The sequence below is a fragment of the Pristiophorus japonicus genome, chromosome 7, assembly GCF_044704955.1.
Source record: "Pristiophorus japonicus isolate sPriJap1 chromosome 7, sPriJap1.hap1, whole genome shotgun sequence".
In the NCBI taxonomy this organism is placed as follows: Eukaryota; Metazoa; Chordata; class Chondrichthyes; family Pristiophoridae; genus Pristiophorus; species Pristiophorus japonicus.
In genome coordinates, this window is record NC_091983.1 from 111892609 (window position 1) to 112099215 (window position 206607).

Genomic DNA, 206607 nt, shown 5'->3' on the forward strand with positions numbered 1-206607 from the left:
CCCACAAAATTGGTGCTGTTTACATCAGTTTTATACCCGAAAAATAGGTGTGACAGGGTCCAATTTCACCCCCACAAACTCTGAATCTAACACCCAGAAACACACCCAGAAACAATGATCTTATGGGGTGGCAAAGCTACACAAGATGCTGTATGTAATGCACAAAGTCAAAGCATGGGGGGCACTGGATCACATCTTTTTCTCTCTTCTCGCAGTGATTTACACAACTCGACCATCTTACGGAAGCATTGAGAGAAAGGGAAGAAGACTGAATCTGATGGCTGGTGACAATGGCATCTTTGAACAGCAGGTTATTGAGCAACACTGGCAAAACTCGAGGAGCAGCCTGTGATGGCATGACCCAGACAGATTAGGGAGGAAATAATACCTTACAAAAAAGCAGAATGTTATTTTTTTTCAGAATTTACTCCATGCTGAGATTCTAAATCAACAGAGAGCAAGAAATCAGATTCATCATTATAAATTCTATCAGACTACTCAAAATCAGTTTTAAAGATTTGCAAAAGAGGAAACATGCATATTTAAGTTCTAAATAAACAAAATCTTCGTTAAAATTATTAATTAAACTTTAGGTATAAATTGAGGTAAAAATGTTTTTAGCTGTAAAATCTCTGTGATTGGCTGCTTTCTCTCCTGATAAAAATCAAGTCCAGTGATCAGCTCCACATCCCGCACTCGTGCTGTGTGATCCCAGATTCGACCTTCAACCCACTGGGATTCCTCTTTGCCATCCTGCAAAAAATACAGGATTCATTATCTATGAGTAATATGTTTTGTTTCTTTCCTGTTTAAGATTATACACATTCTTATCATAAAATGTTCTGCATTGTTAAATAAAATTAAGAAACTTCCTACTTACTGCTTACAGTTCTAATGTCCTTTAGGAAAGGAAACCTGCCATCCATATTCCTTACCTGGTCTGGCCTGTATGTGACTCCAGACCCACAGCAATGTGTTTGACTCTGACATGTCCTCTGAAATGGCCTAACATACCAGTATAAGGTGGCTCACCATCACCTTCGCAAGGCAATTAGGGATGGGCAATAAATAATGGCTTTGCCAGCGATGCCCACCTCCCATAAATGAATTTAAAAAGTTCAAAAATGTACTGGATCACATTGTTTTAATATATATGTGTAATTAAAAGTTTGTATGTAGTGTGCATTCACAGTTTCCTTCACACACACATACCCTTTTCGGGGTCTCAGGTACCTGGGCTTTCCCTGAATGAAGAGGCTTAACCAGGTAACAGAGCACAACTCCTCAAATGAACCAGTGCACACATCCTGTGGACTTCGTACCAGACTGCAGCATAGAACAGCCACATTTCATTGAATCTAATGGACACAAAGGTGATCTTACAAACAAGTAGTTATGAAACACTCTGTGAATGACCAGTCTTGGCATCAATCATTAAAAAATAATCCTATCACTTCAAATTTTTTTAGGGTACCAGTCAATCTCCCATGCATTGCATATGGTGAGCTGAGACTCAATGTAGTCTTCAGGTGAAGCAGGATTAGAAGACAGGAGATAATTGGGTCAAGATGCACAATATAATTTAGTTGCACGTCATACATTCAGTCCTTAATGTTTTATATAATACTTTGATTTTATATTATTTATAGTTAAATAGAAAAAACTTACAGCAACTTGGGAGGCAGAGAAGTAGAGTTGGTTGGAACATAGAATTTTCTATGCAGTATAGCCTGAGGAGCTGGGAGATGCCAAACTAAGACATCACTGGTGGGAAGGTATAATTGCAGTATGACAATTTAACAGGCATTTGATATTTTGGGGAGAAAATTGCGGTCGGAGACTTCCTTCATACGGACGCCTCTGACCCGAAAAAAATCTACAAATCTACCTTTGGTCTCGGAGAAATGTAAGATCCCGGTCGGAGGCCTAGATTCGCTGCGCAGCGCATGGGGACCTGTCTTCGAAGTACGTACGGAGAAGCTGGAGTCACGTGGGCCTGGGCGCCCAATCACTATGCAGTATTTTCATTGCTAAAAATAGGAGCTCTCTTTGTACAGGCTCCCATTACTATCAATGAGAAAAAACCCTAAAACACCAAAACACAGCATCACATATTTAAAAATTAAATGTTTTAGAGAAAAAATATATATTTGGGGGAATTTTTTGTGTTTTAGCAGTGTTAAAAATAAACTTACCTTAATAGACAGGGTTTTTAATATAAACATGAGTGTTTAAATTTAATTTTTATATGTTTTAAAACTCTTACGCTGGTAAAAGTAAGCCATGTGCCTGCTTTTACCAGGCATAAAAGTTTGAAAGACATTGGCTGGGCATGAGTTGGGCAAATAGCCCAATCTCTCCCACATGGATGTCCTTCTCCCGGGGATGCGGAGGATCTGTCAAGAGAAATCTTAACAGATCGGAAAGCTTGTTTTTGTCACATGCACATCGCACCCTGAAAACCGGCTTTTGCAAGGTCTCCCTGAGTCCATCCGCAATTCGTACAGACCCAACAAGGCCGGAATTTTTAGCCCTATAAATGCGGGGAGAGGAATTTATAATGGAAAAGTGGACAAGAATGCATGGTAAGATTTTTAATATCGTCTAAATACAGCACATTTTGGAAGGGAAATAAAGCAGTAAATTTTTACAATTCCATTCATCATGCCAGTAAGGATGAAAAAAATGTATCTTTCAGAATCATGTAAATAACTAAGAAAAGGAAAGAGGGTTTTGGGCACGGATCAACAAAAAATAAACAAATACTTGCATTCCTAGGAAATACTGCAAATCCACTGTGAAAAGTGGAGCAAAACAATTATAATGTGAATAACAGAATAAGGTTTTCAGAGGGAACGAATAAAAAAGATTGCTTGCATTTTAAAACAGGAGTGGTTACAAACTTTCTCCATGGGTTCTGCCAATTTCCTGCCAGACAACCTCTGTGGAAATTCCAGGTGGATGTGTTCATGGTCTTTTTATACACGCAAGAATTTCCAACATAAAATTAATGGTCAAACACTGCCTAGAAGGCTGGTGGACGCAGATTCAATTATAACTTTCAATATGGAATTGGATAATGCTTGAAGGGGGAAAATTTGCAGGGCTGTGAAGAAAGGAGAGTGGGACGAATTGAATAGCTGTTTCAAAGAACCGGCACAGGCACGATGGGCCAAATGGTCTCCATCTTTGTGGTATCATTCTATGATATTTCTGCAATCTTCTGCATGAATACTGGGCTACGGTTTGTATTTGCAAGTTTCTTGACAACAAGCATATTCATTTTTTTTTAAATCATAAAATCCTTCTGGATTAATACATTAAACGGACACTCTTTTCATGAAAAAGTGTTTTAGAAGCCAGTTTTGTTTGTTTACAAAGACAATAGGATAATATAAATGATACCGAAGTGCAATATTTTAGGCTAGACATTCTAGTGGAGTTCTGTCCAGCGGATTGGAATTTGGGGTGAAATGTGGCTCAGTTGGATTTCCACCTCATTTAAATTAATTAGGAATTACTGATCGGGAGAGGGACAGTTCTCTGGCCTGCTTCTGGCCTGCTTCCACCCAACTTCCCCCGGCCCCACCCCTCCCCTCACCCCAATCACATTCTTGCAGCAGTTTGGAAGAGGGTGAGGGCATGTTGGGGGGTGTTCTTAGGCTATCTCATCTGCTTTTATCAGTCATAAGAATATCACGGGCATTCGCTGGGCAGAAGTTGGGCAAATAGCCCATCTCTCCGCCCGTGGAAACCCTTTACTTCCGGGTGCATGCGATCTGTCAACAGATCACAAGTTTCGGGTTTAGGCGCATGTGCAGTGCATGCCTAAACCCAGAACTTGCAGGACCCCTACGGGTGCGTGCACACCTCTTAAGCTCCCGTAAGCACTGTGAATTCAGGACCATTGTATTTTAGACCATTATAATAATATAAGCTTGCACAGTGGCAATACTTCCAACAATGAAAGCATTGTATAGATAAATTGAATTTAAATGATAGATTTCATACATTAGAAACAAAATCAAAATTTGTGCTCTTGCCAGAATTGTTCTACTTTACTTACTGGGCAGCTCTCACTGTTATCTGGCCTGTGTGGTAGAATGAAGGACGTTACATTCAGTGAGCCTTCACAATGCTGAGGGGTCTGTGTATTGTTCTTGCAGTTGGTAAGGACTAGATAGTAGTGAGTTGGGATGGGGATCACTGTGTCCTTTACATACCTAGAGAAATAACATGCAAAGTTACTCTCAAGATTTCAACATTCATCATTAGAAGTACTTAAAGAAAAATACATTTTAGGTTGCTTAAGTATAAAATTATAGTATTCCTGTCACTGTGATATCATCCAAGAATTTATTTTTTGCTCCTGCCAGTGACTTGAAGTCTTGAAATGAAATAATATGCTGCTCTTGGAAATATTTACTTTTCTACAATCACTGGTTTAAAACTGGCACCTTCTGTTACAGCTCCCTTATGGAGGAATCCTTAATTTATTAGATTGGTGGTCAATAATATTCCATAACTGGGTGAAAACAGAAATCATCTGTGTGAAGGCTGTATCTGGAAGGGGGTTCCTTAAATTAGTGCCATCAGATATTTCAGCAATTCAAGCTGCTCCAGAAACAATTTTACAAGCTCGAGGCCTTTAAAATAATGAAGGGATGAGACGGTGTCCATGTGGATAAACTGTTTAACTTAGTTAGGGTAGGGAGAATGAAGGACATGTGAATAAGGAGGTTTTTCTGTTCAGAGAGCTCAATGAACTTAGAAACAAGTTACCAGCTCATGAAAGGAATGTGGATTTGCTGCAAGCATTCAAAATGGAACTGGACAAGTACCTTCAGGCTGCATTTTCAGTTAAAGGCTTCTTAGGGCACTAATGACTAGGGTAAATTTAGCACCCTATCAAAGTTTGCACCTCCAGCCGGAAAATTCACCCAAAACTCAGTGACAATGATTGGGGGCGTTACACATGTGCTTGCCTGCCCCAACCGAAAACCGCTGATCAAAAAAAGCTCCATTCCTTGCGCATGCGCAGAGGCGTGCTATAGGTCCCGAAGCCAGTCGAAAGTTTAAGGCGTGGCATTATAAGTTTGAGCATGCGTAGATCTACCTGTGCACTTCAAATAGAGCAGGAGAAATGGTGCAGCAGGAAGGATGCCAGACAGCACACCACCTCTCTGCCATGGCCGCTGAGGCATTAATACAGGCCATTGAGAGGAGTTGGCCTGCCTTGCATCTCGTTGGAGGAAGGAAGCCCCTGCCAAGAGTGTTTAGGGGGATTTGGAGGGAAATTGCATAGGAGGTGTCAGCGACAGACATGGTGCCTAGAACTGCTACCCAATGTTGCAAGAAGTTTAATGACCTCACGAGGACGGCAAAGTGATTACCCTTTACATTTATGCACCACTGCTATGGTTGCAACATCACTGTCTCACACAATGTAAAGTCTTTGATGGACCTGCCCCTTCTCTGTGTTCCATGCCCTACGCATTCAGGCGGCACGGACCCTCTTTTTCCCTATTCATTTTCACCCCTCCTCCTTTGCCTCGATATGCACTGGGCAAATGTCATCCTAGGTGGCTCTCACCTCCTCCCAGCCTTCCTACATGCTCTGTGCGCAGCCACACAGATTATAATGCACATCTTTACACTGCCAGACAGTAGCAGCTAATCTACTATGGAACGCACATGTGCCACACGATGAGCTGCACACTCACTCATACCTTCATCTTGTTCTTATTGTAGATGAAATTGCCGCTTAATCGCCGGGAGCAGCAGCAGACTGGAGGCGGGGAGCCTGATCTGCAGGACCTCACTGAGGTGGAGCAGCGAGTGTCGACCCTCATGGACATCCCAGTTCACGCAGTGATGTCCGGCGAGGCAGAATCCCCTATGGGTATTGATGGTATTGACGGCTCCTGGCCCCAGCACCTACAGCAACGCCCAGTGGGAGGGAAAATTCGGAGGCTAGCTCTCCGGAGAGTGAGTCGGCCCAGGAATCCCACTGAGAGACAGGCAGACATGGACCTGGACTTGGTGGCTCTGTCCAGAGAGACCACACAAATGCACGGCGGCCTCATGGGTGCATTGGATAGAGTCGCTCAGAGCATCGATGCACTTGCTGTGAGTGTGGCAGAGACTGCCTCAAGCATTGCCCATGCCTCTCAGGAGAGACAATGAATTCAGACATCTGTTGAGGGGCGTATTGAAGACTGCCTCCAGAGTGGTTCAGGCATCGGAAACGTTGCTTGAGCACCACTATTGTCTGTTTGATGATGCTGCGGATGACCGCATCGCTCTCATTGTAGCGATGCTCCGCTTCAGTGGTGGAGTTGCTATGGGGGGTCATGAGCTAGGTGGCTAGGCCGTATCCTTTGTCCCCGAACAACCAGCTGCGCCCTTCCGGTCGTGGCCGAAACAATTGTGACACAGTGCTCTCATGCAGGATGAAAGCATCGTGTGCGCTCCCTGGATTGCGGACATTCAGTGAGGATGCGCTGCGTGTGGTCGCACACCGGCTGCATGTTTAGGGAATGGTATCCCTTTCGGTTTCTGAATACCTCTGCGTTGTGGAATGGTGTTCACAAGTCCACGTGCGTGCAGTAATGGCTCCTTGAACCCTCGGGAAGCCCGCAAACCTGCCAAAGGCACATGCCCGCACATTCGGGTGAATTTATAATGGGGAACAAAGAAATGGCAGACCAATTGAACAAGTACTTTAGTTCCGTCTTCACAAAGGAAGACACAAATAACCTTCCAGATGTACTAGGGGACCGAATGTCTAGTGAGAAGGAGGAACTGAAGGATATTCTTATTAGGCGGGAAATTGTGTTAGGGAAATTGACGGGATTGAAGGCCGATAAATCCCCGGGGCCTGATAGTCTACATCCCAGAGTACTTAAGGAAGTGGCCCTAGAAATCGTGGATGCATTGGTGATAATTTTCCAACAGTCTATCGACCCTGGATCAGTTCCTATGGACTGGAGGGTTGTTAATGTAACACCACTTTTTTTAAAAAGTGGGAGGGAGAAAACGGGTTATTATAGACCGGTTAGCCTGACATCAGTGGTAGGGAAAATGTTGGAATCAATCATTAAGGATGAAATAGCAGCGCATTTGGAAAACAGTGATAGGATTGGTCCAAGTCAGCATGGATTTATGAAGGGGAAATCATGCTTGACAAATCTTCTGGAATTTTTTGAGGATGTAACTAGTAGAGTGGACAAGGGAGAACCAGTGGATGTGGTGTATTTGGATTTTCAAAAGGCTTTTGACAAAGATCCCACACAAGAGATTGGTGTGCAAAATCAAAGCATATGGTACTTGAGGTAATGTACTGACGTGGATAGAGAACTGGTTGGCAGACAGGAAGCAGAGAGTCGGGATTAACGGGTCCTTTTCAGAATGGCAGGCAGTAACTAGTGGAGTGCCGCAGGGCTCAGTGCTGGGACCCCAGCTCTTTACAATATATATTAATGATTTAGATGATGGAATTGAGTGTAATATCTCCAAGTTTGCAGATGACACTAAACTGGGTGGCGGTGTGAGCTGTGAGGAGGACGCTAAGAGGCTGCAGGGTGATTTGGACAGGTTAGGCGAGTGGGCAAATACATGGCAGATGCAATATAATGTGGATAAATGTGAGGTTATCTACTTTGGGGGCAAAAACACGAAGGCAGAATATTATTTGAATGGCGGCAAATTAGGAAAAGGGGAGCTGCAGCGAGACCTGGGTGTCATGGTTCATCAGTCATTGAAGGTTGGCATGCAGGTACAGCAGGCGGTGAAGAAGGCAAATGGTATGTTGGCCTTCATAGCAAGGGGATTTGAGTATAGGAGCAGGGAAATCTTACTGCAATTGTACAGAACCTTGATGAGGCCCCACCTGGAATATTGTGTTCAGTTTTGGTCTAAGGACGTTCTTGCTATTGAGGGAGTGCAACGAAGGTTCACCAGACTGATTCCAGGGATGGCTGGGCTGACATATGAGGAGAGACTGGATCAACTGGGCCTTTATACACTGGAGTTTAGAAGGATGAGAGGGGATCTCATAGAAACATATAAGATTCTGACTGGACTGGACAGGTTAGATGCGGGAAGAATGTTTCCGATGTTGGGGAAGTCCAGAACCAGGGGACACAGTCTTAGGATAAGGGGCAGGCCATTTAGGACTGAGATGAAGAGAAACTTCTTCACTCAGAGAGTTGTTAACCTGTGGAATTCCCTGCCGCAGAGAGTTGTAGATGCCAGTTCATTGGATATATTCAAGAGCAAGTTAGATATGGCCCTTGTGGCTAAAGGGATCAAGGGGTATGGAGAGAAAGCAGGAAAGGGGTACTGAAGGAATGATCAGCCATGATCTTATTGAATGGTGGTGCAGGCTCGAAGGGCCGGATGGCCTACTCCTGCACCTATTTTCTATGTTTCTATGTTTCTGGCTCTCCCTGCTCACTGGGAAGGTTCTGAAGTCCATTCTGCGGGTGTAGAGGACCTTTGTGATGTGGCGAATGCAGTGATGTGCAGCATATTGAGAGATGAAACCAGATCAGCAGCGAGAAAACAAAGCCTCAGGATCTACATCGGATCATTGCATTCAAGGTGCGACGAGAGATCGTGGCGGAGGTGCGGCAAATGAGGGTACAAGGCCTAGAAGAGCCGAGGGCCCGGGGCAGCATGGGCCAGCTCACACTGCGATATGTGTGCGCACTAGGTCCATGCAGCAGAACTGGTCTCCAGTCGTCCTGGTTAACCCTTGCCACTGGATAAAGGCCTAGCTCTGTCGAGCCCGTGTGGTGGCTGATGTGCAACGGTCACCACACGTTAAAAAAATCCACGCACAGGCATCTTCCACCCCCTCAATTGGAGTTCAGGACTGGAACATCGGGTCCTTCATTGAAACATCTGTGAACTCGTGGAAGCAAGTCACCCTCGTTCGAGGGACCGCCTATGATGATGATTGAGAAATGCTGCATATGCCCCTTGCGGCAGCCTGGAAGGAGCCGGAGGCATAAAAGGCCAGTGCCATAGTGTCCTTCACTGCGACAGGCAGCGCACTCCTGGTGCCAATGTGAAGCAGCAGGTCTGCTTGTAGGAGATGGCATATCTCTGTCGGCACTTCCTTTCGGAAGCATAGCCTTCTCATATACTACTCCGCAGAGAGCTGGAGGTATGAGGATTGCTGTAAGGCCTCCTGTCCAGACGTCTTCAGTCTCTCCTGATCTGTGGCCCGACATGCCCTTCGGGTGCAGGATATTCTGAAATGGGAGGGAGAACAGCCAGTTGTCGTGGTGCACATTGGTACCAACGACCTAGGTTAAAAAAAGGGATGAGGTCCTACGAAACGAATTTAAGGAGCTAGGAGCTAAATTAAAAAGTAGGACCTCAAAAGTAGTAATCTCGGGATTGCTACCAGTGCCACGTGATAGTCAGAGTAGGAATCGCAGGATAGCGCAGATGAATACGTGGCTTGAGCAGTGGTGCAGCAGGGAGGGATTCAAATTCCTGGGGCATTGGGACCGGTTCTGGGGGAGGTGGGACCAGTACAAACCGGACGGTCTGCACCTGGGCAGGACCGGAACCAATGTCCTAGGGGGAGTGTTTGCTAGTGCTGTTGGGGAGGATTTAAACTAATATGGCAGGGGGATGGGAACCAATGCAGGGAGACAGAGGGAAACAAAAAGGAGGCAAAAGCAAAAGACAGAAAGGAGATGAGGAAAAGTGGAGGGCGGAGAAACCCAAGGCAAATAACAAAAAGGGCCACTGTACAGCAAAATTCTAAAAGGACAAAGGGTGTTAAAAAAACAAGCCTGAAGGCTTTGTGTCTTAATGCAAGGAGTATCCGCAATAAGGTGGATGAATTAACTGTGCAAATAGATGTTAATAAATATGATGTGATTGGGATTACGGAGACGTGGCTCCAGGATGATCAGTGCTGGGAACTCAACATTCAGGGGTATTCGACATTCAGGAAGGATAGAGTAAAGGGAAAAGGAGGTGGGGTAGCATTGTTGGTTAAAGAGGAGATTAATGCAATAGTTAGGAAAGACATTAGCTTGGATGATGTGGAATCTATATGGGTAGAGCTGCAGAACACCAAAGGGCAAAAAACGTTAGTAGGAGTTGTGTACAGACCTCCAAACAGTAATAGGGATGTTGGGGAGGGCATCAAACAGGAAATTAGGGGTGCATGCAATAAAGGTGTAGCAGTTATAATGGGTGACTTTAATATGCACATAGATTGGGCTAGCCAAACTGGAAGCAATACGGTGGAGGAGGATTTCCTGGAGTGCATAAGGGATGGTTTTCTAGACCAGTATGTTGAGGAACCAACTAGGGGGGAGGCCATCTTAGACTGGGTGTTGTGTAATGAGAGAGGATTAATTAGCAATCTCATTGTGCGAGGCCCCTTGGGGAAGAGTGACCATAATATGGTGGAATTCTGCATGAGGATGGAGAATGAAAAAGTTAATTCAGAGACCATGGTCCAGAACTTAAAGAAGGGTAACTTTGAAGGTATGAGGCGTGAATTGGCTAGGATAGATTGGCGAATGATACTTAGGGGGTTGACTGTGGATGGGCAATGGCAGACATTTAGAGACCGCATGGATGAATTACAACAATTGTACATTCCTGTCTGGCGTAAAAATAAAAAAGGGAAGGTGGCTCAACCGTGGCTATCAAGGGAAATCAGGGATAGTATTAAAGCCAAGGAAGTGGCATACAAATTGGCCAGAAATAGCAGCGAACCTGGGGACTGGGAGAAATTTAGAACTCAGCAGAGGAGGACAAAGGGTTTGATTAGGGCAGGGAAAATAGAGTACGAGAAGAAGCTTGCAGGGAACATTAAGGTGGATTGCAAAAGTTTCTATAGGTATGTAAAGAGAAAAAGGTTAGTAAAGACAAACGTAGGTCCCCTGCAGTCAGAATCAGGGGAAGTCATAACGGGGAACAAAGAAATGGCAGACCAATTGAACAAGTACTTTGGTTCTGTATTCACTAAGGAGGATACAAACAACCTTCCGGATATAAAAGGGGTCAGAGGGCAGAGGGTCTAGTAAGGAGGGGGAACTGAGGGAAATCTTTATTAGTCGGGAAATTGTGTTGGGGAAATTGATGGGATTGAAGGCCGATAAATCCCCAGGGCCTGATGGATTGCATCCCAGAGTACTTAAGGAGGTGGCCTTGGAAATAGCGGATGCATTGACAGTCATTTTCCAACATTCCATTGACTCTGGATCAGTTTCTATGGAGTGGAGGGTAGCCAATGTAACCCCACTTTTTAAAAAAGGAGGGAGAGAGAAAACAGGGAATTATAGACCGGTCAGCCTGACCTCAGTAGTGGGTAAAATGATGGAATCAATTATTAAGGATGTCATAGCAGTGCATCTGGAAAATGGTGACATGATAGGTCCAAGTCAGCATGGATTTGTGAAAGGGAAATCATGCTTGACAAATCTTCTGGAATTTTTTGAGGATGTTTCCAGTAAAGTGGACAAAGGAGAACCAGTTGATGTGGTATATTTGGACTTTCAGAAGGCTTTCGACAAGGTCCCACACAAGAGATTAATGTGCAAAGTTAAAGCACATGGGATTGGGGGTAGTGTGCTGACGTGGATTGAGAACTGGTTGTCAGACAGGAAGCAAAGAGTAGGAGTAAACGGGTACTTTTCAGAATGGCAGGCAGTGACTAGTGGGGTGCCGCAAGGTTCTGTGCTGGGGCCCCAGCTGTTTACATTGTACATTAATGATTTAGACGAGGGGATTAAATGCAGTATCTCCAAATTTGCGGATGACACTAAGTTGGGTGGCAGTATGAGCTGCGAGGAGGATGCTATTAGGCTGCAGAGTGACTTGGATAGGTTAGGTGAGTGGGCAAATGCATGGCAGATGAAGTATAATGTGGATAAATGTGAGGTTATCCACTTTGGTGGTAAAAACAGAGAGACAGACTATTATCTGAATGGTGACAGATTAGGAAAAGGGAAGGTGCAACGAGACCTGGGTGTCATGGTACATCAGTCATTGAAGGTTGGCATGCAGGTACAGCAGGTGGTTAAGAAAGCAAATGGCATGTTGGCCTTCATAGCGAGGGGATTTGAATACAGGGGCAGGGAGGTGTTGCTACAGTTGTACAGGGCCTTGGTGAGGCCACACCTGGAGTATTGTGTACAGTTTTGGTCTCCTAACTTGAGGAAGGACATTCTTGCTATTGAGGGAGTGCAGCGAAGATTCACCAGACTGATTCCCGGGATGGCGGGACTGACCTATCAAGAAAGACTGGATCAACTGGGCTTGTATTCACTGGAGTTCAGAAGAATGAGAGGGGACCTCATAGAAACGTTTAAAATTCTGACGGGTTTAGACAGGTTAGATGCAGGAAGAACGTTCCCAATGTTGGGGAAGTCCAGAACCAGGGATCACAGTCTGAGGATAAGGGGTAAGCCATTTAGGACCGAGATGAGGAGAAACTTCTTCACCCAGAGAGTGGTGAACCTGTGGAATTCTCTACCACAGAAAGTAGTTGAGGCCAATTCACTAAATATATTCAAAAGGGAGTTAGATGATGTCCTTACTACTCGGGGGATCAAGGGGTATGGCGAGAAAGCAGGAAGGGGGTACTGAAGTTTCATGTTCAGCCATGAACTCATTGAATGGCGGTGCAGGCTAGAAGGGCTGAATGGCCTGCTCCTGCACCTATTTTCTATGTTTCTATGTTTCTATGTTTCTATCTAGATGCCGCTTAACAAGAGCATGGAGTCGGAGATGCTGGTGAACTAGTAATGGCCCCATTAAATTATTTCACGGGAATGTTGCATGACAACTGACATCATGTTCTGAATGAAACTACAGAGCGAGGTGGTAGCAGTTTGCGCCGCCGCAAAAGCGGCACTGAATTTCCCAGCGGGGCACTAGAAGCTGGCCGCCCGGGCGGTAAACATTTACCGCTCCTCCGGGGTGCAAACATAGGTACAATCCAGCTGAAAATCCATCCCTTTGGCTCTTATTTTTAATTTTTCTCTTTTCCCCCCATCTTTGCTATTTCTCTTGTTTCTGTTTGGTGGGTTGATTAGAAAGGGTTCATGGAACATCTGAACCATATTTTCTGATGTTGCTGACTCACACATTGGGCCTGATATCAGCTTGTGTTCCTTTTGTTAACTACTTATTGTAGTTTATGGTTCATTAAAAGAATTAAAATGTATTGAAAGTAAAATTAGATCATTAATAATTACATAGACAACTAAATAATGTACAGTAAATCCTTGGTATACACATAGGGCCCGAACTTGGTGGCCTCACTGCCCACTGCCGCCGGCTGCCGCTGAGTTTTTTGGGTGGTCTCCCCTCGGCACCATTTTTGTGGAGGCTTCCCACCGGCAGGAGGGGAATACCGGTGGGAACCACGCGCAAGTGTCCTCCCGCCTGCTGGGCTGCCAGAATGTTGCAGGCGGGAGTCAGCAGCAGCAGGGGGAAGGACCACTGTGTGAAGACAGATCTAACCACAACGGTAAGTAAGAAGACCTGCAAAAAAAGGTTAGTGAACTTCTTTTATTAATTTTTTTTTTAAGCGATTAATGTTATGGGGTCCCCTGAATGTCTTCCAGTGGTGTTTAATTTTTGGTGTAAATTTTTATTTCTATATGCTCCCCCCTCCCTGGGCACGACTCAATCCTCGGTGGCACTTTGGCGAGGATCACATTTGCCGCCGAGATTGGGAGCTCCCGCCCAGATTCACGGTGTAAGTAATTTTTTTGCCGCCAGGCAGTCTTTCAAGGATTTTTTCACGGAACTCCCAACCAAAGTACCGTCAGGTATCTTGACAGTCCTTTGGGCGGCACTTGTGTAGAACCTGGCTTCCACCAAGTTTGGGCCCATAGAACTTTGCAGTAACATCTTTTCAACAAAAAGAAAGTTGCATTTATATAGTGCCTTTCATGACCTCAGGACGTCCCAAAGTGCTTTACAGCCAAAGAAGTATTGTTGTAATGTAGGAAACGTGGCAGCCAATTTGCAAGGTACCATAAACTGCAATGTGATAATGACCAGACAATCTGTTTTAGTGATGTATTTGAGGGATAAATATTGGTCAGGACACCGGGGATAACTCCTCTGCTCTTCTTCAAAATAGTGCCATGGGATCTTTTACATCTACCTGAGAGAACAGATGGGGCCTCGGTTTAATGTCTCATCCGAAAGACGGAATCTCTGACAGTGCAGCGCTCCTTCGGTACTGCACTGGAGTGTCAGCCTAGATTTTTGTGCTCAAATCTCTAGAGTGGGACTTGAATCCACAACCTTCTGACTCAGAGTCAAGAGTGCTACCAACTGAATCATGGCTGTCATATCTTCCATTTTCCACTGTGTAAACATTCTCGTCACTGAAGTGAGTAATAGTTATTTTATACTGAATTCCATTTACACATCCAAACTAAAAGATTTGGAAGTTTGTTGTTATAATATATTTTTTAATGACACTTGCACTACGTTAAACAAATTGAATATAATGGCAATGCTGAGCAAGAAGATATGGTATCAGAAATTTCATGCAGTGTGGTAAACTTTCCTATAAATCGGCTTTCTCCTTCACGATTTCTTAATTATGCTCTTAGCCAATGACAGATCAAAGCTGATTCTTTTCCAGCAAGCTAAATAAAATACAAAATAAATGTTTTTTCCTTACTTTTTGATTTGCTCAAGTGTATCAAAGTGTCCATCATAATTATAGTCGAACACTGGTCCACTCATTACATTGATGCCATTTTTCTGTGTGGCATCTCTCGGCAGCACAATGTTGTGGAAGTAATGCCATATCTCTGTGAAGCAATCAGCCAGATGGAATTTGGTAATTTTGCAATTTAATGAAGGACAAGAGCTGTTAAATATTCAATTTCTATAAATGTTCATAACACTTCTCTTACATCCCATGACAAAAAGGCTTGTATCTTGCTGATTGCTTTCTCAGTTTTTTAAATAAATGTTCTATTTATTTCAGTTGCCTGTTTATTGCAATCCCTGAACTCGTCAAATGAGATCCCTCCATTAGCCTTTAGAATCATGCATTTTGATCTTTTGCGAACCCAAATTTTGTGTTTTTAAACGTATGCAATTCTTTGCCAGCAGTAAAGTAAACTTTAAAAAATGTATTGTTTGTATCTTCCAGCATTAGAATTTTATGCTGTGATGCATTTTGAGGTTTTATATAAAGTCAGTGCAATACCTTTAAACCTACAATTATAAAAAAAATTAAAAGTAGCATCCTCCCACTCAGTCAGTTTCAGCCTAAAGGTCTTCATAAGTTATCTCCATCATGCTCAGTCTTGGCAACATTTTAGTCATCACATTTAATGTTGCTGTGTCATCACATATCATCCTGGGATGCATTTGTGTAGATGAGCTTTGTAAGAGCAAGATTGATTATCAAAGATGTTATCTGGCTATTGTGGAGGCCCTGAGCTGGTTAAACAAAAGTTATGCTTAAAACCACACGTATGCATAAAACACAATAGAGCCATGAGATAGCCACTCGTTGACCTCGGGCTCAAGAGAGCAGTAAAGAAAATCCAAAGAGGAACTAATATAACCATATAACAATATGAGGCGAGTGACACCTGGAAGAAGGGAACAAATGGGTATTTGATCATGCATTAGTACAACCAAGGGGGTTCAAGACGCCAAGATCCACGGCGCGGCCCTGGATAACGTGGACCAATCACGTCACTGTTAAGGTCTGTCCACGAGGACACTCGTGCCAAAACCTGTATAATTAAGGTGTAATTTGAACAGCACATTGGAGATCCTCTCTCAGGTGGCTGAGAAGTGAGATGCTCCCCCTGTACGTGTTGGAATAAAGATCGTTGAAACTTATTCAAGGTATCCGTCTGTTGAATCCGGGCTTGTTAAGACCCAAACCTGTGAGAGACCATCAGCAGCAGGTTGGGGCCATAAAAGGAGGGGCGAGCGGCGGCTCCTGGACAGCATTGCGGCATGCCACTACAAGATACAGCGCGAGGTGGTGCAGGAGAGCGATGGCAGCGAAGAGGGAAGTCATCAAGGTCCAGGTCAGTGATTGGAGCATGGGCAGATACAGCAGGAGCGGCGAGAGAGTGTAGAGGGATGTGATTGGGGCCCAAGAGGCATGAGTTCGGGGCCAGAAGAGGCGAGGGCTCAGCGGCAGCACAGGCCAGCCCACACTGCGATATGTGTGCACACTAGGCTCGTGCAGCAGAGCTGGTCTCCCGTCATCTTGGGTAATCTTTGCCACTGGACCAAGACCTAGCTCTGTCAAACCTGTGTGGTGGCTGGTGTGCAACGGCCACCACACATTAAAAAAATCCACGCACATGCATCTTCCATCCTTCAAGATGTAGTTCAGGACCTGGAATATTAGGTCCTTCATTGAAACACCTGTGAACTCATCCCTTTTTGGCTTGGAAGCAAGTCATCCTCGTTTCAAGGGACTGCCTATGATGATAATGATGATGATGATAAGAGAGGAGAAGCGATTCTCCCCATCAATTGGTGTAGTTTGCAGGATACAGACTCGCTGACCCGAAACAATTTGGCAGCTGTTGGGGTGAGTTATTATTTAAATACCACCTACAAGTTAGAGCTGTAACACTGTTTACGGGAAAGGAAGAAATCTGTAGAAAGAACAAATAAATGAGCCACAGAGAGGACGGAGACTAAGGAATAAGGATGATTTGGAGTATAAGTAGGCTCTAATGCGGTCAACCGGGGCGCGGTACGAATGAACAAGTATCGGTCAGGAGACGCGACGGAGGTACAAGAGTAGCCCACTAAGGGAAAGGTAGCCCCTTAGCAATCTTAGAACTAGCCGGTGAATATGACTGGGGCCCCGAGGGATCTATAGGGAAAATGCTAGCAGATAATAACATGAAACTAATTGAGGGAATGAAGAAAAAGGGATGGCAACCAGACGACCCACCGGAGAGGCAGGCAAAGTGGTGGAAGTGCCAGCCAAGAAATAAAGGGGACCGGGCTCATATGGTAGTCTTAGCCTGCTATCGGGAACAACATAAAGGATCAGATAATACAGGAACTAAAAGCTAAAATTAAAAAGATGGAAAAGGTGGAAGTAAGCAGTAGGAATGGTACAAAATGTGCAGCAGTAACTGGGCGAGCTACAGCGCCATCTACCCCACTGCCTGTACCGGTACCAATATATCGCCCACTGGACCTTTTAAGTGAAGAAATAGAGAATAGTGGGGGACCAGAGTGGGATGAGTTGGCCGATGAGGCTTGCAAATATAATCCAAGCTTTGACGATTGGGGAAGAGAAGGTGGGCCTCCCCATACCAGAAGGTATGGGCAGCCCCGATCAAGATAGAATCTGTACCCGGCACCCTAGCTGTCCCACCCCAGCTGTACCGGCTGCTGGAGGCAACCTGGGCGCGCCCACAATACCCGCCGTGACGCCTCGGATAAAAACCACCTATGTGTCACTGACACCCGGGGACACATTGAAGTTATTACAAATGTTACCCAAGTTGGAGAGGAGACAAAGTACTGAAGAGTTTTGGCAGAAAATACGGGAAATAAGAATATACCACAGCCTTCACAGCCGAGATGTGGAAACGTTAGTAAGAGCAAAAATGACTGAAGAAATGTGGCAACAGTTGGGACAACGATACAGAGATGGCATTTGGTGTGCGATGATAGCCCCGACCGTTGCACAATTGGAGACAGAATATCAGGCATGTAAAGAACCCGGAACATAAAATATTCACCGTATTGGATATAGCAAATGGATTTTGGGCCATACCCTTAGACGAGGAGTCACAAGGGAAGTTCGCCTTCATTGTAAGAGGAAAGCAGTATACATGGACTAGAGTGCCCCAAGGATTCCATAACGGCCCGAGTGTATTCCACCGGACGTTGGCTGGGGTCCTGGAGCCAATTGATGTAGGGGAAGGAAGTACCCTCTTGCAATATGTGGACGACTTTCTTATAGCTTCGCCACAGAGAAACAGCACGTGCTTAGGGCCTTACAACAGGCAGGGCTGAAAGCTAACTCAAAAAAATCCCAGATAGGGAAGGGCCAAGTCATGTACCTAGGGTATGCAGTAATACAAGGGAAAAGGCAGATGCCCGAGGATAGGAAGGAGGCCATTAAGATGATGCCAAAGCCAGGGACCATAAAGAGAGTCAGACAGGTATTAGGACTGTTTAATTACTGTTGGAATGTTATCCCGGGATATGCAGAAATGGCTCAGCCCATACAAGATTTGGTAAAAGGGGGAAAACCCTCCCAAGAGCCGGTAGACTGGGGCTCCGAACAAGGAGCAGCATTTCAACAGCTGAAACAGGCCCTTATTAGCGCCTCCACCCTGGGACAACCAGACCGGAATAAGCCCTTCCACATTTATAATTACCACAGCAAAAACCACTATAATGAGGTGGTGACCCAGCATCATGGGGACAGGCAACAACCGGTGGCATATTGTTCCACTAAGCAATAACCTGTAGCTGCAGGATTATCTAGATTGTAACTGCTCTTGAGTGTGCAGCCTGGGCAGTCAGAATTAATGAACCCATAGTAATGTCAGGACAAATTATCCAACATACGCAACATATGCTGGTAGAGCTACTAAGCACGGGGAGACTGAGAACAGTGTCAGACGCAAGAAGGGCGATTTGCGAGGCGGTATTAATACCCCTGAGCGGCACAGTAATGATAGTAAAAGATAGCGATAACAACCCTGCAGGATGGATCATTGCGGAAGGCCAGGATCATGAATGTAGCCCGATAGAGGGGACAGAGCAAAGTAGCTCAATAAAGGAAGAGCCACTCGAGGGAGCAGACATGGACCTTAATGTAGATGGGTCCCGTCGGTACATCAACGGAACGTCCTGAATGGGGTGGGCGGTAGTAGATGGTGAAGGGCAAACACGGGGAGTAGGGCAATTAGAAGGGAGCCTCTCGGCCCAAGTGGCCGAATTAGTCGCCCTAACGGAAGCCCTCAAATGGGTAAAAGGTGAAAGAGTAAATATATATACAGACAGCCGATATGCATCTGGGGTGGTCCATGCTTATATGGTAGCCTGGAGTTGGCGAAGTTATCGGGGGAGGACCAATTCGACACGAGAACATAGTTAAGGAACTGGTAAAGGCTTCCCTCCAGCCCCAGGAATGTGCAATAATAAAGATCAAAGCCCATAAGAAAATCACTGACAGACATCAGCAAGGGAATTCATGGGCGGATGAGGCAGCTAGGTGAGCGGCAAAAGCAGGGGGCCGACGAGCTAAAATAAGTGCCTGTGCGCTTGGGCCAGAAGAAGTAAATATGTTTAAAGTACAGGAGGCAGGAAAAAGATGAATGGAAAAGACAGGGAGCTAAACAAGGCGTGGACGGAATCTGGAGGAAAGATTGTAATGTGGTAGCCCCAGAGTGCATACGACAAAACCTATTGAGTATATACCACGGGTATGCTCATACAGGTAAGACCAGCATGATGAGTTCTGTCATGTATCAAAACATGTTTCTGCTTGTACTAGTACATCTGATGTGCCACCAGAGGGCACTACTATGGGAAACTTGTACACCAGCAGTATGGTCACGAAGATGTGCTACCAGAGGGCACTGCAGTGGGAGACTTGTAGGTTACCTGTACAGGTGTGCCAGGCCTAGTATAAAAGGCAGGCCACCATGTGTGATCCTCACTCTGGAGTTACACTAAATGGACTAAGGTCACTACAGTTCAAGTACAATACATTGCCTCGTGGAGTCATTATCAGAGCATCTAAAGACATAACAATTGGCGACGAGATTACGGACTTTCACACGAAAATGGCTAACCTTGGTACGTTGCAGCAGTTCGCCGATGGTGATGATTGGGATGCCTTTCTGGAGAGGTTCGACCATTTCGTCACAGCAAACGACCTGGCAGGCAATAATCCGGCCACACTGGTTGATAAACGCACAGCTATTCTGCTAACCAGTTGTGGGCCCACCGTCTATGGCCTCGTCAGGGACTTGCTGGCACCAGCGAAGACATCGACCAAGACGTACGAGGAGCTTGTAATGCTGATCCAAGAACAACTCAAGCCCAAAGAGAGCATCCTCACAGCCAGACACCAGTTTTATACCCACCGACGGCCCGAAGGCCAGGAAATCGCGAAATACGCTGCAGACCTCAGGAGGCTGGCGGCACCATGTGATTTCGGCGACCACCTCACCGAAGTGCTGCGGGATATCTTTGTCATCGGAATCAGCCACGAGGGCCTTCTTCACAGACTACTATCTGCGGATACCACAGTCACACTGCAGAAGGCCATCACCATGAGCCAGGCATTCATAACCTCGACCTGCGGCTCTAGGCGGATGACTCATCCTCAGGACACGGCAAGTACTGTACACAGACTGGCACCTTTTAGAGGCTGGACTGTAGAACGTGAATTTCATCAGGGGAGGGAGAACAGGCCCTCGAGTCCTTTAACTCAGAGTCCACCGAGAGGGGCAAATCCGGCATAAGAGAGCAGACCAGCACAGCACCTGAGGCACAGACTGCTCAGCACGACTGCGTGGAGATGATCCAGCTGAGACAACCCATGCTGGCGTTGCGGAGGGAATCACAGGGCTCATCAGTGCCATTTTAAGGACTATGTGTGTAAAGGCTGCAGCACAAAGGGCCACCTCCAGCGAATGTGTAAAAGAAATATGACTCACTGTGTTGATGAAGTGTCTGCAGAAGGCCATTAATCCAGCATGAATTATGAAGCGATAGAGAGGCAGCTCAGCCCCACAATGCGGTGTATGGCATGTTTACCTGCACCACAGAATGTTCCCCGTTGAGGATGGAAGTCGAGATAAATGGCGCTCCAGTCTTCATGGAAGTGGACATGGGGGCGAGCCAGTCAGTAATGAATCAAGAAGCCTTTGAGAGGCTATGGGACAATCAAGCTGAACGACCCAAGTTGGTCCCAGTTCAGGCAAAACTGCGCACCTATACCAATGAACTTATCCCAGTCGTTGGTAGTGCAGATGTAAAGGTACTCCATGATGGCGCGGTGCACAAGTTACCACTGTGGATTGTTGCAGGTGATGGACCAACGCTACTCAGAAGAAGGTGGATGGAGAAGATCCATTGGAGCTGGAAAGATTTCATCCCTCCAGCGATCGACGTCCCCCGTACGCAGAGGCAAAGCAAGCCCTGACCTGAGGGAGGATCCGGCACCAGAGAGCAGACCAGCACAGCACCCGAGGAACAGACCGCTCAGCACGGCCGCGTGGAGGTGATCCAGCTGAGGCGACCCGAACGCACCTTCCAGGCCCCAGTGGCAGGACACCGGAGGAAGAAAATCAAATCCAAAGGCAACTTCCCAGCCTTGGTGGCAGAACCCAGGGAGAAGAGGATCACAGCAGTCGACATTGTGGATGTAAGAAAGATGGCGTCCAAACCACGAGGTGAAGTGCTGAAGAAAAAGATGCCGATGGCCAGACCACAAGGTGCAGCGCTGATGGAGCAACACATGGCACCAAGTGAAGAAGAGGATTGAGGTAAAGATAGCAAGGAGCTACAGTTTATCTACAATGAGTAATGAAACGTTGTGCAATGTAGGATTTCAACTGCATTATGTTAATGCAGCGGGCAAACACCCATCGGGAGCACACAGGTCCAGCGAGCTACCCAATGCTGTAGCCTGCGTCCCTGCGACCAGAGTGATGCACCACAGAGTGTGGCCACAAGCAACTAATATATACAAGCTGCAGAGCAAGCGATCTCAGGAGGGCAACAGCACCGGTATCAATACCCTACCCCTGATCGGCTCTATCTCTCAGGCACCTGATGGCACCAATCAACACGAGCCTGAAAGAGTAAACCGTGCTAAGGCGCAGCCCCCAGACCCTCTAGCCACCAAGGCCACACCCGGGAATGAAGGGTCACCCGCAACGGTTCTCCCAACTGGGACCAGGACCAGCCAGGATCCCAAACCAAATAATGCCCAGGCAAGCAAGTCAGCAGTTCCCTGCACAATGCCAGACAACTGTTCCTCAGGGAGCAGCAGCGCCCCGGGGCACAAGGAAAGGACAGCGAGGTCACAGGCATCTGTGAACCTGTCCGACACTAGGAGCAAAGGCAAAGACCCCGAGAGCAGGTAACTTGAGCCAACCAGGTTCCCATTGCCAGCACTGGGCACCACGCAGCCACCAGACTACCAGACTACCTGGACACCATCCAGCAGTTCTGGTATTAGTTTGTCCTCACACACCAGTACTGATTCCAAGTATGTATCAAATATTGGGAGCGCGATAGTGATAGGGGATTTGATAGTGAGGGGAATAGATAGGCGTTTCTGCGGCCGCAACCGAGACTCCAGGATGGTATGTTGCCTCCCTGGTGCAAGGGTCAAGGATGTCTCGGAGCGGGTGCAGGACATTCTGAAATGGGAGGGAGAACAGCCAGTTGTCGTGGTGCACATTGGTACCAACGACATAGGTAAAAAAAGGGATGAGGTCCTACGAAAAGAATTTAAGGAGCTAGGAGCTAAATTAAAAAGTAGGACCTCAAAAGTAGTAATCTCAGGATTGCTACCAGTGCCACGTACTAGTCAGAGTAGGAATCGCAGGATAGCGCAGATGAATACGTGGCTTGAGCAGTGGTGCAGCAGGGAGGGATTCAAATTCCTGGGGCATTGGAACCGGTTCTGGGGGAGGTGGGACCAGTACAAACCGGACGGTCTGCACTTGGGCAGGACCAGAACCAATGTCCTAGGGGGAGTGTTTGCTAGTGCTGTTGGGGAGGAGTTAAACTAATATTGCAGGGGGATGGGAACCTATGCAGGGAGACAGAGGGAGACAAAAATGAGGCAAAAGCAAAAGACAGAAAGGAGATGAGGAAAAGTGGAGGGCAGAGAAACCCAAGGCAAAGAACAAAAAGGGCCACTGTGCAGCAAAATTCTAAAAGGACAAAGGGTGTTAAAAAAGCAAGCCTGAAGGCTTTGTGTCTTAATACAAGGAGTATCCGCAATAAGGTGGATGAATTAACTGTGCAAATAGATGTTAACAAATATGATGTGATTGGGATTACGGAGACGTGGCTCCAGGATGATCAGGGCTGGGAACTCAACATCCAGGGGTATTCAACATTCAGGAAGGATAGAATAAAAGGAAAAGGAGGTGGGGTAGCATTGCTGGTTAAAGAGGAGATTAATGCAATAGTTAGGAAAGACATTAGCTTGAATGATGTGGAATCTATATGGGTAGAGCTGCAGAACACCAAAGGGCAAAAAACGTTAGTGGGAGTTGTGTACAGACCTCCAAACAGTAGTAGTGATGTTGGGGAGGGCATCAAACAGGAAATTAGGAGTGCATGCAATAAAGGTGCAGCAGTTATAATGGGTGACTTTAATATGCACATAGATTGGGCTAGCCAAACTGGAAGCAATACGGTGGAGGAGGATTTCCTGGAGTGCATAAGGGATGGTTTTCTGGACCAATATGTCGAGGAACCAACTAGGGGGGAGGCCATCTTAGACTGGGTGTTGTGTAATGAGAGAGGATTAATTAACAATCTCATTGTGCGAGGCACCTTGGGGAAGAGTGACCATAATATGGTGGAATTCTACATTAGGATGGAGAATCAAACAGTTAATTCAGAGACCATGGTCCAGAACTTAAAGAAGGGTAACTTTGAAGGTATGAGGCGTGAATTGGCTAAGATAGATTGGCGAATGATACTTAAGGGGTTGACTGTGGATGGGCAATGGCAGACATTTAGAGACCGCATGGATGAATTACAACAATTGTACATTCCTGTCTGGCGTAAAAATAAAAAAGGGAAGGTGGCTCAACCGTGGCTATCGAGGGAAATCAGGGATAGTATTAAAGCCAAAGAAGTGGCATACAAATTGGCCAGAAATAGCAGCGAACCTGGGGACTGGGAGAAATTTAGAACTCAGCAGAGGAGGACAAAGGGTTTGATTAGGGCAGGGAAAATGGAGTACGAGAAGAAGCTTGCAGGGAACATTAAGGCAGATTGCAAAAGTTTCTATAGGTATGTAAAGAGAAAAAGGTTAGTAAAGACAAACGTAGGTCCCCTGCAGTCAGAATCAGGGGAAGTCATAACGGGGAACAAAGAAATGGCAGACCAATTGAACAAGTACTTTGGTTCAGTATTCGCTAAGGAGGACACAAACAACCTTCCGGATATAAAAGGGGTCAGATGGTCTAGTAAGGAGGAACTGAGGGAAATCTTTATTAGTCGGGAAATTGTGTTGGGGAAATTGATGGGATTGAAGGCCGATAAATCCCCAGGACCTGATGGACTGCATCCCAGAGTACTTAAGGAGGTGGCCTTGGAAATAGCGGATGCATTGACAGTCATTTTCCAACATTCCATTGACTCTGGATCAGTTCCTATCGAGTGGAGGATAGCCAATGTAACCCCACTTTTTAAAAAAGGAGGGAGAGAGAAAGCAGGGAATTATAGACCGGTCAGCCTGACCTCAGTAGTGGGTAAAATGATGGAATCAATTATTAAGGATGTCATAGCAGCGCATTTGGAAAATGGTGACATGATAGGTCCAAGTCAGCATGGATTTGAGAAAGGGAAATCATGCTTGACAAATCTTCTGGAATTTTTTGAGGATGTTTCCAGTAAAGTGGACAAAGGAGAACCAGTTGATGTGGTATATTTGGACTTTCAGAAGGCTTTCGACAAGGTCCCACACAGGAGATTAATGTGCAAAGTTAAAGCACATGGGATTGGGGGTAGTGTGCTGACGTGGATTGAGAACTGGTTGTCAGACAGGAAGCAAAGAGTAGGAGTAAATGGGTACTTTTCAGAATGGCAGGCAGTGACTAGTGGGGTACTGCAAGGTTCTGTGCTGGGGCCCCAGCTGTTTACATTGTACATTAATGATTTAGACGAGGGGATTAAATGTAGTATCTCCAAATTTGCGGATGACACTAAGTTGGGTGGCAGTGTGAGCTGCGAGGAGGATGCTATGAGGCTGCAGAGTGACTTGGATAGGTTAGGTGAGTGGGCAAATGTGTGGCAGATGAAGTATAATGTGGATAAATGTGAGGTTATCCACTTTGGTGGTAAAAACAGAGAGACAGACTATTATCTGAATGGTGACAGATTAGGAAAAGGGGAGGTGCAACGAGACCTGGGTGTCATGGTACATCAGTCATTGAAGGTTGGCATACAGGTACAGCAGGCGGTTAAGAAAGCAAATGGCATGTTGGCCTTCATAGCGAGGGGATTTGAGTACACGGCCAGGGAGGTGTTACTACAGTTGTACAGGGCCTTGGTGAGGCCACACCTGGAGTATTGTGTACAGTTTTGGTCTCCTAACTTGAGGAAGGACATTCTTGCTATTGAGGGAGTGCAGCGAAGATTCACCGGACTGATTCCCGGGATGGTGGGACTGACCTATCAAGAAAGACTGGATCAACTGGGCTTGTATTCACTGGAGTTCAGAAGAGTGAGAGGGGACCTCATAGAAACGTTTAAAATTTTGACGGGTTTGGACAGGTTGGATGCAGGAAGAATGTTCCCAATGTTGGGGAAGTCCAGAACCAGGGGTCACAGCCTAATGATAAGGGGTAAGCCATTTAGGACCGAGATGAGGAGAAACTTCTTCACCCAGAGAGTGGTGAACCTGTGGAATTCTCTACCACAGAAAGTAGTTGAGGCCAATTCACTAAATATATTCAAAAGGGAGTTAGATGAAGTCCTTACTACTAGGGGGATCAAGGGGTATGGCGAGAAAGCAGGAAGGGGGTACTGAAGTTGCATGTTCAGCCATGAGCTCATTGAATGGCGGTGCAGGCTAGAAGGGCTGAATGGCCTGCTCCTGCACCTATTTTCTATGTTTCTATGTTTCTATGTACCTCACCAGTCAAATGTACTTGCCTCCAACTGTACCACAAATGTAATGATGTAAATGCAAATTTTTTTTTCTGGACTTGAATGTATATGAATGTAATGAGCCATTGGCATAATCTATATGAGGGGGGGAGAGAATGGAGTGGTCATGGATGCACAAACAGAAACCACCAGCGCTTCTACTGCCAACGAAACACCACCGACTCACCCAAGATGGAAATGACTCTCCAAGGGTCAACCAGATCGAGCTAAGCCCAGAGCATAGTCAAGGCATGAAGGCGATTTGCATTAAGGACTTGGGGGAGAGTGATGTCATGTATCCAAACATGTTACTACTTGTACTATTACATGTGATGTGCCACAAGAGGGCACTACTATGGGAAACTTGTACACCAGCTGTATGGTCACTAAGGTGTGCCACCAGAGGGCACTGCAGTGGGAGACTTGTAGGTTACCTGTACAGGTGTGCCAAGAATAGTATAAAAGGCAGGCCACCATGTGTGATCCTCATTCTGGAGTTACATTAAATGGACTAAGGTCACTAAAGTTCAAGTACAATACATTGCCTCGTGGAGTCATTATCAGAGCATCTAAAGACATAACAAGTTCAATGTCCCAATGCTGGTGGTGGAAGGGAATTGGAAGAGATATAGAAAATTATTGTAGGAAGTGCTTAACATGTGCAAAGCATAACCCAGGTGGAAAAATAAAGGTCAGAATGGGACACCAACCGAGACCAAAGGGACCATGGGAAAACCTGCAGTTAGACTTCATGGGCTCGCTGCCCAAACACCAGGGGAAAACATATTGTTCGATTATAATAGATCAATTCACAAAATGGGTAGAAGCATTCGCAACTAGAAATTGCTCAGCTGAGACAGTGGCTAGAATATTAGCAGAAGAAATTATACCAAGGTGGGGAATTCCCCTACAGATAGATTCAGATCAGGGTACACACTTCACGGAAAAAGTAATGAAACAAGCATGCGCCCCTCCAGGGAATCAGGCAGAAATTCCATGTCCCTTATCATCCGGAATTGTCCGGATTAGTAGAACAAACGAATAGGACCCTGAAGAACGCATTGGCAAAGGTGATCGACAAGACAGGAAAGGGATGAGTAGATATGTTGCCCTGGATTTTAATGAAGTTAAGGGCGACCCCAAACTGGACCCACGCCTTTCGAACTAATGACAGGAAGGGCAATGAGATTACCTGAGGTTCTAGTGACGGGGAGTGATGACGTCGGACCCTATCAGGACCGAGTAAAGAGATTTGTGATGGAATTGTGTCAACAATTACACGATCTGAAGGCACACGCCAGGGATCAGCAAGTGATCAAGGACTTGGAAACTGGCACCAAGGAACAAAAGGCTCAGATATCACAGGTTGGGAGCAAGGTAATGGTAAAAATAGACCCCGAAAAGCCAGGATTCTCACCAGGTAATAATGGTAAGCGACACGTGCGCGTGCGTGGCAATAGGTGGAAACATTGGACACAGTTAAAACGTTATGGTTAACATGAGACCTTAACTGACCGGTGACGACCAGGAAAACATATTGTGTTTCTAGTTGGAGAAATACTGGGTAACGCCATCTTATACCACGACCCAGCGGTTAGTTGCCCATACGGCTATCAAGGAAATATTTCCACTTCAAACTCAATCTTTTGCGGAAAATGCCAAAGGAGGTGACTTGAAGTAGAATGGACAAGCCCAGATAAGGCAGAGCCAATCACGGACATGCATGAATAGCTCGGACCAAGGAAATCCCCACGAGTGTGTGTGAGTAAGACATAACCTCACCAAAGAGGCGGAAGGGACTACCCCCATACTCATCAGGGAATCACAATGTGGTAATGGGTCCTTATGGGGAATGTTCACATGTAAGATAGAGATTCCAACCACCACAATGACCCCAGAACCCCCCAGGATGTTCAAACATGACACAGGGGGCAAGTGGAGGATTAGTAATGAAAAGAACTAAAGACAAAATCCACTTCCAGGTACGCCAAAGGGTAATTATGGTATTGTTAAACCGAATGGATATAACTATCCCACTGTTTTACGGTAAGAAAACTATGAGCTTATATAAAAACTTAACCGTAAGAGTCCTTGAGGGGCCCGAATCCAAGACTATGAAGTTCAGCGTAAAAAAAAAACAAAAACGGGAATGGCGGGAGGGGAAAGAGGGGAATATTGGAAATGGTGGGCGCGGGATACATGGCAGGCTTTGCGATGGTTGATACAATAGATCCTCATACAATAGAAGAGCATCACCCTCACACAGACCTTAAAAGGACTGATGGAAAGGGGAGATGATAACGAGAAAATGCAGGCCCAGCTAGGGGACGGGGCAGGAGGGAACTGCTACAGGTTGCCCATACATTGCAGGACCATGCAAAAACGATAAATTTGGTAAACCAGGCTGGACAAACTATGAATAAAAGAATGGCAGCCGAGATGGTTTATGCGGGGTATGGGGTATGCTCGATGCGTTGAACATAACCTAGAACAACTCCAGAATGGAGAGGTGCCGGATTGGATAACCAATGATGTATTTGCTGAATGGACACTGGACAAGAATGACACCCAAGCCTGTGAGGTCCGGAGGAACAGCCATGCCTGAGTCTCAAAGAACAGGTGTGTAACTGGACATCAGAATGTAATAGGGTTTGTGTTATCAATACCACAATACAACGTGACAAAGGGAAACACATTGTACCAAGTAAGCAATATAGGAGAAATAAGGAATCAGACCTGTGTGCGGTATCACAAATTGTACCAGTACATAATTAAAAAGGAAAACAATATCAAAGGTGTCTATATTAAAGATTGTTATCAGAATAATCAAGTTGTTTTTTGCCGAGAGCACCCAGACCTCGATAACAATGACTGTGGATATGGCCGAACAGAAGGATGTGTGTTGAGTGTCACACCGCTGACACTGGACTCCGAAACAACCGCAACCTCACAAGGAAAGGGAGGATGGTGTGTAACGGCGGTCAACATGATGGTGGGGGGAGTTACCCACTGCCCTATCACAACCACCGACTTCTGTTTTGCGCCAAAAGAAAAAGTCGATATTCAGGGATAAATCATATATCCGGAATTGAAAGGAGAGTCCATCAATGGGATGGCGGTAGACATTATCAAAGCAGAGTATCAAGGTTTCGAGGAACCACAAGGCGACATATACTCAAACTTAGTGAAGAACAAACTAAGATGGAACAGGACATCCATGAACCACGGCAGAAGTACATCAACCTGATGAAGAAGATCAACAAATTCCAGAAGGACACTAAAGAAATGTAGGCAAACCAATCCTGGTATACAAGACTTTGGAACTTTGGACTAAATGTGCAAGTGCACCCGTGGATAAGAATAATATCCCATGTATTGGTGATTGTGCAATGTGTGGTTTTAATGGGATTGTGATTGAATTATGTAAACGACGGGCGAGGAAAGCCATAGCTCAGGCACCCATAAAAGCCTTGGACGAAACTAAACCTTTAGTATCTGAGGAAAAATCTGTAAAATGGGTAAATGTTGTGTAAAGGGAAACAGATACGAGAAGCCATCCGAAAGTAAGGGCTTGGCCACCCAGACGGACGAATTAAGCTGATAATATCACTTCCCCTTTGGATAAAATAATGAGGGGACGGCACATTGGCCTATCTTGGGGTATATAGCCAAGGACCAAGAGGGGAGTTTGTAAGAGCAAGATTGAATATCAAAGAAGTTATCTGGCTATTGTGGTGACGCTGAGCTGGCTAAACAAAAGGTATGCTTAAAACCACACATACGCATTAAACACAATAGAACCACTCGTTGACCTCGGGCTCAAGGGAGCAATAAAGAAAATCCAAAGAGGAACTAATATAACCATATAACAATATAAGGTGAGTGACACTTAGAAGAAGGGAACAAATGGGTATTTGATCATGTGTTGGTACAACCAAAAGGGTCCAAGACACCAAGTCATCAAGATTCACGGCGCGGCCCTGGACAACGTGGACTATTTCCCATACCTCGGAGGCCTCTTATCAACAAGAGCAGACATTGATGACGAGATTCAACACCACCTCCAGTGCGCCAGTGCAACCTTTGGCTGCCTGAGGAAATGAGTGTTCGAAGATCAGGCCCTCAAATCTGCCACCAAGCTCATGGTCTACAGGGTTGTAGTAATACCCACCGTCCTGTATGGCTCAGAGACATGGACCATGTACAGTAGACACCTCAAGTCGCTGGAGAAATACCAATACAATGTTTCCGCAAGATCCTACAAATCCCTTGGGAGGACAGACGCACCAACATTAGCGTCCTCGACCAGGCCAACATCCCCAGCATTGAAGCACTGACCACACTTGATCAGCTCCACTGGGCAGGTCACATTGTCTGCATGCCAGACAAGAGGCTCCCAAAGCAAGCGCTCTACTCGGAATTCCTTCACAGCAAACGAGCCAAAGATGGACAGAGGAAATGTTACAAGGAAACCCTCAAAGCCTCCCTGATAAAGTGCAATATTCCCACTGACACCTGGGAGTACCTGGCCAAAGACCACCCTGAGTGGAGGAAGTGCATCCAGGAGGGCACTGAGCACCTCGAGTCTCATTGCTGAGAGTGTGCAGAAATCAAATGCAGACAGCGTAAAGAGCATGCGGCAAACCTGTCCCAACCTCCCTTACCCTCAACGACTATCTGTCCCACCTGTGACAGGAACTGTGGCTCTCGTATTGGACTGTTCAGCCACCTAAGGACTCATTTTAAGAGTGGAAGCAAGTCTTCCTCGATTCCGAGGAACTGTCTATGATGATGATGAGAGTACAACCAATCACGTCACTGTTAAGGTCTGCCCATGAGGACACTCATGTGCCAAAACCTGTATAATTAAGGTGTAATTTGCACAGCTCGTTGGAGATCCTCTCTCAGGGGGCTGAGAAGTGAGATGCTTCCCCTGCACGTGTTGGAATAAAGATCATTGAAACTTATCCAAGGTATCTGTCTGTTGAATCCGGGCTTGTTAAGAGAGGAGAAAGGCGATTCTCCCCATCAAGCTTGAACCTTCTTTAACATTGCTTCCCATGGGTGGATTGGTATGGGTAAAGTAGTTTAGTGTTAATGGTACGAGATGAGCAATCTAGTGATCCTGAGTTCAAATCCTACCATGGAAAGTTGTGAAATTGAATTCAGTAAATTTGGTAATTTATAGGGTAGAACCTAGAAAAAAGTGACCATGATTGTTGTAAAGGTCCAATTAGCTCATTAATATTCTTCAGGGAAGGGAATGTGCAACCCCTACTCTTGACTCTTAATGTCCTCAGGGCAGCTAGAATGGACAATACACACTACCTTGCTAGTGTTGCTCACCTTCCAAGAGCAAATCAGAAAATGTTAGAGCTTTTCCTTTGGTTTCTCGTAATGAAAAAAAGATCTGAAGTTATTGTACTGGCTGTCATCTGCTGGTAAACTGAGCTGCTCTGGTGTTCCTTGCGCTCACATGGAAATGTGACTTTAGTACTAATAACCTTTGTGTTGCCTCCAACAGTCTTGTAAAAGATTGGCAGCCTGGTCACATCTGTTTGCTGTATAGAAGTTTGACTCCAACATTGAGTAAATCACCCTCATCAACTTCACTGGTCTATGGCTGGCTTGTACCAGCTCCAGGGACAAGAAGGGAGTTTTATTCACAGCCTTTCAAGCAGATTTGCAATATTCCTTCACTGGACTGCAAAGTTCTGTGCAAGATTCCAGTTATTGGAGGCTTACAAATTAATGCATTGCTTGGTGTGATATTGAATCATACAAAGTCCCAGATTCAGTCACCCTTTTCTGCTGAATTAGTTCATGCCAGTCAAGATATCAGTTGGAGCACAATAAATTGGCCTTATTGTCATTGGGAGAGGGAGGGGAAAAAAACAACCACGGTTTCCACTTGTGATCACTATCTAGAAATTGCATGTATGGATAACAGATGTGGACAGGCTCAACTTTGAGGCTCCACATGGTTCAATAAGCTTCCAACACTTACAGTCGAGCATTACATAGCAAGAAAAGCCACTTAGATGAAATAATGGAAGCTGTCGTATCAGGCTCAGCCTCAGCATATGACTCAAACCCAAGTTCCACAGATTTGGCAAGAAGCCAGTTATCCTTCACTTCTGAAACACCATTCAGCTCCACCCTTACCTCTCTCTCTGCTACAGAAATCCTAATCCATACTTTTATCATTTAAAGGTTCCCAATAACATAATCCCATTGGTAGAAACATAGAAAATAGGTGCAGGAGTAGGCCATTCGGCCCTTCGAGCCTGCACCACCATTCAATAAGATCATGGCTGATCATTCACCTCAGTACCCCTTTCCCGCTTTCTCTCTATATCCCTTGATCCCTTTAGCTGTAAAGGATATATTCAGTTCTTCAATATATCCAATGAACTGACATCAACAACTCTCTGCGGTATGAATTCCACAGGTTAACAACTCTGAGTGAAGAAGTTTCTCCTCATCTCAGTCCTAAATGCCTTACCCTTATCCTTAGACTGGATCCCCTGGTTCTGGACTTCCCCAACATCGGGAATATTTTTCCTGCATCTAACCTGTTCAGTCCCATCAGAATTTTATATGTTTCTATGAGATCCCCTCTCATCCTTCTAAATCCAGTGAATACAGGCCCAGTCGATCCAGTCTCTCCTCATATTTCAGTCCTGCCATCCCGGGAATCAGTTTGGTGAACCTTCGCTGCACTCCCTCAATCGCAAGAACGTCCTTCCTCAGATTAGGAGAACAAAACTGAACACAATCTTCCAGGTGAGGTCTCACCAAGGCCCTGTACAACTGCAGTAAGACCTCCCTGCTCCTATACTCAAATCCTCTCGTTATGAAGGCCAACATACCATTTGCCTTCGTCACCGCCTGCTGTACCTGCATGCCAACTTTCAATGACTAATGTACCTTTCAAAGACCTTGCTACTTGATACTCTGTTTACTACAGATGTACTTATAGAAGCCTTTCATATTGTTTGTTTGTGTTCTCCACAATTCTCATCTCATTCTCCAAGCTATTTTCTAACAGTATTCATCCTAACCTGTCACTCCCATCTACCACGGAACATGAAGATCTAGATCAATATAGTCCTTTTTTTCTTTATTCCTCTCTTGTGCTGCTCACATAGGTTTCATCTTATTTTTATTATGTTTCTCAGTCAGTGATATAAATTAACTTTGTAATTCCTGCATTGTGCATTTAAAAGCATACCATTTCTCCTCCCAGCTTTATCTCTCTAACAATCTATTACAGCCCAGCTCCATGAACTATTTCCTCATTCTCCCTGAAAAACGAACTAAAATTAAGGGTCTTTGCTGCACTTTACTTATCCAGCGAGTCTGACACCAATTTCAATGATGGTACAGTCGTGGTTTCTAAGATGTTTCCTAACCTTACTTTGTTCACTCATCGCTAGTTATTTATACCAAACCAGCTCAAGAGTTGCCTCCCCTCCTGGGTTAAAAAACTATCCATGACCACATCCACAAAGTAAAACTCTTGCTCCTGCTCCCACTATAGTGTCCTTCCAGTTAATTTCCTGTAGATTGAAAAACGCAATGACAATCGTTTTTGCATTCTAACATACTTCCCTAATCTGTCTGTACAGTTCAGTATCCATATCCTTACTGGGGTTGGAGCTTCTTCCCATTATCCCTATCACAATCCATACCTCCTCTCCATATATGGACTGAATGCAGGTTTCATTATTTCCTTTAGCTTTGTCTATTTTCTTTTACAAGAAAAGAAACACCCTCCTAGCCTATCTTAATTTATCAATCTATATCCCTCGCGATGTACCACCCCAACTTTGTAATGTCTATATCATCAAAATCCTTGTCACTAGCACCCACCCTCATCATGATCCTTCCTCCTACCTTAGTCTTTTCTTATTCTTAACCTGTTCTAACTTTCCTACTTTCAATGTGCTCACTACATGGGTTTTTATCTGGTTTTTGCCTCTCCCAGGAGATCACATGGCTCCGGTTGGGGTGGAGTGTAGAATGTTTCAGTATAAGGGGTGTCGCAGTTGTGTGAGGTGGACTGGTTGGGCTGGGTGCTCTTTGTCTTTCCGTCAGTTCATAGGTTTATATGGAACCCTTAGGGCTGCTGACCAAGGGCCGTGCGGCTTTTTGTCGGCTGGCATGGACATGATGGGCCGAAATGGTCTCCTTCTATTCTATTTTTCTATGTTTCTCAATGGTTTAATTCTATGCTGTCTATTTCCTGAACTTTACATGTTGCTCCCCACTATACTAGTTTAAATCCTGCTCCATTGATCTATTTACCCTCTCTACCGCCAATATATTGTTTTCTGTATGGTTCAGGTGAAGACCCTCTCATTTATATAACACCCTGCTGTCCCAGAACTCATTCTAATGCCCCAAAAATCCCAAACCTGCCATCTTACACAACATCTCTCTGCCAGCACTGCACAACTGAAAAACATACCAAATATTTAATTACAGTTAAACCTAGTCTCCACCACAAACATTGAGATATAGAAAGAAGCAGCATACATCTGTGTTTAATTATGAGGTTCACAAAACAGTACAGCAAAACATTATTTCACCAACATTTCAGAGCCCTGTGTTACAAAGCTTTTAATCACATAGATCCAAGTTCATTCATTTGAACATATGCAGAGGAAAACACGGCAGCCAATTTGTGCACAGCAGCGTCCCACATACAGCAATGAGATAAATGACCAGATGACCAGATAATCTGTTTCAGTGACATTGGTTGAGAGATAAATGTTGCCCAAGACACCAAGGGAACTCCCCTCTCTTCTTCAAAAAGTGCCATGAGATCTTTTATGTCCACATGAGAGGACAGACATGACCCCATTTTAACATCTTATCTGCAAAACGCCACCTTAAACCATGCAGCACTCCCTCAGTACTGCACTGGAGTGTCAACCTCAATGATGTGCTCAAGTCTTTGGCATGGGGCTTAAGCCATTGACCTCCTGGCTAAAAAGGGTGAGTGCTACCATTGAGCCAAAGCTGACACCTAAATATAGTCCAGGAAATGAGTTAACACCTGTATTAAAACAGCAAACGGAGGAATTCCATAAAGGAATATGTTAGGTTTCCATATTATAATGCTTAAAGAGTGATTTCCAACCTGTAATCCTTTGAACTGCAAATGTGCCTTTGCAGGTATTCTGCACAGACATGTAAACTGTAATCTTCATTTCAGTTAAGAGCTCAATGTTGAGTTTGTCACAATGTATTTTCTGTATTGATTACGGCGTCATTTAGAAATGCCACATTTTGAGAACTAGAGTAACCTTGCTGTTGGTACAAACCCTGTTTGTATCACATTAGGCTTTTCAAAATTATAGTACTCTAGATTAATGAGTTAATTAGCACATTCAATAAGATGTTAACTCATTCACTGCCCAATCCCATTAGGATATTACTTGCTACAATTCAAATCCTTGTAATAAAAATACTGGTCAAGATTTTCTGATAAAGTAGAGTGCATCAGAAAATCCTTAGCGGCCACTTTCCTGGCTCTCCATTCTGCCCTCCCTCACTTCCCAAGCATTTGATTAAACTCCCCATCCTGTGTTTGGCTGCCCCAGAGGCCACCAGCTATACTGCTCCCAGGCAGGCAGGCAGGCCCCAGACAGTTAAACTTAACTAAAAAATACCTCTTTATATATATTCTATTACATTTGGTACATGGGGCTTGCATTTCATTGAAAACCTTTATGGTCACCTTGCCCCAAGGTTAAACCTATTATACTGCCTGGAAATGACACTGTGATGAGTTTTCTCAATGTAAAAGAGTGTCACACAGAAGAAGTGACTGAATTTTAGTGGAGTGCTCTAGACCTTCAGACATCGGCCACTGGAGTGCACTTAAAAGCTTTCTCATCCATTAGAAAAACAGGGAACCTTGTATATTTCTTTATTTCAGATTTCCAGCATCTGCAGTAATTTGCTTTTTTTTTCATTTACATCCCGACTTAGGTAAGCGTAGCTGAGCCATTTGACCTCCAGTACTCCTAAAAAATCATCCTAATAGCAAAACTGCATCTTTGTAACATTTTCCAGCCTGTAAATTAAAGTTCTTTGTAGCTGTACAATAATCACTGTGATATGGTTTCATATCACAGTGATAGTTATAAAAATTCACTCCGTGGTTGCAGTGTGTACCATCTACACGATGCACAGCATCAAATTGCCAAGGCTTCTTCGGCAGCACCGCCCAAACCCGCGACCTCTACCACCTAGAAGGACAAGGACAGCAAACGCATTGGAATACCATCATCTGCAAGTTCCCCTCCAAGTCACACACCATTCTGGCTTGGAAGAATATCACCGTTCCTTTATGGTCGCTGGGTGAAAATCCTGGAATTCCCTACCTGATAGTACTGTGGGAATACCTTCACCACATGGACTGCAGTGGTTCAAGGCGGCGGCTCACCACTACCTTCTCAAAGGCAATTAGGGATGGGCAATAAATGCTGGCCTTACCAGCGATGCCCGCAACCAATGAATGAATAATAAAATATATATTCTCTCTTTCCCCTGTCCTCTTCCCTCTGTCCAATGTTCCCTTCCCTCTGCCCAGTGTTCCCTTTCCCCACCCCCACTCCTGCACTCTTTTACCAGGTCATACCTTCCACTACTTTCCCTCCCCAAATTAAAGAAGAAATTTACACAGAGAGAAGCAGAAGAGAAGAGAAAAAAAGACACAGAACTAGCAAAGGAGAGACAGAGAAACAGTAACATAATGATATGAGAGACAGGTATTCTTTGACTTAGTGTTTTATGCCATGGGAGATTAACATATATTCATATATATGTATGTGTGTGTGTGTATAATGGCCTGAAGTTTCCGCTAGTTTGCCTCTACCAGCACAATTCACATGAAATCGGCCAAATTATGTCGAGCGTAAAACGAGTTTTCACGATCTTTAACGCTGGTTTAAAAAATAGTGCGCTGGAAGCCGGCCTTGCTCATGGAAGTGGCCACGCCCCCGATCAAATTAATGAGCAAGGCTAGTTTCCACCAATTGCGACCGTTCAAGGAGGCTCTTCAAATTGGCACCTTTTTAAAAAGTTTTAAATATTAAAACATTTAATTTACTAAAAAACTGAGTAGTGTACATCAATGAAACTAGTAACTGGGCCAGTATAGTTTTTTTTAAGTAATTCTCAGTGATTTAAGTCAGGTTACTCACAGTTGGTGTACTTATTAAAAATGTTTATTTTTTGTGATAAACCCATTTTGATCTCTAATATAAATGCACCAGGTTACCATTTTAAATACATCAATGAATATTTTTTAATACAGAGAAAAAATAAATAATTACGTTCTATTACGCTGCCCGATTGCGCTAGTTCATGGAAGATTTTGTTTGTGATTATGCAAATGAGTTTGAACGGCAACTTGAATGTAACTTCACCGAAAAAAACGCACAATTTGCAACCAGATTGCCGATTGTGCCCAAACTGGAAACTCGACCCATTAAATGATATATATGCACATATACACTTAATTTTTAATACATCAATTCTTAAATCAGTTGCTCAATTCAAATTATCTGATCATTTATTTTTAGCACTAAATTTCCACTTTGCTGTATTACTTACATTGCTTAATTTAAATTATTGAATAATTCAAATTTAAGTGCAAAAAACCAACTATCAGGAGCAGACTTTATGTTGTGTACTTCAAATATTTATTAATTTAGTAAAGTGACCAATTACCCAGGAAATAATTGCATATGAATCTCACTTACTTTTGAAAGCCGGATACATAGGTACGATGTTGCTGGTAATTAATGCGTCATATTGGTCAGTTGCTGTTTGATTCAGATCTGGAAAAATAACATTATGTATTATTAAAGAGAAAAAATATTCTGACATGAACTACTGTGAATGTGAATCCTTTCCACTCTCCTTTACAAAACAAACAAAGCATGTGGCAAATAAACGTTTTTGTTTTGCAAGGCTTGGACAACACATCTGAAGGGTCCATCTCTGGCCAGCTGTTATTTAGCAAATTGAAGTTTAGCATCAGTTTGAATGTTCTTCGCAAAACTCAATTACAGTTCCAAAGCTCAGCACTGACCATGGCTTAAATAGGAGATCGGACTTCAAATCCCAATTCCAGCTGACATTCCTACTTAGGCTTCTCTGAGTGCAGGGGTTTTCCAGGTTATGAATTACAACTTGAAAAGGTGATTGACATGTAGATCAGTTTTGAATGTAGTGTGGTGGTACCAATATCTATGACCAATGTGGTTTAACTGAGATTCCTTTACATTCACATGCTCAATCTCCTTTGCTAAAACCAAACTGCGCTAAATGCACTTACTGGGAGGAAAAAGAAAATCGTAGCTGATGTTTACTTCTGCTTTAGAGTTTGAACACTTCTGGCTGCTGTTTGCAGAGATTCGAGGATCAGCCCGCAGGCAGTCTGAAATGACTGGTGGTAGAGGAGTCAAATCTGCCAGCTGGTGAAATACAAGAAAAGGTTAAAAAAAAATTTTTACATTTTGATGAAAAGAGGCATTTTGCTGGACTTAGCACAGCTCCTGGAACAGCCAGGAATTAGCAGGCATACAGCACATATCAGCACCAGGTGGACTCAAGAGTATTCCAGGGCAGTCTAATGGCCTAGAACACTCTGAAAAGAGGACGGGGTGGAGGGGACGGAATTCGTCTGAGGCTACTTTTGGGTCAAAAATCACACGCCCTACCTGGCCTTAAATTGGGCCTCATTTAAGTTTTTTGCATGAACTGCCAGCGCCTATTGGCCTCCTCAGATAGCTCACTTAGAAGAATATTGGGCCGATTACCTCGCTGGAAATGGCCTGAGGAATGTCCTGGAAGAGGGGTTTGAGCAGGCAATGGGGGAGGGAGCACAACTGTAGAATCCGGGAAGCACTTATGCTCATTCTGGATCCGCGGGCAGGTTTATTAAAAAAAATGTTTTTTTAAACGGACTTTTACCTGGTGGCTGCTGCTTAAACCGCAGCAGCCGCTGAAGAATTTGGAGCAGGGTAGGTCCGACGCATTAGGCCCCTCATATTTAACGGACCTAACCCTTGTTTTAGGTAGCCACCAAGGATGCCTAAAAATTCCCGGGGTGTAGGATGTTGGTCCATGATATTGGGCTTTATAGCCCCTGTTTCACACCCATAAAACAGGTGTAAATAGCTCCAATTTTTACCCAAAGAATTTTTGGCTGAATTTGCTGAAAAAGGGCCACTTCTCTTAATTTAATTCATCAGCCAGATCTGATGGCTTTGTTCACAATTGACTGCTTAGTGTTTTAGTTCGCTGACCCTCCCATCAAGGGGCTCCCCACCCAAGCTGCCAATACTGGTGTGACTCTCCACCAGCATTATGCACGTTGCCTGACTAGACCAGGCACAAAGTTAACCAGAAAGTCAGAAGTGGTGCTTTGCCATAGCTTCAGCAGCAGCATGAGATTGAGGGTTTTGGATTCATTTTGTTTGGAATCTGTGCAATTATGACATGGAAAGATGATGAGTCAAGAACGGCCACTTCCACAGGAGGGTAAAATCAGAAACAGTCACCCCAAGCCACCCCCATGTACCTCCTGGTAGCTCAGGACACCCTCTTGAACTTATTAGTGGCCCACGTCACCCTTGTGCATCTTCTAGTGGCCAACAGATTTCTTAGCAGCAAGAATCAGATTTCCAGCCTACCTTCTTGGCTGTAGAAGCTCCATGGTGCTCAACACTTCTTGTAGGCAAAAGTTGAGATGATGAAAATATCCATTACCTCATGAAAAACTACACAAAATTGTCCTTAATTTTGGATTCTCATTGAGGATGTGGGAAAATGATTTTTTTCCCAGTGGTTTTTGTTTCATTCAGGATTATTTTAATTGCACTGCATTAGCATAAATAGACCTTTATTGGTCTCCAAACCACAACCACTTCCCATATCAAGCCCATATACCAACATTCCAAGTGAGTTTTACTCAGGCTTATTTATTTATGGTTGTTGATGCCTCATTTTTTGTCTTCACTTTTTCTCAGCTTCTGTCTCCTTTCCCTCACAATCAGAACTTGAACTCTGAATATGCCTTTTTATCTCTTTTCTCCTGTCTTGGTCTCTGTCACTTAGTTTTCTCTTTTCTTGGTCTCTGTTTCTCTGTTTTGCCTGTTCCTCATTTGTCTTTAATTGCCCACTCTCATTTTTACTTTCTCTCTTTGTGCTTTTCTCTCTCTCATATTCTTTCTGTCAATTTTGAATGTAATTTATCTTTTAAGCCACTTGAATTTAAATGACAATGTTTCAGTACAATAAAGCACTGATTTGGAGTTAAATTGGCTGCTAAGTTTGCATACATAACAACAGTAACTGCACCTCAAAAGTAACTCATTAGATGTGTTGTGCTTTCTGAGTGCTAAGGTGCTATATAATTTTGAGTTTTTCCTACTGGCTAACATGTTGAAAGTCTTCCCGGATTAGGGGCACAGGTTTCCAGTGGGCACATCCTGGTATTTATGCTGGGATACCACCCCGACAGATTGCCAATGCCTGTATGTTTTTCCCATTCCTTCTCACCACCTTACTTAACTACTGTCATAGCTTCTTGGTTTGTTAATGCATTTTCTTTGTCATTAACCTGGCTTTCCACATGCACCAGCTGTTCAAAAAGCTTGTTTAACTCATCACCTCCCCTCTGTGACAGCAATTAGCTTTGACAGCATTTTTTTATATTTATTTTATTCATGGTTAATCTGGACTGGATTTAAACCTATGTGCTAGAGCTCACTGCTGTATCCTGCTGCACTCTTCAGTCTCTGAGCAGCAGTATTCTAGATTTCTAACTAATGAGTGGAAGAGTTATTGAAAGCAACAAACTTACCAATTTGGTAACAGTGTATGCACTCCATAGAGGCATTAAAATGCCAGCACTATATCCAGTCACGTACAATCTATGGGACAAGAGGCAATATGTGCTGTCCTTCTGTAAAACTCTGGGTCGTCCATAAGGCATGTTAAAAGCTTCTATCTGGTTAACTAAAAAGACACAAGGTTATCATTATATCTCGATTACAAATGTAATTGAGGTCAGCTTAGTACACAACAATGAATTTGTAAATCCCATTGTTTTGCAACTGCAACCTGCTGTACCAAAGTGTGGTATGATGCAAGTGTGTGCCTGTCATTCTCCGCAAGGTGAGGTTGCATTCACAGTTGTGCTATTATGAGGAGGCGCTGAAGTGAAGACTGTGCATTTCCTACAAGAATTGAACGTTATCCTGAGCTGCTCTTGTTCATTTCCTCACAGCTAACTACAGACTGGCATTGGCAGAGATTGGAAACTGGTTGTCTGTCAGTGCATATGAGGGGATATCAAGAGGAAAGAAAAACAGCCGGAAAGTGATCTGGATGTTAAAATGTGGGAGCTCAGCAAAAGCTTTAGTCTTAACATGACAGCATCATTTTTACATTAATGTTTATTCCTTTTAACTTCCACTGAACAGAAAAACAAATTCAAGTTCTTTATTACCAAACTGCTGGTACATTCATTAGGATTCATTGGTATCCAGACTGCAACACATGAGGAATGTCACCATTATTTCGAACTCACTGGCTTTTAGGAGGTTACTGGACCTCTGTGTCACTTTGACAATCTAGCAGAAATGAGGACTGAAGAATAAATTGAGGCCTGTGCGTTTACAACTATATAACCTGCCTGCACACACTGTCATTAATATATATAGGGTACTATCATGACATGCTTCAAGTTTTGGTGCATTATCTTGGCTGTTACATTAAAATTGATACAAACACTTCACCATTGAGCACTTTTGGAATGAATCTTAGTTGAGGTGGTACAGCTACTTGAGTATGTTACAATGAGACAACTACGTGCCTAGCAAGTGAGGAAAAGTTATTTATTATTCCAGTCCAACTAAATATTGTATGTTGTAATTGTGCTCTGAAAATTACAGCAAGTATTTCTGCACATATGCCAAGTCACAAGATGCTGTGTTTCAACTGTGCTTTACAGCTTATAAAATAAATAATACATCATTTTCAAATAGCTGGCACACAGATAATAAGGTCTGTTACTTCTATTGAAAACAAACACATTTCACACCATGGCTGGAATTTTAACTTGGAGGTGGGTAGGGAACAGGGTGGTTCGAATGTGGTCTCCCTCAGGCCCTGCCGAATTTATTGGCAGTGCCTGATTAACATTTTACTTCTGTTTCCTGCCCGCAGTCAGCCAGATGGAGAGGCTGGCTGGCTGGCGGGTGGGTAGACCTGGGGCAATAGGTCGCAGAGAGGAGGGAGGGAGGGATCGGAGTCGGGGGGATAGGGGGCCGGAAGCAGGTAAGTGGAAAGGAAGACGAGCACTGCATCCAGCAGTGCTCGTCTTCCTTTAGCTGGTGGGTTTCTCAAGGCCTCCGGCCAGCCAGAATTAAATTTAAAATGGAGCTTCATTTTAATAGTTAAAGTGTCAAGCCGCTCATTGCCCCATCCCACATCCATTAAAACCAAATGTGAGCGGGTTGGGGTCGGGATACAGTTTTTAACACTTTAACCTCCCACCTAACCGACACTTTTTTAGTGGTTTAAATCCCCCCCTGCCCAATGTTACAGAAAACTCATCTGTAGCAATTCAACAGCTGGGGCTGAAATTTTACCTGTGAGTGGGTTCGAGTGAGTGGGGGGTGAGGGGAGGGGGGCGTGTAGTGGTTCGCCATCACGAACTTTCTAGCAGCGCGCTCTCCATTGTGTGTTTAACTTAACTCATTGATTCACTGAGTCATGCGGGTTTCTCAGCCAATTAAATGGAGCGGGTCTGATGATGTCACAGTTGACACACCTTCAGCTCACCTATTTAAAGGAGCCTTGCACACATCAGAGCTGAAGGTTGTTGTCGGAGAGTTTGAGGTGGTTTTGAGAGGTGCCTGCCGCTGTTACATCCAATACTTTGTGAGTGTGCATGATTTATAGACAACACTGTATTCTCAGCGGCAGGACATCCTGCTCCAGGGATTGAGAGCACGGAATGGGGTCCTATTCCTTGGTGACGGCAGGGAGAGGCCAGCCAGTGAGACAAAGAGGGCGTAGCTGGAGATCGGCCATAAAGTGAGCAGCAGGATTGTTGTGAGCTGCTCCTGAATAGGAACAGGAGTAGGGCATTCAGCCACTCGAGCCTGCTCCACCATTCAATATCATGGCTGATCTGCGACCCAACCCCATTTATCTACATTTGGCCCATATCCCTTAATACCTTTGATTAACAAAAATCTATCAATCTCAGAATTAAAGTTAACAATTGATCGAGCACCAATTGCTGTTTGCGAGAGAGTTCCAAACTTCTACCACTCTTCGTATGTAGAAGTGTTTCCTGATAAAGTTTTTAATAGGCAACACTCAGGCTATGAAAAATAAATGAAGCTGTCCTTCTCAAAGGTCAAAAAAAGTGTCTTTTCCCTCATTTTTACTTGCAATGTAAAAAAAAGTTAGAGAGCAATACAGTTCTGATAATGTTTTAGGGGTATTGATGAAACTTACAGAAAAATTCTTTTGAAGACAATCCTAAATCAAATGAAAAGGAAAAAGACATAGGGCTAGATTTTCCCCTTTTTTTGCATGCTTAATGCCCACTTAACGCCCATTTTACCGCTGAAAAGATGTATAACGCCCATATATCGCCCATTTAGCCACAAAATGGAAACTGACAGGCATTTGTTGGAAACTTATCACCGAGCATTATTTTCCCCATGTGCTTAATGCCGGTAAAAAATAATATCGCCGGCCCACTTTTTTGAGGCGGAATCACCTGAATTGGCGAAATCAACAGCCATAATATCGCCCAGCGTTACTTTCTGCACAGAATTAACGCCGAGATTCAGTAATACTGCCCGCCCACTTTTTTTTGTTGTAAAGACCACATTTGGTAAAACTAATGCCCAGGAGATCACCCACCGTCACTTTCACCACTTCGCACACATATCACCCACAATATCGCTCGCGCAAAAAAACGCCCATAAAAAGTGGAACTATTCTCAACTAACGCCAGCAGTGTAGCTGCCATTTTTAAAATTGCAGGCCGCTTCATTCAAAAGGCTGCTTCAACTTCGGGGGAGTTTGCATTGACTCTGGAGTTCTTCTCAGGTGAAGTGACCATCTCAACAGACATATTTTCAGACACTGGACTATTGGGGATTTACTCTAGGTGTATTTTAGCATGGAAATCATTGCTTCTGATCAATCGGAGCGTCGGAGAGACGGAGCGGGACGTCGGAAGGCCTACTAAAGGCCCAGTGGGGAGTCTGGGGAGCAGCTTTGGAGAGGCGTAGCGGGATATCGGAGAGGCCTACAAAAGGCCCAGCAGGGAGTCCGGGAAGCAGCGTCGGAGAGGCGGAGCGGGACGTCGGAGAGGCCAGCTGGTGCAGCTGCAGGTAGAGAAAGCAAAAAAGAAGTAGAAAGAAATTGAAGGGTGACGTCACAGCCAAGGGGGTAAATGATTGGGTGGAGATTGGTGAGTAGTTCTTCTTTTTCTTTTTCTTTATCAGTAGGTAACCTTCAACATTGTTGTTGCCAAATTAAGTTAATCTAAGGGTTAAGTCATGGCAGGAGAGCGCAGACACATGTCATGCTCCTCCTGTGCTATGTGGGAACTCAGGGACGCTTCCAGTGTCCCTGACGACTACACGTGCGGGAAGTGTATCCGGCTGCAGCACCTGACAGACCGTATTGCGGCACTGGAGCTGCAGGTGGATTCACTCTGGAGCATCTGAGATGCTGAGGATGTCGTGAATAGCACGTTTAGTGAGTTGGCCACACCGCAGGTAAAGGGTACACAGCCAGATAGGGGATGGGTGACCAACAGGAAGAGCAGTGGAAGAAAGGTAGTGCAGGAGTCCCCTGCGGTCATCCCCCTACAAAACAGATACACCACTTTGGGTACTGTTGAGGGGGATGACTCATCAGGGGAGAGCAGCACCAGCCAAGTTCATGGCACCGTGGGTGGATCTGCTGCACAGGAGGGCAGGAAAAAGAGTGGGAGAGCTATAGTGGTAGGGGATTCTATTGTAAGGGGAATAGATAGACGTTTCTGCGGCCGCAATCGAGACTCCAGGAGCCTCCCTGGTGCAAGGGTCAAGGATGTCTCAGAGTGGCTGCAGGACATTTTGAAGGGGGAGGGTGAATAGCCAGTTTGTCGTGGTGCATATAGGTACCAACGACATAGGTAAAAAACGGGATGAGGTCCTACAAGCTGAATTTAGGGAGCTAGGAGTTAAATTAAAAAGTAGGACTTCAAAGGTAGTAATCTCAGGATTGCTGCCAGTGCCACGTACTAATCAGAGTAGAAATAGCAGGATAGCTAAGATGAATACGTGGCTTGAGGAATCATGCAGAAAGGAGGGAGTCAAATTCCTGGGATATTGGAACTGGTTCTGGGGGAGGAGGGACCAGTACAAACCGGACGACCTGCACCTGAGCAGGACAGGAACCAATGTCCTAGGGGGAGTGTTTGCTCGTGCTGTTCGGGAGGCATTAAGCTAACATGGCAAGTCGATGGGAACCTATGCAGGGAGACAGAGGGAAGTAAAATGGGGGCAGAAGCAAAAGATAGAAAGAAGAAAAGTAAAAGTGGAGGGCAGAGAAACCCAAGGCAAAAATCAAAAAGGGTCAGATTACAGCAAAATTCTAAAGGGACAAAGTGTGTTAAAAAGACAAACCTGAAGGCTCTGTGCCTCAATGAGAGGAGCATTCGTAATAAGGTGGATGAATTAACTGCGCAGGCAGCTATTAACGAATATGATATAATTGGGATTATGGAGACATGGCTCCCGGGTGACCAAGGCTGGGAACTCAACATCCAGGGGTATTCAACATTCAGGAAAGATAGACAGAAATGAAAAGGAGGTGGGGTAGCGTTGCTGGTTAAAGAGGAAATTAACGCAATAGTAAGGAAGGACATTAGCTTGGATGATATGGAATCGGTATGGGTAGAGCTGCGGAATACGAAAGGGCAGAAAATGCTAGTGTGAGTTGTATACAGACCACCAAACAGTAGTAGTGAGGTTGGGGACAGCTTCAAACAAGAAATTAGGGATGCGTGCAATAAAGGTACAGCAGTTATCATGGGCGACTTTAATCTACATATAGATTGGGCTAACCAAACTGGCAGCAATACGGTGGAGGAGGATTTCCTGGAGTGTATTAGGGATGGTTTTCCCGACCAATATGTCAAGAAACCAACTAGAGGGCTGGCCATCCCAAACTGGGTGATGTGTAATGAGAAAGGACTGATTAGCAATCTTGTTGTGTGAGGCCCCTTGGGGAAGAGTGACCATAATATGGTAGAATTCTTTATTAAGATGGAGAGTGACACAGTTAATTCAGAGACCGGTGTCCTGAACTTAAGGAAAGGTAACTTCGATGGTATGAGATGCGAATTGGCTAGATTAGATTGGCAAATGATACTTAAAGGGTTGATGGTGGATAGGCAATGGCAAACCTTTAAGGATCATATGGACGAACTTCAAGAATTGTACATCCCTGTCTGGAGTAAAAATAAAACGGGGAAGGTGGCTCAACCGTGGCTAACAAGGGAAATTAGGGATAGTGTTAAATCCAAGGAAGAGGCATTTAAATTGGCCAGAAAAAACAGCAAACCTGAGGACTGGGAGAAATTTAGAATTCAGCAGAGGCAGACAAAGGGTTTAATTAGGAGGGGGAAATAGAGTATGTGAGGAAGCTTGCTGGGAACATAAAAACTGACTGCAAAAGGTTCCATAGAAATGTAAAGAGAAAAAGATTAGTGAAGACAAACGTAGGTCTTTTGCAGCCAGAATCAGGTGAATTTATAATGGGGAACAAAGAAATGGCAGATCAATTGAACAAATACTTTGGTTCTGTCTTCACGAAGGAAGACACAAATAACCTTCCGGAAATACTAGGGGACCGAGGGTCTAGCGAGAAGAAGGAACTGAAGGAAATCCTTATTAGGCAGGAAATTGTGTTCGGGAAATTGATGGGATTGAAGGCCGATAAATCCCCAGGGCCTGATAGTCTGCATCCCAGAGTACTTAAGGAAGTGGCCCTTGAAATAGTGAATGCATTGGTGATCATTTTCCAACAGTTTATCGAATCTGGATCAGTTCCTATGGACTGGAGGGTAGCTAATGTAATGGTACTTTTTAACAAAGGAGGAGAGAAAACGAGGAACTATAGACCGGTTAACCTGACATCGGTAGTGGGGAAAATGTTGGAATCAATTATTACAGATGAAATAGCAGCACATTTGTAAAGCACTGACAGGATTGGTCCAAGTCAGCATGGATTTATGAAAGAGAAATCATGCTTGATAAATCTTCTAGAATTTTTTGAGGATGTAACTAATAGAGTGGACAAAGAAGAACCAGTGGATGTGGTGTATTTGGACTTTCAAAAGGCTTTTGACAAGGTCCCACACAAGAGATTAGTGTGCCAAATTAAAGCACATGGGGGTAATGTGTTGACATGGATAGAGAACTGGTTAGCAGACATGAGGCAGAGAGTCGGGATAAACGGGTCCTTTTCAGAATGGCAGGCAGTGACTAGTGGGGTGCCCCAGGGTTCAGTGCTGGGACTGCAGCTATTTACAATATACATTAATGATTTAGATGAAGGAATTGAGTGTAATATCTCCAAGTTTGCAGATGACACTAAGCTCAGTGGCGGTGTGAGCTGTGAGGAGGATGCTAAGAGGCTGCAGGGTGACTTGGATAGGTTAGGTGAGTGGGAAATGCATGGCAGATGCAGTACAATGTGGATAAATGTGAGGTTATCCACTTTGGTGGCAAAAACAGAAAGGCAGAATATTATCTGAATGACATCACTCATTGAAAGTTGGCATGCCGGTACAGCAGGTGGTGAAGAAGGCAAATGGCATGTTAGCCTTCATATAGCTAGGGGATTTGAGTATAGGAGCATGGAGGTCTTACTACAGTTGTACAGGGCCTTGGTGAGGCCTCACCTGGAATATTGCGTTCAGTTTTGGTCTCCTAATCTGAGGAAGGACGTTCTTGCTATTGGAGGAGTGCAACGAAGGTTCACCAGACTGAGGTCACCACGGCATTGTCTTTCTTCGCATCCAGTTCCTTTCGGGCCTCTACAGTTAAGATTTGCCCTCTATCTCACCATGCAACCCATCGTTGCATTACACAGATCACGGAAGCCCTGTACATGAGAAGGATGGACTTTATCAGCTTCCCCATGACCATGGAGGCTCAGACTGACAGGGCTGGAGCATTCTACCACATTGCTAAGTTCCCCAGGGTGCAGGGAGCTATACAGTGCACTCACATCGCCATGCGGCCACCTTCTCAGGACCCAGAGCGTTTTCGTAACTATTTTGTATGTAACAGATATCTTCTTAACTTGAAGCTCACCGGCAAGCAATGTGCATAAAATGATGTCGCTAGCAGGACGAACAGCATATGGTAGAGCCTATACGTCTGCGGCTGCAAGACCTGTGATGACTCAGAGTCCGCCATCGGGAGTGAATGTGAATCCATTAGCAACGTGTTGGCGCTGCGGGGGTAATCATCGGGCCCATCAACGTCGATTCAAGCACTGCGTGTACAAAGGCTGCAGAACAATGGGACACCTCCAGCGAATGTGCAAACATGCTGCGACACACCACGTGGCAGAGGATGATCGATCCGGCACGGATCACGCAGCACAGGCAACTCAACCCAAGGTAGACGTGTATGGAGTACATACCTTCACCACCAAGAGCCCTCCTATAATGCTGAAAGTCAAATTAAATGGAGTTCCAATATCCATGGAGTTGGACGCGAGTCAGTCAATAATGAGCCAGAAGGCTTTCGAAAAGAATGACGTGCATCAACACACACAAAGGGCTGTTTATATAACCACAGGTGCCCTTTTGGGATTCGCTCGGCTACAGCCATTTTCCAGAGAAACATGGAGAGTTTGCTGAAATCTGTTCCGCGCAATAAAGCACAAAGGCCCAAACTGAGTCCGATTAATGCAAAGCTGCGAACCTACACCAAAGAGTTCATACCACTCATTGGAAGTGCGGCAGTGAAGGTATCGTATGATGGAGCTGTGCATTGTTCCAGGCAATGGCCAATGCTGTTCAGCAGAAGCTGGCTAGAAATGATTAGATGGAATTGGAACGACATCAAAGCACTATCTTCAGTGGATGGCGCCTCATGTGCTCAAGCGCTGAGCAAGTTTCCATCGCTATTCGAACCAGGCATCGGCAACTTCACAGGCACCAAGGTACAGCTCCATCTAGGTCCCGATGCAAGGCCCATCCATCACAAGGCTCGGGTGGTTCCGTACATGATGAGAGAGAAAGTCGAGATCGAACTGGACAGACTCCAACGCGAAGGAATCATATCGCTAGTTGAGTTCAACGAGTGGGCCAGTACAATTGTTCCAGTGTTGAAAAGCGACAGCACGGTCAGAATCTGAGGCGACTACAAGGTAATGATTAACCAAGTCTCACTACAGGACCAGTACCCACTGCCCAAGGTGGATGACCTGTTCGCTACGTTAGCGGGGGGGGAAGTCGTTTACCAAGTTGGACCTAACCTCCACCTACATGATACAGGAGCTGGCTGAATCTTCGAAAAGAATGACGTGCATCAACACACACAAAGGGCTGTTTATATAACCACAGGTGCCCTTTTTAGATTCGCTCGGCTACAGCCATTTTCCAGAGAAACATGGAGAGTTTGCTGAAATCTGTTCCGCGCACCGTTGTGTTTCAAAACGACATCCTGATCACCGGTCATGACACCATCGAACACCTACACAACCTAGAAGAGGTTCTAAGTCGCCTCGACAGAGTGGGATTCAGGCTGAAATGCACCAAGTGTGTTTCCCTGGCGCCAGAAGTCGAATTTTTGGTGAGAAAGATTGCAGCAGATGGCATCAGGCCCACGGACTCAAAGACAGAGGCCATCGAGAATGCACACAGACCACAGAATGTGACAGAGCTTTGTTCGTTTCTGGGATTCCTCAACTATTTCAGCAACTTTCTACCCAGATTGAGCACGTTGTTAGAGCCTTTGCACATGTTACTACGCAAGGTGATGACTGGGTTTGAGGCAAATCTCAAGACACAGCCTTTGAGAAGGCCAGGAACCTGCTATGTTCAAATAAGTTACTTGTAAACTATGACCTATGTAAACGTTTAGTGCTAGCTTGTGACGCCTCATCGTACGGTGTCGGCTGTGTGTTACAGCAAGCCAATGTATCGGGCAACCTCCAACCGGTTGCATAGTCTGTCTAAGGCGGAGAGAGCCTATGGTATGGTCGAGAAAGAGGCGTTAGCATGTGTATATAGGGTTAACAAAATGCACCAATACCTATTCGGACTTCAGTTTGAGCTTGAAACTGACCACAAGCTGTTCATTTCGCTGTTTTCAGAGAGCAAAGGTATAAATACCAATGCTTCGTCCCGCATCCAAAGATGGGCACTAACATTATCCGTTTATGACTATGTTATTTGCCACAGACCAGGTACTGAAAACTGCCGATGCTCTCAGCCGGCTACCATTACCCACGTCTGGGATTTAAATGGCGCAGCCCGCAGACTTGCTACTGGTCATGGATGCTTTTGAGAGCGAGGGGTCACCCGTCACAGCTTGCCAGATCAGGACCTGGACCAGCCAGGATCCTGGGCTATCATAGTAAAGAGTTGCCTCCTGAATGGAAACTGGTCAGCCATTCCCGGGGAAATGCAAGATGAAGTTAAGCCGTTTCACCGACGCTAAGATGAAATGTCCATCCAGTCGGATTGTCTCTTATGGAGTAATCGCATAGTTGTGCCAAAAAAAGGCAGGGAAACGTTTATACGCGACCTGCACAGTACCCAGCCAGTCAATGTCATGATGAAGGCAATTGCCAGGTCGCATGTTTGGTGACCCGGCATTGACTCGGACTTGGAGTCATGCGTGCATCAAGGCAACACTTGCTCGCACCTGGGAGACTCCACTGAGTCTGTGGTCATAGTCCTCCAAACCGTGGTCCAGGATCCATGTAGATTTTGCCGGTCCCTTTCTAGAAAAGATGTTTTTAGTAGTTGTAGCTTACTCCAAATGGATTAAATGCGTAATCATGTCATCCAGCACGTCCACAGCCACCATTGAAAGGCTCCGGGCCATGTTCGCCACCCATGGCTTGCCCGACGTCCTTGTCAGCAACAATCACTGTGTTTCACCAGCTCGGAATTCAACGAGTTTATGACCCGCAATGGCATCAAGCATGTCAGGTCTGCTCCATTTAAGCCCGCGTCTAACGGTCAAGCGGAGTGTGCAAACCAAACAATCAAGCAGAGCATGAAATGCATGACGGACGGCTCCCTGCAGACCCGCTTGTCTTGCATTCTACTCAGTTACTGGACACGACCCCACTTGCTCACCGGCATTCCCCCAGCAGAATTGTTAATGAAGAGAGCCCTCAAAACCAGGCGCTCCCTAATCCACCCGGATCTTAATGATCACGTGGAAACCCGGTGACATCAGTACCACGATCGCGCGGCTGTTTCACGTGACATTGATGTTAACGACCCTGTGTTTGTCCTGAATTATGGTCATGGTCCCAAATGGGTTGCTGGCACTGTTTTGGCCAAGGAAGGGAACAGGGTGTTTATAATCAAACTGTTAAATAGCCAAACGTGCAGAAAGCATTTAGATCAGACCAAATTGCGATTTACTGTCAACGACTTGAAGAGGGCATCACCATCGATGATCCACCAACACACACCCAACCAGCAATCGACCTCACTGCCAATCAGGAGGATGAACCCACCGTTCCTGACAGTCCGGTCAGACCAGCCGCAGTGCAGTGCAGCAATGGTCCGATCAACTCACACATGCCAGGGTTTGAACTTAAATGATCAACCAGAGAGCGAATGTTTCTGGATTGCCTCCAATTGTAAAAAACTTGTACTGAAGACTTTGTGGGGGAGTGATGTTATGTATGTAACTATGTAATACTTGCTACCAGAGGGCGCAACTGTTGGAGTCCTAATGGTCACCTGCACACATATGCAGGGCCAGTATAAAAGGTTGGCTACCAAGTTGTTTAGGCACTCTAGAGTTATAATAAAGAAGACGAAGGTCACACTAAGTTTAGCTCACAGTACTCAGCCTTGTGGAGTTCTTCTATACACAACAGTAATACAAAACGATTTCACTCCCTGAAGGTCCAACTAGTTGTCGACCACAACCAGATCATATTGGCAGTGAATGCCAAATGTCTGGGCACCTTTGATGAGGCTCACATCCTGCGTGAGAGTGCTGTCTCTGACATCTTTACGAGTCAGCCACAAGGACAATGCTGGATGCTTGGTGATAACCGATATGGCCTAGCCACCTGGCTGATGACCCACCTGTGTGACACCCACACCGAGGCTGAAAAGCGATACATCCGGAGCCACAGAGACACACGCAGTGTGGTCCAGAAAACAATAACTGTGCTTAAGCAGTGCTTCAGATGTCTGGACCACTCAGGAGGGGAGCTACAATACAACCCTGAGCAAGTAGGTAAATTCGTGGTCGTGTGCTCCATGCTGCACAACCTGGCTATCAGGAGGGGCCAAGAATTGGCAGAAGGGACTGATGCTCCACCACAGGAGAGAGAGGATGAGGACGACGAGGGGCTGGACGCTGACCTAGGGCCAGATAATCAGGCTGGCTATGCAACCATGCCCATGACCCCCTCCAGACTGCAGGAAAGGGCCTGTGGTGGCTACATAGCTGCAAGACTCTTACGTGAGAAGTTGATATCTGAACGATTTGCCTGGAAGATGTTGATGTGAGTGACAACGCTGACACACTGCTGTGTGTGTGCAGCTCAGACATCAATGGTGCCCATCAACTTGGTGCCAGTTAAAGTTTACGTTGATTGAAGTGAAGTTGTATTTAACCATTTATGTAAAGGAATCACCAGTGTGTAATGGTCCAGCCATCTGAGACAATGCGCAACAAGGATATGTTCAATAAAAAAAAATTTATACCAACATTGGTCTGAAATCATCAGTATCACAGGCAAAAACACCCAACCCCTGCCCACACCCCACTTTTTCCACCATTGACATCAATCAAATGTTCAACATGTCCAGCAGCACAGAATACAAAGGCAAAGCAGGAGGGTGGTCCCCAGCCCCCATACATTACAACAAACTGCATTCACCCAGATGGAGATATAACACAGTCATCACCTGCGGACATGCACCTCACTTTCCTTCCCCCCTCCCCTTCTTCTTCCCACCTCTATCCCTTCCCCTCCTCGCTCCACGGTGCTTAGCCGCGGAGCACCTCAGGCGATGCCTCATTGGGGGGATGAAGGCAGATGTGGTGGTTGCACGGATACTGGAACGGTGGGTGCCGAGGGGGCAACATTCTCTGATGCAGAAGCAGGATCTTGGTCCTTGCTCTCATCTGTCATTTGCAGTGGTGGTGCCGCTAGGGGTGGTATGCCGCACTCTGGGATCACTGGGAGACCAGTGTACCATCTCTCCGCAGTCATGTATCGCTTGTGGACCAGACCTGCCGCATCCACGAGACCTCCGCGCGGTCAGCACCGTCCTGGGGACAAATGTAGTGCCTCTGGTGAGGTGCTTGGGGCCGGTACCTCCAGAGTGGAGGTGGGAATGACTGGAGGACCACTAGATCGCCTTGGGGTGGAATGGCTTCTGGAGCGTGGCGATGCAGGTTCCTCGAAGTCTGCGCCCCCATCCGTAGAGAACAGACCCAACGGATTGATGGGTGACAATCTGAGCTCTTCAGCATCAGATGTAGGATTGTCCGGAGAGTCGGGCCTTGTGCCCCCACCTTCTGGCCTCTGTGGTCTTGCCTGATGCCGCGCTGCTGGCTGAGCTGCAAAACACAAATGAGGTTGTTAGAGGAGAAGGGGGTGCTAGGGTCACAAGGTGAGTCCAGCGCTACACACAGCATATGCACAACAAAAGCACCACTGCTATCAAAATCATCACCGACATCACATTTCATGACCATCAACATATTTGCATTGCAATGATTTTCATTAGGCCAGCATTATTTCTTTGACAATTTTAGAAATCATCTATCATATATGATTGTGGATATGAGTGGGTGTGGCATCTATTGACTTTATATTACACAATGGTGTAAGTATTACTCACGTGGCATCACTTTAGGGTCTGCAGATACGTCCATGGCTGTCCGGGTGTGCTTCCCCACGAGTACGAGCACCCGCTCCTCCATCTCAGTGATGTCGCTGGTGACTGGTGGCCCCCCACCCGTTCGCCTCTGCACGGACCTCATCGTCGATAGCTTCTTCTGTAAAAGTGACAGGACGACATGGCATGAGATCATTGCATGATATCATTGCTCGGTACTGTCACAGAGACTAATATAACCGACAGATGTAATCATGATTTTCATGAAAATGATCATTCTTTACCTAAAGACGTGCACTGTGACCGCAGGCTTTGAGTAAAACATTCCCGGTAAAAGTGAAAGACCTCACATCTGCCGATAGTCACTCATGACTGTTACAAATCAAATTATATAAATACATAAGTACATGTAAATCAATGTAATACTTACTCTTGCGATTCCCACAAGGTCGTTCCATCGTTTGCGGCATTGATTGCCCTCACGAACCTCGTTGATCACCGAAGAGACCACCTCTGCTATCTCGGTCCATATCTTCTGGTCGGCCTTTGGGGTGGGCTTCCTACGCCCTCTCTGTGTCAAATCACCTCAGCGTAACTCGACCTCCTGCAGGAGGGAGGCATTTGCCTCGTCCGAGAACCTCCTGGCTCTTTTGCGCCCTCCAATGCACTCCTCTCCTACCTCACTGCTCTCTCCAGCGTCAGTCTCCACAGCGTGCTGTGATGCCTTCTCCTCTCCCTCCATTATAGGGCAAATTCAGGCAAATATGTGGTTGGTAACAGCTAAGTTTTGTTTGCCTACTTGCTGTGAAGCTCTAAAGTCTCCCTCCTTCCTCCCAAAGCAGCCACTCTACACCCAGCCACGCCTTCAGTCCCTCTGAGCTCCCTTTCGCTCTGTCTCCTCTTCTGCACATGTCATGATGACCCTTGACCTCCTGAATCGTGGGAATCGAATGTTGCCATGCCGGTGCTAAGGACGGTGACACTTTATGGCAGAAGGTCAGCGAGATTTAATGCTACCGCCCATTCATATCGCTCGCGGTAACGCCCATTATCAAAAATGAAGACTAGGTGCTTTGAGAATGGGCAAGAAACCGACGATCTGAAAATCCTTTTTTACCGCCCACGCCGGAAATAATGTCCATTTTGGCGCGACAAGCACAAAAGTTGAAAATCTAGACCATAGAGGGCTAAAAATTGGATAGCCCCCAAAAATGGGCACGGGAATCAGGATGCATGATTAAACGGGTGCGTTCAAAGTAATGCAGGCAGCATGCAAACATCATGCTGCCTGCTAATTATCATGATAGTGGCATGCAGCCTAGCACTAAGCACGCTGCTGATGGGCTTCCTGCTGAGCGTGCAGCCAAGGTTCGTGTGAAGCTAGCACCAATTAAAGCTAGCCTGCAGTACTTAAAGCCAGCCTGCACCTCTTAAAGGGGAGGTGCATTCTGGCTGCAGCAGGTCCTGGAATTTATTGTCAAGGAGTGCGTGACCTACACGAAGAGTGAAGATGGCTCAACATAGCAGAGAGAGAGAGCTACCAGATTTTCAGATGCAGCACTCGAGGCCTTGGTGCAGGAAGTGGACAGGAGGAGAGATATCCTGTATCTACAGGGGGTCAGGAGGCCCTCCAGACAGACTCCGAGAAGGAAATGGGAGCAGATATCCATTGCTCTCAATGCAAGCAGTGTAGCTCCGAGGACCTGAATGCAGTGCAAGAAGAATGAGAGGTCACGGTCAGTGAATTCATCTTCAAATGCTATATCCCACTACTAACCTCACACACTGCTCAATTCATCACCTACCAACAATCTCGATCAATCAGGACTCTTACGCCACATTCATATGCTCCATCTCACCCTCACACACTTGCCACTGCTGCAAGCCTCACACCCACATCTCACAGCTTGCACATACTGCCAGCTATTCATCTATGACAGTCATATCAATCAACACAGAGAACCACACTCACTGACACACACCTCTCTCTTGCAGGACAAAGTGACACACAATTATAGGCAGCTACAGCTATCTGGAGGGCAACAGGCGTGCCTCCATAAGCAGATTGTGCTCGCTGGTTAGAATGGCTGTGACTGAGGCCGTGGTCAGTGGCGCGCTGAAACCATGAAGATGACGGTACACTCATACCTAATCCTCCTTCTCACATCCCACTTCCCTCTCATTCCACAATCTCTTCTGACATACAAGCTGCAGATGATGTAAGCATACACCTCCTGCTTCCCATTCCCCCACCTCCGCAACTCCCCCTCTCCAAAATCCTACTCTTGTGCCTTTCTCATTTCAGAGACCCAAGCAATCCAACCTGGCCAGGCTGTGCTGCAAGAGGGAGAGGAGAGTGATGATGAAGAAGAAACACTGTCACTTGATCTGGCACTCCCAGCCACTAGCTCAGATACTGGCAGTGAGCGTACTTTAGAGCGTAGCTTCGAGGTGGGAATGGCCGCGGTGAGTTACAGGGCACGGGTGGGCTGCAGACAAGACAGAGGAAAAGAATAGCGCAGGGTGGAAGGTCGCCGGAGCGCGAGGTCGCACACGAGTTCAGCTGCATTGGACTCCGATGAGGATTTCAATGAGGCAGCCTACAGAACAAGGCTGATGGGTTTGCACACAAAATGCTTGGTGTATTGGCAGGCCTGCCAGAAAGCCTGAATTCAATGTCAAGGAGCATGGAGGAGTCCAGCTTCAACTTTGCACAGGGCTTTGCTCAGAGCTTGGAGCCCATTCTTTCCAGCATGGAAAGGGTGGACAGATCCATTAACGCACTTGAGGACCCAACCATCATGCAACGTCTAATGGCCGATATCTCAGCTTCAATTGCAACACAAGCAACATCCACCCAACATCGCAATGCTGCAATGGAAGCTCAGACTGAAGTCATGCAAGCACAGACTGCTGCCATCATGGCTGGGTTTACCAGTGTTGAAAGGGACTTGCAGGGCATCACTGCAGTCCAGCAATCTGTCTACCAGCAGGTCACTAGGATTGCTGAGGCACCACCCTGGGGGAGTGACAGCGGCTCCTTGGAGGACGATACTGCTGTCCTCCCACCACTGCCACTCCGCCAGTGCCCTTGCTGTTGCCAGTCAGCCAGCCAGCCCAGATTGCTGCTGCCCATGCCAAGGTGGTGCAGTCCGAAGCCGGGCTTACTAGGCCCAGAGCTGCTAGAGGTGGTCCTGCAAGGCCATCTGCAATCTCTCCCATTGAAAGTCAGGAGCCTTCCACCAGCCATGCAGCAGCCACTGGGGTAGCACTGCGTAGGAGCACCAGGATGGGTAAAAGCACACTGAAGAGAGGCATTAAGATATTGCGCAAGGGGTTTTGACTGAAATATTGCAATGATTTAATTCATAAAATTGGTTTTGAATGTTTGTTTTGTGGTGGCTTTTATTGTAGCATTGTGACCAAGAGAATGCTGTAATGGTTAGCAACAGAGGGAAGGTGTGGGACTAGTGGTGAATGGGGAATTGGGGTGGCATTCACTGATACCACAATCGGATGAGGAGAAAGCGGCTGTCTGGATTGCCTCCTCCCTTTCTCTTCCTCCTCCTCCTCAGCTGGACACCGTATGCCTGGTGTCAAGGATTGTACCCTTACAACGGCGAGGTTGTGGGGTATGCAGCAGACCACGATGGATCTTGAGGTACACTCTGGTGAGTAATGCAGGGCAACTCCAGAGCAGTCCAGATAGCAGAAGGGATTTTTAAGGACACCAACGGTCTGCTCCATCAGATACCATGTGAGAGCATGGCTTTCATTATATGTGCCCACATGTGCCTGGATTGTGCAACGGAGTCATGAGCCTTGTGGTCAGCGGATAACCCTCGTCACTCAGTAGCCATCCTCCGGTCTGTCGTGGTGACTCAAATGCTGATGATACAGTGGTCTGTTGCAGAATGAAGGCATCATGGCTGCTGTGCTGCCAAGATACCGAGCACTGACCTGCATGATGCAGTGAGTATGGTCGCACACCAGCTGGCCATTGATGGATTGGAATCTCTTCTGGTTGCAGTACATCTCTGAATTGAGATGCGGTGCCCGCAAAGCGACAGTTGAGCAGTCAATGGCCCTCTGCACTATGGGAAAGCCCACTATCCTGGTGAAGCTGCGTTCTCGCTCCACCTACTTCTCTCTCTGGCAATAGAGAAGGAAATGTATGCAGCTCTCCTGGCATACAGAGCCTCACTCACCTCCCTTACACAGGAGTGGACGGTGAACACCTTCACAGCCACTGGCAATGCCGTCCTCACCCTGCTCTGAGGCTGCAGGTCTGCCAGCAGCAGGTGGCAGATTTCAGGGAACACTTCCTTAGTGAAGCGGAGATGTTGCATGCACTGTTCCTCACTGAGACTGAGATAGGAGAATTGCTCCCTGAAGACCCTGGGTGGATATGGCCCCATGCTGAGAGCCCTTCTACCCCTCATCCTTCTTTGAACAGCTTGTCCTCCTCTGTGCTTCCAATATATCTTCCTTTTTCCTCAACAGAGGAATCCCCTCCACTGTGGTTGACATGGCTCTCGACAGTGTCGTTCTATTTCCCACACATCTGCTCTCACCCCATTCCCTTCCTTCCAGAACAATGTTTTGGTTCCCCTTGTCCAACCAGCCTCCATATTCAGTGGATCATCCTCTGCCATTTCCGTCACCTCCAGCGTGATCCCAACACCAAACACATTTTCCCCCCTCCTCCACTTTCACTTCTGATAAGACTGCTCCCTCTTTGACACCCTGCTCCCCTCCTCAATCACCCCCAGCACGCCTCACCCTTCCCATGACACCTTCCCCTGAAAGCACAGGTGATACAACACCTGCCCTTTTACCTCCTCCCTTCCCAGAGTCCGGGGCCCCAAACACTCCTTCCAGGTGAAACAGCGATTTACTTGTACTTCTTTCAATTTAGTATACTGTATTCGTTGCTCAAGATATGGTCTCCTCTACACTGGGGAGACCAAATACAGATTTGGTACCCACTTTGCAGAACACCTCTGTTCAGTCCATAAGCGTGACCCCAAGCTTCAGATCCCCTGTCAATTTAATTCTTTGCTCCATTCCCATTCTGATATTTCCGTTCTCGGGCCTTTTATGCTGTTCCACTGAATAGAACCATAGAAATTTACAGCACGGAAGGAGGCCATTTTGGCCCATCGTGACCGCGCCAGCAGACCAGGAGCTATCCAGCCTAGTCCCACTTTTCAGCTCTTGGTCTGTAACCCTCTAAGTTAAGGCACCTAAAGTGCACATCCAAATATTTTTTAAATGTGGTGAGGGTTTCTGCCTCTACTATCCTTTCAGGCAGTGAGTTCCAGATCCCTACCACCCTCTGGGTGAAGAAATTTCCCCTCATATCTCCTCTAAACTTCCCCCCAATTACTTTAAATCTATGCCCCTTGGTTGTTGGCCCCTCTGCCAAGGGAAGTAGGTCCTTCCTATCCACTATATCCAGGTCCCTCATAATTTTATACACCTCAATAAGGTCTCCCCTCAGCCTCCTCTGTTCCAAAGAAAACAGACCCAGCATCTCTAATCTTTCCTCATAGCCAAAATTCTCCAGTCCAGGCAACATTCTTGTAAATCTCTGCACCCTTTCCAGTGCAATCACATCTTTCCTGTAATGTGGCGACCAGAACTGCACACAGTACTCCAGCTGCGGCCTAACCAGTGTTTTAGACAGTTCAAGCATAACCTCTATGGCCTTGTATTCCATGCCTCGACTTATAAAGGCAGGTATTCCATATACCTTCTTAATCACCTTATCTACCTTGCCTGCTACCTTCAGGGATCTGTGGACCTGCACTCCAGGGTCCCTTTGTTCCTCTACACTTTTCAATGTCGTACCATTTAATGTGTATTCCCTTGCCTTGTTAGACCTCCCCAAATGCATTGCATCATTGTTATCCGGATTGAATCCATTTGCCACTGTTCCGGCCACCTGACCAGTACATTGATATCTTCCTGCAATCCACAGCTTTCTTCTTTATTATCAACCACACAGCCTATTTTAGTGTCATCCGCAAACTTCTTAATCATGCCCCCAACATTCAAGTCCAAGTCATTGATATATACCACAAAAAGCAAGGGACCCAGCACTGAACCCTGTGGAACCCCACTGGATACAGCCTTCCAGTCACAAAAACATCCATCAACCATTACCCTTTGCTTCCTACCTCTAAGCCAATTTTGGATCCAACTTGCTACTTTGCCTGGATCCCATGGGCTTTTACTTTCGTGACCAGTCTGCCATGTGGGACTTTATCAAAAGCTTTGCTAAAATCCATATACACTACATCATACGCACTGCCCTCATCGACCCTCCTGGTTATCTCCTTGAAAAATTCAATCAAGTTAGTCAGACAAGACCTTCCCTGAACAAATCCATGCTGATTGTCCTTGATTAATCCATGTCTTTCCAAATGAAGATTTATCCTGTCCCTCACGATTTTTTCCAACAATTTTCCCACCACTGAGGTTAGGCTGACTGGCCTGTAATTATTCAGTCTATCCCTTTCTCCCTTCTTAAACAAAGGTATCACATTAGTCCTCCAGTCCTCTGGCGCCACACCTGTAGCCAGAGAGGACTGGAAAATGATGGTCCGAGCCTCTGCTATTTCCTCTTTTGCTTCTCTTAACATCCTAGGATACATTTCATCCAGGCCTGGGAATTTATCCACTTTCAAAGCTGCTAAGCCCCTTAATACTTCCTCTCTCACCATGTTTATCTCATTTAATATTTCACACTCATCCTCCCTCATTGCAACGTCTGCATTGCACCGCTCTTTTGTGAAAACAGATGCAAAATATTCATTAAGAATCCTATCCACGTCTTCTGCCTGCACACACAGATTTCCTTTATGGTCTCTAATAGGCCCCACTCTTTCTCTATTTATCCTCTTGCTCTTAATGTATTTATAAAACATCTTTGGGTTTCCCCTGATTTTACTTGCCAACATTCTTTCATGCTCTTTCTTTGCTTTCCTGATATATTTTTTAATTGCACCCCTGCACTTCTTATACTCCTCTAGAGTTTCTGCAGTATTGAGTTCTCAGTAACTGTCATAAGCTTCCCTTTTTTTCTTTATCTTACCCTGTATGTCCCTTGACAGCAGGGGGCTCTAGATTTGTTAGCTTTTTTTTTAAGGGAACATACTTGCTCTGTACCCTCAGGATCTCCTCCTTGAATGCCTCCCACTGCTCTGACACTGATTTACCATCAAGTAGCCGTTTCTAGTCCACTTTGTCCCCATCTCAGCTCAACAAAATTGGCTTTACCCGAATTGAGAACTTTTATTCCTGGTCCACCTTGGCCATTTCCATAACTACCCTAAATCTTACTGAATTATGATCACGCACACCAAAATGCTCTCCTACTGATACTCCTTCCACCTGGCCCATTTTCATTCCCCAAAACCAAGTCCAGAACCGCCCCCTCTCTTGTTGGGCTTGTTACACACTGGCTAAAGAATTCCGCACCCTCTGTACCATTTACATTGCTTTTCTTCCAGTTAATGTTAGGGTAGTTAAAATCCCCCACTATTACAGCTCTATAGTTTTTGCACTTCACAGCAATTTGCCCACATATTTGTTCTTCTATCTAACACAGATGAGACTGCACACAGGGAGGTTAAAGTACCAGTGACTTCAGTCTTTATTAAGACACTCCAAAGTGAGGAGGCAGCCCTTAGGGGCCGGCTTATATACAATGCTCCCAAGGGATGCTGGGATCCTTTGGGACTTCAGGGGATGCACTCGCTGGTGGCGGAACATGGGAGTGCATGCTTTACAGATACACAACACTATTTCCCTCTGACTGTTTGGAGGGGCTATAGTACACTCCCAGTAATGTGATCGCCCCTTTTTTGTTCTTTAATTCAACCCATTTGGCCTTGTTTGATGACCCCTCCAACATATCATCCTTTCTCACAGCTGTAATTGTTTCTTTAATTAATCCTGGGCCCCCCTCTTTTTTTAACCCCCCTCTATCCCATCTCAAAATCCTGTAACCAGGAATGTTGAGCTGCCATACCTGCACTTCTTTCAGCCATATCTCAGTAGTAGCTATAATATCGTACTCCCAAGTGTATATCTGTGCTCTCATCTGCCTTATTCCCTAGACTCCTTGCATTGAAGTATATACCATTTAGAGATGCCAAGCTCCCTTGTTGTTTATTTTCCAGCCCTTGTTTCCTCTGTCTTCCAAATTCACTTTCTACTTTTCTGCTGCCCAATTCCAGCTTTGCTTCTCTCCCCACTGAATCTATTCTCCAGTTCCCATCCCCCTGCCAAGCTAGTTTAAACCCTCCCCAACAGCAAAACCTCCCGCAAGGATACTCTGTTGAGGTGCAACCCATACATTGAAGCTCAACGCAAACTCGAGGAACAGCACCTCATCTCTCATTTAGGCACTTTACAGCTTTCTGGACTCAACATCGAGTTCCACAATTGCAAATCATAACCTCTGCCTCGATTGTTTTTCTTTCTGTTGTTTCACTTTCCCATGGCAGCTGTTGATGATTCTGCCATTTACACCCTATTTAGACTAATTTTGTTTCTTAACTTGTCCCATTACCATCTCCTTTTGCCTCGCACCATCATCCCTTTTGTCGCTTAATCTCTGCTGCTTTCCATCCTATCAGACCTTCCCTTTTGTTCTTTCCTCCCCTCCCCCCTTTCCCTGCCCCTACACTTGATTAAAAACCTGTTACATCTCTAACTTTTTCCAGTTCTGCCGAAGGGTCATCAACCTGAAGTGTTAACTCTATTTCTCTCTCCACAAATACTGCCTGACCGGCTGAGTATTTCCAGCATTTTCTGTTTTTATTTCATCCTCTGTGTCGCCTCAGCTCATTCTCCCCGCCATGCTGCAGGCTAAGGGGGAATGAAACTACTGCACCCATGTCTGGGAGCATCTGGTCCGAGCAGACCCCTTGAAATCAGGAGCAAGGCCTTTTCCATTTGCAGTCAGTACCAAATCCTTCACCACATGCCACACCACTCCTTGTGGACTTTAGGCAACTTTAAATAAGTCTAGGAAGCACCAAACACTTGTACAAGCTCATCAACAGCTAGTACAAATCAATCAGCAACTAACCTGCAAGTAGGTGATGATCCCCTTAAACAGCACTGGTGTGGGGTCCTTCCTGCTGCTGAACGCATGTTCAGCTGTGTCAGGATTGCGGTCGGAAAGTGCTGGCGTCAAATCAGAGTTACACACTGATTGATATTATCTCTGCCGACTCTGCATATTGTCGGCGCATGCTCCCAGAGCCAATGCTAATGCCTTCAATAAAATGGTGTCCGGGACAGCCCGCGCCAGAAGTGTGTCCGTGCTGCTCGGACATCATTTTTGAGCCAATTTGACATCCATAGCGCAAAAACAACGGGCACTCGCAACTGAATTTTTAGCCCAGAAAATCTTTGTCTACTATTGGTAAATCTGATGGCTATCACAGTCACATCAAGTATAAAGTAGGATTAATGCCAATCAAAGATTTGTTTATCTTTTGGAAGATCAATCATAGTTTTTAAAATACATAGACCTTGCCCTGACATTTGGAAAGCATGCAACACAGTTTTGTTACGATTTGGTTCTGGATATAGATAGCTGAATATGTCTAAACAAATTAAATCTAACTTTATACAACTGATGATGTGGTGATTGTACGGAAATTCAAGGATAATTAATAAAAAAAAGATCTGTCGTCACAATAATAGAATAACAAACTTGTAACAAAGAAAACAAGAATTGCATAAATATCACCGTGAAAAAGCTCCATCTCGCAGTCTGATAATAAAGCAGACAACATTTCCAAATGCGAATAAAATGATATATATTACAAATTGTTACAATTTAGGATGTTTCTATGGGCCCAAGTTTCGGTTTTCCCGCAGAACGGCGCACCTCCGAGAGGCACGCCTATTTTCTGGAACATAAAGTGCGCCTATTACTAACCTCCGTATTCTCTGATATTTTTCGGGCCCTTTCCAGGTCAGCATGGTGCAACAGGAGCTGCTGGGGGTGGGGGCCAAGGCGTTTTGCCGAAGAACTGCCGGCGGGGGCGGGGCTAGGGCCCAGCATAATTTTTAGGGCCGGCAGCCTTGCGCATGTGCGCTGGAGCGTGCGCACATGCACAGTGGCACAGAAACACTGGCAGTCGGTCATTTTTAAAATTACATGAAGAAGAGTGATTTTTGTTTTTGTGGAGCTGTGCAAAGGCTTCTGAGTGATGTTTTGTGCCTGAAGGAATGCTGTTAGCAGTACTGTGGAAGAAATCACCTGCTGGAATCAGTGAGTGCTGTTTGTTGCTGCTAAACTTCCAGAACAGGTGCTGCATAGGTGCATGCAAAATAAGGACTGTGTGTTTTAAAAAATCAGAGTGTCAATTCAATACAGCAATGGAACAACGTCCACCAAGAATGAAGAATTTCTTGCATGAGGAAGTGGAGATACTAGTTAATGTAATTGAGCAGAGATAGTAGGAGCTAGATACCAGCAACAGAGGTCGCACAAAAGTGCCACCCAAAGAAATAAAGAAACGCTGGAACCAAGTTGCAGAAGGTTACTGCACAATGGTGCATACCAGGAGATCTGGAAGCTAGTGTAAAAAGAAATGGCACGACCTTGGTCAAGTAGTTAGTGTAAGTAATATTTTCATTTTTCAATGGAATTTAAATTGTAAATGTGACCATCTGTATATGTCCCACCCTGCAGAAAGACGCACTCTGTAAAAAGTTATATTTTAATCTTTGCAGAAGAAATTGGCCCACAACAAAAGGGAAAGAACTCGAACAGGAGGAGGCGTGCCAAATCTGCATCCACTGACACTCTTGGAGCAGAGGCTCGCTGCTTTGATGAGTCGTACATGGAGAAAAGCAATCAGTACTGCACAAGCTGGGCCCACACGCGAGGGAGAGGGTAAGTCCTGAAAATGCATCGTGGCCCTTCAAATCAACCTGCTGCATGGCCTGCTATGTGTGAGACTACTCATGCCACCCATCCTACTCCCTCCTGTGCTGCTAAACATTTGACTGTTCAGATATATTTTGCAGAAGATGATGCCAATCCCGAAGATCCTGAACATACAGAAGAAGAACCAGAAGTACCAGATGCAGAAGATCCAGACGATCCAGACCAAGGGTGGCTGCAGGCGTTGACTGAAATGTCTTCAGGGGAGACCTTAGAAGTTAGTATTTATGAGCCCACATCAACGGACATCAGTGTTTCAAACCCTTGCATAGGTTCTGGTTCCACATTTTATGGTTTCACAGATTCCGACGTTGCGGGTCCCAGTGGTGCTGCTGGTGTAATGCAGCAGTTTATACCCACTGCCCCACCGTCCCAGCCCGCTGCTCCCACTGGAGTGTTGCCGCTTGGAACACCCAGGGTCCCACCGTCCCAGCCCGTGCCTCCCAGTGCAGTGGTGCCGCGAGGCAGACCCAGGCAGAGGAGAAGGAGATTGGAGACACGCTCCTCTGAGATGCAGCGTGCAACAGATGTGGCTCAGGTTGTGGCATTGGATGTGGAGAGCAATGACCTTACCCAATCACTCGTGGGCAGCGTCAGTGCAGTGGGTGAAGAGGTAACGGTACTGACGGGAGAAATAGCAGTAATGACACGGGAAATGAGGAAGGGAATGTCAGAGAGAGTGCAAGCGACGGCACAGGCCGTCAGGGAGGGCATGCAAGTGACGGCACAGGCCCTCGTGGAGGTAGCTGCTGCAATAAGGGCACACAGCCCGGCCAATCAAATTACTTCCCCTTGAAGAAGTGAACATTCACCAAGATGTGGATGAGGGATGGGTGCAGCCTTTCTTTGCTGCTTTTGTTCTTGTTCTTGATGTAACTGTAGTAACTTTTTTCACATTGAAATTGCTTTGTAACTTTTGTAACTTTACAACTTATAAATGACCTTAGGGTTTTTAAGTGATCTTAGAGTGTAAATGCTCTCACATTTTGTAACTTATTTAATTTTGCACCTAAAAAGTGATCTTAAAGTTTTTCAGTGATCTTAAAGAGTCATATTAAAGTAAAGTTTGATACAACAAATATTTTATTACACTAACGTGAACTTTTCAATAAAATATTTTTTCATTAAAACTGAATAATGTTCCATTAACACAACACAACGTAGGAACAACTCCAAAGAATAAACATGTCCATGCGCAACAGTGGTCGCAGAGCCCTCAGGCATCAGTAATTGAAGCGTTCACGGATGAGCTGCTGGCGCAGGGCTCGAGCAATCGTTAAAGGAGCACGATGGACGGCCCTCCTCGGACCTCGTGCTCCGGCATCAGGCACCTGCATGCTTTCCTGATCGTCGTCATCATCCTCATCCTGCTCTTCCGTAATACTATCATCATGCACTGGCCCCTCATATGGGTCTTCTGGTTCCACTACCAGGTCCTGCTACCTCATGATGGTTAAGTTATGCAGCATGCAGCACACAACAATGAAATGGCTGACAATCTGAGGAGAGTATTGCAAGTGGCCTCCGGAATGGTCCAGGCATCGGAAATGCTGTTTCAATATGCCAATGGTCCTCTCGATGATGCTGCGCGTCGCAATGTGTGCCATGTTGTATTGACGGTCAGCTTCTGTCCGTGTTATGTGTAGGGGCGTCATGAGCCAGGTGGCGAGGCCGTACCCTTTGTCTCCCAGTAGCCAGCTCTGCCCTTCTGGCTGTTGCTGAAACATGTCATATGTAACGCTGTCACGTAGGATGAACGCATCATGGGTGCTGCCTTGGTATCTTGCATCGACTGACATAATGCGATGCTTATCGCCACACACGAGCTGCACATTGATGAAGTGTAAACCTTTTCTGTTCCTGTACTGCTCGGAATCCTCCACAGGTGCTCGCAAGGCGATGTGGGTACAATCAATACAGCCCTGTACGTTTGGGAAGCCAGCAATCCTGGAGAAGCCCACAGCCCCCATGCATTGCTTGGCCGGTCATTGGGAACTTGATGAAGTCATTCCTCCACGCATATAGTGCAGCCGTGATCTGGTAAATGCAAGTATGTATTTCATGCTGAGAGATGGTGCACACATCTCCAGTTGTAGCTTGAAACAATCCCGAGCCATAGAAGGAAAGTGCAGCTGTAACCTTCACTTCAATAGACAAGGCAGTCAACGTTCTGCTTCACGGCTGTAAATCTGCTCTCAGCATATCACAGATCTCAATGACAACTTCTCTGAGGAAAAGCAGCCTTTTGACACAATCAGCCTCGCTCATGTCCAAGTACGAACGCATGGCTCGATATTGCCGACGTGGGTAAGGCCTCCTGTCCAGCAGCCTACGGGCTATGACGTTCCTGGTGCGGTGAGCTCTAATCAATTCTCTCCTATGCAGCAAATTGATGGAGAACCATTGCATAATCCGTGGTGTTGATAATGCAGCACCCATACTTGAAGTACAAATTAAACTTCCAAACTTTCAAACTTGCTGGCTGGCTGGCTGGCTGGCTCTCCCTCCCTCCCGGTGCTTTGCACGCCTCCCTTATCCCCTGGCCGAATGGCAGAAATCTCGCAGCTCGGTGCCTGCTGCTGGGCTCTGCTGACATTGCTCTCCCTCGCCTCACGCTGACCCTATCCCCTGGCCGAACATCCAAACTCTCGCAGCTCAGTGGCTGCTGCCAGGCTCTGTGGAAGTCGCTCTCCCTCGCCTCACGCCGATCCTATCCCCTGGCCGAACATCCAAACTCTCGCAGCTCAGTGCCTGCTGCCAGGCTCTGCTGACGTCGCTGTCCCTCGCCGGTGATTCTCACTGCACCTCTATCCCCCGGCCGAACGGCCGAACTCTCGGTGCCTGCTGTCGGGCTCTGTGGAAGTCGCTCTCCCTCGCCTCACGCCGACCCTATCCCCTGGCCGAACAGCTGACACCTCACAGCTCAGTGCCTGCTGCCGCTGCTTCAGAGAGGTAGGAAAACGTAATTTATTTTTTATTTGATTTATTTATCATTTATTATTGATGATGGCTCTTTATTTGTAAAAGTGAAGTGTTTAATGCTTGTAAAATCCCCTAACTTCCCTCTAACTTCCCTTCGCGCCCCCCCACCACACCCATCTTTTGCTCCCTACGCCTAATTTATAAAGTGTAGGCAAGGTTTTTCTGAGCGTACAAAAATCTACACTTACTCCATTCTAAGTTAGTTTGGAGTAAGTTTTCGCTACCTAAACTTGCAAAACAGGTGTAAGTGGCTGGTAACGCCCCCTTTTGAAAAAAAAGCTGTTCTAAAATAAAACTATTCTAACTCACTAGAATTGAAGCAAACTAAATGCCGAGAATTGCAATTTCTAAGATACTCCATTCTAAACTAGTTGGTACAAAAAAATAGGAGCAACTCGAGCCGAAACTTGAGCCCTATATGTTAGCAAATTTCAAAACTGTTGAGATATCAACAAGATTTGAGATGGTGAGCATTGGTTTGCAAGAGATGCAGGCCAAAATTGGCTCTTTCTATAAGGCCCAAGGCCACTTGAAAGTGGCGGCCATGGGGCGCTGTGGACTGGCCGCCGAGTCTCCGTAGAGCGGCCGCCATTTTAGAAATTGCCCTTCCTCCATTTTGGAGCGGTGTAGGGGACCGCTCCACCCGTTTTTCTGCCGCAGCATGCACGCGCCAACCCCTTACCGTCCTGTGGCAACCCCTTCCCGAAATTGCCCCTTGAGAAATTGCCTCTTTCCGGAATTACCCCGCGGGAGCGGCACCACTGCCGGTTGGTACCAGTGCCAGCTTTTTGTGTCAATGCCATTTCTGTGGCTTGGCGGCACGGCTGCCCTTAAAGGGTGTTTTTTTTTGTTGGCCGACTGCCAGGTCGGGCCAACAATTATGGCTGTGGATTCGGCTGGGCTGCTAACAGACAGCCTGGCACCCCCTCTTGGGTGCCAGGCTGTTGGCCCAGCCGAAACCCTCGCTGGTGGCCCAGTGTTTGCCACTAAAGTGGCTGCAGAGTTCGCAGTGGCCCTCACCTTTCACTGGTGGAGTGGGACATTGTGACGCGCCAGCGCGTTGACATCATCAGTGCGGCGTTGATGACATGCAGCGTCAGCCACTCCTCCCTGCTCCAATGATAAGGCCAGCTCTGCCCTGCTTAAACAAAAGCACCAACACCTGAATTTCTCTGGATTTTCCGCCCATGCATTGGGGCAGACAGAACTGTTCGAAAACAGTAGGTGTGACTTGTTTAGGGCGGTGGCCAATTTCGGCTCGCAGAACTCTTATTCCTGAGCTCGGGGCTGAATTTTAACAGACAGAAATGGGTTGGTTGGGATCGGGACAGATGTTAAAATCTTTTACGTTTGAAGCCTGCCTCCAACCTGCCGACTTCCAGGTTTACCGGAGGCAGGACAAGGGACGAGCGGCCAAGCCGCTCCCAGGATACAGGTTGGCAATTGAAATATTTTAATGAGGCTGGGAGCCTCAGATTTGACCTGCTTTGCAGTGGGCGTCCAAGTTTCCCAGGCCTTAGGAAACCCGCTTCAGGGAAAAGGTAAGTGCCTTTACAGCACTGTTTGTGGACCAGGAGGAGCAGAAGTACTTCCCCCACCACCCCTCTGGCTCTCCAAGCTTCCCCCATCAGAACCACCCCATACAAAGACCTCTGGGATTGGACCCTCCTCCCCAGAGTCAAGGTCGGGGATCGAACCCCACCTCACCCATTCTGGGTTATGGATCGGACCTACCTACTCCTGCGGCCTGCTCTGGTGTCATCCCTGTCTGACTGGAAGACAAGCCTGTCAATCAAGTTGACTTCCAATTGGGGAACCTGTCAATGACAAAAGACGCATGCTGACACCATGCGGGAATCACAGTCGAAGGTCCATCCCCTGCCTGATTAACTCGGCCCTGTTAATATCCAGGCCTTTGACTCTGCAAATATTAAATTAACTGATGGTTCAACCAATATATCTTCTTTCTCTTCCATGCCTAGTGGTACACGAGGCAACTAATTTCTTCCACTCTTCTTACATCAGCAGATCGTGCATTTTCATAACAAAGACCCCTTTTTACGTTGACAGGTCATTAGCCTGACTTAGAACTCCCTCCCTACAAGGAGGACTGTCTATCTGCAAAGGGCTTGCCAATCCACTCCCATCAGATACAAGTATCCCACTGCATGTCAACTTAATAATCAAATGCCAGAGCTTTGCTCTCCTGCTCACCAGGCCTGCAATGCAGTTCAGGCACTCCATTCAAATCGGACGCGTACCCCACTCGATGCCAACGCAGTATTCAGGGACTGGCACTCCAGCTGCTTGCCAATATATAATCTACCTGAATTATCCGTATGGATATATTACTTTAGACTACAAATGTGAAGAATCTTTGATATGCAAATTGTAAAGAAGGGAGAATAAGAGAGACGAAAGAAAACAGTATCTGTGATACACTGAAATATGCCTTCTCACAACATGTGAAGAGCAGTTACTATTTAAATCTTTTCGTCTGATTATAATTGCAAATCTCACACCTCGGATTAAGCTAATGTTGATAGCTCTGGTATTCATACTTTATATTAAACTGAATTATTATTGTGTGTTTGTGCACATGTACGTATGTGGGGACAGGGCTACTGTCAATACTCCACATTCCTGAAAGTACTAGATAGTCCATTAATCGAACACCATACTGAAAACAGAATAGTGAAAACATTTACATCTATTGCAGGAATATTCCATTCATGAGAACATTTTGGGGGGCAAATTAACTGTTCTTACCATACCGGTTTCACTCATGTTGAATTGTCTGCCCTTCCTATATATGTTACATATTCAAAAACAAAGCTTCAATGTGCAGAAAACATTATTCATATTAATAACAAGTACTCCCAAGATAAATCTTGTGCAGCTGTTATTTTTAGTGAGGAATTTATTCGGTAATATTTTGGTAGATTTTTTTCTAATCACGAACTTTAAACTGTTAGAATTTAATTATAGTATACTTAAGATACATCCCTCACATTTGCAGAATAACTAAACATTTGACATGGCAAAACAACCATAAAAGTTATATATTATTTTACCTTCTGTGGCAGTAAGGTTGATTATTTTATTCATTTCCTGAACAGACAGGGTCTAAAGGACATAAATGGATTCTATTAATGTTACTGAAAATGATTTTGTAAAATTAAGAATACCCTGTATAATGTGAAATTAACAAACAGGTCATTGAGCAGCCAGTCCTCTACTTACTGAGGCATTACATGAGCATCCCAGATCGTCACTTGGAATCAGTGTGGAGAGTGGACAGGAGGATAAAGCAGATTCCTCAACAGGAAAAGTAGGGTTATACGAAGGATTCTTTAGCAGATGGTTTAGACTGCCATGAGATCCATTATTAGGTGCAGGCGTGATATGCAACAAATCTAACAAGGGAAGAAAAAACACAGAGCAATCCTGTTACAACCACACATTTGTTCCTTTTATTTTTTGTTATCTCCTTTCCTTCAGTATTTATTCAAATGACATGCTTGAAGAAAGCAATAGTAAGGAAGAATATGAGCTTGGATGATGTGGAATCTGTATGGGTAGAGCTGTGGAATACCAAAGGGCAGAAAACGCTAGTGGGAGTTGTGTACAGATCACCAAACAGTAGTAGTGAGGTTGGGGACAGCATCAAACAAGAAATTACGGATGCATGCAATAAAGGTACAGCAGTTATCATGGGTGACTTTAATCTACATATTGATTGGGCTGACCAAACTGGAAGCAATACGGTGGAGGAGGATTTCCTGGAGTGTATTAGGGATGGTTTTCTAGACCAATATGTCGAGGAACCAACTAGGCTGGCTATCCTAGACTGGTTGATGTGTAATGAGAAAGGACTAATTAGCAATCTTGTTGTGCGAGGCTCCTTGGGGAAGAGTGACCATAATATGGTAGAATTCTTTATTAAGATGGAGAGTGACACAGTTAATTCAGACTCTAGGTACCTGAACTTAAGGAAAGATAACTTCGATGGTATGAGACGTGAATTGACTAGAATAGACTGACGAATGATACTTAAAGGGTTGACGGTGGATAGGCAATGGCAAACATTTAAAGATCACATGGATGAACTTCAACAATTGTACATCCCTGTCTGGAGTAAAAACAAAACAGGGAAGGTGGCTCAACCGTGGCTAACAATGGAAATTAGGGATAGTGTTAAATCCAAAGAAGAGGCATATAAATGGGCCAGAAAAAGCAGCATACCTGAGGACTGGGAGAAATTTAGAATTCAGCAGAAAAGGACAAAGGGTTTAATTAGGAGGAGGAAAATAGAGTATGAGAGGAAGCTTGCTGGGAACATAAAAACTGACTGCAAAAGCTTCTATAGATGTGTGAAGAGAAAAAGATTAGTGAAGACAAATGTAGGTCCCTTGCAGTCAGACTCAGGTGAATTTATAATGGGAAACAAAGAAATGGCAGACCAATTGAACAAATACTTGGTTCTGTCTTCACGAAGGAAGACACAAATAACCTTCCTGAAATACTAAGGGACCGAGGGTCTAGCGAGAAGGAGGAACTGAAGGAAATCCTAATTAGTCAAGAAATTGTGTTAGGCAAATTGATGGCATTGAAGGCCAACAAATCCCCGAGGCCTGATAGTCTGCATCCCAGAGTACTTAAGGCCATAGAAATAGTGGATGCATTAGTGATCCTTTTCCAACAGTCTATCGACCCTGGATCAGTTCCTATGGACTCGAGGGTAGCTAATGTAACACCGCTTTTTTAAAAAGGAGGGAGAGAGAAAATGGGGAATTATAGCCTGACATCAGTAGTGGGGAAAAAGTTGGAATCAATTATTAAAGATGAAATAGCAGCATATTTGGAAAGCAATGACAGGATCGGTCCAAGACAGCATGGATTTATGAAAGAAAAATCATGTTTGACAAATCTTCCAGAATTTTTTGAGGATGTAACTAGTAGAGTGGACAAGGAAGAACCAGTGGATGTGGTGTATTTGGACTTTCAAAAGGCTTTTGACAAGGTCCCACACAAGAGATTAGTGTGCAAAATTAATGCACATGGTATTGGGGATAATGTAGTGACGTGGATAGAGAACTGGTTGGCAGACAGGAAGCAGAGTCTAGGGATAAACGGGACCTTCTTAAAATGGCAGGCAGTGACCAGTGGGGTGCCGCAGGGCTCAGTGCTGGGACCCCAGCTATTTACAATATACATCAATGATTTAGATGAAGGAATTGCGTGTAATATCTCCAAGTTTGCAGAAGACACTAAGCTGGGTGGCGGTGTGAACTGTGAGAAGGATGCTAAGAGGCTGCTGGGTGACTTGGACAGGTTAGGTGAGTGGGCAAATGCATGGCAGATGCAGTATAATGTGGATAAATGTGAGGTTATCCATTTTGGTGGCAAAAATATGAAGGTAGAATATTATTTGAATGGCGGCAGATTAGGAAAAGGGGAGGTGCAACGAGACCTGGGTGTCATGGTACATCAGTCATTGAAAGTTGGCATGCAAGTACAGCAGACGGTGAAGAAGGAAAATGACATGTTGGCCTTCATAGCTAGGGGATTTGAGTATAGGAGCAGGGAGGTCTTAATGCAGTTGTACAGGGCCTTGGTGAGGCCTCACCTGGAATATTGTGTTCGGTTTTGGTCTCCTAATCTGAGGAAGGACATTCTTGCTATTGAGGGAGTGCAGCGAAAATTCACCAGACTGATTCCTCGGATGGTGGGACTGACATATGAGGAGAGACTGGATCGACTGGGCCTGTATTCACTGGAGTTTAGAAGAATGAGAGGGGATCTCATAGAAACATATAAAATTTTGACTGGACTGGACAGGTTAGATGCAGGAAGAATGTTCCCGATGTTGGAGAAGTCCAGAACCAGGTATCACAGTCTAAGGATAAGGGGTAAGCCATTTAGGACCGAGATGAGGAGAAACTTTTTCACTCAGAGAGTTGTTAACCTCTGGAATTCTCTACCGCAGAGAGTTGTTGATGCCAGTTCATTAGATATATTCAAAAGGGATTTAGATATGGCCTTGACAGCTAAAGGGATCAAGGGGTATGGAGAGAAAGCAAGAAAGGGGTACGGAGAGAAAGCAGGATAGGGGTACTGAGGTGAATGATCAGCCATGATCTTATTGAATGGTGGTGCAGGCTCGAAGGGCTGAATGGCCTACTCCTGCACCTATTTTCTATGTTTCTATGTTTACTCTGGAGTACTGGCAACCTCCAAGATCGTGCCAGTGGAAAACTGGACATTGGATACAGAGCAAATAATAAGCATCCATTAAATTTACTAACCTACAAAGGAAGCTTTATCTGGACTATCCTCAAGGCTGGTATGTGATTCTAGTTTTATTTTTCCAGATTTTCACCATGTGCTACATTAGCATCAACTGTAAATTTACAATAGATTAATTGCATCATCTGAGAGCAATCCTGACTCATCCCTCTTCCACCCACACCAACATACCCCATTCCCACTGTATAGTACCAGCACTAGATCTTTTGCATCGTTGCGAGCACAAAAGGAAAATGCATTGCCAGCAATGCTGGGACAGACTCTATTTCAGTGCCAAGCCTAAGAATACATCTTCCCCAGCTCACAGCAGAATCCCACCAAATATAGGTCGTGGCGATGCAGCTCATTGAGTCACTTGGAAGTACTTAGTCACTCAAAGAAGTGAGATCATAGTCACCCATTCCCACAAGAAGACAGACGTCTCCATTCTTTCATTGACTTGAATAAACTGCTCAGTAAGTCAGTTTTGTGCCAAGAAAGTGTATAATCCTCTTACAGACATAACTTTCACTGGATCTGCAAATTGTTTGCATTAGGTTTAGCCCATTGGTTATTTTGTACAGAATTCCACTCTGTGGTATATAATTGAGAAGTACAAAATACGTTTTTGTGCTACTTAACTAGTGGGTTCAGAACATATTACAGAAAGAGGATTTCAGATTTCCTATTTGCAGTCAGACATTTCAAGTAATAGATGATGGGTTTGGGTTTCAACCATAACAAATTTAAACAAGCAAAATTTGATGGCCCAGAACTTGCTGGAGCGGGGCATCTCGCAACGTGAATTCAATTTATTTCCTCATCTTTCAGGTCCATTTTCAGATATTTTTGTGCTTCAAATTGCTGAAAATACGAATTGATAATGACGCAGTGACATCAACAAGGCATCTAGGATCTCTTGATCGTCAGGGCCAATAGTCTAACTCCTTAACCATTGAAATTTAAGGATCAAGAACGAAAGAGTGAATGACAGACAAGGAAATGGGGTGAATTAGAGTTAACTTAGATGCAAAAATAAAAGTAAAGAGAGGGAAAGAAAGATTGGATTAAGAAAGAGAAAAAGAAGAGACAGAGATGAAAAGTAAGAAAAAAAAATAAGTTTCCCTGACGACTACGTGTGTAAGAAGTGTATCCGCCTCCATCTCCTGATGGACCGCGTTGCGGAATTGGAGCTGAGGGTGGATTCACTCTGGAGCATCCACGATGCTGAGAATGACATAAGTGGCACGTGTAGTGAGTTGGTCTTACCGCATGAGAAGGATCCACAGCCAGCTAGGGAATGGAAGACCAGCAGGAAGAGTAGTACAAAGAAGGTAATGCAGGGGTCCCATCTGGTCATCCCCCTGCAAAACAGATACACTGTTTTGAGTGCTGTTGAGGGAGATGACTCATTAGGGGAGAGGAACAGCAGCCAAGTTCATGGCACTGTGGCTGGCTCTGTTGTACAGGAGGGCATAAAAAAGAGTGGGAGAGCGATAGTGATAGGGGATTCAATCATAAGGGGAATAGATAGGCGTTTCTGTGGCCGCAATCGAGAGTCCAGGATGGTATGTTGCCTCCCTGGTGCAAGGGTCAAGGATGTCTCCGAGCGAGTGCAGGACATTCTGAAAAGGGAGGGAGAACAGCCAGTTGTCGTGGTGCACATTGATACCAACGACATAGGTAAAAAAAGGGATAAGGTCCTACGAGACGAATTTAAGGAGCTAGGAGTTAAATTAAAAAGTAGGACCTCAAAAGTAGTAATATCGGGATTGCTGCCAGTGCCACGTGCTAGTCAGAGTAGGAATCACAGGATAGCACAGATGAATACGTGGCTTGAGCAGTGGTGCAGCAGGGAGGGATTGAAATTCGTGGGGCATTGGAACAGGTTCTGGGGGAGGTGGGACCAGTACAAACCGGATGGTCTGCACTTGGGCAGGAACGGAACCAATGTCCTAGGGGGAGTGTTTGCTAGTGCTGTTGGTGAGGTGTTAAACTAATATGGCAGGGGGATGGGAACCAATACAGGGAGACAGAGGGAAACAAAAAGGAGACAAAAACAAAAGACAGAAAAGAGATGAGTAAAAGTGGAGGGCAGAGAAACCAAAGGCAAGAAACAAAAAGGGCCACTGAATATAAAAGGGCTGCAGGAGGGGTAAAAACTAAAAATCATGGTTTAAAAGCTAGGATGAAAACACTCCACCTAAATGCACGCAGCATTAGAAATAAAGTAAATGAGTTGACGGCACAAATCATTACAAATGGGTATGATTTGGTGGCCATTACAGAGACATGGTTGCAAGGTGGCCAGGACTGGGAATTAAACGTACAGGAGTATCTGACGATTCGGAAAGATAGGCAGGAAGGGAATGGAGGTGGGGTAGCTCTGTTAATAAGGGATGATATCAGGGCAGTTGTGAGGGATGATATTGGCTCCAATGAACAAAATGTTGAATCATTGTGGGTGGAGATTAGAGATAGTAAGGGGAAAAAGTCACTGGTCGGCGTAGTTTATAGGCCCCCAAATAATAACTTCATGGTGGGGCGGGCAATAATCAAGGGAAAAATGGAGGCATGTGAAAAAGGAACGGCATTAGTTATGGGGGATTTTAACCTACATATCGATTGGTCAAATCAAATCGCAGGGGGTAGCCTGGAGGAGGAATTCATAGAATGCATATGGGATTGTTTCTTAGAACAGTATGTAACAGAGCCTACAAGGGAGCAAGCCATTTTGGATCTGGTCCTGTGTAACGAGACAGGAAAAATAAACGATCTCCTCGTAAAAGATCCTCTCGGAATGAGTGATCACAATATGGTTGAATTTGTAATACAGATTGAGGATGAGGAAGTTGTGTCAGAAACGAGAGTACTCTGCTTAAACAAAGGGGACTACAGTGGGATGAGGGTAGAGTTGGCTAAAGTAGACTGGAAACAAGGACTAAACGGTGGCACAATTGAGGAACAGTGGAGCACTTTTAAGGAGCTCTTTCAAAATGCGCAACAAAAATATATTCCAGTGAAAAAGAAGGGCGGCAAGAGAAGAGATAACCAGCCGTGGATAACCAAGGAAATAAAGGAAAGTATCAAATCAAAGACCAATGCGTATAAGGTGGCCAAGGTTAGTGGGAAACTAGAGGATTGGGAAGATTTTAAGCAACAGCAAAGAATGACTAAAAAAGCAATAAAGAAAGGGAAGATAGATTACGAAGGTAAACTTGCGCAAAACATAAAAACAGATAGTAAAAGCTTTTACAGATATATAAAACGGAAAAGAGTGACTAAAGTAAATGTTGGTCCCTTAGAAGATGAAAAGGGGGATTTCATAATGGGAAATGTGGAAATGGCTGAGACCTTAAACAATTATTTTGCTTCCGTCTTCACAATGGAAGACACAAAAACCATGCCAAAAATTGCTGGTCATTGGAATGTGGGAAGGGAGGACCTTGAGATGATCACTATCACTAGGGAGGTAGTGCTGGACAGACTAATGGGATTGAAGGTAGACAAGTCCCCTGGTCCTGATGAAATGCATCCCAGGGTATTAAAAGAGATGGCGGAAGTTATAGCAGATGCATTTGTTATAATCTACCAAAATTCTCTGGACTCTGGGGAGGTACCAGTGGATTGGAGAGCAGCTAATGTAACGCCTCTGTTTAAAAAAGGGGGCAGGCAAAAGGCAGATAACTATAGGCCGGTTAGTTTAACATCTGTAGTGGGGAAAATGCTTGAAACTATCATTAAGGAAGAAATAGCGGGACATCTGGATAGGAATAGTGCAATCAAGCAGACGCAGCATGGATTCATGAAAGGGAAATCATGTTTAACTAACTTACTGGAATTCTTTGAGGATATAACGAGCATGGTGGATAGAGGTGTACCGATGGATGTGGTGTATTTAGATTTCCAAAAGGCATTCGATAAGGTGCCACACAAAAGGTTACTGCAGAAGATAAAGGTACGCGGAGTCAGAGGAAATGTATTAGCATGGATAGAGAATTGGCTGGCGAACAGAAAGCAGAGAGTCGGGATAAATGGGTTCTTTTCCGGTTGGAAGTCAGTGGTTAGTGGTGTGCCACAGGGATCAGTGCTGGGACCACAACTGTTTACAATATACATAGATGACCTAGAGGAGGGGACAGAGTGTCGTGCAACAAAATTTGCAGATGACACTAAGATTAGTGGGAAAGCGGGTTGTGTAGAGGACTCAGAGGCTACAAGGAGATTTGGATAGGTTAAGCGAATGGGCTAAGGTTTGGCAGATGGAATACAATGTCGGAAAGTGTGAGGTCATCCACCTTGGGGAAAAAAACAGTAAAAGGGAATATTATTTGAATGGGGAGAAATTACAACATGCTGTGGTGCAGAGGGACCTGGGGGTCATTGTGCATGAATCCCAAAAGGTTAGTTTGCAAGTGCAGCAGGTAATCAGGAAGGCAAATGGAATGTTGGCCTTCATTGCGAAAGGGATGGAGTACAAAAGCAGGGAGATGTTGCTGCAATTGTATAAGGTATTGGTAAGGCCGCACCTGGAGTACTGCGTGCAGTTTTGGTCACCTTACTTAAGGAAGGATATACTAGCTTTGGAAGGGGTACAGAGACGATTCACTAGGCTGATTCGAGAAATGAGGGGGTTAACTTATGATGATAGATTGAGTAGACTGGGTCTTTACTCCTCGGAGTTCAGAAGGATGAGGGGTGATCTTATAGAAACATTTAAAATCATGAAAGGGATAGACAAGATAGAGGCAGAGAGGTTGTTTCCATTGGTGGGGAAGACTAGAACTAGGGGGCACAGCCTCAAAATACGGAGGAGCCAATTTAAAACCGAGTTGAGAAAAAATTTCTTCTCCCAGAGGGTTGTGAATCTGTGGAATTCTCTGCCCAAGGAAGCAGTTGAGGCTGGCTATTGAATGTTTTCAAGTCAAAGATAGATAGATTTTTAAGCAATAAGGGAATTAAGGGTTACGGGGAGAGGGCGGGTAAGTGGAGCTGAGTCCACGACTAGATCAGCCATGATCTTATTGAATGGCGGAGCAGGCTCGAGGGGCTAGATGGCCTGTTCCTAACTCTTATGTTCTTATGTTCTTATGATAGAATTCTGATTGTGGATGCCGCCCATTACCGCCGGCGGCAGACGGCAAACAGTCAGAAAAGGCCTACCATTGTCATTAAGCAGCGTCCACATCCTGGCTGAAATTAAGTAGGCTCTTTGGCAGAGGCGCCAAGACACAACACTGCGCCAGCTAATGGCACCCGCGTGGTGACGTCATCCAGCGTACAACGCCTCTTTGACGCCTCTGTCACGATATTTTCTTTGTATGGTTGCTATACCGACAGGTGGATGTACAGCCTGAAAAAAGTGGTGGTTAAAGAGCGGTTCTCGGGTGGAATCGCCCAGAAAGGAAGGTAAGTTTTTTCTTTATTTATTTCTATAGGTTTGCATTAGTTTTAAGAATGGGGAAGTGTGTGCATGGAATGGAGAAGTTTTAGGTTTTTTTTCCATTTTCTTACCATTTTTTTTCCTAGCATGGCGGCAGCCTCCCGATGCGAAATTAGTCAGCTTCCTGAGCTTCCGCCCAAGGATGAGTGTGCAATGCCACATTTTAGCATTGCTTTCTCATCTTTGGGCATAAAACTGAATTTTGCAGTTTGAGCCTGCACCTAACGCCTGGCTGTAAAATCAGCACTCAGGCGATGACACCACCTCAAAAATGGTGGTACCGAATTTCGACCCCTTAATGTTTAAAATTTTTAAAATCTCTAAGAACAAATTACTACCTGCAGGAGTGAAACTCCACATTCAATTGTTCCCTTTCTGAGCCTCCAAGGTTGAGTTTCATGACAGGACCATAAATCCTGTCATTAACTGGACAAGATACCTACCCTAAATGTCTGCGGTGAGATTCATTTGTACTAATGATGCAAATCCAGCAATTTCTTGACCCTCGGGAGGAGATTGGTGGCGAGCTCCTGTTTTTGTGTGGGTAATAGCAGAGCGGTGCAAATCATCCAGCAATTTGTAATGATTCGCAACTCACTGCGTATCTTTTCCTCGTCACAAAGTGCTAGGTTTTTGTTTTACACACAAATATGCTGTGCGCTGTGAATCCATCATTATTTTTCCAGTAATTTCTGGGCCATACAGCCACTGAAATGCTACGAATGTGTTCCTGGATACTTGTCAGTGATATTTTGTTTCCATATAGGCCCTGAAATTGCAGTCAGTAGCATAGCTAAGGAATCCCAAAGTGCTTTACAGCCAATGTAGTTTTGAAGTTTAGTCATTGTTGCAATGTAGGTCAAAAAGACTTAAGTTGTGTTTTGGGAGCTGATTTTCGGATTTGACGGATATTGGGCAGTCAGTGCGTGGAGTGCGTCCACTCAATCTCACTGGCGGGAGACTCGACCAGTTTTCATGGTTGGGCCTCATTACCATTCCGTCGGCAAGATGCTCGCACATTTTGAGCAGCTTGTTGATCGGAGAGGCCCAGTAATCTGATGGCTCCACCATGGAGCCCAGTCAGTCTAGGTTAATAAAGAGGGGTGAGGGGTGATCCTGGGAGACAGCCATAGGCTCTAGTAAGAGTATTAATGCTTTTTCTGACCCCACAAAAATAATTTAAAAAACTTTTAACTTATCTTTTTCTGAGAATTCTGCAGCAGTTCCTACAAGGCGCGAGCTTCTGGTTGTCCGATTGTTTGCAACGGTTGTTTTTGGCAGGTGCCGAAAACTGCACCAAAATGGGGCAGGCCAGATATCAGCAGGAATAGGGTGGTCACTGCTGCACCGAATTATTATTGTGCAACTGCCCATACCCACCTGGTTGTAAAGCCAAAAATCGGGGTCATGGTCTCTTATATTCTTATGGTACTGTAAATCTTTCGCTTAAAATAACACAAAAATAATTATAGACCTACTCTTTGTCAAATTTTGTTTGATAACACTGCTGTGAAGCACCTTGGGACGTTTTCCTACTTTAAAGGCGCTACATAAATGCAAGTTGTTGTTGTTGTGGTAGATGTTATAAAATGAAAGCAACTTTTATATTTTACGACATTGAGAATCTCGATCTCCTCTGAACAACTTGCTGGACACAGGATCTGATTTAATGTTCATTCGCACTGGATTTAACAGATATTTATGGCAATAAATGCTTCAGTGCTGCAGGCCACATGGAAGATCGTTTAATATTTCAATTTCACATCTGCACAAAGTTCGTAGCACAACTTCCTTACTGAAGTTAGGTTTTGTCTTGTTGCTAAATGTCCACTCGCACAAAAAAGAGCCAACCTTCATATGAACCCTTGGGGGGGGGGGGGGGGACGGTGCTGCCCCCTTCAGTAGCAAATTGTACAAATTAAAATGGAAAAAAAAAGGTCACAACTTGCTGGCAATATAACAAAACATTCTGTCTGGCACTGAATTTGAAATGGCAGCTCTGCTGTCAGCCGAGAGCTGAAGCACCATTCTAAAATAATTTGCAAATGGCGGTGTTAGAATAGAAACTTATGTTTAATTCTACTTCTGAGTTACAATACTTGTCAGAACAGCTTAAAATGCTGTTTTTTCCAGTGCATGTATATTATTGCACATGGGGCTGCTAATAATGGTCCTTGTTTGTCCAATGAAAGTAGAGCGAGTTGGTTGAGGAAAGGGAAAACATTGTTTTCCAATAACATAATTAAAACAGATGTCTTCCTTGCACTGGAACAGTTGAAGTCCAGGGCGAAATGTTTGCACGTGTGCTGTACATAAATGTCTAATATTCTTGCATTAGCTCCAATTGTGGCTGCCAACTCTAAAACTCTGCTTGTGCACTGTGATGCAATTTGAATAAAAACTATTAAAACTTTTGAAAATGTTACAGAGGGGGCGAATACTCTTTTTTACATTGTGCTGTTCTGTATGTGTTAAATTTGTTGAATTCTATAAATAAATCAAGTTAGTTAATTCAGAGTCTGAATGTGATGTTTTGATTATACTGTTCCGAATTGGCTTGGAGGGAAGGTAAGGGCAGCGGGTACTGACAATCTCGGATTATGTGAATCCTGTAGAGTATGAGATCTCCATAGTGGCAAAAAAAAAAAGCTAGTACTCTGGTTTGCAAAGGGCATAAGGTCAACTTACAGGACGTGGAGTGAAACGATTGCAAGATGGAACAGTTCATTAGAAAACCCTAAAATTCAGACACAACAAGTTGTAATAGCTAACTGTCCCATTACATTCACCTAGGAGCAAAGAGAGTTTTTCACATCTGCACTGTGGAGAATGATTGGGCTGGATTTTCGGGTGGTTTGTGCTCTGGGTTTCACCGGGTTTTGACCCTCCGCGGCGAAAATGGAGCGCTCAGCTGTTTTTCGCCATGTCGCAATCCTCCGGTCGGGTTTTACGGCGACGCTTAGAAGCACCACCGGCAAGAGCTACGCCGGGTGTGCGCAACGGCGCTCCTTGCGACACCGCTGCGTGTTTTGACTCGCACCCGACCTGTATGCCCCGAAACACGCCCCGCGATGACCGCCAACCCTACTGGTGGCGGTGAGTTAGATAAACTGTAAAAAAGGTAAGTTCCAATTTTTAATTTTGTAGCGTTTTGTATTGTAAGGGTGGTGGCAATGTTATTTGATAGTTTTTGTGAATTTTTTTTCCCCCTTCCAAGACATCTCTCGGAGCGCTCCCAGCCTTGCACTTTAGTTGGCGAGGTTCCCGTTTTTGCGCTGTGCCAGGACCGAAATGATGAAAATAAATCCATTAATCGCTAACATTAATCGGGCAAAAGATTTCTCCCCCCGCCTACATTTTCACCCCGAAAACGGCAAGTAGAAAATCCCACCCTTGGTGTCACTACAAAAGAAAATGCAATCCAATGTGATTTCACTATCTTTTTTAGTCCTCACTGTTAAGGTATGATTGCTTCAGGATATTTTGAGTCACTACCTTCTGGAGTCGAGACATTCTGAAGTAGTTATACTGCAAAAACATTAAAGACAAGTACATTATGGAGAATCCTTAGCATACAAAGGCAGTTACAAAGATACATGTTATTTACAGCAACATTAGTGGTGGATCAGCTGTAATAAAACCATTCACTTACAGAAGACGTGTTTATAATATGAAAGCACTTACCACACATCAGGTTGTAGAGTTCAATATTGTCAAATGGATCAACCTCTGTCTCGAATCTGAAGTCTGGCCCATTAGCTATGAAGATAGCCTGGAATTTACCATCAAGGGAAAAGATAGTTAATACAAGAAAAAATACACAAATTTGTTTATTAAATAGGGAAAGCGCATATTAAAAGGGAATTATTGTCCTCATATCTAGCAAAAGAAAAATTCTCGAATTATACAGGGCCTGATTCTGTGGTAAAATTTGCAATAGAAGGTTATGATGGGGTTGCATGAGCACCACTATTTTTAAAACCTCAAATTTGTACCAATTTACTTCCAACAATTTTTGGCTTATATACCAGAAATCCCTGAGGACAACAGTATTATATTTTTCTACTCATCAAGATGGTAAATGTTTTTCTGCTAAATAGAATATTTCTTGTCAATTTGTGTACTCATGGGGTAACGTCACAAGTCAACACTCCTGGTGGGGATCCTCATTGTTGGAAGTGCATATCAGACTTTCAGGTCCACATTGCCCATGATTGTATCATTATAGCCAGAAGATTGTTGGCAATGCAATCCAAAGTTTATGACATGCTCACCTAATGGGTGAAAATCCCCGCTGGAAAATATACTCATAAAGTTACTTCCCCTCAGTGTAAGCATCAACCACTCTGAGGTCAAGTGATCCATTGCCAGTTGCAGAGTTGTGATGCCACTACTCTGGCCAAAGAATTTGCTGAGCCCCAACCTCAAAACACCACATCCGACTGCACCATTATGAATTTTTCCACTTCCCACATTAGCCAACTTTGTGATATGTCTAAGTAGACTGAAAGGTAAAGGCAAATTTCTGTGCTCCCATGATTTCCATTTTGGACAATCATGCACTGTGCAATTTTCTAATATGTACTCATGGTGGGCGAAACTCTGCACCAGGAATGCAAAAACAGGAAATAAACCTAAGAGTGTCAATTTGCAACAAATTGGAGATTGTATGGTTATGTGTACCAAAATCATAACATCTTTGTAAAAAATGCATTCTAACTACACACAGGACAGAGGGAGCCATCCCTCAATATGGCAATTGCGACCTGTACACTGTTATACATATCTACTTACTTACTTGCATGCTTTTGTATTCATTATCATAGCCATGATTTCCACCACCACAGAAATTGAATGTCAACTTATCTCTGAAAATATTTTTAAAAAACAGAAACTTTGTAAGAGAACAACAATAAATTAGTGGAGAATGGAAAAGATAGAGGATCATGAAGATTAATGGCATGAAAACGTTGATAACATCCAGTGCTGGTCCTGCCAGAGAATACGGAGTCAACATGAGGGTGCTTGATTTGCATGGAACGAGCAAATGCTGCCAGAAACTCTGGCACCTGCTCACTATCCACTTCCTGCCTGGACGCTGCTAGCAGGCCCATTTGCACATCCCTGTGGCCTCCAGACACATGTCACGTATCATATAGCTTGGGAAAGCAAGAATTCCTAGTGTAGGGAGTCTTCAGGCTCATCCCCTCCACATCACTGGCCTTGCAATGGGTGGATAGAAACTCTGCCTCTCACAAGCCCAAGTGAGAAATCCCAGTTTAGGTTGGAACTTGGTGTATCCAGGTCATGGCTTATTTCGGAGCCATTCGGCCGACTCCCACCGGAGTTATGGTGGAAGTTTGCTGAGGAATTTTGATTCCTCAATAATAACAATAGCAACCAATATTCTATCTAGTGGCAGTGAATGCAGCAGCCCAATAGCTTTTTTTAAACTTCTCTTCAATATCAACTTTATTGGTCATTACCCAGTGAATACATGTTCATGTATATGTTGTTACCTGGCATGAAGATAAAGTACTCAGGCAGTAATTTCAGCCACTTTTTGTATGGCAGTCCAGTCTGAAGTGTAGTCAGTTGTAACCTCTGATATTAAATGATAACATTAAAATACAGCTGTCTGCTGTATTTTAAAAGGTTCTCAAAGTCCAGAACTCTGAACAGATTTAGGATACCAAAAATGCACTATAAATAGCATTCAATAATTATTAATTATTTGGAAAATATATTTCTACCATTTCATATTGTTTTCCTTTCCATGTACACTCAATGCCATATTTAACGACCCCAAGCACAGCTTTCCATTTGCTCTGATCTTATAACTTCCTGATCCAAGGTTAAGCATTCCCAAATTACCTGTTTTTAATTCTGATCAAACTAGATGCTGTCAATCACTTATATTTCACACAGAAACAGCAGCAAATTTCAAAACCAAAATGCTTTAATGCAAAATTAATCATTTTGTGACATTTTCTACTATATTGTTCAATTGAATTGCTGAATGAATAATTTGGTGGGAATAGTACAATGATTTGCAAATTGGTTATCTTTATCCATAGTTTATAAAAAATAAAAGCTGTATTAACTGCTCACGATTAGAGGAGACCAAGCGCAGATTGGGTGACCACTTTGCAGAACACCACCGTTCAGTCCGTAAGCGTAAACCTGAGCTTCTGGTAGCCTGTCACTTTAATTCTCCACTCCACTCCCACTCTGATTGCTCTGTCCTCGGCCTCCTACACTGTTCCAATGAAGCTCAATGTAAGTTCAAGGGACAGCATCTCATCTTTCGATTAGGCACTTTACAGCCTTCTGGACTCAACATCGAGTTCAAAAATTTCAGACCGTAACCCCTGCCCCCTATTGTTTTTTCTGTTTTTTCTCTCTTTCCCATGGCAGATGCTGATGATTCTGCCATTTCCAGTTACACCCTATCTAGATTAATCTTTTGTTTCTTAACTTGTCCCATTACCATCTCCTTTTGCCTTGCACTATCATCCCTTTTGTCACTTAATCTCTTATGCTTTCCACCCTATCACAGACTGCCCCTTTTGTTCTTTCCTCCCCTCCCCCCTTTCCCTGCCCCGACATTTGCTTAAAAACCTGTTACATCTCTAACTTTTTTCAGTTCTGACGAAGGGTCATCAACCTGAAACATTAACTGTTTCTCTCTTCACAGATGCTGCCTGACCTGCTGAGTATTTCTACCATTTCTGTTTTTATTTCAGATTTCCAGCATTCGCTGTACTTTGCTTTTGTCTTGTAAAAATAGTTGTTTAATTAAAGAGAACACAGGCATAACTATATGCAAAAATCCTTTAAGCAGTTATAATTCTATAAGCATTGCATTATATGGCACACATGGCACCTTTTATGCAGAAATCTCTCAAAACACAACACAGTGCATTACTTTTGTTGAAGCACAGTGATCATTGTTACTCAGACAAATGCGGGGCCATTGTGAAGCAACATCCCACATGAGCTAGTTAATGACCAGTTAATGCATTTTTCCCAATGGTATTGGTTAAGAGTGGAAAGTTGGCCAGGATATCGTGCTTTTCTGTAAATAGTGCCATGGGATTTTAACATCCATTTAAGTAGGCGGATGAAACCTCAGTATCTGCAGTCTACCCTCAGTACTTCAGTAAGAACATTTGACCTTTTAGTTAAATCTAGCCTGTTCTTTCCAAAACTATGTATGAGGATCATGGACTGAACCTCGTGGGCTGGAATTTTGGGTCCTTTGACCCTCCATGGCGAGAAATGGGGCGGTGACGTCTTTTGCGTCCTGTCGCGGTCCTCCGGTCGGGTTTTGCGGTGCTTCAGCACCGCCGGGATGAGCTGCACCAGGTGTGCATCACCTCTCATTGTAACACCAGCAGTAGTTTGGACTCACACCCGACCTGTACGCCCCAAAGTGCACCCCGCGATGACCACCAGGGAAAACACAGCAGTCCAGCCTTGCCAATGGCGGTGAGGTGGATAAACTGTAAAAAAGGTAAGTTCCAGAGTTTATTCTTTTATTTTTTTGTAGCAATTTGTGTTGTGGTGGTGTGGGTAATGTTTTTAGAATGCTTTTGTGATTTTCTTTTGTTTTGTTTTCCTCCTCCCAAGGCCTCTCTCGGAGCACTCCCGGCCCTGCACTTTAGTTGGCGATGTTCTCATTTTTGCACCGCGAAAGTTGTACAACACCTCCTTTGCGCTACCCTGGCACAGGGCCCAGATGGCAAAAATTTCACCCCAGACCGCAAACGTTAATCGAGCGGTAATTTTCCCGCTCCACCTCTGTTTTCGCCCCGAAAATGGCAAAACCAAAAATCCAGCATCTTTAATCTCCTTAGGGAATATTTCTTGAATTCTAAATGTAACCAAAAGTTCAGACTATGTATCCATTCCACGTCCCACATCATCAATCTTTATTAATGATACAATTCGATATCGAAAGTTACTAATGACTGTACTTCAGACTGGAGTACCATACAACAATATGAAGTAGCTGAGATATTTTAGATGTGGCTGAAGTTATTGCTGTATTTCAATTAACAACACATATATAAACACACAGTCATTGGGTAATGACCAATAAAACTGATGTTGAAGACAAGTAAAAAACTATTGGGCTGCTACATTGCCATTAGGCTTCACCCTTAGCTGGCTGCCATTCACAGACAAACCTTCCTCTCCAGCACGAATAACACAGGAACTGATGATTGATGAATGTGGACTCTTGCTGTGCATAAAATTTCCATTTGTGTACACAACACCAATTCATCATGTGCGAAGCACATTCGATGTGTTTTTGAGAGCCATGATAAAGTGTTATATAAATGCATGTCTTTGTTGCTGACTATTTGATTATTTAAGTCTATTTTTAACCTCTAAAACATTCAGCTACTCATACATATATTTAATCAACCCTTTTTTAAGAACGTAGGTGCTGGAGTAGGCCATTTGGCTCCTTGAGTCTGCTCCGCCATCGTAAACAATGTACGTGAGCTGCCGGCACAAATAGCCACATGGGAATATGATGGTATGGTATGGTAATAACTGAGACCTGTGTATTAAATATGAACGCACTTATTTGTACTGCAAAAATGGGCAACATGCTCCACCCTTTGTCTATGATTGGTCCCCTTGGAGGATAAGCCACACCCTGAAGTTTCACAGGAATGTGAAACTGGAACCGCCCATCCCAAGGTCTTACTGACTTTGCAAATTGTAACTTGATCCACTTTGACTTCCTGAAGCAACAGAGGACAGAGTTCCCCAGAAGACAGCAAGGGCCAGCCAAAGTGCCTTACCCCAGTGCAAGTGTACTTCTCCGCCAGCCGAAGTGCCTTACCCCAGCGCAAGTGCGGTCTTCCACCCTCCCCCCCCCACTCCCCACCCCACCCCACCATAGATGGGGCATTGTGTATGGATTGTTAACAGGTTTATTGGGTATGAAGTGAATAGTGACAGTGTTGTGACTTCTGGATACCATCCACTCCAATGATGTCCCTTGTAGGGGGTTGGAAGAATGTGATCGTCTTTCCTAAGTTCCCTCCCTCCCCTCTGATCCCCAACTCCCCTCCCAGTCTCTCTCTCCCCCCCACGGCCAGCCTCATTCACTCTCCCCCCAGCCTCTCTCTCAAGCTCCCTCTCCCCTCAGCCTCTCTCTCGCTCTCGCTCTGCCCCCAGCCTCTCTCTCTCTCGCTCTGCCCCCAGCCTCTCTCGCTCTCCCTCTCCCCCCAGCCTCCCTCTGCCCCCAGCCTCCCTCTGCCTCCAGCCTCCCTCTCCCTTTGCCCCCAGCCTCCCTCTCTTGCTCTCCCTCTCCCCCCAGCCTCCCTCTGGCCCCAGCCTCCCTCTGCCTCCAGCCTCCCTCTCCCTTTGCCCCCAGCCTCCCTCTCTTGCTCTCCCTCTCCCCCCAGCCTCTCTCTCTCGCTCTCCTCCCAGCCTCTCTCTCAAGCTCCCTCTCCCCTTAGCCTCTCTCTCGCGCTTGCTCTACACCCAGCCTTTCCCCCTCTCCCTCTCCCCCCAGCCTCCCTCTCTCGCTCTCCCTCTCCCCCAGCCGCTCGCTCTCACTCTCCCACCAGCCTCTCCCACTCCCTCCAGCCTCTCCCACTTCCCTCCAGACTCTCCCACTCCCTCCAGCCTCCCCCACTTCCCCCAGCCTCTCCCACTTCCCCCAGCCTCTCCCACTCCCTCCAACCTCTCCCACTTCCCTCCAGCCTCTCTCACTCCCTCCAGCCTCTCCCACTTCCCCCAGTCTCTCCCACTCCCTCCAGTGTCTCCCACTCCCTCCAGCCTCTCCCACTCCCTCCAGCCTCTCCCACTCCCTCCAACCTCTCCCACTTCCCTCCAGCCTCTCCCACTCCCTCCAGCCTCTCCCACTTCCCCCAGTCTCTCCCACTCCCTCCAGCCTCCCCCACTTCCCCCAGCCTCTCCCACGTCCCCCAGCCTCTCCCACTCCCTCTAACCTCTCCCACTTCCCTCCAGCCTCTCCCACTTCCCCCAGTCTCTCCCACTCCCTCCAGTCTCTCCCACTCCCTCCAGCCTCTCCCACTCCCTCCAGCCTCTCCCACTCCCTCCAGCCTTTCCCACTCCCTCCAGTCTCTCCCACTCCCTCCAGCCTCTCCCACTTCCCCCAGTCTCTCCCACTCCCTCCAGCCTCTCCCACTCCCTCCAGCCTCAACCAACTCCCTCCAGTCCATTCCCCCAGCCTCTCCCGCTCCCTCCAGCCTCTCCCGCTCCCCCCAGCCTCTCCCACTCCCTCCAGCCTCTCCCACTTCCCCCAGCCTCTCCCACTCCCTCCAGCCTCTCCCACTCCCTCCAGCCTCAACCAACTCCCTCCAGTCCACTCCCCCCAGCCTCTCCCGCTCTCTCCAGCCTCTCCCACTCCCCCAGCCTCTCCCACTCCCTCCAGCCTCTCCCACTCCTTCCAGCCTCTCCCACCAGCCACTCCCACTCCCCCCTGCCTCTCTCACTCCCCCCTGCCTTTCCCTCTCCCCACTGCCTCTCCCTCTCCCCCCAGCCTCTCCCTCTCCCCCAGACTCTCCCTCTCCCCCCCCAGCCTCTCCCTCTCCCCCAGACTCTCCCTCTCCCCTCCACCCACCAGCCTCTCCTTCTCCCCCCAGCCTCTCCCTCTCCCTCCAGCCTCTCCCACTCCCCTCTGCCTCTCTCTCTCTGCCACTCTTTCTCTCTGCCTCTCTCTTCACCCCCTCTCTCTCCCCCATGCCACTGCCTCTCTCTCTCTCTCCCCCCTCTCCCCCCCTCCCCGTCTGCCTGTCTGTCTCTCTCTCTCTCCCGGACAAATATCACTGGCTGGAACCGGCTCCACACGTTGCCTTCAATGCTTCCGATTCATCGGCCAGGACCAGTTCGAGCGACAGTTTGAATGAAGAGAGTGAGCTGCAGGGAGAGGGAGAGCGAGAGCGAGAGGCGAGGAGAGCGAGAGGCGGGGAGAGCGAGAGCGAGAGGCAGTAAAGATATGGAGGAGCAAATTTGCAGAGAATTTACAGAGAGGTGCAAGAACTACAGAGTACTAATAATGAGGGATTTCAACTATCCCAGTATAAACTGGGATTGTAATAGTGTAAAGGGCAGAGAGGGGGGAGAATTTCTGAAGTGTGCTCAGAAGAACTTTCTTGATCGGTATGTTTCCGGCCCGACGAGGGAGGAGGCATTGCTGGATCTGGTTCTGGGGAATGAGGTCGGTCAAGTGGAGCAAGTGTCAGTCAGTGAACATTTAGGGAACAGTGATCATTGTATCATAAGTTTTAGATTAGCTATGGAAAAGGACAGAAAGATATTTTCTTTCTACTGTCTTTATCCCATTCTTTATTATCAGGGCTATCCCTCCTCCTTTTCCATTTTGCATATCTCTTCTAAAAGTTAAGCATCCTGGAATGTTTTGAAGGAGTTAATTTAAACTGCACCAACTGCTTTTTGAAATCTGTTCCACATAGCTGCGACTCTGTGAGGGAGGAAGAATTTATTTTAATTTCCAGTCTCACTTAAGGATTATTAATTTTGAACTTTTGTTCTCTAGTTCTGCACTCACAGTGGAAATTAAATCGTCTTATGTAAGTTAAGAGTATAAATTTGAATTGAGTAGCAAGAGCCCAATCTCAAGATAAGGGGGCTGAAATTGCAGTCAGAGGCTGCGGTGCCTCTGATCTGAAAAATTTCTGCACAAGAACCTGGTGGTCCGGGAGGAGCGTGAGATTCCATTAGGGAGGCCTTCTCTTCCCCCGCTGCGAAGCGCACTCCCGTCCTCCAGGTTTCCACACAGAAGATGCAGTCACGTGTGACTGCTCAACCAACAGGTAAAGTATTCTCAATTAATAGCAATGGGAACTCCGTATCTAAGAGCTCTCTGCTATTAATTGAGGAAAAAAAACAAACACAATAACACCAAATTAAAAATTAAAAATACACCTCACATAATTAAAATTAATTGAAATTAAAGTAATAAATATCTTAGAGAAATTTATTTTTGAGTTTTTTAAAAGTTTTTTAAACTATGGTTTAAAATAAATTTAACATAGTGGGCAGGGTTTTCAAAAGTAATTTCATTATATTTTTGTATGTTTTTAAACTCTTTACACCTATAAAAGTAGGCTATGTGCCTGCTTTTATCAGGCGCAAGGATTTTGAGGACATTTGCTGGGCAAGATATGGGTAAATCCTGCAATCTTGCCCTTGCAAATGTCCTTGCTCCCGATATGTGGAAGATCTGTCAAGCTCCAGCTTGTTAGATCAGAAAAGCCAGTTTTCAGCGCATGCGCATTATGCACTGAAAGCCAACTTTTGTGATGCCTTCCCAGATCCGTAGACACTCCGTACGGACCCGGGAAGGCTGGAATTTCCAGGCCAAGAATTCAGCCTTGAGGTGCTGTTGGATAGGATATTGAGTACACTGACTGGTGCTCACAGGCCGGGGGGGGGCGGAAGGAGCAGCGTGGCAGTATACCACTCCAGGGAGCAGGAGAGCAACAGCAGCGAAGAGGGACATCATCATGGTCCAGGTCGGTGATTGTAGCGTGGGCAGATACATCAGGAGCAGCTAGGTCAGGGCGAAGGAGCGGCGAGAGATCGTAGAGGGACGTGATCAGGTCCCAGAAGAGACAAGGGTCCAGGGGCAGCTCGGGCCAGCCCACACTGCGATATTGTGTGCGCACTAGGTCCGTGCAGCAGAGCTGGTCTCCAGTCGTCTTGGTTAACCCTTGCCACTGGACCAAGACCAAACTCTGTCAAGCCCATGTGCTGGCTGGTGTGTAACCGGCACTCCACGTTAAAAAAATCCACACACAGACATCTTCCACTCTTCAAGATTTAGTTCGGGACCTGGAATTTTAGGTCCTTCATTGAAACACCTGTGAACTTTTTGACGTGGAAGCAAGTCATCCTCGATTCGAGGGACTGCCTAGGATGATGACCCAAGAAATATTGCTGAACTGTTCAAGACATAAGGGTAATGTAGAAAGAGAGAAGTGGGTAGCCATCCTCAGTGGCAGTAGAGGGAGACAGAACTCACAGATGCACGGAAACCCTGGATGCTGGAACTGTTCAATAGATAAATATTGGACAACAGAATCTCAGAGGAGGGTGGTCCTGAGCAATACTGCAGCACAGCAGAGCAAAGGACTACCCAAGGGGGTGGAGGCAGGTAGACGACAAGAATAGAAGATAGATAATAGTGGGGGATTCTACAATCAGGAGTATAGATAGCCATTTGTGCAATCATGACCAGGAGTCCTGACTATACTGTCTCCTACCACTACAACGATTCTTTTTACTCCCCCACTTGAATGGCCCCCTGTACCATGGTGCTGTGGTCAGTTAGCTCATCCTCACTGCAGTCCCTGTTCTTGTCCACACAGGAAGTAAGAGCCTCAAACCTGTTGGACAAGAGCAAGAGCTGAGGCTCTTCCATCACACCATCCTGAGTCCCCGTACGTTCCTTACTAGTAGTCACACCCTCCTGTCCCTGTCAGGGTAAAGGACAGAAGGGAGAGAAAGCAGCCAAAAGTCATGGTCCACTTTGGAACAAATGACATAAATAGAAATATATTTGTGGTTTTGAAGAAGGAATTTGAGGAGTTCGGCATTCGATTGGAAAATGAAACCTCAAGGGTACGAATTTCCAGGATGAATCCTGTGCCATGCACTGGATAGGTCAAGGAAAGGACAAGTTAGGAAGATTAACATGTGGCTGCAGGTTTGGTGCAGGAGGGAAGGGTTCACATTCTTGGAGTAATGGAGCGATATCTAGAATGCTATATCGAGAAGGCTATTGCAATGGAACAGTCTTCATCGGAACCAAAACAGCAGGGTAATGTCCTTGCAAAGAGAGAGCAAATACAGAATATGGTGAGGATGCCTAGGTTTTAGATGAGAGAGAGAGAGAAAATAAGATTCATAAATTTATTAGACGAGAAGCAGAAGGCTAGGTTGAAATAAATAAAGAGAAATAAGTTGGCTATTAGGTAGTGAGAATTAAAACACTGAAGTTGATGGGCAACGAAAGTTTAAAAAAACTGAATGAGAAAACTTGGGTAGAAAAAGGTCGATGTTCCAAAACAATAAGAGTCAAGATTGAGTGGTATGTACGTGAATATAGAAAGCATTCTGAACAAAATGGAAGAGTTAAAAGCATCAATAACTATGGAGGGATATGATATAGTACCAAGAACGGAGACGTGGCCTAAACTTAGATAGAAGTAGGAATATGTCTGGATATATAATATTCAGGAGAGATAGGGAGGGAAAATGAGAAGGGGAGATAAGGTGGCAGTGTTAGTAAAGTATTCTATCACCGCGCTAGAACGGAAGGATGTCTATGGCAGTTGCATTAAGACAATATCCATAAGGGTAGAGTTAGGAAATAGATGGGGAAATGGTATAATTCTTGGTTTGCATTATAGACAACCAAACAGTAGCAATCAGAGAGAGGTGGATGTCTGCAGGTAAAAAAAGAGAGACTTGCATTTGTACAGCACCTTTCACAACCACCGCACGTCTCAAAGTGCTTTACAGCCAATGAAGTACTTTTTTGGATGTAGTCACTGTTGTAATGTGGAAAACACGGCAGCCAATGTTGTGCACAGCAAACTCCCACAAACAGCAATGTGATAATGACCAGATCATCTATTTTAGTGATGTTGATTGTGGGATAGATATTGGCCAGGACACTAGGGATAATTTCCCTGCTCTTCTTCAAAATAGTGCCGTGGGATCTTTAACGTCCACCTGAGAGAGCAGACAGGGCATCGGTTTAACGTCTCATCTGAAAAACGACGCCTCCAACAGTGCAGCATTCCCGCAGCACTGCACTGGAGTGCCAGACTAGATTTTGTGCTCACGTTTCTGGAGTGGGAATTAAATCCACAACCTTCTGACCCAGGGGCTAATGTGCTACCCACTGAGCCACAGCTGAGTCATAGTATAGTGCAGGCAGTCCAGAGTGCAGATTATAAATCAGAAAATGCATGAATAAATGAAATGACATACCGTCCAGCCAGCCACTGTCTGTCCAAGTACAGATGGACCTCTTTGTCTATTCTAATGTTGTTGGCATAGTGGAAACGCTTTGGCAGGTGATAGGACATATAAGGTATGAAATGCTGGTTAGGAAACCGGCACTAAAATAGAAACAATACAAAAGAAATATAAGATAATATTAATTTTACCTTTAAAATATTTAACTCTTTAATAACAAAACCGGTTTTCTACTGGGCTATGAACAAACAGTGTTCTCATAGGGAGCAGGATATTTTTCATTTGTGGAATTATCTGTCACATGTGAGCTCGATTTATAATAATGTAGCAAGTTGTTTGTATTGTCATTTCATAACTATAAATTATTTCTCACATCATAAATTTCTGCAAGCATGTCTTTCAGTACTCTTCATTCATATTAATACACTAATACAATTGTCATGATGTATTTCTGTAAAATGCATTATATTGTGATATTGTGAACAATTTCTCTTTGCAATGCAGACAATATAATCAATTGAGTCTTATTTCAGTCATGTTGGAATATCTCATATCTAGATTTGATTGGACATGTATCCTATAAGTGGTTAAACTGCTAGATTTAGAAATAGATGCAAAACATTTTTTGCCCCCCAAAAAAGTGAAGAAAATTTGGACCATTAGAAAAACTGGTCAATTATCTGATTTTTCAGGTAATTGGCAAATCAGGCAAAGAATGTTCTGACTCTTCCAAAATAGCCCTGTAGTCCCACACTGGATGTCATAAAATCTTAGAATCACAGAAATTATAGCACAGAAAAAAGTCACTTGACCCATCGAGCCGATGTTGGTGCTAACTCCTTAATTGGAGGAATCTATTATTAATCTCACCTCCGTGCACTTTCCCCATATCCTTTTATATTCTTCCTTTCCAAAGACTTATTTAATTCCTTTCGAAGTGATGTTATAATCCTTCATAGCCATTTGTTATAAAGCACTCCACATTCGAATAAACCTGTGTGAAGACGTTTCTTCTAACTTTGTTCTTCTAGTGATAATCCTGAGTCTATTTCCTTTTGCCAACCAGTGGAAATAATGGGGAGGTGGGGAGGGTGCGGGGGAGTATGGTATCACGGGGGAATTGACAGACTGGCTGGCTGGTTGGCTGCCGGGTGGGAAAACCAGCAGCAGGAGGCCGCAGCTGGGGACTCTCCCCGGCAATCAGGAGGGAAGGAGCGACAGATCAGGGGCTAGATTTTACAATTTTGTGCTTATCGCCCAAAAATGGGTGTTATTTCCGCCATGGGCGGTAAAAATGGGTTTTCATATCGCCGACTTCTCGTCCATTCTAAAAGCACCGAGTCTCCATTTTTTAAATTGGGCATTACCGTGAGCGATATGAAATGGGCGGTAGCATTAAATCTCGCTGACCTTCTGCTGCAAAGTATCACCATCCTTAGCAACGGCATGGCAACACTCGATTCCCGCAATTCAGGAGATCAAGGGTCATCATGACATGCACAGAAGCGGAGAAAGAGAGAGAGGGAGCTGAGAGGGAGTGAAGACGTGTGTGGTTGTGGTGTGGCTGTTTTGGGAGGAAGGAGGGAGACTTAGAGCTTTGCAGCAAATAGGGAAACAAAAATTAGATGTCACCAGCCACATATTTGCCGGAATTTGGCCTATAATGGAGGGAGAGGAGGCGGCATCACAGCACGCTGTTGAGACTGACGCTGGAGAGAGCAGTGAGGTGGGAGAGGAGCACATTGGAGGGCGCAAAAGAGCCAGGAGGTTCTCAGACGAGGCAAATGCCTCCCTCCTGCAGGAGGTCGAGTTACGCTGGGGTGATTTTGTCATGTATCTTACATTATTAGATATAAATGTATCCTAACATGCTATACATGACTGTAATAAGACTGTAACCACCAACATACCTTACCATGAGGGGTGCACTTGCAAGAGACAGGTATATAAGGACAAGTCTCAGGCAAGTGCAGCATTCCAGAGCTGTAAAATAAAGGTGCAGGTCCAGAGTGAGCTTGACATCAGTACATGCCTCATGTGAATCTGTACTGAGGGGACAGAACTTTACAGTGGCGACAAGTTACGGGATTACAGAATCCACACAATGGCGAACAACGGATCAGATGAAAAGTACAATGCGGGAGACAATTGGGAGGACTTTATAGAAAGGCTCCAGCAAAGCTTTGTAACCAAAGACTGGTTAGGCGACGATAAGGCAGACAAGAGAAGAGCCCATCTCTTGACCAACTGTGGCTCGAAAACATACGCTTTAATGAAGGATCTGTTGGCACCCGAGAAACCAGCAAGCAAGTCGTTTGAAGAATTGAGCACACTGGTAAGAGACCACCTGAAGCCAGTGAGCAGCCTACACATGGCCAGACACAGGTTCTACAACTACAGACGCTGTGTGGGCCAGAGCATACCTGACTTTGTGGCGGAACTTCGGAGGTTGGCTAGTTTATGTGAATTCTCTGATGAACTGAGGAAAGAAATGCTGAGAGACTTTTTCATTGAAGGAATAGGCCACGCAGGCATATTCCGAAAGCTCACAGAGACCAAGAACCTGACCTTAGAGGCAGCAGCACTGGTTGCACAGACATTCTTGGTAGGGGAAGAAGAAACGAGGTTGATTTACAATGCAGGTACGACAACTAACGAAATATTGGAACAAGAAGTTCACAGCACGAAACAAGCTGCTACCCCCACACACAGACAAAACCGGGAGAACAGGCTCTCGACAGCAGGCAGAAGCCATCAAGGGCCACAGGAATGGCCGTTCACACCTCATCAACCCACAATGCGAGCAATCAACTCCAAACTGAGAGAAGCTCAAGAGAGATCAACCAAACGCAGCTCATTCTTTGGGAACACTTTGAACAATGGAACAGGTCTGTGCTGGAGGTGTGGGGGTGGGCACTCGTCAAGGGGATGTCGATTTCAGCAGGCTATTTGCAGAAATTGTGAATATACAGGGCATTTGGCCCGCATGTGCAAAAAAACGGCAGCTCGGCTGGTATACAAATCGGATGGGTCAGAAAGCGGACCAGAAGATGGTGGGGACAGTACCCGGGATACCGATATACAGCGGGTCAACACGATCAATGGCCGCTGCTCCTACAACAGGACGCCTCCTATAATGATGAGGGTCCTACTCAATGGGATATCTGTCAACATGGAGCTGAACACGGGAGCGAGTCAATCTCTCATGGGCGCTCAACAATTTGAACAACTGTGGCCGCATAAAAGAGACAGACCAAAATGCACAAGGGTCGACACCCCACTAACGACCTATACCAAAGAAATCGTACCAGTCCTCGGCAGCGCCATGCTATCTGTCACACACAAAGGGACAGTGAATCGACTTCCCCTGTGGATTGTCCCCGGAGACCGCCCAGCACTGCTGGGGAGAAGCTGGCTGGCAAAACTAAACTGGAAATGGGATGATGTCCATGCCATGTCATTAGAGGAACGGACCTCCTGCTCAACAGTTATAAAGCGATTTGAACATCTCTTTCAGCCAGGTGTGGGCACTTTCAAAGGGGCCAAAGTCAAAATCTACATCACACAGGATGCTAGACCGGTCCATCACAAGGCCAGAGCTGTACACGATGTGATGAGGGAAAAGATTGAACATGAACTCGACAGGCTTCTGTGGGAAGGCATTATATCACCTGTGGAATTTAGCGACTGGGCAAGTCCCATCGTCCCAGTCATGAAGTTTGATGGATCCGTACGAATCTGTGGAGACTACAAATCTACCATAAACAGAGTCTCCATACAGGACCAGTACCCGCTGCCCAGAGCGGAGGACTTATTTGCCACATTGGCTGGAGGTAAACGCAAGAATTGACCGAGGAATCCAAGCTACTCACCACCATCAACACACATCGAAGCCTTTTCATGTACAATCGATGCACATTCGGCATCAGGTCGGCAGCTGCCATATTCCAGCGCAACATGGAGAGTCTGCTCAAGTCCATCCTGGGGACGGTTGTACTTCAAGACGACATACTTATCACGGGCAGGGACACCGACTCCCATCTCCGTAATTTGGAGGAAGTACTAAAGCGGTTGGATCGGGTAGGCCTACGAGTCAAGAAATCTAAGTGCCTGTTTCTCGCACCCGAGGTTGAATTTTTGGGCAGAAGGATTGCCATTGATGGAATCCACCCAACAGAGTCCAAAACAGAAGCAATTCGTCTGGCACCCAGGCCCCGGAATGTCTCAGAACTGCACGCCTTTCTCGGGCTGCTCAATTACTTTGGCAACTTTATGCAGAACTTAAGCACGCTGCTGGAGCCTCTCCACGTGCTACTCAGGAAGGGGTGCGATTGGTTTTGGGGGGACGCGCCTTCAATAAGGCACGCAACCTTCTGTGTTCCAACAGTGTTTTGACTTTCTTTGACCCAGGTAAAAAGCTAGTTCTCACATGTGATGCATCAGCGTATGGGGTCGGGTGAGTTTTGCAACATGTCAATAGTGCGGGCAAATTACAACCCATAGCTTATGCCTCCAGGTCACTTTCGCGGGCAGAGCACGGGTACGGAATGGTAGAGAAGGAGGCGCTCGCGTGCGTGTACGGTGTCAAAAAGATGCACCAATACCTTTTCGGGGCCAAGTTCGCATTAGAAACCGACCACAAGCCCCTCACGTCCCTCCTATCTGAGAGCAAGGAAATAAACGCCAATGCCTCGGCGCGAATTCAACGGTGGGCACTCATGCTGGCGTCCTACGACTATACCATAAAGCACAGACCAGGCACAGACAACTGTGCCGACGCACTCAGCAGGCTACCCCTGGTGACCACGGAAGAGTCTGATGAACAGGACTGTGAGATAGTCATGGCAATCAATGCCTTTGAGTCCACAGGTTCGCCCATGACGGCTCGCCAAATCAGAGCCTGGACGGCCAGCGACCCCACGTTATCCTTAGTAAAAAGATGTATCCTAACCGGTAACTGGGCAGAGGCTCGCGATGCCTGCCCCGAGGAATTAAAACCCTTTCACAGGCGCATGCATGAGCTATCACTACAAGCAGACTGCCTGATGTGGGGCAGCCGAGTAGTCATGCCTCTGCAAGGCAGAGAGGCATTTGTCCGGGAGCTCCACCACGAGCACCCGGGGATCATTCTCATGAAAGCCATAGCCAGATCCCACGTCTGGTGGCCTGGTATTGACGCGGACTTGGAGCTCTGCGTCCGAAGGTGCACCATTTGTGCCCAACTCAGCAATGCCCCCAGGGAGGCTCCACTGAGCCCCTGGCCCTGGCCTACCAAACCGTGGTCGCGGGTGCACGTAGACTATGCGGGCCCATTCATGGGCAAAATGTTCCTCGTAGTTGTAGATGCATTTTCAAAGTGTATCGAATGCACCATTTTAAACTCGAGCACAGCCTCCACCACTGTGGAGAGCCTCGCAACCATGTTTGCAACACACAGAATCCCTGACATATTGGTCAGTGACAATGGTCCGTGCTTCACCAGCGCAGAATTTGAAGACTTTATAATTGACCACAGCATAAATCACGTCAAGGCGGCACCGTTCAAGCCAGCCTCCAACGGCCAGGCGGAGAGAGCAGTGCAAATCATTAAACAAGGCATGCTTAAAATCCAAGGTCCCACGCTGCAGGGTCGCCTGTCGTGACTGCTGCTGGCATACAGATCTCGTCCGCACTCACTGACTGGGATCCCCCCCACACAACTGATGAAAAGGACTTTAAAAACAAGGCTCTCATTAATCCTCCCAGACATGCACGAAATCGTTGAGGCAAAGCGCCATAAGCTGACTGAGTACCATGACAGAAATTCGAGGGGGAGATGGAATGAGATAGGGGACAAAGTGTTTGTACTAAACTATGGCAGGGGTCCCAAATGGCTTGCAGGGACAGTAACGGGCAAGGAAGGAAACAGGCTACTGGTAGTACAAATGGACAATGAAAAAACCTGCCGGAGGCAAGTAGACCAAGTAAAAAGCAGATTTACCAACAACACTGCGGAACCAGAGGCAGACTACAATGTGGAACTCGCACCACACCTGGTGGACAGACAGAGGGAACAACCTGAGGAAAGGGCAATCCCAACAGACAGCCCAGGCAAGTCAACAACAATCACACCAATCGAAACAGACAGCCCAGGCGAGATACCAGCAACCACACCCAAAGAAAAACAGACACCAAGGCAAACAACTGAACCACAACTCAGACGCTCCACGCAAGAGCGTAGACCACCTGAGAGACTGAACCTATAAAGACAATAAGACCTTGGGGGAGGGTGATGTCATGTATCTTACATTATTATATATTACTGTATCCTAACATGCTGTACATGACTGTAATAAGATATAACCTGTAACCACCAGCATACCTTACCACCAGGGGTGCACTTGCAAGAGACAGGTATATAAGGGCAGGTCTCAGGCAAGTGCAGCATTCCAGAGCTGTGAAATAAAGGTGCAGGTTCAGAGTGACCTTGACTTCACTACATGCTTCGTGTGAATCTGTACTGAGGGGCAGGACTTTACAGATTTGACACAGGGAGGGTGTGGGAAGCCCACCCCAAAGGCCTACTAGAAGATATGGGCCGAGATAATAGAGGTGGTCATGTCGGCAACCAACGAGGTGTGTGAGGGCAACCAGTACTACAAACGATGGAACTGTTATGTATTTAACCCTTAGTATCCTGTATCACACCGCCACCAGAGGGCCTACCTGTTGGAGTCCCGAGGGATCCCAGCATCCCTTGGGAGCACTGTATATAAGCAGACCACTTACGAGGTACCGGCACTCCGAAGTTTTATTAAAGGAGCTAAGGTCACACTTACTCATTGCTCATAGTACTCAGTTTCATCCTTTATTATGAGGGTATGAATTGGCGATGAGATAACGAACAACCGCGCAAAAATGCAAAGAACAGTTGGTATCCTGGAGAAGTTCTCAGAAGGGGACGATTGGGAGGCCTTCGTGGAGAGACTCGACCAATACTTCGTGGCCAACGAGCTGGAAGCGGACGAGAACGCTGCCAAACGAAGGGCGATCCTCCTTACCGTCTGTGGGGCAACAACCTATGGCCTCATGAAGAATCTTCTAGCTCCGGTAAAACCAACAACTAAATCTTATGAAGAACTGTGTACACTGGTCCGGGAGCACCTAAATCCTAAAGAAAGCGTTTGATGGCGAGGTATCGGTTCTACACATGTCAACGGTCAGAGGGCCAGGAGGTGGCGAGCTACATCGCAGAACTAAGGCGCCATGCAGGACATTGCGAATTTGATGGATTCCTGGAACAACTGCTGAGAAACATTTTTGTGCTTGGCATTGGCCATGAGGTAATCGTTCACAAACTACTGACTGTTGAAACTCCGAATCTGAGCAAAACCATAACGATAGCCCAGGCTTTTATGTCCACCAGCAACAACACCAAAAAAATTTCACAGCATAAAGAGGGTTCGGCCAGTACTGTGCATAAAATAACGTTGTTTTTGAGCAGGAATATACATGGCAGAACGTACACGCCAGCTGCTGCACGACCTCAGATGACCCAGAGTCCGCCATCATTCATTAATGCGAGGCAGTTAACACCCTGTTGGCGCTGTGGAGGTGATCATCGGGCCCATCAATGCCGCTTCAAGCGCAATGCATGCAACGACTGCAGAACAATGGGACACCTCCAGCGAGTGTGCAGGCGAGCTGCAAACCCTGCAAACCACCACGTTGCAGAGGAAGATCGATCCACTGTGATCAGGCTGAATTGGAGACTCGAACCGAGGAGGCAGAAGTGTACGGCGTACACACCTTCACCACGAAATGTCCACCAATAATGTTGAAAGTTGAACTGAACAGAATTCCAGTATCCATGGAACTGAACACGGGTGCGAGTCAGTCCATAATGAGCAAAAGGTCTTCGGCAGGCTGTGATGCAACAAGGCACACAGGCCCAAGCTCAGCCCCATTCATACCAAGCTAAGGACTTACACCAATGAACTGATCCTTGTAATTGGCATCGCAGAACTCAAAGTCTCCTATGATGGAGCAGTGCACACACTCCCGCTGTGGATTTTGCCAGGGGATAGCCCCGCACTATTTGGCAGAAGCTGGCTGGGAAAATCCGCTGGAACTGGGACGACATCTGAGCACTTTCGTCTGTCGACGATGCCTCACGTGCCCAGGTTCTGAGCAGATTTTCATGTTTGTTCGAGCCAGGCATTGGAAGCTTCTCGGGGGCGAAAGTGCAGATCCATTTGGTTCCCACTACGCGACCTATCCACCACAAGGCACGGGTGCTACCGTATATGATGCGTGAGAAAGTGGAAATTAAGCTCGACAGGCTGCAGCGAGAAGGCATCATCGCGCCGGTGGAATTCAATGAGTGGGCCAGTCTGATTGTCCCGTTGCATAAAGGTGATGGCACGTTCAGAATTTGTGGGGACTATAAAGTAACGATTAACCGTTTTTCGCGACAGGACCAGTACCCGCTACCCAAAGCAGACGATCTATTTGCGACCTTGGCGAGAGGGAAAATGTTCACCAAGTTGGACCTGACCTCGGCCTACATGACACAGGAGCTGGAGGAATTTTCGAAAGGCTTCACCTGCATCAACACGCACAAAGCTCTGTTCATTTATAACAGATGCCCTTTCAGGATTCGGTCGGCCGCAGCAATCTTCCAACGGAACATGGAGAGTCTGCTAAAGTCAGTCCCTCACACTGTGGTTTTCCAGAACAACACACTGGTTACAGGCCGGGACACCATTCAGCACTTGAAGAATCTGGAAGAGGTTCTTCGTCGGTTGGATCACATGGAACTCAGGTTGAAACACTTGAAGTGTGTTTTCCTGATGCCGGAGGTCAAGTTTTTGGGAAGAAGAATCGCAGCAGGTGGCATCAGACCCACCGATGCCAAGACAGAGGCCATCAAGAACACGCCGAGACCACAGACCGTGACGGAGCTGCGGTTGTTCCTGGGACTCCTCAACTATTTCGGTAATTTCCTACCCGGGTTAATCACCTTGCTAGAACCCCTACATGTGCTACTGTACAAGGGAGACGACCGGGTATGGGGGAAATCACAAGAGGCTGCCTTTGAGAAAGCCAGAAATCTGTTGTGTTCAAACAAACTGCTTGTCCTGTATAACCCATGTAAACGATTAGTGCTAGCTTGCGATGCGTCTTCATACGGGGTCGGGTGTGTGTTACAACAGGCTAACGAATCGGGGATTTTTTAACCAGTCGCTTATGCACCCAGGAGACTGTCTAAGGCCGAACGGGCCTACAGCATGATTGAAAAAGAGACTCTGGTGTGCGTTTACGAGGTGAGAAAAATGCACCAGTACTTGCTTGGCCTCAAGTTTGAGTTTGAAACTGACCACAAGCCGCTCATATCGCTATTCTCTGAGAGCAAAGGGATTAACACCAATGCCTCTGCCCGCATCCAAAAATGGGCCCTCATGCTGTCGTCATACAACAATGTAATCCGCCACATACCGGACAAAGAGAACTGCGCTGATGCTCTCAGTCGGCTACCATTGCCCACCCCCAGAGTGGAAATGGCACAGCCTGCGGACTTGCTCATGGTAATGGATGCATTCGAAAACGAAAAGTCACCCGTTATGGCCCGCCAGATCAGGACCTGGACCAGCTCGGATCCTTTACTGTCCTTGGCAAAAAAAACTGTGTCCTCCGTGGGAGCTGGTCCAGCGTCCCAGCAGAGATGCAGGAGGCGATTAAGCCGTTCTACAGGCGCAAAGACGAAATGTCCTTGCAGGCGGACTGTCTGTTGTGGTGTAATCGCGTGGTCTTGCCCAAGAAGGGCAGAGAAACATTCATTTGTGAGCTACACAGCACCCACCCAGGCATTGTAATAATGAAAGCCATAGCCAGATCCCATGTGTGGTGGCCCGGCATTGACTCAGATTTAGAGTCATGCGTGCACCAGTGCAACACTTGCTCTCAGCTGAGCAATGCACCCAGAGAGGCATCGTTTAGTTTGTGGTCGTGGCTCTCCAAACCGTGGTTGAGGATCCATGTGAACTATGCGGGCCCATTTCTAGGCATAATGTTCTTGGTTGTCATGGATGCTTATTCAAAATGGATAGAATGAGTAATAATGTCTGTAAGCACGTCCACATCCACCGTCGAAAGCCTACAAGCCATGTTTGCCACTACGGCCTGCCTGATGTCCTTGTTAGCGACAATAGCCCGTGTTTCACCAGTGCTGAATTCAAGGAATTCATGACCCGCAATGGGATCAAACATGTCACATCTGCCCCGTTCATGCCCGCATCCAACGGCCAGGCAGAATGGGCAGTTCAGACCATCAAGCAAAGCTTGAAAGGCATGCCGGAAGGCTCCCTGCAGACCCGCCTGTCCTGAGTCCTGCTCAGCTACCGCACCAGACCCCACTTGCTCACCAGAGTTGCCCCAGCCGAGCTGCTCATGAAAAGGATGCTCAAAACAAGGCTCTCTCTCGACCACCCTGATCACGTGGAGGGCAGGCGGCATCATCAAAGTATGTACCATGACTGCGCAAATTTGTCACGCGATATTGAGGTCAATGATCCTGTGTTTGTACTCAATAGCTCGCTGGCACGGTCATAGCCAAAGAAGGGTGTAGGGTGTTTCAGGTCAAATTGGCCAATGGTCTAACATGCAGAAAACATTTGGACCAAATCAAATTGTGTTCACCAACAGCTACGAACAACCCGAAGAAGAGACCACCAACTTTGACCCTCCAATACATACACAAGTGGCAACTGTCTTCATGGTTGACCACGAAGCCGAACTCACCATCCCTAGCAGACCGGCAAGGCCGGCTGTCCAGCAACCCAGTGAAGAACTAACCAACTCACCCACACCCGCATTTGTACCGAGACGATCAACAAGGGAGCAAAAAGCCCCAGATCGTCTCACCCTGTAAAAAAGTGTACTATTAACTTTACGAGGGAGTGATGTTTTGTATTTAACCCTTGATAACCTGTATCACACCACCACCAGCATTCCTTGGGACCACTGTATATAAGCAGATCACTCACGAGGTACCTGCACTCTGGATTCTTATTAAAGGAGCTAAGGTCACACTTACTCATTGCTCACAGTTTCATCCTTTATTATGAGCATATCAGGAACGATCTTGTGGGATCCACAAGAGCAAGTATTACATTTATTTACATGTACTTATGTATTTATATAATTTGATTTGTAACAGTCATGAGTGACTATCATCAGATGTGAGGTCTTTCACTTTTACTGGGAATGTTTTACTCAAAGCCTGCGGTACGTCTTTAGGTAAAGAATGATAATTATCATAATAATCATGATTATATCTGTCAGTTATGTGTTGTATCAGTCTCTGTGACAGTACTGAGCAATGATATCATGCAATGATCTCATGCCATGTCGTCCTGTTACCTTTTACAGAAGAAGCTATCAACGATGAGGTCCGTGCAGAGGTGAATGGGTGGGGTCCACCAGTCATCAGTGACATCACTGAAATGGAGGAGCGCGTGCTCGCACTCGTGGGGAAGCACCCCCCGGACAGCCACAGAGGCATCTGCAGACCCTGACGTGAAGTGATGTGAGTAAAGATTACACCACTGCGTGATGTAAAGTCAATAGATGCCACACCCACTCATAACTGAACAATCATATATGATAGATGATTTCTAAAATTGTCCTAGAAATAATGGTGACCTAATGAAAATCATTGCAATGCAAATATGTTGATGGTCATGAAATGTGATGTCTGTGATGATTTTATGAGTGGTGGTGCTTTTGTCGTGCATATGCTGTGTGTAGCGCTGGACTCACCTTGTGACCCGAGCACCCCCTTCTCCTCGAATAACCTCATTGGGTTTTGCAGCTCAACCATCACCGCGGCCCCAGGCAAGACCACAGAGCCCAGAAGGTGGGGGCGTGAGGCCCGACTCTCCGGACGAGGAGCTCCGATTCTCGCCTGTCAATCCGCTGGGTCTGTTCTCCACGGATGAGAGCGCAGACTTCGAGGAACCTGCATCACCACGCTCCAGAAGCCATACCATCCCAAAGCCATCGAGTGGTCCTCCGGTCATTCCCACCTCCACTCTGGAGGTACCGGCCCCAAGCACCTCGCCACAGGGCACCGCATTGGTTTTCAGGACAGCGCCGACCCCACGGAGGCCTCGTGGACACGGTAGGTCTGGTCCACGAGCGTCACAAGAGCGGAGAGATGATACAGTTGTCCAGGAAGACTGTAGACATTGGTGACCAGCTCATCGAAGCATTGGGGGGCACATTCCGACTGCTGGCCACCATGACTGAGTATAATCCATGGATGGCGGAGGCCCTGGATGCGATAGCAAGGAGCACTGCTGGCACAGACCTCCCAGTGGTCCCAGAGTGCAGCACTCCACTCCTAGGTTCCACACCACCACTGCGAATGACAGATGAGAGCAGGGACCAAGATCCTGCTTCTGTAACAGAGAATGTTGCCCCCTCGGTACCTTCCACTCCCGTACCCGTGCAACCACCACATCTGCCTTCATCCTCCCAATGAGGAACCACCTGAGGAGCTCCTTGGCCAGGCGCCATGGAGCGAGGAGGGGAAGGGGTAGAGGTGGGGAAAAGAAGGGGAGGGGTAAGGAAAGTGAGGTGCATGTCCGCAGGTGATGGCTGTGTTATATCTCCATCTGGGTGTATTCAATTAGTTGTAATGTATGGGGGGAGGGGACCACCCTCTTGCTTTGCCTTTGTATTCTGTGTTGCTGGACATGTTGAACATTTGATTGATGTCAATGGTGGAAAAAGTGGGGTGTGGGCAGGGGTTGGGTTTTATTGCCTGTGATACTTATGATTTCAGACCAATGTTAGTATAAAAAAATTTTTATTGAACATAACCTTGTTGCGCATTGTCTCAGATAGCTGGACCATTACATGCTGGTGATTTCTTAACGTGAAAGTGTTGTGTTCCTAACACAGATGAGACTGGACACAGGGAGGTTAAAGTAACAGTGACCTCAGTCTTTATTAAGACACTCCAGAGTGAGGAACAGGCCTTAGGGGCCAGCTTAGATACAGTGCTCCCAAGGGATGCTGGGATCCCTTGGGACTTCAGGGGATGAGCTCCCTGGTGGCGGAACATGGGAGTGCATGCTTTACAGATACACCACATCACTCCCCGCCAAAGTCAAAGTGAAAACTATTTACAAGGTGAGGCAGTCGGGAGCCTTTCTTTGCCTGGTGGACTGCCTCGGTACAAATATCTGTTCTGGTGTGTTGGCTGTGCCCTTGCTGGGCTGGCGTGTTGTTGGCCCTGCAGGGCTGCTGGGTGAGCCTGGACTTGCTGGGCTGTTGGGCGTGATGGGTTCGATTTCCTGGTCCGGCGTGGTGTCGTTGATCCTTTGGGTGTGTGTTGTGGGCTCGAAAAAGGTGGTGTCTACTGTGGGTTGTTCAGAGCAGTCTGTGAACCGCAGCCTCGTTTGGTCCACGTGGTTTCAGCAAATTTGTCCATTGTCTAATTTGACTACAAACGCCTTCTTTAGCTATCACCGTGCCCGCGATCCACTTGGGACCATGTCCACAGTTTAGCACATAGACAGGGTCATTCAGATCAATTTCCCGTGACACAGTGGTGCGACCATCGTTTACGTTTTGTTGCTGCCGCCTGCTCTCTCCCTGATCATGCAGGTTGGGGTGAACCAGCGAGAGTCTGGTTTTAAGTGTCCTTTTCATGAGTAGCTCAGCCGGGGGCACCCCTGTGAGCAAGTGGGGTCTCGTGCGGTAGCTGAGCAGTACTCGGGACAGGCGGGTTTGGAGTGAGCCTTCTGTGACTCATTTAAGGCTCTATTTGATTGTTTGTACTGTCCGCTCTGCCTGCCCATTGGAGGCTGGTTTAAACAGGGCTGAAGTGACATATTTGATCCCATTGCGGGTCATGAATTCTTTAAATTTGTCACTGGTGAAAAATGGCCCATTGTCACTGACCAGTATGTCAGGCAGGCCGTGGGTGGCAAACATGGCCCTCAGGCTTTCAATGGTGGCGGTGGCGGTGCTTCCCGACATTATTTCACATTCAATCCATTTTGAAAACGCATCCACCACCACCAGGATCATTTTACTGAGAAATGGGCCCGCATAGTCGACATGGATCCTCGACCATGGTCTGGAGGGCCATGACCACAAACTTAGAGGTGCCTCTCTGGGCGCGTTGCTCAACTGAGCACATACGCTGCATTGCCGTACACAGGATTCTATGTGAGAGTCGATACCGGGCCACCACACATGGAATCTGGTTATCGCTTTCATCATTACTATACCCGGGTGTGTGCTGTGAAGATCCAAGATGAATGTCTCCCTGCCGTTTTTGGGTAGCACTATGCCGTTACCCCACAACAGGCAGTCTGCCTGAATGGACAGCTCGTCCTTTCGCCGCTGGAACGGCTTGATTAGCTCTTGCATTTCAATGGGGATGCTGGCCCAGCTCCCATGCAGTTCACAGTTTTTTACTAGGGACAGCAGAGGATCTTGGCTGGTCCAAGTCCTAATCTGGCGGGCCGTTACAGGTGATTTATCATTTACAAACGCTTCCATAACCATCAACAAGTCTGCGGGCTGCGCCATCATCAACAAGTTTGCAGGCTGCGCTATTTCCACCCCCGTGGTGAGCAATGGTAGCCGACTGAGAGCATCCGCACAGTTCTCGGTGCCTGGCCTGTGGCGGATGGTATAGTTATACGCTGATAGCGTGAGTGCCCACCTTTGTATGCAGGCTGAGGCATTAGTATTTATCCCCTTGTTTTCAGTGAACAGGGATATGAGGGGCTTGTGATCGGTTTCCAGCTCAAATTTGAGGCCAAACAGGTACTGATGCATTTTCAAGTCAGCATGGATTTGTGAAAGGGAAATCATGCTTGACAAATCTTCTGGATTTTTTGAGGATGTTTCCAGTAAAATGGACAAAGGAGAACCAGTTGATGTGGTATATTTGGACTTTCAGAAGGCTTTCGACAAGGTCCCACACAAGAGATTAATGTGCAAAGTTAAAGCACATGCGATTGGGGGTAGTGTGCTGACGTGGATTGAGAACTGGTTGTCAGACAGGAAGCAAAGAGTAGGAGTAAACGGGTACTTTTCAGAATGGCAGGCAGTGACTAGTGGGGTGCCGCAAGGTTCTGTGCTGGGGCCCCAGCTGTTTACATTGTACATTAATGATTTAGACGAGGGGATTAAATGTAGTATCTCCAAATTTGCGGATGACACTAAGTTGGGTGGCAGTGTGAGCTGCGAGGAGGATGCTATTAGGCTGCAGAGTGACTTGGATAGGTTAGGTGAGTGGGCAAATGCATGGCAGATGAAGTATAATGTGGATAAATGTGAGGTTATCCACTTTGGTGGTAAAAACAGAGAGACAGATTATTATCTGAATGGTGACAGATTAGGAAAAGGGGAGGTGCAACGAGACCTGGGTGTCATGGTACATCAGTCATTGAAGGTTGGCATGCAGGTACAGCAGGCGGTTAAGAAAACAAATGGCATGTTGGCCTTCATAGCGAGGGGATTTGAGTACAGGGGCAGGGAGGTGTTGCTACAGTTGTACAGGGCCTTGGTGAGGCCACACCTGGAGTATTGTGTACAGTTTTGGTCTCCTAACTTGAGGAAGGACATTCTTGCTATTGAGGGAGTGCAGCGAAGATTCACCAGACTGATTCCCGGGATGGTGGGACTGACCTATCAAGAAAGACTGGATCAACTGGGCTTGTATTCACTGGAGTTCAGAAGAATGAGAGGGGACCTCATGGAAACGTTTAAAATTCTGACGGGTTTAGACAGGTTAGATGCAGGAAGAATGTTCCCAATGTTGGGGAAGTCCAGAACCAGGGGTCACAGTCTGAGGATAAGGGGTAAGCCATTTAGGACCGAGATGAGGAGAAACTTCTTCACCCAGAGAGTGGTGAACCTGTGGAATTCTCTACCACAGAAAGTAGTTGAGGCCAATTCATTAAATATATTCAAAAGGGAGTTAGATGAAGTCCTTACTACTCGGGGGATCAAGGGTTATGGCGAGAAAGCAGGAAGGGGGTACTGAAGTTTCATGTTCAGCCATGAACTCATTGAATGGCGGTGCAGGCTAGAAGGGCTGAATGGCCTACTCCTGCACCTATTTTCTATGTTTCTATGTTTCTTGACCCCGAACACACACGCTAATGCCTCTTTCTCAATCATGCTGTAGGCCCTCTCGGCCTTAGACAAGCTCCTGGAAGCATAGGCGACAGGTTGCAACCTCCCCCGCAACGTTAGCTTGTTGTAATACACACCCGACTCCGTTCGACAGCGCATCACATGCTAGCACAAGTCTTTTATATGCGTTATAAAACACAAGCGGCTTGTTGGAGCATAAAATGTTTCTGGCTTTCTCAAATGCAATTGCTTGGTTTTTTCCCCATACCCAGTTCTCACCTTTATGCAATAACACGCTCTAAGAGGGTGCTTAACCCCGGTAGGAAGTTGAGGAATCCCAGGAACGACCGCAGCTCCGTGACGTTCTGTGGCCTGGGCGCGTTCCTGATAGCCTCTGTCTTGGTATCTATGGGCCAAATGCTGATGCCGCGATCTTTCTCCCCAAAAACTCCACTTCTGTTGCCATGAAGACGCATTTCGACCTCTTCAGCTGCAGCCCGACACGATCCAGTCGCTGGAGGACCTCCTCCAGGTTTTGTAGGTGCTCGATGATGTCCCGACCCGTAACCAATATATCGCCCTAAAAAACCACCATGTGTGGTACCGACTTGAGTCGGCTCTCCATGTTTCTCTGGAAGATAGCTGCAGCCGACCAAATTCCAAACGGGCATCTGTTGTAGATGAACAGTCCCTTGTGCATGTTGATGCAGGTGAGGCCCTTTGAAGGCTCCTCCAGCTCCTGCGTCATGTAGGCCGAAGTCAGGTCGAGCTTGGTGAACGTCTTGTCTCCTGCCTGCGTTGCAACTAGGTCATCTGCCTTAGTTAGCGGGTATTGGTCCTATAGCGAGAAACGATTAATAGTTACTTTATAATTGCCGCAAATCCTGACCGTGCCATCACTTTTGAGTACTGGAACAATTGGGTTGGCCCACTCACTGAATTCCACTGGGGAGATGATGCCCTCGCGTTGCAGCCTGTCCAGTTCGATTTCAACTTTCTCCCTCATCATGTGAGGTACCGCTCGCGGGTTGTGGTGAATGGGTCGTGCCTCTGGGACCAAGTGGATCCACACCTTCGCCCTGGAAAAGTTTCCAATGCCTGGCTCAAAAAGGGAAGGAAATGTGTTAAGAACCTGGGTACATGAGGCCTCATCGACATGTGATAGCGCTCGGATGTCATCCCAGTTCCAGCGGATTTTGCCCAGCCAGCTCCTTCCAAGCAGTGTGGGGCCATCGCCCGGGACAATCCAGAGTGGCAGTTCGTGCACCATGCCCTCATAGGTAACCTTGACCATGGCGCTGCCCGGGACAGTGATAAGCTCTTTGGTGCATGTTCTCAGTTTCGTGTGGATGGGGCTCAGGGCTGGTCTGAGTGCCTTGTTGCACCACAGTCTCTCAAACATCTTTTTACTCATGATGGATTGGCTAGCGCCAGTGTCCAGTTCCATGGCTACGGGTAAGCCATTCAATTTTACGTTTCGCATTATAGGTGGATAATTCGTCAAAAATGTGTGCACCCGTGTACTTCAGCATCTGCCTCCTCTCTCTGAGGCTCGAAATTGCTCTGGTCCACCATGGACCGATCTTCCTCTGCCACATGGTGGTTTGTAGGTTTTGCAGAGCTTGCAGCTCGTCTGCAAGCTTGTTGGAGGTGCCCCATTGTTCCATAGCTCTTGCAAACATACCCTTTGAAGCGGCATGAATAGGCTAAATGGAAGCCTTGCATTCATCCTTTGTTGCGGACTCTAAGTCATTTGGGTCACCTGAGGCCTGCTGGCAGTTGCAGACTCGTGGTTTCTGCCCTGTACATTTCTGCTCGCAAACACAGTTCCAGTTAATTTATGAACATTGCTAGCACTTGTGTGCTGAGAGGTTTGTTTGGTATTATCACTGGTGGACATAAACACCTGTGCTATCACAATGGCCTTACTGAGGGTCGGTGTCTCTACAGTCCAAAGTTTTCGTAGGATGGTCTCGCGGCCAATGCTCAGTACAAAAAAGTCTCTGAGCATTTGCCATCAAACTCACATTGTCCTGCAAGTCGCCTTAGCTCGGCGACATAACTCGCCACTTCCTGACCTTCAGATCACTGGTACGTATAGAACCGATACCTCGCCATCAGCACGCTCTTTCTCGGGTTAAGCTGCTCCCGAACCAATGTACACAGCTCCTCATACGACTTATCTGTGGGTTTCATTGGAACCAGAAGATTCTTCATGAGGCTGTAGGTCGGTGCCCCGCAGACCGGGAGAAGGACCGCTCTCCTTTTTGCAACGCTTCCTTCTCCGTCCAGCTTGTTGGCTACAAAGTACTGGTCTAACCGTTCGACATAGGCTTCCCAATCTTCACCCTCCGAGAACTTCTCCAGGATGCCCACAGTTTGCTGCATCTTTACGTTGGATTCGTGTACTCTTCGCCAGTTGTTGTGTTCCTAACACAAATGAGACTGCACACAGGGAGGTTAAAGTAACAGTGACCTCAGTCTTTATTAAGACACTCCAGAGTGAGTAACAGGCCTTAGGGGCCAGTTTATATATAGTGCTCCCAAGGGATGCTGGGATCCCTTGGGACTTCAGGGGATAAGCTCCCTGGTGGCAGAACATGGGAGTGCATGCTTTACAGATACACAACAGAAAGGGTTAAATACAACTTAACGTGAATCAACGTAAACTTTAACTGGCACCAGGGTGATGGGCACCATTGATGTCTGAGCTGCACACACACAGCAGTGTGCCAGTGTTGTCACTCACATCAATGTTCTTTCAGGCAAATCGTTCAGATATCCGCTCCTCACGAAAGAGTCTTGCAGCTATGTAGCCACCACGGGCCCTTTCTTGTGGCCTGGAGGGGGTCGTGGGCATGGTTGCATAGCCAGCCTGATTGTCTGGCCCTAGGTCAGCGTACAGCCCCTTGTCGTCCTCATCCTCTCTCTGTCCTGTGATGGAGCATCAGTCCCTTCTGCACATTCTTGGCCCCTCCTGATAGCCAGGTTGTGCAGCATGACCACAAATTTACTTACTTGCTCAGGGTTGTATTGTAGCTCCCTTCCTGGGTTGTCCAGACATCTAAAGCACTGCTTAAGCACAGTTATTGTTTTCTGGACCACATTGTGTGTGTCTCTGTGGCTACGGTTGTATTGCTTTTCAGCCTCGGTGTGGGTGTCACACAGGTGGATCATCAGCCAGGTGGCTAAGCCATATCGGTTATCACCAAGCATCCAGTATTGTCCTTGTGGCTGACTCTTAAAGATGTCCGAGACAGCACTCTCATGCAGGATGTGAGCCTCATCAAAGGTGCCCAGACATTTGGCATTCACTGCCATGATGATCTGGTTGTGGTTGCCAACTAGTTGGACCTTTAGGGAGTGAAATCCTTTTCTGTTACGAAAATGCTCCGGGTCCTGAGAAGGTGGCTGCATGGCGCACTGTATTGTTCCCTGCGCCCTGGGGAACTTAGCAATGCGGGAGAATGCTCCAGCCCTGTCAGTCTGAGCCTCCGTGGTCATGGGGAAGCTGATAAAGTCCATCCTTCTTGTGTACAGGGTCTCTGTGACCTGTCTAATGCAGCGATGGGTGGCATGGTGAGACAGAGGGCAAATCTCGACCGTGGAGGCCCGAAAGAAATCGGACGCGTAGAAAGACAGTACCGCGGTGACCTTGACCTCGACCGACACTGATGTCCTGATGGCAGGTTGCATATGTGGCCTGATGAGCTCACATATTTCATTGATCACCACCTTGTGGAAGCGCATCCTCCAAAGGCAGGTGTGATCAGACACGTCGAGGTAAGACCTCTTCTTCCTGTATGTGCGGAGTGTGTATGGTCTGGCCCTCCTCCTCATTCTTGCACGTCTTAAATTGGGGACATAATGATGTGCATCACACATTGAGCCATCTGCTCTCTGCAGCATCTGCATATTAATTGATGCAGGCTGAGAAATGGCTGGCCCCATTGCAATGAAAGTGTAATAGCGATTGATCAGAAGCAATAATTTCCTCACTAAAATACATCTAGAGTAAACCCCCAATAGTCCAGAGACTGAAAATATGTCAGTTGAGATGGTCACTTCACCTGAGAAGAACTCCAGAGTCAATGCAAACCTCCCCGAAGTTGAAGCAGCCTTTTTAATGAAGCGAACTGCGATTTTAAAAATGACAGCCACACCGCTGGCTTTAGTTCAGAACAGTTCCACTTTTTCTGGGCGTTTTTTTGGGCGCGCGATATTGTGGGCGATATGTGTGCGAGGTGGTCTCAATGACAAAAAAAATGGACGGGCGGTATTATTGAATCTCGGCGTTAATTCCGTGCAGAAACTAACGCTGGGCGATATTATGGGCGTTGATTTTGCCCATTCTGATGATTCCGCCCCAAAAAAGTGGGCGGGTGGTATTATTTTTTCCCGGCGTTACACACATGGGGAAAGTAACGCTCAGCAATAAGTTTCCGAAAAATGCCCGTCAGTTTCTATTTTGTGGCTAAATGGGCGATATATAGGTGTTATGCGTCATTTCAGCGATAAAATCGACGTTAAGTGGGCGTTAAGCATGGCAAAAACGAGGAAACACTAGCCCCAGGGCATGGTGGGGGAGGGAGGACGAGAGCGGTTATAGGGAAGGTGGGAGCTACAGATCGAAGCTTGGTGGTGGGAGGAAGAGAACGGTAATCCGGTGGGGAGGAACTACAGATTGGGGTTTGTGGGTGACTGGGGGGAAGATCACTGATCACAGTTGGTGGGGGTGGCCAAAGGCTTTCTTGAAGGGCCAGGCAGAGCACTCCCACTCCTCCTGGCCCACATAGAGTGTTATAAAAAGCACTAACTTTCGAGAGCCAGCAGCTCCCGCCTCCATTTCACTGCTTAGTTTCCCGAGTCCTGGGAAACCCGTCTGGAAAAAATGCTTAAATTTAATCAAGCTCCCAACTGCACTGCAACTCCCAATATGTTAATGAAGAGCCCTGTCTCTCAAGGCAGGGACACTGGCAGGGCACGCTTTCCACCACAGGGGAGAGTTCCCAGCAATGACCGCTCACGCATTGGGTTGGGAATCTTTTCCCCATTAAAAATGTTTAAACTCTCCCACCCGCTACTCTTTGCTGCCCGTTCTGAGGGGGTTAATATTGAAGCCATTGTTTCACTATTTATCTTCTCAAAACCTTTTCTTTATTTTATAAAACCCATATCAGATGCTGTCAACATGCTCTATCCCAGCAAAAAAACTCCCTATTCCTGGAATATCAAAGAACATTACAATGAAGGACTACTGTAGTTCACTTGTAGCATTAAAACACAATAAAGCTGGAACGAACCAAACCTTTACCGGAAATAGAAATTATTTTCTAATACTTACGGAAAGGTTTTTAACAACTCCTTCTGAATCAACTGAAAAAGAAACAAATCTTTGTTGTAATTTCACAAAAAGCTTGTAATGAAATCAGAGCTAATGTATATTCCTTTTGTCATGTATTCAACCAGCAATGTAACTCATGTATAATCTGACCTAAGTTGTACACTGTGAGAACAATGACCACTAGGTGGTGAACTTGTGGGAGATAATCCTAACCTGGATCTTCAAATATAAAAGGGGAAGCTCCACGCACTTCCTGCTCTTGAGTGCTAAGGAATAAAAGACAGGTCACAGACTGACCTTCTCTCAAGCTTGGGCCTCGTGTGCATTTATACTGTATAGTAAGGACGTATCAATGGCGACGAGAAACTGGGATTTAAACCACGCGAGCATGGCCACTAGCAGAACAGATGAGAGGTACTGTGTTAAGGAATGGTTGGGAAGAGATTCAACATTGTTAAAGCAGCACACAGTTCTCCAGGCAGACAAGGGCAATCGGGCATGCCCCAACATGTAGTCGAACCCAGAGGGGGAGTTTGACAGAGACAATCGCAAGCTGAACGGCGATTCACGCCATTGCAAGAGACAATGCAGCCAGTATTGGGGCCATCAACACCTGTTAATGGCGCATTCAAGGACAATAACAGGGGCAGTCAGGGACGATCGACTGGCAAGGGACCTTTTGTTTCCAACAGCAGCTCATGTTGGAGGCGTGGAGGTACACACTCAGCCGGAGTTTGCAGAGATGAGCCAAATACCTGCAGAAATTGCAGAAATGAATGCTGGGGGAAATCGCTGGAAGCTGAAGTTCAGCTAGTTCATGTGGAGCACGTATACAGTTCATACACCAGGACGCCACCGATAATGATGAAAGTGCTCCTCAATGGCATCCCAGTATCAATGGAGCTAGACACGGGGGCCAGCCAGTCCCTGATGGGTATCAAACAGTTCGAAAAGTTGTGGGCGTCCAAGGCCAGGAGGCCAAAATTATCGCCGATTGACGCACAGCTACGGACATACATAAAGCAGATCATTCCGGTGCTCGGCAGCGCCACGGTAGTCGTGACCTACAAAGATTCGGAGAACAGGTTGCCACTCTGAGTTGTCCCGGGGGACGGTCCTACACTACTGGGGAGGAGTTGGCTTGCTGTCATGAACTGGAAATGGGGCGATGTCAATGCAATTTCCTCTGTGGAGCGAGTATCATGCTCACAGGTCCTGGACAAATTTGACTCATTATTCCAACCTGGCATTGGCACTTTCATGGGGGCCAAGGTAGTGATTCACATTAACCCGGACGCCAGGCCAGTACACCACAAGGCCAGAGCGGTGCCGTACGTGATGCGGGAAAAGATAGAAGGCATCATCTCGCCAGTCGAATTCAGTGACTAGGCGAGCCCGATTGTGCTGGTGCTCAAGGCGGATGGGTCGGTCAGGATATGTGGCGATTACAAGGCCACCATCAATCGGGTGTCACTCCAAGACCAGTACCCGTTACCGAGAGCGGAGAACCTCTTTGCGACGCTATCCGGTGGCAAACCTTTTTCAAAATTGGACCTGACCTCAGCTTACATGACCCAGGAGCTGACGAGTGAGTCGAAGAAGCTGACCACCATCACGACACACAAGGGGTTGTTTGAGTACAACAGATGTCCGTTCAGGATTTGCTCGGCCACCGCGATCTTCCAACGAAATATGGAAAGCCTCCTCAAGTCGATTCCAGGGACGGTGGTTTTTCAGGACGACATCCTCATCACGGGTTACGATACTGAAGAACACCTCCACAACCTGGAGGAGGTGCTACGCAGACTGGAGCGGGTAGGGCTGCGACTGAAAAAGGCGAAGTGCATCTTCCTAGCTCCAGAGGTAGAATTCCTGGGGGTGAGGGTAGCAGCAGACGGGATCAGCCCTACTGCGTCCAAGACGGAAGTGATCCAGAGAGTACACAGACCCCATAACACGACGGAGCTGCTTTCGTTCCTGGACTATTTTGGTAACTTTCTTCCCAAATTGAGCATGCTGCTAGAGCCGTTACACGTGCTCCTACGCAAAGGTCACGAATGGGTCTGGGAGGACAGCCAGGAAAGGGCTTTTAATGGAGCATGCAATTTGTTATGTTCCAACAATCTGTTAACGCTATATGACCCATGTAATAAACTTGTGTTAACGTGAGATGCGTCGTCCTATGGTGTCGGGTGTGTGTTGCAGCATATCAATGCCAAGGGTCAGTTACAGCCGGTAGCTTATGCCTCCAGGAGTCTGTCCCAGGCAGAAAGGGGCTACGAGATGGTAGAAAAGGAGGCGCTCACATGTGTATATGCGGTAAAGAAAATACACCAGTACCTGTTTGGCAGGAAATTTGAGCTGAAGACAGATCACAAACCCCTAACGTCCCTTTTGGCCGACAACAAGGCCATAAATGCAAATGCATCGGCCCGCATACAGAGGTCGCGATTGTCTCTAGTCAAGAAACGTGTCCTGAATGGGGACTGGGCAGCCACGTGCAGGGCATGCCCTGAGGAATTTAAACCATTTCACAGGCGCAGGGATGAACTCTCGATTCAGGCCGATTGCCTACTGTGGGGAAACCGCGTAGTCATGCCCCAGATGGGCAGAGAGGTGTTCATCAGAGAACTCCACAATGAGCACCCGGGCATTGTCATAATGAAGGCAATTGCCAGGTCCCACGTTTGGTGGCCAGGGATAGATGCAGATCTGGAACTTTGTGTTCGCAGGTGCAACACGTGTGCCCAGCTGGGCAATGCGCCCAGGGAAGCCCCCCTTAGCCCCTGGCCATGACCCGTCAAGCCTTGGTCACGCATCCATGTGGACTACGCAGGTCCTTTCATGGGAAAAATGTTTTTGGTTGTAGTAGACGCCTACTCCAAATGTATCGAGTGTGATATTTTAAATTCAAGCACATCCTCTGCCACGGTAGAAAGTCTATGGGCAATGTTCGCCACCCACAGTCTACTGGACATCTTAGTCAGCGACAATGGCCCGTGCTTCACAAGCACTGAATTCCAGGATTTCATGGCAGGCAATGGAATTAACCATGTCAGAACGGCACCGTTCAAGCCGGCCTCAAACCACCAGGCAGAACGAGCAGTGCAGATAATCAAACAGGGGATGCTCAGAATCCAAGGGGGTTCCCTGCAAAGCCGCTTATCACGCTTCCTGTTGGCCTACAGATCCCGACCACACTCGCTCACAGTGGTTCCACCCGCAGAGCTGCTAATGAAAAGGATGTTCAAAACCCGGTTATCCCTTATACACCCCACTATGAAAGAAATTGTCGAGAGCAGGGGCCAGTCACAATATGACTACCATGACAGGAATGCGAGGGCGTGATGTATTGATGTAAATGACCCTGTTTTTGTCCTCAACTATGCTGCAGGACCCAAATGGCTCGCAGGCACTGTGATTGCCAAAGAGGGAAATAGGATTCTGGTAGTTAAACTTACCAATGGACAAATCTGCCACAAACATGTGGATCAAACAAAAAGGAGGTTCAGCAACCCCATAGAAGAAGCAGAGGAAGAACACAATATAGAGTTCACTCCTCCACAGGTGACCGAACACAGGGACCAAAGGAAGGAGAGCCCAGTCACTGTGGGCAGTCTGGACAGGCCTGAGGCACCGCAAACAGCAGACACTCAGGCCAGCGCCCAACAACCGGAGCCCCAACTCAGGCGCTCTACAAGAGAGCGTAAACCACCAGAGAGACTCAACCTGTGATCCCAATAAGACTTTGGGGGGGGGGAGGTGATGTCATGTATTCAACCAGCAAGGTAACCCATGTATAATCTGACCTAAGTTGTACACTGTGAGAACAATGACCACTAGGTGGTGAACTTGTGGGAGACACTCCTAACCTGGACCTTCAGATATAAAAGGGGAAGCTCCACCCACTTCCTGCTCTTGAGTGCTAAGGAATAAAGGACAGGTCACAGACTGATCTTCTCTCAAGCATGAACCTCATGTGCATTTATACTGTGTAGTAAGGACGTATCAGATTTGTTCTTCTCCTTCCCCGCCCCACCACCTCATGAAGGTGCAAATGCATCACTTCCATCTGTGCTTGTGGCCCTCCGCTACCACATTCAAGTGGCCATACTTCATGCGTGAGCCTAGACCACGGATGTCAGTACACAATCTTCCTGTGCAGAGCATCACAGTGGGGCCCAATCTGGAGGAATTGACATTCTTGATTGTATCGTACATCAAACTGTGATTTTTAACAGATTATTTTTGTAGTTTATGCTAAAGGTACTTACAAGACAAATAGTCCTTGGGAACATTTTTAGCTCGAATACGAGCAGCTGGGCCACTATACACATATAAATTCTCCACTGTGTCAAAATACTTGGTCATATATTCAATTTGATCACAGTATGTTTTGTCCATTCCTGGAAAACAAACAAAAAAGTAACACAATGTAAAATCTCACAGAAAAATCATTAAAGTTTTGAAAATGCATTATCCACTTGAAATAGTACATTTTCCAAGAACAGCATTTGCATTTTGTGCAGAAATTAAAATACTAAAGCTCCTTTAATTTTAATATTTTCATTGAGACCATTTCTCTGAATATTGGCATAGCCTGTGTATAATTAACATTAATGCAACAACAGCTCTCTGTAGATATTAGGTTTAACCATTAATAGATATAAAAATGAGATAACATTTAGGAATTTGCACACCCAGTACAGAGCTTTGTCCAGCAGGAGCAAAGATCAGAAAGTCAGCAGGCCCTGCAAAATGTGTCATCCATTAGGGATAGAAAATTTGTGTAACCCATTACTCTCCACACCTGAAATCCCACCATGCACATCTGGTGGTGTTTCTCTGCTGGACCCAGCATAAAGGTTGCTGTATTTTATTGCAACAAATAAGCCAAGTTTGGAAGACCATCAGCACTAGAACAGTATACTCGGAGCTCTCAGAATAGCTGAACACTTTAGTGAATGCTCAGACTGAAGCTATGCAGCCAGGGTATCAACTGATTATCTGTGATTCTATTTCTCGTAAATGTTTATTCTTTGATTAGTTATTCATTCAAGTTGGCTTGACTGTATTTGGTTTGCTGTGCTGTGATTTGTAAAAATAAAAAAACCTGGAACAGCTCATACTATTTGCAGTAGTAATGTTCCCCTCGGAATAGTAAATGTGCCTGTGTGATGTAGAGAATTTATGATATCACTACTATATATTAATCTCTTTCCAAACTTGCACTTCTTTGTTCCAATAAAATGCTTGAGTTTAGTTACTTTGTTGGCAAGTCTTTGTTCTGATTGTATCTTTTGCTTTGATGACGAACAACATTCAAAATGTTATACCATGATCAGCTATAAAAATGAGGTTAACACATTTGTGTAAGTTCTTCTGTTTGAGGCCATCCATCAACATTCCGACAATCTGATCAATTGACTGCAATGCTTCAATCACCTGCAAAATAACAAGAGATAGTCACTTTCAATCAATAAATCTGCAACACTTAGTTATTCGAACAGTAACTGCTTTACAATTCAATCCATCAACTTGTACAACACAGTGCCACCTCAGAGTTTTAAGCCCCATTTATCCAGAACTAAGTGGTACAGTATATGGAGACAGCTATTAACTTGAATGTGTTTACGTAAATACACATCTAGAGCTCTGCTCACTGGTCTTCCACAACTGTAGAATGTCTAATGTTAGTGAAGAGGCAAGGGGATACTCATTGGAAATTCAAGACTTCAAAGAGAATTACTTGAGTTTTCCAAGTTTGAAGATTAAAAAGCTGGCTGCTCTAAAAATGAGAGATTTCCTTTTTTAGCTGCTCTCACTACTGATATGAAACTAGAAATTTACATTATTTTTCAGCGTGTGTGTGAAGGAGGAAGATGTGGTTATGGTTCTTAATGAATACTTTGTGTCTGTTTTCACAAAGGAGAGGGACGATGCAGACATTGCAATCAGGGAGGAGGAGTGTGAAATATTAGATGAAATAAACATAGTGAGAGAGGAAGTATTAAGGGGATTTGCATTTTGATCGTGGATAAATCCCCAGGCCCGGATGAAATATATCCCAGGCTGTTGAAGAAGCAAGAGAGGAAATAGCCGAGGTTCTGACCTTTATTTTCCAATCCTCTCTGGTTACAGGTGTGGTGTGGAAGACTACTAACGTTGTACCGTTGTTTAAAAAGGAGAAAGGGATAGGCCGAGTAATTACAGGCCAGTCAGGTTAACTTCGGTGGTGGGAAAGTTATTGGAAAAAATTCTGAGGGACAGGATAAATCTTAATTTAGAAAGACATGGATTAATCAAGGACAGTCAGCATGAATTTGTTAAGGGAAGGTCAGTTCTGACTAGCTTGATTGAATCTTTTGAGGATATAACAAGGAGGGTCAATGTGGGTAGTGCATTTGATATAATGCATATGGATTTTAGCACGGCTTTTGATAAGGTCCCACATTGCAGACTGGTCATGAAGTAAAAGCCCATTGAATCCAAGGAAAACTAGAAGATTGGGAAAATTTTAAATAACAGCAAAGAATGACTAAGAAAGCAATAAAGAAAGGAAAGATAGATTACGAAAGTAAACTTGCGCAAAACATAAAAACAGATAGTAAAAGCTTTTACCGATATATAAAACGGAAAAGAGTGACTAAAGTAAATGTTGGTCCCTTGGAAGATGAGAAGGGGGATTTAATAATGGGAAATGTGGAAATGGCTGAGACCTTAAACAATTATTTGGTTAGTGGTGCGCCACAGGGATCGGTGCTGGGACCACAACTGTTTACAATATATATAGATGACCTGGAGGAGGGGACAGAGTGTAGTGTAACAAAATTTGCAGATGACACAAAGATTAGTGGGAAAGCGAGTTGTGTAGAGGACACAGAGAGGCTGCAAAGAGATTTAGATAGGTTAAGCGAATGGGCTAAGGTTTGGCAGATGGAATACAATGTCGGAAAATGTGAGGTCATCCACCTTGGGGAAAAAAAAAACAGTAAAAGGGAATATTATTTGAATGGGGAGAAACTACAACATGCTGCGGTGCAGAGGGACCTGGGGGTCCTTGTGCATGAATCCCAAAAAGTTAGTTTGCAGGTGCAGCAGGTAATCAGGAAGGTGAATGGAATGTTGGCCTTCATTGCGAGAGGGATGGAGTACAAAAGCAGGGAGGTCCTGCTGCAACTTTATAGAGTATTGGTGAGGCCGCACCTGGAGTACTGCGTGCAATTTTGGTCACCTTTCTAAAGCAAGGATATACTAGCTTTGGAGGGGGTACAGAGACGATTCGCTCGGCTGATTCCAGAGATGAGGGGGTTACCTTATGATGATAGATTGAGTAGACTGGGTCTTTACTCGTTGGAGTTCAGAAGGATGAGGGGTGATCTTATAGAAACATTTAAAATAATGAAAGGGATAGACAAGATAGAGGCAGAGAGGTTGTTTCCACTGGTCGGGGAGACTAGAACTAGGGGGCACAGCCTCAAAATACAGGGGAGCCAATTTAAAACCGAGTTGAGAAGGAATTTCTTCTCTCAGAGGGTTGTAAATCTGTGGAATTCTCTGCCCAAGGAAGCAGTTGAGGCTAGCCCATTGAATGTATTCAAATCACAGATAGATAGATTTTTAACCAATAAGGGAATTAAGGGTTACGGAGAGCGGGCGGGTAAGTGGAGCTGAGTCCATGGCCAGATCAGCTATGATCTTGTTGAATGGCGGAGCAGGCTCGAGGGGCTAGATGGCCTACTCCTGTTCCTAATTCTTAAGTTCGTATGTTCTTATGTAAGATGGATCCAAAATTGGCTCAGAGGCAGAAAGTAAAGCGTAATGGTCGATGGGTGTTTTTGTGACTGGAAGGCTGTTTCCTGTGGGGTTCTGCAGGGCTCAGTACTAGGTCCCTTGATTTTTGGTATATAGCAATGATTTTGACATGAATGTAGGGGATATGATTAAGAAGTTCGCAGATTATCCAAAAATTGGCCGTGTGGTTGAGAATGAAGAAGAAAGTTGTAGACTGCAGGAAGATATCAATGGACTAGTCAGGTAGGCAGAACAGTGGCAAAGGGAATTCAATCCAGCGAAGTGTGAGGTAATGCATTTGGGGAAGGCTAACAAGACAAGGGAATACACAATAAATGGTAGGACATAGAGAAGTGTAGAGGAACAGAGGGACCTTGGAGTGCATCTCCACAGATCCCTGAAGGTAGCTGAACAGGTAGATAAGGTAAGAATTCATACAGGATACTTGCTTTTATTAGCTGAGGCATAGAATATAAGAGCAGGGAGGTTATGCTTGAACTGTAGAAAACACTAGTTAGACCACAGCTAGAGTACGGTCTTGAACATACTCAACGATTGAGCATCCACAAGGGCAGAGAATTCCAAAGATTCACCACCCGCTGAGTGAAAAAATTTCTCCTCATCTCAGTCCCAAACGGCAACCCCTTATTCTGAGACTGTGACCCCTGGTTCTACACTCCTCAGCCAGGGGAAACATCCTCCTTGCATCAACCCTGTCAAGCCCCGTAAGAATTTTGTATGTTTCCATGAGATCACTTCTCATTCTTCTAAACTCTAGAGAATATAGACCTAATCTACTCAATCTCTCCTCATCGGACAATCCCCCCATCCCAGGAATCAATCTGGTGAACCTTTGTTGCATTCCCTCTAAGGCGAGTATATCCTTCCTTAGGTAAGGAGACTAAAACTGTACACAATACTCCAGGTGTTTTCTCACCAGGGCTCTATATAATCGCAGTAAGATAGATATCCCACCCTAAAAAATGGGAATTCAATATATACAGGTATAGGACACTCCAGAAGAAAAGAACAGATAGGGAATGATAAGGGGTGGCTTGTTCAAAAGAACTTAGAAATCAGGAAAGGTGAATTGATATCCCAGGAGGAGATGCAAAGTAAATAGTTTACCTTCAGCTAACAAGAGACTGGATTAATATTAGTGGTCCCCAGACCCTTGTGTAAGACAAAATGATAAATGTAATACTTGATAAGAAGAAGCATATGGAAAAGGCTCCCATTGTGGGAGCACCATTGCCATGAAAACTGCAGCAATTCAAGAACAAAATCCATGAGGATTATCTGGCAATCAGCAGCAGTATGGACCAAGTCAAAATATACGATTTTAAGATGGCGAATTTCAACGGCATGAATTAAACAGCATTAATGGATCACCTTTAATGAAAGACAATAATTGACAGAACTGGAATAGTTTAAAACAATAATGTTGAGTACACAAGATAAGTATAGATCCAAGAAAAATAAGTGTAAGCTAAGTAAGCATTTTCCAAAAATGGATGATTATTACTATTTTAAAGATTTAATTAAAGATATAAATCATTAACTTACTCCGCCACTAACAGGTCCAAATGAATGGCCAGCATGGTCTGGTTCTTCGAAATACAGGGTGTAAAAGTTTGGCCTGATTTGACAAAATCAAACACATTGTATAACAGTGAGATTTTCAACCAACATTCATTGCTAATTGGAATGGTAATTTTGGTAAACCTAGTTGATTACTAGTGGCATTGTTCACAGGTGTGTTCCGCTCTTCCTGTGGCTATCTCTCTGCTTGTCTCCTATTCTCGAATTCTTTCTATCTCCCTATCTCTATTGGTGTGTGCCTCTCTCCCTCTTTCATGTTTCCTCTCATTGTCATCTCTGAATCTTTATCTATCTCTGACCATTTCTGTTAGTCTTTCCTTCTCTCTGTCTCCTCTCTCTTCTATATAGCTTCCATTCTTCCTAAGCTGCGCTCACACATTTCTCCCTTCCTTTCTATGGCTCTTTCTGTATGCCACTCATACTTTCCCTCTCTTTCTCGCTCTATGTTTCTCCCTTCACTCTTTCTTTCTATATGTCTCTCACTTTCTCCTTTTCCTTTCATCACCTGTGGAGATATTAAGCCAAATTTGGGGCACAAAACTTCTGACAGCTGCAGAAATGATCTCATCCCTTCCTTGATACATAGGCAGAAATAGGAATTTAGAGTTTGAAGTTGGGTCCTGGGAAAGGGTGGGAAGCCTGGGACCTGAGGCCAGGAAGGAATGGGAAACCTCGTCTGGGGAGGTAGCAGCGAGGCTGGAATGCAGCAGATCTTTTTTTTATTATTACTAATTCCTGGGATATGGGTGTCACTGGCAAGGCCAGCAGTTATCGCCCATCTCAAATTGTCCTTGAGAAGGTGGTAGTGAGCTGCTTTCTTGAACCACTGCATTCCGTATGGTGAAGGAACTCCCACAATGCTGTTAGAGAGGGATTTCCAGGATTTTGACTGAGCAACGATGAAGGAATGGTGTTACATTTCCAAGTCAGGATGGTGTGTGACTTGGAGGGGAACTTGGAGGTGATGGTGTTCCCTTGAGCCTGTGGCCCTTGTCCTTCTAAATGGTAGAGGTCGTGGGTTTGGGAGGTGTTGCCAAAGAAGCCTTGGCTTTAGTGCATCTTGTAGATGGTACACACTGCAGTCACTTTGGGCCGGGGGTAGAGGGAGTGAATGTTGAAGGTGGTGGATGGGGTGCCTGCTATGTCCTGGATGGTGTTGAGCTTCTTGAGTATTATTGGAGCTGCACTCATCCAGGCAAGTGGAGAGCATTCCATCACACTCCTGACATATGCATTGTAGATGGTGGAAAGGCTTTGGGGAGTCAGGAGATGAGATACTCACCCTCTGACCTTGTAGCCATAGTACTTATGTGGCTGGTCCAGTTAAGTTTCTGGTCAATGATGACCCCCAGGATGTTGATGGTGGGAGAGGTTCGATGATGGTATTGAATGTCATGGGGCAGTGGTTAGACTCTCTCTTGTTGGAGATCATCATTGCCTGGCACTTGTGTTGCGGGAATGTTACTTGCCATTTATCAGCCTCAGCCTGAATATCATCCAGGTCTTGCTGCATGTGGGCACAGACTGCTTCATTATCTGAGGAGTTGTGAATGGAACTGAATACTGTGCAGTCATCGGCAAATATCTCCATTTCTGACCTTATGTTGGAGTGAAGGTCAATGATGAACCAGCTGAAAATGGTTAGGCCTAGGACATTGTCCTGAGGAACTCCTGCAGCCATGTCCTGGGGCAGAGATGATTGGCCTCCAATCACCACAACCATCTTCCTTTGGTCAATGTATGACTCAAGCCAGTGGAGAGTTTTCCCCCTGATTTGCCTTGACTTCAGTTTCACTAGGCTCCTTGATGCCACACTTGGTCAAATGCTGCTTTGATGTCAAGGTTGGGAGGGAAAGTTGAACAGAAGGTCAGGGTGCATGGTACAAGAGTTGGGAAAGGATGCAGAGGTGAAACATTTGACACAGAGGCTAAGGAGTAGGCTTAGAGGACAAGGGGAGAAGCCTGTTGACTGTGGAATGTGGCTACAGATGTCAAGGAGTGGTGCACAGAGGTCATGAGTAGGACACAGAACCCAGGGAATGAGGCATAGAGGCCAAGAGTGGAGCACACAAATCTGACTAATGAGACTGCTCATAATAGACAGAAATCTGATGGACCAACACAATTTTAAAAATTATTAATAATACATACAAACAGATAAATTACTAATGAGTAATGATAAGACTGACCAAAACAAGAATGATTACCTCTCCGAAGCAGGTAAGCTTAGCCATTTCAAGATGGTGAATACTCTTTCTTCATGTGGAATGGCTCTGGATTAGATAAACAGTTGCATGGATAAGTGAGAGACTGCAAAGAGGATGAATACTTGCTTATATTGTTGATGTTATGATACATTGAGTACTATTGTCAACTAGCTTCTGTCAAGCTTGTGCCTTTATAAAAAAGTGGCAAACCTTTTTAAATTTGCAAACACTGGTGTGCAAGGTCATTCACAGCGAAACACATTATTGCATTATGAAAACGTTCTGCTGTTCACATGTGATGTCATTTTGTCAAGATTCATTTACAACCAATCTGTTCATCTTACCTTCATCAAAAACATGAATTCATTTTTAAATTAAATTCCACTGTCCACTATTTTAACAAGAATGTTAACCTATTTAAAGAGACCAGGTTAGCATCTTTATTACAGTAGCAGATAAAATAATTTCATACAAGTGTGTCTGTTATTGATCTATCACAGCACAGTTTCAAGTGTAATATCATTTTGATGCGAATAGATGAATTAAACCAGTCCAATAAATAACAATTGCCTGGAATTTGCTTTCGACACTCAGCAGCAATTTACCAGTCACTTGAAATCTTCCATCCTTTTCAAAAAACTTACTTTTCAAATCCATCTTATATATATCAATATTTCTATATACATATAGTGAAGATATGGAGGTGCAGCAGCTATTTTGGTGGTTACTGTCCACAGTAGAGAGAGTGCTAACTGTGTTTCTGGGCAATAAGTGGAGTCAATTTGTAAAGGCCAGCGGGAATTGCGACTCATCCAAGACTGACTGTCAGGTAAGCAATATGAGAGCACAGAGGCAGAGGAGGGGCTGACAGGTGATGGAGAGGGAGAGCTGGGTGCCAGCTGCTTACATGTGGAAGCTGACCCCATATCTGCAGATGATATCATCAAAGGGGCAGCACATAGATGAGGAAGAGGAGGGAGTCAAGGATAGAACCTTGGGCAGTACAGAGGGCTGGTAGAGGACCATTGCTGGAGAGCTCTGGCTATGATCAGGTAGGTAAGAGCAGACTCAAGTGAGGATTGTCCAACTGAACAATGGAGGAACAATGAGGAAAGTGTCAGTATAGGTCTTGGGGTAAAAATGTGCAGACTCAGCGTTGCAAAGGCAATGCTTGTCTGAGGCAAGAGGCTTGACGATCAATAGAAATTGGTCCTCGGGCCTCATCTGAATAATTAGGGCAAGTTGCCAGCGCTATATGTACCTCCACAGGCAGCTCGGCCGACAGGAGACGTCAACCTCAGACTGCCTGCCTTGCTGGTAGTGGCCCTCAAGTAAGTTCTGGTTGTGGGGGTGGGGGGAGGGGGATGTTGGAGAGGGATACGGGTGGGTTGATCGTGGCTCCTGTAAAGTCAGGGAGCACTCCTGCTCCTTCTGGCTCCTTAGGATGATGTTTAAAAAAAAGAAGATATTTAGATATTTAACTTTGATTGGCGGCCGTGAAGGCGACTGAAGAATTATGAGGCCCGACATCTGTCCCATTCATACGTCAGTAATTACTTAAACAGGTCCTTTCACAGACAATAGGCCCCTAAGTTATATATTCAATGTTGCTAACAGTGGTTTTACACATCCACCCTCGCTTGCCTAAAACATCGGTCCCACGAATTTGGCTGTGGGATCAATGCCTGTGCAGGTTTGCCGGAGGCATACCAATTTCTATCCCTAAGTGTAGAGCGGGGTTTGAATCCGGAACCATCTGACTTCGAGTCAAGACTGCAATCACTAAGTCAAGCTGACACTTAAAACTACAATTACATGTCCAAATTAATCCCTGTCTATATCTGCACCATGTTGTGGACAGAAGGATGGAGCAGATATGACGGTTATGATAATTCTCACTCTCTGGCAATTACTAATTCCGCAACATCAATCTTTATATAGCAACAGAAATAAAAACTCACTGCATTGGCTTTTGCATAGAAAATAGATTTTCTAGATTTTAAATATTCATTCATTGTATCATTGCACAGCCATGCTCATTTCACAATTTCACAAGCAAATTGCTTCATTATTGTCCACATTATTTACATATGCTGCAATACTTACTGATTGAACTTCACATATTTGTTTGGGTATGTTCCATTTATTTTAACCTCAGATCCAGGCCAGAAGAAGGTACCTGCTTTCAAACCCTGATACATAGCAGTCAGCCACAGCTATGGTAAGAACAAAAGCATATTTAATACATGTTTATGTAATCAGTTAATTCATATCAAAATTGTTAAGATGGAAGAACTCAATGGTGCAGTTCCATGGAACATTGCCTTTTCACCTGTGTGGCTTATGGAGCATTTTCTGCTGCCTTTGTCAGCTTCAAGCACGCCCAGGTCAGACACAGCATAGCAAATAACAGAGTAAAGCTCCCTTTAATCTGTCTCAACAACAGAGCTGAATTTTATCTATTGATATAAACCAGCTCTAAATGGTTCAGAACTGATGTTAATCTTGCCAGAATGGTACTGTGCTAAAAGCACTTACATTTTCTGGGCCAACTCTTTTGCATAATTATTCATAGATCAAGATGCATAATACACTGTACCATTCTATGCATCATCCCCAAAAATCCACATTGCTGCATGCCTAGATGGAACTGGAGACAGGCTTGAGGTTGCAGCTGCCCAGCACGACCACAGGCTATGCTAGCCCTATGGTCTATGATTGCAGCAGGCACCATTACAGCAGATAATACAGTTCTGCACTAGCTCTTTGCTAACCCAGACTCTGTGAAAACAGTTCCCCACATTGATGCAGCAGTGTTGTTCTAAAGTTAGGGTTGAGACATGTTTTGTCTTGTGCGGCGGTTCATAGGCTGTTATGGCATGCCAATAGAAGAGACCCATAACGTCTGTACCTTTCGCGTATGATGCGTATTTCAGTGAGTCAGGAAGTGGCGGAGGAGGTTCACATTCGAAACAAGCTGGGGCTTTATTATAACATTCCAATGATGCAAGAATGACATTATCATGCATAGGTGCATGGGAACACCACCACCTCCAAGTTCCTCTCCAAGTCACACATCATCCTGACTTGGAAATATATCGCCGTTCCTTCATTGTCGCTGGGTCAAAATCCCGGAACTCCCTTCCTAACAGCACTGTGGGAGTACTTTCACCACAAAGACAGCAACGGTTCAAGAAGGTGGCTCACCACCACCTTCTCAAGGGTAATTAGGGATGGGCAATAAATGCTGGCCTTGCCAGCAATGCCCACATCCCATGAATGAATAAAATAAAATGCCTCCTGCCTCTTTTTCCAGCCTTTACACTCGATCCACATGACTTCCAAATCACACCATATAAATGAATGTCCAGGGTTCCTAGTCACTGAGCTGCATATGGAAACATGTTTAAAGGCCTTGTAAGGACATTCATTCAACAATTCATAGGCGATTTCTGGTTGGGTTTTCTTATTTCATTTGGTGGGAGCGGGTTCTGATGGCACGAAGTTTGTGTTTATCAAAGTAAGGGATGCTAATGCGGTAAATTAGCACCATTTTAGGCACCCAGTGATAAATGTTCCAAATTAGCAGCCCCATCATGTGAGGCTCTCTGCCAGGAGCACTAATTCTGAAAACCTACCTCTCAGTTTCAGACCAAACACCCCAAGTCAGGTGTAAGTCTTTCTTTTGCCTGGTTGCTGTGGGCTGAAGTCAACTAGGAAATATTGAGACCACCCAAATTTACCTCATGTACAGAAAGAAGGAATGTTTCTCCAAATAGTCTAGATAAATTCTTACCGAGGCCCTAGAGCTAAATGGCCAGTGTATCAGCCTACCATATAACCCAGTGCCTCATCTGCTGTATTCTTTTTTATGTACAGTTTCATATCACCCTGATTTTTTCAGCTATATTGCCAGGAAAATTAAGTTCTGAAATTAGCACTTAAAAAAATGCTAGCTGCCCTTAGCAAATCTACTGAAAGTAGTCCTTCATCCACATGCAAAGCTTTACATTCAATGATAAAATAAAAAGGAAAAACTGCAAATGCAAGAAACCTGAAATAAATACCAAAATAAAAAGTGTAAAGACACAGCAGATTAGTCAACATCTGTAAAGAAAACGTTGATTCTAATGAAGGGTATACATCCAAAATGTCATAACCTGTCATTTATGTTTATAGATGCTGACTGACCTGCTGTGTATTTCCAGCATTATCTGTTTTTATTGGTACATTTTGTACTTTATAGCATTTTACCGTTGATATATAACAAACAATGAATGTACATAGACAGCACAATCCTAGTTCAGACAGAGGCATTGTTATAACATTGCCCATACATAAATCTTCAGATAGCCGGGACTGGTCTAATTATACAAAACCGAAGTATTATATACTATACTCACTGGCTGTCCACCCCACCAAATTGGATTGTTCTTTTCATCACCAGACAGAGAGAAGTTCTTGTTTAATTTAACATCATACATGTTGTTGTCAACTATACCATGTGTTTCTGAGTACAGTCCCTAAAAATAAAAGTACATTGTATTTAACTCCAGATGAATTAAATTCATCATTTACTATTACAATTACTACCTTATCCTGACAGCAAAGAGTAAGTATACAGAAGAAATGGATAACATCAACTAGATAATCGGTGGGATGGGGGTGAGAGTTTATTTCATTGTTACAGGTAGCCAAATCCAAGGCTAGAAATGGGTTCAAATGTAATCTGAGCTGAGGATGGATCAATATTTTTGGCAGGCGCTCGCCACAGTGTAAGTGCAACTTGGGAACATGCTTGGGTGTTGGGAGAAAGATATGGCATTTAAAAGGTGCGATGGTGAGCAGCCAGAGGACCTGAGTTCCAAGGCTATTGATAACTGTTAATCAGCTCCCTTTCGAAGAGAGATGATTAAATATTGTGCTCTGAATATTTTCAGGGGTCTTCCAGGCCATGACCTTATCCACTTGCATAAATACATGGGCCTGAATGCCAGTAACTTGCCGGTCTCCAGGTCACTTGGTGCAAAAGAGGTGGGAACAGCATTAATTCTAGTGGAGGTAGCCATTTTGTTAGCTCAACATTCTTCTAACATTATGGGTTTTCTATGGAACTATTGCCTGCCCCAGGCTCTGTCAGGAAAGCTCTTCAGGGCTGAGATCCAGTGTTTACACCTCCAGCCTGATTTTCCACCCCCACTTGTCTTCTTCCGTCCTCCTTTATTGACCACATTGAGAACATTTTGGGTCTAGGTAAATAACAGTCTCTTGGGGGGAGACATTCTCCATCATTTTTAAGGGTACATTTTACAAAAATACAGTCCCTTGCCCACCAAGGGAGCATATGGGGAAATCATAGGGAGCACGTCTATGATTTCACCAAATACAATCTTGGTGTGCATGGATCCACACCAAAGTATACATTATAAAACTGATCCTAAGAGTGAAATACTTCCCTACTCTGGTAATGTTCCCTTTAAATCCAAAGAGTTTTATGTTAAATGTAACGGAAAATAAACAGTCATTTTGAATGCTGCAATGAGCATTTTCAATCACGTGCCATGATAGAAATCTATCAGTATATAAAAAAGAAGCTTGCTTCTAGCATTACTTAAAATGCCACACTTTCTTACAGATGATAAACAATCTTAAGAAAGTACATGAAAAAAGAGAGTGTAAGTCATTCATTTCCTGCTGCTTTTCTGCTCTTGGGATGATAAAAATTCTCTGGAGTCATTGTGAGAATGCAGTAACTCCCACAGAAACACTGTCCAGTTCTCCTCTGTGATCTTGCACAATACGGTGTCTGTTTCTAACTTTTATCATCCAAACTAACCTGAACCAGCTGTGAATCCAATAGAAAATATTGGATATTCCCTAAAATTTATAAGCAGGGAAGAGATAAATCCAAGAAAAATGTTTTATTGAGGAGTATTTAAAGCCATATGATGACAGTTTTTGCTTTCATATTATTCACAATATCTACAGTACTGATTTCAATCTTTGATGATAACAGAGTGTAGGGTCCATGGACTAACTGGCTGTGCCTTTATGGTAGTCCTTGCCCTTTCATTTCTGAAGCAGCACATTCTACAGAAAGTTAATAGAAAGTAATTGTGGCTTAAAAACAAAACTTACCGTGACAATTGTGTAGTGGTTAGGAAATGTTTTGGTGGGGTACATGGATCTCAGGTACTGGGAATGTGTTCCACAGGTTTCTGGAATAATTACATCAAGTTTAGTTCAATTTCAATAAAGTCAAATGAAATTTCATATCACTTCAGTTGGAGTCTCACAAGAACATAAGAAATAGAAACAGGAGTAGGCCATACGGCCCCTCGAGCCTGCTCCGCCATTTAATAAGATCATGGCTGAGCTGATCATGGACACAACTCCACTTCCCACCCGCTCCCCATAACCTCTTATCCCCTTATCATTTAAGAAACTGTCTATTTCTGCCTTAAATGGTGTGACCTCACTGTAATTTAGTGATAAGTTCAAAATCGATGTAGTTGAGTTACACAGTGCAGGCACACTATAGTTTGAGGTCATTTGCACTGTAATTGTAGTGTAACTGCACTTATCGTGCAAATGCAACCGAGATCTGCAGTGAGGGGCTAATCTGACACCAGAGCAAGGGAAAGTGAGATACCTTGAAATCAAAAATCACTTTGTACTGACACTAAACTAAGAGTGTAAATGCACCTAATGTGTACGATACAGAATCACTGCAGTTTGACTCACATGGTACATTTGGAATATGATTTCATTCCGAACAAAACAACCTGAAACAGTTGTGAAATCCTATTGAAAATATTGGAAATCCCCTAAAATTTATAAGCAGGAAAGGGATAAATCCAGGAAAAATATTTTCTTGAAGATTGGTGAAATCTAGGGACTTTTTACTCAACTTTGTTATTTCTAAATTAATACTCAGTCCTAATTATAGATTAATTCTGAGGAAATATATGTAGAAATATCACTTCCACATTTTGTGTCAACAGCCATTTTCAGATGCATCAAATAATAAGAATGTAGGCAGATTTCTCTCCTTAGTGTTTGAGTATATTGAATCGCCTGTCCAGAGTGCATAGAGGAAAATCAGGGAGCTTCGCGTACCTGTGACGGACCCTGCCTGGTTTTCTGTCCATTATTTTAAAAGGGTTGAAAATCAGGCTGGCTGCATTACAGGCATGCAATCTTCCCCGGGAACCAAATGTCTTTTAATTAAAGATAATAAATCCCTTCCAGGGTCAATTACCTTAGTCCTGACAGTTTCCAAGGGCCCCAATGGAACTCATGGTCACTCTCCATTTAGGGCTTTCAAGGGTGTAATGGAAAGAATTCCCAGGGCAACCCAAGAGTTCCCCAAGATACATTTCCTTGACATGGAAGTGGGGGGAATGTGGACAGAGGACATGCCACTCCCTGACCAGAATTTACGGCATTTCTTATACAGAACAGTATCCTGGCTGGATTTGGTTCCAACCCAAATTCCAGCGCCACCATCACATCACAGGCGGTCCCTCGAATGAGGATGACTTGCTTCCACATGAGTTCACAGATGTTTCAATCAAGGACCTGATGGTCCAGTCCAATTGAAGGGGTGGAAGATGCCTGTGAGTGGATTTTTTTAACGTGTGGTGACTGTTGCACATCAGCGACCACACGGACTTGACAGAGCTCGGCCTTTATCCTGTGGCAAGGGTTAACCAGGACAACTGTAGACCTGCTTCCATGGACCTATGCAGTGTAGGCTGGCCCGTGCTGGCCCTGGGCCCTCGGCTCTTCTGGGCCCCGTATCCTCATTTGCCACACCTCCACCACGATCTCTCGCACTCCTCCGCCACAAATATTCGCTGCATCTCCGCCATGATCTCTCAGAGCTCCTCCACCACAAAACACTCGCCGCACCTCCGCCACGATCTCCCGCCATACCTCCGCACCAAACATTCGCCGGACTTCTGCCACGATCACCCACCGAATCTCAGCCACGAACCCTCATCGCTCCTCCGTCTTGATCACTCACCGCACCTCCGCCACATCCTTTTCTTAGATCAACCATGATCTTATTAAATGGCGGAGTAGGCGCGAGGGCCCATATGGCCGACTCCTGCTCCTATTTCTTATATTCTTATGTAAGAGACTTCCGGCAAAGATAATGACGCATGGAATTCAGGAAATGTAGCCACAGAGAAAGCTGGAGGGCAAACAGCAAAGAATAAGGATAAAAGGTAGTTTCAGGAATTGAGAGTACAATATTGAAATTTACCAAATAGGGGGCATTGCAAATTATGACAAAGATTGTGAAAGACTGCAGGATGACTAAAATAAAAAAGAATTGAAGGGTAGGTTTGAAAACAATCCTTTAGATGGAGGGTGGTTACAATGTGGAATTCCACGTCACCAACCGTGTTGAAGAAGAGTCCATAAATTCTTATAAAAATGAATTAGATAATTGCTTGAAAAAAAATTAAATGGTATGGGAACCAATAAGGAGAGTGAGATTAGATTAAGTAGCTCATGTGGAGAAAATATTGGCACAGGTCAGAATGGATCAAATGGTTTGTTTCTGAATTGTAACATTCTATTCTATTATGACATGAAACGGACAATATAAATGAATTTATGAGGTAATTAGTGAATTTTTGCAGACAAGACATATAAAATGATAAGACCATTAGGTGGAATTTATTCCGAAAAAAAGGGATGGGTATGTGTGACCTCATGGTCTATTCCTAAAAATTCTTATGAATGGCAGCTGGTTGGCACCAAGGGCATTTCAGGGACACACAGAAGTCCTGCCTACTTCAATTTGCATGGTGCCAAATGGAAAGCCCAGGCCTTTAGTTCTAATTGAGCGCATTCCTTGGCCAAGAGACCAGGGGGCCGAACTTCACCCCCGTCGGAAACGGGTCGCACCTACTGTTTATCCTGTGTTTTCACCTCCGTGGTGGATGCGGTGGCATCTTGCATGAAATTCAGCTCTTTGTCTTTTTTTTTCGAGCAAGGTGTAAGTCGGTCATAATGGGGGCGGAAGTGGGGGCGGGCGTAGAGTGCGCCGCTGTCAGTCATCAGCGTAGCGTTGGTGACATCATCACGCTGGCACTTCACCCCGTCTCTTCCCTTCACTTAAAGGGGAGAGCCGCTGTGAGCTCTGCAATACTTTTATTAGGTTTCAACCGGGCCAGGCTGCTGTTGATGGCCAGCCAAACCCGGGGGCACAATTGGCAGTTAGCCGACCAAAAAAAAGATGTATATATATATATATATATATATATATTATCACAGCTAATGTTTCATACTTTAGTTGGACTTTTCTATACTCAGCATCTGTCATTCAGCAAGATGCATGGGTTATTGCTTTGGAAAATGGGGAAAATATTTATGTGAAACATTATCTAGGTCGATAAGATGTGACTTTTCATTGTAGCATCATTCAAACCAACTGTGATGCTACTTATCATTTCATGCAATAAAGTATGTTTATACCATATGGAAACATAGAAACATAGAAACATAGAAAATAGGTGCAGGAGTAGGCCATTTGGCCCTTCGAGCCTGCACCACCATTCAATAAGATCATGGCTGATCATTCCCTCAGTACCCCTTTCCTGCTTTCTCTCCATACTGCTTGATCCCCTTAGCCTATCTAACTCCCTCTTGAATATATCCAATGAACTGGCATCAACAACTCTCTGCGGCAGGGAATTCCACAGGTTAACAACTCTCTGAGTGAAGAGGTTTCTCCTCATCTCAGTCCTAAATGGCCTACCCTTAATCCTAAGACTATGTCCCCTGGTTCTGGACTTCCCCAACGTCGGGAACATTTTTCCGCATCTAACCTGTCCACTCCCGTCAGAATCTTATACGTTTCTATGAAATTCCCTCTCATCCTTCTAAACTCCAGTGAATAAAGGCCCAGTTGATCCAGTCTCTCCTCAAATGACAGTCCAGCCATCCCTGGAATCAGTCTGGTGAACCTTCGCTGCACACCCTCAATCGCAAGAACGTCCTTCCTCAGATTAGGAGACCAAAACTGAACACAATATTCCAGGTGAGGCCTCACTAAGGCCCTGTACAACTGCAGTAAGACCTCCCTGCTCCTATACTCAAATCCCCTAGCTATGAAGGCCAACATACCATTTGCCTTCTTCACCGCCGATTGTACCTGCATGCCAACTTTCAATGACTGATGAACCATGACACCCAGGTCTCGTTGCACCTCCCCTTTTTCTAATCGGTCATCATTCAGATAATATTCTGCCTTCGTGTTTCTGCCCCCAAAATGGATAACCTCACATTTATCCACATTATACTGCATCTGCCATGCATTTGCCCACTCACCTAACCTGCAGCCTCTTAGCATCCTCCTCACAGCTCACACCACCACTCAGCTTAGTGTCATCTGCAAACTTGGAGATATTACTCAATTCCTTCATCTAAATCGTTAATGTATATTGCAAAAAGCTGGGCTCCCAGCACTGAGCCCTGCGGCACTCCACTAGTCACTGCCTGCCATTCTGAAAAGGATCTGCTTATCCCAACTCTCTGCTTCCTGTCTGCCAACCAGTTCTCTATCCACGTCAGTACATTACCCCCAATACCATGCGCTTTGATTTTGCACACCAATCTCTTGTGCGGGACCTTGTCAAAAGCCTTTTGAAAGTCCAAATACACCACATCCACTGGTTCTCCCTTGTCCACTCTGCTAGTTACATCCTCAAAAAATTCCAGAAGATTCGTCAAGCATGATTTCCCTTTCATAAATCCATGCTGACTTGGACCGATCCTGTCACTGCTTTCCAAATGCACTGTTATTTCATCCTTAATGATTGATTCCAACATTTTCCCCACAATTGATGTCAGGCTAACCGGTCTATAATTACCCGTTTTCTCTCTCCCTCCTTTTTTAAAAAGTGATGTTACATTAGCTACCCTCCAGTGAGTCATCATCGTCATAGGCAGCCCCTTGAAACCGAGGAAGACTTGCTTCCATTCTAAAAGTGAATTCTCAGGTGACTGTACAGCCCAATATGGAAATTACAGTGGGACAGACAGTCGCTGGAGGAAAGGGTGGGTGGGGAGTCTGGTTTGCCGCAAAAGAAACATAAGAATTAGGAACAGGAGTAGGCCATCTAGCCCCTCGAGCCTGCTCTGCCATTCAATAAGATCATGGCTGATCTGGCCGTGGACTCAGCTCCACTTACCCACCCGCTCCCTGTAACCCTTAATTCCCTTATTGGTTAAAAATCTATCTATCTGTGACTTGAATACATTCAATGAGCTAGCCTCAACTGCTTCCTTGGGCAGAGAATTCCACAGATTCACAACCCTCTGGGAGAAGAAATTCCTTCTCAACTCGGTTTTAAATTGGCTCCCCTGTATTTTGAGGCTGTGCCCCCAAGTTCTAGTCTCCCCGACCAGTGGAAACAACCTCTCCGCCTCTATCTTGTCTATCCCTTTCATTATTTTAAATGTTTCGATAAGATCACCCCTCATCCTTCTGAACTCCAACGAGTAAAGACCCAGTCTGCTCAATCTATCATCATAAGGTAACCCCCTCATCTCCGGAATCAGCCTAGCGAATCGTCTCTGTACCCCCTCCAAAGCTAGTATATCCTTCCTTAAGTAAGGTGACCAAAACTGCACGCAGTACTCCAGGTGCGGCCTCACCAATACCCTGTACAGTTGCAGCAGGACCTCCCTGCTTTTGTACTCCATCCCTCTCACAATGAAGGCCAACATTCCATTCGCCTTCCTGATTACCTGCTGCACCTGCAAACTAACTTTTTGGGATTCATGCACAAGGACCCCCAGGTCCCTCTGCACTGCAGCATGTTGTAATTTCTCTCCATTCAAATAATATTCCCTTTTACTGTTTTTTTTCCCAAGGTGGATGACCTCACACTTTCCGACATTGTATTCCATCTGCCAAACCTTAGCCCATTCGCTTAACCTATCCAAATCTCTTTGCAGCCTCTCTGTGTCCTCTACACAACCCGCTTTCCCACTAATCTTTGTGTCATCTGCAAATTATGTTACACTACACTCTGTCCCCTCTTCCAGGTCATCTATGTATATTGTAAACAGTTGTGGTCCCAGCACCGATCCCTGTGGCACACTACTAACCACCGATTTCCAACCTGAAAAGGACCCATTTATCCCAACTCTCTGCTTTCTGTTCGCCAGCCAATTCTCTATCCATGCTAATACATTTCCTCTGACTCCGCGTACCTCTATCTTCTGCAGTAACCTTTTGTGTGGCACCTTATCGAATGCCTTTTGGAAATCTAAATACACCACATCCATCGGTACACCTCTATCCACCATGCTCGTTATATCCTCAAAGAATTCTAGAAAACTAGTTAAACATGATTTCCCCTTCATGAATTCATGCTGCGTCTGCCTGATTGCACTATTCCTATCTAGATGTCCCGCTATTTCTTCCTTAATGATAGTTTCAAGCATTTTCTCCACTACAGATGTTAAACTAACCGGCCTATAGTTACCTGACTTTTGTCTGCCCCCTTTTTTAAACAGAGGCGTTACATTAGCTGCTTTCCAATCCGCTGGTACCTCCCCAGAGTCCAGAGAATTTTGGTAGATTATAACGAATGCATCTGCTATAACTTCCGCCATCTCTTTTAATACCCTGGGATGCATTTCATCAGGACCAGGGGACTTGTCTACCTTGAGACCCATTAGCCTGTCCAGCACTACCCCCCTACTGATAGTGATTGTCTCAAGATTATGTAGGGAATGACGAAAACCCCCTCATTTTACCCAGAAAGAAAAGGGCTGTGGGATCAGTCTGGGCTGTGAATTGAAACCGATGGAAGGAAAACTTTGGGACACAAATGAATTTTAAAAGAGCAGACAAGGCCTGCAGGGGATAAAAGGGGGTGCATTCAGTGTTTGGACTCATAGGAAAGGGAATTTAATTTGGAACTATCTACCAGAAAGTTTGAAATCCTAAAGTACACATGGAAGAAACTACAAACTTTAATCGAATTTGGGATTTTTTAAAAGATGTATATTGGGTCTGCAAGAAAAGGGGTGGAGTCAATATCAAAAGGGCCAGTTTGGACATTGGAACTAATCAAATTGTCTGGGAACTGTATACCCTCGAAACTTGCCCCTTGAAAACATTAGCATTTAAACAATGCCACATACATATTCCAACACCTTTTTCATCAGGCATAGAAATATCTGGCTCAGGCCAGACTAGCACAATGGCTACAGGAAGCCAATGCAATCAACACCCACTCAAACCTTGAGTAGGTTAAGATCAGTGGGAAAAAAAAACTAAAAATCTAAAACTGCTGCATTTTTCAAAATCAAAAAGTCCACCAATGAGAAGAATCGACTTCAGCAGGAGAGGCGGACTGAATAATCTGGCTATAAAAAAGGGGTTTCTGACGTAGTGAAGAAAGAAGTGATGATTTTCCCTGCCCTCGTGATTCAACAACCACAACCACAAGCCTCTCGACACTGAAGGAAAACCAGTGTCCGAAGACACCGAAGATAGAAGAAACAAACCACCAGACTGCGGAAGGCACAGTAGTGAGTATAACCTCTGGTCCCCAGAACTCCCAACTCAGTTAGGCCAGGAAAGGTGGGAGGTTGGGCATTGTACTGCTAAACTGGTGTAAAGATTTTCGTTGGGTCCGTTTTAGTGGGATTTAGGGGGATTGTTTTGTTGGTGTATTGCTGTTTGTTGAGTTACACCTTGTCAAATAAATTGGAAGCCTAAAGTTCCTCTTGGAATCACCTTGTCTCAGTTCTATTGTATTACATCTCCTGATGGTGAGTCTTATGTCAGAACCGTGTAAGGGAAGCTAGGAGCGCCTCGAAAACGCTCAACTGTGTGTCACAGGCTAGGGAAGAAGGGGTTAGGAGTGTTTGACACTCACAGGTGCCTCACAAGCCAGGCATAAGCTGTGAGGGCAGAAGCCCAGAGAAAGACACCCAAGGCACAACAACCCTGTGAAAACCCCTTACAGAACATGGCGACCACGAAGGGACATAAGCAAACAGGAGATGTTAATATAACAGATGAGGTGATAAGAGAGGAAACTAAAATGGAGGAGAGAATATCCTCATACATTTTTGGCAAGGTGAACCTCACCAAACCTTGGGTGCAAGCCCTCACTCGGGCAGAGCGTCCAGTGGATGCTGCTGCTCAGTGGACAGCAGGGAAGGACCACAACCACAGGGTGGAAAAGGCCATCTGGCTTATCTGCTTCACCCGCCAAGTCCGAAAGCTCGACCAGCGGGTGAAGGACTTGGAACAGAGTCTTCAGAAATCAGAGTAGCACTCTGCTATCCGGGCTGTGGTTGGGGACAACCTGCTGGCCGAATTAGCTGGGGAGCAGCAAAGGAACCGGCAGTTGGAGGAGACCTTCCGAAATAGCCGGGACTATCTTCAGTGTCAGGTCACTGAGGCCAAGGGTAGTGAGGGGTCCCTCCGGGAACAGAATTCTCGGCACACCCAGAAAATTTGGGAACTGGAGAATAAATTAAAAGATGTACAGGCAGCCTATAAAGTGGCCAGTAGCAGTGAGTTTGCAGATCACGGTCCCTGCCAGGTGAGGATTAAAACTCTCACCCACGCTCTATCCCAGGCAAAGGGGATGGTCGCCCTGATAGGACCCGTAGGGTCCACAGGGGACAAAGGAGAGTATTGGGGGGTAGAGGAGAATCCAAAGGCAAGAGACGCCCAACCACCTCCTGAGGCACCGGTGGTTTGTCCGGTGGGGTACCAGGAGGGGCGGGGCACGCAGGTAGTAGCATACCCAGGGCTGGGGGCAGGACCAATGTGTCCCGCTCGGCAGCAGGGATGTGAGGCTCCAGCCGAGGGTCAGTTAAGGGCTGGATCAGGCGACCAGGCACTGTCTGCTGCACCGGGTATGGTGGGACAGCCGGAGGTAGAGGGACCAGCGCAGAAAGATCCTGAACCAGGGCGGATGTGCCTGGTCAGGCAGTGCAAGTACGGTCCTCCACAGGGAGGTGGCCAAGGTCGGGGAGCGCTGGAGAGCGACTTTATTATTCCCCATGGAGTTCAATCACTCAGGGCCATGGTGGCCCATTTGGCCAAACTCACTCGCAGTGGGGACCCGTCTATCCACTTCATGGAAGTGATGCAGGCAGGGGAAATTAATGGGTGTGACGAGGAAGAGACAGCCAAGCTGCTGCTCTTCTCTCTGGACAGCAAATTGTACCAGGCGTACCGGCAGAATGCCGGAGGGGACAGCGTACATTTACTGAGGTTCAGAGGGCCATCCTTGAGGCTATGGGCTTCGATGACGGCAGTCCTTTCGAACGGGTCGAAAGGACAAGGCAGCTCGCAGGGGAAACCCCACAGGCGTTTGCGGACAGGCTGTGGGTGGTATACCACGCAGCCTGTGGGGAGCTCCTCGACCGGGCGAATCTTTCCGCGGTACAGACTGGCCGCTGGCTGAGGATGCTGGTGGCAAACTGCTTGCCCCGGCTCAAGGCCAGGGCAGAACTGTGGTTCGATTCCCGGGACCCCAACCTCACCGAGGAAGCAGTGGTCAGGCAACTGGCACTGGTCCAACGGAATGGAGGAGGGGAGGAGGAGAAAACCTCCAAAGGTCGGGTAAATGAAGTAAAACCCAACCCGATTCCCAAAAGGGAATGGCACCAGGAGGGTGGCCGCTCGTCTGATAAGGAGGGAGTGTGCTACGGGTGCGGGAAAGCTGTGCATTTTAAAAGGGATTGCAGGAGCCCAGTAAAGAGATATGGGGGGAGAAGTTCTTTAGGAGCCGCCCAGAGTGGGGGAAGTGGAGCGAGCTCCTCACCATCCCTTGACGAGATAGTAGCTGCAGTGAGGACAGCGCTGGAGGGGCCTGGGAACGTAGCCACGGCAACAGGCAGGGAAGCACCAGCAACCCTGCCAGTACAGAGGCCGTGACTAGCCCAGACCCAGCCTGCATACCTGTGTCCACTAGAATACGACCCCTGGGGATGACCCTGGGTCAAGATGGAGGTTGAGGGTGTATTGGGTACCTACCTTTTGGACACTGGTGCTTCCAGCATGATAGTCCATTCGGAGGACCCCCGCCTCTATCAAACGGGGTGCCGTATCAACTAGTTGGGTTCACAGGTAATGAGAAGGCTGGGTTTTTCTCAGTCCCGCTCGCAGTTCATTTAGGAGCACTCCAAACACAATGGAAGTGCATCCTGATGAACTGGGAGCAGGTGGGAAAAGGGATTTTGGGGGCAGATTTTATCATTGCTCGCCAGATCCTAGTAGACTTGAGGAATCACTGTCTATGGGACACAGTGTGCATGGGAGCAGAGGGAGAAGTCATGGTTATTGATAAGAAACAGGGAAAAGGGACTCTGTACAATGAAGCCAAAAGAGGGTTACGACCTGGAGGTTCTGGTCAGTAACACCCCGGCCGAGTACCGGGCCTATGTGCAAGCAAATCTTGCAGCATTTGCCACCCATAAACACGACTGTGGGAGAGTCACAGGAGTGGAGGTTAGAATAGATGGGGATCCCATGTCCCGCCCGCAAAAGCAGTATGGCTTTCCCCGAGAGGCAGAAGCAGACTTGGAGACAGCTTTAAGCTCGCTTGTCGAGCAGGGTGTTTTGAGACCCATAGCCACCCATGTCAACTTCCCGCTTTGGCCGGTTAGGAAACCGGACAAATCTTGAAGGGCTACGGTGGATTATAGGGTGCTCAATAAAAACATCCCAGCTTGTGCCCCCACAGTAGCGGCGGTTGCGGATCTGATAGGGGAAATCCCTGCATCCGCAACCACGTTCACAGTGTTGGACATATCCAACGGGTTCTGGTCTATCCCTGTACGGAGGGAAGACCAGTACAAGTTTGCCTTCACCTTCCGGGAACAGCAGTATACATGGAGCTGCCTCCCACAGGGCTTTCATAATAGTCCCAGCATCTTTCACCAATGCATGGCGAACTGCTTAAAAGGCTTCAGCCAGCCACACCAGCTGGTCCAGTATGTGGACGACCTGTTGTTGTTCACAGACAGCAGTGAGGAACACGGTCCACTGCTGGCTGAACTGCTGGTCTTACTGAAGGAAGGGGGTTTTAAAGTTAACCCCAAGAAAGCCCAGATAGGTCGAGGAGAGGTAAAATTCCTGGGCCTGACGATAAGGGCAGGAGAAAGGGCCATTGATGAGGCTAGAAGAAAGGCAGTGCAGGAACTCCCTGTCCCTAGGGATGTGTCGGGGGTAAGGTCTTTCCTGGGAATCACTGGCGACTGTAGGGACTTCATCGAGGACTATGCAGCCACTGCCGCCCCTCTGCTCAGACTCCTACATAAGGGGGTCGAGTGGGAGTGGGACGTGGGCTGTGAGGCAGCATTTGTCCATCTTAAGAGAGACCTGCAGGTAGCACCAGCCCTAGGGGCAATTGATGGGGGGGAGGAATTCTTCCTGGAGGTGGCAGCCAGTGGCGACAGCTTAAGTGCAGTGTTGCTCCAGGGGCGAAACGGTCAGCTGAGACCAGTGGTGTACTCCTCCAGGGTCCTCACGGAGGTAGAAAAGGGATACTCCAATTGTGAGAGGCACTTGCTTGCCACCCACTGGGCAGTAAAGAGAGCTCAGATCTTTACTGGAATATCCCCCATTACACTCCTCACCCATCATACCCCGACGCAGATGCTGTTGGACGGGAGGATTAAGGACGGGACATTGAGCAGTGCTAGAATCACTCGCTGGACCCTCCTCCTCTCCCAAATGACTTTAAAGGTCAAGGGCCTCTGCGAGCCCAGGCTCGCAGCAAATTTAATCTATCCAGGGCAGCCGCATCGATGCTTTGTGGAGGGAGTATGGGACATTAACTTTGGATTTCGGGCAGGGATACACCCCACAGGCCGTGAGATCTACGTTGATGGCTCCAGTTCAGTGTCCACGGGTACAAGACTCACGGGCTGCGGAGTTTGGGATCCCAAGGCAGGAATTGCCTTGGCTCTTAAACTCCCATGCACCCTGAGCGCCCAGCAGGCGGAACTCTCGGCGGTGATGTATGTGGTCACACACCCCGAGGAATTCCCTACCCCATACACGATTTGCTCAGACAGCATGTTCACTTGCAATTCGTGTACAGAGTATCTGGCGATTTGGTCACGCCGGGGGTACACCTCTGCGGATGGGAAGCCCCTTGTGACCAAACCCCTGCTAGAAAAGATCGTGGCTGCAGTGGGAGAACCCGGGGATGTATATATCCATAAGGTAAAGGCCCACTCCAAAACTGAGCCACGGGGGGGGAGGTAACCAGCAGGCAGACCTGCTGGCAAGGGAAGGTGCTCGCACAGGTCGCCCATGGGACCCATACGAGGCAGGCAGGATAGCAGCAGCAAGAAGCAAGCCAGGGACACAAGGGAGCGTAGGGGCGGCTGCGGCCCCGGACCTTAAAGTAGTCCAGATGCAGGATCCGATCCTGAAGGCTGCCTTGGCTGCTATCAAAAGGGGGGAAAAGGCGGAGGGCCCATACAGTGCTGTAGATATTGCTGTGCGGGAAGGCATGTTGTTTAAAGGGGACAAATGGGTAGTGCTGCCACAACACCGAAGGGAATTCCTTCAGCTGGCCCATGAGGGTCCAGGTGCGGGACACCCTGGGCCGGAATCTACCTGGCAATGGGTAGAAAAGGCAGGGTGGTGGCCAGACCTCCGGGAAGACGTCCGCAACTTCTGTGCGGGCTGTCTGGTTTGCGCTGCAAACAACCCAGACCCTCAGAAAAGGAAGGCGTCTATGGGACACATCAGGCGGGTCGAGGGACCATGGCAGTCGATCCAGATCGACTACATTGGACCCCTACTGGCCGCCCAGGGAGGTTATAAATACTGCCTCGTTCTGGTGGATGTGTTTTCCAAGTGGGTGGAAGCCTTCCCTTGCCGAACAGCTACCGTGGTGGGGACTGCAAAAATCCTGGTGAGGGAGGTGTTCTCTCGGTGGGGTCTACCTCAAATCGTGGAGTCCGACCGGGGAAGCCACTTCACCGGCCAGGTGATGCAGGCCACCCTAAAGGTGCTGGGGATAAGAGCCAAATGGCATGTCGCCTACAACCCTCAGTCCTCAGGCTCCGTAGAACGCCTGAACCGGACCCTAAAGGAAAGGCTGCGCAAGGAGACGGGAGGCTCACTGAACAAGTGGGTAGAGGTCTTACCGTTGGTCCTCATGGAATCCGGACCAGTCAGTCAAAGAGCACAGGGTACTCACCCCATGAGCTGATGACGGGCCGGATCATGAGAACCCCAGTGCATGTGTTGGCGCCGGTTCTCACCGAAGGGCAGCTCCGAGAGGTGAACCGGGACCGGTTTGTCAGGAACCTGTTTGAACACCTCAAACAGATTCACTGGCAGGCTGCTAGTAACATGGGCAGACAGCATCAGAGTAACCGATTGCTGCTAGAACCCAGCAAACACCACGAATGGGAGATAGGGGACCAGGTCATGGTGAGGAACTATGCTCGGGTCGGGGTTTTTGAAGCATTATATATGGAACCATACAGCATAGTCGACAAGGCTAGCCCTATGGTCTATGCGGTTCGACTGCCTCGCCGGGTGAAGTGGTATCACATTAATCAGTGTAAATTGTTTGACCTCAAAAGAGGTAAAAAACAGAGGGGACGAGCAAGGGAAGGGAATCAGGCACTGGGGTAAGAACAGGCCCCGGTGGATTTGGAGGCTCCGGAGGAGGCAGCGGGCTCCGAAGCTCTACAGCCGGGGCTGGTTCACTGCTCCTGTAAGGCTATCCCACCACTGAGTAGAGATTCCCAGCCCACTAACAGAAGTAGGGAGAAAGGCTCTACCATTAGCAAGGTCCAAGGGGAAGCTGAACCTCCCATGGTGGAGCAGCTGGGGCTAGCCCAAGAGGTGGAGGAGATGGCATTGCAGCCCATAACGTGGGACTCTGCACCGACAGTAAGGAGGAGTAACAGAGTGCCACAGCCCAGGGCGCCGTGGTCCCCTGTTTACTTAGCCTCCTGCCCCAGACCGATACGGCGAAAGACAACAGGGAGGGTGCTCTGTTGCGCTAGCAAGGGTCTCCCACTGATTATCCGGGGCTCGGGAGGGCCTTGGAGGGCAGCACAAGACTCATTAAGGAGGACCATATGAGCCCCTCAGCGGAGGGCATCCTGGTCCCCAGGGTACGGTCAGCTGAGTGGTCGACGACACCTGTACAGTGACAGGATATAGCCTGGCCACCCGGGGACGGGTGGCGGTGTGTATATTTTCCCTTCCTGTTTTGTTACTTTGTGTTGTGTGTATATGTGTTTAGGTAAGGCAGTGACGGTTGGGTACAGCATTTTGTGTGTTTGGAACATGTTAAGTGGGCCGAGCCTGGAGAAGTCTCTCAAGGCAAGGCCATGTTCTTCTTGCCTTTCAGATGTCAACACCTCCCTACTGGACGTTAGTGATGCTGGTATCGCTAAGGATCTGCACCGGGCACCGAGGGGACACCGAGGACTCCCTAGTTTTCAGATGCTCCGGGGGCAGAGCGCCGACAGTGACCACAGGAGAAGGGACTCCGGCGGCGGATGGCCGGGTCACCTACTCCCACGAGGGGAAATGGCCTGGGTGGTTGGGATCGAACTCCACAAAGTACTCCAACCATAAGGACTTTACCTACGGAGAGGCCTCCATCCCCTGCCCGGAGATCACTGTGGCCACTTCCAGAGTGAGAGTGACAGAAGGCAGGAAGGTATGCCTAACTTGCCAAGGGAACATACCTCTGGGACGGTGGTGGTGGCTCAGAAAGCTCAAGAGGGACATGGGAGACCGACACTCGGACTGGGAATGTCTGGATAATGATACCTACCGAACCATCATGGGGTCATCTGGCAGGGTAACGGTGTGCTGGGAGAAATGGTGGGCGTACGACCAAGGAATTTATTTGTGTATGTGGGGATCCACTCGCGTGTGTTCAGAGGGGGTCTCCATTGCTTTTTATAGATGGTGGCAGGATGTCGGGGATGGGGTGGTATGGGATCGCAGCGGGGAGGCGTGTGTGATCCCCAATCCCCGGGTACCAGTAAATGCCACCGAACTTGTAGCTCGGGAAAGAAAACCCCCACCCACGGCCAAGCCCACCATCCCACACGAGTGCCCGAAACAACCAGGGGGCCGGGGAATGGTTTAGTGTTGGTCCCTACCGAGAAACTACTTTATCAGGGGGTACACTACGCAGTGGCATCAGTGGTGCTAAATCTGACATAAGTCCGCCTACCTACGTGATGTCCGCGGGAAACCGAGCTGTTATACCAGGCTCTGCTGCGGGAGATGTTCCGGAAGTTCAATGAACTGGACTTCGGGGATGTCAAAGTGACAGACTTGTATAAACAGTGGGATAGGGCCGAACCGGGCAGGCATTCTTACGGGGTTTAACACCGGGGCGTCCGCCATAAACAGTTTGGATAACATGCAGCTGGCCCTCCAGATAAATGGGTTAAAGAATCAGCTACGCAAAGTCCTGGGGGACGAGAATACCGTAGTGGGATCCGCGCTCCATGAAGAGGTGGCAATGACAGTTCATTTAAAGGAGATTATCTCTCAATTGGAGGCGCAGGCAGGGCTGTAAACGCCTTGATTCGGGAGGATAGAAACGCCTCCGATCAAGCCGCCCAAAATGAGCTGTGCGTGCTCTATGGGGCCTGGTTGCTGGGAGAGGGACGGAGTAACCTCGAGGATCTGGGACAGGGACAGGTCCCCTCCTGGATCAGCAACCAGCACTTAGCAGCACTGCACCCTTATGATAATGTTTTGAGTCCTTGCCAACTTTGTGTAGCGTCGGAAGCCTACCCGGTACCGGTGGACTGTGGAAAGTCAAATCATACCATCATGGGTGTGGTGGTCAGGATGCCCGTGATGGGGGCGACCCCACGACCAGCACCCCTGTACCGAGTGGAGAATGTGGGAGTCATTCGTGGAGGGGTGCATGTTCGATTCCAAGAGGTCCCACCTTATGTCACAATGTGGGAGCACACTGTGACAGGTACAGACCTCTCGGGTTGTCGGAGCAGGGGAGCACAGGTAATCCTGTGCCCCCAGCACTTGAACGCTTTTGCAAGGCCACAATGCGGGTTCAGCACTGCTGGGGCAGAGCCTATCAATTGCAAAATGGAGGCAATGACCCCTAACCACATGCCTCCACAGGTAGCATATGTAGGCGGTGGGACATATTGTGTCACCACAAGTGCCCAACGGTATGAACACGGACCGGGAAGGTGGTGTCCAATACCATACAGCAGCTTTTGCTTTAACCCCAGGGCAGAGGTTCAAGTGGCACACACCAGAATCACGCCCATCCCTGAACCTTCCACGATTCACCTCACGGTACAAAACAACCTCAGCCATTTACAACAATATGTCGCCCAGTTTGGCTACCCAATTGCCCCACTACCTGAGAAACTTACAGCCCTCCTCCAGGCAGTGGATTTGTCTCAAAAACATTTTTACACCATGGAGCAGAAAACTGAAATTCTAGCAGGGGGGATTGCCCAGATTAAACCCCCAGCATGGTGGGATTTGGGAATACGGGCAGACATACCTGCATGGATCCGGGTGGGATCGCATGCCTTAGTAATCGGCCAACTCCTGATTGTAGCTTATCTGCTAGTTACAAGCTGTAAGCTCAAGAGAAAAATAAAAAGAACGCAGTTCCTCAGGCTACTACACAGCCAGGAGAGCCGTTGCTAAACACTCAAGGTGTGTAAACAAAGCTTGACCGCGACACTTAGACGGTTTTGTTATTTCCAGGGATGACTGCGTTTTCATACATGGATCCTGGGGAGTTTGCAGGGCAGGTTTCTTTGTTTTACGTTTGAGACTGAAATGAGACTCAATGTACAATTATTGCTGTAACCTTAAGTACATATATGTATGTTGCTGTCGTGTATTGTAACCTGTTGGATTTCTGTGTTTAGTACCGCGTTAAAAGGAATTACGATATATATCGACGGGATCAGTTTAGAGTGAAACTGGGGAAAGTTGGGCAATTGGGAGACCGAGGGTTTTCTCACTACCCTGAACTTTGACACACTCGAGTGGTGTCTGACTGTGTCAGATGGGGGATTATTTAGGGGAGGACGAAAAACCCCTCATTTTACCCAGAAGGAAAAGGGCTGTGGGATCAGTCTGGGCTGTGAATTGAAACCGATGGAAGGAAAACTTTGGGACACAAATGAATTTTAAAAGAGCAGACAAGGCCTGCAGGGGATAAAAGGGGGTGCATTCAGTGTTTGGACTCATAGGAAAGGGAATTTAATTTGGAACGATCTACCAGAAAGTTTGAAATCCTAAAGTGCACATGGAAGAAACTACAAACTTTAATCAAATTTGGGATTTTTTAAAAGATGTATATTGGGTCTGCAAGAAAAGGGGTGGAGTCAATATCAAAAGGGCCAGTTTGGACATTGGAACTAATCAAATTGTCTGGGAACTGTATACCCTCGAAACTTGCCCCTTGAAAACATTAGCATTTAAACAATGCCACATACATATTCCAACACCTTTTTCATCAGGCATAGAAATATCTGGCTCAGGCCAGACTAGCACAATGGCTACAGGAAGCCAATGCAATCAACACCCACTCAAACCTTGAGTAGGTTAAGATCAGTGGAAAAAAAAAACTAAAAATCTAAAACTGCTGCATTTTTCAAAATCAAAAAGTCCACCAATGAGAAGAATCGACTTCAGCAGGAGAGGCGGACTGGATAATCTGGCTATAAAAAAGGGGTTTCTGACGTAGTGAAGAAAGAAGTGATGATTTTCCCTGCCCTCGTGATTCAACAACCACAACCACAAGCCTCTCGACACTGAAGGAAAACCAGTGTCCGAAGACACCGAAGATAGAAGAAACAAACCACCAGACTGCGGAAGGCACAGTAGTGAGTATAACCTCTGGTCCCCAGAACTCCCAACTCAGTTAGGCCAGGAAAGGTGGGAGGTTGGGCATTGTACTGCTAAACTGGTGTAAAGATTTTCGTTGGGTCCGTTTTAGTGGGATTTAGGGGGATTGTTTTGTTGGTGTATTGCTGTTTGTTGAGTTACACCTTGTCAAATAAATTGGAAGCCTAAAGTTCCTCTTGTAATCACCTTGTCTCAGTTCTATTGTATTACATCTCCTGATCGTGAGTCTTATGTCAGAACCGTGTAAGGGAAGCTAGGAGCGCCTCGAAAATGCTCAACTGTGTGTCACAGGCTAGGGAAGAAGGGGTTAGGAGTGTTTGACACTCACAGGTGCCTCACAGGCTAGGCATAAGCTGTGGGAACGCACGAGTCTCAAAACCCCCTTCATAAGTTGTGGACACAGTCTCTCCAGGGGTGCTCTTGCAGCACTCAGGGTACCTCACAGGCCAGGCATAAGCTGAGAGGGCAGAAGCCCAGAGAGAGACACCCAAGGCACAGCAACCCTGTGAAAACCCCTTACAGTCCTCCCTTCCCACATTTCCGTGACCAGCAATTTTTGGCATGGTTTTTGTGTCTTCCACTGTGAAGACCGAAGCAAAATAATTGTTTAAGGTCTCAGCCATTTCCACATTTCCCATGATTAAATCCCCCTTCTCATCTTCTAAGGGACCAACATTTACTTTAGTCACTCTTTTCCTTTTTATATATCTGTAAAAGCTTTTACTATCTGTTTTTATGTTTTGCGCAAGTTTACCTTCGAAATCTATCTTTCCTTTCTTTATTGCTTTTTTAGTCATTCTTTGCTGTTGTTTAAAATTTTCCCAATCCTCTAGCTTCCCACTAACCTTGGCCACCTTATACGCATTGGTCTTTGATTTGATACTCTCCTTTATTTCCTTGGTTATTCACGGCTGGTTATCCCTTCTCTTACCACCCTTCTTTTTCACTGGAATATATTTTTGCTGCGCACTATGAAAGAGCCCCTTAAAAGTCCTCCACTGTTCCTCAATTGTGCCACCGTTTAGTCTGTGTTTCCAGTCTACTTTAGCCAACTCTGCCCTCATCCCACTGTAGTCCCCTTTGTTTGAGCATAGTACGCTCGTTTCTCACATAACTTTCTCACCCTCAATCTGTATTACAAATTCAACCATACTGTGATCACTCATTCAGAGAGGATCTTTTACTAGAAGATCGTTTATTTTTCCTGTCTCATTACACAGGACCAGATCTAAGATAGCTTGCTCCCTTGTAGGTTCTGTTACATACTGTTCTAAGAAACAATCCCGTATGCATTCTATGAATTCCTCCTCCAGCCTACCCCGTGCGATTTGAGTTGACCAATCGATATGTAGGTTAAAATCCCCCATGACTACTGTCGTTCCTTTTTCACATGCCTCCATTATTCCCTTGATTATTGCCCGCCCCACCGTATAGTTATTATTTGGGGGCCTATAAACTACACCCACCAGTGACTTTTTCCCCTTACTATCTCTAATCTCCACCCACAATGATTCAACATTTTGGTCATTAGAGTCAATATCGTCTCTCACAACTGCCCTGATATCATCCTTTATTAACAGAGCTACCCCACCTCCTTTCCCTTCTTGTCTATCTTTCTGAATTGTCAGATACCCCTGTATGTTTAATTCCCAGTCTTGGCCACCCTGCAACCATGTTTCTGTAATGGCCACCAAATCATACCCATTTGTAATGATTTGTGCCGTCAACACATTTACTTTATTTCGAATGCTGCGTGCATTTAGGTAGAGTGTTTTAATCGTAGTTTTTAAACCATGATTTTTAGTTTTGACCCTTCCTGCAGCCCCTTTATATTCAGTGGCCCTTTTTGTTTTTTGCCTTGGGTTTCTCTGCCCTCCACTTTTACTATTCTCCTTTCTGTCTTTTGCTTTTGTCTCCTTTTTGTTTTCCTCTGTCTCCCTGCATTGGTTCCCATCCCCCTGCCATATTAGTTTAACTCCTCCCCAACAGCACTAGCAAACACTCCCCCTAGGACATTGGTTCCGGTCCTGCCCAGGTGCAGACCGTCCGGTTTGTACTGGTCCCACCTCCCCCAGAACCTGTTCCAATGCCCCAGGAATTTGAATCCCTCCCTGCTGCACCACTGCTCAAGCCACGTATTCATCTGCGCTATCCTGCGATTCCTACTCTGACTAGCACGTGGCACTGGTAGCAATCCCGAGATTACTACTTTTGAGGTCCTACTTTTTAATTTAGCTCCTAGCTCCTTAAATTCGTCTCGTAGGACCTGATCCCTTTTTTTTAACCTATGTCGTTGGCATCAATGTGCACCACGACAACTGGCTGTTCTCCCTCCCTTTTTAGAATGTCCTGCACCCGCTCCGAGACATCCTTGACCCTTGCACCAGGGAGGCAACATACAATCCTGGAGTCTCAGTTGCGGCCGCAGAAACGCCTATCTATTCCCCTTACAATTGAATCCCCTATCACTATCGCTCTCCCACTCTTTTTCCTGCCCTCCTGTGCAACAGAGTCAGCCACGGTGCCATGAACTTGGCTGCTGCTGCCCTCCCCTGATGAGTCATCCCCCTCAACAGTACTCAAAGCAGTGTATCTGTTTTGCAGGGGGATGACAGCAGGTGACCCCTGCACTACCTTCCTTGCACTGCTCTTCCTGCTGGTCTTCCATTCCCTTGCTGGCTGTGGACCCTTCACCTGCGGTAAGACCAACTCGCTACACGTGCTACTCACGTCATTCTCAGCATGACGTGTCCCATGGTGTAATTAAATAAATGAGAAATAATGTAAAACAAAATAGAGAGTACAGATAAGAAATAATATAACAAAACGTGGGATGTAGAAGAAATAAATGAGGAAAGCGCCTCTTCAATGACTCTGTGGGTGAATGCATCACTGACACATAGAGTAGCTCATCAAGTGATTCTGGACGGCTGATTACCAGCGCTACCACCCACAATACAAACCCACTCAATACTTCCTCTGCCCCCTCTTCCCCATCTCCCCCATCCTGGAATTCCAGCCCCTTGATATTTCGTTAATTAGAAGATTGTAAATACAATGCCTCTTCTTATGTTTTGATATAATCCTTTCTACATACAGGTATTAACGACATCATCATCTATTGGTACTTTAATGTAGAGGAGAGATAAAAGGGAACAGATAAGGTAATGGACACGGAGAAAGAAATTAAGCTAGGTGATCGAAAGCTTGGTCAAAAGATGGGCTTTTCAGAAGTTTTTAAAGTGGAGAAGGAGAGAGAGAGGTATCTAAGCTTTGGAGCAGTTGGAGTTTATGGAGGGTGGGAGATTGGAGACTAGCAAGGAGAACATTTGAGAAATGCACTTTGGGGACACCTGCTGGTAGGAACATGTACTGTTGGAAAGTAGTGGTCTCAACAGCGTTCTGTGCACAGTGGAATACTTGTACAGTATGTACAGTGTACTTGTACTTGTACAGTATGTACAGTGTACTTGTATTTGTACAGTGTGCACAGTGTACTTGTACTTGTACAGTGAAATAATATATCTGTTTTAAGTCTCACTTTCACGTTTCAAAAACTTATCATTTTCATTTTACAATTTTACCACAGAATTGGTTAGAATTTCAATCAACATTTTAAAAATGAGATTTAATTGTTATTTTTAAAGCATACTTCGTGTATGCTTGCAGCACTTTGAAGAATTACATGTAGTTAGATGTAGTTTGAAGTTCGATGTAGTTCTTACTACTCGGGGAATCAAGGGGTATGGCGAGAAAGCAGGAATGGGGTAATAAAGTTGCATGTTCAGCCATGAACTCATTGAATGGTGGTGCGGGCTAGAAGGGCCGAATGGCGTACCTATTTTCTATGTTTCTATGTTTTCTATGAATACACATAATTTCAAGGTAACTATCACACAGATTTAAAAAGTTTAAATCGTGGTAAAGATCAAATGGATTGAAATCGTGCTGTATGTGATTAGTAACATAACACCTTTGTACAGAATTCCTTTTTTTATAAAGACATTAATCCATTTATTTGCTACCTTTGTTACAATAGCAGACAGGAAAGTTTCATATCAATGTGTTAACACTTCGATTACTGTGACTGTACAGCACAATTTCAACCAAAAAGTACTTTTACTTTAACTGTGTCTGATTTTGGGTGTAAACACATCTTGTAGCAGGTTGAATGCTTTCAGCTTGTGTCTATTTTCAGTTACTTACTGAGTTTTTCAATAACTGGCAGCAAGCTGAACCAAGTCTTTAAATACTCGGCTCTGAAACCATCCAATGAAATTAGTATCAAAGGTGGGCCAGAAAACCTGAAATTCAAAGAGCACGTGTTATTATATCATTTATTATCACTGTATAACTTACAGCTGTGTTCTGAGGTATATATCACTCCTTTAACTTATTCTGAATTCAACAGCAAACCTAATTTGCTGGTCGTACTGTTCAATGTCAGCCAGTAAAAAGAATAGAAAACCTGAAGTGCCACATAGGGATATAGTTTACTCTGTGTACAAAGTTACAGAGTAAAGCCCCGAAAATCCACTGGCCTTTCTGGCACATTCCCAGCCGAAATTCATGAGGAGTGCAGTGGAAGGCCTAGGAATTAGTCCAGGACACGGGTGAGCCAGGTCCCAGACTGTCCTCTGAGTTTCCAGGGTTGTCTGTTTGAGGAAGAACTTCAATCTGCCCCAAACATGACCTTCTACTACAGAAGAGGCATGGCTGGGACAAGGAATTTCCAGGTCGAGAACTTCGTTAGCCCCAGCCAGTGATGGCTGGTATGTCGGGAAAAATGATGCGTACCTGCCACCCATCCAGTATATGTGGGGCCCACCTGGGAGTTCATGCCTGGGTCTCGGCCTGAAATTCTGCAGAATTCTGCTTGCTTTCCTGATAGGTCCCTAAAAACATGCGTTTCAGACCAGGGCTGTGACATAAAGAAAGACTTGTATTTATATAGCACCTGCCACAACCTCAGGAAGTCTCAATACGCTTTCCAGCCATTAAAGTACTTTTGAAGTGCAGTCACTGTTGTAATATAGAAAGTGCAGCAGCCACTTCTTGCCCCACGAATAGCAATATGATAATGACCAGAAAATCTGTTTTAGTGATGTTGGTTGAGGGGTAAATATTGGCCAGGACACCAGGGTTAACGCTCCTGCTCTTCTAATAATGCCATGAGATTTTTTACGTTCACCTGAGAGGGCAGACGGGGCCTTAGTTTAGCATCTCATCCAAAAGTAGGAACTGCTGATGTGTCAGCTTAGATTTTATGCTCAAGACTTGGAGTGGGACTTGAGCTCACAACCTTCTGACTCAGAGGCGAGAGTGCCACCCACTGAGCCACAGCTGACACAGGCTGGTAACCAGTCACTGCCACTTCCCCCCACCTTACCCAAATTCCCCCACTGTGGGCACCTTCCAGTTTTACTTACATGACGGAACCTTCCTCTGTCCCCAGATGCTCTGAGCAGCTCAGCAGCAGAGGTTTCCGGTGGGCAGTTCCCAGTCCTTAGACCGGGATCAGAAGCCCATGGATTTATGAGATTTAAGGCATTTACTAAACTGGGTAAATTTAGATGACAGTTAGAAAAATAATTTAACACAAAAAGGAAAAGGTACACTGCTCCAGTAAATCAAATAATGAATTATTTTGATGTAATCTGTCCATTTTTCTAATTCTAAGTGCAGCTGCATTTTGCTGATTTCTCAAACACAAGTCATTGAGCTGATGTAAACTTCGAGTTACAGCCTCTTACCCTGCAGGACATTGAGGAGCACTAATTTCTTCACACTCATCTTCCACCCAGGACGTTTCCGCTGTACAGGAAACAAAATCACTGAAATTAGCTTTTGAAATTTGAAAGAGACTATCACATTCAGATCACACTTTACATTTTCATTAAATTCTTGCTGCGTTCGTCACCCAGAACTGTACCGACAACAGGCAGGAATCCGATTGTCTCAAATACTTGGCACATACAAATGATACTTCAATTGGTGTTTTAACTTGATGTTACACCACAGGACCAGTCGCCTTCTGTCATTCAATTGACGAGATTTCACTGTGGATTGCTCTATGATAGTTCTCAATCATTATTATTACATGGAGACCGGTTACGGGTGGTATCCTGCATGGATCAGTATTAGGACCATTACTCTTCACGATCTGTCTTTATGATCTGGATGAAAGTGGTGAGAGCACTAGCTGCAGGTCTGCAGATGATACTTTGGGCTAGAATTTCCTATCAGCTGGCCAGCGCCCGATTGCCACCCAAAAGACTGCGAAGACTGGGACGATCATCGCCAGCAAAAACTTCCCGCGAAAAATAAAATAATCCGCCAAGCGAAAACCATGAGCCTTGCACCCCCATTCTGGGTGAAAAAGTGCAATTTAGGGTCGATTGAGCGGTTCGTAAATAAAACGGGTGAAAAATGTAAAAATCAATAAAAATTTACCCGGAGGCTGCGGGTTGGGCCTAACACCAGAAAAACAATAAAAATAATTTTTCAAAAAACATCAACTAAAAAATCAAAAAAGTATTCCCAAGATACTTTAAAATGAAATAACCACAACACATTTTTTAAATAATTAGTAAAAAACCAATTACTAATCTTTTTCTTGAAGAGATACTTATCTACCACCCAGCTCCGCTGATCCTCGTGGGCATTTTAAAACAACTTACCGATAGGTCACCGCTCAGCCAAATATCATGCCAGGGCGATCTCAGGACGGTGAGCGCCGGCAGTCCACTCCCCAGCGGTACCTCAAAACCGCCGGCGTAACTCAGGTAAGGACATTTTCGTTCACCTGATTACTGCCCACAATGGCCAATATCGCCCAGAAACCGGGTGATAAGCCATTGGAAATTCCAGCCCTGTTTGTGCCAATGTCAGAAGCCTGGATGAGAAAAGATTATAATCCGATCTAAATATGAAGAGGGAATTTAATGCAGATAAATATAGTGTTATGTATGTAGTGTAGGGCTAATGCTAAGCATGTGTATACCCTGTTGGGTTCAGAATTAAACTCTGTTGAGCAGGAAAGTGTCATGGTGTTATAGGTTCCTGAAAAGCACCAAAAAGCTATAGCAAAAACAGATCGAGTATTGGGATGTATAACCAGAATGATCCAATATAAAGAAAGAAGCACCATAGTATCCTTCCTTGTACAAGACCTTGGTTCGGCCATGGCAAGGGTTTGATTAGAGCAGGGAAAATAGAGTACGAGAGGAAGCTTGCAGGGAACATTAAGACGGACTGCAAAAGCTTCAATAGCTATGTAAAGAGTAAAAGGTTAGTAAAGACAAATGCAGTCAGAATCAGGGGAAGTCATAACGGGGAACAAAGAAATGGCAGACCAATTGAACAAGTACTTTGGTTCGGTATTCGCTAAGGAGGACACAAACAACCTTCCGGATATAAAAGGGGTCATAGCAAGAAGGAGGAACTGAGGTAAATCCTTATTAGTCGGGAAATTATGTTGGGGAAATTGATGGGATTGAAGGCCGATAAATCCCCAGGGCCTGATGGACTGCATCCCAGAGTACTTAAGGAGGTGGCCTTGGAAATAGCGGATGCATTGACAGTCATTTTCCAACATTCCATAAACTCTGGATCAGTTCCTATGGAGTGGAGGGTAGCCAATGTAACCCCACTTTTTAAAAAAGGAGGGAGAGAGAAAACAGGGAATTATAGACCGGTCAGCCTGACATCGGTAGTGAGTAAAATGATGGAATCAATTATAAAGGATGTCATAGCAGTGTATTTGGAAAGAGGTGACATGATAGGTCCAAGTCAGCATGGATTTGTGAAAGGGAAATCATACTTGACAAATCTTCTGGAATTTTTTGAGGATGTTTCCAGTAGAATGGACAAGGGAGAACCAGTTGATGTGGTGTATTTGGACTTTCAGAAGGCTTTCGACAAGGTCCCACACAAGAGATTAATGTGCAAAGTTAAAGCACATGGGATTGGGGGTAATGTGCTGACGTGGATTGAGAACTGGTTGGCAGACAGGAAGCAAAGAGTAGGAGTAAATAGGTACTTTTCAGAATGGCAGGCAGTGAATAGTGGGGTACCGCAAGGTTCTGTGCTGGGGCCCCAGCTGTTTACATTGTACATTAATAATTTAAACGAGGGGATTAAATGTAGTATCTCCAAATTTGCGGATGACACTAAGTTGGGTGGCAGTGTGAGCTGCGAGGAGGATGCTATGAGGCTGCAGAGTGACTTGGATAGGTTAGGTAAGTGGGCAAATGCATGGCAGATGAAGTATAATGTGGATAAATGTGAGGTTATCCACTTTGGTGGTAAAAACAGAGAGACAGACTATTATCTGAATGGTGACAAATTAGGAAAAGGGGAGGTGCAACGAGACCTGGGTGTCATGGTACATCAGTCATTGAAGGTTGGCATGCAGGTACAGCAGGCGGTTAAGAAAGAAAATGGCATGTTGGCCTTCATAGCGAGGGGATTTGAGTACAGGGGCAGGGAGGTGTTACTACAGTTGTACAGGACCTTGGTGAGGCCACACCTGGAGTATTGTGTACAGTTTTGGTCTCCTAACTTGAGGAAGGACATTCTTGATATTGAGGGAGTGCAGCAAAGGTTCACCAGACTGATTCCCAGGATGGTGGGACTGACATATCAAGAAAGACTGGATCAACTGGGCTTATATTCACTGGAGTTCAGAAGAATGAGAGGGGATCTCATAGAAACATCTAAAATTCTGATGGGTTTAGACAGGTTAGATGCAGGAAGAATGTTCCCAATGTTGGGAAAGTCCAGAACCAGGGGTCACAGTCTAAGAATAAGGGGTAAGCCATTTAGGACCGAGATGAGGAGAAACTTCTTCATCCAGAGAGTGGTGAACCTGTGGAATTCTCCACCACAGAAAGCTGTTGAGGCCAATTCACTAAATATATTCAAAAAGGAGTTAGATGAAGTCCTTACTACTAGGGGGATCAAGGGGTATGGCGAGAAAGCAGGAATGGGGTTCTGAAGTTGCATGTTCAGCCATGAACTCATTGAATGGCGGTGCAGGCTCGAAGAGCCGAATGGCCTACTCCTGCACCTATTTTCTATGTTTCTATCTATAATATTGTGTCTAGTCCCCTCACATGGTAGAAGATATAGAGGCCCTGGAAAAGATTCAGAGAAGGACCACAAGATTAATACCAAGTTTAAAAATCCTTACTTTCACAATAGGTTCAATGGGATATTTTTAATCTAGAAAAGCATTAGGTTTGTGTTAAGTCCTGACTCTAATGTACTGACTTACACGAGACACATGCTGAAGTCAAGGTCGCTCAGGACCTGTACCTTTAATTCCAGCTCTCAGTGCTGCACTTGCCTGAGACCTCCCTTTATATACCTCAGTGGGACAGGTATGGAGTGTCTCCTGCAAGTGCACCCCTGGTGGTAAGGTATGCTTATTGTTACAGGTCATATCCAGTTACAGTCATGTATAGCATGGTAAGATACAATTATATACAGTAATGTGAGGTACATGACATCACCCTCCCCCAAGGTCTTATTGCCTTTATAGATTCAGTCTCTCAGGTGGTCTGCGCTCTCGCGTGGAGCGTCTTAGTTGTGGTTCAGTTGTTTGCCTTGGTGCCTGTTTTTCGTTCGGTGTGATTGCTGGTATCTCGCCTGGGCTGTCTGTTGAGACTGCCCTTTCCTCAAGTTGTTCCACCTGTCTGTCCACCAGGTGTGGTGTGAGTTCCACATTGTAGTCTGCCTCTGGTTCTTCAGTGTTATCAGTGAATCTCCTTTATACTTGGTCGACATGCCTCCGGCAGGTTTGGCCATTGTCCATTTGTACAACCAGTAGTCTGTTTCCTTCCTTGCCTGTTACTGTCTCTGCAAGCCATTTGGGACCCCGGCCATAGTCTAGCACAAACACTTTGTCCCCTATCTCATTCCACCTCCCCCTCGAATTTCAATCATGGTACTCAGTTAGCTTTTGACGCTTAGCCTCAACAATTTCATGCATGTCTAGGAGGATTAATGAGAGTCTGGTCTTTAAGGTTCGCTTCATCAATAGTTGCGCGGGGGGAGCCCCAGTCAACGAATGCAGACGAGATCGCTAGGCCAGCAGCAGTCGCGACAGGCAGCTCTGCAGCGTGGGACCTTGGATTCTGAGCATGCCTTGTTTAACGATCTGCACTGCTCACTCCGCCTGGCCATTGGAGGCCAGCTTGAAAGGTGCCTTCTTAATGTGATTTATACCGTGGTCAACTATAAAATCATGAAACTCTGCACTGGTGAAGCACGGACCATTATCACTGACCAATATGTCAGGAATGTCGTGCGTTGCAAACATGGTTCCAAGGCTCTCCACAGTGGTGGAGGTGGTGCTCGAGTTTAAAATGGTGCACTCGATCCATTTTGAAAATGCATCAACGACTATGAGGAATATTTTGTCCATGAATGGGTCCGCATAGTCTACAAGCACCCGCGACCATGGTTTGGTGGGACAGGGCCAGGGATTTAGGGGGGCCACCCTGGGGGCATTACTGAGTTGGGCACAAATGGTGCACCGACGGACGCAGAGCTCCAAGTCCGCGTCAATGCCAGGCCACCAGATATGAGATCTAGCTATAGCTTTCATAAGGATGATCCCCGGGTGCTCGCGATGGAGCTCCCGGACAAACTCCTCCCTGTCTCGTAAGGGCATAACTACTCGACTGCCTCACATCAGGCAGTCTGCCTGGAGTGAGAGTTCATGCATGCGCCTATGGAAGGGTTTGACCTCCTCGGGGTAGGCATCGCGAGCCTCTGCCCAGTCACCGGTTAAAACGCATCTTTTAACTAGAGATAACGTGGAGTCGCTGGTCGTCCAGGCTCTGATTTGGCGAGCCGTCATGGGTGAACCTGTGGATTCAAAGGCATCGATTGCCATGACCATCTCACAGTCCTGTTCGTCGGACCCTTCTGTGGTTGCCAGGGCGTCTAAGCGCATCGGCACAGTTGTCTGTGCCTGGTCTGTGCCTTATCGTGTCGTCGTAAGACACCAGCATGAGTGCCCACCGCTGAATGCTCGCCGAGGCGTTGACGTTAATTGCCTTGCACTCAGATAGTAGGGACGTGAGGGGTTTGTGGTCGGTTTCTAATGCAAACTTGGCCCCGAAAAGGTATTGGTGCATCTTTTTGACACCATACATGCACGCGAGCGCCTCCGACTCAACCATACCGTACCCGCGCTCCGCCCGCGAAAGTGACCTGGAGGCATAAGCAACGGGCTGCAATTTACCCGCATCATTGACGTGCTGTAAAACGCACCCGACCCCGTACGCTGACGCATCACACGTAAGGACTAACTTTTTACCTGGGTCAAAAAAGGCTAAAACACTCTTGGAACATAGAAGGTTGCGTGCCTTATTGAAGGCGCTTTCTTGGGCGACCCCCAAAACCAATCGCATTCCTTTCTGAGTAGCACATGGAGAGGCTCCAGCAGCGTGCTCAAGTTCTGCATAAAGTTCCCAAAGTAATTGAGTAGCCCGAGAAAGGCGCGCAGTTCCGAGACATTCCAGGGCCTGGGTGCCAGGCGAATTGCTTCGGTTTTGGATTCGGTTGGGCAGATTCCATCAGCGGCAATCCTTCTGCCCAAAAATTCAACCTCAGGCGCGAGAAACAGACACTTGGATTTCTTCACTCTTAGGCCTACCCGATCCAATCGACTTAGTACTTCCTCAAGATTGCGGAGATGAGAGCCGGTGTCCCTGCCCGTGATGAGTATGTCATCTTGAAACACAACCGTCCCCGGGGATGGACTTGAGCAGACTTTCCATGTTGCGCTGGAATATAGCAGCTGCCGACCTGATGCCGAATGGGCATCGATTGTACACAAAAAGGCCTCGATGTGTGTTGATGGTGGTGAGTAGCTTAGACTCTTTGGTCAGTTTTGAGAAAAGTTTTCCTCCAGCCAACGTGGCAAATAGGTCCTCCGCTCATGGCAGCGGGTATTGGTCCTGTAGGGAGACTCTATTTATGGTAGACTTGTAATCCCCACAGATTCGCACAGATCCATCAGGCTTCATGACGGGGACAATGGGGTTTGCCCAATCACTGAATTCCACGGGAGAAATTATGCCTTCCCGCATTATGTTTTCAATCTTTTCCCTCTTCGCATAAGGCACAGCTCTAGCCTTGTGATGGACCGGTCTGGCATTCTGTGTGATGTAGATTCTAACTTTAGCCCCTTTGAAGGTGCCCACACCTGGCTGAAAGAGATGTTCAAAACGGCTTAGAACTGTTGAGCAGGAGATCCGTTCCTCTGACGACGTGGCGTGAACACCATCCCATTTCCAATTAAGTTCTGCTAGCCAGCTTCTCCCCAACAGGGCTGGGAGATCCCCGGGGATAATCCACAGGGAAAGTCGGTTCACCATCCCTTTGTGTGTGACTGAGAGCATGGCGCTGCCAAGGACTGGGACGATTTCTTTAGTATAGGCCCTTAATTTGGTGTCGATCTTTGTGAGTTTTGGTCTGTTTTTTTTTGTGCGGCCACAGCTGTTCAAATTGTTGAACGTTTATGAGGGATTGACTGGCCCCCGTGTCCAGTTCCATGTTGACGGGTATCCCGTTGAGTAGAACCCTCATCATAATTGGAGGCGTCTTGGTGTAAGAACAGTGGACATTGATCGTGTTAACCCGCTGTTCCTCGGCATCCCGTGTACCGTTCCAACCGTCTTCTGGTCCGCTTTCCGACACTTCCGATTCGTATACCAGCCGAGCTGCTGTTTTTCTGCACATGCGAGCCAGATGCCCTGTGTAGTTGCAGTTTCTGAAAACGGCATGCTGAAATCGACACACCCTGGTTGAGTGCCTTCCCCCACATCTCCAACACAGACCGTTTCCATTGTTTCCGAAGGATGAGCTGCGTCTGGCTGATCTCCCTTGAGCTTCTCTCAATCTGTTGTTGATTGCTCGCATTGTGGGTTGATGAGGTGTGAACGGCCGTTCATGTGGCCCTTGATCTTGATGGCTTCTGGCGCCACTGTCTGCTGTTGAAGGCCTGCTCTCCTGCCTTTGTCTGTGTGTGGGGGTGGCGGTTTGTTTCACAATATGAACCCCTTGTTCCGATGCCTCGTTGGTTGTCGTACCCGAAGTATAGATCAGCCTCGTTTCTTCTGCGCCTGCCAAGAATGTCTGTGCTGCTGCCTCTAGAGTCAAGTTCTTAGTCTCTATAAGCTTTGGGAATATGCCTGCATGGCCTATTCCTTCAATAAAAAAGTCTCTTAGTACTTCTCTTCTTAGTTCATTGGGGGAACTCACATGAACTAGCCAGCCTCCGAAGTTCCGCCACAAAGTCGGGTATGCTCTGGCCCACACAGCGTCTGTAGTTGTAGAAGCTGTGTCTGGCCATGTGTAGGCTGCTCACTAGCTTCGGTGGTCTCTCACCAGTGTGCTCAACTCCTCAAACGACTTGCTTGCTGGTTTCTCGGGTGCCAGCAGGTCTTTCATTAAAGCATATGTTTTTGAGCCACAGCTGGTCAAGAGATGGGCTCTTCTCTTGTCTGCCTTATCGTCACCCAGCCAGTCTTTGGTCACAAAGCTTTGCTGGAGCCTTTCTATAAACTCATCCCAATTGTCTCCAGCATTGTATTTCTCATCTGAGCTGTTGGTAGCCATTCTGTGGATTCTGTGATCCTGTAACTCGTCGCCACTGTTAAGTCCTGACTCTAATGTACTGACTTACACGAGACACATGCTGAAGTCAAGGTCACTCAGGACTTTCAGCTTTAATTCCAGCTCTCAAGTGCTGCACTTGCCTGAGACCTCCCTTTATATACTACAGTGGGGCAGGTATGGAGTGTCTCCTCCAAGTGCACCCCTGGTGGTAAGGTATGCTTATTGTTACAGGTTACAGTCATGTATAGCATGGTAAGATACAGTTATATACAGTAATGTGAGATACATGACAGTTAGGGAGAATGAGAGGATATGCATGTACATTACAGAAGAATAGAACTATGCTAGATGTCAAGTGTGGTTTCCTTTAGCAGACAGTCACTGACTTTTGGAATACGTTGCTGGCTTATGCAGTGACTCCGGATTCACTGCTAAAAGATTCTAATGGGAACTGGACAAGTTTCTGGAGTTGGCTGATATTGCTGGGTATTTTGCTCGGTGGAATGTTTGTCATGTACCTCATTGTCACTATTATCTCCCAGAACAAGTTTTTCGGGGGCCAGAGGAGAATTTCCCAGATATATTTTTTGCATAAATTGGTCCAGAGATTTTTTCATCTATTTTTTTGAATCTGCCAGGAGATTTCACGGCTGCTGGGTAGGGAGAATTCTGGGTCGTGGTGCTTGGTTGCACAATGACTGAATGAGGTAGATTTTATGAACCAACTAATCTTATTCTGTCTGCCGTTTTTTTATGTTTGTAAGTCGTATCTACTACCTGAGCCTTGACTCTTAGCTTTAATTATTTGTGTGAGTGCCCAGCCTGCCTGAGAAGCGAATACTGGTCTTCTTACCTCAACACGAGGAGAGTTCCTGTTGACAGACCATTGTAAAATTACCAGTAGTAATAATTTGGAAGTTTATTTTTAAACTGCTGCTTTAAAGGAAGCAAAAATGTGCACAATTGAAATTCTTTACCTTGACAAACAGTCTTGTAATCAGTGCAGCAATCACCATTTTGCAGACAATCATCAGAGCATGAACAGTGGCTCACGGGTAAACGCGTCTCGCCACAGCGGAACTTGGTGCATGTCCAGAGCTCAGCTGAATTACAAGCATATCCAGGGTTAATCTACATTACTGACTAAGAAAATGCACACAATTAGAATGGAAATCATTGATTAATATGTACTTGTCATTCTGAATTGAATATAAATAACATTTTATCACATCTCAGATATATATTCAAGTGTTTAATGAATAATAAATCAAAGAATGTAGTCAAAGAATGCCAGCATTTTGTACATAGTGAGATCCTATTAGCAGCAATAAGATGAACGATCAGTTAATCTGTTTTTGTTTGAGGGAGGGGTACTGGTCAGGAAGCAGAAGACATCAATAGTGCAACTGGGACTTTAACTTCGATCTAAGCCACTGGAACAGGCAGCAGGACCTCAGTTTAATATCTCACTTCACTTTAAGACAGTTACATTTTTGGGTTTCAGCACTTGTAAACAAACGCCCACTCACTACACTTTGGCCGCTATCTAGGTAATTGTGGTTAGTCCAGGGATAAAACAGAGAACCCTTGTCATTACATTCTGGTTTAATGGATGTACAATGTGCCCTCATGTGATTTCCTTGACTATGGGAGATGGAAGAATAAATACTCTATCAGTGCTTAAACCATAAACACCTAATCCAATGTATTGCATACTGAACATATAAATAAATGTATTAAACACAAACAGTAGATTTACAGCAATGAATTTGCAATTCCCCTTGGAATAATAAAAACAATAAGGGTGCTTTGCCTGTTCTAACCCTCCATGTAAAACTGAAACAAAGGCATAAGAATGTATCTCTCATATCTATATTTGATGGTCAACCATTCACAGAATTCAAAATGGCATTTGCCTAATGTCATGTATGTACATGCTGTTTGTAGCCACCAGATGGTGTCATTGTTGGAGGTTACTGAGCAGCACACACATGGTGCTGCTCTGGTATAAAAGACCAGCCATTTTGTGAGTCAGGGACTTTGGGCTGAAATAAAGCAGAAGCAAGGTTGTACCTTGCTTAGTTAAACAGTACTCAGTTTGAACTTTACTGCATACAGGAGAGACTGGATCGACTGGGCTTGTATTCATTGGAATTTAGAAGAATGAGAGGGGATCTCATAGAAACATACAAAATGCTGATGGGATTGTACAGGTTAAAGGCAGGAAGAATGTTCCCGATGCTGGGGAAGTCTAGAACCAGGGGTAACAGTCAAAGGATCGGGGTAAGCCATTTAGGACCGAGATGAGAAGAAACTTCTTCACTCAGAGAGTTGTTAACCTGTACCGCAGAAAGTTGTTGAGGCCAGTTCATTAGATATCTTCAAAAGGGAGTTAGATATGGCAGTTACGGCGAGAGGGATCAAGGGGTATGGAGAGAAAGCAAGAAAGGGGTACTGAGGTTGAATGATCAGCCATGATCTTATTGAATGGTGGTGCAGGCTCGAAGGGCAGAATGGCCTATTCCTGCACCTATTTTCTATGTTTCTATAACATTTGGCGACGAGAATACAAGAACCTTTGTTTGCAAAATGAGCACAATTTGATTTTTAGAGCGATTCGTGGAGGGAGAAGATTGGGCAGACTTTGTGAGCCATTTGAACCAGTACTTCGTGGCCAACAAAATGAAGGGGGTCGACGATGCAGACCGGCGCCGGGCCGTGTTCCTCACTGTGTGCGGTTCAAAGATCCACGGTCTGATAAAGAATCTACTCATGTCTAGTAATCCAACAGAGAAAATGTACAAGGAGTTGTGTACATTGGTACGGGAGCACCTCAAGCCAGACGATGGCAACATCATCTCGAGAAACAGGTTTTATACACACGTTCAATCGGAGGGCCAGAGCGCGGCGGAATTCGTTGCCAACCTGAGACGTCTAGCAGGACCATGTAAGTTCGGGACGGTGTTGGTAGACATGCTGCGGGACTTCTTTGTTATTGGTATCAACCACGAGTTGATCCTGCGCAAACTTCTGGCAGTGGAGGAGTTGGATTTAAAAAGGGCCATCCAGATCGCTCAATCATGTATGTTGACGGACAGGAGTTTAAATCAAATATCGGTGAAGAACCGAACCTCAGCAAGTACTGTAAAGGCGATTGATTCGGCGTTCGGCAGAGCAGCACATGGCAGTGCCTATCCGGCTGGTTCACGAAACCTGTGGCTGCCCAAAGTCCGCCAGCGGGAATGCATCCGACTTCTCTGTGTTGGTGTTGTGGGGAAATCATTGGCATCAGCAATGCCGATTTAAGCAATATCGTTGCAAAAGCTGTCTGAGAGTGGGGCATCTCCAGCGCAAGTGCCCGCAGATGAGCAAGCGAGCTGCGACACACCACATGGAGGATGAGAGTCAGACTAGCGCGGATCCGGATATGCAATCCGAGATGCCAGAGGAGGAAATGTATGGATTGTACTTTTTCATAACCAAGAGTAAACCAATTTTAATAACGTGAAGTTTAACGGGATACCGGTATCGATGGAACGGGACACGGGGGTGAGTCAATCGATCATGAACGAGAGGGCATTTAATAAGCTGTGGGATACTAAGACTGTGAGGCCCAAGCTGAGCCCTGTTAACGCCAAGCTGTGCACGTACACCAAATAACTGATAAAGGTGATTGGCAGTGCACAAATGAAAGTGTCATATAACTGTGCGGTTCATGAGTTACCGCTGTGGATTGTTCCAGGCAATGGTCCAACGTGCTCGGCAGGAGCTGGTTGAAGAAAATCAGATGCGACTGGAATGACATAAAGGTGTTGTCATCGGAGGAAGATACATGTGCCCAAGTATTGAGCAAGTTCCCCTCGCTGTTTGAACCGGGTATCGGCAACTTCACGGGAGCCAAGGTGCAAATCCACGTGGACTCAGATGCAAGATCCGTCCATCATAAAGCTTGGGCAGTGCCGTATATGATGAGGGAGAAGGTCGAAATTGAACTGGACAGACTCCAGTGTGAAGGGATCATACCACCGGTCGAATTTAATGAATGGGCCAGCCCCATTGTTCCTGTGCTGAAAAGTGATGGCACAGTCAGAATCTGTGGAGACTACAAGGCTACGATCAATAGGGTTTCGAAACAAGATCAGTACCCGTTACCGAAGGCTGATGACTTGCTTGTGACGCTAGCCGGAGGGAAGTCGTTCACAAAACTGAACTTGACGTCGACCTATATGACGCAGGAGTTGGTAGAGACATCGAAGACCTGACACAGAGAATTATGTGCATTAACACGCACAAAGAACTGTTTATTTACCACAGGTGTCCATTTGGAATTCGCTCGTCTGAAGCAATATTACTGAAGTCCGTTCCCAGAACCATCGTGTTCCAAGATGACATTCTGAACACCGGTCGTGACTCCAAGGATCATCTGAACAATGTGGAAGATGTTCTACTGCATTTGGATAGAGTTGGACTCAGACTTAAACGCTCGAAGTGCATCCTCATGGCGCCGGAGGTCGAATTCTTCGGGAGGAAAATCGCCGCTGATGGCATCAGACCTACTGACGTGAAAAGCAAAGCCATCAAGAATGCACCCAAGCCGCAGAACATGATGGAGCTGCATTCGTTCCTGGGTCTACTCAACTACTTTGGTAACTTCCTACCTAAATTGAGCACCTACCTCGAACCACTGCACATGCTATTGAGAAAAGGCAACAACTGGGTGCGGGGTGCATTGCAAGACAGAGCTTTCGAGAAAGCCACCAATCTGCTTTACTCGAACAAGTTGCTGGTACATTATGACCCATGTAAACGTTTAGTTTTGGCCTGTGACGCATCGTCATATGGAATTGGTTGCGTGTTACAACAAGCCAATGAGTAGGGGAAACTTCAACCTGTCGCGTATGTATCCAAAAGTTTGTCTAAAGCAGAAAGAGCCTACAGTATGTAGAAAAATCTTTCGAGAAAGCCACCAACCTGCTTTGCTCGAACAAGTTGCTGGTACATTATGACCCATGTAAACGTTTAGTTTTGGCCTGTGACGCATCGTGTGTGTACGGTGTTAAAAAGATGCATCAATACCTGTTTGGTCTGAGGTTTGAATTAGAGACCGATCACAAGCCACTCATTTTGTTGTTTTCCGAGAGCAAAGGTATCAATACCAACGCTTCATCCCGCATTCAAAGGTGGGTGCTGACATTATCTGCCTATGATTATGTCATTCGACACAGACCTAGCACAAAGAATTGTGCCGATGCTTTGAGCCGGTTGCCGTTGCCCACACTGGAGGTGGAAACGCCACAACTGGCAGATTTAATGTTAATCATGGATGCTTTTGAGAGTGAAGGTACCCCTGTCATGGCTCAACAAGTTAAGACCTGGACCAGCCAGGACCTGATATTATCTGTGGTAAAGGGTTGCATCCTCAAAGGGGATTGGCCTGCCATACCTAAGCAAATGTGCGAGGAGGCCAAACCATACATTCGTCACAAGGACGAACTGTCTATTCAAGCAGATTGCATATTGTGGGGCAATCGAGTTGTAATGCCTAAGAAAGGGAGAGAGAAGTTTGTGCGTGAGTTACACAGCACACATCCTGGTGTAGTGATGATGATGGCCATCGCCAGGTCCCACATATGGTGGCCAGGAATTGATTCTGAGCTGGAAGCATGCGTACATCAGTGCAACACCTGCATGCAGCTCAGCAAAGCACCAGCAGAATCGCTGCTGAGTCTGTGGTCATGGCCATCCAAACCTTGGTCCAGGATCCATGTAGATTTTGCAGGTCCCTTCCTCGGCAAGATGTTTTTAGTGGCGGTGGACGCTTATTCGGTGGATAGAATGCATAATCATGTCACCCAGTACGTCCACGGCAACCATAGAGAATCTCAATGTCGTGTTCGTGACACATGGTCTGCCTGACATAGTGGTGAGTGACAATGGGTCGTGTTTCACCAGTCAGGAGTTTCAGGAGCTTGTAAAACTTAATGGCATAAAACATGTAAGGTCAGCAACGTTCAAGCCTGCGTCCAATGGGCAAGCAGAATGTGCAGTACAAATTATCAAGCAAAGCATGAGGAGAGTAACCCAAGGGTCACTGGAGACCCGCTTGTCTTGCATACTGCTGAGTTACAGGACAAGACCCTACACACTCACAGGGGTCTCGCCTGCTGAATTCATGATGAAAAGAGATCTTAAAACCAAGTTATATCTTGTACACCTGGATTTAAATAATCATGTTGAATACAGAAGACAGAGTCAACAAGGGTACCACGATCACGCAACTGTGTCACGCGAGATTTCTGTTAATGATCCTCTATATGTGTTGAATTATGGTCAGGGTCCTAAATGGATCATTGGTACGGTCATGGCCAAGAAGGGCAACAGAGTATTTGTTATTAAGCTCAAGAATGGGCAAACTTGCAGGAAACACATGGGTCAAACAAAGCTGAGGCACACAGACGAGCCAGAGCAGTCAGACGAAGAAACCGTCGATGACCAACCAACCTACCCGCAGCCTTCAGTGGACTCAAGGGTCATCAGTGAACCCGGAATTTCCATCACGGACTTGTTCAATAAAAATGAACTTGCAATTCCTGACATGGCCTCTGCCACCCCCAACAAGTCAGCCACTCCAGCCACCAGCCACAGCAGACTCCGCACATTCACCCAAGGCCGGAATCGAACTGAGACGGTCAGTCCGGGAGCGTAAAGCACCGGACCGTCTCAACCTGTGAAAGATTGTGATAAGATCTCAGAGAAGGGTATTGTCATGTATGTACATGCTGTTTGTAGCCACTAGATGGTGTCATTGTTGGAGGCCACTGAGCAGCACGCACATGGTGCTGCTCTGGTATTAAAGGCCAGCCATTTTAAGTGTCAGGCACTTTGGGCCGAAATAAAGCAGAAGCAAGGTTGTTCCTTGCTTAGTTAAACAGTACTCAGTTTGAACCTTTATTACATACATAACACCTAAACAAATACAGATGCTAATCAAACATATATTTCAAAAAGAACAACATAATACCGTGTTTGTTCAAGTGCTCAAATCCTGGAGTGGGACTTTAGTCCAAACTTTCTGACTCAGAGTGGTACCACCAGAGCTAAACTGACACTGTAAATAATGGCCCCAAAATTCGGGTCGGAGGCTTCTTTCGGACGAACGTCTCTGACCCAAGAATTTTTTACGAAAGTACCTGGTGGTCCCAGAGGCACCTTAGATTGTGGTGGGAGGCCTTCTCTTCCTGCGCTTCAGAGTGTGCCCCCATTCTCGAGGTTCACGTAGAAGCTGGAGTCACGTGTGACTGGACAACCAATCACGATGCAGTATTCTCATTGACAGCAATGGGAACTCCGTATCTCAGAGTTCTTATTGCTATCAATGAGAAAGAAAAACACATCAAACACAACATAAAAAATAAAAAAAACACCTCACATATTTAAAATTAATTGAAATTAAAGTTAATTAAATGTTTTAGAAAGAAAATATTTTTTTGATTTTTTTTTTAAGTGTTTTATTAGGGTTTAAAATAAACTTACCTCAATGGACAAGGTTTTTAACATAAAAAAAGTGTAATTACATTTTATTTTTATATGTTTTAAAACTCTTAAGATGGTAAAATTAGGCTCGGCACCTGCTTTTACCAGGCGCAAGAGTTTTAAGGACATTTGCTGGGTAAGAGTTGGGCAAATAGTCCAAACTTGCCAGCGCGAATGTCCGGGAATGTACGGACCCGGCGAGGGTGGAATTTTAGCCCCAATATATTCCATCACTAGAGCTATAACTTCAAATGTTTGGTAAATTCATGGCTGATTTAATAAAGTGTCAGGGGTAAGTGGTGTGGTGGTGTTTGATCTTCAGAGTATAAATTCCTCCCTCTGCTGCTGACACTGACATAACGAGGCAACCAATTTTCATACAGCAAAAGCCTCACAAACAGCAATGAAATGAATTACCTGATAATCTGTTTTAGTGATATTCAGGTTGAATATTGGCCAGGGCACCAGAAGAATTTCCTGCTCTTCCTGTAATAGAGCCATGGAATCTTTTACATGCAGTTGAGAGGGCAGATGGGGTCTCAGTATAACATCTCATCTAACAGACAGTCCCTCTGACTGTACAGCACTCCCTCAGTACTTTACTGGAGTATCAGCCTAGATTATGTGCTCCAGTCCCTGGACTCAGAGGCAAGAGTGCTACCAATGTGCTACGGCTAACATTTGTATGGCTTGTAATATGGAAATTATTACATCAATTTCAGAACACAAATCCATCATAGAAGTGCTTGAATGTGTATACCATGAAATGGAAAATATTTATTACAAGCAAAAAAAAAGTAGTTAATAACTGGAATAGGTAAGACATAAGATTGTCTTAGAATAATAATGAAGAACTCAGTGAAATGACACCTACAATCCTCTCACCAGATAAAAATGATATGTAAGTCTGAGAAAAACACATTGCGAAGATTAAGGTTTATATTTTCCTGTTTTTGGTACAATCTGTATTCTGGAAAAAGTGCACAACAAGTCATATTTTCTATTATGCATAAAATTGAGGTTTTTCTTTTTTTTAACTAAACTTTGTGGAAAAGAACAGCGAAATGAAGTATACCCTAATTGTTAAGAGCCCAAACAGAGCGGAGGAACCTGCATTTTAAAGTTGAGAGTGCAGGTCAAAACAGCTAATAAAACCACGCATGGAATGCTGAGTTTTATACACACGGATGCTGAATATAAAAGCAAGGAAGAGCTGTTTAATTTGTACAGGGCATTGATTCAGCCATAGCTGGAGTATTATGCACAGTTGGAGTATAGTATTCGAGCATTTCATCATTATAGGTTGGATATAAGACCCATGCAAAGGATGAGGGCCTGAATGGCTTACTCCTATTCCTATGTTCCTAAAGTTCACTTTGGTTGCCTGAGGAAGAGAGTGTTCGAAGATCAGGCCTTCAAATCTGGCACCAAGCTTATGTCTACAGGGCTGTAGTGATACCCGCCCTCCTGCATGGCTCAGAGATGTGGACCATATACAGTAGACACCTCAAATCACTGGAGAAATACCACCAACGATGTCTCCGCAAGATCCTGCAAATCCCCTGGGAGGATAGACGCACCAACGTCAGTGTTCTCGATCAGGCCAACATCCCCAGCATCGAAGCACTGACCACACTCAACCAGCTCCATTGGGCGAGCCACATTGTCCGCATGCCCGACACAAGACTCCCAAAGCAAGCGCTCTACTTGGAACTCCTATACAGCAGGCGATCCTCAGGTGGGCAGAAAAAATGTTTCAAGGACATCCTCAAAGCATCCTTGATAAAGTGCAACATCCCCACCAACACCTGGGAATCCCTGGCCATAGACCACCCTAAGTGGAGGAAGAGCATCTGGGAGGGTGCTGAGCACCTCAAGTCTAGTTGTCGAGAGCATGCAGAAAGCAAGTGCAGGCAGCTGAAGGAGCATATGGCAAATCAGACTCCCCACCCACTCTTTCCTTCAATGACAGTCTGTCCCACCTGTGACAGAGACTGTAATTCCTGTATTGGACTGTACAGCCACCTGAGAACTCACTTTTGGAGTGGAAGAACGTCTTTCTCGATTTCGAGGGACTGCCTATGATGATGAAAGTTCACTAGAATAATACCAGGAATGAGAGTGATACCAGAAATGATAGTTATAAAGAAAGGCTTGTAAAATTGGGTCTATTTTTCAGTGGAATGGAGAAGGTTAAGAAGGGATTTATTAGCGTTTTTCAAAATTATGAAAGATTTTGAGAGTAAATAATTAAAGACTATTTCCACTGGTTGGTGAATTAGTGACAATTGTGGCATAAATTTAGGATCATCGCTTGGAGAATGAAAGGGAAAGTGAGAAGAAATATTTTCACACGAAAGTTTATTAGAAGATGAAATACTTTATTAGAAGTGTCTTTTGAGGCAGAGCCTATAAAATTATTTAAAAGGAATTTGGATAAGTATTTTAAAAGGAATATAGATGGACATGGGTAAGGGCAGGGAAATAGAATTAAATCGATAGATCTAGTTGAAGAGTTAGCACTGGCACAAGCACAATGGATTCAATTGCTTCCTCTGTGCTGTAAATTCTGATTCTATGATTATAAACCATTATTGGATTATAAAGAGAGTTTCGTAAAAATTATTTTCCTTTAACAAAGCGAAATATATCACAAACCATTGTTCAGAAATAGTCACATGAAAGAAGAGAAATTCAAACACATTTTTCTACCTACCAGTATTGAAAGTTTTTCAATAAGAATAATGAATGATGAAGAAGGAGGGAAAGAGAAAAAAGTTTTTGAAAAATCTATTTAAAATGTTGATGGAATTAGCTCTTTCTTACACGTACCTGGCTGAAGACAGACTTCTGCAAAATCCCAGCAACAGTTGCCAGTTTCTCGACAGAGAGCGTCACAACGACAATCCCTGACTTCCTCATCAAAGGGTGTATAACATCGGTTTCTGCAGCTAACTGGAAACATTAATTGGTCATTATATATATATAGATCGTACCATGGTTTGCTGATAAGTCAACTTTGTTTGTAAAGGAATATGTTAATTTTCAATGGAATTTGAGCTTGTCAAGTCTAAAATTACATTAAAGCCAAAAATAGGAACCACTAATTGTTCAGATGGTAAGTGCACACTTCATCTGGTACTGGTCAGAAAGGTCCCAGACTTCTCTGCACGGATGTAACTGACTTCAGCAAACATTGTGATGCGATCATTACAATTGTCTGCAGTAGGCTATGTTGGAGGAGAGTTCGCCAGGGCTCCCACTGCTGATTACTACAATTGACTCTTTTTGGAATGTGAACATGTGGTTGTAGGCACGTTCAGATTTGGAGCTTTGATGCTTTTCATGTTCGAACAAAACTCACTCTCTGAGATTACATATGAAGAATGTCCACTTGGGCACAGATTCACCATTGGTCATCTTTGGGAAAGCAGAAATATGGTAGGTAGAGCAATGGTGAGCAAAATTGAATCTGTGGCCACATATTAGAACATAGCTGTCTACAGTTGAGCAAACAGGCACCTAATTTCAACTGTGAAATACTTAGTAATAGTCTTCAAAGGCAAAACATCTGGCCTATAAAAATTGTCTGACTTGAGAAAGGGGTGCAGGAAAGAGATAATAATCAAAAAGGGGGAAAAGTAGCTGAAAATGAACAAGTTCAATTCAACGGAGTCGATTCAATGACCAGATAAGCAATACCGATCAGGAAATCGCAGGTTTAATCCCAATCTCGGTCAGGTTGGCAGTCAGGGTGCTACAATTGGCTTCATTACCCAGGCTTACATATGGGAATGTTGTTCAAGATTCTTTCTCCTGATTGTTATCCAGTTATTGTTGCTGGAATTGTAGATGGTGTGCAAGACACGATTGGGCTTGGCTGTGATATCACTACAGCTAATTAGTGCGCTGGCAATTATTATCAAGGCCAATAAAAAAGTTATGACTACATGGGCAAGGTATCAAAGGGCATAAGTTATTGTACTCCATAAACATGCCAATTTGTAAAGGCAGCTTTGTAGGTGGCTGCAGCATTAGGCCTTGGTGAGGCCACACCTGGAGTATTGTGTACAGTTTTGGTCTCCTAACTTGAGGAAGGACACACTCTTGCTATTGAGGGAGTGCAGTGAAGGTTCACCAGACTGATTCCCGGGATGGCGGGACTGACATATCAAGAAAGATTGGATCAACTGGGCTTGTATTCACTGGAGTTCAGAAGAATGAGAGGGGATCTCATAGAAACGTTTAAAATTCTGATACGTTTAGACAGGTTAGATGCAGGAAGAATGTTCCCAATGTTGGGGAAGTCCAGAACCAGGGATCACAGTCTAAGGATAAGGGGTAAGCCATTTAGGACCGAGATGAGGAGAAACTTCTTCACCCAGAGAGTGGTGAACCTGTGGAATTCTCTACCACAGAAAGTTGTTGAGGCCAATTCACTAAATATATTCAAAAAGGAGTTAGATGTAGTCCTTACTACTAGGGGGATCAAGGGGTATGGCAAGAAAGCAGGAATGGGGTACTGAAGTTGCATGTTCAGCCATGAACTCATTGAATGGCGGTGCAGGCTCGAAGGGCCAAATGGCCTACTCCTGCACCTATTTTCTATGTTTCTATGTTTCTATGTTTCTCATGCATATTTAATTGAAGAGCCTAATGCCTGTTTTAGGTATCCTTGCGGAAATTGCTTTGGATTGAGCAGAGCAGGTGCCAACCCTGCTCTTCTCATTGGCTGCTGTGGCCTAAGTACTTGTCACACCAACAGGTTGTGAATGAGTTGTGTAAAGAATCACCTTTTTCTGCCACAGGAGACCGACGCAGTCCAAGTCCAAGTCCAAGTCCAAGCGATACAACAACCAAACAGACAAGCAGCACCTGCCAAGAAATGTTATCACCTCATTAGCTCAACAAGAAAACGCAAGGTAATAATCATGAAATATCATAATAAACCTTAACATTTATCAGTACAGCACATTGCAATCTTAGGTTCAAAGATGAAAATGTCTGGACAGCAAGGATGTCTTACAACAGTCATACAGGGCCTTGGTGAGACCACACCTAGAGTATTGTGTGCAGTTTTGGTCTCCTTACCTGAGAAAGGATATACTTGCCATAGAGGGAGTGCAATGAAGGTTCACCAGACTGATCCCTGGGATGGCAGGACTGTCGTATGAGGAGAAATTGGGTTGACTAGGCCTGTATTCAATAGAGTTTAGAAGAATGAGAGGGGATCTCATTGAAACGTATAAAAATTCTGACGGGGCTGGACAGATTGGATGCGGGGAGGATGTTTCCTCTGGATGGGAAGTCTAGAACAAGAGGTCACGGTCTCAGGATACGGGGTAGGAAATTTAGGACCGAGATGAGGAGCAATTTTTTCACTCAGAGGGTGGTGAACCTGTGGAATTTTCTGCCACAGAAGGCTGTGGAGGCCAAGTCATTGAATATATTTAAGAGGGAGATAGATAGATTTCTAGATATAAAAGACATCAAGGGGTATGGGGAAAAAGTGGGAATATGATGTTGAGATAGAGGATCAGCCATGATCATATTGAATGGCGGTGCAGATTCAAAGGGCCGAATGGCCTACTACTGCTCCTATTTTCTGTTTCTATGTCTTATCCCACTGAAAATATCTTCCAAGAAATATTGCAAAAATGAATGTTTATGATATAGGTGTGACACATTTATAGTCCTCTTCTGAAATCAATGTGTACAATGTAAATTCATTTGTTTTGACATAGTGTATGCAATGCTCTGTTGAGATTAAATCCATAAAGCAAGTGATAAATTCAAGAAATTCTCTGCATATTACTACAATTAATTTAATCTGAACTAAGGATTCGTGGGGATAAAAATTATAACCCTGGAGAATTTTCAAAATGTAAAACATATATTTTTAAAACTTTGCTGAATCATGATGTGCTGATGTATACAGTAGATTTTTTTTATTCATTCATAAAATGTGGACATCGCTGCCAAGGCCAGCATTTATTGCCCATCCCTTATTGAAAGACTTACATTTCTATAGCGCTTTTCCTGACCATCGGACATCCCAAAGCGCTTCACAGCCAATTGACCTTGAATTGCCATTGAGAAGGTGGTGGTGAGCCGCCTTCTTGAACTGCTGCAGTCCTTGTGGTGAAGGTACTGTTAGGGAATGAGTTCCAGGATTTTAACCCAGCGACGATGAAGGAATGACGATATATTTCCAAGTCAGGATGGTGTATGACTTGGAGGGGAACTTGTAGGTGGTGGTGTTCCCATGCTCCTGCTGCCCTTGTCCTTCTAGGTGGTTGTCATGTATGTATTTTTGGGATCACTAGCCACTAGATGGTGTCACTGTTGGAGGCCAGCCATTTTGTATATTAGTCACTTTGGGCCTTAATAAAGCAGAGCCAAGGTCATACCTCTTGGAGTTAAACAGTGCTCAGTCTAACAGTTATTGCATACACAACATTTAGCAACGAGGCAACAAGAACCTTTGCATGCAAAAATGAGCACAATTGGATTGTTGGAGGGATTTGTGGAAGGAGAAGTTTGGGCAGACTTTGTGAGCGGTTTGAGCCAGTTCTTCGTGGCCAACAAAATGGAGGAGGTCGGCGACGCAGATCGGCACCGGGCGGTGTTCCTCACAGTTTGCAGTCCAAAAATTTATGGTCCAATAAAGAATCTACTCCTGCCTGTGAGTCCAACAGAGAAGACGTATGAAGAATTGTGTACACTGGTACAGGACCACCTTAAACCAGACAAAGGCATCATCATCTTGAGATACAGATTTTACATGCATGTTCGCTTAGAGGGCCAAGATGCGGTTGAATTTGTTGCCGACCTGAGACGTCTCGCGGGACTGTGTAAGTTCAGAGCTGTGTTGACAGACATGCTGCGGGACTTCTTTGTAATCAGCATCAACCTCGAGGTGATCCTGTGTAAACGACTGGCGGTAGAGATGTTGGACTTGAACAGGTTCATCACGATCGCTCAGTCATGCATGACGACGGATAGAGGTCTAAAGCAGATATCAGTGAAAAATCGAAACTCGGCACATACTGTAAATATGATTGATTCGGCATTCAGCAGAGCAGCACATGGCAGGGCCTATCCGACTGCGTACGCGAAACCTGTGGCTGCCCAAAGTCCGCCAGCGGGAATGCATCCAATTTCTCCGTGTTGGCGTTGTGGGGGAAATCCACGGCACCAGCAGTGCCGATTTAAGCAATATAGTTGCAAAGGCTGTCTGAGAATGGGGCACCTCCAGCGCAAGTGTCCGCAGATGAGCAAGCGTGCTGTGACACACCATGTGGAGGATGATGGTCAGACTAGCGCAGATCTGGATACGCAATATGAGATACCAGAGGAGGAAATGTATGGACTGTGCTCGTTCCTAACTAAGAGCAAACCAATAATGATCAACGTGAAATTTAATGGGGTACCGATATCGATGGAACTGGACACGGGGGCAAGTCAATGATAATGAGCCAGAGGGCATTCAACAAACTGTGGGATACTAAGGCTGTGAGGCCCAGGCTGAGTCCAGTCAATGCCAAGTTGCACATGTACACCAAAGAACTCATAACGGTGATTGGCAGTGCCACAATTAAAGTGTCGTATGATGGTGCAGTTCACGAGTTACCGCTATGGATTGTCCCAGGCAATGCCCCAATACTGTTCGGCAGGAACTTGCTTGAAAAAATCAGATACGATTGGAACGACATCAAGACGTTGTCATCGGAGAAAGATACATGTGCCCAAAACTGAGCAAGTTCCCCATACTTTTCGAACCAGGCATCGGCAACTTCATGGGAGCCAAGGTGCAGATCCACGTGGACTCGGATACAGGACGTGTCCATTATAAAGCTCAGGCAGTTCCGTATATGATGAGGGAGAAGGTCGAAATCGAACTGGACAGACTCCAGCGTGAAGGGATCATATCACTGGTTGAATTTAATGAATGGACCAGCCCCATTGTTCCTGTGCTGAAAAGTGATGGCACAGTCAGAATATTACAATGCTACAATCGGTTCGAAACAGGTTCAGTACCCGTTACCAAAGGCTGATGACTTGTTTGCAACGCTAGCCGAGGGGGAAGTCGTTCACCAAACTGGACTTGACGTCGGCCTACATGACACAGGAGTTGGTTGAGACGTCGAAGAGGCTTACGTGCGTTAACACGCAAAAAAGACTGTTTATTTATCACAGGTGCCCTTTTGGAATTCGCTCGGCTGCAGCAATATTTCAGAGGAACATGGAGAGTCTACTGAAGTCCGTTCCCAGAACTGTCGTGTTCCAAGATGACATCCTGATCACAGGTCATGACTTCGAGGAACATCTGAACAACCTGGAAGAGGCTCTACATCATCTGGACAAAGTAGGACTCAGACTGAAATGCTCAAAGCGCATCTTCATGGCACCAGAGGTCGAATTCCTGGGGAGGAAAGTTTCTGCTGATGGCATCAGGCACACGGAAGCGAAAACCAAGGCCATCAAGAATGTACCCAAGCCGCAGAATGTGACGGAGCTGAGTTCGTTCCTGGGTCTACTCAACTACTTCGGTAACTTCCTACCTAAATTGAGCACCTTATTAGAACCACTGCAATGCTGCTAAGAAAAGGCGACAACTGGGTATGGGATGTGTCTCAAAACAGAGATTTTGAGAAAGCCACTAATTTGCTTTGCTCTAACAAGCTGCTGGTACATTATGACCCATGTAAACGTTTAGTATTGGCCTGTGATGATTCATCATATGGAATTGGTTGCATACTCCAACAAGCTAATGAGTCGGGTAAACTTCAACCAGTCGCGAATGCTTCAAAAAGTTTATCTAAAGTGGAAAGAGCCTATAGCATGGTAGAGAAAGAAGCACTAGCCTGTGTGTATGGGGTTAAAAAGATGCATCAGTACCTGTTTGGTCTTCGGTTTGAACTGGAGACAGATCACAAGCCAAGCATTTCACTGTTCTCTGAAAACAAAGGTATCAATACCAATGCTTCATCCCGCATCCAGAGGTGGGCACTGACATTATCCGCTTATGATTATGTAATTCGCCATAGATCTGGCACCGAGAATTGTGCCGATGCTTTGAGCCGTCTGCCGTTACCTACACCGGAGGTGGAAACGCCATAACCGGCAGACCTATTGTTAGTTATGGATGCTTTTGAGAGTGAAGGAACCCCTGTCACGGTTCAACAAGTTAAAATCTGGATCAGCCAGGACCTGATTTTATCGGTGGTGAAGAGTTGCATCCTCAAAGGTGATTGGTCTGCCATACCCAAGCAAATGTGCGAGGAGACCAAACCTTACATTCGTCACAAAGACAAACTGTTTATTCAGTCAGATTGTATACTGTGGGGCAATTGTGTTGTTATGCCCAAGAAAGGGAGAGAGAAATTTGTACGTGAGCTACACATCCCAGCATTGTAACGATGAAAGCCATCGCTAGGTCTCATGTATGGTGGCCGGGAATTGACTCTGAGCTGGAATCATGTGTGCATCAGTGCAACACTTGCATGAAGTGACTAACCCAAGGGTCACTGCAGACCCGCCTGTCATGTATGTAACCACAATGTAACACCACTATATTACTGTATACACACAACCTAGATGCACACCTTGACCACAGGGGGTGAACTTGTGGGAGACACTCCTTACCTGATCTCCCAGGTATATAAAGGGAGGTCCCACGCAGGGTCATCACTTGTGGAGTGCTGTGAATAAAGAGTTGAGGTCACAGAGTGACCTTGTCCCCAGAATGTGCCTCGTGTGGTTTCATGCTCTAGAGTAAGGACTTTACATTGGCGACGAGAAACGGGAATTCACGACCAACGAGAATGGCCACCGGTGGTGCAGATGAAAGGTACTGTGTTGGGGAAGACTGGGACGGTTTTGTCGAGAGGCTTCAGCAAAGCTTCGTTATGAAAGAATGGCTGGGGGATGTAGCGGCCGACAAGCGAAGGGCTCATCTTTTGACCAGCTGCGGACCAAAGACTTACGCGCTCATGAAGGACTTACTACATCCGAAAAGCCGTTGGACAAAACCTTTGAAGAACTTAGCAAACTGATCGGGGAGCACCTCAAACCAGCGAGTAGCATACATATGGCCCGACACAGATTCTACACCCACTGATGTCGTGAAGGACAGAGCATACCGGACATCGTAGCGGACCTCCGGCGTTTGGCCAGCCTCTGTAAGTTCACAGACGCCTGCAGGGGAGAGATGCTAAGGAACTTCTTTATCGAGAGCATCGGTCATGCGGGAATTTTCTGTAAATTAATTGAGACCAAGGCTTTGACCTTGGAAGCGGCGTCGTTTTTAGCTCAAACTTTCATGGCGGGGGAGGAAGAGACGAAAATAATATACGCGCGCAATTCTGCCTCTAACGTGGCGATGGATCAGGGAGTCAACATCATCAATGCGATTCAGAGCCCCGCAGGCTGGCAGGGGCAGTCCGACATTCCCCAGGCAGCAATAGACCCCAGAGTAGGACTTCAACAGAGACAATGGCAGGCTGAACGGACATTCACGCCATCACAGCGGACAATGCGGCCCGTGATGGGGCCATTGATACCCACTAATAGGGTACTAAAGAGCAGTCAAAGGGACAGTCAGCGTGGAATGCCTGGCCATAGTCCCTTTGTCCCCAACAATGGAAACTTTAATTCATGCTGGAGGTGTGGGGGAAAAAACTCAGCCAGATCTTGCAGATTTCAACAGTTTGTTTGCAGAAACTGCAATCTCAGTGGCCATTTAGCTCGAATGTGCAGGAAGCCTGCAGCCAGACTAATATATGAGGCAGGTGGACCAGAAGAGGGTCCTTTGAGGCAGGATGACTTTTGGGGCAAATCGATGGACGCCGAGGTTCAGCGGGTCCATGCGGCGAACAGTTCATACACCAAAACGCCACCAATGATGATGAGGGTTTTATTAAACGGCATCCCAGTACGCATGGAGCTGGACACTGGGGCCAGCCAGTCACACCTGGGCGTTCAGCAATTTGAGAAGCTATGGTCACTTAAAGCCAGTAGACCCAAATTAGCACACATTGAGACACAATTACGGACTTACACTAAAATCATTCCGGTGCTAGGCAGTGCAATGATGGCTGTCACACACAATGGGGTTGCGAATCGGCTGCCGCTCTGGATTGTCTCGGGTAATGGTCCCGCACTGTTGGGGAGGAGCGGGTTAGCCAAGATGAACTGGAAATGGGGGGATGTTCACGCAATGTCATCTGTGGAGCGAAGTTCATGCTCACAAGTCCTACAACAATTCAAGTCACTATTCCAACCTGGCATCGGGACTTTCAAAGGCACCAAAGTAGTGATACACATCACCCCGGACGCCAGGCCAGTGCACCACAAAGCCAGAGCGGTGCCACATGTGATGCGGGAAAAAAAATCGAGAGCGAATTGGACCGGCTGTTGAGCGAGGGCATCATCTCGCCTGTTGAATTCAGTGACTAGGCGAGCCCCATCGTCCCGTCCTAAAAGCGAATGGCTCTGCAAGGATCTGTGGTGACTACAAGACCACCATCACTCGGTTGTCCCTACAAGATCAATTCTCGCTCCCAAGAGCGGAGGACCTTTTCGCCATGCTGGCCGGTGGCAAGCTGTTCACCAAGTTGGACCTCACCTCAGCCGATATGACCCAGGAACTGGCCGATGAATCTAAACTACTGACCACCATCACCACGCACAAGGGACTGTTCGTTTATAACAGGTGCCCTTTTGGCATTCGATCAGTGGCCGCGATATTTCAACGAAACATGGAAAGCCTACTTAAATCCATTCTTGGAACAATTGTATTCCAGGACGAAATCCTCATCACGGGTCGAGACACCGAGGAACACCTTCACAACCTGGAGGAGGTGCTATGCCGACTGGACCGGGTAGGCCTGCGACTCAAGAAGTCTAAATGTGTGTTTTTAGCTCCTGAGGTTGAGTTTCTGGGCAGGAGGGTTGCTGCAGATGGGATTCAGCCCACCGAATCCAAAACCGAGGCGATTCGACAAGTACCCAGGACCTGCAACACATCGGAGTTGCGTTCATTTCTGGGACTGTTGAACTATTTCGGGAACTTTCTGCCGAACTTGAGCACGTTGTTGGAGCTGCTACACATGCTCCTGCATAAGGGTTGTGATTGGTTTTGGGGGGGACTGTCAGGAACGTGCTTTTGATCGGGCGCGAAACCTACTTTGTTCAAACAAGTTGTTGAGCCTGTACGATCCCTGAAAAGAATTGGTTCTGACACGTGATGCATCGTCCTTTGGGGTTGGGTGTGTTGGGACAATGTTGAGGGTCAACTACAACCTGTGGCTTATGCCTCTATGTCGCTCTCTCAAACAGAACGGGGATATGGGATGGTCGAGAAAGAAGCGCTTGCATGTGTCTATGGTGTGAAAAAAAATGCATCAGTACCTCTTTGATAGGAAGTTTGAATTAGAGACGGACCACAAGCCATTAACATCCCTATTATCTGACAGCAAGGCTGACAATGCCAATGCATCAGCCCGCAGACAGCGATGGGCTCTCACGCTGGCTGCTTATGACTACTCCATCCGGCATCGTCCCGGTACTGAAAATTGCACTGACACGCTCAGCAGGCTTCCACTGGCCACCACTGAGGGGGCAGCGGAGCAAAGCGCTGAGATGGTCATGGCTGTCGATGCTTTTGACAGCGCAGGCTCCCCCATCACAGCCCGCCAGATCAAAATCTGGACTAAAAGAGACCCCCTCCTATCCCTGATTAAGAAATGTGTCCTGACTGGGGATTGGGCGCCCGCACACAGGGCATGCCCTGAGGAGGTTAGACCGTTCCACAGACGGATGGATGAGCTCTCCATCCAAGCCGACTGCCTACTATGGGACAGCCGGGTAGTTATGCCCCAGAAGGGCAGGGAGGCATTCATCAGGGAACTCCACAGCGAGCACCCAGGCATTGTGCTGATGAAGGCCATTGCCCGGTCACACATTTGGTGGCCTGGAATTGATTCTGACCTGGAACACTGTGTTCGCAGGTGCACGACGTGTGCCCAGCTGGGTAATGCCCCCAGGGAGGCCCCGCTCAGCCCGTGGCCCTGGCCCACCAGGCCATGGTCAAGCATTCATGTTGACTACACAGTGCCCGTTCAATGGAAAGATGTTCCTTATTGTGGTAGATGCGTACTTGAAATGGATCGAGTGCATCATCCTGAATTCATGCACGTCATCCACCACCGTGGAAAGCCTACGTGCGATCTTTGCAACGCATGGCTTGCCGGACATCCTGGTTAGTGATAATGGCCCATGCTTCACAAGCTACGAATTCCGAGAGTTTATGTCGGGCAATGGCATCAACCACGTCAGGACTGCGCCGTTCAAGCCAGCCTCCAATGGCCAGGCGGAACATGCGGTCCAAATCATTAAGCAAGGTATGCTCAGGATTCAAGGACCCTCCCTACAATGCCGCCTATCGCGTCTCCTGCTGGCCTATAGATCCTGACCACACTCGCTCACGGGGGTCCCGCTTGCAGAGCTACTTATGAAATGCACACTCAAAATCCGGTTGTCCCTCATTCACCCAGTCCTGACCGACATCGTTGAGAGCAAGCGCAAGTCACAAAATGAGTACCATGACCGTAATTTGAGGGGGAGATGTATAGAAATAAATTATCCTGTATTCGTCCTCAATCACGCCATGGGGCCCAAATGGCTTGAGGGTACTGTAATTGACAAAGAGGGGAATAGGGTCCTCGTGGTAAAACTCAACAATGGTTAGATATGCCGTAAGCATCTGGACCAAGTCAAAAAAAGGTTCAGCATTGACATGGAGGAACCTGAAGAAGACCATGAGATGGAGCTCACACCACCGCCAGTGAACGAGCAACAAGAGCAATCAGAAGAATGCACAGTCCCTGCGGTCAGCCTGGACAGGCCAGAATCACCACAGGTGACAGACACTCACGTCAGTGTCCAACAACCAGAGCCCTAACTGCGGCGCTCCACGAGGGAGCGTAGACTAGCTGAAAGACTAAACCTATGATCCTAACAAGGCTTTGAGGGGGGGAAGGTGATGTCATGTATGTAACCACAATGTAACACCACTGTATTACTGTATACACACAACCTAGATGCACACCTTGACCACAAGGGGTGAACTTGTGGGAGACACTCCTTACCTAATCTCCCAGTATACAAAGGGAGGTCCCACGCAGGGTCATCACTTGTGGAGTGCTGTGAATAAAGAGTTGAGATCACAGAGTGACCTTGTCCCCAGAACGTGCCTCGTGTGATTTCATGCTCTAGAGTAAGGGCTTTACACCGCCTGTCATGCATACTGCTTAGTTACAGGACAAGACCACACACGCTTACCGGGGTCTCGCCTGCTGAACTAATGATGAAGAGAGGTCTTAAGACCAAGCTATCTCTTGTACACCCTGACTTGAATAATCATGTTGAATATAGAAGACAAAGTCAGCAAGGGTATCACGATCACGCAGCTGTGTCACGCGATATTTCTGTAAATTATCCTGTATGTGTTCTGAATTATGGTCAGGGTCCCAAATGAATCGCTGGTACTGTCATGGCCAAGAAGGGCAACAGAGTATTTATTGTCAAGCTCAAAAATGGGCAAACATGCAGGAAACATATGGATCAGACAAAGCTGCGGCACACAGACGAACCGGAACAGTCGGAGGAAGAGACAATCGACGACCAACCAACCTACCCGCAGTCATCAGAGGACTCAGTGTTCATCAGTGAATCGGGACTTTCAATCACTGACATGTTCAATCCCTGACATGGCCACTGCCACTCCCACCAGGTCAGCCACCCAGCCACCAGTCACAATAGACTCTGAACGCTCACCCAAGGCTGGAGTTGAAATGAGATGGTCAACCTGGGAGCGTAAAACACCGGACCATCTCAATTTGTAAAAGACTGTGTTACTATCTCAGAGGGGGGTATTGTCATGAATGTACTTTTGGGATCACTAGCCACTAGATGGCATCACTGTTGGAGGCCATTGGGTTGCACGCACGTGTGTGCACTTATCTAGAAATGTGTCACTGTGTCAGATTATCTGCATCTGAAATATTTTGACCCAACACAGACACAAAGGGTTGAAATTGGTTTTGGGTCATAATCAGTGGTGCGCCATTAGTGTGTGCCCCAAACGGGAGGCACAAAGCTGGCTCAAAATTGGGCTTCATTTACATTATTTGGGCAATCTGCTGGCATCTGTTGTGCCTTCACAGGCAGTTCACCCTTTTAAATAAATAAATGTCATCGCGGGTTGCCTCAGCAGCAGCAGCCCTAAGATAAGTCACAGGGTGGGGTGCGGGGGGGAGGGGTGGTGGGGAGCGGTGGGAATGGAGTGGCAACAAGGTGTGGCAGGGGAGTGGGGAGGATGATCACGAGTACTGTGGAGTCGAGGGGAGAATTCCTGCGATTTTAAAAAACTTAGGTAGCAGTGACAACTGAAGAAACCTGCTCTGCTCATAGGGATCCAAATGTGCAGACCAGGCCTGAAATAGACGTAAGGCTCTTATTTACATATGTAAGAGGCCTAACACCTGCTTTAGGCAACCACCAAGGATACCTGAAAAATGTCCCAAATCAATATTGGGCCGGATGTCCTTGTGGCGCCGGACGCAAGTCCCCATCGTTAGCTCTCGGTGCGCTTGTTTTAAGCGAGCACAACAAAGTCAAATATCTTCCTGGACATTTGTATTACTTAATCAAGAACACAGCTACTTTGAAGATGTAGTTATGTTGCATAAAATATAGCAGCTTTTGATTGTAGTGTAGCTTGTGTTCTCAATTATCCTTCAAATTAATTTATTCTGCATTAACACTAGCCCTAAATTGCAAACAATCACTCCAGGGTATTATGTTAATCAGTCAAAAATACCACCTGGAGAAAAATGTGCAACAACTCGCAATCGAATCATATAATAGTGTCTCACGGAACAGCTTTGTCAGTTGTTAATCTTGATCCATAGATTCATTTCCTGTTGAATGTCCTGCTTATTCTGACAACAGTAATGCATTTTAGAATGAGTGATATAAGATTATTGGTCGGCAAAAAACTTTTGATTTAAGTTCAGTGATTCCATATTGATTGGCAACATTAATAAGCCACTTTCTCCATTTTCACTCTTGTGATATTATGATAACTAAATTTATTGGGGATGAATTTCCACAAGGATTCACGTACTCATCTACCACAACTTAGGCGAAAGAGCCACGGGAAAATAGTTTCAAGGCATTGCTGTTGTTCTGGAATTTCCATGGCCCTTCTACCAAAGTTACAATGGACAAGCAGAAGAACTCTCTCGAAAATTCACCTCAAAGTTTTTCTATGTAACATGCATGTTACCCGAGAAAGATATCATTGTATACGATATAATCATTCTGTTGTACATATTAAAGGCTTCTTGGATCAGTCTATCAGCTTTCTACTTCCACAATCTAGCCTCACATTGCCATGAGGAAGATTTCCAGGCCCTGTCCAAATATTCTATTCCACAAGAGACATATAAGTATTTTGATCTGAACATGCTGTACTCATTTCTATTAGCATAAACACCGGTATAGACTGGTTGAGCCGGATGGCCTGTTTTTGTGCTGTATATCCTATCTAATCCTATTTAAGCTATTTTTCCGTGTTTTATATCTGTGTTGTATTTATCTCTTGTTCAAATTACTAATCAGTTCATGTTCATACCAGTGCAAGGATTATTCCCATTGCATTTAAAGAGCTATGAAGGCATGACTGATAAGCCAGTAATTTATTTCATAGAAAGGTTGCATATTTTCCTTCATGGTAAGTGATAAGTTATATGTATAACTGAATTTAAACCTTTGGTCAAATAAATAATCATTGATAGCATTATCATGGTCTTGTATGCCTGTGAGAAAGATAAAGTCATTGGGCTAGAACCTCCACTTTTTTTGCATGCTTAACACCCACTTAACGCCCATTTTACCACTGAAATGACGTATAACGCCCCTATCTCGCCCATTTTGGCACAAAATGGAAACTGACGGGCATTGTTAGGAAATTTATCACCAAATATTACTTTCCCCAGGGAAAAAATATTTCCGTCCGCCCATGTTTTGGGGGCGGAATCATCAGAATGGGCGAAATCAACGCCCATAATATCGCCCAGCATTACTTTCCGATCGGAATGAACGCCGAGATTCAATAATACCGCCAGCCCACTTTTTTTTGTCGTGGAGAGCACATTTGGTGGAACTAATGCCCAGGAGATCGCCCACCATCACTTTCACCACCTCCCCCTCACACAAAATATCGCTCGCCCAAAAAAATGCCCAGAAAAAGTGGAACTTTTCTGAATGAACGGCAGCGGTGTGGCTAACATTTTTTAAATTGCAGGTCGCTTCATTCAAAAGGCTGCATCAACTTCGGGGGAGTTTGCATTGCCTCTGGAGTTCTTCTCAGGTGAAATGACCATCTCAACAGACATATTTTCAGACTCTGAACTATTGGGGCTTTGCTCCAGGTGTATTTTAGTGAGGAAATTATTGCTTCTGATCAATCGCTATTATACTTTCAATGCAATGGGGCCAGCAAACAATAACTGTGCTTAAGCAGTGCTTCAGATGTCTTGACCACTCAGGAGGGGAGCTACATTACAACCCTGAGCAAGTAGGTAAATTCGGGGTTGTGTACTCGATGCTGCACAACCTGGCTATCATGAGGGGCCAAGAATTGCCAGAAAGCACTGTTGCTCCACCTCAGGAGAGAGAGGAATAGGACGACGAGGGGCTGGACGCTGACCTAGGGCCAGACAACCAGGCTGACTATGCAACCTTGCCCACGACCCCCTCCAGGCCGCAGGAAAGGGTCCATCTGGCCACATAGCTGCAAGACTCTTACATGAGGAGCTGAAAGAGCGTTGATGTGAGTGACAACGTTGACACATTGCTGGGTGTGTGCAGCTCAGACATCAATGGTGCCCATTACCTTGGTGCCAGTTAAAGTTTACGTTGATTGATGTTGTTGTATTTAACCCTTTCATGGTAAGGAATCACCAGTGTGTAACAGTGCAGCTATCTGAGACAATGCGCAACAAGGTTATGTTCAATAACAAAAATTTTACAACAACATTGGTCTGAAATCAGAAGTATCACAGGCATTAACATCCAACCCTCGCCCATACCCCACTTTTTCCACCACTGACATCAATCAAATGTTCAACATGTCCAGCAACACAGAATACAAAGGCAAAGCAGGAGCGTGGTCCCCAGCCCCGATACATTTCAACAAATTGCATACACCCAGATGGAGATATAACACAGCCATCACCTACGGACATGCACCTCACTTTCCTTCCCACCTCCCCTTCTTCTCCTCACCTCTACCCCTGCCTCTCCTTACTCCACGGCGCCTGGCCGAGGAGCTCCTCAGGCGGTGCCTCATTGGGAGGATGAAGGCAGATGCGGTCGTTGCACAGGTATGGGAGCGAGGGGTGCTGAGGGGGCTACATTCTTTGATGCAGAAGCAGGATCTTGGTCCTTGCTCTCATCTGTCGTTCGCAGTGGTGGTGCGGAACCTAGGGGTGGAGTGCCGCGCTCTGGGACCACTGGGAGGCCTGTGCCAGCAGTGTTCCTGGCTATCGCACCCAGGACCTCCGCCATTTGTGGAATGTACTCAGTAATGGTGGCCAGCAGTCGGGATATGCCCCCCAATGCTTCGATGAGCTGGTCACCAATGCCTACAGTCCTCCTGGACAACTGTACCATCTCTCCGCTGTCATGTGGCGCTCGTGGACCAGACCTGCCATGTCCACGAGACCTCCGCGGGGTCTGCGCCATCCTGGGGACAAATGGGGTGCCCTGTGGCGAGGTGCTTGGGGCTTGTACCTCCAGAGTGGAGCTGGGAATGACCGGAGGACCACTAGATGGCCTTGGGGTGGAATGGCTTCTGGAGCGTGGTGAGGCAAGTTCCTCGAAGTCCGCGCTCTCATCCGTGGAGAACAGACCCAGCGGATTGACGGGCGAGAATCGGAGCTCCTCAGCACCAGATGTAGGATCGTCCGTTGACTCCGGCCCCGCGCCCCCACCTTCTGGCCTCTGTGGTCTTGCCTTGGGATGTGCTGCTGGCTGAGCTGAAAAACACAAATGAGGTTAGTAAAGGAGAAGGGGGTGCTAGGGTCACAAGGTGAGTCCAGCGCTATACACAGCATATGCACGATAAAAGCACCACCACTATCAAGATCATCACAGACATCACATTTCATGGCCATCAACACATTTGCATTCCAATGATTTTCATAAGGCCAGCATTATTTCTATGACAATTTTAGAAATCATTTATCATATATGATTGTTCGGATATGAGTGGGTGTATTGACTTCACAGCACATAATGGTGTAAGCTTTACTCACGTGGCATCACTTCAGGGTCTGCAGATGCGTCCATGGCTGTCCGGGTGTGCTTCCCCACGTGTGCGAGCACCTTCTCCTCCATCTCTGTGATGTCGCTAGGGACTGGTGGCCCCCACCCGTTCGCCTTTGCACAGACCTCATCGTCGATAGCTTCTTCTGTAAAAGGTGACAGGACGACATGGCATGAGATCATTGCGTGATATCATTGCTAGGTACTGTCACAGAGACTGATGCAACACATAACCGACAGATGTAATCATGATTATTATAAAAATTATCATTCTTTACCTTAAGGCGTACACCGTGACCGCAGGCTTTGAGTAAATCATTCCCGGTAAAATTGAAAGACCTCACATCTGCTGATAGTCACTCATGACTCTTTCAAATCAAATTATATAAATACATAAGTATATGTAAATCAATGTAATACTTACTCTTACGGATCCCACAAGGTCGTTCCATCGTTTGCGGCATTGGTTGCTCTCACAAACCTCGTTGGTCGCCGACGAGACCACCTCTGCTATCTCGGTCCATATCCTCTGGTAGGCCTTTGAGGTGGGCTTCCCACGCCCTCTCTGTGTCAAATCACCCCAGTGTGACTCGACCTCCTGCAAGAGGGAGGCATTTCCCTCGTCTGAGAACCTCCTGGCTCTTTTGCGCCCTCCAATGTGCTCCTCTCCCACCTCACTGCTCTCTCCAGCATCAGTCTTCACAGCGTGCTGTGATGCCTCCTCCTCTCTCTCTATTATGGGCCAAATTCAGGCAAATATGTGGCTGGTAACAGCTAATTTTTGTTTGCCTACTTTCTGTGAAGCTCTAAACTCTTCCTCCTTCCTCTCAAAGCAGCCACACCACACCCATTCACGCCTTCATTCCCTCTGAGCTCCCTCTCTCTCTGTCTCCTCTTAAGCGCATGTAATGATGACCCTTGACCTCCTGAATCGCGGGAATCGAGCATTGCCATGCCGTTGCTAAGGACGGCCACACTGTACAGCAGAAGGTCAAAAAAGTTTAACGCTACCGCCTATTTCATATCGCTCACGGTAACGCCCAATTTAAAAAATGGAGACTAGGTGCTTTGAGAATGGACGAGAAGCTGGCTATCTGAAAACCCTTTTTTACCGCCCACGCCGGAAATAATGCTCATTTTTGGGCGATAAGCTCAAAAGCGGAGGTTCTAGCCCATTGAAAGAACATTGTGACATGCTCTCTAAAAAACACTGTCAATGGTCCGGAATTTGTGGTCAGTGGCGAAACAAAGGTGTTCGTTGTTGGCTCTGAAGAAAGCTGCCCACTGGGATCTTAATCTCGATCTCTGTGACAAGAAGTTTTCCTTTTTCAGTGCATAAGTGATTTCAGTGCAGTATAGTGAGGATTCCCCAGCGTGATCTGCTGTGTCGTCAACAAGCTGTCTAAGTAGCCAATCACACTGCAGAATTCTCAGTTCCAGAAGCAGGAAATGAGAACCTGCTTTTATCCCAACTTTTTAAAAATGTTACAGAGAGCACAACAAAAATTAGTACTCTGGGGATAAGGTAGAACCTGAAATATCATGAACAAACTTCAAAAAAATATTAAGAAAATGTTTTTTAAAAGTTTCATAAAAACGGTAATTTTTATCATAATGGAGAAATTTGACATTCCACAAAATTAAAATTAGATTTTCAGGGCCATAACATTTGTTTAGCAGTTAATACGTTGTTAAAATCCCAGTTACATCTAATCCAACAAGGCCTAACATTTAATGGGGTATTTAACAGTGATGTTACCACGGAAAAGCCCAAGTTTTCATTAGTTTAACATTACACTGATTGCCAGCTAAGGGAGGGAGGGCACAGCGCAGTCAGTGTTGGAGCAGTGAATGACTGTCTGAAACGGATTTCCACGTTTAGAAGTACATGTGCCACATTCTGAACTTGCGGTGAGTTTCAAAGGGGTAATAACGGTAAACGCTGTTACTTGGTCGTTATTACCCACGGCAAATTCCGGCCCATAGTTTGAACCAAATCAATCTTTTTACTCAGAGGTAAAATGGCAGCAATGGAAGCATTTCCACAGATGGTGAAAAATTATTTTGTTGTCTATCTAATCACCTTACATAGATAATTCTTCTTCAGTCAATTGCAATACTTGAAGATGTGAAACACAATAACTTGTTTTTACATAGGATCTTATTACAGAAATTATCGGAATGAGGTGACACAAATATATCCGAGAGCGTGAGGGTTTATGACTGATACTGTTATGAAGCTGTTCCACCTCCAAATGAACAGAAGTTCAGCAAAATTTATATCAAGTCAATCATAATTGTTATCAAGTTATTGCAGATGTTACTGTATTAATTAAATTGTTATTGTTAACAATTTTAATTAATTTGGTCACGTTCAATCACATGACAAAAAGCAAGCACAATCTTTTAACGTTTGATTGTTTTTTTTTCAGTGTTTGTTCTATTGAAATTGTAATGTTTGTATGCAGAAGTGAATATATCCATGTAAAAAATCATTTCAGAATCAGCTAATATCTTCATAGTTTGGTAATTGTTCTGTATGGGCAGATGCAAATGTATTAAATCTACTAAAACTATTTTACACCAAAAAACAAAGAAAATTGTTTGCATGTTCTTTTAGACAATCATTATACTTACCACACATAGTATTTTGTATATCTTTAGTTCTTTATCTTCCTTCATTGCAGTCTCCTCTCCAAATTCTATTATTGGGTTCTGTGATTAACTAATTTTCTGAGTATATTCCTCATCCAGAAACACAAGGTCACAAAGCCTGTTGAAAAGTAGCTGGCACACAGCACCTGCTCTTACACACACCTTCTCTCTCTGACACCTGCTTCTTTTGCTAACTCTTTACTCCCACACATCAGGCAAATCTCTGGACTCTCGTGACCTTATGTGGCATGCAGGTTGCGATTGTTATCTCTGTGATTATTTTATATAGCAATAGGTATGAGTTGTGAATCTAAGTCAAATAGCCTGCTGAACTGTAACTGTTGAAGGATTATGTAACGTGGTTGTACATTTGCTGTAAAAAAAAAGCATTTGTTTAAAAAAGTGTCAACAATTTCCTCATCCTTGTTGACTTGTCTGCAGTCTTTGTAAATGGTTTTGCCCTTGGCGGTTTCGAATCACCCCCCCTTACAACAGTTCGAAACCCAGGAAGTATAGCAGTGAACAGAATCATCATCATCATCATAGGCAGTCCCTCGGAATCGAGGAAGACTTGCTTCCACTCCCGAAGTGAGTTCTTTGGTGGCTGAACCGTCCAATATGAGAGCCACAGACTCTGTCACAGGTGGGACAGACAGTTGTTGAGGGAAGGGGTGGGTGGGACTGGTTTGCCATATGCTCTTTCCGCTGTCTGCGCTTGATTTCTGCATGCTCTCGGCGTTGAGACTCGAGGTGCTCAGCGCCCTCTTGAATGCACTTCCTCCACTTAGGGCGGTCTTGGACCAAGGACTCCCAGGTGTCAGTGGGGATGTCACATTTTATCAGGGAGGCTTTGAGGGTGTTCTTGTAGCGTTTCCGCTGCCCACCTTTGGCTCATTTGCCGTGAAGGAGCTCTGAGTAGAGCACCTGCCTTGGGAGTCTCGTGTCTGGCATGCGGACTATGTGGCCTGCCCAGCGGAGCTGATCGAGTGTGGTCAGTGCTTCAATGCTGGGGATGTTGGCCTGAATGAGGACGTTGATGTTGGTGTGCCTGTCCTCCCAGGGGATTTGTAGGATCCTGCGGAGACATCGTTGGTGATATTTCTCCAGCAACTTGAGGTGTCTACACTCAGTTATAGACAGATCTTTCGGTCTCAACCATCACAATGCTTTTATTCAAGTTAAAGCACACACCTGCTTCCAGTAAAACACACCCTGGTGGCATAAAACAAACACAGTACAACACCCAACACTGGCCCGTCTGAACAGGCCCCTATCGCGAAGTACTCACGACTAAAACACCCCTGCTTGGATCAATAGTGCACCACTGAATCTGTCTAACAGACTGTGCGTACACCTATGATCCACGCAGAACCTCCCCACTAAACCCCTGAGGCTTGGTTAGGACACACGACACCCTTCACACTGTGTGGTGGTCTAAAGGATGTGTGGGCTGGGATAATGCTCACCAGTTACCCCTTTGACTTATTCGCTGCTTCTCCCAATGAGGCGTAGCTTCTGGTTCCGTACCAATCTGTGGTTTCCAAGTCCCAGTCTCAAGGCTAGCTTCCCAGTCGAAATAGCGAGGTTCCCTTTGCTCGTAGATGATTTCTTCTCTCCGTCCCAGACGGAGTGCTCGGTCCTTGAAAAACTGCCATCTCTTATACCTGAAACAAAATGCTTGCTGAATCCTCGCACCAAAAACCAGTCCTTTGCCTGAGGCAGTCCAACTAAAGAGCCTGAATCACATCTCCGGCCTGTGCTTTTGTTACTGGGCTCTTCCTGGGGATAAAGGCTCCAATGAGTCTGGGTGGCCGATAGCTTCCTTTGTCCTGAGGTTCCCGTGCTCTGGGGCTATCTCATTCCAGGATGATGGCTTGAGCACTGACCTGATCTCTCACTGATGGGTTCCCATTACATGACAAAAGGATCCTCCATCGGCCATCTACCTGCGATGAGGTTCCTGCTTTCAGCCATTGACGCATCGCAGACTATCCCCACCCACTTGATGTGTATTCCTGTGGAACATGCCTGGGCCTGTCCCAGTCATGCTGTCAGCTCTTCTGCAGTAAATGAAATATGGAAAAGCAATGTCCAAAACTTAAAGCCCAAAATCTTGATGCCTGTGTTGATGTTTACGCCGATGCTTACACCTTGAATATGGTTGGCCAATCTATCCTTCTCCAACACCTCTCCACCGTAGTCCAGCTGGGTGGGACTGCACTCGCCTGGTTCCATTCTTATCTATTTAATCACCTGCAACGGCTTCTCTTTCCGCCCCCGCATCATTACCCCTGGTGTCCCCCAAGGATCTATCTTTGGCCCCCTCCTATTTCTCATCTACATGTTGCCCCTTGGCGACATCATCCAAAAATGCAGCATCAATTTCCACATGTACGCTGATGACACCCAGCTCTACCTCACTACCACTTCTCTCAACCCCTCCACGGCCTTTAAATTGTCAGACTGCTTGTCCGACATCCAGTTCTGAATGATCAGAAATTTTCTCCAATTGAATATTGGGAAGACCGAAGCCATTGTTTTCAGCCCCCAACCACAAATTCCATTCCCTGGCCACTGACTCCATCCCTCTCCCCAACTCCTGTCTGAGGCTGAACCAGACTGTTCACAACCTTGGTGTCATATTTAACCCTGAAATGAGCTTTCGACCACATATCTGCAGCATAACTAAGACTGTCTATTTTCAACTTCATAACATCACCCGTCTCCGCCCTTGCCTCAGCTCATATGCTGCTGAAGCCCTCATCCTTGCCTTTGTTACCTCTAGACTTGATTATTCCAATGCACTCCTGGCTGGCCTCCCATATTCTACTCTATGTAAACTAGAGGTAATTCAAAACTCGGCTGCCCGAGTCCCAACTCGCACCAATTTCCACTCACCCATCACCCCTGTGCTCGCTGACCTACATTGGCTTCTGGTTAAGCAATGCCTTGATTTCAAAATTCTCATCCTCGCCCCTCCCTATCTCTGTAATCTCCTCCAGCTGCACAACCCCCAAGATGTCTACACTCCTCTAATTCTGCCCTCTTGAACATCCCTGATTATAATCACTTAACCATTGGTGGTCGTGCCTTCTGTTGCCTAGGCCCTAAGCTCTGGATTCCCTGCCTTAACCTCTCCGCCTCTCTACCTCTCTTTTCCCCTTCAAGACGCTCCTTAAAACCTCCCTCTTTGAACAAACTTTTGGTCACCTGCGCTAATTTCTATGTATGCGGCTTGGTGTCAAATTTTATCACATAATACTCCTGTGAAGTATCTTGGGGCATTTCACTACGTTAAAGGTGCTCTATAAATACAAGTTGTTATTGTTGTTGTAAGTAGGTGCTATGCCTGATTTCATGGTTAATTTTCAATGCCATGTCTTTCCTCACGTTAGTGACATCAGTTCTGGGAGTATCACCATTACGTGGATCAGATTCCAGGACAAGCCGATACAATGATTAAACATGCCCTCGTCAGCAAACAACATTATCAGTCTTGGGTGTCTCCATATTAATGTCCATTCTACTTGATGACACATACATAATTACAAATAATTACACTTCTGATTGCAGGATACTAATGAGAGTGACCGGAGATGCTGGGTCTGAGAGAACAGCACAAAATGCTAAAAAGCTGTAATGGGGCACTTGGTGACGAGGCAGGCAATAGCATCACTGACATAACACGATTTTCATCACGCACTACAAAGGATCAAAGCATTTCCTTTAGTGCATTCTTACATCTAATCCTAACCCTGGCAACTAAAGAATCTTGAAGTGAGTTCCAGGACCTGAAAAAGAAGAGATTTAGGGAAAAGAAGCTGGAGATTTGAACAGAGGAGAGGGGGAAAAGAAAAACACACAGAAAGCAATAAACAACATTGATTCACTAACAATAAAACTGTTATGCTCATAATAAAGTAATGTAACTGAGTACTGTAGACAATGAGTAAGTGTGACCTTCGCTCCTTTATTCAAACTCCAGAGTGTTGGTACAGCATGGGACGCCTGCTTATACAGTGCTCCCAAGGGATGCTGGGATCCCTTGGGACTCCAACAGGTATGCCCTCTGGTGGCGGTACGATACAGGTTGCCTAGGGTTGCATACATAACATCACTCCCTCCCAAAGTCAACAGTGCACTTATTTACAGGGTGAGATGATCTGGGGCTTTTCGCTTCCTTGTCGATCGTCTCGGTACAAATGCAAGTGTGGGTGAGTTGGTTGGTTCTTCGCTGGGCTGCTGGGCAGCTGGCTTGCCGGGCTGCTGGGGATGGTGAGTTCAGCTTCGTGGTCGACCGCGATGTCGGTTGCCACTTCTGTGTGTGTTAGAGGGTAGAAGTTGGTGGTATCCTCTTCGGGTTGCTCGTGGCTGTTTGTGAATTGCAGTTTGGTTTGGTCAAAATGCTTTCTGCAAGTTTGACCTGAAACACTCTACTCCTTTCTTTGGCTATGATGATGCCAGCAAGCCATTTGGGCCTATGTCCATAGTTGAGTACAAATACAGGGTCATTGACTTCAATATCACGTGACAAGTTTGCGTGATCGTGGTGCATGCTTTGTTGATGCCGCCTGCACATGGAGATCAGGATGGACAAGAGAGAGCCTTGTTTTGAGTGCCCTTTTCATGAGCAGCTTGGTTGAGGGAACCCCGATGAGCGAGTAGAGTCTGGTGTGGTAGCTGAGCAGGATTTGGGACAGGCGGGTCTGCAGGGAGCCTTCCGACACACGTTTCAAGCGTTGCTTGATGGTTTGGACTGCCCATTCTGCCTGGCCATTGGATGCGGGCTTGAACGGGGCAGATGTGACGTGCTTGATCCCATTGTGGGTCATGAATTCCTCGAATTCAGCACTGGTGAAGCACGGCCCATTGTCGCTGACAAGTACATCAGGCAGGCCGTGCATGGCGAACATGGCTCGTAGGCTTTCGATGGTGGCAGACCTTATTGCACACTCAATCTATTTTGAATAAGCATCCACAACAACCAAAAACATTTTGCCTAGAAACGGGCCCGCAAAGTCAACGTGGATCCCAGACCACGGTTTGGAGGGCCATGACCACAAACTTAGCGGTGCCTCTGGGTGCATGGCTCAGTTGAGAGCAAGTGTTGTATTGGCGCACGCATGACTCTAAGTCTGAGTCGATGACGGGCCACCACACATAGGATCTGGCTATAGCTTTCATCATTACTATGCCTGGGTGGGTACTGTGTAGGTCGCGTATGAACGTTTCCCTGCCTTTCTTAGGAAAAATCATGCGATTGACCCACAAAAGACAGTCCGCCTATCTGGACATTTCATCTTTGTGCCACTGGAATGGCTTGATCTCTATTCATGCATTTCCACTGGGATGCTGGACCAGTTCTCATGGAGGACACAGTTTTTTTACAAGGGTCAGTAAAGGATTCTGGCTGGTCCAGTTCCTGATCTGGCAGGCCGTAACAGGTGACTTTTTGTTTTCAAATGCATCCATCACCAAGAGCAAGTCTGCAGGCTGTGCCATTTCCATCCAGGTGGTGGGTCATGGTAGCGACTGAGAGCATCAGCGCAGTTCTCTGTGCCTGGTCTGTGGCAGATTACATAGTTATATGCAGTCAGCGTGAGCGCCCATCTTTGCATGCGGGCAGAGGCATTGGCATTAATCCCTTTGCTCTCTGAGAATAGCGATATGAGCGGCTTATGGTCAGTTTCTAACTCAAACTTGAGACCAAATAGAGACTGGTGCATTTTTTTCACCCCGTAAACGCATGCCAGAGCTTCTTTTTCAATCATACTGTAGGCTCTTTCAGCCTTGGACAAACTCCTGGATGCATAGGCGACCGGTTGCAATGTTGCCAATTCATTTGCTTGTTGTAACACACACCCGACCCCGTACAAAGATGCATCGCAAACTCGCACTAAATGTTTACATGGGTTATACAGAACAAGCAGTTTGTTGGAACATAACAGATTTCTGGCTTTCTCAAAAACAGCCTCTTGAGATTTCCCCCATACCCAGTCATCTCCCTTGCATAGCAACACATGTAGAGGTTCTAGCAAGGTGCTTAACCCGGGTAGGAAATTACCAAAATAGTTGAGGAGTCCAAGGAAAGAACGCAGCTCCGTCACGTTCTGTGGTCTCGGCGTGTTCTTGATGGCCTCCATCTAGGTGTCGGTGGGTCTGATGCTGTCTGCCACGATTCTTCTCCCTAAGAACTCGACCTTTGGTGCCAGGAAAACACACTTCGAGCGTTTCAACCTGAGTCCCACGCGGTCCAGCCAACTTAGAACCTCTTCCAGGTTCTTCAAGTGTTCGCTGGTGTCCCGACCTGTGACCAGTATGTCGTCCTGGAAAACCACAGTGCGCGGAACTGACTTTAGCAGGCTCTCCATGTTCATTTGAAAAATAGCCGTGGCCGATCGAATCCCAAACGGGCATCTATTGTAGATGAACAGACCTTTATGCGTGTTGATGCAGGTGAGGCCTTTCGAGGATTCCGCCAGCTCCTGCGTCATGTAGGCCGAGGTCAGGTCCAACTTGGTGAATGTCTTTCCTCCAGCCATGGTCACAAATAGGTCGTCTGTCTTGGGTAGCAGGTACTGGTCTTGTCGCGAAAAGCGGTGAATCGTTACTTTATAGTCCCCACAAATTCTGACTGTGCCGACACCTTTGAGAACCGGAACAATCGGACTGGCCCACTCGTTGAACTCCACTGGCACGATGATGCCTTCTCGCTGCAGCCTGTCCAGCTCAATTTCCACTTTCTCTTGCATCATATATGGTACCGCCCGTGCCTTGTGGTGGATGGGTCATGTACCGGGAACCAAGTGGATCTGCACCTTCACCCCCGAGAAACTTCCAATGCCTGGCTCAAACAACGACGGGAACTTGCTCAGAACCTGGGCACATGAGGCGTCGTCGACGGACGAAAGCGCTCGGATGTCGTCCCAGTTCCAGCAGATTTTTCCCAGCCAGCTTCTGCCGAACAGTGTTGGGCCATCTCCTGGTACAATCCACAGTGGGAGTTCGTGCACTGCTCCATCATAGGAGACTTTTACTCCTGCGCTGCAAATAACAGGGACCAGCTCTTTAGTGTAAGTTCTTAGCTTGGTATGAATGGAGCTAAGCTTGGGCCTGTGTGCCTTGTTGCAGCACAGCCTGTCGAATGCCATTTTGCTCATGATAGACTGACTCGCACCCGTGTCCAGTTCCATGGATACTGGAATTCCATCCAGTTCGAATTTTAGCATGATCGGTGGATATTTCGTGGTGAAGGTGTGTACCCTGTACACTTCTGCCTCCTCGGTTCGAGTCTCCAATTCAGCCTGATCTGCCATGGATCGATCCTCCTCTGCAACGTGATGGTTTGCAGGGTCTGCACATTCGCTGGAGGTGTCCCATTGTTCCACAGCCTTTGCACACATGGTGTTTGAAGCGGCATTGATGGACTCGATGATCACCTCCGCAGCGCCAACAAGGTGTTAACTGCCTCGCATTAATGTTTGATGGCAGACTCTGGGTCATCTGAGGTCATGCAGCTGCAGGTGTGTACGTTTTGATATATGTATTCCTGCCTGAAAACGACGTTACTTTGTGTACAGTACTTGCCGAAAGCTCCTTATGCTGCAAAATTTGTTTGGTGTTATCGCTGGTGGGCATAAATGCCTGGGCTATCGTTATGGCTTTGCTCAGGTTCGGTGTTTCAACAGTCAATAGTTTGTGAAGGATAACCTCATGGCCAGTGTCAAGCACAAGGAAGTCTCTTAGCATTTTCTCAAGGAATCGATCGAATTCGCAATGTCCTGCAAGGCGCCTTAATTCGGCGATGTAGCTCGCCACTTCCTGGCCTTCAGACCGTTGACACGTGAAAAATCGATACCTTGCCATCAGAACGCTTTCCTTCGGATTTAGGTGCTCCCGGACCAGCGTACACAGTTTTTCATACGATTTGGTTGTTGATTTCACCGGAGCTAGAAGATTCTTCATGAGGCCATAGGTTGTTACCCCACAGACAGTGAGGAGGATCACTCTTCATTTGGCAGCATTCTCATCCCCTTCCAGCTCGTTCGGCACGAAGTATTGGTCGAGTCGCTCCATGAAGGCCACCCAATCATCCCCTTCTAAGAATTTCTCCAAGATACCAACAGTTCTCTGCATTTTCATGTGATTGTTCGTTATCTTATCACCAGTTGTTATGCTCATAATAAAGCAACGTAACTGAGTACTGCAGACAATGAGTAAGTGTGACCGTAGCTCCTTTATTCAAACTCCAGAGTTGGTACGATTTGGGACGCCTGCTTATATACAGTGCTCCCAAGGGATTCTGGGAACCCTTGGGACTCCAACAGGTATGCCCTTTGATGGTGGTATGACACAGGTTGCCTAGGGTTGCATACATAGAAACATAGAAAATAGGTGCAGGAGTAGGCAATCCGGCCCTTCAAGCCTGCACCACCATTCAATAAGATCATGGCTGATCATTCCTTCAGTACCCCGTTCCCGCTTTCTCTCCATACCCTTTGATCCCTTTAGCTGCAAGGGCCATATCTAACTCCCTCTTGAATATATCCAATGAACTGGCATCAACAACTCTCTGCGGTAGGGAATTCCATAGGTTAACAACTCTCTGAGTGAAGAAGTTCCTCCTCATCTCAGTCCTAAATGGCTTACCCCTTATCCTAAGACTATGTCCCCTGGTTCTGGACTTACCCAACATCGGGAACATTCTTCCTGCATCTAACCTGTCCAGTCCCATCAGAATTTTATATGTTTCTATGAGATCCCCTCTCATCCTTCTAAACTCCAGTGAATACAGGCCCAGTCGATCCAGTCTCTCCTCTTTTGTCAGTCCTGCCATCCCTGGAATCAGTCTGGTGAACCTTCGCTGCACTCCCTCAATAGCAAGAATGTCCTTCCTCAGATTAGGAGACCAAAACTGAACATAATATTCCAGGTGGGGCCTCACCAAGGCCCTGTACAACTGCAGTAAGACTTCCCTGCTCCTATACTCAAATCTCCTTGCTATGAAGGCCAACATACCATTTGCCTTCTTCACCGCCTGCTGTACCTGCATGCCAACTTTTAATGACTGATGAATCATGACACCCAGGTCTTGCTGCACCTCCCCTTTTCCTAATCTGCCGCCATTCAGATAATAATCTGCCTTCGTGTTTTTGCCCCCAAAGTGGATAACCTCACATTTATCCACATTATACTGCATCTGCCATGTATTTGCCCACTGCCTAACCTGTCCAAATCATCCTGCAGCCTCTTAACGTCCTCCTCACATAACTATAAAAATAATTATCTGTATATTAAATAACCACTGCACCATTTTTGTAGAATGCTAACAATATTTTTTATATACAGAAATTGCATTTCTTGCTTCTATTTCCCCAGGCCAAACATGTCACTTAACGAAAGATAACATTTTATCCCAATCTGATTTTTATGTATAGTGTCAGTTTAGTGTCATCTGCAAACTTGGAGATATTACACTCAATTCCATCATCCAAATCATTAATATATATTGTAAAGAGCTAGGGTCCCAGCATCAAGCCCCGCGGCACTCCACTAGTCACTGCCTGCCATTCTGAAAAGGATCCGTTAATCCCGACTCTCTGCTTCCTGTCTGCCAACCAATTCTCTATCCACATCAGTACATTACCCCCAATACCATGTGCTTTGATTTTGCACACCAATCTCTTGTGTGGGACCTTGTCAAATGCCTTTTGAAAGTCCAAATATACCACATCCACTGGTTCTCCCCTGTCCACTCTACTTGTTATATCCTCAAAAAATTCCAGAAGATTTCTCAAGCATGATTTCCCCTTCATAAATCCATACTGACTTGGACCAATCCTATCACTGCTTTCCAAATGTGATGCTATTTCATCCTTAATGACTGATTCCAACATTTTCCCCACTACTGATGTCAGGCTAACTGGTCTATAATTACCCGTTTTCTCTCTCCCTCCTTTTTTAAAAAGTGGTATTACATTAGCAACCCTCCAGTCCATAGGAACTGATCCAGAGTCGATGCACTGTTGGAAAATTATCACCAATGCATCCACTATTTCTAGGGCCGCTTCCTTGAGTATTTTGGGATGTAGACTATCAGGCCCTGGGGATTTATCGGCCTTCAATCCCGTCAATTTCCCTAACACAATTTCCTGCCTAATAAGGATATCCTTCAGTTCCTCCTTCTCACGAGACCTTCGGACCCCTAGTACATCCGGAAGGTTATTTGTGTCTTCCTTTGTGAAGACAGAACCAAAGTACATGTTCAATTGGTCTGCCATTTCTTTGTTCCCCATTATAAATTCACCCGAATCCGACTGCAAGAGACCTACGTTTGTCTTCACTAATCTTTTTCTCTTCACATATCTATAGAAGCTTTTGCAGTCATTTTTTATGTTTCCTGCAAGCTTCCTCTCGTATTCTATTTTCCCCCTCTTAATTAATCCCTTTGTCCTCCTCTGCTGTATTCTAAATTTCTCCCAGTCCTCTGGCTTGCTACTTTTTCTGGCTAATTTGTATGCCTCTTCCTTGGATTTAACACTATCCTTAATTTCCCTTGTTAGCCACGGTTGAGTCACCTTCCCCATTTTATTTTTACTCCAGACAGGGATGTATAATTGTTGAAGCTCGTCCATATGATCTTTAAAGGTTTGCCATTGCCTATCCACCATCAACCCTTAAAGTATCATTTGCCAGTCTAATCTAGCCAATTCGTGCCTCATACCATCAAAGTTACCTTTCCTTAAGTTCAGGACCCTAGTCTCTGAATTAACTGTGTCACTCTCCATTTTAATAAAGAATTCTACCATATTATGGTCACTCTTCCCCAAGGGGCCTCGCACAACAAGATTGCTAATTAGTCCCTTCTCATTACACATCACCCAGTCTAGGATGGCCAGCTCGCTGGTTGGTTCCTCGACATATTGGTCGAGAAAACCATCCCTAATACACTCAAGGAAATCCTCCTCTACCGCATTGCTACCAGTTAGGTTAATCCAATCAATATGTAGATTAAAGTTGCCCATGATTACTGCTGTACCTTTATTGCATACATCCCTTATTTCTTGTTTGATGCTGTCCCCAACCTCACTACTACTATTTGGTGGCCTGTACACAACTCCCACTAGAGTTTTCTGCCCTTTGGTATTCTGTAGCTCCACCCATACCGATTCCACGTCATCCAAGCTAATGTCCTTCCTTACAATTGCATTAATTTCCTCTTTAACCAGCAACGCCACCCCGCCTCCTTTTCCTTTCTGTCTATCCTTCCTAAATGCTGAATACCCCTGGATGTTGAGTTCCCAACCTTGGTCACCCTGGAGCCATGTCTCCGTGATGCCAATTACATCATACCCATTAACTGCTATCTGCGCAGTTAATTCATCCACCTTATTCTGAATACTCCTCGCATTGAGGCTCAGAATCTTCAGGCTTGTCTTTTTAACACACTTTGACCCTTTAGAATTTTGCTGTAAAGTGGCCCTTTTTGTTTTTTGCCTTGGGTTTCTCTGCCCTCCACTTTTACTCTTCTCCTTTCTATTTTTTGCTTCTGTCTCCATTTTATTCCCCTCTGTCTCCCTGCCCCCAACCCCCGCCATATTAGTTTAACTCCTCCCAAACAGCACTAGCAAACA

General features: G+C 45.9%; 1 protein-coding gene across 1 annotated transcript; it reads right to left on the reverse strand.

Annotated features, from left to right (window-relative positions):
- Positions 1-582: 582 nt before the first annotated feature.
- LOC139266612 (ectonucleotide pyrophosphatase/phosphodiesterase family member 3-like) lies at positions 583-179711 on the reverse strand. Its single transcript, XM_070884205.1, has 25 exons — positions 179661-179711; positions 177715-177796; positions 175754-175876; positions 166366-166491; positions 157507-157567; positions 155960-156057; positions 133981-134060; positions 132246-132365; positions 129949-130058; positions 127843-127908; positions 125600-125672; positions 121576-121684; positions 120514-120645; positions 116240-116271; positions 94765-94895; positions 84551-84620; positions 83437-83524; positions 71265-71437; positions 71096-71147; positions 40768-40926; positions 38240-38371; positions 37662-37739; positions 14687-14819; positions 4067-4223; positions 583-753 (listed from the first exon to the last, which is right to left on the reverse strand). Exons 1-25 carry the CDS (start codon positions 179709-179711, stop codon positions 583-585), a joined length of 2607 nt encoding a protein of 868 aa, XP_070740306.1.
- Between the last annotated feature and the right edge of the window lie 26896 nt (positions 179712-206607).

Coding starts and splice junctions, on each gene's coding strand:
- LOC139266612 (XM_070884205.1), bottom strand. CDS start 179,711: ATGCATGTAAAATCTGTATCTCAAGATGATGATGCCTTTGTCTGGTTT. Junction 125,673..127,842: donor AGCTTACCTGCTTCGGAGAG/GTAATCATTCTT, acceptor TTGTCAAATCAG/GCCAAACTTTTACACCCTGT. Junction 14,820..37,661: donor TATGTATCCGGCTTTCAAAA/GTAAGTGAGATT, acceptor ATTGCTTCACAG/AGATATGGCATTACTTCCAC.